We start from the raw sequence: 288,358 nt of genomic DNA on the forward strand, positions 1-288,358 counted from the left end.
GGCTTCCTTCTTGATCAGATCTGCTTTTTGGTGATTCTCGGCTGAATCTTCACCCTCCTGACCAATTTTCTCTCAGCAGCAGGTGATAGCTTGCGTTTTCTTCCTGATCGTGGCAGTGACAAAACAGTGCCATGCACTTTATACTTACAAACAATTGTTTGCGCTGTTGCTCTTGGGACTTACGGCTGCTTTGAAATGGTTCCAAGTGACTTTCCTGACTTGTTCAAGTCAACGATTGTTCAAGTCAATAATCACTCACAAGAAATTGCTAATTTGTGTTGCTGTATGTATATTTTTGACCCAGCAGATTTGATCACTTTTTCTGTTCTCCCATAATAAAGTCATAAAAGAACCAAACTTGAATGTTTTTTGTGACAAAGAAGTATCTGTTCCAATCACTCTATCGGAGAAAAATCAGAGTTGTAGAAATAACTGGAAACTCAACAGAGCCATGACATTATGTTCTTCACAAGTGTATGTAAACTTTTGACCACAACTGTACATCCACAAGTAGCAGCCTCAAAAAGAAGAACAATCATTACAATCAGAAGCACTGGGCCATTAGCTTTATAAAAATGTACAGTGGCTTTATTGACATACATTCCATAGTTTTTTTTTTGTATTTTGTTTTTCTTTAAACAGCTGCAAAACAGGAGGCACGCCCAGTATTGCACTTCATTAACAGTTCTGGCTCAAAACATAACCCAGAATATATCAAAGAAAAGTGAAGTGAAAAGTAGCAACTTTGAGAATACAGCTCATTTGAATAGTAGCATTATATACAAGATTAGATAAATCGTACACTATTTTCCTTCCAAACGATATTCTTATAACAGTCTCACTGACCACCTTTTTTTTTTTTACGCACTTGACAGTTGGAGAATACTGTACAAGATTACGAAAAATGTTTTACATACAACAACATTTTAAATGTATAATAATTAAGAAGCTGGAAATACGGCCTGTCCCTTTCATTTTTTTTTTTTTTAATAACCCAGACGCGTCTTTCATTTGGTTGCAGAAGGTGCGCAACGGGGAAGTTCGACAGCCGCATGCAAACACGCCACAGGTTATTTTCTTCTATTATGTATATACTGTATATATTTCGGAGTCATTGTTCGTCTTCTTTCCCGCTCAGGTATCCCAAAGAATCCAAAGTGGACCCCGGGTCGGTAAGAGAGGACCCCGAGGGCTCTCGGCGAGCCCGGGAATCTGCACGCGTTTCCTGCGGGGAGGAGCCGAGCTTCGCATGCTGAATGCGCTTCAGCAACCAGCAGGCCGGAGATCACAGTGGACGACAGTAGTTCCCGATGGCGGAACTCTTGGTTAGAAGGTGTGCGCGTTCCTGCATACGCCGCAGCCTAAAGCAAACTCCTCGCCCGTTGGCGGGTGGACCACGTGCAGCGGACATTCGGTGCCCTCCAGCTGCTTGCCTTTGGGACCTGTCAAAAAAGATGAACAAAGGGTTACAGTTAGGGTTGGGCATCGTTTGAAATTGAACGATTCCAGTTCCGATTCCGTTTCCACGTTTCGATTCCGGTTCCGAACGATTCTCGAATCCTCCAAGAGGCAGGGTCAAAAAAATTGCATAGTTTATATTAGGGCTGTCAAAATTATCGCGTTAACGGGCGTTAATTAATTTTTTTAATTAATCACGTTAAAATATTTGACGCAATTAACGCAGATGTCCCGCTCAGACAGATTTAAATGACTGTTCATTGAAAAGCTCACTTGTTGTTATGGAGTTTTGCCGCCCTCTGCTGGCGCTGGGGTGAATGACCATCTCGCATATTGCCTCAAACAGATTATACAATGAGGCCGTTTATGGGCATTAAGAGTGAAGAGAATGCCACCGGCCGCTTGGGGGCAGCGCCGTTCCATACTCATGTTATTTCTTCAAAACGTGGGAGAATTAGTAGTTGTTAGACGTTTATGCTGTATTCACAATGCAACGCAAATTGCTATTTGTGCTCCACACATATTTCGGTAAGTTTTCTTTCTTTTAGTGGCAATTATGTGTCTCTTGTTGTATTTTGGGTAAGATATGTACAGATATATTTAATACAATAAAGGCGGGTGGACACAGGCGTTCTTTGGACCGCGCCGTTTATTGGCAACTCCTTCACAACAAACATACAGTGGGGAGAACAAGTATTTGAGACACTGCCTATGGGTTTTCCCATTGGCAGTGTATCAAATACTATCAAATACTTGCTCTCCCCAATGTAAGTATCGTTTAGTGAAAGCACAACAAAAATAATATTCCTATCTCTCCAAAAAAAAAAAATTTTTTTCACAAAAAGAAAAGCACTTCAGTCTATAGTAATGAGGCCCTATTCTTAAACAACAATGCAAAATGAACTGGCATTCCATATCAAAATAGCTATGCAAAATACACGTAAAACTTTGGTCACTCTATTTTTATTACTGTTATTTTTATTCTTCTTATTATTATATTAACTCTACTTTTGATTGAAAATTTTACAAATTTTATTAAAACGAAAACATGAAGAGGGGTTTTAATATAAAATTACTATAACTTGTAACTATAACATTTATCGTTTAAGAACTACAAGTCTTTCTATCCGTGGATCACTTTAACAGAAAGAATGTTAATGCCATTTTTGGATTTATTGTTACAATAAACAAATACAGTACTTATGTACAGTATGTTGTATGTATATATCCGTCGTGTGTCTTATCTTTCCATTCCAACAATAATTTACATAAAAATATGGCATATTTTAGAGATGGTTTGAATTGCGATTAATTGCGATTAATTACGATTAATTAATTTTTAAGCTGTAATTAACTCGATTAAAAATTTTAATCGTTTGACAGCCCTAGTTTATATTAGAGATGTCCCGATCGATCGACCTCTGGCATTAAACGCATTTAAAAATAAATTAAACGGTATAAATAGTGAGGATCAAAGTACAACAAAAGAACAACTTGCATAGCAAAAGTCCGCTAGCTTAAATGCTAGCTTTTTTTTTTTTTTTTTTAAACAATGCTCTTAACACATATTCGCACAAAAAACTGCTAAATATACCTTTAAACTAAATTACGAATGAATAAAAAAACATTAGCTCAAACAAAAACTTACCTTATGTTGGTCTTAACAGGGAGCTGCTGGATTCAACCATGTTAAATCAGTTGTCATATTCACTATTTCCACTAGAGGGCAGTGTATCCACCCAAATCAATAAAACTAAATGTAAACACTTTCAAAACATATATCGATAAAAATAGAGATCGGCATCCCGATCGATCGGGTCAGATCACGTCATTTTCAAAGTATCGGAATCGGCAAAACAATATCGGACATGCCTTTTTTTAATATATGGCGGAAAACACAGACAAGGCTGAAAAAGCAGTTTCTGCTCTTGCACCCCTCTTTAAAATAAACTGCTGTATTTTATGCCAAAAGAACTGTTGTGTTTGACAGAACAATATGTCTATATGCTGCCATAGCAGATTCATGGCCCACTAAGCCTCCGAACTATTTTCAATTTGTGCGGTATACCCTGAAAACCCCCGTTTACAGACGTCGCGCAACCGCTTTTGTTTTAACCTAGCCATAAAAAGAAGGTAAGTAATTATATTTATTATTCAAAATGTCTGTCATTTTTAGCTTAGAATCATTAATTGATGTCTAAATTTTAGTTTAAAAAAACAAAATGACTTTAAAAAATTATTCACTCGCATATTTTAAACTTTTAAACGAATTACGTCACAATGAAAAATTTGGCGTCTGTAAAAAAGTCTCGGATATCTACCTCACAACTATCACTTAATTGTATTTTTTATGTTACTGTCGCATTTTCCCCAATATGTTAGATGATAAATAATCGATCCAAACAAAAAAAAAGAAAAAAAACGTTTAAAAGGGTAACTATATGAAAAAGAAAATCTCAACCACTCCTTGTTGTCTGCGATTTATGCATCGTGACCCTTGTTGTATTTCCATGTTTCACCCATAAAATTAAAAAAAAATCCGGCTGTGGCCATTCACAGCTGTGTCTTGACACTCGGTGATACACGCTACATGGAGTTTTTGGATCGAAACAAGGTAAGTACACAATAATATCTCGTTAAAATCGTGGCGTCTTTAATTCTGCTCTCGCGTGCTCTCGCCTCCAATTAGGGTTTTGCTGTTTAAAAAAAATACTTTTTTAAAAATGCCTTCCTAATCAAAATTTTTGTTCCCCCAGAAAATTGAGATTTTAAGCTTTCCAATGATGTATCACACATGCATTTCGGACAATTTTGAAAGTTGGCCAAATTGAGGGTCTCGGAGCGGAACTTCAAGTCACCTGAGTGTTTTCCGCCACATATATATTTTTTAATGAAATCGTTTTCTAATTGTATTTAACGTTACAGACATAATGTGTTACACTCTTCCAGAGTCTTTAGTTTAAGCTTAAGGTAGGGTTATCAAATTTATCGCGCTAACGGCAAACATTTATCACGTTACAATATTTAACGCAATTAGCGCATGCGCTGCACGACCCACTCACGCATAGTTGCGTTCAATCTATAATGGCGCCGTTTTAACCATACAGTACCCATACAGGCAGCGTAAAATGAGTAGAGAGAATTTTGGTAGCCTTTGGAGCCTTTTTTTAAATGGCTAAAGCCTTACAATCCCTCTTTCAACGATTAGAATAATCGTGGGAAACAATGTGGGGAAGAAAGGTAGTAGTTGATCTTTTTCTTAACACCCTATGTTATTTCCCAACGCAGAGAAGATACAGTGCCTTGCAAAAGTATTCGGCCCCCTTGAATCTTGCAACCTTTCGCCACATTTCAGGCTTCAAACATAAAGATATGAAATTTAATTTTTTTGTCAAGAATCAACAACAAGTGGGACACAATCGTGAAGGGGAACAACATTTATTGGATAATTTAAACTTTTTTAACAAATAAAAAACTGAAAAGTGGGGCGTGCAATATTATTCGGCCCCTTTACTTTCAGTGCAGCAAACTCACTCCAGAAGTTCAGTGAGGATCTCTGAATGATCCAATGTTGTCCTAAATGACCGATGATGATAAATAGAATCCACCTGTGTGTAATCAAGTCTCCGTATAAATGCACCTGCTCTGTGAGGGTTCTGTTTAAAGTGCAGAGAGCATTATGAAAACCAAGGAACACACCAGGCAGGTCCGAGATACTGTTGTGGAGAAGTTTAAAGCCGGATTTGGATACAAAAAGATTTCCCAAGCTTTAAACATCTCAAGAAGCACTGTGCAAGCCATCATATTGAAATGGAAGGAGCATCAGACCACTGCAAATCTACCAAGCCCCGGCCGTCCTTCCAAACTTTCCTCTCAAACAAGGAGAAAACTGATCTGAGATGCAGCCAAGAGGCCCATGATCACTCTGGATGAACTGCAGAGATCTACAGCTGAGGTGGGAGAGTCTGTCCATAGGACAACAATCAGCCGTACACTGCACAAATCTGGCCTTTATGGAAGAGTGGCAAGAAGAAAGCCATTTCTCAAAGATATCCATAAAAAGTCTCGTTTAAAGTTTGCCACAAGCCACCTGGGAGACACACCAAACATGTGGAAGAAGGTGCTCTGGTCAGATGAAACCAAAATTGAACTTTTTGGCCACAATGCAAAACGATATGTTTGGCGTAAAAGCAACACAGCTCATCACCCTGAACACACCATCCCCACTGTCAAACATGGTGGTGGCAGCATCATGGTTTGGGCCTGCTTTTCTTCAGCAGGGACAGGGCAGATGGTTAAAATTGACGGGAAGATGGAAGCAGCCAAATACAGGAACATTCTGGAAGAAAACCTGTTGGTATCTGCACAAGACCTGAGACTGGGACGGAGATTTATCTTCCAACAGGACAATGATCCAAAACATAAAGCCAAATCTACAATGGAATGCTTCAAAAATAAACGTATCCAGGTGTTAGAATGGCCAAGTCAAAGTCCAGACCTGAATCCAATCGAGTATCCGTGGAAAGAGCTGAAGACTGCTGTTCACAAACAATCTCCATCCAACCTCACTGAGCTCGAGCTGTTTTGCAAGGAAGAATGGGCAAGAATGTCAGTCTCTCGATGTGCAAAACTGATAGAAACATACCCCAAGCGACTTGCAGCTGTAATTGGAGCAAAGGGTGGCGCTACAAAGTATTAACGCAAGGGGGCCGAATAATATTGCACGCCCCACTTTTCAGTTTTTTATTTGTTAAAAAAGTTTAAATTATCCAATAAATTTCGTTCCAATTCACGATTGTGTCCCACTTGTTGATTCTTGACAAAAAATTAAACTTTTATATCTTTATGTTTGAAGCCTGAAATGTGGCGAAAGGTTGCAAGGTTCAAGGGGGCCGAATACTTTTGCAAGGCACTGTATATCAATTGGTACCACGATGCACAGTCATGGTTGCACTTCCCATCATGCATTTGGGCAGAAGTTAAATGGCTACAGTATCATTTACTGAAAGCTCAACAAATACACTAGATGGCAATATTTAGTCACAATATACAAAGTCACATTCATCCTTTAAAAATTACAAGTCTTTCTATCCGTGGATCCCTCTTCCAGAAAGAATGCTAATAATGTAAATGCCATCTTGAGGATTTATTTTCATAATAAACAAATACAGTACTTATGTACTGTATGTTGAATGTATACAGTGGGGAGAAGAAGTATTTGATACACTGCCAATGGGAAAAGCCATTGGCAGTGTATCAAATACTTGTTCTCCCCACTGTATATTCGTCCGAGTTTTATTCATTTTTTCTTAATGCATTGCCAAAATGTATATGATTGGGAAAAATTATCGGGAATGATTGGAAATGAATCGGGAGCAAAAAAAAAAAAAAGCAATTGGATCGGGAAATATCGGGATCGGCAGATACTCAAACTAAAACGATCGGGATCGGATCGGGAGCAAAAAAACATGATTGGAACAACCCTAGTCTTTATTATTCAATCAAAAAATAAGTTCCTTCAAACAAAAAATATATATTTTCAAATGAAAAATCACTTCAATCAAAAAAAGAAAGATTTCAATCACGGAAAAAAAGTTTTTGAATGCGAAAAAATATTTGAGACTCAAATATTTCCATTTGAACGCTTAATTTTTGATTCTTTGATTTAAGCAATCCTTTTTGTGTTTGGCCTATATTATGGGTAAGACATTTGTGTCTATATCATTCAATCCCCCATAAAAGTTAAATTAAAAAAAATGTTTTTAAAAATATTTCCAACAAAGAAAAATATCATTTTGCCCTCCCCTATTTTATTTTTATTTTTTTAAATAATATGCAGAGCAAATGACCGTCTAAGGTGCTAGTCACATGATCTGTTCGAAAAATAATTTTGACCCATTATAAAAATAACTTTTTTTTTGTTCATTTATTTTTGTTGTTTGTTTATTGCTTTACAACTTTTATATAGATAGGAAAGTCAATAGCATGCAATGACAGTTTTCGGCCACTGGGGGGGTGGCCCCCCCCTGCCCCCCCCCTTAAACTCTGCTTATGGGAAAATAATCCAAAGAGTTGCTACATACCTGCGGGGCAATGCGGCAACTCCTCCTTGGGGACGCTGGTCATCCTCTGGAAGTCGTCGTGGCAGGCGTTGCAGAAGTGCGTGGTGCCGAAGCAAAAGAAGACTGCCACCGAGCAGCAGTAGCGACATTTGTACTCCAGGAAGTCCGTGCCGTGCTTGGAGCACATCTGGTTGGAAAGGCGGAAAGGAATATTATTTTCAGTTGATTTAGATACGGAAAAGGAAAAACTAAAAGAATCTGAGAGCAAGAAAATCATAACTCAATATCTGTAGCCTGTCATTCCAGTCACTTATTTGCCGTGTTCGTTATACAAAGCAAAACATTCAGGGTGTGGTGCAGGTATCGTTTACCCACCTGAGCCCTGGAAACATCAGAGCAGGCGCCGCAAATCAGCTCACTGGGGTCATAGTCATCACCTTGGCCTGCCTCTGCGTCGCAACGGGCCTCTCCCCCGAAATAGGCCTAAAAAAATTCAAACATTAGTTCGAGAATGCAAGGCCTGAGACAAAATGGCAGACCAGACTCCGACGTCGTAAAGTCGAAATCGTTTAAGTCGAGTACATCATAACCTGGGGACCAGCTGTTTTGGTACCACTCGCCAGGTATCTGAATCGGTATCGTGAGCCAAAAAAATAGCGTTGGTGCAACACTTATATTTATATTTACTAGAGCTGTCAAAATTATCGCGTTAACGGGCGTTAATTAATTTTTTAAATTAATCACGTCAAAATATTTGACGCAATTAACGCAGATGCCCCACTCAGAGAGATTTAAATGACAGTACACAGTGAAACGCTCACTTGTTGTGTTTTATGGAGTTTTGCCGCCCTCTGCTGGCGCTTGGGAGCAACTGATTTTATAGGCTTCAGCATCCATGAGCATTGTGTCTGTAATTATTGACATCAACAATGGCGGGCTACTAGTTTATTTTTTGATTGAAAATTTGACAAATTTTATTAAAACGAAAACATTAAGACATTTTCTTTTAAGAACTACAAGTCTTTCTATCCATGGATCGCTTTAACAGAATGTTAATAATGTTAATGCCATCTTGTTGATTTATTGTTATAATAAACAAATTGTCCTTATGTACCGTATGTTGAATGTATATATCTATCTTGTGTCTTATCTTTCCATTCTAACAATAATTTACCGAAAAATATGGCATATTTTATAGACGGTTGAATTGCGATTAATTGCGATTAATTAATTTTTAAGCTGTAATTAACTCGATTAAACATTTTAATCGTTTGACAGCCCTAATATTTACACTACTGAAACAAACTTAGCAGAACTAAGAATAAATGTGACAAAATACTGAACTTCAACAATTATCAGGTTTTGACCCCTTAGCTAATAGAGAGCTACTGTTTAAGTGACTAGCTCAATCTAATGTTGACAGAATGTAGACTGAACTCAAGCTTCTTGTGCGGGCTGTATTCAATGATATTTTAATCAGATTTGCTTTGAGGCCAATTAAAACGTAATTAGTTTGGACACCCCTTACCTTCTTGCACTTGTAGCAAACATAGTAGGCGTATCTGTTCATGGCAAAGCCCGCCGGGTCGTTGTGGAAGCGCGCGCCTGGCGTGGTTATGGCCTCGCTCTTGTGCAGACCCTCGTACTCCAGCCTCATCAAGGCTTTTCGTCTCACGTCCTCGTAAAGCTCCTTGATAGGATCCAGCAGATCCTTGATCACGGAGTGGTTGATCTTGTTCTGAACGACAAAACATTTTGAAAAGGTTTCAACGTGAGGATGAATGTAAACAAAGGCTCTCACGCAGGGTCGGGATTAAATGTCGCCTCTTTGTTACAGACTTTAATCCGCTCAGGTCACTTTACCTTGCAAATTGGACACAACATGAAGCCAAAAGTAATGCGGGGACCAAGCCAGCGGTTTTCCAGAACACGCCGGGTGCATTGGAGGTGGAATACGTGAGTGCAGTCCAGCTGGGAATAACACAAAAAAAGAGATAAGGAAATAATTAGATAGGTGACTGAAAATTCGGTGCTGAAAATAGCTAAAATTGCTTTTTCGGTTTTCGATTAAAAGGCCAAAAGTACCACCGAAAAGTGTAAAGAACCTTAGTCCTCTTGTGATGACGTAATCAAAACACAGCGAGCTAACACTGCTGGCTTAAAGCCAACATGTCCGGGGTTTGGAAGTTTTGAGGTATCAAAGAAATATAGAAATTGTTAAATGAAGGAGAATAAAATAAATGTGCTTCATCACTGCTACATTCATTCGAAAGTTGCTTTCCATTGATGTCCCTTAGTTTGGAGTTTAATCAAGCGAACAGTATACAATTTTAATTTAAATGTTAATGTGCATTTGCTGTGGTTTAGTACAATAATTTTAAGGCACAATCACTTTTTTTCCCGCCACTTTCATACCCCCTCCGCCAGTTGACGTTTAATCCAGCTGGGAGCGACTTCGCTCGGCTTGGTCGACGCTAGAACCTCACCCACTCGCCTGGCTCTGGATTAGATGTGCTGATTACCAGTTTCCAGGTATACCGTGGTTTCAAAACCGCATAAATTTTCCGTAGCTATTTTTCATGTCCATAAAATGCAGGGAGAAATCTCTCGCGTGCAGCTGCAAGGCTCAACCAACCCCCATCGGTTGTTGCTCAGTGTCAGTGAGCCAGCTACAGTGCTGCTCAAAAGTTTGTGAACCCCCTCAACATTTTGGAATTTTCTATTATTTCAACCTGATTTCCTAATCAATCAATTCAGTAGTTTTTTTTTGTTTTTTTAACAGTTGTGTTGTCGAGACTAAATTAAAAAGAGTTTTCATCAACTCATGTAGGTGCAAAATTGAACTGTTTGGTCACAACCAAAACCGCCATGTCTGGCGAAAAGTCAACACTGCATACCACCAAAAGAACCTTCTCCCAACAGTGAAGCATGGAGGTGGGAATGTCAAGATCTGGGCTTGCTTTTCATCCTCAGGACCTGGACAACTCCACATAGTCCAGGGAATCATGAATTCTGAGGAATATTGTCAAATCCTAGAACATAACCTGACGCCATCTGTTTTGAAGTTAAAGCTTGGCAGAAGGTGGATCATGCAACATGATAATGATCCAAAGCATTCCAGCAATACAACCAAGGAATGGCTGAAAAAGAAGAAGATTCGTGTTCTGGACTGGCCCAGTCAAAGTCCTGACCTAAATCCCATTGAAATGCTGTGGCGGGACCTGAAGCGAGCAGTTCATGCCAGACGCCCATCAAACCTCTCTCAACTGACTGCGTTCTGCAAGGAAGAATGGGCAAAAATCCCCCAAAGTAGATGTGAGAGGCTGATTAGTCACTACAGAAACCGTTTGGTTGAGGTAATCTCTGCAAAAGGAGGCGCAATATCCTATTAACTGAAGGGGTTCACATACTTTTGCACACATGATATCTGAGTTTTTCTTAAATCAACCACTTTTGTTAAATAAAGAATGACAATATAACTATTTCTTTTGTTTCAGTCCATTATTTGGAATGTCAGTATTGTGGATTTGGGTATAACTTAACATTTAATAAGGTTATTTTAGTTTTTTTTACAAAAAATCTGACCATCGCTGTGGGGTTCACAAACTTTCGAGCAGCACTGTATGTTACATGAAGGCTGGAGGAGGTGAAACTCCTGAACTTTTTCACCCATCGTGGAAAATGACCGCTGGTATAGTGGAGGAGTTAAAAAAAATCGATTACCGTAATTTCCCGAATATAACGCGCACTTTTCCCCCCCAAAATTAACTTGTAAAATCATGGTGCGCGTTATAAACGGGTACAGGGATGGAGACAAAAATATAAATATATTTTATATATATATATATATATATATATATACAAAGACCGATTTTTTTTTTAATTGACACGGCCATGTTGTGTTGAAGAAACGTATGCGGCGATCCGTTGCCGACCATTGCGGTACGTGACGTCACCATTTTGTTTCGGTCGTGGCGAGCTAGGGAAGGAGTCAAACAACGGAGCTAATCCGTGTTGCTTTATTGACATTTAGACATTTAATTGATGATTTTTCCCTCATAACTTTATGACAGCCGCTCGTTGCTGAACGAAATTCAAGACAGGTCTGCCGCCCGGACACCGTTAACGGACGCATGCACAACATTATGATGGATGCTCCCAGTTACTAGGAGAGAGATTTGCTCCTTTTTAAAAGACTGGAAAATAAATTTGTGTATGAGACAGGGAGATACAGAAGCGCGACCAGGCAGTTATTTTTTAGAGCGAGAGGGGAAGAGAGATAGTTTGTTGCTCCTTGTCTTTCCTACTGTCCAGCAGTAGTTTTAAGGCATTTCAATTGAAAAATGTCCTGAGTGCATTGCTAAGACCTGTGTGCGTCTATAAGATGTGAGTACATGAACCCTCCTGTACTATTTAGCCTTTATTGTTGTTGTTTTTGAGCTAAGCTAATTAGCAAATTCGCTAACGTGTACATCATATGCAGAACGTGTAAAACCATGATTAAGTACAGCGGTAACACTACAAACATGCGAAATAGTACAGAAATCTGTTGTTGTGGGAGAGAGAGAAAGTGCGCGCGCTGTAATGAGCGTGTGTGTGGCAGTGTCAAGAGCAGTTGTGATTTCCACCTGTAACACTGTGAAAACAAAGTATATTGGTGAAAAGAAGTCTTATTTCTAAGGACACTTTGTGTCCAGAAAATGTGGAATTTATTCCACCAGTGTAAATTTTATTGTTTTGTAAAGAGAAATAAGTACTCCCTTTAAAATGGTTAATGTTTTTGCACTTTCTTGTAAAAAAAAAAAATAAAAAATAAAAAAGCAGCTTAAGGGCAGCTTTTTGTTGTATGGGCATATTTCCATTTTACCTGTTCAATAATAAGGATATTTTAAATAAATAATGGACATAAATTTGTTTGGCTACTTTATTAATCAATACTGTATGATTCGTCGATAATCGTGATAATCGCGATAACTGCAATCATCGTCAATACCACGATCATCGTTCAAAAATCGAATTGTAGCACCCTGAATTGTAATCGAATCGAATCGTGGGGTGCCTAAGATGGCACACCTCTATGGTATAGGAATACTTTGGCTATAGAAAAGTTACAGTGGGCCGAGGCGAATAGGAGGAGGGCCAACCGACATGTAAAACATGTTTGCAGAGGGTGGCTGCCGAGGAGGTAATACCTCCAATATGATTTCACATTCAAACAAAATTAAAGGTTAGTAAACAGTGTCATGAACATTTCCCACCAGCTGCGAGCGTTAACTCCAGTGTGTTTAGTGTGTCTAGCGGTGGTAAAACATGTCATATATAAGAGTCATACACACGTTTTTTATGATAAATAACTCAATTATTTTTGTTCTGATGGTAATAATGTTGAGCTGTGGCTGTGGGTATAGGCTTATTTTTTGTTATTTCTTTTTTTTGGGATTTATTGTAACATTATACTTACTGTAATTTTCGGATTATAAACCGCTACTTTTTTTCCCTTCATTTTGAAACCTGCGGCTTATAGGCCAGTGAGGCTTATTTGTTGAGTTATTTGGGTTAATAGGTAACACTATATTTGACACTATCATGGGCATTACTGAATGCTTATAACATATGTCATTAAGTGTCATCCAGCAAGTTTTGCCACTAACTCCATTTATGTCCAGCTCGGCTATTTTACATTAATTCAAAAGTGAGATAATCTGCCAGAAAACCCTAAATGACGTCTGTTACAAGCATTCATTAATACTCATGACAGTGTCATATCATAACAATGAATGTTTAATGACAGTCTTATGAAGACAGTGTCAAATTAAGTGTTACCAAATACCATAACTCGCAATTAAAGAAATAACTGGAACAGTAACTTAAGAAATAATTAGCACAGAACATGATTTTTGATTGTTATTTACATCTGTAGTGCTGCAATGCATGCTAGGAGGCATGTTGGACAACATCAGTGTTGACAGCAGGTGACATCATAGGTTGATTGTCTCCCCCAAGGGAGCAGTGATGGTCAAATGAAGCTTCTTGAAGCAATGAAGCTTGAAGCCAATTGGTTGAAAGCTTCATGTTTCATTTGGTCTTATGACAGTCGTATGATGCCACTGTCAAATGATCTGTTACTAGTTAATATCTTTTGGTGTAAATATCCCATAATACAGTGAGGACAGCTGCAGTTTATAGTCCAGTGCGGCTTATCTACAAACACATGTCGTTTTCATGTCAAATTTGGTGGGTAGCAGCTTATAGTCAGGTGCGCCTTATAGTGCGAAAAATACGGTATGTTCCAATTTGCTAATATGTTTTGAAAAATAAAAATCGTGTTCAATGGGGAAAAGTTTTTTATTTATTTTTTAACCCAGATATCTTAAAGTAACAGATTTTAGAGGTGTAATTGCAATACCGTGATACTGTGAAACCGTGATATTTTGGCTTCATACCGTCAGAATCTAATATATGTTGGGTTTTTTTCACTCTGACAGCCGCGAGATTGTTGTGTTGTGTTCTTTAGTTAACCGAAAAACTTAATATGTTACGTGAAAAGAAACTTATTTCGCCTGTTGTTGTTTATTTTACCATTATTACTTTAACGTATATTGTTTGTTCGTGGTTTCCGATCAACTGAGAAATTCCCCTCGAAAAATGTATTTTTTTTCATATGCATTCTTTGGCTGGTCCAATTTATACTCGACGAATAATTATACTGAGAAAAAAAATACAATACCTGTACAGCAGGGGCAGCAGAGAGCGCCTCGGTGAAACAAATCATGCACATGTCGTCGGCGTCTTGCTTTAAGCAGCCTGTGTTCTTATCGCAGCCGTGCAAGCATGGAAGGCAAGACTCCTCGTTCTTGACCCCACCGCACGGGTGCCCGCAGGGGTGCGTCTTACTGCACGCCAGCTTGGAATATTCCTGTAGGAGGAAAAAAGAAATGAGAAGTGAAAACGACAAAATGAACTGGAACAGTGATCAGTAACTCATGCCGGAGGTGGGTAGTAAGACATTGCATTTTCTCTGTTTTTGCTAAGATGCCCACAAAATACAGTCACATAACCAATGATGAATGATATTTTCTCCACTAGAGGGCACTCATGCTCTTTGGACGGGTGATATTTCATTTCTATAGATTTTTGTAGTCAGAATTCAGTTATTTTTCTGTACTAATATGGTCATCTAATAGGTCATAGTACATAATACTAATAACAATCCATGTCGACATGCTAGAAAAAAATATGCCACAGCTTGAAAAAAATAATCTGACATTGTAAGCAGTTCCACATTACCTGATTACTCTTTTCACTGAATACTTTTTTTACTTGTACGTAGTATCATTTTGAAGTAACGCTACTATCACTTGAGTTAAAGTTTGGGCTACCCTGCCCTCCTCTGCTAATGCAAGACTTTCCACTCTAACATCTCAAAGACAGTTTACCTGACAGTCAGGGTCAGAACAGACACTTCCAACCGCCGACAGCTCGGTTCCATTCCTCGTTCCGCAGAACCTGCACGCATCCGAGCTGCTCGATGCAGGCTTGCCTGAGAATAAGTCAGGAACGTTAGAGGAAAACATTGAGCATCACTGCTGTGTGTTGCACGCCAATGAACCTGTGTGTTCTCTGAACTCCACCATGGCCTTCATTGTTTTGGAGTCAGCCAGAGCCATCAGCCAGAAGAGCTTGGTCCGACCGCAACCTTCGTGGAGGTCCACCTTGATGGCCTCTTCTTCCTCCTTAAACACCTGGTACAATTCATGCAAAGACAATAAGCGAACACAATCATTTCATGTAATTAGGTGGAAATGCTCCTGATACCATAGGATTTGGGATACAAGGCTACAGATAACGATACAATTATCATTCAATGAGTCAGGAAATCAATCTACTATATTCTACAATACAACTATTAAAGTGAAAAAAAAGCTACTGTAATTTGTGGACCACAAGCCACAACCACCAAATTCTACGTGCAAATTATGTATCCATATAAGCCGCACCCGGATATAAGCCTCGCCACCAAATGGTTACAAACACAACACATTCATTCACATGTAAGCCGCACTCGACAATAAGCCGTACCCACAAATGTAACGTAACGTAAAATTTCACAAGTGAATTACCATATTGGCCCAAATATAAGACGGTGTTTTTTGCATTGAAATAAGAGTGAAAAAGTGGGGGTCGTCTTATATTCGCAGTCTAGAGGTGATACCCATTCACGACGCTAGATGGCGCCAGATATCATTGAAGCGATGTTCTGTCATGGCAGATCTCAGTTACTCTTAAGTTTAACCAGTTTGCATTATTTTATTGCAATTTTTTTCCTTATTCAGATTTGTTTCAAGACTACAGTTACAGTTAGACTTCACTTTGATGGTTAATGCAGTTATTGCAATTTTGTTGTTTTATCACAATAGATTGGTTTATTTACATTTCAAAAACCAGAAGCCATTCATTTACGAATGTGATTGTACTTTAGAAGGGTTCAATCCCGGGCTTTGGCCTTCCTGTGTGGAGTTTGCATGTTCTCCCCGTGCCTGCGTGGGTTTCCTCCAGGGACTCCGGTTTCCTCCCACATCCCAAAAACATGCATGGTAGGCTGACTGAACACTCTAAATTGTCCGTAGGTATGAGTGTGTGCGTGAATGGTTGTATGTCTCCTTGTGCCCTGCAATTGGCTGGCAACCAGTTCAGGGTGTCCCCTGCCTACTGCCCCGAGTTAGCTGCGATAGGCTCCAGCACCTCCGCGACCCTCGTGAGGAAAAGCGGCATGGAAAATGAATGAATGAATTGTACTTTAGTTTACATATTTAAATGTGATAACCTATTGGGATACACGAAGTATCGCAATATAACCAGTGTTGGGCACGTTACTTTAAAAAAGTAATTACTTAAAGTTACTCACTACTTCTTCCAAAAAGTAACTGAGTTAGTAACTGAATTACTCTATGGTAAAAGTAACTAGTTACCAGGGAAAGTAACTATTTCCGTTACTTTAAAAAGAAGTTGTTGTATGTCAAAGAATTTGAAATTTTCTGAGCAGTATTTGAGTCAGTTGAATAGAGAAGAACAGACAGGTAGTTGTGTTATAGAGCCTTGTAATATTTATTGCACCTCACCAGCAATATATTTATCCTACATTTGAAGTGCAACAAAAATAAACAGATTTGAATTGCTTACTACAGATGTTGACAAAAGCTTTGCCCCGGGACATAAATTACACTTTACATGCACATTCTTTCCTTTAATTTCGACCAACTTGAAATAGTGTTTATATCTCTACCTCGTAAAGGACAAATTTTCCTCTGAATGCTATGCCATCATATCCCTCTGCATCTGTTTTGCGTGTGTGTGTTTGCCGCACGCGCTGTTCAGGTTCGTGTGTGGAAACACCGGCTCTGGAGTAAGTATTAGGCTCGAGCGTTTACGTCACAGAATGGGGGATCACGTGAGATTTGACAACAACGCAGCCATATTGGAAGCAGGTCTGGCTCACGGGACATTAAACTTTAACTTGCCAGTTCGATGAAGAGACAAACTCGTTACTAAGGCGAAGAACAGATATGTGATGAAACTTAAGAATATGAACAATGTTGACCCTTACGAGCAAGCTGAAGACAAATGGAGTAAAGATGTTGATGGGCTTCCACAATTACGCGAATTGGACATTCTGCTGTATTTATTGTTTGGTGTATGTTACTAAACTCATCAGTGATTCCGAAATTACAAATCGCTACAAAGCTATGAACAGTTTTGCTGCGAATGGGTGCAGGACCTGCACATTACAACCGTATCAAACGGCAACTCCATCGTTCTTGCAAAGGTAGGCTATGTGTGTTTACTATTTTTATTGTCATGAACCTGAACGCACCCAGAGTCTTGGATGACAAATAAACAGAGCAGAGTAGACGGCTGGTAGTTTCTTCAATTTATTCAAAGTAAGTAACGCACCGGTTTTGACCGTCAGTAACGGTAACGGCGGAGAAAATAATTGGATTACTCCGTTAGTGAAAAATAACGCCGTTATGTAACGGCGTTATTTGTAACGGCGTTATTCCCAACACTGGATATAACATTGAAAAAATCATTTAAAAAGTGCCAAACACTGACCTGTCTCTGGTGAGAGCGCGTGCGTCGGTGCAGGTGGAGGAAGCGGTCGCAGTCGGTGCAAAGGTTGCCACACATGTTGCAAAGGATGATGGCCGCCGTCTCGCCGTCATCGTGGTTGTCGCACATTGGCTAAAGAGAAGGCGGAAGAAAAAGATGGCAATTTCAGTATTTTTTTTTTGTGATAAATTGAACTATCGTGGCGGTGATTTTCTTGTAAATTATAGTAGTAGTAATAATAATATATAATATGTATACATACATAATATGCATGGCTACAGTTATCGTTTATTATAGTAGTCGATTAATCTATCAACTCGGTAGTTCAAATAATTGAGTTATCGAATTAGGAACTTAATGCGTTGCGGAATAAATTTTAGGAGATGGAAAACAAAGGCTTGCTAAGATTGCACTTTCAAAAGAGCATTCAATTCAAATACAAAATAAAATTCCTGAGTGTTTCTTCAAACTATGCAGACTTGCACTCAAATGGTATAAACAATAAATAAATGAGGAATTAAGTACAACAAGAGAACAACTGGCAAACTTGCACAACTAAAGTCTGCTAGCTTAAATGCTATAAATGCTAACTTTTTTTTTTTTTTTTTTTTTTTAACTCATTCACTCCCAGCCATTTTCACCAGAGCAAGCCCCTTCGCTCCCGGCCGTTTTTTCTGGATTTTGACTGATTTTGCAAGGCCCACAGAAAATTCTGTTCTATTGCTATATAAACTTGGAACCCACCAAAAGAAAGATTAGACTCTCTTCTTTCAGCAGAAAAAAACAGTAAGTTCGTATCTTTTTCCCATTCTTTAGAAATCAGCATTAGAAAATAGCTGAGTTTGAGCAATTTTCCAATTTCTGATGAAAAAACGGAGAAAATGAGCTTTTTGTAAACGCATACATTTCAAACATAATTTTGACTTTAACAAAGCTATTTTTTGCATTAGTTACATTCCAAACATCTGAATAATGTTTTCCTTTTACAAAATACCATGAACAACCAGACAAATATTTATAATTTATTCACACACGACTACTGAGAGATGACGGTTTGTCGCCGAGATGACGCCGTTGTCGCCACGTCAGCTGTGTAAACTTTTCCCTCATCGCTGTTTGTCTCACAAAGATGGATTATTTTTGCATTTCTGCGGGGTCTGCTTGGCAAGCCGCTCCACGGGGGGGTTTCATTCGTTTTGCACGGTCGTCCAGCGCCTGGCGTCCTCTCGTTGTTTTGTTCGGTCGGAGCGCCGCCTGGTTTCATGCCGCCAGCGCTCTGACCATGCTGCCTGGCCGTTCACTGCTGTTGAATCAGGTTGCCTCGTCTTACGAAATGCACTACTGCCCTCCAGTGGCCAGTTTTGTTGCTTTAAAATGGGTTTGGAGCGTTGTTGTTTGTTTCTCAGATACAGCGGAAGCCATGTATGCTTCATATAAAAAAAAAAAAAAAAAGGCAAAAGACGTATAAATACGTTTTTGGGACAGTGGGGCATTTAAAAATAGAACGTATTTATACGTTTCTGGGAGCAAAAGAGTTAAGAACGCTCTTAACAAATCGTTTAAATACATATTCCAACAAAAAAACAGTTAAAAATACCTATGAACTAAATTACGAGTGCTTGAAAAATATATTAGCGCAAACAAAAACATACTTTATGTTAGTCTTAATAGGGAGCTGCTGGTGTTAAATGAGTTATGTCCTATTCACTGTTGCCACTAGAGGGCAGTGTATCCGCCCAAATCAATAAGACTACATGCAAACACTTTCAAAACAAACCACTCCAAAACCACTCAAAATGAATATTTGAAGCAGCAAAATTTAATTTGAAGCTTTTTTCTAATCAAATTACTCGAAGGCCGGTAATGAGTGGTCACGTTCCACTGCCACTGACGGCGATAGACGTCCAATCCAATTTGACTTAGGGGGCTGTCAGCGATCGAACGAGTCAAAATGGATAATCGACAACTTTTGTCATCAATGGCCTCCAATGAGCTAAGACTTAAAAATAAATAGTATATTGAAACATCAGTAGGAACTAGAGATGTCTCCGATCGATCGGGTCCGATCACGTCATTTTCAAAGTATCGGAATCGGCAAAAAATATAGGCCACGCCTTTTTTTATTATATATATTTTTAATTAAATTGTTTTCTAGTTGAAAATCCCTCTCCCTGCGATTACAATTATCATGGGAAGCAATGAGGGGAGGCAAGGTAACATTGAATTATATCCCATCGCAGAGAAGATATATGAATTGGTAGCACTAGGCACAGTTGTGGTTTCACTCATCATGGTTCCACTTCCCATCATGCATTGGGCATGGCCTTCAGTATCATTTACTGAAAGCTCAACAAATACATTAGATGGCAATATTTAGTCACAATATACAAGGTCACAAGTCTTTCTATCTGTGGATCCCTCTCACAGAAAGAATGTTAATAATGTAAATGCCATCTTGAGGATTTATTGTCATAATAAACAAATACAGTACTTACAGTGGGGAGAACAAGCATTTGATACACTGCCAATCATTGACAGTGTGTCAAATACTTGTTCTCCCCACTGTATGTACTGTATGTTGAATGTATATATTCGTCCGAGTTTTATTCATTTTTTTCTTAATGCATTGCCAAAATGTATATGATCGGGAAAAATTATCGGGAATGATTGGAATTGAATCGGGAGCTAAAAAAAGCAATCGGATCTGGAAATATCGGGATCAGCAGATATTCAAACTAAAACGATCGGGATCGGATCGGGAGCAAAAAAACATAATCGGTACAACCCTAGTAGGAACTATTTTAAAATGTGTAAAAAAAACATTTTTTCCTCATTTGTGGAGTAATAAACATATATAGAGTTTGTCACTTTTTGACCCGTGACTGCCCTCTCTAAAATCGTAACTGCAGCTCATGCATGCTTGTACGAACACGAAGCGACAAGCATTTGCCCTATCAAATCAGCACCAGAAATGTAAAAAACAACTAATAGCGAGTCTTAAGTGGGTTAGAAAAGTGTTTTTGCCCTGCAGGAAATTGGGCGGAGGCTTGCTGAAACATTGAAGGTAATAGAAAATGCTTTTTGGAGCAGTCGCAGTTCAAATGTTAGGTCTCTGTTCTCATCAAGGCATTGGTGAATCATGCATGATTAGTAGAAAAGTATTATAAATTAACTCTAAAAATCCCGTATAGTCCATTTAATGCTTTTTTCGTTCAACTATCATATAATTTCCTTTTTACACAATGATAATAAGGATCCCGAGTACTGATATTTTTACTTCATGCAAGCCTTACCATCTGCTTCTGTTGTCCGTCTTTGCCCATCCACCGACCAGAAGACAGTCGGTCCACATGGTCTTGGTCCAGCACACACAGGGAAGCTAGCGCTAGCCACAGCTAGCGGACCGAAAGGAAACCACAAATTCAATGGTTACCAAAGCAGACTAAGAAAGCAATAATAGGAACCAAGTGACTGCATACTCTAGTGGTTGCGATGCAGCGCACAGGCGACCGATGCTCCTCCTCCATTTTGGTGAGCGCTATGATAGTCTCAGCGATTGCATTTTTGGTGACTCGTGACCACGCGTCTGAAAGGTGACCCTGTAAATAATAAACGCAGCCATCTCAGGTGCGTCGGTAGTGAACGTGTGCAAGCCGTTCCAGAGAAATGCGCTTACGCCTGCCATGTCTTTGACCAATTTGATGATGATCTCTGCAATCTGAGGCGGAGTGGAGCCTTTCATCCACCAGTGGCTCTCTCCTCTTCGGATGTAGCTAAAATTAAAAACATTGAATTACTGAGGGAATACAGCAAGGGCAACAACAACGGAAGATGAATCAAAAGTCAACACCGAGTGACCACACCTGGAATTAAAGATCATTGGCAGAGTGACAGTAGTCACCCCTTTGCCGGCGGCCATGCCGGCGGTGCCAGCAATAGTAGTCCCTTTGGCCTTCAGTTGCACAGTGAGAGCTTTGGCAATGCAGCCCAAGAACATGTCTAGGATGCCCAGCTTGTTCCAGTCGCCCTTCTCCGTGGAGTGGATAATGTCGCTGATGTCCGCCGGCGGCAGGGACTTCACTCCAATGATGCTGGCAAGTCGCACCGGCGTCACCTCCGGTAAGACTCGTCGGAGCAATGATGTCACCTGGATTAAGGAACGAGAAACAGCAAGCATTGTCACTGTTCGGATGATGTGACACGTATTTTCCGAACTGTAAGTCCCACTTTTTTTCATACTTTGACCAAGCCTGCAATTTATACTGTATAATATTAAAATATAGAATTTTACACCTTCTGAAATGTTATACCGGCAGTCAGGGCTGTCAACAGACTTGCAGGGGCGCGGGGATAAAAGAGACCATTATAGGGCCCGAGTTGTCCCGCACAATCTGGGACTGTTGGCAAACCTGAACATATGGTAGGCCTACAATTTCTTTCAAAAATCCGATGTACAGTGCCCACCCTTGAAAAAGATGTGTTATTTAGCTTCTAATATTTTTTTTTAATTCAAATAATATGGGACCTTAATGGAAAAAAAGAGAAAAATCCAACCTTCAATACAAGTGCATTCACGCAGTGGGGAAGAAAATCCCACATAAAGAAATAATTATTTGACATCAAATAATGTGTGTCACAATTATTAGCACCCCTGGTGAAAATACTTTGTACAGCCCCCTTTTGCCAACAAAACAGCACCTAATCTTCTCATATAATGTTTCACAAGCTTGATTTTGTGTCTGGTGAACCATTTCTGTGTAGATTTGGCCATATGTTTAGCTCAAAAAGCTACACACGGTCCCAGGCTTCAACTGGGACCGTGTGCTTTGGTCAGATGAGACCAAGATTGAGCTTTTTGGCAACAAACACTCTAAGTGGGTCTGGTGTGACACGAAAGATGCGCATGCTGGAAAGCACCTCATACCCACTGTGAAGTATGGGGGTGGGTCAGTGATGCTGTGGGGCTGTTTCGCTTCCAAAGGCCCTGGGAACCTTGTTAGGGTGCATGGCATCATGAATGCTTTCAAATACCAGGACATTTTAAATCAAAATCTGTTGCCCTCTGCCCGAAAGCTGAAGATGGGTCATCACTGGGTCTTTCAGCAAGACAATGACCCTAAACATATGGCCAAATCTACACAGAAATGGTTCACCGGACACAAAATCAAGCTCCTCCCATGGCCATCTCAGTCCCCAGACCTTGTTTTGTTGGCAAAAGGGGGTTGTACAAAGTATTACAGGGTCCCCCCAGGATTGATAAATCTAAATTCAAGACATTTAAGACCATTTTTAATGCCATTTCAACTGAAAGTTAATACTTTTCTCGCACCCATTATTTAGATAATATTGAACCATATTAAAAAAATAAAGCACTGAATATCAAATTTAACCTCAATTACTAAGTGTGTTTGACAAAAGAATGCACATTTATTGAAGATACAATTAAAACACATTTAAATATAAGGTCTTTCAGAATTTTTTTCCCCAGGATAAAATGGATTTGACACTTTTTGTAAAGCAACTTCAGAAATTAAAATTTGCAATACAAAAGGTTTCCCTTTTAAGAGGACCTAGTCAAGGTGGTAGGTAGGTGATTGTCAAGTTGGCCACCTTAACTGTAAAGTGCTTGCAATTGGCAGTGAAAGTTTAAAAAACAGCCACTAAATGTCAGTAGTTTAACATTAATTACCACAAAATAAAAAAGCTACACATGACCATTTCCCTTGGTAATTGTTTTTTTCTAATCACATTACAAGAAGTATACAAAACACGTGTTAATCCTTTGTTAGCTATTGAAGACATTTCTTTTAATCAGAGAAAATCCATACTCTTATTTAATCAAGAAAAACATTTAAATATACCAGGAGGTGTTTTACTATCACCTACATTATAATTTGCCTATCACCATGCCATGTCATTCAGATCAACGTTACCCCGCACTCATTCCGATAATAGACAGTGTCAACCGTATTGTGTATCTGAGAGTGATGGTGAATCTACGACTCTGGTTTATCCATGCTAAGGCTAGTGCACCTGCCAATACCCCATTGAACATGGCTAACTCTAGTGTTAAAACTGCGAAATTCACATTCATTCGAAAGGCAAACCGTGCAGAAATACATTATTGCCTCTAACACATTTTAATTGGAGAAATTGGCAACTTACTTTGAAATGTTAAGCAGGTCCACTGCCTTCGCATGACCCATAAACTGTGACCCAAAGTATCTGGATGCGACTTGGTCGCCGATCCGATACCTCACATGCTGGTCCAACTGTTTGGACTTGGTTGTCTTGTTGAGGCTTTCGTTGAACATAACAACTAAGGCATCTGAGCAGTTCCTTGCGTTAGCACACAGTACTGTGCGATTGCCTGCTGTTGTGATATTGATGCTAATGATGCTAACGGCGCGCACGCACAAGGTGCAGTGCATCGTAAAAATTCGAAGTGTCATCTTCGTTATGGATTAAAAAAAAAAAAAAAAAAAAAAAACTTCGTCACGGATATAATTTAGGTTGCACTGAGATGTTCTTGAAAATTAAAACCACGGTGAAAAAATTCCAGACTTACGACACCTAATTTTATACTTTTAATACCTTTAATAATGGAAAACTAAATTCAATGCTTTTTTAATACTTTTAATAACCCGCGGGTACCCGCTATTAACACCAGGGGTGCTAATAATTGTGACACACATTATTTGATGTCAAATATTTTTTTCTTTATGTGGGATTTTTTCCCCACTGAATGAATGCACTTGTATTGAAGGTTGGATTTTTCTCTTTTTTTCCATTAAGATCCCATATTATTTGAATAAAATAAAAAAAAATACTAGAAGCTAAAAAAACAACAACATCTTTTTCAGGGGTGCCAATACATATGGAGGGCACTGAATAGTCAAATGCAACTGATTTATGTTTGCTTCTTTGACACATTTTTTGACCAGTATCACATATACTCCAGCGCGACTTATAGTACGATGGTAAATGGTAATAGTAAATGGCGCTTTTCCACCTTTGAAGGCCCTCAAAGCACTTTAAACTACATCGCTATCCACCTACTGGTGATGAAGCACCTGGAGGAACGTGGGGTTCAGTGTCTTGCTCAAGGATACTTAGACGAGTTCTTCAGGGTGGAGGATCGAACCCACAACCTCTGGATTTGGGGACAACTCCTCTACTACTACAACTACTCTACTACATACAGTACATTATTGTCAGGCCTGGCCCACCTGTCTCTGCACTCGTGGTGAAGCCGTGTGCAGCAGCGAGAAAAGGTCCTGCATCAGCGTCAGCTGTTGCGCGAGGTACTGACGCCCCACATTGGAGCCGCTCAGCGCCAACACCATGGACAGTAGCTCGAAGCAGTAGGCGTCCGACGAGGCGTCGTCGTCGCTGGGCTGGGAATTTGCGTTCTCCTTGCTGGAGATGGCGTGTTCCCACTCCTCTCTCACGCGCGTCGCCTCCATGCGGATGGCCTGGACGATGTGTGCGCACACCTGTACAGGGCGGGAAAAAGGTTAAACATCTTTTGACGACAATTTAAATCCTCTGCTAATTTTGTTGTAAAGCCGACCTGTTTCTGTAGGTTGGTCAGTTTGCTCCTGCTGAAAATGATTCCGACCATGTGCTCTTTGAGGTCCGCGTCTGATGGTACCTATTGGAATATGGGAATACAACGTGTCAAATACGATACAGACATACGTTTATCCTTTGCAGTGCATACCTTTTCCTCTCCTTCTGGAGACGAAAGCAGATTTTTCTCCTCCTGCTCGGGGGTTGGCTCTGCATCTCCACAGATAAGCTTCCCAAACACCTAATAAAAAAATATATATATATAGATGTCTTGGTGAACATCGGAATCATCGGGCATAAAAACCCTACATATTTTGGCATACTCCCTAGATGAAAGGGGTCAGCAACCCACAGCTCTTTGAACCTTCTGATGCTGTTCAGTTTTATATTAAGTAAATTTAATTACAGGGTTTCTTCTGGATTTGATTAGTTGGTCCCTCAGCGCTATTGCAGTGTTTCCCACCAATGAACGAGACTGTGGCGGCCCGCCACAGACTCGTTTGCGCCCCCCCCCCCCCGAACAAAAAAAAGATACTAATCAGATGCGTCAGTCAGCCGATTACACAGCTGTAGCCCACTCCACACTACTACCCGCGCGAGCGAGAGCAGCATTTTAGAATAGTATTTTATTTATTTATTTAAGAGACGCAAGGGGAACGAGTAGGAAGAATGGGAGAACGAGCGAGATAGCGAGAGATAGCGGTCGCATGTTGTAGCAGCCCGCTGTTATTTTGTTATTGTTTTTCTTTATTATTGTTACCACAATTAAGTGGGTAAGCAAATACAGACTTCTCTCCTTCTTCCCCATATCCGGGGCATTACAATAGTTTGGATCGGACTTTTCAGCGAAAGTGAGCGGTGGATGGCCGTCTTGGACGGAAAGCAAACTTTGATTGAACTTGCGCGGAGAGGCGGGGCCCAAAATAAAGCCTTGCTCTATTTTCAGAGCGTTGGTCACAGTAAAGTATTTATTTGTTGAAGCAGAGTAAAATGATACATATTCACGGTACAAGAACATCGTTTCCGTGTCCATCGATTGGTAAGAAAAGGCTGTTTGTACGAGTGACGTGTGGGCGCTCCCGTCGGGGGGACATTTCGCGTGGAGTGGCTATTTTTCGGCACAACACCGACGCGCCAACTTCAGACAATTACGGCTGACGAAAGTTGGATAAATGCGCCCACCCCCCCAATTTCGCGAAATCCGAATCAAGAAAAACTCTTTACACGGCCATTACAATTCCCCCAGTCTTGTAAATGGGTCAGTTGACAGAAGGACTGTTATTGTTGTGGTAATGTAGTACTTATGAGGGTCAAATAAAAAGGAAAAAGGAGGGCTACGACGGCGGTCTGAAACCCGCGGCTCTTGGGCCGCATGCGGCTCTTTAGTGCTGCTTCGGAGCTTTTTTTTTTTTTTTTTTAAATGGAAAAAGATGGGGGAGGGAAATATATTTTTTGTTTTAATAGGATTTCTAGGAGGACAAACATGATACAAACATTCTTTCAATTCATTAATATTGTAATGAAGTTAAACTTGTGGTGTCATCGTACAACAGAGTAGTCACGTGGTGCGCTATAGGATCCACTGCAGGGAAAATAAACATTTAATCATGAAGGCTAATTATGTATTTCTAGCCAAATTAGTCATTTTTATAGTAGGCTAATATAGCTAGTATTGACAATTACAAGGCTTGTACAAGGCTTTTAATTTTTTGCTGCTCCAGACATACTGTATCAGTTTGTTTTTTTTTTTTTTTTTTTGGGGGGGGGGGGGGGGGGGGGGGGGTCAAATATGGCTCTTTCAACAGTTTGGGTTGCCAACCCTGAGTCACTATGAGATGTAAGTCGTACTATTGCTACGAGAAAAAAAGTCGCATTATTACATAGGGTAACGTAGCTGTAATCAGCAACGCATTTTACATACATGCACCGTAGCTGAGAGCTATAACATTAGCCTAGCTAATGAAATATTTCAAATATATCTTTGTTATGGTTCTTCTTGGGGGAAAAAAATAATGAAAAAAAATAAAATAAAAAATTCGCCGTGGCACGACATGGTGTGGCTGTCCGACTCCGATGCAGCCCACCACCACAGTTTCAAAAAATCCTATGGTCAGAGACCCTCCCACCACAGTCTCCTAAAATCCTGTGGGAAACACTGCTATTGACAAGTTTTTTTCAACAAGACATGCCCCCCAGGAGAGCCGTCCTGCTCGGATGGGACCTTTGTAGCGGGCTTTGTGAGGGAATCGTGGGCCACTGGAAGCCCGCCTGTCTCACTGTCCCATCTGTGGAAGATATCGAGGATATTTGGCTGTTTGGCGTGACGGTCGTGGGGTTTCTTCTGCTGCCTCGGGAGGTGACCTGCTGTACCGGAAAGTTTCTAAGACGGCAGCTTTCAAGGACATTGTCAAGGCTTTGGAGGACAGGACCAGGTGAAAGCTCGGATTGTGACTTATCCCGTGAGAACACGGTTCAGTCCGAGCAAGGATGGGGAAAGGTGGACGTCATCTGGCGCCAAATGGCGAAAACGTTGAGGCAGACCGTGACTGTTGGCAATGACTTGAGGGAACTGAGGTCTCGCCTTCGCCTTGATGAGCGCGATTTTGACTGACGATCAACTGTATTTGGACAAATTAATTTTGATTCGGCTTAATTGATTATAATTTTTCCTTTCCCTTTCCGGATCCCCCTAACCCTCCATTCTGCTGGGAGAGCCACGCAGATGGTCCTTATCTGACGCCCTTGATTTCTCCTCCCAAGGCTGGTCACAGAGTCCTGTGACTCTTATTTTGTCTGCATGCACACACAAATACTGATATACACACACATTCCTACCTCCCTCCAAATCCGCTATAGTCTTTTTAAAGTATCACTACCCCTCCTACCAGCCATGACTGGGAAGTTTCCCTATTGTCGTATAAAAATTCCTGCAATTCCTGCAAAATTCCTGTGTCATATCCCTGCTATGTTGTATGATATATGTATGTTCCTGATATATGTGTTTAACTTGACTGCAACTGCTCTATCATTTCTCAGAAATTTTATTTTGTATTCACATTTAATGTTCTTTTGAAAGTGTAATCTTGGCAAGCCAAAATGAATATTATTGCAAACATAAACAAATGAATATTTGGATTACATATCCTGAAATTTATTCTGCAACGCATTAAATATTCGTAATCCGATGACTCGATTATTCCAACAAACTATTTGATAAATTGATTGATTACCTCAATAAGCCGATAGCTGCAGCCATAATATTGTCTTATATGCAATTCAATCCCCACAAAAAAACGTGATGAATCGAAAGTTAGCTATAGACCGCATGTGATTAACCGCAATAAAAAAAAATGTAATCGCTTGACAGCATAAATCTGCACCACCTCACGAGCAAAGGTGTGGATTTTTTTTTTTTTTGCATGCATATGATTTTTGCGAACCTGTGAAGTGATGAGTCGAAAGACGCGCAACGTTTCTCCCTCGCAGTTCTTCTGCTGCGCCATGCTGGCAGAGATCTGCCCGGCGATCTTTATGCTGTCCCCCTCCTTCCAGCCGAGGACCTTCACCTGACGCACCCTCAGGGTATTCTCAGGCCCTTTCAGCTCCACCTTGATGACATGATGATCACCCCCGGGGAGTTCACTTGTCACCCAGCCCATGTGACGTGAATCCAGGTCGACCTGAGAATGAGAAGGTTTAATGTTTAGGGTGCTTACGATAGGTCAGAAGTCAGAAGAAGGTCAGATCATCAGAAGAAGATTGATTTAAAAAAAAAAAAAAAAAAAAAAAAAGACGTATTTGCTTAATGACTGCATGCACCGAACCGTGATGCCTATACCTTGCCAGTACGGGACGAATACAAATACAGTTACACTTTTTAGTTGCCGCTCTAGTGTGAAACAGCCTTTAGTGTAGTGATATTTTCTAACTGTCCTACCTGCTTGATCCTGCAAAGGTCTTCTATAGCCTTTCCACACAGGAACGTCACTGAGGTCACTTTATTCTATGGATTAGAAAGGGGTAAAATATGAAGATAAAACGGGAAACGTCCCAGGTTTCTTAAACACACCACGTTGTAATGTCTTCTTACCCCGAGGTCTCTCGAGTTGTCCACGTGAACAGAAACATTGGAGGCATTGATGCCTTTTACGCAGCTGATGGTGACGCTCTTTGTTTTGTTCTTGTCTTCGTCTCCGGACTCCCAGAAGGTCTCGGTGGAGCCGTCCGTCAGGCTGCCGATCATGGCGGGACGACTGGACGTCTTGATGTCCACCACGCTGGTCAGGTCCTTCAGGCAGGTCACTAGGCAGAGATCCTGTCAATTTGACAACGCGGCAGAGTCAGCGTATTCCAGCAACGGTATTCGACTGCGGGGCTTCTTGCCTGGCTAATGGCTTCGTAGCCCGACTGAACGCTGATGTTGAAGCTTTCTTCGCTGTCGCCGTCGTCAGACTTGGAGAGTATGTTGTTGATGTGGTGGAATACGTTGCTCTGATGCAAGAACTGGTGGTCGGATTGCTTGAATTTCAGACTCCAGCATCTGAAAGAGCAGGAAACAAAATGTTGAATCAGAAATCGGGCCTGATTACATCATTTTCAGAGGATAGGGTTGAAAAAAAACAGGCTTTGAGAATAGATTTTTGCTTTAATATATATTAATACAGTTGTCCGTCCGCCAATAAAAGCATTTTAAAATGATATCGGATTATATCGATATCAGTTTTTAATGATCATTCATATGACAGTGCTGGCATGTTCACTTATTGCCTGCCTGTTTCTGGTGTTTTGACGCCCCCTGCTGGCGCTATGTGTAATTAGTTCAGCACTGTCTGCTGACGTAATCATATGTGAATGAGAGCTCATTACGAAAAGAGACACCCAAATGGATGAGCTAACGTCTGCAGTCAGTGTAGCATAGCAGTTCTTGCCATCTCACCATATTGTTTGTGCCTTGTGAGTCCCGATTCGTTTTTTTGAGTTCAGACAGCGGGCTTGCGCAAGGCCGGTCCAGCCTATACACAGACTATGCAGCTGCTTAGGGCCCCTGACCACTAGGGGGGGGGGCCCGATCTGGAAACCTCCTTTTATACGTTGTTAATAGAGCATCGTGAATAATGTGGCGCGCATTGCCGTTGATCTATGCAAACATCCATTTTCTTGTCATTACAATCTGGCAACCTGGGGAGTGACGTTAAACTTGCTTTGCAATAATTGGTGCTCAAACTTGCTTGGAAAATAGATGCACGAATATGTCGAAGAGAATTTATCCTTCTGGAGCAGAGAAAGGAAAGAAGAAAATCGGAGAAGAAAAGAAACATCAGTATAGTGCTGCAACGATTAATCGATTAACTCGAGTATTCGATGAGAAAAAACATTCAAATTAAATGTTGTTGCTTTAAGTATTTGTTTAATTAAAGTGGCGTTGTAGTGATTTATTTTGAAAGTGTTTGCATTTAGTTTTATTGATTAGGGTGGATATACTGCCCTCTGGTCTGCCTCTTTCTACATGGCTGAATCCAACTGCTCCCTGTTAAGACCAACGTAAGCTAAGTTTTTGTTTGAGCTAATGTTTTTTAATGCATTCATAATTTAGTTTAGCTATATTTAGCCGTTTTTTGTGGGAATATGTGTTTGAACCATTTGTTAAGAGCACTGTAAAAAAAACTTTAGCACTGTATAGCATTTAAGCTACCTGACTTTTTCTATGCAAGTTAGCCAATTGTTCTTTTGTTGTACATAGATCCTCATTAAAAAAAAAAAATATATATATATATATATATTAGGGCTGTCAAACGATTAAAATTTTTAATCGAGTTAATTACAGCTGAAAAATTAATTAATCGTAATTAATCGCAATTAATCGCAATTCAAACCATTTATAAAATATGCCATATTTTTCTGTAAATTATATATATATTCTGTAAAATAAATTGTTGGAATGGAAAGATAAGACACAAGATGGATATATACAGTGCCTTGCAAAAGTATTCGGCCCCCTTGAACCTTGCAACCTTTCGCCACATTTCAGGCTTCAAACATAAAGATATAAAATTTTAATTTTTTGTCAAGAATCAACAACAAGTGGGACACAATCGTGAAGTGGAACAACATTTATTGGATAATTTAAACTTTTTTAACAAATAAAAAACTGAAAAGTGGGGCGTGCAATATTATTCGGCCCCCTTGCGTTAATACTTTGTAGCGCCACCTTTTGCTCCAATTACAGCTGCAAGTCGCTTGGGGTATGTTTCTATCAGTTTTGCACATCGAGAGACTGACATTCTTGCCCATTCTTCCTTGCAAAACAGCTCCAGCTCAGTGAGGTTGTGTAACGGGTACACAGAAAGTGTATCCGTTGAAGCACGTGGAAACCTCCCCGCCGATTCCTTCATGTAAGGACGCTAGCGGCTGCGCCGTTGGCTCGAGCTTTATTGGCGCAGTGGTTACCGAACTTGCCTGCCGACTAGAATCGTCGCGGCGCGCGGGTTCGCGTCCCAGCCTAGTCAGAGGTGGGAGCGGAACGCGGGGCGGCACAGAACAGACTCGGGTTACAAATGGGGGCTCGTCCGGGATCGGCAGCGAAGGTTTCGGGGGGAGAGTGTAACGGGTACACCCACAGTGTATCCGTTGTAGCACGTGGAAACTTCCCCGCCGATTCCTTCATGTAAGGACGCTAACGGCTGCGCCGTTGGCTCGAGCTTATTGGCGCAGTGGTTACCGAACTTGCCTGCCGACGAGAATCGTCGCGGCGCGCGGGTTCGCGTCCCAGCCTGGTCAGAGGTGGGAGCGGAACGCGGGGCGGCACAGAACAGACTCGGGTTACAGTTGGATGGAATGTTTGTGAACAGCAATCTTCAGCTCTGTCCACATATTCTCGATTGGATTCAGGTCTGGACTTTGACTTGGCCATTCTAACACCTGGATACGTTTAATTTTGAAGCATTCCATTGTAGATTTGGCTTTGTTTTGGATCATTGTCCTGTTGGAAGATAAATCTCCGTCCCAGTCTCAGGTCTTGTGCAGATACCAACAGGTTTTCTTCCAGAATGTTCCTGTATTTGGCTGCATCCATCTTCCCGTCAATTTTAACCATCTTCCCTGTCCCTGCTGAAGAAAAGCAGCCCCAAACCATGATGCTGCCACCACCATGTTTGACAGTGGGGATGGTGTGTTCAAGGTGATGAGCTGTGTTGCTTTTACGCCAAACATATCGTTTTGCATTGTGGCCAAAAAGTTCAATTTTGGTTTCATCTGACCAGAGCACCTTCTTCCACATGTTTGGTGTGTCTCCCAGGTGGCTTGTGGCAAACTTTAAACGAGACTTTTTATGGATATCTTTGAGAAATGGCTTTCTTTTTGCCACTCTTCCATAAAGGCCAGATTTGTGCAGTGTACGACTGATTGTTGTCCTATGGACAGACTCTCCCACCTCAGCTGTAGATCTCTGCAGTTCATCCAGAGTGATCATGGGCCTCTTGGCTGCATCTCTGATCAGTTTTCTCCTTGTTTGAGAAGAAAGTTTTGAAGGACGGCCGGGGCTTGGTAGATTTGCAGTGGTCTGATGCTCCTTCCATTTCAATATGATGGCTTGCACAGCGCTCCTTGAGATGTTTAAAGCTTGGGAAATCTTTTTGTATCCAAATCCGGCTTTAAACTTCTCCACAACAGTATCTCGGACCTGCCTGGTGTGTTCCTTGGTTTTCATAATGCTCTCTGCACTTTAAACAGAACCCTGAGACTATCACAGAGCAGGTGCATTTATACGGAGACTTGATTACACAGATGGATTCTATTTATCATCATCGGTCATTTAGGACAACATTGGATCATTCAAAGATCCTCACTGAACTTCTGGAGTGGGTTTGCTGCACTGAAAGTAAAGGGGCCGAATAATATTGCACGCCCCACTTTTCAGTTTTTTATTTGTTAAAAAAGTTTAAATTATCCAATAAATGTTGTTCCACTTCACGATTGTGTCCCACTTGTTGTTGATTCTTGACAAAAAAATTAAATTTCATATCTTTATGTTTGAAGCCTGAAATGTGGCGAAAGGTTGCAAGATTCAAGGGGGCCGAATACTTTTGCAAGGCACTGTACATTCAACATACGGTACATAAGGACTCTAGTGGGCATTTCACTCTACTGTCATTTAAATCTGTCTATGCTGTCCTCACTCCGAAGCGTCTACTTTTTCCAAAGCTAGACAGCTAGTGAACGACGCCATAATTATCAGACTTCTTTCTTTTTCATCTGATTTATTAATAAAATGGCCTCAAACCATTGTCCTCTTTAGACCGTCGTAAAACTACAAAAAAAAAGTACACAAGCATTGCATTAGCAACAACGTTAGCTTAGCACGCTATACAGGTTCACAAAACATAAACAAAAAGCGTCTCATACAAATAATATAACATTTCGCTTACTAACATAATATGTGCATTATTTACAACAACCATACTTACGGACAAATCTTGTCCAAGGATCATATAAGCACAAATTATCAGCCCGAGACGTCGTGCAGCCATATTGAACTGGACTGAAAACAATAAACCATGTCGCAAAGCGACCACAAGAGTTCGCTGTTAGACAGCACAAAAAGCCTTGCTGTAAAACTTACCAAAAGGCAAAAAATACTGTCTGAGCGGGACATGTGCGTTAATTGCGTCAAATATTTTAACGTGATTAATTTAAAAAATTAATTACTGCGCGTTAACGTGAAAATTTTGACAGCCCTAATATATATATATATATATATATATATATATATATATATATATATATATATATATATATATACATACATACATACATACATACATACACACTTTTTTCATGTTCCTTATCCGATTACTCGATTATTCGAACTAACTAGTCCATCAATTAATCGACTACTAAAATATTCTATAGCTGCAGCCCTACAGCAGTATCGCGATAATAGAGCATGCTGTTGATGTTGTTGTTGTTGTGCAAGACATTCCGACTTGAACGCTGTTGTCAGCTGAGCTTGTCAATATGTCGTACTGGCAACTGCCATTAGCCGCAGGGCAAAAGCCCGGAGTGAATCAAGTAAAGCCGAGCAAGTCGTCACCTGTCGGCAACGGCAAATGTACGGCTTCCGCTGATTGTAGTAAAACGAAATATTGGCATAATATGCATTTGGACTGGAGAGCGTAGATATAGTAATTTCATTGATATCGGACATTATTATCAAGTCGTATACCAATCAGAAAAAGGTTTGGCGCCATCTACTGTTAGTATTGACAATCATTTGGGGTGAGAAGTTTGAAGTATGCAGTGCAACAAAATCCCCAACAAACCCCCTTAAAATCCGCTTATGCTATGATCATGTTATTGGGGGCCATAACCTGGGTGTTTTTATACATTTTAAATTTGTTGATTTTTTTTCATGCTATTAAAATACAAATGTAACTCTTGATAAATATAACAATAATGTAATTAAAAAAAACACACTTGGATGTGTGTCGTTTAATTAAAAGAAAATTGTACTCAATTGTTTTGAAAGACTCTCATATGACTTCCGCTAGAGATCTGTCAACTTTATGCTTGTCTTTTTAAGGTACACAAGAAAAGTGTGGCTTCGGCTCGTTAAAATAATTCAAAACTGAAAAGTTACCAAGTGTTTCTTTAAACCACGAAAAGTCATTAGATATAACAGCATTTAGCACAATGTACCTCACAGTATCTTTTTTCTTTTTTTTTTTTTTTTTTACTTTTTTTATTAATATGATGTATAATACATGTTTTTGGACAGTTATTTTGAGCTTCAGGGGGTATCTAGGGGTACTTAAAGGGTTAATTCCGACTAATGCGGAAATTCGCATTACATCGAGACCTCCTCATAATCAGCTGACTCAAACTAGCATGCAAAAATATGTGTTCGGGACATATTAAGTTACCTTAGCGCCATTTGTTGAAGTGAGCTTCCACTAGGAAGTGACATCATGAGGTCTGAGATGGTCTGCAGGAGGCGGTGGAAGGTATGAGGCAGCGGGTGAGCCGCCTCCCCTGCGATAACGATGTCGGACAGAGGGTGCTCACAAACACCTAGGTCTCGATCCTGTGAGGTGTGACGACGAAGGCGTTAAAAAAAAGAAACGCCTCTGAAACAACAGCGATACTTTTCAACGACCCGTCACCTGTTCGAGGTTTTCCTTGTTGCCCTTGTTTTCGTCTTCTTCCTCGTCCTCGGGTTCAAAGGGAGACGGGGTGAGCGATGCTACAAAATGCCACAGAATGTCATGCAGTGAGGTTGTCTGGATCACGTTGCACAGGAGCCAGTTGAACGCCTGATGAGGACAACAAGAACACCAGCGTTTACGTTAGCACACGATGACAGCTCCAGCCCATTTGTGCATGAGCTAATAAAACATTTAAATACAATTTCTCTCGTACTGTATTTTTTGCATAATTCGCCTATAAGATTTTAAAACGGTTTACATATACAGGGCACACTGCATTATAAGGCATAGTAGTAGTAGTAGTGGTTAGGGTTGCGTTATGCATCCACTAGATGGAGCTGCACTAAAGGGAATGTAGTGCTAATGATTAACCAATATTAATCCGCATATAAAGTGGATTGGAGTATAAATTGCATTTTCAATGAATGGCCTATTTTAAAAACTGTTTTCATATTAGTGCTGCAACGATCAATTAACTCGAGTAATTTGTTCAGAAAACGGCTTTAAATCAAATTTTGCTGCTTCGATGAGTCGTTTAATTAGAGTGGCGTTGTAATGGTTTGTTTTGAAAGTGTTTGCATTTAGTTTTATTCGTTTGGGTGGATACACTGCCCTCTAGTGGCAACAGTGATTATGGCATAACTCATCAACATGGCTGGATCCAGCTGCTCCCTGTTAAGACTAAGATAAGGTTTAAGTCTTTGTCTGAGCAAATTTGATTGTTTATGGATTCATAACTTAGCTTAGAGGTATATTTAGCATTTGTTTGTGAGAATCTGTGTTTGAACGATTTGTTAAGAGCATTGTAAGGAAAAAAAAAAAAAAAAAAGTTAGTATTTTATAGCATTTAAGCTGGCGGAATTTTGCCATGCAAGTGAGCAAATTGTTCTGTTGTTGTACTTCGATCTACAGGTGCAATAATTGATCGATTAATCTAGAACTACTCAATTAACTAATTAGTAAACAAGTTTTTTGATAACCAATTAATCGTTTAGGACGGCAACCCAAGTTTTGAGAGCTGCATGCGGCTCTTTAGCGCTGCCCTAGTGGCTCCTTGGAGCATTTCCAAAAATGTTTGAAAGTGGAAAAAAATGGTTGAGGGAAATATATTTTTCTTTTGATATGGTTTCTGTTGAAGGACAAAAAAGACACAAACATTCTTAACGTTTTCCAATGCTGTAAAATGTGTAGAATACATTTTAAATTTTAACATTTCTGTCAACGAAGATTTACGTCACAGCCTGCGACACACGTTTCTGTCAGCAGGGCGGGATGCCAGGCAGGTGGCTATTGTAAACAAACCGGCAGCCGAGTACCCAGTTGGGAGTGAGAGAAAAAGTGCGATTCCATTACTTCAGAAGAACCTAGAGGAGCGCAAAAATAGATTAAGTGGATTGCATTGCCAAACTCCACTACTGCTGTAAGTTTTGTTGCAACACGGGAGATAATAAAGCGTGGAAAACCATTCACAGAGGGTAAGTACACGAAGGAGCCATTCATCAACATATTAGAACACTTATTTGCAGACTTCAAAAACAAAACCAAGATAATAAAGCAAATAAAAGACATGCCCAGATAAGGGGCATGTTATGCACGTTCCATTTTGTTGTTTTCCGAAACCTCAAAATAGATATGACATAAAAAATCGTATTTCTCTATTGCATTTCTATAGTTTCATAAAAGCAATGAAATAAGTCATTAATATTGTATTGAAGTTAAACTTGAGGCAGTATTGAACAACAACAAGTAGTCATGCGTTGGATGCACTGCAGGGAAAATAAACATTAAATCATGAAGGCTCATTATGTATTTTTAGCCGACTTAGTCATTTTGCTAGTAGGCTATTATAGCTAATACAGACACATACAGCATGTGTTGCTTTCATTATTAGGCTTAGGCTTTTAATTTTTTGCGGCTCCAGATATGTTTTCTTTTTTGGTCCAATATGGCTCTTTCAACATTTTGGGTTGCCGAGCCCTGGCATTGCTGAGAGCTTCTTCACCTTTAAACTTGTTTAAATTCTTGAAATTAAAACATGTACAAAACTGCTCAGTTGTAAATATTATCAGATTTCTTCATTATATTTTTGTTAAATCAAAGTAGGACATGAACAAAAATCTGCTTTTACTTGAGAAAACAACAATTCGCATTTTGGCCAATTTTCTGAAATTTGACTGTCTAAACTAGCCTCTCCATGAGGCTGAAACAACTAATCGTTTAAATTGATTATTAAGTTAGTTCCCAACGAATTTGATAATCGATAAAGTTGAAGGAAATAGTCATCCATTTTGTCTTCATTCTTACATACTTTTTTTATTTCATTTTTTAAACCTGTCCTGTTCAGCTGTTTGACATGGAGAATGGAGATCTGAGTGTCCAATTGGTCTGAGCAGTTTTAATGTATCACCTGGGAGTATGACAAACTCCTATTGTGATCATTCAACATATCTCGTTTATTAGGACAAAGCAGCGAACAGAAAGTGGTTGTCGGGAAACAAAAGAAAAGAGGGAGAGAGAAAGAAGAAGCACAAACAACAACAAACTATGAATATGTTGGTACAAACATAAGCTAGATGTATTCCCGGTTGACACCATGTGGGGGGCCTGATAACCAAGGAAAGGGGGTGGTTGCGAATACAAAATGGCCACGTATACGTAATTTGAGATATCTCTTGCACATTATCCATTCATTAGCAAGGATTCTTGGTCTTTTGGGTGCAGTTTGAAATGCTATTAACTGCCATACCTCCATTGCAAACACCCTGCACGCCGACTTCCTCAGTGCATGCCGCATGGCTACTTCAAGGCCTTCCAAATCGTGATGCTGGATGACAAACGCCAACACGGGCCACTGGAAGTTCCTCTCCCCTTTGCTGAGGGAGCCGTGGGCAGTGATCAACCTGGACAGCTCGGGAGACGGGTGGCGCAACAGCGAGGATCCCACCTCTGTCGGAAACAGGTCATTAGAAATAGCTCTCGAAAAACATATGCAAATTATCAACTGATTGAGCTAAATTACCGGCATCGCCGCTGTGTACTCTGCGTCTGGGCACGGCTTTGACCCTAGCAGGAGATGGCGAGTGTTGCTTGTCGTACTCTGAGGCCACAACGGAGTAAGATCTCTGAAATACGGTGCGCTTGGCTGTGTCGCTGTCTGTAATGGGGCTGGTCTCAAGACTGAAAAACACCACACGATAGATCAGGGGTGTCCAAACGACGACCCTGCGGCACACTTTTTATTGGTTCGCAGCATGTTAAGAAAGTATCATTGAAAATAGCAGCATGAGAAGCTTGAGATCACGCTACATTCGGTTGCACTTCTCAGCTTTAACACTAGATGGAGCTACTTACCATCTCTCTACTCACCAGCTACTTACGTGCCTCGCCATTAGCTCAGGGGTCAAAACCTGACATGTTGAAATCGATGTCGGAAACTGTAGAATTTCAGTTTTTTGTTGTACATATATAAATGTATATTTGTAAAAAATAGTAATCCAATGTGATAAACTAAGCTATCTTGTTTGAGATTTATTTTTTATTTTACTTTTTGTCTTCAGTCCGAAACAATTTGTTTCAGTAGTGTAAAACCGTATTTTTCGGACTATAAGTCGCATCTGTCGTACCAGCCAAAGAATGCACAATAAAGAGGGGACAAAAAACATAAATTGCGCTGCAGTATGAATCGCAATTTGTTGAGGTCATTTTATTAGGTGGTAATTTTTTGTATTTTTTTTAGTTTATCAGGAACCAAGAATAAACATTACACATTAAAGGAATACTTGTGAAGTAGAACAACAACAGGGCATCTGTTAACTTAAAATATTATCAGTTTTTCGGATAACTATAGCTATTCTATCACTGGTAGTTTTGAAAGCAGGATTTTACGTTTTCCTACAGCATCCTCTTGTGGACGCTGAGTGAAATTGTTTTTAGTAAAATCCAAGATGGCCACAGACGTGTAACATTGCAACTTCTGTCGTGATGTCAATTTTTAGTTGTTCGTTTTGTCCGTAGGTATTGTTTGTTTAAAGCAACACTAGGTATCTTTTCGGTTTTGGACAATTGTAGCGACGCCGGTGGACAACAGTGGTAGTGTTTTGCCTTAAGGAAGACTGCATTTCCCATGAGGACCAGCGTACACCCGCACAGTGTCGTGAAATCCTGACCTCCTAGTCGCCTGCAGATGGATGAAACGACATTTCTGTCTCCAGCGGCTGTGTGAAGGATGAACAGTAATAAGGTCATGAATCCAGTTGTGGCTAAACATTAGCATATGACAGTTAGCAGCCGTGTGGCATTGTGTGGCTAACATCCCCCCATCCTTCCCCCACCACACCCGACTCTTCAGCACTGACAAGTTCGGTCTTGGTGAGGTAGTGGGGGCGTCACGCCAGCAAGTGAAAGCCGGGACAATGTTTATTCTGAGTATCCATTTATCCTGGTACCCTTTGTTTCCCTCTTCGGACAAAACTTTTTGCCTTTTTTGTTGCTCTGCCATGTTTGCAGTATTCGCATTGACTTCTGTCTTTATGATGAATGGGGGCAGGGGGAAGTGATGTATGCCGTAAAGCAGTCAGCACATTTGTAGTTATTTGTAGTTTTTTTGTTTGGCAGGGTTCCTGCCACCCACCTCAAAGTTACCGTGTTGGCCCGAATATAAGACGGTGTTTTTTACATTGAAATTAGACTGAAAAAGAGGGGGTCGTCTTATATTCGCGGTCTAGACCTTATACCCATTCACGACGCTAGATGGCGCCAGATATCATTGAAGCGATGTTCTGTCATGAGAGATCTCAGCTACTCTCAAGTTTAACCAATTTGCATTATTTTATTGCATTGTATTTCCTTATTCAGATTTGTTTCAAGATACAGTTACAGTTAGACTTCACTTTGATGGTTAATGCAGTTATTGCAATTTTGTTGTTTTATCACAATAGATTGGTTTATTCGCATTTCAAAAACCAGAAGCCATTCATTTACGAATGTGATTGCACTTTAGTTTACATATTTAAAGCTTCAGATATTAAGATTTGAATGAGGCAAAATAACATGCTTTTTCTCTCAAATATATTGTTATAATCACTTGTTTCGGATGTGCTATAATTATTTTCTGTATAAAAATTAATTTGGTGTTCAAAAAGTTTTTTTTCAAACTTGAGTCTTGAAAAAGAGGGGGTCGTCTTATATTGAGGGCCGTCTTGTATTCCGGCCAATACGGTAATTAGTAGAGCTGGGAATCTTTGGGCACCTAATGATTCGATTATAAAACGATTATTGATGCACCCCCCTCCTCTTTTTTTTTTTTTTTTTTTAAGTGTTTTGTACATTAGTTCCAAAATTGTTCAAAAATCCTCTCAGGCTAAACCAAACTACTATTTAAGTATCAAGTTAACATATAACAGTAAACAAATAAACAAAAATAACAGTAAATAAAAAACTCCAGTCCCCATTCTGTATCAGCAACTTTGAACTACATTCAATTAATTTAATGTTGTGAATCAACTGTTACAGTTGTTAAAATTGCTCCCGTTATTCCACAATTTCCCTTCTGTCTACTTTTGTCAAAGTTTTAAAACTTTTTCATCATTTAAAGATAGATTCAAGACATGATTCTGCCGATTTAGGAGTATTTTAGATAAAAAGTTAATTAGGTTCCCTACAACAGAGCCTTCCAGAGAGGTCAACTGCTTTAAGATGGCGGCTGTTTACTTACGCCGGAGAGTCTGTCATTTCGCATCGCTGTTCAATAATACATGTTCTAACACCGAAGTCGTCTGTCATTTTGCATCTAGTTCTACATACAGTATATATGATATCTACTGTAGCCGTATGTTTGTAGCAACTAGCAACTGGGCGTTGTTTGTAGCGGCTGTCGGCCGCAGTCAGGTATGATTGTTTTTTTATCTAGCGGCATGAGTTGAACATGATATTTACTCTCAGTCCGTTCCTCATTGCGTCCCAAATACCGCGCTGACTGTGTTTTACTTCCGCTTTACCTGGTATAATTCCATAATAGGAATTTGGATATTTGTGAATTGTTCTTGAATCTTCCACGGCCGAATCGCGAATAATCTAAGAATCGGAAATTTCGCACGCCTCTAGTAATTAGTGCCGATGAAAGTTATACAGACCCCCTCAAGATATAAAAGGTGTCATTCAACTAGTGATGTATGTGATGAAAATATTTTATAAAGGTTGAAAAGTTACCCTAGTGTTGCTTTAAAGTAAATTGCATATTTTATTGTGCGAAATTTATTTTTTGTACTAGATATTTGTAGTTTCATTTTGAGCGTAACTCATCGGTATAGAACGAGCGACAACAGCATAATTAGCCTAAACAATACAACATAATCTTGCGGCAGTAAGAGTCAGGGAAAAAGAACATAAACTTTATAAGTTGCGACTGAGTACAAGTCTCAGGCCCAGTCAAACTATAAGAGAATAAAAAAGTGTGACTTATAGTCTAGAAAACACGGTGTGCATATTTTGCAATATCCTTATTAGAGGTCGACCAATATATGGGCGGGTCGATATATGGACTTTTTTCCAACATTGGCTGATTAACAATAAAAAAAAATAAGCCGATAAAAAAAGGATTTGATCAGGCATCTGTGTGGGCAACTGTGGCCACTGCTGTAGGACCCCGGAAAGACCCTGCAGCAGCTTTTGCAGCTATTGTAAGATTTGTTTTTATCTTGCATGACAGAATATGCAATGTTGCTTTAGCCTTTTAAAGTGTTTACTGAGTGATCCTTTCACTCTAAATGTAACTTGTAGCATAGCATACCACTAGCTTTAGCATCGGCTTAAACTCGCACTTGTTTACATCTCGTTGTGATGTCCTGGCGGGTTTAATTATTTGAAAATAATATACTGTTCTTGCTGAGTGTGTGTTTCAATTTTAAGCTGTTGAAGCATTTTTTAAAAAATTGCCTTTATAATCTAGGTGCTTTGCAAAAAAACACCTCAAATTGGCCTTAAATATTGGCTTACATCTGTTTTGGAGATGGGCAACATGCCTCTGGATTATTTAGTTGCTTGTTGCCCCTAATTCATTCACTGCCAATGACAGTTGTTGATATAAAATCCACATTAACGAGCGATTGCTGATGTCGATACATAAAAAAAATAAATAAATAAAAAATAATCTATTTTATCCGATTTGTCTTAAAATGTGTGTACCTCGGTGGCATTGACTTCATGTTGCTCTCCGGTTCTTCAAAAACATTAGGGCAGGCGTCGGGGGTGACGGAAATGTAGGGCGCAGGAACCGATGTGGACCGCAAGTACCTCATCTCATCTTGGAAGAGATTGTCGTCTTGGTAGCTTCCAAAATTCTCTGTGTGTTGCCTTAAAAATGAACACGTGCTAATCATCACGTGTGCCCGTTTACCTGGAAAAAAACACCTTGTGTCTGTTGGTTTGCTACCTGGCGAGTGTTTGTAGGTAGAGACAGCTCATTTTATTGGGAAGTTCGGCCGAGACGCCCTCCTTGAGGCTTGGGAGAAGCTGAGAATGCAGCGGCCGGGGAGGATGGTGGCACAGCATGCTGGGCTCAGCGGCGCTGCTGAGTGACAGCAGGAACAAAGCGTTTGCCCGGATCACCTGGTGGGCTTCCATGGTAGGTAGGGCTCTCGGTGTCTTCACCTGGAGTGGCTTCTTTCTGGACTGCTTCACCTGACAAAGAAGAAGGATTAGGATAAAGCTTGTAAGAAGTAATATCACGTTGGCGCAGGGGCTGATCAGTCCTTGGCCATTAAGGAATTGACTTAGGCTACGTTCATACTCCAGGTCTTAATGCATGCATTTTTTCGTGTTTTTCCGACTCGAGTGAGGCATTAACTTGACGGTCTGAACGTGACAAGTCGCATAGAACGGGACCATTTCAAATCCGATCTGGGTCACTTTCGTATGTGGTCTAAATCCGATCTGGGCCACATTTTTCCAGACTGTCGCGGCGGTCTGTACTGTCCAGTCCCGCAAATCGGATTTAATGCAGCAATTACGTAATCAAATAGCGAGAGAGTCGTTACCGTAGCGATGCACCTGTGCGTTATTAGCGCCTAGCTTGCAGTGAACACGGCTTTTGAGGAAGAGCTGAGCTTGACAACAGTCATAAAAAATAAAAAATGGGTTGAGGATAAGCCTGAGAATGCTCAGTTTTCTCTCTGTTCCAAGTGAGCAATATTTCAACATTGCCTCCACGGCCGAGAGTTGGGACAAACTGCCCGTATGTGTGTGTGACGTGCACGGACAGTGCGTGCATGCTATCGATCCATATAAACTTTGAATATTTGCCTAAACGGGGATTATTTATGTCTGTTATTTGTGTCCACCTTTTGAAAAGCAAAATATGATATCCCTGGAATGACGGATGACGTCTGTCATTTGTTTTGATGGTTCTGCGCATGCGGGTCTTCTTGCTTAGCGGGTGTCGGACTGCGAATTAGTGCGCATGCGTAATACTTGAACGGTCTCAATGGATAAAGGCAGTCTGAACGGGCACGCCAAAAAAACGGATATGACAAAAAATCGGATTCGTGCATTAAGACCTGTAGTATGAACGTAGCCTTAGGGACCTAAGAGGTCCTGCCTCAAAACAAGCTCCCAAAGACTGAAAACTATCTTTACCCTTGTGAGTTATAAATTAATTCATACTTCTTTTCTGTAGCGACTTAAGCCTGAGTTATACTCCCGCGTTGTGGTGACGGCGCAGCGACTACGGCGTCATTCGACATTCGATAGTTCTGCGGTGAGGGAACGCGTTGCTCTGTAATTCACCACCAAGCCACTAGAGGGGTGTGGCGTTATGTTTGTACGGTTTTGGGCCATTCTTGTTGACTTCCGCTAGTCTAGTTTAAGGGAGAAAAATAAACAATGCAAGATGGAACTCTTGAAAGTACATATTCTGCTCATCAACATTGAATAAATATTGAACATACAAACGTTGAGGGGTAGGCGAAGCAGAAGACTGTTTCGAGGCGGTCTGGCCGACTTTTGATGCCGCACAAAGAGTTTTAGACTCAGGTGGAGAGAGCTAGCTGTGGCGGCTAGCTTCAAACTGGCATCGCGCACTGCGTTCAAGGTCTGCAAAGCCCTCCAGCCCGATTTGTTTGCCGTGTCCTACAACCAGCCAGTGGGAAGCCATAGCAGATTTCTGGTGTCTATGAAACTTCCCAAACTGCGTTGGGAGCCTTGATTTTAACGTTATCATAAGAATCACCGAGGCACTCTCAATCAGTGATGATGTATCGTGTGTGAACTGTCTGTTATTGAAAATTAAAGATAAAAACAATTCTTTTGACAACAAATCTGTCCTTTATTCTTCATATACTTGAAGTGTGACACGTAAATAAGTCACAGACTCACAGCAAACATATGTACACAATAAATGATGAAGTGCACCAACCAAAAATACGACATAAAGTGATAAAAAGTTGGCAGTTTTTGGCCGACTGGGTCACCGCTTCGTGTGGCCACTCTATTCCGAACACACACGTCTCGGTGGTTCTTCCACTTTTTTTTTTTCCCCCAATCGCCGACCTTGCCATTTGGCAATCACAATAATGTCTTGATGAGACTTGCTCTTCGATGATACTCGCGTCGGCTTGGTCCATTTTTGCGTGTCGAAAATAATGTTTGATTTTTGACAATGGCTGTGATCTCGCGCTGAACCGGAAACAACAGTCTGAGCGGACCAATCACAGTCCGTTTCTGCCACGTCATACGCGTCTACGTGACGCGAAGGTTAGAAAATTCGAGAGGAGCGCGTCAGGCTACGGCGCAGGGTCGCAACTCAGGTCTTCCTTGATGGCGCAGGTCTGACGCGGAAGTATAACTTGGCCTTTAGCTGTATATATATTTTTTTATATATCTATATATATTATATATATGCATAAAGGTGTTTTTTAATATATACTTTGGGGGGAAAAAAGTGAAAAAACATGTCGTAGAGACAAGTTTCTGAGGTACTTCTACATTTCTGCTAGCGACTTTTAGCCATAGTGGCATCACTCATCAAAATCCCCCCAAAGAGACAGTTTGGAAATACTGCATCCATTTGCTATCATCACAACATGGGAGGACAACATGTTCATGAAGGCAAATGTGAAACCAAGCCTGAGCCACCACAAAGACCGGATGTTTGCGTAGCCATGTTGCCGCTGTATTTTGGGATGTATGTTCTTCCTATCCCTACATTTTAATGTGACCAGTGCTCCAAAAATAGAGCTAAAATCTTGCTCATTAAACGACTTGATCTCTTTGATATTGTTATTACGAAGATGATTGTAATTATGATTATGTTTAATATTATTTCCGACAACTACTGTACTGCTGTGGCTGCAACACATGCTATCTGCTGCTAGCCTGTTGCTAATCAGTACGTTTAGGATGGCACAATTATGTTCAATTTGACTACAATTGTGTGTTTTGCGTTACAGCTGAGACATCATTAGCTTTGGTAAATCTAGTTATACAACGATAAAGAAATGGAAAACAAGCACTCAACTACTGCAAGTCAAACATGAGATTCTTACCCTAAATGCATAAATGCAAGTTTGTTGATCTTGTCAGAGACGTTTGGAAGCCAAAACTTCAAAGCGCCGCATGCGACAATCATCGTTTAGCTTGTTAAACAGTTGCTGTGGCAACTCATTGTGTGTAAGTGAGCAGCTTGAGTGGATTTGAGTTGACTCACTCAATGAAGCATTTAATAAAGACAGACATTTTTCTACGTTATTCTTGCTTAATAATAATTCGGTGGAAAAGTAACATGTTTAAAACTTATTATTACATTTGAAGTGCTTAAAACCCCTTGTTAAAATTTATTAATACATAAAAGCTTTTTTTTTTTTTTTTTTTTTTTAAATCATACTTTGGTAAATAAAAAAATGCTAATGCTAAATCTGAATTAATACATTGAACACATAAATTGTATTTTTGGGGGGTTGGGGCACTATTTTGCGGTTTTTCACTTATCGTTGCGGGTTCTGATTCCCACTAACAGCGAAAAACGAGGGATCACTTTATAATGTATGTTCTTAAAGTCTGAACATTACTAGAAGTTGGTCACATTCATGAGTTTACGAATTACACCAGAGGAGGTAGCCTGAAGATAGAAGAGAAAACAAAGCAGTACTGGATACCTTCTCCCTGGCCGCAGTCTGCTTCTCTCTCAGGTATTTCTCCCGGCAGCGATCACACACTAGATACCAGGTGCTGCCTCCAATGCCTCCGTCCCCGCAGTTGCCAGCCCAGCCACCGCAGAAGTGACCGATGCTGTTGTAACCTTGGCCTCCAGCGTAGCGACCGCAGCCTGAGGAACCAAGGACACGGTTATTCCATTTGGGAATGAGTCACTTTAACGGACAACTCTTCAAACACCTCACCAGGGTGAGCCTGTCTCATATGGTAAGTGACAGGGTAAGGATGAGATTCTCCACACAGCTCACAAATTGTGTCCTTCTCCGGTCCGCCCATGGCGAGCTGCGCCATCTCTCCAAACAGATTTCCCCGTGGCCGAACCTCCGCCTTTTCCCGCTTCTTCTTGTCCTTCTTGGCCTTTTTGCTGTCTTTTTCATTCTCCTTCTTCTTTAAGATGGCGCTTGACCCCGGACTGGGGAAGATCATGTTTTGCGTCGCGGCTTTAATAGTCGCCAAGGAGATATCCTCCCAGAATGCAACCAAGTGCTGCAGCGTAAGAGGTAGTATAGATTTCACTCTCATGGAGGGATGGGCCGTCATCTCGTAGGAAACTGAGTCCGATTTTCCGTCCTCGCACTTTTCTGGCAATGGCGGTTCTTTTAACATGGACAGAACCTTGTTTTTGTTGATGCTGCCCATTTTGGAGATGTCCGGTCCGTGCGGAGCGATGTTAAACATGTTAAGCGCGGAGGAAATTTCCAAGGAGTGGCGGTTTTTCAGCTTGCTTTCCTTGTCTTCGGCGCACTGCCCTCCGAGAGAGCTGCGTATGGGAGCGTGCTCTTTGGTTAAATCCGGGTTGAACTTGAGGAAGGACGAACAGGCCATGGCGTCGTGGACGATACCTTCATGCCAGAGGAACGCCGCGAAGACCGCACGGGAGCATTCTGCAACCGATGGGGACATGGCCTGTTTGGCGGGCTCGCATATCCGTTGCGCGCTCTCCGCTTTGAATAGGGGTCCGGATTTGTCCTTCTTTGGCCGGGAGTGTCGACTAGAGGTTTTGCGGCTGACTTTGGGCGAAGAACGACTCTCCAGCTCCTCCTTAACCGGGGCCTTTCCGATGCTAAAGTGCACCTTGCACAAGGACTCCTCGGAGTCCTGCACCTCTACGTTTTCATCGTTCGTGTCCTCGTTTGAGAGAAGAGTACTTGAGGAACACACCTCCACCACTTCGCTGTGCAGGTTCTCTTGGGTCACGTGGGGGGAAGGAACGCGGTTCTCCGTGTTACAGATAACTTCTTGGTTTGGATCTTTGGGAGACAGTTTTGGTTTCGGGGAGGTGGATCTGCCTCGTATAGGTTCCGTAAGAGGAATCTTCTTCTTCCTGAGAGTGTCCGGGTCCAGAGTGTAGGAATCAGACTTGGATCTCTCTCTAGGAGGTTCTAGACGGGCTTTGGATGACGGGCTAACTTTCGGCTGGATGTTCTTGTCATGATGTGTTGAAGAGGAGGTGCTGGAAGGACTGGATCTGCCGGAAGAGGACGTTCCTTTTTGTTTAGGCGAGGAGGAGCGAGAGCTGACGTTGGGCGAGTCGGACCGGTGTCCTGATGTTCTGACTTCAGATTTGAGCGCTTGCAGAGTGTTGTGATTCGGTGAGTGAGAACGGCCGTGAGAATCGGAGCGCAGTTTGGCCGTGTCGGAGCGCAGAATGAGGGCTTCGCTGGCAGAGAGCGATCCATCTTGACCCGTTTTGACTCTCCCTCGACTCTCTTGTTTGGGTGAACGATTCTCTTGATGGTGTTTGGAGGCCGGGGACATGGATCGTGCGCCGGTCATCAGGTTTCCTCGTTCACCTAAATGTCGATAATTCAGTTAATTCAGCGAAACTGAAAACTCCAGAGAAACCGTAAAACACATTTAAAGGGGACTTATCATGCTTATTCTCATATTGGGTTTGGCTAGGATAAGCATTTTAATGTGTAAACTGGTCCTGGCATAATGAAGGCTAGGTTCATACCACAGGCCTTAATGCACAAATCCGATTTTTTTTCATGTTTTTCCAACTCGAGTGAGGCAACAACTTGATGGTATGTACAGGACAAGTCGCATAGAAGTAGACCATTTCAAATCCAATCTACTTTCATATGTGGTTTTAAATCTGATCTGGGCCACAGTTTTCCAGAATGTGGCTGCGGTCTGAACGTTCAAGTCTCCCAAGTCTGAATTCAGTCGACCGCTGATGATGTTTGTTTGCATTGCTTAGCAGCTGTTGAATTCGCGCAATGAAACAGTGCTGCCAATGATCCGCAAAATGACATGAAAAAAAGTTTAACTCTTTTTCTCCTTATCTTACTCTCAGACGTCTGTGCAAGTATTCGGCTACTTCCATAGCTCATGAGTTTCAATATAAATCCATGGACAGCGATGTCACAGACCTCCATGTGAATTATGCTAGCATATGTTGGCCCTTCTTTTCTGTGACGTATTTTTCTACATCTGCGCATGCAGGTGACTTTACTCCGTGCAATTTCGTAACATGTCAGTTAGTGCTGCAACGATTAATTAACTCGAGTAAATCGATTAGAAAAAAGCTACGGATAAAATTGCGCTGCTTCGAGTATTTGTTTAATTAGAGTGGTTTTGTAACGGTTTGTTTTGAAAGTGTTGCATTTGTATACTTGCATTTAGTTTTATTGATTTGGGCCAATACACTGCCCTCTAGTGGCAACAGTGAATATGGTGAGGGGTGCTCCTTACATCGATCACGATCACAACGTTAGTGTGGGTAGATTGCGGCATCAAAAAAAAAAAAAAAATCTTTTTTTTTTAAATGTACATAGTTGATTATTTTTCAGTGAGCAACATATGTGGGTATGCAGCAACCAGCAAAAAAAGGTAGATCACGGGAGGTTGTCTCTTTGAAAAACAGATCTTTGAGCAAAAAATTATATGCACCCCTGGAATATGCCATAACTCGTCTAACATGGCTGAATCCAGCTGCTCCCTGTTAAGACCAACATGAGGTATGTTTTGTTTGAGCTAATATGTTTGTTTATGCATTCATAATTTAGTTTAGATGTATATCTAACAGGTTTTTTTGTGGGAATATGTGTTTGAACGATTTGTTAAGAGCATTTGAATTTTTGTTTTGTTTTTTGTATTTTATAGCATTTAAGCTAGCTGACTTTTGCTACGCAAGTTAGCTATTGTTTTGTTGGACTTTGATCCTCATTTATCTAAATTTTTTAGGGCTGTCAAAATTATCGCGTCAACTGGCGTTATTTAATTTTTAAAATTAATCCCGTTAAAATATTTGACGCATTTAACGCACATGCCCCGCTCATACAGATTAAAATGACAGCAGTGTCATGCCCATTTGTTAGTTGTGTTTTTTGGCGTTTTGTCACCCTCTGCTGGTGCTTGGGTGCGACTGATTTTATGAGTTTTTCAGCACCATGAGCATTGGGTAATTATTGACATCAACAATGGCGAGCTAATAGTTTATTTTTTGTTTGAAATTTTTATAAATTTTCTTAAAACGAAAACATTAAGAGGTATTTTAATATAAAATTTCTATAACTTGCACTAACATCTATCTTTTAATAACTACAAGTCTTTCTATCCATGGATCGCTTTAACAGAATGTTAATAATGTTAATGCCATCTTGTTGATTTATTGTTATAATAAACAAATACAGAACTTATGTACAGTATGTTGAATGTCATATATCCGTCTTGTGTCATCTTTCCATTCCAACAATAATTTACAGAAAAATATGGCATATTTTAGAGATGGTTTGAATTGCGATTAATTACGATTAATTAATTTTTAAGCTGTGATTAGCTCGATTAAAAATTTTAATCGTTTGACAGCCCTAATTTTTTTATATTGTTTGAGGCTAAGCTCAGGTATTTTAATTTATTGTTGAATGCATTTATTGTTCTTGTGAAATGAAAGTGAAATGAAATTCTGCATAGTTTGAAGAAACACTAGGAATTTTATTTTGTATTCGCTAATAATGCGCTTGTTAATTTGTTTTTTTACATCCTAAAATTTATTCTGCAACGCTTTAAATGTTCGTAATCTGATTACAAGATTATTCGAACTAATTGATACATTTATCGAATACATAAATAATCGATAGCTGCAGCCCTACATAGTGCTGCAATGATAAATCGATTAGAGAAAAGCTTCAAATCAAATGTTGCCACTTCAAGGATTTGTTTAATTAGAGTGGCGTTGTAATGGTTTGTTTTTAAAGTGTTCCAGTTAATTAGATTGATTTGGGTGGGTATATTGCCCTCTAGTGGCAACAGTTAATATGACATAACTCATCCAACATGGCTGGATCCACCTGCCAGTTAAGACCAACATAAGATTGTAAGTTTTTGTCTGAGCTAAAATGTTTGTTTACGCAACTGTAATTTAGTTTAGTTAGCAGCTTTTTGTAGGAATATGTGTTTGAACAATTTGTTAAGTTCATTGTAGAAAAAAAAGTTAGCTTTTTATAACATTTAAGCTAGCTGTTATATAGTATACAAGATCCTCATTTATTTATTTTTTATACTGTATTTTCCACACTATAAGGTAGACCTAAAAGCTTTCAATTTTCTCAAAAGTCAACAGTGCGCCTTATGTAAAGATCAATATTTGTTACTCATAGCATGACATTGCCTTTAGCGCAGCTCCATCTAGTGAAAGCATACACAATCCCAACTACCACGACTACTACTACAACTACTGATACTAGTACTGCGCCTCATAATGCAGTGCACCCTATACATGAAAACAGTTACAGTCGCTGTCATACTCCGATGCGCATTATAGTGCGGAAAATGCGGCACTTTAATTTATTTTTAAACTTATTTATTGCTATTGTGAAATTAAAGTGCAATTCAGTTCATGCTCTTTTAAAAGTGTAATCTTAGAAAGCCCAAAATAAATGTTATTGCACGCATAAACACTTGTTTCCTTGTTTTACATCTCCCGAAATTTATTTATTTGTAATCCGGTTATTCAATTATCAAAATAATCGGTAGCTGCCGACCTAATCCCAAAACATCCTTTCAACATGAAGGATAAGTAACTGGTGACTTCAGATAAGTAGCTAGTGACTTCCTAACTTTCCCACCTTAGTTGAAGTGCTGTTATGCCCTAAAAAATATGATAGGCAGATTTAATTAATGTTTTGTGTCTGTACAGTTGTACACTCACAGGTGGGGAAAAAAAAAAAAAAACGCCATATAATCGAGCAAAATTTTGTGTAACACTAAGAAACATAGGCAAGCATGATACGTCCCCTTCAATGAAGTTAGCTACAACATAACACTCTTGACAGAAAAGATGACTTAAACCGATAGGAAAGATATGAATGAGTGAATGAGTATGTACTGAGTGCTTTATCATTTAGTCGAAGACCTCCTTGTTTGCACCGGGAAGGGGCAAAAGGTTATTAGAAAATGTATAACAACCATAGCACAGAAAACCCACTTTTTTTTTTTTTTAACCCAACCACAGTTCGGTCTGAGGGAGGGCGTGCGTGATTTGACTACCCACCCTTTTGCCTCAGAGCGAGAGATGAAAGAGCAGTGGCATGCCCGGCTGCGGCCACGCCGCTTTTGCGCACACGTTCGCGAGAAGCAAGGTTGCGTGGTGAATCATCTACAGCGGAAAACAAGTGGCAAGGTAAACAAACAAGGCATGGAATGCAAAACAGGCCACCCAGAGCCAGAAAAGGAAGGGACAGAGTAATGGAAAGATAAAGATAGAGAGAAAGCACAATACAGGCAATGAGCTCAATCAAGATGAAGACATTCATTCGCAAGGCATTCAAGTGTTCTGAGCAGAAACTGATAGAGAAATTTGCTTTTCGAGCAGGAAATAAGTAGCATGACACACAAAAAAATTCAACAGTTGCTAATGTGGGTTATGAAAAGCAGCCTCAAACTCGCCACGTTTGCATGGATGCATTTATTCGGATTAAAAGACTAATCGGAATGAAAATGCTTCATGTACATATGGACCAAAAACTTTCCTTTTTACACCAGAAGTGTCGGCGGTGACACATTTACGCATCTTTGAAGCCTCGTCACGCTACACATACGTCACCCACGTGCCACTGGTTGAACTCATTTGAAAGTGCGGAAGTTGATGTCGCCCGTTTTTACTTGAAGTCAATCGACCAAGTAAAATGGGAGATAATGTCATGAGTTCATAAAAAAAAAAAAAACTCATAAAAAACATTAAAACGCTGCATGGACCATGTACCGTAATCTTCCGACTATAAGCTGCTACTTTTTTCCCTCATTTTGAATCCTGCGGCTTATAGTTCAGTCCAGCTTATTTGTTGATTTATTTGGGTTACTTGCTAACACTTTATTTGACAGCTGCCCATAAGACTGCCATAAGACCATCATAATTATGACATGACACTATCATGGGCATCAATGAATGCTTAAGATAGATGTCATTAAGTGTCATCCGGTAAATTATCACTAACTCTATTTATGTCCAGCTTGGATCTTTTACGTCTGTTCAAAAGTGAGATAATTTCTCGGATGACACTTAATGACATCTGTCATAAGCATTCATTGATGCCCTAGTGTCTAGTCATAGTTATGACGGTCTTATGGCAGTCTTATGAGCAGCTGTCCAATAAAGTGTTACCAAATACCATATCTAGCAATGAATGAAACAACTAGAACAGTAACTGAAGAAATAGCACAGAGCATGAATTTTGATTGTCATTTACATCTGTAGCCATAGAATTCATAATGATATTGACGGGACACATCCTGTAGACACTGCGACACGCCTTCAAGTAGGGGGCCTGCCAACACAAGAGGAGTTATTCTCCAACACATACAGGCAGCAATCTAACGCCGGATTTAGATAGAAAAAGTACGAAGGCTTTACTGCATACAAAAAAGGAAGGATTGTCTCAGGAGTGATTTGTTCGAGGAGTCAAGGTAATTATTAAAGATGTCCTGATCGATCGGGTCCGATCACCTCATTTTCAAAGTATCGGAATCGGCAAAAAAATATCAGACATGCCTTTTTAAAATATATATATTTTTTTTAATTACATCGTTTTCTAATTGTATTTAACGTTACAGACAAAATGTCTTACACTCATCCAGAGTCTTTAGTTTTGGCTTAAAGTAGGGCTATCAAATTTATCGCGTTAACGGCGGTAATTAATTTGTTTTAAACTAATCACGTTACAATATTTAACGCAATTAACGCATGCGCTGCACGACCTACTCACGCATTGTCGCGTTCAATCTATAATGGCACCGTTTTACCTATATATAGAGCTAAAAGGCAACGTAAAATGAGTAGAGTGAATTTTGGCAGTCTTTGACGCCTTTTTTCAATTGGCTAAAGCTTTACAATCCCTCTCTCAACAATTAGAAATAATGTGGGAAGCAATGTGGGGAAGCAAGGTAGTAGTTGATCTTTTTCTTAACACCCTATGTTATTTCCCAACGCAGAGAAGATATATCAATTGGTGCCACTACGCAGTCATGGTTGCCCTTCTCATCATGCATTTGGCCAGAACAGTTAAATGGCTACAGTATCATTTACTGAAAACTCAACAAATACACTAGATGGCAATATTTAGTCACAATATAAAAAGTCACATTTATCCTTTAAGAATTACAAGTCTTTCTATCCGTGGATCCCTCTCACAGAAAGAATGTTAATAACGTAAATGCCATCTTGAGGATTTATTGTCATAATAAACAAATACAGCACTTATGTACTGTATGTTGAATGTGTATATTCGTCCAAGTTTTATTCATTTTTTTCCTAATTCATTGCCAAAATGTATATGATCGGGAAAAATTATCAGGAGCAAAAAAAAAAAGCAATCGGATCGGGAAATATCGGGATCGGCAGATACTCATCTAAAACGATCGGGATCAAATCGGTAGCAAAAAAACATGATCGGAACATCCCTAGTAATTATTATGTTTTTCGTACCATGCATGCATTTTGAAACGTGAAAAAAATCAATGGGAGAAATTAGACGCTACGGCATTGGCGTAATGGTTCGCAATATTAACGTAAAAATAAATGCTAACTGCACGGTTCCTTGCTATTTTAACAAAGATTTGAGATTGTTTTACGTCCATATCGATAAAGAATTCAGGGATTTAAGCATTTATTCACAAGAATTTTCATCGTAAAAAGCCCTTTGGGATGCTAAGGCGGCGCCACTTTGGCTAAAAGACTAGCATCACATTCGACATATTTACGTAAAATAAACGCAAACTGCACTGTTCTTTGCTATTTTAACAAAGAATTGAGATTGTTTTACGTCCATATCTATAAAGAATTCAGGGATTTAAGCATTTATTCAGAAAATTTTCAACGTAAAAAGCTCTTTGTCTGTGTTTCCGCTCTGTCAGCTTTGACGGAGATGGGCCCCCTATTAATCGGCCCCGCGCCCCGTGTCCCGTCTATATCATTATGAAGTCTATGCTGTAGTGCTGCAATGCATGCTAAGAGGCATGATGTTGACAGCAGGTGGCAGCAGAGGTTGACTGTCTACCCCAAGGGAGCGGTGATGGCCAAATGAAGCTTCTTAAAGCATTGAAGCTTTGCAGCCAATTGGTTCAAAGCTTCATGGTGGTTTTTGTCTAAAGGTTGTGCTACCAAGTATTAGGCTGAGGGTGATAATACTTTTGTATGGCCCATTTTTGGAGTTTTGTGTAAAATGATAATGGTTGAATTTTTTCTCATTCTCTTTTGTATTTTTTCATTGCAAGCAAAATTATTGAAGATAACACTACCAAAGCATTTGTAATTGCAATCATGTTCTGGGAGAAATTGAGCATTATCTGACAGAATTGCAGGGGTGTCATTACTTTTTGCCAGCACTGTAGTGACCCGATAGTCCAACTATCCCGCAGTTTCTCCAGAATTAGTTTTGTCATACCGACATTGTCACCGACAATGAGAAAAAAAATACACGAGCAAAGCAATTTTATTTATTAATTGATATTCAATCCCATTCATATATTATGTTTGTATTTGTATTTTGACCTTATTCCTTATCCTTGTATTTATGGTCGTTTTTATTTTTCACTTTTATTCATGTATTTTTAGTTTGGGAATATTTGGTCCTCCATACATGTGATGCCTTACAAGAAATGAATTAAAATAAAATGATCGGGGACGGACCAATCACTGGACACACTTACTCAGAAGCTGTGGTTGCGGCTGAGACACTTGGGAGGGGGACTGTCCGAACACAAATGGACTGTGGACAAGGGAGGAAGTGGAGGAAGAGGAGGAAGAGGAGGAAGATGAGGGAGGTTGTGTGGCTTGCTCAAACACTGAGGAGGGAGCTGCTGGGACGAAGGGCCCAGACTGAATGGAATTCAGTATGGCGCTCAGCCGGTCACCTGCAAACATGGAGACAGAGGAGGTGGAGAAACTACAAATCGATCTATGAGGCAGGGGTGTCCAAAGTTTTATTTCAGGCAAGATCGTGTCATTTTCAGAGGATTGGGTTATTAAATTGTTTGGATTTATTTTTAAGTATGAGCTCATTGGATTGACACTGTTTAAGTGACAAGGTCCATCTAGTGTTGAAGCTGAAAAGTGCAACAATGTATGCTGAATATAAGCTTCTTGTGAGTGGCCTATTCAATGATATTTTTATAATTTGCTGAGGACTGATAAAAACTGGTCTGTGGGCCGTAGTTTGGACACCCCTGCTATAGGGGAGGACTAGGCAGGGAGGGGCACCACAATTAAGTTTGACGGCATCTTAATTTCAAGTGCGACATATTGAATGTATGGAGGGGGACAACCCAGCAAAAATAAAGCAAGCTGACTGAACACACATGTAGAAAAAAATGTGACGTTTGGGGTAGGCCAAGCTATTCATAAACAAATGAATGAATACATATCTAATAAGAATGTAACAGTATTTGTATTCATCCCGTTCGGTCACGGTACGGGCATCACAGTTAGGTACACACAGTCAGACGGCGAATATGTTTGAGTAAAAACAAATAAATAAATAATTCCATGTCAGAGTTGTTGCAATTGGCGAACTTGCATAGCAAAAGTCCTCTAGCTTAAATGCTACAAAATGCTAAAGGTTACAACACTTGCCTAACTTGCATAGCAAAATTCCACTAGCACAAATGCTACATAATGCTAATGATGACAACAATTGAAAAGTCCGCTAGCTTGAATGTGATATAATGCTAAAGTTTTCATTAATGGGCTAACTTGCATTGACAAATTCCACTAGCTTAAATGCTAAATAATGCTAATGTTTACAACAACTGGCTAACGTGCATAGCAAAAATCTGCTAGCTTAAATGCTATATAATGCTAATGTTTACAAGAATCGGCTAACTTGCATAGCAAAAGTCCGCTTGATTTTATGCTATAGAATGCTAATGTTTAAAACAATTGGTTAACTTGGATAGCAAAAGTCAGCTAGCTTAAATGCTGCATAATGCTAATGTTTACAATAATTGGCTAACTTACATAGCAAAGGTCCACTAGCTAAAATGCTATTGTTTACAACAATTGGCTAACTTGCATAGTAAAGGTCTGCTAGCCTAAAAAATATATAGTGATAATGTTTACAACAATTGGCTATTAGCAAAAGTTCGCGCGCTTGAATGCTATATCATGCTAATGTTTACCAGTTATTCTGAACCCGAAACCATGACTTGTGTGTACCGTTACACCCCTAAAATCTAACTATATCGATCAAAATGAAGCAGTTGTACCTAACTCTGTGGCAGTCAAAATGATGCGCTTTATATTGACATCCATCCCATTCCTAAACTGACCTTTATTGTTGGAGAGTCCATAATCAAAACCCTGAGCTCCATTAGACGTTGCGGCTCTGTTGAAGGCCTGCACTGAGAAAGGGCTTGGTGGCGGAGTCTGGGCGCCATGCTCAAGCAGCGCTTGCTCTGCATAGCATGTTTTAATCATGTTATCCAGGAAGTGATCGCATTTGTTATTGGTGATGATAATGTTGATGTGGCTTACCTTCATCGTGGCGAAGGTACTGGTTACCTCCGCGGTCTCTTGCCAGTGACCAGGCCTCTCCCTCGTCACTTTCGCAGAACTCCACGACACTGTTTTTATCCAGCTGCACCCATGTTCCCTCTGAGTTGACCACCTGGTACACACACAACACTCTTTATCCAAACTCTTGACCCAGTCTTCATTGGCAAAATTAAAACATAGACCGTATGAGTGGATGTAGCGTTTGGACCTGGAAGCAGTGTGGCAAAGGGATCTATGTTAATGCATGAAAACAAAGTATAGTAAGTGTGCAGAGAGTCCTTAGTTTCACTATTGACCAATATGAGATTTTAAATGCCTGAAATGAACTGTAATTATAGTGTAGTTACCACAATATGTACTGTATGAACTTGTTTTATGGATAACATGTTAGGACATTGTGTACCGTATTTTTCGGACTATAAGTGGCAGTTTTTTTCATAGTTTGGCTGGGGGTGCAATTTATACTGTGGAGCGACTTATGTGTGCAATTATTAACACATTATTATTTGAGATGTCCCGATCGCTCGGCATCCCGATCAATCGGGTCCGATCACGTCATTTTCAAAGTATCTGAATTGGCAAAAAAATATCGGACATGCCTTTTTTTAATATACATTTTTTAAATTAAATCGTTTTCTAATTGAATTTAACGTTACAGACATATGTTACACTCATCCAGAGTCTAAGTTTAGGCTTAAGGTAGGGTTATCAAATTTATCTCGATAACGGCGGTAATTTTTAAAAAATGTATCATGTTAAAATATTTACCGCTATTAATGCATGCGGTTCACGCCCCACTCACGCATTGTCGTGCTCAATCTGTAATGGCGTTGTTTTACCTATATAGAGAGCTAAAAGGCAGCGTAAAATGAGTAGAGTGAATTTTGGCAGCCTTTGGAGCCTTTTTTTAATTGGGTAAAGCCTTACAATCCTAACGCCTATTTCCTAACGCAGAGAAGATATATCAATTGGTGCCACTACGCACAGTCATGGTTGCACTTCCCATCATGCATTTGGGCATGGCTGCAGTATCATTTGCTGAAAGCTCAACAAATACACTAGATGGCAATATTTAGTCACAATATACAAAGTCACATTTGTCCTTTAAGAATTACAAGTCTTTCTATCCGTGGATCCCTCTCACAGAAAGAAGGTTAACAATGTAAATGCCATCTTGAGGATTTATTGTCATAATAAAAAAATACAGTACTTATTGTATGTACTGTATGTGTAATGTATGTATTTGTCCGAGTTTTATACATTTTTTTCTTAATGCATTGCCAAAATGTATATGATCGGGAAAAATTATCGGGAATGATTGGAATTGAATCGGGAGCAAAAAAAAAAGCAATCGGATCGGGAAATATCGGGATCGGCAGATACTCAAACTAAAATGATCGGGATCGGATCGGGAGCAAAAAAACATGATCAGAACAACCCTAATTATTATATCATTTCACATCTTATTTTGGTGTTTTGGAGAGACACTGATGGTTTGGTAAACTTGTTAGCATGTTCCTGATGCTATAGTTATCTGAATAACTCTTAATAGCTATGTTACGTCAACATACCGGCCACGTTCGCATTTCGTTGTTCATGCATCATGTAACATTATCATATTGTACACTTATTCAGCATGTTGTTCTCCATTGTATTTTTATTTTCAATTGCCTTTCAAGATGACATATCTGTTCTATGTGTTGGATTTGATCAAGTTAACTTCCCCCCAAAATGCGATTTTTACTCCGGTGCAACTTATATATGTTTTTTTTCCCTCTTCGTTGGGTTTTATGGCGGGTGCGACTTATAGTCAAAAAAATACGGTATTTCAAAACCGTAACCCTAGTTTAAAACCCTAATCACAAACCCCAAACTGTGTTGTAAACCCTACTTTGAAACCCTATCCTTTGTGTAAAATGCTAATTCGAAACCCTAAACCTAGTTTGAAAGCCGGATTTGGGACTATAACCCTAGTTTTAAAAGCTACTTTTAAACCCAAAAAATGTGTTTTAAACCCCAATTTGAAACAATAATCCTAGATTGAAATCCTCATTTAATGTTGACTCTAGAGTTGATGACTTTATATCCATTTCCAGTTGGGAAAAATGTTTTGAATACAAAACAAAACTTCAAAAGTTCCACTATATTTGGGTGTTAATAGGTAGAGGTGGGTAGTCACATGTTACATTTACTCCATTACGTTTACTTGAATAACTTTTTGAGAAAAATGTATTTCTAAGAGTGGTTTTACTAAGCAATACTTTTTGCTTTAACTTAAGTAGATTTGTAAAGAAGAAACGCGACTCTTACTCTGCTACTTTGGGCTGCAATTGTCGTCAACATTAGCTCTACCAGTTTCACCAATGAGACGACGCGACAATATTCACATGACTCCATTATACCAATCAGACTCAAGCTTGCCGTTCTATGATCACGGCGGCCTGTTAAATCACGTGGCGTCCTTAAAGCACCGTAAAAAGTTAGGTATTTGACATAGAGCGCTGCCCTCAACATGACTCGAAAGTGCGGATTTTAACCTCTATCCCAGGTTTTATTTAGCACTGATTGACCATGGAAAACCAGAGATATGATCCTTTTAATGTCATAAAAAAGGAACTATGAAGGAAATATTCTCTATTCAACTATTCAAACTAGGAGGTACATTCTCCACTAGAAGGCACTCATGCTCTTTGGACTAGTGATGCTTTAATTCTGTTGGTCTTTTTTTTATCACCGGAATTCAATGATTTTTTTTTTTTAATGCAATAATGTAATAGGTTATAGTACAGTCTAATTATAACAGTTCATATAGATAACTTTGTGCTGAGAAAAAAAATATCACTGTTTAAAAAAAATCTAACATTGAAAGCAGATACTCACAATGTTACTCATCACTAAAATCGCTTAAGTCGAGTACGTCATAACCCGGGGACTAACAGTACATTTTATGGATGACTTCTTATACTTGAGTAATATTATTTTGAAGTAATGCTACTCTTCCTAGGGTAACATTTTTGGCAACTCTTCTCACCTCTGTTAATAAGATAATTATATGTTCTTTTCTTAATGTTTTGGTTAAAACTCTAAACTCCAGTCACAGTGGCTACATCCACATTTCATACGGTCTAAAGCAGGGGTGTCCAAACTTTTTTAGGATCGGAATCAGGTAAAAAAAAAAAAAAAAGAAGAAAAGATCAGATTTCACAATTGTATTTATCCAAATATTCATTTGACATCCAATCAATTTTGACTGGGAGGGTTGGCAGCAATCATTCGATCGAGAGGCACTGTTTAAGTGACTAGCTCCATCTAGTGTTAAAAATGAGAAGTTCAAAAGAATGTAGGCTGAACTCTAGCTTCTTGTGCCAGTTAAGACTGAACCATAGTTTGAACACCCCTGGTGTCAAGACACTTCAGATTCGTTTTTGTTGTTGTTTTGTTTTCATAAAACCCAGTGTAATCACTGCACAGAGCATGACACAAATTGGACTTGAGCAGATCTTTCACATGCAGCACGAATCATTTTAAATACACAACGCACAATATTGGAACACAAGGATTCGATTATTCGGTCGTCGTCGTCGTTAGCACGCCAAACTGTGGAACAAAACCAATGGGGCTGAAGCAAAACTTACGCGTTGAGAGGTTGCTTATTGAAAGTTAAATGCACTCAACTCCCTGAAACACTATATCATTTTGGGGAAGAACAGAACACAGACGGGAAGTATTAGTAGGAGCAACCTGAACCTCCCGGGTCCGGACGGGCCATTTAAGTGTAGGCTAGTGAACAGCATGACACACCACAGCAGCAAAAAATCAAATAAAACATAAAAGGGAAGGATGATGCGTTGTTCAACAACTCGTGAAAGTTTGTAAAATTGACGCTGTAGCTAAATAGGAGATAAAATTTGTGCCACCAGAATCTGAATTGTATAAGTTAAAACAGCATTGTTCAATTTGAATCACTGCATGGATAAACTTACCCTGGGCAATAAAACGATAAAATGATTATCGTCTAATTTTTGTCAACAGAAATAATAAAAATGTTCGATAAAAGTTGATAGATTTAATCTGTTATTACATCAACCGAACACCAGAGGACGCTGATGTGACTTGAACGCTAGCTAGCATTAAAGCCGGATACTGTGGACAGCATTGGCGCTGACACATCATCGCAGCGCCGGCATACTTTACATCATACGTATGTCTCAAATAAAAGTATTCAAAGCAGTTGAAGATGTACGGATGGATTTATAGCGGAAGCCACATTCGCGTCTTTGGTCATGCTCATTTTCAAATACCAGACCACATACCAAATAATAATGCTACATACCAAAATCCATTTTGCCACATACCAAAATCCAATTTTGCCAAATACCAAATAAAAATGCCACATACCAAAATCCATTTTGCCACATACCAAAATAATGCCAAATACCAAAATCCATTTTTGCCACATAACAAAATCCAATTTTGACACGTACCAAAAAAATGCCACATACCAAAATCCATTTTGCCATATACCATTAAAAAAATGCCACATACCCAATAAAAATGCCACATGCCAAAATCCATTTTGCCACATACCAAATAAAAATGCCTCATACCAAAATCCATTTTGCCACATAACAAACAAAAATGCCACATACCAAAATCCATTTAACCACATAATAAATTAAAATGCCACATACCAAAATCCATTTTGCCACATAACAAAATCCAATTTTGCCACATACCAAAAAAATGCCACATACCAAAATCCATTTTGCCATACACCAAAAAAATGCCACATACCAAATAAAAATGCAACATACCAAAATCCATTTTGCCACATACCAAAAAAAAATTGCCAAATTCCAAAAGCAATTTTGTCACATAAATAAAAATGCCACATACCAAAATCCATTTTGCCACATACCAAAATCATTTTTGCCACACACCCAAAAAATGCCACATACCAAAATCCATTTTGCCACATACCAAATAAAATGGCCAAATACCAAAATCAATTTTGTCACATACCAAAATCCATTTTGCCACATACCAAAATCCATTTTGCCACATGCCAAATAAAAACGCCACATACCAAAATCCGTTTTACCACAAACCAAATAAAAATGCCACGTACCAATGTCCATTTTGCCAAATACCAAATGCCACATACCAGAATCCATTTGCCACATACCAAAATCCATTTTGCACATAACGAATAAAAATGCCACATCCAAAAATCCAATTTGCCACATACCCAAAAAAATGCAACATACAAAAATTCATTTTGCCACATACCCAAAAAAATGCAACATACAAAAATCCATTTTGCCACATACCAAATCAAAATGCCGCATACCAAAATTCATTTTGCCACATACCAAATACCACATTTCGTTCTTGGCCCTGCTGTTCTTTTTACCACTATCTTCTGTTGTGACTTCCTTCTGGAGCATCAGCTGTGTTTCTCACTTTACGCATAGATGAGTACAGGAGCTGAGCTCATTCACGTATGATTATCATCAATGGATAATCATAATACTACACTGATAATAATCATTCCACCACCTTTATTGACTTGTAGGAGTCAGAGCAGATGAGCAAAGAGGGTGAGAGGGGAGAAATCTCTCCTGGAAAGGTGAGTAATGATTAGAGATTTTTAAACATGAAATAAAAAAATAATTATATGCATGTGTATTTTTCAGCCTTTGGGTTTTCATCCAAGAATTTTGCTTTCGGTACATCCCTATAATTCATGCATGAAAGGCTTAATTGAACTGTTCAACTTTAGCAATTCAGATTTAATTTCAGATGCACAAATTTCAGCCCCTAAATAAGATCACCCCAAAAACTGGAATTAGCAAGAAATCGCACAGGCAGAGTGTGAAAGCTAAAGAGCACGCACCCGCAAAGCAACCCGGGTTAAACCAACAAATCAGTGTTCAGGAAGAGATTTGTTTGTGAGTTGATTTGTTTGCTCTATATGATCAATGCAGTTCTGACAACAAAAAAAACATATTCAATCAACCCTACTCATCATCAAAACATTGCATTTGGCACCAGTGCGTACCTCGCCTATGGCCTTGACCATGTTGCCAAGTACTAACATTCCAATGGGGATACCCCTAAGGTTTGGGCAGCTTCTGATGTTGTGACCAGAGGGGCCGGTCTTCACTACCTTATAAAGCCCCGGTCCGCCGCCCTGCCCTGCCCCGCCCTGCACCCGAGCGGGAGCTTCGAGGGATGGGCAGCTGCTCACCTCCTTTGTGGAGTCCTCCGTCTGGCCCCTGACCTCCTGCAAAAGGTAAAAGGCGGGAATTAGGCTGAGGGGAAAGCGTGAAGAGCCTGATTTCAAACTACATTACCAATATTTAATGATTTTCAAAATAATTAACAAACTCAATGCTGGTTGCAATACAGCAGTACCTCAAGATGTGAACTTAATTAGTTCCGAAGTGGCTTTGGTATCATGATTTTTTTCGTACAAATAATCATGTTTTACACACAGTCTTTATTTGTCATGGTCTTGTCACTCCCTAATGGCGCTTAAGTGTACACTGAAAAAACAAATTTCCTTAAAACTAAGTAAATTCCCTTGTTGTCAGTGTTAAACTACTAGAAATAAGTCAAATTGTCTGCCAGCGCTTCAAGTCAATAGTACTCACTGTAGCTAGGCTTTCATTAAGCTTGAAATGAGCTTGACAGACTTATTTCAAGCAATAAATTTGTATATTTAATAGGGCTGTCAAATTATTAAAATTTTTTAATTGAGTTAATTACAGCTTTAAAATTAATTAATGGTAATTAATCGCAATTAATCGCAATTCAAACCATCTATAAAATATGCCATATTTTTCTGTAAATTATTGTTGGAATGGAAAGATAAGACACAAGATGAATATATACATTCAACATACGGTACATAAGGACTGTATTTGTTTATTATAACAATAAATCAACAAGATGGCATTAACATTAATAACATTTTGTTAAAGCGATCCAAGGATAGAAAGACTTGTAGTTCTTAAAAGAAAAATGTTAGTACAAGTTATAGAAATTTTATATTAAAACCCCTCTTAATGTTTTCGTTTTAATAAAATTTGTAAAATTTTAAATCAGAAAATAAACTAGTAGCCCGCCATTGTTTATGTCAATAATTACTTACATAATGCTCATGGGTGCTGAAGCCTATAAAATCAGTCGCACCCAAGCGCCAGCAAAGGGCGGCAAAACTCCATAAAACACAACAAGTGAGCGTTTCACTGTACTGTCATTTAAATCTGTCTGAGCGGGGCATCTGCGTTAACTGCGTCAAATATTTTAACGTGATTAATTTAAAAAAATAATTAACGCCCGTTAACGCGATAATTTTGACAGCCCTAATATTGAATCTTTAAAAAAAAAAAATGCTTTAAACACTCATTTTAAGCATCATTTTGTGTATAGGCAAAAATCACGTTTTCTCAGCAGCAAATTAAGGAAATTTAATCTTTTTTACAAAAAAAAGAATCAATCACTTACAGTATATCAAGCAACAAACCAAGTATATTAACACATCATTAAACATTCAGGCAAAATGTTGCTTAGAACAAGCAAAAAAAATTCTAAGCAACAAATCTAAGAAAACGAAACCTTAAAAAACCTTAAATCACTCATTCTAAGCAAGAGAACAACTCTGATAAATCATAAAATATACTTGAAACACTTGTTTTCTGAGATTAAATGTCTTGTTTGTTACTTGTATTAACATAAATTTCAATACTGTTCGGAAGTTTGAGATAAACAACTTTTTTTTTGACAGAGTTAAAGTTACAGTGGTATGAAAAAGTATCTGAACCTTTTGGAATTTCTCACATTTCTGCATAAAATCCCCATCTTTGTCAAAATCACACAGATGAAAAAACAGTGTCTGGCTGTCTGCTTTAACTAAAACCACCCAAACATTTGTAGGTTTTCATATTTTAATGAGGATAGAATGCAAACAATGACAGAAGGGGGAAAATAAGTAAGTGAACATAACATTTAATATTTTGTGCCCCCCCCTTTGGCAGCAATAACTTCAACTAGACCTTTCCTGTAGCAGATCAGTCTGGCACATCGATTAGGACTAACCTTGGCCCATTGTTCTCTACAAAACTGCTGTAGTTCAATAGATTCCTGGGATGTCAGGCATGAATCGCTGTCTTTAGGTCATGGCACAGCATCAAGTCTGGACTTTGACTTGGCCACTCTAGAACATGTATTTTGTTCTTTCGAAACCATTCTGAAGTTAATTTACTTCTCTGCTTTGGATCATTGTCTTGTTGCAGCATCCATCTTTTTTTAGCTTCAACTGTCTGACAGACGGCCTCAGGTTTTCCGGCAAAACATCCAGATAAACTTTTGATTTCATTCTTCCATTAATGATTGCAAGTTGTCCAGGCCCTGAGGTAACAAACAGCCCCAAATCATGATGCTCCCTCCACCATGCTTCACGGTGGGGGTGAGGTGTTGATGTTGGTGAGCTGTTCCATTTTTCCTCCACACATGATGGAGTGTGTTATTCCCAAACAATTCAACTTTGGTATCATCAGTCCACAAAATATTTTGCCAAAACCTCTGTGGAGTGTCCAAGTACCTTTTTGCGAACATTTGACGAGCAAAAATGTTTTTTTTTTTTTTTTTTTTAGACAGCAGTGGCTTCCTCCGTGTAGTCCTCCCATGAACATCATTCTTGGCCATAGTTTTACATATAGTTGATGTGTACACAGAGATATTGGACTGTGCCAGTGATTTCTGTAAGTCTTTAGCAGACACTCTAGCGTTCTTTTTTACCTCTCTGAGTATTCTGCGCTTAACTTCTGGTGTCATCTTTGGTGGACGGCCCTCCTTGGGAGAGAACCAAACTGTGCCAAACTCTCTCCATTTGAAGACAACTTCTCTGACTGTCGACTGATGAACATCCAGACTTTAGTGATGGTTTTGTATCCTTTCCCAGCTTTTTACAAATCAACAATCCTTGATCGCAGGTCCTCAGACAGCTCCTTTGATCGAGCCATCAGACAATGCTTTTCATCAAGACAATTCTTACCCGGTGTGTGTTTTATAGTGGGCAGGGCAGCTTTAAACCACTCATCAGTGATTGGGCACACACCTGACTTAAATTGTTTGGTAAAAATTGGTTTCAATTGCTCTTCAAGTCACCTTAGGCAGAGGGTTCACTTGCTCATTTTCCAACTAATGTCATTGTTTGCATGCTATCCTCGTTAAAATAAGAAAACCTATAAATGTTTGGGTGATTTTAGTTAAAGCAGACACTGTATTTTCACCTGTGTGATTTTGACAAAGATGGTGATTTTATGCAGAAATGTGAGAAATTCCAAAAGGTTCAGATACTTTTTCATACCACTGTATATTGGAGTTTGGAATTAGGACCTTCTATGCAACATTGAACCAAAACACAATTATGTTTCAATTTCCACATAGGCTAAAAGGGGGCATGCTATGACACACAAACATGGCAGGCCGTCAATCATGTGACCACTCGTATGTCAGTCAATTCCATGCATTCAAATTCATTCAAAACAGGACACTTAGGCTGCGTTCAGACTGCAGGACTACAGTATCTGATTCTAATCGGATTTTTCCTAAAATCTGATTTTTTGGGGGCTGACTGTTCACACTATTTTTAGCATGTGGCCAAATCAGATCAGGACCTGTTCAGACTGGGCCATACTATTGATACACATGACAGGTTTCTGTGGCAACGAAGGCGTCATCCAATATAGAGTGACGTCAAGGACAGTCAAAACCCATCTGAGCTGTTCACACTAAGAAGCATCTCGTCTATATCTGATTTGAAACTGGTTTCAATCCATTTCGCAAAAATCTGATTTCTGTGCTTTGGGTGTGTTCACACTACAAAAGAGCAATCCAGTTTCTATCTAAATGGGCTAAAAATCAGCATTTTGGCTGCCAGTCTGAACAAGCCTTAATGATCACCTTCGGTTGACAAAAAAACACCCATGCAACTTCGGTTCCATTTCCTTTTGACACAACTACAGTGTGACAAATAAATGAGACATGATAGGGCGTGTAGGTGGGATGGGGGCGGGCTTTCCTTCTTACAACTCACCTGTGGCGGGAATACAGATAAGGGGGTCCACGACAAAAAGCCGATATCCCTGACTCCATGGCTAGCGTTAAAGACACTCTGAGCAGCAGATCGTGAGACAGTCAAGACACACAGCAGAGAAAGGAGAGGAAAACAGGATGGAGAAACGAAGGAAGGGGCGCTGAAACATTTTTTTGGAAGAAGAACAGTTTTCATCTCCATGTTGACTCTTTGAGAGGAACAGAAAAGCTGATTTTGAAACAAACTGGAAAGCACTTCCAAAAAAATTTCCCCCTCTTGGATGTGTCATGCTGTTCAGACCTTGCACGGAAAGCCTCAAAGCCCCTAATAATCTGAAAAGATGGAACGGACCACGTGGATTTCATGTCACAGACATCGCCAATAGTTCTCAATCGGAGGAGAATCGCTTTCATTGTGACTTGTGTTGCCGGTTAAGGCGTGATGAAGAAACAAGCAAGATGGCGGGGAAAAAGAACCATCGTTGTGGCATGCCGTTATGCAGCTGAGTTAATGGACTGAAAGTGCTCATTCAGCTAATTTACCACAGGATTAGTGTTAGTCAATGCACGTTAAAGTGTGAGTGCATGAGGTTACAAGTGCATGACTGATATGAATTGCACTTATTTCAAAATATACCATTATTTCCTCAAATAGTGGTCTTACAGCCTTATGTGGGCCAAACCACAGCACAACTGTCCTTTATCCATGTCCGACGAGAGTCTGCTCTTCAGTCATTAGGCGACAGTCCAGCCAGACCCAACGCTGCCACCAGAGGGCAGTGTATCCTCCATCATTAAACAAAATTCAATAACTTTGGACTTCTTGGATAGTTATTTTTTAGTACTTAAAGTGCATGTGACACGAAAAAGCATGTTTATTTCATAATACACGCGGTATTTTATGCTCCTGAATTATATGGACTGCTTGGATGTGTGTGGAAGCGATCGCTATATTTATTTAGTTTTTTGAATCCCGCGCCATGAAAATGAGTGACTTCTGGCTCCGGTCTTGCATTGAGGAGGAGGGTGCTGTGACGTGTACGGATGAAGGCGTCCTCTTCACTATACAGCCGTACTGTTGTGTATGACGACTAAGGATTCAGCTGATTTTGCGGATTAATACGTTTATTTTTCGCATCACGCCAGCCAAACGGCTGCAGAAAAATCTTGCTGTATGAGGGAGAGGCGTGTGCGCCTTTTTGGAGTTTCAAAAGGCTCCGATTCACCGTGGATATTGGCCAAAACAAGCCCTACTACTGTGGGACCATAGGACTTACGAGGAAGTGAGTAAACATCGTGTTTTGTATTATGTCAAATACTGGGATCATTTTAATATGTAGGTGGCTTGCATTTTGTGGCTGACATGCATGCAGGGCAGCTATTTTTCGGCACAACACTGGCGGCTTGTCGCACATCCACCCGCCGGGAGAGCACTATATTCGGCTTATTGTGCTCATATGCCCGGTGTTCTGTCAAATTTTCCGACCGATCAGAAATTGCAACTTTGAGTTAAAAATAGCCGCAAATACAGCGATTACAAGGTAAACACTACAAACTTTCTTTAAATTAAGGACTACTTACGTTTGATCATTGATAGGCATGTAAAAAGCTCTCCTCATGCACATTAGCTGCACAACAACTCCAGCCGCCCTCCTCCGGAGAACGTGCTGTAAATTGCTCTCCGGCGAAGACAATCGACAATCGTTATGTGGGATTTTCCGTTTCCAAGACTTTGAAACATAACTCGGTTCGGGTTAGCATGTTGGCTAGCTGTCATGCCTCTTGGTTTGTTTACATTCTCCGAAGCCGGGGAAGGGAAATGACATATGTCCAATTTTGTCATAAAATATCGTTCGGGAGGTGCGACAGTAAAGGTGAAGTCGACAGTTTTGATCATTATGGAGTAATTTTGCCATGTTGTCTTGAATAAATGGATTATTTCATATTCCATTTAGCACATGACTGTTATTTGTCATGACCATGCCATTTATTTAGCAATTGGCGAAAATACTTGGATAAAAAGAATATCCTGTAAAAATATTGGAGTAGAGAGACTGAAATAATGACATTTTGCTGCTCTCTTCATCGCGTTTTCCTCGTTCTGAATAATTCCCCTCAACGGGCTGACTGGTCCTTCTCAAGCCATTTATTTAGCTATTGGGGAAAAATACTTGGATAAAAGGAATATCCTGTAAAAATATTGGAGCAGAAAGACTGAAACAATGACATTTTGCGGCTCTCTTCGTCGCGTTTTCCTCGTTCTGAATAATTCCCCCTCAATGGGCTGAATAGTAAAACCGATCAGCCCAGTCACCCGCTGACGTCATCCACCTGTTGGGGACGCTAGAGCCCTATAATGGTAGGCGTGGCTAACCGGCAGATTAAAAGATTAATTTCTCATCATCTGCGCTTTGCTAAATTGTTGTATATAGTCGAATCGTCTCAAAATAGGAATCTAATTCACATAATAATGCTATTTAAGACTTTTTTTCTCCTGTCGTATGCTCTTTAGAGGGTTAATTCCAACTGATGCGGAAATTCGGTTTAAGTTGCCAGGGTAGGACCGGAACTCGACTACCTGTATATGGAAATGCTTTGAATTTGGCTGCTTTGGCAGCAGCTCCGCTAAATATAATTTCTAGATATACAGTGAAGAAAATCAGTATTTGAACACCCTGCTGTTTTGCAAGTTTTCCCACTTAGAAATCATGGAGGAGTATGAAATTTTCATCGTAGGTGCATGTCCACTGTGAAAGAGATGATCTAAAAAGAAAAATCCAGAAATCACAATGCATGATTTTTTTAAAACAAATTTGTTTGATACAGCTGTAAATAAGTATTTGAACACCTGTCTATCAGCTAGAATTCGGACCCTGAAAGACCTGTTAATCCGCCTATTAAAAGTACACCTCCACTCCATGTATTATCCTGAGTCAGATGCACTTGTGTGAGGTGGATGGCAGTATAAAGATACCTGTCCACCCCATACAATCAGTAAGATTCACACTTGTAACATGGTCAATGCCAAAGAGCTGTCCAAAGACACCAGAGACAAAACTGTTCACCTTCGCAAGGCAATTGCCAAGCAGCTTGGTGAAAAATGGTCCACTGTTGGAGCAATCTAGAAAATGGAAGTAACTAAACATGACGGTCAATCTCAATCGGAGTGGAGCCCCATGTAAAATATCACCTCGTGGGGTCTCAATGAGCCTCGGAAATGTGAGGAATCAGCCCAGAACTACACAACAGGAGTTGCTCAATGACCTGAAAAAAGCTGGGACCACCGTTTCCAAGGTTACTTTTGGTAATACACTGACGTCATGGTTTGAAATAATGCATGGCACGGAAGGTTCCCTTGCTTAAACCAGCACATGTCAATGCCCGTCTTAAGTTTGCCTATGATGATGCAGAGGAGTCATGGGAGCAAGTTTTGTAGTCAGATGAGGGTAAAATACAACTTTTTGGTCATAATTCCACTAACCAGGTTTGGAGGAAGAAGAATGATGAATACTATCTCAAGAACACCATCCCTACTGTGAAGCATGGTGGTAGTAGCATCATGCTCTTGGGGGGGTTCTGTGCATGGGACAGGACGAGTGCACTGTTTTAAAGAGAGGATGACTGGGGCCCTGTATTGTCAGACTTTGGGAAACAACCTCCTTCCTTCAGTCAGAACATTGAAGATGGGTCGTGCCTGGGTCTTCCGACATGACAACGACCTGAAGCACACAGCCAGGAAAACCAAGGAGTAGGTCCGTAATAAGCATAACAAGGTTTTAGCATGGCCTAGCTGTTCTCCAGACCTAAACCCAATGGAAAACTTTTGGAAAGAGCTCAAACTCAGTGTTTCTCAGTGACAGCCAAGAAACCTGACTGATGTGTGGGCCGTGATCCCTCCTGCAGTGTGTGCAAACCTGGAGGAAAAACTAAGGAAACGTTTGACCTCTGTAATTGCAAACAAAGGCTACTGTAACCAAATATTAACATTAGTTTTCCAAGGTGTTCAAATACTTATTTGAAGCTGTATCACACGAAAAGATTGGTTGAAAAAAATCATACATTGTGATTTCTGGATTTTCCTTTTTAGATTATCTCTCACACAGTGGACATGCACCTACGATGAAAATTTCAGACCCCTCCATGATTTTTAAGTGGGAGAACTTGGAAAATAGCAGAGTGTTCAAATTAGGGTTGTTCCGATCATGTTTTTTTTGCTCCCGATCCGATCATTTTAGTTTGAGTATCTGCCGATCCCGATATTTCCGGATCCGATTGCTTTTCTTTTTTTGCTCTCAATTCAATTCCAATCATTCCCGATAATTTTTCCCGATCATTAAGAAAAAAATGAGTAAAACTCAGACGAATATATACATTCAACATACAGTACAAAAGTACTGTATTTATTTATTATGAGAATAAATCAAGATGGCATTTACATTATTAACATTCTTTCTGTGAGAGGGATCCACGGATAGAAAGACTTGTAATTCTTAAAGGATAAATGTGACTTTGTATATTGTGACTAAATATTGCCATCTAGTGTATTTGTTGAGCTTTCAGTAAATGATACTGCAGCCATTTAACTGTTCTGCCCAAATGCATGATGGGAAGTGCAACCATGACTGTGCATAGGGGCACCAATTGATATATCTTCTCTGCGTTGAGAAGTAACATCAGGTGTTATGGAAAAGATCAACCACTACCGTTCTTCCCCACATTGCTTCCCATGATATTTCTAATTGTTGCGAGAGGGATTTTAAGGCTTTAGCCAATTAAGAAGAGGCTCCAAAGACTGCCAAAATGATTGAACGCGACAATGCGTGAGTGGGTCGTGCAGCGCATGCGTTAATTGCATTAAATATTTTAACGAGATTAATTTTTTAAAAAATTAATTACCGCCGTTCACGCGATAAATTTGATAGCCCTACTTTAAGCCAAAACTAAAGACCCTGGATGAATGTAAGACATTTTGTCTGTAAAAAAATGTAAGACATTTTGTCTGTAACGTTAAATACAATTAGAAAACGATTTAATTAAAAAAATATACATTTTTTTTAAAAAGGCATGTCCGATATTTTTTTTGCCCATTCCGATACTTTGAAAATGACGTGATCGGACCCGATCAAATCTTTAGTTCAAATACTTATTTTCTTCACTGTATGTTGGACTACTTTACACCTCTCTCCTCATAAAATCCTTGTACCTGGTAAACCTGACAGTTGAGTAGCTGAATTATATAACTACTGCAGGTTAATAATAAGAATACAGTAATTCTCTAAATGTCCTATTTTGTGTGAAAATTAATTACTAGAAAGAACACTTTTGATATCATTCACATAATGTAATAGTGAAACAAAGCTCTGCCGTCTAATACTTGATACACTTACATGTATTCTCTGCAGCTCAAACCACTACATGAGGAAATTCATTCGATTGACCTTACACCAACTCACTGCCTGCCATCGACAGACAGACGTCTAATTCATTCAAACCAGGACGACCGACGGTGAAACCTTATGTTTAAGTCCCACCGACGTTTTGAAAATCGATTGGACATCTGTCAGCGGCAGCCAATGAATGAATCATCTGATGTCTACTGCACGCATGCTTTTACGGTCCAAAGATAATTCATGCAAAAGTGCCCGCCTCCTGCCATGATCGGCTCAATCTCAACATAATCTGTATATATTTGGCGCAAAAACCTTAAAAAGCAGTTTTAACACATTTAAAAAAGGGAGTTGAGCTTCCACTAAATGAACAGCCTCTGTCAGACTGCCTCCTTCTTACTTACGTCAGCGGGGACCAGAAGGCTCCTGCCCAGGTGCTGGTTAAAAGAAAGGCACCAGGCCTCAGTGTAGCCGTTCATGCTTGGAACGTACTTCTTCACCGTTTCGTCATTGAGCTTGAGCCACACGCCGTCGTCATTGTGAATCTTAAAGGGGAAAGCGGGAGAAACAAGCGAGAGCATGCCATTTCGTTACGATGGAAACAGGAAGGGCTGAAAAAACGAAGCAAATGGCAATAAACATCTTTGCAGGGCTTGATTACCTCATCAATGAAAGTGATTGTGCCATTGACATGCACTATGCCTATTTGTTCACTCTGCAGGGAGGGGTGACTGCGCACACGAAGGCCTGCGCTATCCTTGGACACAAATTTGCGGACCTGAGAGAAGCAGAGGGGAGACTGTGTGAGAGCCACAGCAGCAAAAGAAGACGACCCAAGGAAGAAGCAAAGCGAGAAAGCGAGGAGGCATGCACTGAAGGACAAACATCATTTGAATGAGGTCTGTTTCAGTCCTGCTTTCTTTCATTCCATCTCATTCTAACAAGAAAAATAAAAGATCACCTTGCTGGGTTGGGGCTCTGCCTTGGGTTTGACCATCTGCGTCCCGGGTGGTATCATGCCTTTGGGAGGGTCCTTAACTTCTACTTCCAAACCTGCATCTGTAGAAGCCAGGTACAATGTTTCAATTCTATATACAGTATGATCACTAAGTATCCAAAAACATGATAACCGTGACCCAGTCCATTCTGAATGCCGTAATTTATGGACTATAAGGCGCACCTGACTATAAGCCGCCACCCACCAAATTTGACATGAAAACGTCATTTGTTCATAGATAAGCCGCACTGGACCATAAGCTGCAGTTGTCCTCATTGCATTATGGGATATTTACACCAAAAGATATTAACTGGTAACACTTCATTAGACAATGGCATCATAAGACTGTCATGAAACCAAATGAACCACCATTAAGCTTTGAACCAATTGGGTGCAAAGCCTTATTGTTTCTAAAAGCTTCATTTGGCCATCACTGCTCCCTTGGGGGAGACAGTCAACCTCTGCTGCCACCTGCTTTCAACACTGTTGTCGTCCAACATTCCTCCTAGCATGCATTGCAGCGCTACAGATGTAAATAACAATCATGTTCTGTGCTAATTATTTCTTCAGTTACTGTTCCAGTTGTTTCATTAATTGCTAGTTATGGTATTTGGTAGCATTTTCTTGGATAGTGGTGCCATAATACTGTCATATGACAGTCATAATTATTACATGACAATGTCATAAGCATTAATGAATGCTTATAATAGAGGTCGGTTAGTGTCATCCAGCAAATTATCTCACTTTTGAATGGCCGTAAAAGATCTGAGCTGGACATAAATGGAGTTAGTGAAATAATATGCCACATGACACATATTGACATCTGTCATAAGCATTCAGTAATGCCCATGACAGTGTCATGTCATAATTATGATGTTCTTATGACAGACTTATGATGTCGCTGTCAAATAAAGTGTTACCTATTAACCCAAATAAATCAACAAATAAGCCGCACTGGACTTTAAGCCGCAGGATTAAAAATGACGGAAAAAAGTAGCGGCTTATAGTCCGAAAATTAGGTAATTACAAGATATTAGGGGTGTCAAACGATTAAAATTTTTTAATCAAGTTAATTACAGCTTAAAAATTAATTAATCGTAATTAATCGCAATTCAAACCATCAATAAAATATGCCATATTTTTCTGTAAATTATTGTTGGAATGGAAAGATAAGACACAAGATGGATATATACATTCAACATACGGTACATAAGTACTGTATTTCTTTATTATAACAATAAATCAACAAGATGGCATTACCATTATTAACATTCTGTGAAAGCGATCCATGGATAGAAAGACTTGTAGTTCTTTAAAGATAAATTTTAGTACAAGTTATAGAAATTTTATATTAAAACCCCTCTTCATGTTTTTGTTTTAATAAAATTTGTAAAATTTTCAATCAAAAAGTAAACTAGTAGCCCGCCATTGTTGATGTCAATAATTACTTACACAATGCTCATGGGTGCTGAAGCCTATAAAATCAGTCACACCCAAGCGCCAGCAGAGGGCGGCAAAACTCCGAAAAACACAACAAGTACACCTTTCACTATGCTGTCATTTTAATCTGAGCGGGGCATTTGTGCGTTAATTGCGTCAAATATTTTAACGGGATTAATTTAAAAAATTAATTACCGCTCGTTAACGCGATAATTTGGACAGCCCTGATAATAAAGCTAACTGTCAGTTTTAGCTCAGTAGTCATTGCTGAATAAACGTGCTCCAATACAGCTGGTATCATACATTTATTTTGAACACTGCAAAAACTCAAAATCCTATCAGTACTTACAGTTTAGACTAACTTAAAACTTAACTAGAACTTAAAAATAGCTTGACACAAATGGAAATTCAATTGAAACACGTGGGGAAAAATACATAGATTTCAAGTGATGTGTGTTATCAATCGTAATTACATTTTTAGGTAAGAAATACATTTTTTTTTTATAAGATCTAGAAGTTTTTTGAGTGAAAGCAGTGAATTTTTTTTCTAGTCACATCTTAGATGCAATCGTTGGCTGTTTTCAACAACGTACATCGAAAATAAAGACATTGATTGACTGAAAATGGTTCAATATTGGATTAAATGTCTTTTTTTCTCAAGTATATTTATAATTGCTCTTTACCTAAAACAAAATGTTTTATCCGATTACTCGATTCATTGATAGAATTTTCAGTCAATTACTCGATTACTAAAATATTCGATAGCTGTAGCCCTACAGTATATACTTTTAAATCAGGCATAATGCATGCCTACACACCTATTTCAATTCCATCAATGGTGACGTGGATTGTATAGAGTCCGACTGCTCCTGGGGTCCAGTTGGCACTGTATGTTCCGTCAGTGTTGGCACGGATCAGCATGTTCTCACTTGGCCTTTGGAGAGAAATGAGTTCATGGATATACGTACAGGGGTTGGACAAAATCATGGCAACACTTAACATTTTGGCATAGACTTCATAATGTATTGACAGGACACGGGGTGCGGGGCCGATAAATAGGGGGCCTGCATTGTTGCCGAGGCCGTCAAAGCTGACCGAGCAGAATCACAGACAAAGAGCATTTTTCGTTAAAAATTCTTGTGAATAAATGCTTAAATCCCTGAGTTCTTTATAGATATGGACGTAAAACAGCCTTGATTCTTGGTTAAAAGCAAAAAAAAAAAAAAAAAAAAACGAAAAACATAGCATTTATTTTATGTGAATATGTCGAAGTACAATGTTAGTCTGTTAGTAAATGTAGCTAGCGGCCGCCTGATGTAAACAGAGGTGTTCCGGTGAAAATTCTTGGTATTAAATGCTTAAATCCCTGAATTCTTTATATGGCGGAAACCACTGACAGACTGAAAAAGCAGTTTCTGCTCTTACACCTATCTTTAAAATAAACTGTATTTTAAGCCAAAAGAACTGTTTTGTTTGATAGAACAATATGTCTATATGCTGCCATAGCAGATTCATGGTGCAATAAGCCCCCGAACTATTTTGAATCTCTCCGTTTTACCCTGAAAACCCCTGTTTACAAACATCGCGCAACCGCTTTTGTTTAAACCTAGCCTGAAAAAGAACATAAGTAATTGTATTTATTATTCGAAATGTCTGTCATTTTTAGCTTAGAATCATTAATTGATGTCTAACATTTCGTTTGAAAAAAAAAAGACTTTAAAAAAATCATTCACTTGCATATTTTAAACTTTTAAACAAATGACGTCACAATGAAAAAAATGGTGTCTGTAAAACAGTCACTGATATCTACCTCATAATTATCGCTTAATTGTATTTTTTTTGTTACTGTTGCATTTTCTCCGATATGTTAGATGATAAATAATCGATCCAAACAAAGAAAAATTGGAAAAAAAATGTTTAAAAGGGTAAATATATGAAAAAGAAAATCTCGGCCACTCCTTGATGTCTGTGATTTCTGCATGGCGACCCTTGTTATCTGACCATGTTTCACCCTTAAAATCCCCCCAAAATCCAGCTGTGGCCATCCACAGCTGTGTCTTGACACTCGGTGATACATGCTACATGGAGTTTTTGGATCGAAACAAGGTAAGGCCGTGATAATATCCTGTTAAAGTCATGGCGTCTGTAATTCTGCTCTCGCGTGCGCTCACCTCCAGATAGGGTTTTGTTGTTTAAATTTTTATTATTTTTTTTCAAAAAATGTCCTCCAGTTTAAAATTTTTCTTCCCAAAGAAAATTGAGATTTTTCAAGCTTTCAAATGATGTATCACACATACATATCAGACAATTGGAAATTTGGCCAAATTGGGGGTCTCAGAGCGGAACTTCAAGTCACCTGAGTGTTTTCCTCCATATATATATATGGCGGAAAACACAGACAAGACTGAAAGAGCAGTTTCTCCTCTTGCACTCCTCTTTAAAAGAAACTGCTGTATTCTAAGCCAAAACAACTGTTGTGTTTGTTTGAACATTATGTCTATATGCTGCCATAGCAGATTCATGGCGCATGAAGTCCCTGAACTATTTTTAATTTGTCCGTTTTGCCCTGAAAACCCCCGTTTACAGACGTCGCGCAACCGCTTTTGTTTCAACCCAGCCATAAAAAGGTAATCAATTATATTTATTTTTCAAGATGTCTGTCGTTTTTAGCTTACAATCAATAATTGATGTCTCATATTTTGTTGAAAAAAAAAAAAACCACTAAAAAAATTATTCACTCACATATTTTAAACTTTTAAACAAATTATGTCACAATGAAAAAAATGGCGTCTGTAAAAAAGTCACAGATATTTACCTCATAACTATCACTTAATTGTATTTTTTTTTGTTACCGTCGCATTTTCGCCGATATGTTAAATGATAAATAATCGATCCAAACAAAGAAAATGAGAAAAAAACGTTTATAAGGGTAAATACAGTGCCTTGCAAAAGTATTCTGCCCCCTTGAACCTTGCAACCTTTCGCCACATTTCAGGCTGCAAACATAAAGATATAAAATTTTAATTTTTTGTCAAGAATCAACAACAAGTGGGACACAATCGTGAAGTGGAAAAAAATTTATTGGATAATTGAAACTTTTTTAACAAATAAAAAACTGAAAAGTGGGGCGTGCAATATTATTCGGCCCCCTTGCGTTATTACTTTATAGCGGCACCTTTTGCTCCAATTACAGCTGCAAGTCGCTTGGGGTATGTTTCTATCAGTTTTGCACATCGAGAGACTGACATTCTTGCCCATTCTTCCTTGCAAAACAGCTCGAGCTCAGTGAGGTTGGACGGAGAGTGTTTGTGAACAGCAGTCTTCAGCTGTTTCCACAGATTCTCGATTGGATTCAGGTCTGGACTTTGACTTGGCCATTCTAACACCTGGATACGTTTATTTTTTAACCATTCCATTGTAGATTTGGCTTTATGTTTTGGATCATTGTCTTGTTGGAAGATAAATCTCCGTCCCAGTCTCAGGTCTTGTGCAGATACCAACAGGTTTTCTTCCAGAATGTTCCTGTATTTGGCTGCATCCATCTTTCCGTCAATTTTAACCATCTTCCCTGTCCCTGCTGAAGAAAAGCAGGCCCAAACCATGATGCTGCCACCACCATGTTTGACAGTGGGGATGGTGTGTTCAGGGTGATGAGCTGTGTTGCTTTTACGCCAAACATATCGTTTTGCATTGTGGCCAAAAAGTTCAATTTTGGTTTCATCTGACCAGAGCACCTTCTTCCACATGTTTGGTGTGTCTCCCAGGTGGCTTTTGGCAAACTTTAAACGAGACTTTTTATGGATATCTTTGAGAAATGGCTTTCTTCTTGCCACTCTTCCATAAAGGCCAGATTTGTGCAGTGTACGACTGATTGTTGTCCTATGGACAGACTCTCCCACCTCAGCTGTAGATCTCTGCAGTTCATCCAGAGTGATCATGGGCCTCTTGGCTGCATCTCTGATCAGTTTTCTCCTTGTTTGAGAAGAAAGTTTGGAAGGACGGCCGGGTCTTGGTAGATTTGCAGTGGTCTGATGCTCCTTCCATTTCAATATGATGGCTTGCACAGCGCTCCTTGAGATGTTTAAAGCTTGGGAAATCTTTTTGTATCCAAATCCGGCTTTAAACTTCTCCACAACAGTATCTCGGACCTGCCTGGTGTGTTCCTTGGTTTTCATAATGCTCTCTGCACTTTAAACAGAACCCTGAGACTATCACAGAGCAGGTGCATTTATACGAAGACTTGATTACACATAGGTGGATTCTATTTATCATCGTTGGTCATTTAGGACAACATTGGATCATTCAGAGATACTCACTGAACTTCTGGAGTTAGTTTGCTGCACTGAAAGTAAAGGGGCCGAATAATATTGCACGCCCCACTTTTCAGTTTTTTATTTGTTAAAAAAGTTTAAATTATCCAATAAATGTTGTTCCACTTCACCATTGTGTTCCACTTGTTGTTGATTCTTGACAAAAAAATTAAATTTCATATCTTTATGTTTGAAGCCTGAAATGCGGCGAAAGGTTGCAAGATTCAAGGGGGCCGAATACTTTTGCAAGGCACTGTATATGAAAAAGAAAATCTCGAGCATTCCTTGTTGTCTACGATTTCTGCATTGCGACCCTTGTTATATTCCCATATTTCACCCATAAAATCCCCCAAAAATCCAGCTGTGGCCATTCACAGCTGTGTCTTGACACTCAGGAGTTTTTGGATCAAAACAAAACAAAACTAGAATGTACTACATGTTGTCACGTACCTCTTTGGAGTAGGGGAAGCAAAACGTAGCTCCTCAAAAGAATAGCTTTCATATGCCTAGAAATACATATACATACAAATTAGGTAACGATATCGCTAAGCTAGAGGAAAGACGTTCTCGTCAGTTAATAAACTGAAAGTGAACTGAATGGAGCTGACCTTCATCATAGTGATGGCGATGTAGCGGGCTTCTTTCACGATCATAGGCTCGTACGTGGCCTCTAACTTAGGTGGCGGAAGACCTCCGAAGGTGAGATCCGGCCCAGAACACACCGGAGAGCAGCTTCCGGTCAATCGCTGCAATTTTTTCACATTGTCCGGCTGCAGCGACTTCTTTTGAGAAACAGGCACGGCCTTGACTTCCACCTGGTTATAAAGTGAATGAAGAATTTAAGTATAATTGATTCTGAGCCTCTGCCAGTTGTTTCCTCCAAATGTCATTCAGTGTTTTGCCAACCTTCATGTTGGGAACATGCACCACATCTCCGTATTGGTCTTTGGTCTGTACGACAATTGTCGCAGGCCAACCGCAGCGTATGTCATCTTTGTTCAGGATTAGAGATGTCTTCTGAGGGTCGGCGTAAGAGTCTGGTTGCAGCCACCTGGTATACAAGACAAGACAAGACATAATCGAAGAATGAGTTGAGCTACAAGCGTATTTCTTTAAGTCTCATTTTATTGAAGTAATTTTATTCAATCAGAGACAGGGAACAAACATTATTCATAATTAGAGTTGTCCAATAATGACTTTTTGACCGATAACCAAAATCCCGATGTTGTCTAAATCCAAAATCCCATACCTATATCAAACCGATACTATTATATACATTCGTGGACATTTTATTGCTGTTTAAATTGTGATGCTCCACTGGTTGCGTTAAAAAATGATAAATGCAACACGTTTATTAACTTTACTGTGAAAAATAAGCGAACAACTTCAACTGAAGTTAGAGAAAAAGTGCTAAAATAATTTCCCATATAAATAAAATTAATTGAAATGTCCATAATTAAATAAAAGGAATAACACTATTTACCCTATAAAACCGCTAGGGGGCGATGAAAGCAGTATGAATACAGGCAGACAATCACAGGACATGCCAATGCAATGTCAATTTTCATGATGCATTTTGCTTGGCTTTTGCAGATTTTTAATTTTGATTGTGTGTTTTATTACTTTTCTTAGTGATTACTTCTTTCTGGTGACACAGTAGTTATATGTGATGAGTTTATGCAATTTATAGGGCTGTAAAAATTAGCGCGTTAACGGGCGTTAATTTTTTTAATTAATCACGTTTAAATATTTGACACATTTAACGCACATGCCCTGCTCAAATAGATTAAAATGACAGCAAAGTGTCATTTCCATTTGTTACTTGTGTTTTTGGTGTTTTGCCGCCCTCTGCTGGTGCTTGGGTGCGACTGATTTTATGTTGCCTGGCTCTGCCAGACTGTTCTCCCTGTATTTTTCAAACACTGAGAGTATAGTCTGGGAACCAGCCCATTAACGGCCTCTCGAGTAGGTACAAAATCAATCGACAAATCAGATTCGTTTATTTGCATGACGTGTTCTTAACGAGCAACGTCACTCTTGCGCGTCGAAAGTCGTCTCCACAACAACACAGATGGTGAACGGGAGAGCCGAGAATATGTTCCAATCCACGGTAAAATCAGTTTTAAATTACCAAAAACACATCGACACGAGTCATTGACAACAGTCTGTCTCGCGCTAGCCATGTTGAATAAACTCCGCTCTCTTCGTATGTTTACTTCCGCGCGCAAGTCCCTCGTCCTTCCCTCGTCATTTTACTAACGTCACGTCTGCCCGTCGCTGATTGGTCCACTCCGCTGTCTGTTTGCTGTGGCTTGCTCCACCCTGGAAATTGTATCCGCGTGAAGGGTGGCCAGACGCAATAGCTGGAACAGCGGTGAGTCTGGTGTACCAGGCAAGATTTTATGGGTTTCAGCACCATAATTATTATTGACATCAACAATGGTGAGCTACTAGTTTATTTTTTGATTGAAAATTTTACAAACTTTATAAAAACGAAAACATTAAGAGGGGTTTTAATATAACATTTCTATAACTTGTACTAACATTTATCTTTTAAGAACTACAAGTCTTTCTATCCATGGATCGCTTTAACAGGATGTTAATAATGTTAATGCCATCTTGTTGATTTATTGTTATAATAAACAAATACAGTACTTATGTACAGTATGTAGAATGTATATATCCATCTTGTGTCTTATCTTTCCATTCCAACAATAATTTCCAGAAAAAAATGGCATTTTTTAGAGATGGTCGGAATTGCGATTAATTACGATTAATTAATTTTTAAGCTGTGATTGAACTCGATTAAAAATTGTAATTGTTTGACAGCCCTAGTAATTTATTATTTTTTTTATTTATTGTTCGTTTTATTTCTGCACGATGAGGGATTAGGGTCTTTCCCACCAGTAACAAATCCCAAACATTTTAATTCGGAGACCTAAGGGTTCCTGTAAGCATAGCTGCTGTGCTAAGCTATGAGTAGCCCATGCACTATAATTTGTAAAACAGCATACATTCTGGTGCAAAACAGATACCAATATTTTCCGATATTAACATCGGACAACTTTATCCATCATACTAAATAACAATACAAAGAACAATGGGTTAAATAGGTAACTGAAAAAGCTTCAATTCAACATGTTGTCAAGACATTAACCCTGAATTATACCTTGCGAGACGTCCTCCGCTTGAGTTCTGCACACATGTTATGAAGTCCTCAAGAAAGGAGTGCTCGTTGGTTTGAAGGTGCAAGGGCAGGTTTCCTTCCAGGGCCTCCAGGATGATGGGGGGATGTGACAGCGCAAGACCCTTCCCCAGGATCCCTGCGTGTGCTTTACAGACCTGAAAGTGATAAAGAAAAAATGTAAATGAAAAATAAATGGAAAATTTTGAATTTAACAAGTACTTTACCTGAAGAGAAGCCTCCTCTAGGATTTCTAGGTCCTCCTCCAGCTCATTGCCTTGAAAAAAAAAATTATATGCTCAACGTGAGAGAACAAGGACAAAAAAAAAAAAAAGTTGAAAAATTGCGACTTTTAAGAGCCCACTACAGTAAACTTACTTCAAATTACACAATTAAAGTGGCTCAGAAAAACTTCAGAATTTTTTACATTAGGCTTAATTTTTGAGTTAGCGCAGGTTTAATTACTCGGTTGAGTTGGTCTTAACAAAATTCGTGCAGTTTGTTAGTTATTTGTTAATTGCAGGGCTCCGGAGTAGCTAAGCTAGCACGAGTCAATGGTGCTTAATAGCATTCAAAATGCAGATCATTGTTAGAAATACCCACGCGTTTTAGAATGAAATGAATTAAGGCAGTTTAGTGAGACATTGTTTTGGTGTCACAAGATCTGCATTTTGAATTTATTTGACTAAAATCTGTTAATATCGTTTTTATATCAACATGCTAGCAAGCACCATTGACTTAAGCTAGCTTAGCCACTCCGCAGCCCTGCAACTAACAAATAACAAACAAACTGCACAGAATTTATTGAAAGCAACTTCACTGACTAATTAAACCCCAACTAACCTTTGGAAATTAAGCCGAATGTCAACAATTCTGAATTTCCACTTCATGTTTTCATGAATACGCTGGCTGGTTGCTAAGTCAGATAGGGTGGCGGCCCAAAAGGGGGGTTGCTAATGCTAATGGCCAATTACAGGTAGTCCCTGGTTTATGAACAAGTTCTGTTCCTGTGCTGGCTATGTAACCCGGATTTCCGCATTAGTTGGAATTAACCTTTTAAATACCACAAAACACCCTCTAAATATTCGTACCATGCAAGCATTTTGAAACGTTGCGAAAAAAATCAATGGGAGAAATTAGCTGCTAATGGATTGGCATCATAGTTTGCCATATTTACGTAAAATAAAGGCTAACTGCATGTTTTTTTTTTTTTGCTTTTAACCAAGAATCGAGACTGTTTTACGTCCATATCTATAAAGAATTCAGGAATTTAAGCATTTATTCACAAGAATTTTCACCAGAAAAGCTCTGTTTACTATGGCGGCCGCTAGCTACATTTGCTACAGACTAGCATTGCACTCCGACATATTTACGTAAAATAAATGCTAACTGCACGTTTTTATTTTTTTTATTTTTTATTTTTTTGCTTTTAACCAAGAATTGAGACTGTTTTACGTCCATGCCATATCTATAAAGAATTCAGGAATTTAAGCATTTATTCACAAGAATTTTCACCGAAAAAGCTCTTGTTTCCATCAGGCGGCCGCTAGCTACATTCGCTAACAGACTTGCATTGTACTTCGACATATTTACGTAAAATAAATGCTTACTGCACGTTTGTTTTTGTTTTTTTTTGCTTTTAACCAAGAATCGAGACTGTTTTACGTCCATATCTGTAAAGAATTCAGGGATTTAAGCATTTATTCACAAGAATTTTCACCGGAAAAGCTCTGTTTCCATAAAGCGGCCGCTAGCTACATTCACGAACAGAATAGCATTGTACTTCGACATATTTATTTTAAAAAATGCTAACCGCACCTTTTTTTTTTTTTTTTTTTTTTGCTTTTAACCAAGAATCGAGACTGTTTTACGTCCATATCTATAAAGAATACCTGTATTGACATTTTTGTGGAGTACTATTTGGCAGCCCTCAGGGGCCCCTTTATTGTCCGGGGCCCCAAGCAACCGCCTTGTTTGGCTGTCTGCTAGCCCAGCCTCTGGCTGTCATGAACGTGAAAATGACTTGCTCTGTGCAAGGGTGCAATGAACATTACATACCTATGGGGAGCGCTAAGTCTTTCTTCATTAGCGCTGCAGCACACACACTACCCAAGTACGCCAACTCTTTCTCCAGCTGGATGATACCCTGAAATGTCAAAAATGACTTTTACAAATAGAAACAGAATGTCACAGTATCTATTTTAAGATAAGAAAAAAGGACTCGCGTGCTATGTACTAAAATAAAGCAGACATTACCTCATCAGGACCTGGATTGAATTCATATCCCACAGCCACACATTTAAAGCCATAGAAGGATGCCTTTTCATCCTTCACATAATCAGAGGCCGTTTCTAGTGAAAATAAGACTTCATTTCCTGCAGAGGAGGGTCAGTGTAAGATGAATATTCTTAATAAATCAATAAAACAATAATATTGAACAGGCTAAGGGACATGATCTTCTCACCCGGCAGCACGAGCACTGAAGTCGGCCAGCCTGTGGAGCCTGAAAATTTCCTGAGCTCGGTCCAGGTGTTGATGGTGTCATGGACCAGAGGTTTACCGCCCAAACAGGACAGGTGAAGAGTGCGACTGGGGATGAGCAGGCGAAGGACGTCTTCAGGCTGAGCCGTGCCACACTGCGGGTCGAACTCGATGCTCGTCCATCGTACGCAATCGGGGAACGAGACCTGTTGGCGGGGGAGATACCGTCACGTTTAAACTAGGGAGGCACCTGGTCGGAAATCGGGCTGATGCAATGTAATTAAGAGATATAACGGTTAGGGATGTTCCATATCCAATCACGTGATATGTCTATTTGACCTGAATGGCTACTCAAAATCAGATTTCTAAAATCTACTTCTTTTAAACAAAAAAAAAAATCATGTAGCATAAATCATTGACGAATACTGTACCTTGTATTGTGTGACGCCAGCCTGTTTGTAAGGGTGATCGCTCTCGATCACGGAGTAATGATTGGACGTGGTGCAGGCGGACAGTCCCTGCTCCAGCTGATTGCCAGTCGTGCTGTCCGTCGATTGGTTGGGGTTGAACGTGGGTGGCGCGTACTTTTGGTTGAGGGCCGAAACGGCGGGAAGCAGCTCTTGGACCAGCCCGAAGACCTCAACAGCAGCCTGCAAGTGGACAAAGGACAATTTTAACTCCTTCCAAAATCCAACTAAAATGGAGACAATGCCAAGGTTGCTAGATGGGGAAAGACAAGTCTCCAGCTCAATCACAACATAAAACGCGGCCAGTTCGATAAAAAATACAGGTCTGAATGACAAATTCCCGTTCAAGATGTTTCACTTATATTTTGTTAAACTTAGATATTTTGATATTATATCCAGAAAACAAATAAATCAACAAGAGCTGCAATGGTTAATCGATTAACACGAGTAATTAGATTAGAAAAAAGGGTTGAATCAAATTTTATTGCTTCAAGGATTCGTTTAATTAGAGTGACGTTGCGATTGTTTGTTTTGAAAGTGTTGCATTTAGTTTAATTCATTTGGTTGGATACACTGCCCTCTAGTGCCAACAGTGAGTATGCAAGGAGTGCTCATTACAGCAATCGCAATGCTAGTGTGGGTAGACGGCGGCACAAAAAAAAAATTTGAAAAACTAAAAAAAAAAATTTTTTTTTAATGTTATTATTTATGTTGTTGAAGCCACATATGTGGTTATGCAATAGTATGAGGACCCCTGGAATATGCCATAACTCGTCAAACATGGCTGAATCCAGCTGCTCCCTGTTAAGACCAACATAAGGTTGTTTTTGTTTGAGCTAATATGATTGTTTATGCATTTGTTATCTATTTTAAGAGTTTCCTGTGTGAATCTAAGTTTGAAAAAGTTGTTAAAAGCATTGTAAAAAAACATTTTATAGCATTTAAGCTAGCGGACTTTTGCTTCACATCCCTACTAGATAACACGTTTGGACACTTACCTTTGGTACAGATGCAGCCACAGGGCCAATGTACGCTAGGATAAGAGGAAGCAGCATGGAGAAGAGGCTAGAAGAGCTTAGCAGCTCAGGGATGTCATCCACTGAAGAGAAAATGGCTGTCAATAAAACTGAGAACAGGCTAAGCAAATGAGATAACAAAAATAATCTATCCTTGTGCCACAAAGTTGGGTTATTTTGAACGAGGTGTCTGACTGACGTACTTACCGTCGACGGCAAAAGCCCTGTGAAGCAAGTCCTTGGCCGCTCTGACCACCGCGCTGACCACAGAAAGCGCCCGGCTGCAGTTTTTGTCTTCTTCGTTGGCTTTGCTCAACAACTGCGACTGGAGATCGCCATCATATTCGCTCCTTAAGTAAAGACACAAACGTCAAGGTTAAGCCTGTCGCAATATGCAATAATTCCATTTATCGCGCGGTATATAAAAATGAAGGCGGTAATTTTCCTGCTGCGATTTATCGCATCGCGTGCACATGCGCGCGCGTGCGTTTGTAACGTGCGTGCGTGCGCGCATGACGCACGCGCTTGCGGCAGATGTGTGGCAGACGTGCTTGACAGCGCTGTTTAGACTTCAGCTTCCTTGTGCCACTGTGTTTTATTGACTTCTGGGTATGTTCGTTTTATACATTTGAGTTTGAGTGACCGTCATTTAATGGATGGAGGCAGGGCCGAGTGCACTGTCGGCACACAGCAATGAGCGAGCGGAATGAGGAAGAGGACGAACCAGTCTGCAAAATGTTTCTGGAGGTTTTTTCAACAAAGATGGCCAACAGAATAAATCTACTTGCTCATTTGAAACACTATCATCCTCTCCGGTTTTCACTGCTTAGTAAGAAAACTGCATCGCAACAAGCGGAGCCTCCTCGTCACGTTAATTGACAATTAGAGGTATTCGCTTGATGTGAGAAATAGAGACGACACCGCGCAAAATAGCATTCCCTCACGGAAAGCGAAGTCTGCTACATTGCTGAAGAAATGAGACCGTTTTACCTCTGTTAAATGATATTTGATACCTTTGGGAGCCATATTTTTGTTACTGCTACTTACTTAGTCTATTTTTCTCTGTTGTTGTTGAAGTGCAATTACTGTCACTGCAACTTTATACCTATGTGCCTAAATTCTTCAGTTATTAAGTGCAATTTTATTTTTTCTTGAAAAAAGACATTTATTACGTGTTTCTGTGCGGTATTAATATTGTTGTCTTTTACTTGAAAGAGGCATGGTCTATTGTTTTTAGTTGTGATTTCTTAAAAGGTATTTTTTAATTTAAAAGTAAACATTTATTGCGTTTCAATGGGTGTACTTGATCTATTAATATATACTGTATTCTCACTGTGTTATTGTAAATCGGTTAAAAGGGGATGGGACTTGATAAGCATATGCTTCTCTCGTCAGCCCTTGTCTTTTCTTCGTTTTTTTTCGGGTTGCTCATATCACATCTTGCAACTGTCAATGATACCGATGATGACGACAGTAAATAAATAAATAAACGCTAAAAAAAAAAACAAAAAAAAAAACTTTTTTTTGGGGGGGGGGGCGCAATAATATTGCATATCGCAATAATTTATGAGATAATTTGTCGCCCACTAAAATTTGTTATCGCGACAGGCCTAGTCAAGGTTGAATATTACAGCGGGAATGACAATGTTTCTTCTTAAGGAGACAGCTTTTCATGGCTTACCTGTAGTATAAAATCTGAGGGATCTGTCCGCGAGTCTGGTTGGTGCCATTGCTACTCAAGCTGCAAGTGCTGAAGGTGAAAGACACGCCGTCGGAGCATTGCACCGTGGTCATGCCGCCGTCTCCGTTTGCGGTGCGGCTGCCGTAGTTGCGCAATCGCACAGCGTATTTTACCCCTTCCTACAAACGGCAAACAAAACGGTCACTTTTTTAATTGCTTGTCCACTGTAGTGACCAGTTTAAATGTAATTGTGTGAACGAAGAGCGGGCTTAAATAAATTTCCCCGAAAATTTGGTATCTCCCCTCCGCAAGCACATAATGTAAGTATATACCTTGAGTGGCACTGCCTTATCCAGGCGAATCTCCGCAATATCACTGGGTGAATCATCGGTGCTATACGTCCCTTTTACCAGCTCGAGAGATGTCCACCTGTGCGAGTGTGCGGAGTCACCCGGGTGCTCGGTCTGTGCCTTTGTAAAAGTTAAAAAAATTGTAAGAAAAAAAGTTTGTGCATTGTGAAAAAAAGAAATCCATCTGAAAAGTCTTTCTTACATCGTCGGCGAGCACTTCCAGTTCATACTCGTGGATTCCGCCGCCTCCGTACACGCAGACGCCCACCAAGACGACGCCCGGCTTGTCCACGGTCATGCAGATGGCATCCGGGGAACCGTTGCCCGTGTTCCAACTGCGGCCCTGGCTCGTCTTTGTGAAACGGTTGGGGGACGCTTTCACTGAGTGAAGCGAGTTCAGACCATCCACCTAATGAAAACGGGGGATAAAATTGGATTAGCCATTGTGAGGTCAAGGTGACCTCGGCAGGAAACATTGTGAGGACCAAGAGGATGATTCTCATGAAGCTAAGCTTGATGATGTCTTTGAAGATTTTAGGGATAAAGTCATTAAAAAGTTCATTTTTAGGTGAAAGATGGTTATATCTACATTGTTAACTAAATAGTATTTTGTTTGTTATTTTGAACTGATTTAAAGCAACACTTTCTAACTTTTCCAATTTGGTCAATTTTAGTGTCACCAGTGGACAAACGCGGTAGTGTTTTGCCTTAAGGAAGACTGCGTTTCCCATGAGGACCAGTGCACACCCGTGCCGTGTTGTAAAATCATCTAAGGCTGCAGCTATCGATTATTTTAGTAGTCGATTAATCGATGAACTAGTTAGTTTGGATAATCGAGTAATCGGCTAAGGAACATGAAAAATTTTAAAATACCTCAGCTCAAACGGTATTAAAAAAAAAAGGATCTATGTACAATAAAAGAACAATTGGCTAACTTATATAGCAAAAGTCCGCTAGCTTAAATGCTATAAAATGCAAACTTTTTTTTTTTTTTTTTTTTTTTACAACGCTCTGAACAAATGGTTCAGACACATATTCACACAAATAACTATTAAATATGCCTATAAACTAAATTATGAATGCATAAAAAACATCAGCTCAAACAAAATCTTAGCTTACGTTGGTCTTAACAGGGGGCAGTTGGATTCAGCCATGTGAAATGTGGCAGACCAGAGGGCAGTGTATCCACCCTGACCAATAAAACTTAATGCAAACACTTTCAAAATAAACCATTACAACACCACTTTAAATAAACGAATACTCGAAGCAATAAAATTTAATTCGAATATTTTTTTCTAATCGAATACTCGAATTTATCGATTAATCGTTGCAACACTAAAATCATCAATCAATGAAAACTCAATCTCCCGGTCGCCTTCAGATGGATTAAACAACATTTCTGTTTCTAGCCGCTGTGTGAAGGATGAATAATAATGAGGTAATGAATCCAGTTGTGGCTAAACAATAGCATCCACTGCTGGCCAAAAGTATTGGCACCCCTGCAGTTCTGTCAGATAATTCTCAAGTTCTCCCAGAAAATGATTACAATTGCTTATGCTTTGGTAGTAATATCTTCATTTGTTTTGCTTGCCATGAAAAAACACAAAAGTGAATGAAAAAAAAATTAGATCATTATAATTTTACACAAAACTCCAAAAATGGGCTGTACAAAAGTATTGGCACCCTCACCCTAATACTTAGCACCTTTAGACAAAATAACAACCGCTTCCGGTATCCATCAGTGAGTTTCTTATAATATTCTGCTGTAATTTTAGACCATTCTTCTTTGGCCAACTGTTCCAGGTCTCTGACATTTGAAGGGTGCCATTTTCAGATCTCTCCACAGGTGTTCGATGGGATTGTGGTCTGGACTCATTGCTGGCCATTTTAGAAGTCTCCAGTGCTTTCTCTCAAACCATTTTCTAGTGCTTTTTGAAGTGTGTTTTGGGTCATTGTCCTGCTGGAAGACCCATGACCTCTGAGGGAGACCCAGCTTTCTCACACTGGGCCCTACATTATGCTGCAAAATTTGTTGGTAGTCTTTAGACTTTATAATGCCATGCACACGGTCAAGCAGTCCAGTGCCAGAGAAAGCAAAGCAACCCCAAAACATCAGGGAACCTCCGCCATGTTTGACTGCGGGGACCGTGTTCTTTTCTTTGAAGGCTTTGTTTTTTTTTCCTGTAAACTCTATGTTGATGCCTTTTCACATCTGCCCAGAGAACATTCTTCCAAAATGTTTTTGGATTTCTCAGGTAAGTTTTGGCAAACTCCAGCCTGGCTTTTGTATGTCTCTGGGTCAGAAGTGGGGTCTTCCTGGGTATCCTACCATAGAGTCCCTTTTCATTCAGACGCTCACGGATGGTATGGGTTGACAACACTGTTGTACCCTCGGATTGCAGGACAGCTCGAACTTATTTGGATGTCAGTCGAGGTTCTTCATCCACCATCAGCACAATCTTTCGTTGAAATCTCTCGTCAATTTATCCTTTCTGTCCACATCTAGGGAGGTTAGCCACAGTGCCATGGGCTTTACACTTATTGATGACACTGCGCACGGTAGACACAGGAAAATTCAGGTCTTTGGAGACGGACTTATAGTCTTGAGATTGCCCATTCTTCCTCACAATTTTGCTTCTCAAGTCCTCAGACAGTTCTTTGGTCTTCTTCCTTTTCTTCATGCTCAATGTGGTACACACAAGGACACAGGACATGGGTTGTGTCAACTTTAATCCATTTTAACTGGCTGCAAGTGTGATTTAGTTATTGCCAACACGTGTTATGTGCCAAAGGTAAGTAACACGTGCTGTTCATTACACAAATTAGAGAAGCATTACATAATTTTTCAAAGGATGCCAATAGTTTTGTCCGTCCCATTCATGATAATGATTTAATTTTTTTTCCCATTCTTTCTTTATTTCTTTATTTTCCCTTCAGGCATAAAAAATCCAAACAAACATACAGCATTCATATGTGTTTACATTTAATTTAACCCAAAAAGAAAAGGGCAGACAGGAGAAGCCGAAGCTTATTGAATCCCGCCCACAAGTATACTATAGGATGCAGAAAATATTGAATAACAATTTTTGACATTCAGATTGCGTAGTGATTACAAGGTTGTTGTTGTTGTTTTTTTTTTTATCATCCTCCTTGACTGTTCATTTTCCCAATAGTCTTTGTCGATCGCGGCGATGTGCTTGTTATGTTGATTAAATCCATTAGACTAGTTCATAATTCAAAGGTTAGTTCATTCAGTTGATTCAATCCAGAAGATAGGGAATATCTGAGGACCGATGACAGGCCGTGTCCGCCCCCCCTCCCCCCTTTCGTCGTTTAATCCTCGTCACGGTTTACATTCCTTGCTGCATTCTGACGAACATTCATCTCCAGGTTGCGCAGCTCCGTAATAATTTTCATTACATTTCTGGTTGTGGCAGTGTTGGATGCAGCCAGGTCATTCTTCACCTGTAATATGTCATCATAGACCTTGTTGAGGCTGGCATGCACTCCGTCGATAGCGCTGGCCGCAGTAGTGGCCAATTCCACTGATTTTTTTTGGGCTTTCCAACACTTTCATGATGATCCGATGAGTCAAGTGGGCTCCAAGCTCCTGCAGAAGAATCTCAGCCAGCAGTGCAACAAAAAGATACACATCCTCGATGTCTTCAACTTCGAGTGTGGTCAGACACAGCAGCCGCCATTTTCCCCAGCTATCCTCCATATATCCAGACCTTAAAGTGTCTCCCGGGAAGGTGCGTTGTCCAGGTTCTGATCGCATTGTAGAGAGAAGATCTTGTCCAGGGCACTCAGTGACCAATTGACCAGTTCCATGTTTTTACAGAATGTCACAATACTACTATTAAAACTGTCTGTACACTTACAGAGCCAAATGATTATCTGTCCTTGTGAATTCTGGTTGAGTTCTGTTTGCATTAGCTTTGAGTTCCTTTCTCTTGTGTGTGTGTGTTTTGTTTTTGTTTTTTTAAACCCTCCTTTGTTTTGGGTACACTTGGTTTTGTTTACCGGTTTGAGTTGTCACCCAGACATTATTTTCCTTTTGTACAGTCCTTATCAGTCTCTTTTGTGTTTTATCATTGCAAGCAAAACAAATGAGGATATTACTACCAAATCATTTGTAATTGCAATCATTTTCTGGGAGAAATTGAGCATTATCTGACAGAATTGCAGGGGGGCCAATACTTTCGGCCAGCAGCGTACAACATGCCTAAAACATATCCGATTAATCGTTTAATTAATCTTTAGTGGCAGCCCTAGTATATATAGTAGATTATGATAAGCAATAATGGTTTCTTACTTTGTATAAAAATATTTATGGAAAATCGACGGTAGTGTCCAAGCATGCAGCTTTCGTTAGTGTTCAAGGTCCCGTAGTGATCAGTGTTTTTTAAAATAAAGTTATTTTGACCCATAATGCACTGCAAAGACAAGACAAAAGATGGCGAAATGGTAAGAATTTTCAGCCTTTTTGGATATTGTTAATTAAAGATGTCCGATCACGTCATTTTCAAAGTATGGGAATCGGCAAAAAATATTGGACATGCCTTTTTTTAATATATATGTATTTTTTAATTAAATCATCTTCTATTTGTATTTAATGTTACAGACAAAATGTCTTACACTCATCCAGAGTCTTTAATTTTAGCTTAAAGTAGGGCTATCAAATTTATCGCGTTAACGGCGGTAATTATTTTTTTTTTTATTAATCACGTCAATATATTTAAAGCAATTAACCCATGCACTGCACGACCCACTCACGCATTGTCACGTTCAAATTATAATGGCGCCGTTTTACCTATATATAGAGCTAAAAGGCAGCGTAAAATGAGTAAAGTGAATTTTAACAGTCTTTGGAGCATTTTTTTAATTGGCTAAAGCCTTACAATCCCTCTCTCAACAATTAGAAATATCTGGAAAGCAATGTGGGGTAGCAAGGTAGTAGTTGATCTTTTTTTCTTAACACCCTATGTTATTTCCCAACGCAGAGAAGATTGGTGCCACTACGCACAGTCATGGTTCCACTTCCCATCATGTATTTCGGCAGAACAGTTAAATGGCTACAGTATCATTTACTGAAAGCTCAACAAATACAGTAGATGGCAATATTTAGTCACAATATACAAAGTCACATTTATCCTTTAAGAATTAAGAGTCTTTCTATCTGTGGATCCCTCTCACAGAAAGAATGTTAATAATGTAAATGCCATCTTGAGGATTTATTGTCATAATAAACAAATACAGTACTTATGTACTGTATGTTGAATGTATATATTCGGCCCAGTTTTATTCATTTTTTTTCTTAATGCATTGCCAAAATGTATATGAAAAATTATCGGGAATGATTGGAATTGAATCGGGAGCAAAAAAAAAAAAAGAAAGCAATCGGATTGGGAAATATCGGGATCGGCAGATACTCAAACTAAGACGATTGGGATCGGATTGGGAGCAAAAAAAACATGATCGGAACAACCCTATTGTTAATAGTTAAATTTACGTTTTTATACAGTATACCAGTACTTCTCAAATGGTGGGGCGCGCCCCCCTAGGGGGGCGCAGAGCGATGCCGGGGGGGCGCGAGTGACCTCGGGGAACATGCTTTTATTTTTTTTTATTTTTTTTGCCGTACTAGAATAAAGTGTACTTGCACATCCACTCCGTGGGTGGCAGTGGCGCTCTCATTTTCAAAGTGCGTGCAGTATTTTTGAAGTAAGCAAGAGCACACGGAAGAGACTCATGCAGAGCTGGACTCACGCAGAGACCCACTGTCTTCTTCGGTTCTCACGTGTCCGGCCGAGAAGTGCCGTTTTCGGCTTGGGATCGTCACGACCACCGCCCTCACCTACGGTTCTACCTCGGCCGCCGAGAATGCGCTTTTTTCGGGCCGTTTGCCTTTGACTTTTAATATAGTGGGAAATGAGGAAAGACCACTGTTTACTGAGTCTAAAAATGATTATAGCGGAGAAGCCAAATCAGTTAAGACGCCACTTAAAGACATTCGACCTCAATCTCATTGATAAGCCGCTTGATTGTTTTTCAGCGAAAATGTGCCGAATATTGCCAATCGTCACAATCGTCCCGCTTTGTCAGTGTTATATCAGTAAACCAGTGAGCACTGTGGTGAATCAGCGAAAATAAAAACTTTCCTTCTGTCCAAAGACTTTTCCCCCCCCCCTTCTATTCAGTTTTGTTTTTCGGTCAAATTTTTTGGCACGTTGTCCTGAAGAGTAAATGTTTCTAATCAATTTGAATTTGTTATTATTTACTGATTTTATTACATTTTATTTTTCAGTATCAAATGGTCAAAAATGTGCCTTGAGTGTATTTTTACAGTTTGGATGTGACTTTTTTTTTTAATTTTTTTTTTTTAACTTCAGGCAAATTGATGCGCGTTAAGTCTTTTCTGTTACAAGCAACACAATGTTAAAAAAGTTATACTTTATTATAAGTTGATCTATGTTACTTTTTTTCTTTAATAGAAAAAAAAGGACACAATGTTAGGCTGAGGCGTACTTATAATAGTAATATAGACGAATGATACTATTTACAGTGGCGGCAGATAGTTGGGGGGGGGGGGGGCGCGAAACATTTACGTCTTCCTTGGGGGGGCGTAACAGAAAATAATTGAGAAGCACTGCAGTATACGCAGATTTCCACTCCGTAGGTGATCATCACCATTAAGTGTAATTTTACATGTTTTTAGACATTAATCAATTATATATTTTACTGTAATAAAATATTAGGAAGCTCAAACTGTTGATGATAAAAAAATGACCGAGTCATCATAGCTTTCTGCTATTTTAAATACTATGCTAAATACTACTGCTCGTCTACAAAACACTTAATGGCCTTGGACCAAAATACATGCTTGACTTGTTAGATTCCAATGAGACATCCAGACCCCTAAGGTCGTCTGGAACCGGTCTTCTACATGTTCCAAGAACAAGAACCAAGCGGGGTGAGGCAGCATTTAGTTATTATGCTCCTCACCTCTGGAACAAGTTACCCGAACCTCTGAAGTATGCTCAAACTGTTAGCTCTTTTAAATCAGGGCTAAAAACACTTTTGTTTAGCACTGCATATCCATAACTGTCTATATATTTCAATCTACCTGCTTTCTATTCCTCTTGTTCTTAACTCCATTGCTGATTTCAATTATTATTAGGAGTAGTCGTTTTTGTTTTATTTTTTATTTTTGTTTTATTTGTATTTATTTATTTTTATTCTGTGATTAAGTGCGATCTTTTGTCTTGGTTTTTACGTTGTATTGATTTAAATGTGATTTTTATGATCTTCATGTGATGTAAAGCACTTTGAATTGCCCGTGTTGAATTGTGCTATATGAATAAATTTGCCTTGCCTTGCCTTACCTTAAGCTAGCTTTGTTAAATGTCCTTCTTTACCGTAACGCAAGCTATTATTTGCCAACGTGTTTATTTACCCATTACTTCAAACAAAGCCCTTTCCGAAAGAACAAATCATGTCTCATTAACAAGGGATGACAAATTGCTGATGCTAACAGTAGTCATTGAGTGGCGGTTGCTATAGCGACAGCTGAGTCCCAACTTTGGTAGAAGGTGGGGGATGCTAACAAAGACGGGAGTATTTCACGTCCGAACAAAGCGTTCAAACCAGTTCTCTTTATTGTTCTCAAGCTAAGAAAGATATTCAACAAATTAAAATGATTTACCTCAGAGCCCAGGGCAGAGGCGGTAAGCTCGGAGACGATGGAAGCCAAAAGGCCGCAAGTGTTGGACACCAGGTGCGGAGAGAAGAGCTCCACCTCTTTCCTCAAGCTCTTCCTCACAGGAAGCACTACGATCACCAGCATTTTCTCCAGGACTTCCCTGAAGCTAGTCATTCCCATCAGGTTCTCCTCGGTCTAAGACATCAATAACGTTTCAATTCAACAACTGCTTTGGTTAGAATTGTTCGCACGTGACTCTCACATGGCTTAGCTTCTCCATATGGGCCACGAGCAGGGGAAAGCGGTGAGCGAGGGCCGAGTCATTTTCCGTGCTGACTTGCTTGACCAATGAGCGCAGCAGGACCTCGCCGTCGTACGCGATGGGCAGAATGGACGTCAGCTTGACCGATGTGTTGCACAGAGCGGACATCACGGCCGCCAGTAGACGGCTGCTGGATGTACGAAAGTTGGCTTCTGCGATGTCCTGGAAACAAAACAACAAAATAAAAAGTGCTTTGCTTGGTCTCAGTCACAGGTCTTTAAAGGGATAGAGCAATTATTCAAATCGTTCGAATTGAAAACGTCTAGGGCCTATCGGTGCCTAATAAGAAATGGTAGAGAGGTTGGTATCCGCACTTTCGAGTAATGTCGATGGCAGGGCTCAATGTCAAATAGTTCAGTTTTTATGCCGCTTTAAAAACTGAACACGCCGGCGTGATCATAGGACTCCCGACGGAAAGCTTGTGTGTGGTCATGTGATTGTATTGGTATGTCTGACTGGTATAACGGAGTCATGTGATTACTGTTGTGATGTCTCATTGGTGAAACTGGTAGAGCCACTGTGGGCGTCTCCGGCAAAAATAAAGACATCTAATATGTAGAAATAAAGAAGAAAAAGAAAAAGATTCTAATGGAGGACAAAGTAGCAGTGTAGTGATTCTTTACAAATCTACCCAGGTAGTCTTAGAAGTACATTTTTTTCAAATGGTTACTCAAATAAATGCAGAGGTGGGTAGTAACGCGTTCCATGTACTCCATTACATTTACTTAAGTAACTTTTTGAGAAAAATATACTTCTAAGAGTAGTTTTACTAAGCCATACTTTTTACTTTTACTTGAGTAAATTTGTGGGGGGAAAAAATAATGCTACTCTTACTCGGATACTTTGGGCTACATAAGAGCCGTTACATTTTTCTTCTTTATGTTACGCATTAGATTTATTATTTTTCGCCAGCGATGCCAAGAGTAGCTCGACCAATTTCACCAATGTGACGTCGCAACAGTAATCACATGACTCCATTACACCAATCTGACGCAAGTTTGCCGTTCTATCATCACGTCAGCCTGTTAAATCACGTGTCGTCTTTAAAGTCCCGAAAAATGAAGTATTTGACATTGAATGCAGCCCTCAACATGGCTCGAAAGTGCCAATTTTAACCTCTTTGCCAGTTTTTATTTCGCACCGACTGAACACGGAAAATCGGAGATATGATCCTTTTAATTTTATGATAGTAACTGTGAAGGAACTACAGTATTCACTATTCAAACTAGGAACTATTTTCTCCACTAGAGGGCACTCATGCTCTTTGGACAAATAATGCTTCGCTTTTGTCATTTTTTTTTCTCTCTCTCTCGCCGAATTCAATTTTATTTTTTAATTTCAGTATTGGGTTATTGTATTGTGCTGAGAGAAAAAAATGTGATTGTTTAAAAAAAGAAAAAAAAAACAAAAAATTATAAGCAGTTACTCACAATGTTACTCATTACTTGAGTATTCTTTTCACTGGATACTTTTTTACTTGTACTCAAATAAATTTTGTGGATGACCACTTTTACTTGAGTAATATTATTTTGAAGTCAAGCTACTCTTACTTGAGTAAAATTTTTGGCTACTCTACTGACCTCTGAATAATTGTGTTACTACTCACCTCTGCTTGTAGTCTGGAAAATACGGTACTTGTATTTTTAATAAAGGTTCTATGAGAGCGAATGTGTTGACCCGGTAACAAATTATTCTAGATAAAATTAATCTCAAACAGTGTTGTTTTTGTCAACGACGACGATAACGAAAAAATTTCATCAACAAACACTTTGTCATGACGATAACAAGATGCTAAAAATGTGTTTTGGGAGACAAAAAAACAGAACAAAACCAATGCCAGTTTTCATCTGACGAGATGAAAATGTGCTATATTTTCCGTCATATGTTTACAATGTGTGACATTTTTTTGTGCACCTAGCTTGCATCGTAGCATTGTCTGGTTGTGTCCCACATGTGACACACGGTAAGATTTGTTTTCTTGGCCAGAGAAAAAATGCAATGTTGCTTTAGCCTCTAAAGGTCTGTGCTGAGTGATCATCACACACTAAATGTAGCATCAGCATAGCATTCACGTTAGCATTATGCTACTGCTTACGGCAAGCTTCCTCTCAAACTCTAAGACAACTTTTTTTACATCCAGTTCGTTGCATCCAGGTGGCTATAATTAATGTAAAATAATGTACTGTTTTCCTGCTGAGTGTGCATAATCACCAAGTTGGTGTTGTCCTTGTAGATGCTACAATATGTGCTCGTCTTCCATTGTTGATTCGTAATACTTGGAAACCCTTATATATTTAGCTATTTATGGAGTAATTAAAAAAAAAAAAATTCAGATGAAAACATTTTCATTAAATGTCACCTAAAACTAGATGAAGACAAACTAATTTTGAGATGATTAAAATATGACTAAGACTAATAAGTATTATCGTCCAAAAGACTAAGACGAAAATTAAAAGGGCTGCCAAAAAAGAAACACTGATCTCAAAGGATGTTTTTTAAAAGACAACCCGCATCAATGAAAGGCATTCTTACAACAAAATTACTTACCTGATCCAGACAGTTCAGCAAGTCACAGAGACAAGCCCACTGCAGTGCCGGCGTCGGGTAGAAAGAGTGAAAGCAAGCAGTGAAGGTGTTGTGGCACTCCTGCAGCACTGCTTCCAACAGTGTTAGTGGCTGGGACAGGTAGCCCTGCGGGTCGTTGTCCAGCTTGGTCAGGCAGTTATCCGTGCTCTCGGACAGGATTTTTTTCAGCAGGCTGCGTGTCTTTCCCACGCATTCGGCCAGCTTGCTGGACTCCTCCACCACAGCTTTGGTGCTGGCTAAGATCCAGATCACATTGTCAAAGTAAGAACACCCTCTTGAATTCAGATGTCTAATAAACCCAGGGTTTAATAAAAGCTCATTTACTTGAACATCCTCAGAGGAACTCTGAAAACGTCTTACCAGCGATGGGAAATATCTCACAGATGTAGACCCGGAGCAAGCGGAGGCAGCAGGTGCCCACAAAACGCAACCTCTCCAGGTCTAGCAGGGTAGCTGTGTACTGAAAGCCCTTCAGGCCTCGCAGTTCCTCCACACCCAGAACTAAAGTAGTCCAGCTCCAGTGGAGGATGCTGAGAAGGGACTCGAAGCACTCCTATGCGAAAAAATAGGTCTTACTACCAAGCTATACGAAGTTAAATAAAATAATAATAACTATTGTGAGAGTAGTTACCACAGACACTGTCCGAGCAAAAGAGCGCTTAAGGATGTGAACCGGCTCGCTGGTCTGCTGTTTCCCTTTGGATGCATTGCCATCATTCGAAGGAAGCCTAGTGTGAAATTTGGCGACATTTAATTCATGACCTATGAAAAGCAGTATACTATCATGTACTGTCAACCACGATCCCAAGATTGGGTTTTTAAAATGTATTTATTCATTTTGAGTGTTAACTCATTGGCTGCCATTGACGGCGATAGACCTCCAATAAATTGCTTTGTTGAAATCACTGCTTTACTAATAACTAGGGCTGTCAAAATTATCGCGTCAACGCGCGGTAATTAATTTTTTAAATTAATCACGTTAAAATATTTGACGCAATTAACGCACATGTCCCGCTCAGACAGTATTCTGCCTTTTGGTAAGGTTTGCAGCAAGGTTTTTTGTGCTGTCTAACAGCGAACTCTTGTGGTCGCTTTGCGACATGGTTTATTGCTTTCTTGCCAGTTCAATATGGCTGCACGACGTCTCGGGCGGACGCCTACGTTGTAATGTTGTGCTTATAAGATCCTTGGACAAGATTTGTCCGTAAGTATGGTTGTTGTAAAGAATGTACATATTATGTTAGTAAGCGAAATGTTACATTTTTTGTATGAGACGCTTTTTGTTTATGTTTAGTGAACCTGTATAGCGTGCTAAGCTAACGTTGTTGCTAATGCAATGCTTGTGTACTTTTTTTTTTTGTAGTTTCACTACGGTCTAAAGAGGACAATGGTTTGAGGCCATTTTATTAATAAATCAGATGAAAAAGGAAGAAGTCTGATTATTAAGGCGTCGTTCACTAGCTGTCTAGCTTTGGAAAAAGTAGACCCTTCGGAGTGAGGACAGCATAGACAGATTTAAATCACAGTAGAGTGAAATGCCCACTACAGTCCTTATGTACCTGTATGTATGTATCCATCTTGTGTCTTATCTTTCCATTCCAACAAATTATTTTACAGAATATATATATAATTTACAGAAAAATATGGCATATTATATAGATGGTTTGAATTGCGATTAATTGCGATTAATTACGATTAATTAATTTTTAAGCTGTAATTAACTCGATTAAAAATTTTAATCATTTGACAGCCCTACTAATAACACTATCATATGGCTCTAATTTTGGAATAGCGTGATTGAAATTTGGGGAGGTACAGAAGCGTATGGCTGCCACCTGGAAAAAAAATAAGTCCAGTATCACCTTTTTACAGGACACTTATTTTTGCACGACAGACAGGCATATCAAAAGAAACATCACACTTTTACATGATATAGATAGATAGATAGATAGATAGATAGATAGATAGATAGATAGATAGATAGATAGATAGAATCACATTTTCACATGATAGAATCACATTTTCACATGATAGAATCACGTTTTCACATGATAGAATCACATTTTCACATGATAGAATCACGTTTTCACATAGATATTGATAGATGGAATCACATTTTCATATATAGATAGAATTACATTTTCACATACAGTGGGGGGAACACGTATTTGATACACTGCCAATGGGTTTTTCCATTGGCAGTGTATCAAATACTTGTTCTCATTACATTTTCACATAGATATAGATCGATGAAATCACATTTTTCACATAGATATAAATGGATGGAATCACGTTTTCACTAGGGCTGTCAAAATTATCGCTTTAACGGGCGGTAATTAATTTTTTAAATTAATCACGTTAAAATATTTGACGCAATTAACGCACATGCCCCGCTCAAACAGATTAAAATGACAGCACAGTGTCATGCCCACTTGTTACTTGTGCTTTTTGTCTCCCTCTGCTGGCGCTTTGGTGCGACTGATTTTATGGGTTTAAACACCGTGAGCATCGTGTAATTATTGACATCAACAATGGCAAGCTACTAGTTTATTTTTTGACTGAAAACTTGACAAATTTGATTAAAACGAAAACATTAAGAGGGGTTTTAATATAAAACTTCTATAACTTGTACTTACATTTATCTTTTAAGAACTACAAGTCTTTCTATCCATGGATCGCTTCAACAGAATGTTAATGTTTATGTCATCTTGTTGATTTATTGTTATAATTAACAAATACAGTACTTATGTACAGTATGTTGAACATATATATCCGTCTTGTGTCTTATCTTTCCATTCCAACAATAATTTACAGAAAAATATGGCATATTTTATAGATGGTTTGAATTGCGATTAATTACAATAAATTTCTAAGCTGTGATTAACTCGATTAAAAATTTTAATCCTTTGACAGCCCTAGTTTTCACATAGACGGAATCGTTCATCATCATTTTAACATGATATAGATGGAATCACATTTTCACATGAAAGAATGTTTCATGTTTTCACATGATTACAAATAGATAGAATCACATTTTCACATGACAGATCAATAGATAGAATCACATTTTCACATATATAAATGGAATTTTGTTTTCACATAGACAGAATCACATTTTCACATGATAGAATCACGTTTTCACATGGACATCATTAGATGGAATCACGTCAAATAGAGAGCTATCGATAGAAAGAATCATGTTTTCACATCGTTAGTCACATTTTGATATGGTAGATTATAGATAGAATCCCATTTTCACATGCTATAGATAGGTAGAATCACATTTTCACATAGAGAGATATAGATATTAATGGCTATATTTTGAGTTATTTTGAGGGGAAAATAAATTGTATAAGCTGCGCACAGACTACCTTTCATTGTGTCAAAGTGTCATTTTGTCAGTGTTGTCCCATGAAAAGATTTACTTAAATATCTGCAGAAATGCGAGGGGTGTACTCACTCTTGTGATACACTGTAGATTATAAAGAGATGGAATCACGTTTTCACATGATAGATTTTAGATACAATCACATTTTCACATAGATATAGATATATATATAGATATAATCACATATTAACAGGATATAGAATCACATTTTAACATGACAGATAGAATCACGTTTTTACAAGAAAGATAAATAAAAACAAGTTTTCACATGATAGATTATAGAGAGAGAGAATCACGTTTTCACATGGATAAGATATAGAATCACGTTTTCACATGATAGATAGAATCACGCTTTTACATGAGATGAGAATCAAGTTTTCACATGCTAGACTATAGAGATAGAATCACGTTTTCGCGTGGGCAAAGATAGAATCACGTTTTCACATATAGATAGAATCACATTTCACATGAAAGATTATAAATAGAAACATGCTTTCACGTGATTATAGAGAGAATTACATTTTCACATGAGATAGAATCAAGTTTTCACATGCTAGAGTATAGAGATAGAATCACGTTTTCACATATAGATAGCTAGAATCACGTTTTCACATGAAAGATTACCGGTATAGATAAATAGAAACATGCTTCCACATGATTATAGAGAGATAGAATTACATTTTCACATTGATAAGGTATAAATAGAATCACGTTTTCACATAGGTATAGATCGATGGAATCACATTTTCACATAGTAGACATGGACAGAATCACATTTTAACATGATATACAGGGTGACCCAAAAAAAAGTTTACACTGCCGTTATACAACTTAAATGCCATGTTTATTCATTTTAGAATTAGAATTTAATCACAAATTACACATTATTGTAAAGAACATGTACAGTACACTCTATTATTCAATGTTTCCTCCCTTAAGTGTCACAACAGCCTCCAGGCGCCTGCGAAGCGCTTGACAGGTCTTCTTTATGTAGGATGCTGTCATCTTTTCCCAAGATCTAACAATGGACCTCTCCAAGGCTGCCACAGAAGTTTGTGGCTTCTTACAGGCACTGTCCTCCACAGTTGCCCATATGCTATAATCCAGGGGATTGAGATCTGGACTCTGGGGTGGCCACATATCACCTTGTCAATCAACTTTTTGGTCCGCACAGATCGGCCCTTCCAGACCCAGGTTTTCGTGAGGCTGTTCCAGTATCTCTCAGCTTCTTTTTAACTTTGTAGACTGCACATCTGGATATTCTCAGATTTGCTGCAATCTCAGTAGGTGTCAGACCGGCACGCAGTAATTCAGGTACAGCTAAAGTTTTCTTCATTTTCAGCAGAAGCACAGGAATTGTAGAGACGAGAGATTACCAGCTGCATTGAGTGACCTTAATGAATCACTTAAGCATGACAACCTATTTAGATATGTTTCAATGGCTTTTAAACAAGCAGTCAACTGAGTGTAAACTTTTTTTGGGGTCACCCTGTAGATAGAATCACGTTTTCACATGATAGATTATAAATAGAACAACGTTTTAATATGATATAAATAAATAGAATGATGTTTTCACATTATCACAGGATATATTATAAACATAGAATCACATTTCCCCATGATAGATTATGGATGGAATCACGTTTTCACATGACAGATAAAATCCCGTTTTCACATGACAGATGATAGATATAGAATCACATTTTCACAGGATAGATTATAGATAGATGGAATCGTTTTCACAGAGAAAATCCCCTTTTCACATAGATATATAAAGATAGCTGGAATCCATTTTCAAATAGACAGGCAGACGGACAGACAGACAGAAAGATACTGTATTCATCCCCACAGGGGAAATTACGGTGTCCTTTGGGAGCACATAGGTAAAATCATAAAACATGGACAGTACAAAAAATATGAAGACGTAAAAATTCAATGTGATACTGGACTTTTTTTTTTGGGTGGTGGCAATACACTTCCATAAAAAAAGACATCTGGATGTGCTTTTTTACTTCCTTGAAACAGACTCCGACTGACATGCAAAAATATGTGATCGGGACATCCCTGTTATTAACACCGCGTTACTTGCCTGTAAAGCAGCTGAGGTATTTGCCCTGCATTGACGTCTGTTCCATTGTTTGACTTCTTGGAGCTTTTGAACTGGAATACCACGCTTAAGGGGAAAAAAAGATATAAATATATATTTGATGTTGTTTGATGCACATCGCATGGTATATAAATATGTAGTGTGTCATACCCATCATCAGTAGTGATGGTGGCTTGTCCGTGGGATCCGCAGTCACTGCTAGGACCTGATACTCGGGCCCAAGCTACGTACCACCAGCCTGACTGAAGCAACACTGGCTCATCAAACATCATGGCGTATTTCTCCCTTAAATGAAACAAAAGAATTACAACGACAATATATAAATACACTAAAAATAAAGAAATATTGCAACTTGAACACCATGTGTATTTCGTGTATTTTAGAGGGAATGCATACTGACCAAATTCCATAACTAGCAATTAATGAAACAACTAGAACAGTAACTGAAGAAAAAATTAGCACAGAACATTAATTTTGATTTGTTATTTACATCTGTAGCGCTGTAATGCATGCTGGGATGCTGGGAGGCATGTTGGATGACAACAGTCTTGACAACAGGTGGCAGCAGAGGTTGACTGTCTCCCTCAAGAGAATAGTGATGGCCAAATGAAGCGTCTTGAAGCAATGAAGATTAGCAGCCAATTGGTTCAAAGCTTCATGGTGGTTTATTTGGTCTTATGACAGTCTTATGGCGCCACTGTCAAATATAGTGTTACCAAATTCTATAACTAGCAATTAATGAAACAACTAGAACAGTAACTGAAGAAATAATTAGCACAGAACATGATTTTGATTTGTTATTTCCATCTGTAGAGCTGCAATGCATGCTAGGAGGCATGTTGGACAACAACAGTCTTGGCAGCAGATGTTGACTGTCTCCCCCATGAGAAAAGTGATGGCCAAATTGAAGCGTGTTGAAGCTTTGTAGCCAATTGGTTCAAAGCTTCATGGTAGTTTATTTGGTCTTATGGCGCCACTGTCAAATAAAGTGTTACCAAATTATGCAACTAGCAATTAGTGAAACAAATAGAACAGTAACTGAAGAAAGAATTGGCACAGAACATGAATTTTGATATGTTATCTACATCTGTAGCACTGCAATGCATGCTAGGAAGCATGTTGGACGACAACAGTGTTAACAGCAGGTGGCAGCAGAGGTTGACTGTCTCCCCCAAGAGAACAGCGATGGCCAAATGAAGCTTCCTGAAGCAATGAAGCTTTGAACCAATTGTCTGCAAAGCTTCAAGCTCCCCCAAGAGAACAGTGATGGCCAAATTGAAGCTTCCTGAAGCATTGAAGCTTTGAACCAATTGTCTGAAAAGCTTCATTGCTTCAGGAAGCTTCATTTGGCCATCACTGTTCTCATGGATGGAGACAGTCAACCTCTGCTGCCACCTGCTGCCAAGACTGTTGTGGTCCAACATGCCTCCTAGCAGGCATTGCAGCGCTACAGATGGAAATAACAAATCAAAATTCATGGTCTGTGCCAGTTCTTTCTTCAGTTACTGTTCCATTTGTTTCATTAATTGCTCGTTACAGAATTTGGTAACACTTTATTTGCAGACAATTGGTTCAAAGCTTCATTGCTTCAGGAAGCTTCATTTGGCCATCACTGTTCTCTTGGTTGAGACAGTCAACCTCTGCTGCCACCTGCTGTTAACACTGCTGTCGTCCAATATGCTTCCTAGCATGCATTGCAGTGCTACAGATGTAAATAAATCAAAATTCATGTCCATGACGCTTTGAACCAATTGTCTGCAAAGCTTCATGGTGGTTCATTAGGTCTTATGACAGTCTTATGACGCCACTGTCAAATAAAGTTTTACAGGTTGATATATTTTGGTGTAAATATCTCATAATACACTTAGGACAGCTGCGGCTTATAGTCCAGTGCGGCCTATCAATGAACAAATGCCATTTTTGTGTCAAATTTGGTGGGTGGCGGTTTATAGTCAGGTGCGCCTAATAGTGCGAAAATTACAGTAAATGCATCTTTAGAATTTGCCTCTAATTCCCCTCCAAATAAACACTACGGTAACACTTTATAATAACTATCCGTTTTACTAGTTAATAGATCATTAGTAAACTGTTGATAAATGATTTATTGTTGATTTGTGAAGTATTTGTTAAGTTTGTTAAGCATTTACAGGGTGTTCTTAACCTGAAACACAGTTCGTGTTTGAAAAATTTCAAGTTTTTGTGTGTCACGTTTGGCATTTCTATCTTTTCAGATTAAGAAATGCCGTTCACTTCAAAAGAAAAGGCATTTTGATAAGGTATTTTGCAGGCAGCGCTCATGTTGCACATTCATGAAAATCTGCCATAGAACCAACTAATATTTGTACTTTTCTTTGTATATTCAACCAATAAAACTTATGACCTTCAACATAAAGTATATAGTTTTATCAAGATCCATCAACTAGCATGGGCATTTAGAATGGGGTCAACCATATTGGAACACCCTGTAAATGCTTAACAAACTGTTAACAAATACTTCACAAATCAACAATAAATCATTTATCAACAGTTTACTAATGATCTATTAACTAGTAAAACGGATAGTTATTATAAAGTGTTACCAAACACTACTACTGAGAATTATAAGATTAAATCATAATCACCAATAAATGCAAGTTGGTACGTTCTCGTATTGTCTGACCACAAATCTATTTGCTGAAGTGGATTAGTCCAATACTAGAGTAATAATTTACTTGTATAGTATACAGTGTATATTAACTTTACCTGGCAGCACAGTCATAAGCCAGTACGTCAGTCTCAGCAAGCAGATCTCCGTCTGTCTCATGGTCGCCTCCATCGGGCCCCAGTTCAAAAAGCTGTCAAAATGTTATATAAAGTTGAAATGAATTAAAGGCGTAATAAAATACCACAGCAAGTGACTTTAAAATGATAGCAAACCATAATACGGAAACAAATCCATCCAAAATAGTGACAGAAAAGGCTACAGATTTTTGCTAACATGCTATCCATTAGGGGCGTGACAATGTATCGACAAGGTGATATATCGCGATACTTTGTAGCCCAAAAGGTTATCAATATGCTCCCACCAAGAATCACTACAGTACTTTGGAATTTCTCGCATTTCTGCATAAAATCACCATTAAATGTCATCTGATCTATGTCAAGATCACACAGATGTAAAAACAGGGTCTGCTTTAACTAAAACTAGCCAAACATTTATAGGTTTTCATATTTGAATGAGGATAGCATGCAAACAATGACAGAAGGGAGAAAAATAAGTCAGTGAACCCTCTGCCTAAGGAGACTTAAAGAGCAATTGAAACCAATTTTTACCAAACATTTTATGTCAGGTGTATGCCCAATCACTGATGAGTGGTTTAAAGCTGACCTGCCCACTATAAAACACACACCTGGTAAGAAATGTGTTGATGATAAGCAATGTCCGATGTGCAACATGGCTCCGTTAAAAGAGCTGTCTCAAGGATTGTTGATTTGTATGAAGCTGGGAATGGATACAACACCATCTCTAAAAGTCTGGATGTTCATCAATGGACAGTCAGAGAAGTTTTTTACAAATAGAGTTTGGCACTGTTGCTTTTCTCCCAAGGAGTGGCCGTCCACCAAAGATGACGCCGAGAGTTCAGTGCAGAATACTTAGTAAAGTAAAAAAAGCCCTTGAGTGTCCTGCTAAAGACTTAACAGAAATCACAGGCAGGGTCCAATAAATTTGTGCACACATCAACTATATGTAAAACTATGGCCAAGAATGGTGTTCATGGGAGGACTCTGCGGAGGAAGCCACTCCTGTCTACAAAAAAAAAAACATTGTTGCTCATTTAATGTTTGCAAAAAGGCACTTGGACACTCCACAGAAGTTTTGGCAAAATATTTTGTAGACTGATGAAACCAAAGTTGAATTGTTTGGAAGTAACAAACAACGTCATGTGTGGAGGAACAGCTCACAAACATCAACACCTCATCCCCACCATGAAGCATGGTGGTGGGAGCATCATGATTTGGGGCTGTTTTGCTACCTCAGGGCCTGGACAACTTGCAATCACTAATGGAAGAACGAATTCAAAGGTTTAACAGGATGTTTTGCAGGAAAACCTGAGGCTGTCTGTCACACAGTTGAAGCTAAAAAGAGGATGGATGCTGTAACAAGACAATGATCCAAAGCACAGAAGTAAATCAACGTCAGAATGGTTTCGGAAGAACAAAATACACGTTCTGGAGATGCTGTGGCATGACCTAAAGACAGCTATTCATGCCAGACATCCCAGGAATCTAACAGTTTTGTAGAGAAGATTATTCCTGATCCATGTGCCAGACTGATCTGCAGCTACAGGAAGCGTCTGATTGAAGTTATTGCTGCCAAGGGGGTGGCCACAAAATATTAAAACGGATGGTTCACTTACTTATTTTCCCCCCTTTTTTCTTTGTTTGCATGCTATCCTCATTAAAATATGAAAACCTATAAATGTTTGGGTGGTTTTAGTTAAAGCAGACACTGTTTTTTCATCTGTGTGATTTTGACAAAGATCAGATCACATTGGATAGGGATTTTATGCAAAAATGTGAGACTTTCTAAAAGGTTCAGATACTTTCTCATACCACTGTATATCATTTTGAAAAGGTGTCACCGTTCAAAAAAACAAGATTGCTACCAAAATTTTTGTGGGCTGCCTACCTTGATTTTAGCAGTATACTCTCCTCTCCCACCGAACAGGCCCAGCCCGCCCAGCAAGATGTCAGCGTCAGCGCAAAAGCGAATGGCCTCCACAGAGTGCGCCGAGTAGCCCCAACCGCCACCGTGACCTACAACATCCCACATCATTAAGGCCGTGCAGTGCACTGAAAGCTAATACATTTTCAGCGGCTAGCAGGTAATAAATCACAACTCAAAAGGGACTGATTTATATTTCCCAGAACACTTACTCTCGAAACGGTTCACCACGCTGTAGTCCTCCTTGGAGTAGACCTTCATTACTGCCTGCGTCTCTTCCTCGGCGCTGGTCACGCCCATCTTTAATTCTTGCATGGCCGCCAGGGTGTCCAGGCAGCCTTTTGACAGTAGCGTACATCATTTTGCAGAAGGTACTCACATATAATATAGCATAGTTTGTTTTTTTTCTTCATCGTTTTTCAAATACGAAAATGAACGGTTTTCACTTGCGCGATGCACACAAAAAAATTGTCTTTTTTTTTTTTTTTTGATAAAAAAAAGTCACATTTTAAAAATGCTTCTTGTTCTACAGTTTTTTACTGATTCACATAATTTATTAATAATAAAAAAACAAAAAACATGAAGTTCAGGGGCATAAACGTTGTATACAGTTTTACCAAAAATTTCCCTATTCATTTCTAATGGCCAAATTTTGCCATTTTTTTCCAATGGCGCAAAAACATTTTCCATTCGCACAGATTTATTTTCACCATTGACGGCCGTGTACGTCCGCATGCCATTGACAGGAAGTCACGTGTAGTCAACAAGGAGTGACCCGATATCAACGGAAAGTGATGCCGAAATGCCCCCGAATCAATAGGAAGTGACCCCAAATCACCAAGAAATGACCTGATATCAACTGAATGTGACCCCAGAATGCTGAAATCACTAAGAAGTGACCCTGAAAAGCCTGAACCTATTGAAATTTCTCAAATTTCTGTATAAAAACACCATCAAATGTGATCTGATCTTTGTAAAAATCACACAGATGAAAAAAAGTGTCTGCATTAACTAAAACCACTCAAACATTTATAGGTTTCCATATTTTCATGAGGATAGTATGCAAACAATGACAGAAGGGAAAAAATAAGTAAGTGAACTATCACATTAAATATTTAGAGCACCCCCTCCCCCTCCTTTGGCAGCAATAACTTTAACCAGACGCTTCCTGTAGCTGCAGATCAGTATGGCACATCGATAAGGACTAATCTTGGCCAATTCTCCCCTACAAAACTGCTGTAGTTCAGTCAGATTTCTGGGATATCTGGCATGAATCGCTGTCTTTAGGTCATGCCACAGCATCTCAATGGGTCTGGACTTTGCCTTGGCTACTCCAAGTATTCTGAAGTTGATTTACTTCTGTGTTTTTGGATCATCGTCTTGTTGCAGCATCCATCCTCTTTTTAGCTTCAACTGTCTGACAGACGGCCTCAGGTTTTCCTAAACTTTTGAATTCATTCTTCCATTAATGATTGCAAGTTGTCCAGGCCCCGAGGCAGAAAACAACCCCAAATTATGATCGCTCCAACATGCTTCACAGTGGGGATGAGGTGTTGATGTTGGTGAGCTGTTCCATTTTTCCTCCACACTTGACGTTGTGTGTTACTCCCAAACAATTCAACTTTGGTTTCATCAGTCCACAAAATATTTTGCCAAAACTTCTGTGGAGCGTTCAAGTGCCTTTTTGCAAACATTAAACGAGCAACAATGTTTTTTTTAGACAGCAGTGGCTTTCTTTTTTTCACCTCTCTGAGTATTCTGCGCTTAACTCTCGGCGTCATCTTTGGTGGACGGCCACTCCTTGGAAGAGAAGCAACAGAAGCAACATTTGTAGACAACTTCTTCTGACTGTCGATTGATGACCATTCAGACTTTTAGAGATGGTTTTGTATCCATTCCCAGCTTTATACAAATCAACAATCCTTGATCGCAGGTTTTCAGACAGCTCTTTTGACCGAGCCATGATGCACATCGGACAATGCTTCTCATCAAGACAATTCTTACCAGGTGTGGGTTTTATAGTGGGCAGGGCAGCTTTAAACCACTCATCAGTGATTAGGGCAGACACCTGACTTAAATTGTTTGGTAAAAATTGATTTAAATTTTTCTTTAAGTCTCCTAAGGCAGAGGGTTCACTTATTATTTTCCCCCTTCTGTCATTGTTTGCATACTATCCTCATTGAAATATGAAAACCTATATAAGTTTGGGTGGTTTTAGTTAAAGCAGACACTGTTTTTTCATCTGTGTGATTTTGACAAAGATCAGATCACATTTGATGGTGATTTTATGCAGAAATTTAAGAAATTCCCAAAAATTCAGATACTTTTTCATACCACTGTACACTTTAAGTGCTCCGCTAAACAATAAAATAGTAGAATCTGTAGATCTGGCCTTACCAAGAATGTGTAAGGCGCCATGTGAGCGGGTGGTGGTGGCATGTGACCCCGCAGGCAGCGCGAGCTCAGGGCTCAGGATGCCACAGCGGGCCTGTAAGTCTGTGGCAGACGGCATCCTGGCGTCGGCTATTACTGCGTTGTAACACCACATCTCTCTTGATGCTGGTAAGAACCTAATGGCGCACAAATGAACACGGTTACAACGTACTTAACTGTATTTATGTCTTATAAATAATAGCACACTCAGCTTTGGACTGACCTCCATATGACATCGTACACCGGGTCCAGGCAGAGTCCAAACCCCTGCAGGTCCTCCTGCTCGGAATCATTGAAGGTGCGGCAGCTTCCGTCCAATTTGTTAATGAGTAAACATTTGAACGGAGGCGGCTCGGACACGGAGGACGGCACCAAGCCGATGATGTGTTTGCTGGCAAAGATCTCCGAAGTGGCCAGCACGTGGGAGTTGATGAGCGCCTCGTCAATCCGCAGGAACGTCTGGTCTCCGCTGGCGCCGATCCAGGTGGCTTTTCGTCCGTATCTGGCGCCGATGTTGGGCATGGGGGACGGCTTGGCGTTCCAGTACGGCATGTCGAGGATAGGTCGCCCGAGTTGTCCTTTCTGAGGGACCGTTTGAATAGTTTGGCGCGTCATCGAGAAAAATGAATTGAGGGATTGTTGTTTTCTTACCGAGAAACTACCGAAAGTGAAGACCTGCCCGTCGACTAGAAGAACAACGGTGTGGTTGCTGCCTGCCGTTACTTGAATACTCGGACCCGGGAGAGCCTGGATAAGAGTTGGAGATCCCCTGCAAAGCGGAAATGTGGTTTGCAGTTTGTGGAGACGTTGCACATAACTTAGGAAAGAATATGTTGTAACATAGCATACAGTACACGTATACTGTGCTGATGGTCACACTTTTAAGGTTTTTCTACTGTATTAATGGCCGACAGTTAAGCACGCAAATACAGCATAAATCTAAGACCCTATGCCGGGGGTCAGCAAACTGTGGCTCTTTAGCGCTACGCTAGTGGCTCCCTGGAAATATATTTTTACTTTTAATATGGTTTCTATAGGAGGGAAAAAATGACAAACATCCTTCTAATTCATTGATATTGTAATAAAGTTAAACTTGAGATGGCATCCTCGTACAACAGATAAGTCATGTCGTGTGTCATTATAGAATTCACTGCAGAATTTTTTTTTTTACCGTATTTTCTGCACGATAAGGCACATCGGATAATAAGGCGCACCTTCAATGAATGGCCTATTTTAAAGGGATCCTCTATTTTTAAGACAAGTAATCCTTAAAAGATAAATGTTAGTATGAGTTATAATAATTTGATATTAAAACCCCTCTTAATGTTTTTGTTTTAATAAAGTTTGTAAAATTATTTTAAGTGATAGGTCGCCACTCTTGTTATGTCGCAGTGTGTCACGTCACCGGGTCAAAATTCCAGCGTGTCACTCATTTCCCAACATGTCGTCGGTTCTACCCTTCCTATTTGAACCAGATCTGAAAAGTGAGGAGCAGGGCAGCACTGTCGGTCGTTCACAAGACGAGCTTCAGGGAAAAATGCGTGCAGCAAATACCTGATAAGACAAAAGTTGGGCAAAAGTGGTGATGCACTCACTGCAAGTGAGTCTCAATGGCAACAGAGCGAGAGAGTGCTGTTGGGAACTCCGGTTGGGAGCGAGAGTGTATGCTGTTGGGAACTCCGGTTTTATTACCAGATATTCAAGGTCAGCATATTGCGTTTTCAAACTTATCCCAAAATAATTATGTAGATTGTTAGCATCCAGAGCTGTCGTGTGCTTTACATACAGTACAGGCCAAAGAGCACACCTTGTGTAATCCAGGTCTTGTTCATTGTAACGCGTGGTAGGTAGGATACGTGTATAAAAGTACCAAAAAGGGGAGAAGATCCACCTATGCAAATTTTATACACAAAAAAATAATATTTCCACCTTGACCACTCTTCACTCGGGAGCTCAGCAGTACGCAAACACGCGTTCCCTGACGAACTCCAACATTGTTGTAAGGTCCACGTCAGAGTCACTGTCGTCACTGTAGCGTGTCATAGTGCTTTGAATATTTGGTATGATTTGGGGAAAACTCCCACGAAGAATAGTCAACAAAAAAGATAGCAATAGTAATCCAAATCTGTGTTTTTTACTCACTCGAAGATCCAGGAATTAGACCGATCCCAAGGCAATATCGCAGCCGCGATCAGGCCGTCAATTCCACAAAATAGACTGATCCGAAAAGCCGCTGTGGGACTGACGAATCAAAAAAATAGACAGATCCGAAACCAATCTTGCAGACGCGGTGGGACCGTCGGATCCAGAAAATAGATGGATCCCTTACTTGACTGAGGATCCAGGAAAAATGTTCGGGTGCCAGTTGTAATGCGTGGTGGATAGCATAGGTGCATACAGGGACCAAAAAGGGGGAGAAGCTTCCACTTATGCACATTTATTCACTAAAAATAATAATTCCACCTTGACCACTCATTTCAATCCCCTTGTTTCCATTTGACTGGAAATTGCATCCAAAAGCAGCACATCGTGGCATTTTACTTCGCGAGCTTAGGCAGCAATAAGCAATTGTTGAACACGCTACACATTTGGAAAGATCCCAATGACGTCATCACTGCGAGCCCGCAAACCATGGCGCCAACTAACAGTCAAAATATGTAGTAAATATTGCCATTGATTTAACATTTTCTGTGTTTCTAACAACATATTTTAGTACATGAGAACAATTTTGGTTTATTAGAGCCTACATGTATTTAAGGTAGAGGATCACTTTAAAACCGTTTTCATGTATAGGGCACACTGCACTATAAGGCGCAGTAGTAGTAGTACTAGTAGTAGTAGTAGTGGGGTTGGCGTTGCTTTATGCATCCACAAGATGGGGCTGAGCTAAACGGAATGTCATGCCATGAATAACTATTGTTGATCCATATATAAGGCGCAACGGAGTATAAGTTGCACCGTCAATGAATGGCCTATTTTAAATCCGTTTTCATGTATAGGGCGCACTGCATTATAAGGCGCAATAGTAGTAGGAGTGTTTGGCGCTGTGTTATGTATCCACAAGATGGAGCTGAGCTAAACGGAATGTCATGTCATGATTGACTAATTTTAATCCATACATAAGGCACATCGGATTATAAGGCGCACTGTCGGCTTTTGAGAAAATTGAAGGCATTCAGGTGCACCTTACAGTACGGAAAATATGTTAAACATGAAGGCTGCATTTGTGGCCAATTTAGTCATTTTGATTGTAGGTTAACATAGCTAATATAGATACATTCAGCATGTGTTGCCTTCATTAGAAGGCTTTCAATTTTTTGGGCTCCAGACATATTTGTTTTTTGTTTGTGCCAATTTGGCTCTTTCAAGATTTTGGGTTGCTGACCTCTGCGGCCTATGCGTTTGCAATGAAACAGTACCTGGAGTTTACGTCACCGTGTCCAAGTTGGCCATGTTGCCCGTAGCCAAATGTGTAGACGTCTCCATTCTCCATTAACACCACTGCAAGGTAAAACAGCAAAAACCAAGAGGCTGTTTACATGGCGACTCTCAGAGAATACGAAACATTTCAAATTTGCATTTATATGGTTCCGTCTCCATTCGAACAATGTTGCAATGCTGCGTGAAAACGATGTAGTATTCATGCCAGGCCCTAGGGGGCAGTGCAGATTTACAAGGCGAAAGCCAATGATGCACTTTGACCCCAACAACCTCCTCAGCCTGGAAGACAATATACCCGCCCACTCCAAGCAACAGTATTTTTCTTTAGCTCCAAAAGGCATAAAATGGAAACATTCAACATATTCAAGTTAGGGCTGTCAAACAATTAAAATTTTTAATCAAGTTAATCACTGCTTAAAAATTAATTAATCGTAATTAATTGCAATTCAAACCATCTGTAAAATATGTCATATTTTTCTGTAAATTATTGTTGGAATGGAAAGATAAGACACAAGATGGACATAAACATTCAACATACTGTACATAAGTACTGTATTTGTTTATTATAACAATAAATCCACAAGATGGCATTAACATTATTAACATTTATGTGTATTTTGCATAGTTATTTGATTGGGAATGCCAGGTCTCTTTGCATTGAGTGCTCTTCTTTTTGTGAACATTATTTTTTTGCGAGATAGGACTATTATTTTTGTTGTGCTTTCACTAAATGATACTGTAGCGACTTAACTGTTCGGCCCAAATGCATGATTAGAAGTTGGGCAACCATGACTGTCAGTGGTGGCTGCAAATGGTATACAGTATGTTCTGCGCTGTGTTCAGTTAGGTGTGTTAAGAAAATGAACGTCTCCTGCTCCACCCAAATGCATAATGGGAAGTTGGGCAACCATAACTGCCAGTGGTGGCTGCAAATGGTATATAGTATGTTCTGCATTGTGTTTAATTAGGCGTGTTAAGAAAAAGAATGTCTCCTGCTCCACCCAAATGCATGATGGGAAGTTGGGCAACCATGACTGTCAGTGGTGGCTGCAAATGGTATATAGTATGTTCTGCGTTGTGTTTAATTAGGCGTGTTAAGAAAAAGAATGTCTCCTGCTCCGCCCAAATGCATGATGGGAAGTTGGAGAACCATGACTGTTAGTAGTAGCTGCTTGAGCCAATAAAAGGCACGGTTCAATGATCGCCTGTGTCCGCTCACATTTCTCTGCCTTTTTGGTCTCATTGTGCTAAAACGGTGTCATAGTAAACTGTTTGAGGCAACACATGAACGGGTCATTCCGTCCCTGCGTTAATTGCATCAAATATTTTAACGTGATTAATTTTAAAAAATAATTACCGCCTGTTACAACGATAAATTTGACAGACCTTATTTAAATTAAAAATATTATTTAATAAAAGTAAATTAAAGCCAAAGTTCCCCCATATTTGCCGTTTTTAATGTTTAGTAGCACGCCCAATGTGACGTGTGCGAGTGCTAACGTTATCGGCGCAGGAGCTTTCTATTGATATGGATGTGGAGCAAGCCCCCCAAAAACCCACCACAACTAAATCCTTCCACCGGATTCAGTGGTTTGCGTCTTCGCCTTCCGTTTTTGCCAACACCATATGAAGGGGAGGCCATTCCGCAACACAGTCATTGCGTCTTGGTGTCGCAGAGCCGCCATGTGAACGGCCCCCAAGTTTCATTGAACATATTCGTTGTGCAGAAACTAGGGCTGTCAAACAATTAAAATTTTTAATCGAGTTAATTACAGCTTAAAAATTAATTAATCGTAATTAATTGCAATTGATCGCAATTCAAACCATCTATAAAATATGCCATATTTTTCTGTAAATTATTGTTGGAATGGAAAGATAAGACACAAGATGGATATATACATTCAACATACGGTACGTAAGGACTATTTGTTTATTATAACAATAAATCAACAAGATGGCATTAACATTATTAACATTCTGTTAAAGCAATCCATGGATAGAAAGACTTGTAGTTCTTAAAGATAAATGTTAGTACAAGTTAGAGAAATTTTATACTAAAACCCCTCTTAATGTTTTCGTTTTAATAAAATTTGTAAAATTTTCAATCAAAAAATAAACTAGTAGCCCGCCATTGTTGCTGTCAATAATTACTTACACAATGCTCATGGGTCATGCTCAGCCTATTAAAATCAGTCGCACCCAAGCGCCAGCAGAGGGCGGCAAAACTCCATAAAACACAACAAGTGAGCGTTTCACTGTGTACTGCCATTTAAATCTCTCTGAGCAGGGCATCTGCGTTAATTGCGTCAAATATTTTAACGTGATTAATTTAAAAAATTAATTAACGCCCGTTAACGCGATAATTTTGACAGCCCTAGCAGAAACACATTACTAATGAAATAAAAATGAGAGCCCTTTTTTTTTTCAATTGACTTCTTAGCATGTGGCTGCTTTAGTGCGTTTTATACTAATTTAAAGACTATGAAATTAAAAGAAAAATTGGAAATCACATGTGATTGGGGTTATAACCTGGTTATTTTTGCCCAAAATGTGTGGACGCCAAATTTTTATGAGGTTAAGTTACTTTTTTAAATCACCCAAAAATAGACACTAAGAGACATGTGCCGATTACTGTTTTCAAGGTATACCGTAAAATGAAACAAACCGCAAAAACTTTCCATCATATTGTCCCGAAGGTGTTGGCTGTTTTTTGTTTCCCAAAAAATGCATGGAGAAATTCCTCACTTGCAGCTGCAAGGCTCAATTTTTTAAAAGTCTTTAAAAAAAATTTTTTTTTCAAATGAAACATTAGACATCAATTAATGATTCCATGTTAAAATTGACAAACATTTGGAATAATAACTATAATTAATCACCTTCGTTTTATGGCTGGGTTGAAACAAAAGTGGTTGCGCAACGTCTGCAAATAGGGGTTTCCAGGGTAAAACAGACAAACTGAAAATAGTTTGGGGGGCTTAATGCGCCATAAATCTGATATAGCAGCATATAGACATATTGTTCTAACAAACACAACAATTCTTTTGGCTGAAAATACAGCAGTTTATTTTAAAGAGGAGTTCAAGAGCAGAAACGGCTTTTTCCGTCTTGTCTGTGTTTTCTGCCATATTCATGTTGATGTTCCAATTTGCAAATTTGTGAAAAATGAAAAAAATCCTGTTCAGTGGAAAAAAGTTGTGAAAATAAAACATTTTAGATACCATGAAACTGCAGTATTTTTTGCCTAAGGTTATCATACCATCAAAATGTCATACTGCCACATGAGCATCCTGAAAACTTCCTCCATAATTATTGGCACCCCTGAAAAAGATGTGTTTTTTAGCTTCTAATATATATTTTTAATTCAAATAATATGGGACCATAAAGGAAAAAAAGAGACAAATCCAACCTTCAATACAAGTGCATTCATTCAGTGGGGAAAAAATCCCACATAGAGAAAAAAATTATTTGACATCAAATAATGTGTGTCACAATTATTAGCCCCCCTGGTGCTATATATGTACAGTCCATTTACCATTTAATACTTTTTCTCCCACAAAAATACACACCGTCCCAGGCTTCAACTGGGACCGTGTGCTTTGGTCAGATGAGACCAAGATTGAGCTTTTTGGCAACAAACACTCTAAGTGGGTCTGGCGTGCCACGAAAGATGCGCATGCTGAAAAGCACCTCATACCCACTGTGAAGTAAGGGGGTGGGTCAGTGATGCTGTGGGGCTGTTTCGCTTCCAAAGGCCCTGGGAACCTTGTTAGGGTGCATGGCATCATGAATGCTTTGAAATACCAGGACATTTTAAATCAAAATCCGTTGCCCTCTGCCCGAAAGCTGAAGATGGGTCGTCACTGGGTCTTTCGGCAAGAATGGAAAAGATATGGCCAAATCTACACAGAAATGGTTCACCAGACACAAAATCAAGCTCCTACCACGGCCATCTCAGTCCCCAGACCTTGTTTTGTTGGCAAAAGGGGGTTGTACAAAGTATTAACACCAGGGGTGCTAATAATTGTGACACACATCATTTGATGTCAAATACTTTTGTCTTTATGTGGGATTTTTTCCCCACTGAATAAATGCACTTGTATTGAAGGTTGGATTTTTCTCTTTTTTTCCATTAAGGTCCCATATTATTTGAATAAAAAAAAAATATTAGAAGCTAAAAAACACATCTTTTTCAGGGGTGCCAATAATTATGGAGGGCACTGTATGTCCCGACCGTCCCTACGCAAACCTACTCCCTTGATGAAAATGCAACACATGTTCATTTCATGAAATACAACATTCAAATTTACAAGAGGTAACTTACCCGAGTGATGAAAACCGCAGCTGACCTGCACAGCCCGCATCTCACAGTCAAACCTGACCGCACCGGGTGGATATGTGGTGATTTTACTGGCATCTTTCTCACCGCGCTCACTACTGCCATCTGAAACGGATGAAAAACAAACAGAAAAATCATACAAGCGGCCCCGTTTTGGAGACAAGCGAAGGTAGCGAAAGATGCGTAGCTGAAACTCCGAGAATCCCGTCTTTTCAGTCCTGGAAGAAACTATGCTGCAGGGAAAAGGAGAGAAGGAAATCACATGCTGAGAATGAAAGAGGGGGAAAACAGACAAGTTTCTGTCAGGATCCAAAAACGAAGTTGATGAAAGTTTTTGCAATCTGTAAAAAGTTATTACCATCATTTTCTTTTTTTTTTTTACTTCCGTGAGGAAATCTGGTTGACTGAGAGGATTTTGTGAGTGCTCTAACTTGAGGTGTGGGAGAAAAAAAACGGACTCACACTGACCACAATGAGTCCCAACGGCTTGTTGTTTACATAACAAACAACAGATCAGAGGACACCAATTGGCACAGATTGTCTAAACTAAAATTTGACTGGCTCACGGCCCAATGACTTAACAAGCAGTAAGGCTGCATGAACTAATCGATTAAATCAATTAATAAATTGGTTAGCCAACGAATTTAATTATCATTTTTTGCCGGTAGCCATGAGCAGTCCCGTTAGGGTCCTTGTTTGTGTGCAGTGTGTTGTTAAGCGTGCCAGTGATTAAAGCAAGAGAGAGAGAGTTCACTGCTATACTCAGTTTGGGTTGCTGAATCCATAATATTACAAAGTGTCGAGAGTTAGATTGTTTGCCCCCACTGTTTGATTCTTTGTTGATGAGAGATCACTTAATAGCACGTAGCACTAATCTAGTTAGCATTTATGCTAATGAGTGTCTTAAAGCAACACTAACTTTTCAGTTTTGGTCGATTTTAGCCACGACAAAAGCTGTAGTGTTTTGCCTTAAGGAAGATTTCGTTTCCCGTGACAACCAGCGCTGCGTTTCCAATAAGGACCACAGAACACCCGCACAGTGTCTTAAAATAATCAACCAAAAATAAATCCCCCGGTCGCCTCCAGATGGATTTGACAGCATTTCTTTTTCCAGCGGCTGTGTGAAGGATGAATAGTAATAAGGTAATGGATCCAGTTGTAGCTTAACAATAGCATATGCAACTGTGTGGCTTTGTTAGCAACCGTGTGGTTTAGTGTACCTATCCCTCCACCCCCTTCAAACTCGTCAGCGCTGATGAGTTCGGTTGGGGAACGGGGAGGGGTGGCATCACGCTAGCAAGTGAAAGCCATGCAAATGTTTATTCTGTATATCCTGGTAGCTTCCCTTTTTTTTTCCTCCTCAGACAAAACTTTTTGCCTCTTTTGTTGCTCTGCTATCCTTGCAGAATTCGCGCAAAAGCATTCGCATCCACTTACGTCTTTATAATGAATCTAGAAAGGGGAAAGTGAAGTATGCCTTAAAGCAGTTAGCACAGATACAGATGCTAAGTGGGCACCATTGACTCGCGCTAGCTTAGCCACTCCGGAGCCCTGATACTCCACCGACTAATTAAACCACCGCTAACTCGAAGATTAAGCCTCATGTCAAAAATTCTGAACCTCCCCTTTAAGGATCAGAGATTAAAGAGTCGATAACTCAAGTGTACATAACTCGAGAACGAAAGGGCGTAGGCCGATTTTGACAACTTTTTGTACGTAAATTCGACCCTTCCGTATCCTTAGGTACCAAGCTCGACTTCCTCCGACCACTGAAAGTGAGGTTTCCGCCCTTTTAGGGTATAGGGTGATTGTGCTTAATGCACAAGTTGCATTAACTTTTGATAGGAAGAACATAGGTCGATTCTGACAACATTTCATAATGTAAACATGGCCCTTGGTACCAGTTGGTACAAAGCACGACTTCCTAACCCTTAATTTAAAGTGAACCACGGACAGAAAGACTTGCAGTTCTCAAAATACAAATGTTAGTATGAGTTATAATCATTTGATATTAAAACCCCTCTTGATGTTTTCGTTTTTATGAAATTTGTAAAATTAGTTTAACGAGTAAGTCGCCATTGTTGTAGACGCCGCAATGCACTATGGGCAGTGACCTCAACGGACAGCACTGCCGGGGTTTCAGAGTATGACTATCGACATAAACAAATCATCTGTGCAGCCCTTTCATTTTAAACCTAAGAGGAACATTAAAGAGCAGGACAGCACTGTCAATATTTCACAAACTAGCAGCAAAAGCAAAGTGAACAGGAAAGACGGGATGATACAAGCGTAGGACAAAACTGGTGTTCCACCAAATGTCTACACCGGCGAAACGTCCTACAACAGGGGAATATGAAAACCAAAGTACTGCTGTGCGCTTTCAACTTGTTTTGTTTGGATGCATACAGGCAGAACGTACTAAAAATGCCTTAAGAAAATACTTAAACGTAGTAATATTAAATAAGGGTGGTTTAAATACGCTACTTGACTAATGTGCTCAATAGATCAGTAATGCTTAAAAGTAGACTCAATGAAAGCACAAATGGTAAATACTTGCCACTTTTAACCCAAGTGCGCATGTGTAGCACGTCTCAGAATTGCAGAACACCGGTCGTGTTCATGTGGCAAGTTCATCTGTGACAGTGACAGCTTCGGACTCCGCACAGTTGCTGCATGCAGGTAGCGTTCAAGACCACACTGGTCAGTAACGAACACCACAACCACCATGTTATTTTTTGTACATCGATAGTATGTGTACTGTTTATCGATCTATTAGTTACAATCAGTAACATGTCCTCAGATGAAACACAACAAACTGTTACGGCCCGCAAATGCGGAAGCAAGCAGACAACAACAACAACAGAAGGATTGTGTTAAAAGGTTTACTGAACACACAAAAAAAAAAACATGATCGCGAAAAGAGTGACAAAAAAGGGTCCGTGACAATAAGTTAAAGCAGGGGTCCCCAAACTACGGCCCGCGGGCCGAATACGGCCCACAGCCACATTTGGTCCGGCCCCCTGAACAAAAAAAAATAATAATTTTTTTTTTCTCAATAGAGTTATTTATTTCCTGGCTTTATTCTGTGAAGAACCGAGCAATGGTTATTTGGTTATTATCAATTTAATTAATACAGTATTATTAAACTATATTATATTATATTATATTATATTATATTATATTATATTATATTATATTCAGGGGTGCACATAAGTGGTCCGCACATGCGTACTGGACGTAGACAAACGCGCTGGCCCTCAACGGCTTCCATACGCTTTTGCGTACCGATGGCTGACCACTATATTTGCGGCGGACACGAGAAAATAACTTCTCAAAATGTCGAAGAGGCAGGCCACACTGAGTAATTACTTCCGTGTTCCCCCACCCCGTCAAAAGACAGACAGACGACAGAGACGTCACCGGAGCTACCGAAAAAAAGAACTTTTGCTGAAAAGTGGCTACAGGAGGTACCGTGGCTAGAAGCGAATGATGCTCGCACGGAAATGCGGTACAAAATGTGCCGTGAGAATCCCAATGTCGCCGATTAGAGCAACGCATTTTATGTAGGGTCAAAGAATTTCAGCCATCCAAACTTTGAAAAGCACGAAAAAAACAGAGAGCATGTGGCAATTAAGCAAACTATCGATGTCAAACAGGACCCCACTCGCCCTATGGACATGTGGCGGAATAGGGCGGAATAAAGGTAATGAACAGCGACATGCACTGACAAACGTGTTTTTGCTCGCATTTTACAAAGCTAAACATGCACGTTCAATGAGGTCTTATGAGGAGGACATCCCACTTTTAAAAAGGCTTGGAGTTAATGTGGGAGCCGCATAATGCCCTTTATTTTGAATTGGTGCTTTTTATTTCTTTACATTTCAAAGTAATGGCAATTTTGTTGTGCCAGTTGATGTTAATCAAGCATTAACTGTTAATATAATTAATTAAAGTTAATTGGCTCTAAGTAAAGCTTGTCATAAATTTATCGCATCAGGTGGGTCGGCTCTCAAGCTCAATGAGGACCAAGTCACATCTCCAGGTCCTCCTCTGAGAACCTGGGCAAAAAAATTATGTGCACCCCTGATTATATTATATTATATTATATTATATTATATTATATTATATTATATTATATTAAGGGCTGTCAAAGTTATCGCGTTAACGGGCGGTAATTAATTTTTTTCATTAATCACGTTAAAATATTTGACGCAATTAACGCATATGCCCCGCTCAAACAGATTAAAATGACAGCAGTGTCATGTCCACTTGTTACTTGTGTTTTTTGTCTCCCTCTGCTGGCGCTTGGGTGCGACTGATTTTATGCACCATGAGCATTGTGTAATTCTTGACATCAACAATGGTGAGCTACTAGTTAATTTTTTTGATTGAAAATTTTACCAATTTTATCAAAACGAAAACATTAAGAGGGGTTTTAACATCAAATTTCTATAATTTGTACTAAAATCTATCTTTTAAGAACTACAAGTCTTTCTATCCATGGATTGCTTTGACAGAATATTAATGTTAATGCCATCTTGTTGATTTATTGTTATGATAAACAAATACAGTACTTATGTACAGTATGTTGAATGTATATATCCGTCTTGTGTCTTATCTTTCCATTCCAACAATAATTTACAGAAAAATAAGGCATATTTTAGAGATGTTTGAATTGCGATTAATTACGATTAATTTTTAAGCTGTGATTAACTCGCTTAAAAATTTTAATCGTTTGACAGCCCTAATTATATTATATTATACTATATTATATTATATCATTTTTATTTTATTTACTTTGGTTCCGTGAATAATCCAGAAAGGGTTATTTGATTGTGGCTTTCTGAAAAACAATACATTTTTACATTTAGGCACTCCTGCAATCGTCACACTTTTTCTGTTACAAACTGACCCCGGCCCCTCATCAGAGAAGAGAAGAGTTATGTGGCCCTCACAGGAAAAAGTTTGGTGACCCCTGAGTTAAAGGATCAGTTAAAAAAAAAAAAAACCTGAAGGAAAACCTGTCAAATTGCAGAAAGTCAATATCTCGGCAACCCGCCTAGGATCGGTTTAAAGACACTGCTGATCAGTTGCTGGTACGACATCGGAAACTCATCCCACAGCTCTGTAGTAACACAATCTGACCAGCAGCAGAACGTGACAAAATCATGCCAGTTGTCATACTAGCTTCGCTTGCAAGCTAGTTAGCACAGTCTCCCAGTCTAGCCCAACCGCGTCATCACCCCCAGCATACATCGCGCGCGTAAAACATGCACTAAATATTTGAGATTTTTAAATCAAAGTCAATATTTTATGTATTTCTAATAACGTATTTTAGTAAAAAGAGCAACTGTGGCTTATTCCAGCCACAAATTTTTTAATCTGTGGTTCACTTTAAGGATCAAAGATTAAAGAGTCAATAACTCAAGTGTAAATAACTCGACAATGAAAAAGCGTAGGTTGATTTTGACAACTTTTTGTACCGTAAACGCGACCCCTCCGCATCTTTTGGTACCAAGCTCGACTTCCTCCGACCGCCAGAAGTGCGTTTCCCGCCATTTTAGGGTATCAGGATGATTGTGCATAACGCACAAGTTGCAATAACTTTTGAAAAGAAAAAAGTAAGTTGATTCTGACAACTTTCCATCCATAAACATGGCCCTTTCGCATCGATTCGTACCGAGCACGACTTCCTAACACTTACTTAAAAAATAAAGAGAGGGGGGCAACAAGTGAGAGTATTGTCACAAAACGTAAAGCTAAAGTAAAGACACTTGAACACTCCCCGTATCAGAGAGCGAGAGAAGAAGCGGGCCGGACAGCAGGACGGGGGGGAAATCGAGTAAATAAAAAAAGTGGGGGGCATCACTGTGCCCGTTGAGGTAGTGTAAGACCATAGTACCTTTGTGCTTGTCCGGTTTATGCCTTAGTGCCTGAAGGGGTCTTATTCTGGCTAGGGCTTGCTCACGCTGGTTCATTAAAATGGTACCGGGGTAAACAATGGGGCCTGGGGGAGAAAGAAACTTTCACATGCAAGCAACAACGCTCACAAATCAATGGGAAACAGCACAGGATAAATACTGCTACGCCACGACCATGCACGCTCACAGAAATGAAACAAAACAAAAGCAAGGGGGAAGTCACCAAGGCACCAAAGCTAGCGCAGCAGCACCTTTAAGATATTTGAAAATGAAAAAGATGAACACGTTGATTGATCGTCATGCTGTTCCTCGCTGTGCTGGAAGGTAGAAAGCTCATCGAAGCACATTTTATTTTGAATTTCCTGCCACTGGAGTTTGGAAAGTTGTTCTTGATGGGTTTGGGCTAAAAATGAAAAGCAGTTCAACTGTTGGGAAATACAATGTACGGTAGTTACGAATCTGTTTGTGAATCTGAGGTTGTGTTCGAGAGGAAACTGTGTTGTGGAGGTTAGTTCAGTTATGTGGTAATGTACAGTACAAGATGAACAAAATGAGCAATTTTATTTTTGAAAATTACTTCGAACTGTACTTATTACTTTATTCGTGTAACAAAATGGATGTTAAGTAAAATTCATAAACTTTTTGACTCATTTCCCTTTTTAGTCTGAATACCGTAATTTTCCGACTATAAGCCGCTACTTTTTTCCTTCATTTTGAATCCTGCGGCTTATAGTCCAGTGCGGCTTATTTGTTCATTTATTTGGGTTAATAGCAACATATGCCTCCTAGCATGCATTACAGCACTACAGATGTAAATAACAATCAAAATTCATGTTCTGTGCTAATTATTTATTCAGTTTCTGTGTCAGTTGTTTCATTAATTGCTTGTTATGGTATATGGTAACACTTAATTTGACTTTATTTATTATAAGACTGTCATAAGACCGTTCTAATTGTGACATGACATTATCGTGGGCATTACTGAATCCTTATGACAGATGTCATTAAGTGTCATCCAACTTCCATTTATGTCCAGCTCGGATCTTTCACATCGATTCAAAAGTGAGATAACTTGTTGGATAACACTAAATGACATCTGTTATAAGCATTCATTAATGCTCATGACAGTGTCATGTCATAATTATGATTGTCTAATGACAGTCTTATGGAACCACTGTCAAATAAAGTGTTACCAAATACCACAACTAGCAATTAATGAAACCATTGGAACATTAACTGAAGAAATAATTGGCACAATACATTAATTTTGATTGATATTTACATCTGTAGCGCTGCAATGCATGCTAGGAGGCATGTTGAATGACAACAGTGTTGACAGCAGGTGGCAACAGAGGTTGTCTATCACCACCAAGGCAGCAGTGATGGCCAAATGAAGCTTCTTGAAGCAATGAAACTTTTCAGCCAATTGGTTCAAAGGTTCATGGTGGTTCATTTGGTGTTATGACAGTCTTACAATGCCGCTGTCCAATAAAGTATTACCAATTAATATCTTTTGGTGTAAACATCCCATAATACAGTGAGGACATCTGGGGCTTATAGTCCGGTGCGGCTTACCTATGAACAAATGCCGTTTTCAATGTCAAATTAGGGTCGTGGCTTATTGTGAGGTGCACCTCACAGTCCAAAAATTACAGTAGTTTGAACTTTACTGTACTTATTACTCAAAATTTTCAATTTTTTCCCTTGTTGACTTTTTTTTCTCTGAATACTAAATTGCATTAAAAATGTTTGAATGTCTGTCTTCTATATTTACATACAGTAATATCGCAATTTTATTTTACTCGCGTAACGATTTTAATCTGTTGGAATTAGATTTTTTTTCCTTGGAATATTGCAAATACAGGTGTCCCCGGGTGAAGAACGAGTTCCGTTCCTACGCAGGCGACGTCACCTGAATTTAGTCTGATCAATATGTAAATATCAATATGTAAAAGTCCGCTATCTTAAATGCTATGAATGCTAACGTATTACAATTATTATAGCAAATCGCTACACAAACTGTAGCTCTAAACTTAATTACAAATCCATACACACACATATATTAGCTGAAACAACTTACAGCCTTATGCAAGTCAAACCAGAGGGCAGCGTCCTTTATCCATGTCAGACGAGTCTGCAGGGCAACAGTCCAGCCAGACCCAACACTGCCACCAGAGGGCAGTGCATCCTCCATCATTAAACAAAATACCAATACAGGTAGTCCCTGGGTTACCAACGAGTTCCGTTCCTACTAGGGCTATCAAAATTATCGCGTTAACGGGCGGTAATTTATTTTTTTTAATTAATCACGTTACAATATTTGACGCAATTAACGCACATGCCCCGCTCAGACAGATTTAAATGACAGTACAGTGAAATGCCCACGTGTGTGTTTAATGGAGTTTTGCCGCCCTCTGCTGGCGCTTAGGTGCGACTGATTTTATAGGCTTCAGCATCCATGAGCATTGTGTAAGTAGTTATTGACATCAACAATGGCGGGCTACTAGTTTATTTTTTGATTGAAATTTTTACAAATTTTCTTAAAACGAAAAAATTAAGAAGGGTTTTAATATAACATTTCTATAACCTGTACTAACATTTATCTTTTAAGAACTACAAGTCTTTCTATCCATGGATCGCTTTAACAGAATGTTAATACTGTTAATGCCATCTTGTTGATTTATTGTTATAATAAACAAATACAGTCCCTATGTACTGTATGTTGAATGTATATATCCATCTTGCGTCTTAGCTTTCCATTCCAACAATAATTTACAGAAAAATATGGCATATTTTATAGATGATTCGAATTGCGATTAATTGCGGTTAATTATGATTAATTAATTTTTAAGCTGTAATTAACTCGATTAAAAATTGTAATCGTTTGACAGCCCTAGTTCCTACGTATCCTACGCTGGTGACGTTACCCGAATTTCCTCGTAAATTGGAATTAACCCTTTGAAAATGCAAAATAACTATCCAAAAAGTCCAAAAGTATTGTATTTTGTTTAATGGTGGAGGATGAACTGCCGTTTGGTGACAGCCTTGGGTCTGGCTGGACTGTCATTCAATAATGCTTCCTTCCATACAGGAGCACTCAGACGTCTCACAAGGATAATTGATAGATGCTCTCTGGTTTGGCCCTCATCAGGATGTAAGTTGTTTCAGCTAAAATATATGCTCGTGAATGCATTTGTAATTATGTTTACAGCTTGTGGAGTTACGTGTGAGCGATTTGCTATGAGAATTATAAATACGTTAGCATTTGTAGCTTTTAAGCTCGCGGAGTTTTGTTATAAATTTATCATATTAAATATATCAATTTACTATTGTACATGTAATTGAATTTTACTCCTGTAAAAATGACATTTTAATTTCTCTTATTTTAAAATTGCAATTCATTTTTATAGTTTGTGTGTGGCCTAAATCGACATACTTTTGTTGTTGCATTTAATCAAAAACCTGTCATAAATTCTTATGGGAAATGATAACTGCATACCCTAACATAACTCATGGTCTCCGTCTGTCTAGACCTGATTCCTACCTCGTCCCTCCTCCAGCCTGTGTCGGCGGTTGATCCTTTGCCGTTTCTCCTCCTGACGGATCTGTATGTGCTCCTCGATGTTCACTCCTGGAGGGGGGGGAACAGGCACAGCTGATAACAAAAAAAAGGGAGGGCAGGGGGAGGATGCAGCCAGGCCAGACAAATGCAGGATGGGAGGAAGAGAAGGAGCAGAGCAGAACAAAACAAGACACACATCAATGAATGAATGATGATGAAGAGACGCGATGGACAAACGATGACGCGGCACAATGTGAGAACAAAATGGGTGACACGGGCACATGGGAGTGCAGCAGAAAAACAGCAACAGGCAGAGCAGTGTGTGCAGAAATATTTCCTCATTCTTCTTCCCAGTTTCAACCTGGTGAAAGCTGAAAAATCCCCTGTTTGCAACTGATGTAACAAGTTGACGCGTGAATGATAACCGGGCTTATCACATATGTACGTAAAAATATATGCGAGAGGGACATTTACAGTGCTGGTCAAAAGTATGGGCACCCCTGCAATTCTGTCAGATAATGCTCAATTTCTCCCAGAAAATGATTGCAATTACAAATGCATTGGTAGTAATATCTTCATTTGTTTTGCTTGCAATGAAAAAACACAAAAGAGAATGAAGAAAAAAAATCAAATAATCATTATCATACACAAAACTCCAAAAAAGGGCAAGACACAAGTATTGGCACCCTTTAAAATATCATGTGACGTTTCTCTAATTTGTGTTATTAACAGCACTTGTTACTTACCTGTGGCACATACAGTGCCCTCCATAATTATTGGCACCCCTGAAAAAGATGTGTTATTTAGCTTCTAATATTTTTTTTTTATTCAAATAATATGGGACCTTAATGGAAAAAAAGAGGAAAAATCCAACCGTCAATACAAGTGCATTCATTCAGTGGGGAAAAAATCCCACATAAAGAAAAAATTATTTGACATCAAATAATGTGTGTCACAATTATTAGCACCCCTGGTGTTAATACTTTGTACAACCCCCTTTTGCCAACAAAACAGCACCTAATCTTCTCATATAATGTTTCACAAGCTTGATTTTGAGTCTGGTGAACCATTTCTGTGTAGATTTGGCCATATGTTTAGCTCAAAAAGCTACACACGGCCGTGGGACCGTGTGCTTTGGTCAGATGAGACCAAGATTGAGCTTATTGGCAACAAACACTTTAAGTGGGTCTGGTGTGCCACGAAAGATGCCCATGCTGAAAAGCACCTCATACCCACTGTGAAGTATGGGGGTGGTTCAGTGATGCTGTGGGACTGTTTCGCTTCCAAAGGCCCAGGGAACCTTGTTAGGGTGCATGGCATCATTAATGCTTTGAAATACCAGGACATTTGAAATCAAAATCTGTTGCCCTCTGCCCGAAAGTTGAAGATGGGTCGTCACTGGGTCTTTCAGCAAGACAATGACCCTAAACATATGGCCAAATCAACACAGAAATGGTTCACTAGACACAAACTCAAGCTCCTCCCATGGCCATCTCAGTCCCCAGACCTTGTTTTGTTGTCAAAAGGGGGTTGTACAAAGTATTAACACCAGGGGTGCTAATAATTATGACACACATTATTTGATGTCAAATAATTTTTTCTTTATGTGTGATTTTTTTCCCCACTGAATGAATGCACTTGTATTGAAGGTTAAATTTTTCTCTTTTTTTCAATTAAGGTCCCATATTATTGGAATAAAAAAAACTAAAAAACACATCTTTTTCAGGGGTGCCAATAATTATGGAGGGCACTGTAACAGGTGGTGGCAATAACTAAATCACACTTCCAGCCAGTTAAAATGGATTAAAGTTGACTCAACCTCTGTCCCGTGTCTTTGTGTGTACCGCATTGAGCGTGTAGAAAAGAAAGCCCAAAGAACTGTCTGAGGATAAGCAAAATGGCGAGGAAGCATGGGCAATCTAAAAGCTACAAGTCCATTTCCAAAGACCTGAATGTTCCTTTGTCTACCGTGCGCAGAATCATCAATAAGTGTAAAGCCCATGGCACTGTGACTAACCTCCCCAGATATGGACGGAAAAGAAAATTTGATGAGTGATTTCAACGAAAGATTGTGCGAATGGTGGATAAAGAACCTCGACTAACATCCAAACAAGTTCAAACTGCCGTCCGAGGGTACAACAGTGTCAATCCGTACTATCCGTCGGCGTCTGAAAGATGGTATGATTCCCAGGAAGACCCCACTTCTGACCCAGAGACATAAAAAAGCCAAAAACATTTTGGAAGAATGTTCTCTGGTCAGATGAGACAAAAGTAGAGCTTTTAGGGAAAAGGCATCAACATAGAGTTTACAGTGGAAAAAAAACAGGCCTTCAAAGAAAAGAACACGGTCCCCACAGTCAAACATGGCGGAGATTCCCCAGAGGCATCGCGTCCCATTAGGCAAACGAGGCAATTGCCTTAGGCCCCAAGCCAGCACGGGCCCCCAGAGGGCCAACAGATTTAGCACACGCAGCTTTACGAGTTTAGCCAGTGAAAGCCTTGTGTCTGAGTTTCCTGATGGGGCCCCTTCACTCATCTACCCCACCACGTGACTTGGCTTGGCTTTTTTTTTTAAATTGGCGTATATCCAAAATGAAGAGAAGTTATCCTTCTGGAAACGACAAAAGAAAGGAAAAAAAGCAGAAGAGGAGAAAAGGACGCAAGACTACGGAGAGTGTACTATGTTACTGTCGTTTTATGTCCTAATGTAGTAGAAGCCGGACACTTTGAGTGTCCTAAAAAGCGCTCTATGTGACCGAGGCGTTATTATACTTTTATTAAATATGCTATTGCTCCAAGTCCAACTGTCCCCCTTACTTGCACACGCTCGAAGGGCCCCATGTTTCTTGTTGCCTGGGGGCCCCCGGAGACCCTTGCTACGCATCTGAGGTTCCCTGATGTTTTGAAAACTACCAACAAATTTTGTAGGGCCCAGTGTGAGAAAGCTGGGTCTCCCTCAGAGGTCATGGGTCTTCCAGCAGGACAATGACCCAAAACACACTTCAAAAAGCTTAAAAAAAATGGTTGAGAGAAAGCAATGGAGACATCTAAAGTAGGTAAACCTGTGGAGAGATCTGAAAATGGCAGTTTGGAGAAGGCACCCTCATTATCTCAGAGACCTGGAACAGTTGGCCAAATGCGTAAGGTCTAAAATTCCAGCAGAGCATTGTAAGAAACTCATTGATGGATACCGGAAGTGGTTTACACTTATTGATGACACTGCCCACAGTAGGTGCAGAAACATTCAGGTCTTTGGAGATGGACTTGTAGCCTTGAGATTGCCCAAGCTTCCTCACAATTTTGCTTCTCAAGTCCTCAGACAGTTCTTTGGTCTTCTTTCTTTTCTCCACGCTGAAGGGAATAGGTACCGTTCTCGCACACACCATATAACTGTTTGCATTAGTCTAACACATTCATCTAACTACAGTTTAGGCAGACTTCACTCCATGCCCTTGAACACAGTAAAGTCTTACCTTATCGGGGCTCCTGAGTGGGTAATGGAAAAATGGTACCGTTTCTCGTAGGCACCGTCCAACTGTTTGCATTACTCGAACACACGTAATATAATTAATCGGGGAATAGTATCATTTCTCATATTTACTGTAGGACTGAACTACTCTAAACACACCTAAAATAAAATAAATAGCACACCGTAGTTTAATGAAAAGCAGAATATATACACAACGCCATCTTATTATAGAAGCCCAACGTGTGCATCACGAGCAAGATTGATGCACCAAACTCTTCCAATCAGTTCTGCAAGGACAAAGAGCAGCGCGCTTTGTCCTAAAACAAGTAGAGCCAGCCCGGATAACAAAGTTGATAGCGGGCGCTTGGGACGTCAAGACCAGCGTCGGTCGCTGTGGCAACAACATCCCATCCACGGACGAACCTAACCGCCCAAAACCGGCCACAGAGGGATGGTCCCGAAACAACACGGAGCCACACCTTCGGCCCGGCCTACTCCACCACGGACTTAAAAAACACTGGACACTGAGATAACACAGATTTTGCTGCCCGGAAACATTTTCTATGTAGCCTTGTTTTGGATCCAGAATTGTTCCTCCGTCGTCTGTTTTTGCCTTGTTTTTTTAACCATTGTTGACGAATAAATTGTCAACCTGCTTTCGGTGAGTTTTCTTCAAACTTTTGGAACATGGAGTCAGTACAATGGGGCAACACAGGGAGTGAATGCGCGGAATAACCGGCCTCCTGGTTGGCGCACGGAAGCATTAAGCAGTGGAGCACCACTTCGTTCGGCTGTTGCCGTTTTCCGTGTGGCTTGGCCGGGGGGGGGGGGGGGGGGGGGCGGGGCGAATTCCAACAACGCTTAATGCAGTGCAAACAAGGACACTGGACGGAGGTCGAGTCAACTTTAATCCATTTTAACTGGCTGCACGTGTGATTTAGTTATTGCCACCACCTGTTATGTGCCACAGGTAAGTAATAGGTGCTGTTAATTACACCAATTAGAGAAGCATCACATGATTTTTCAAAGGGTGCCAATACTTTTCCCATTTGCCCATTTTCGAGTTTTGTGTAAAATGATCATGATTTTTTTTTTTTGTCCCGTTTTCTTTTGTGTTTTTTCATTGCAAAAGAATTGCAGGGGTGCTAATACTTTTGGCCAGCACTGTATGTGTTTGAACAATTTGTTAAGAGCATTGTAAATGAACGTTAACATTTTATAGCATTTAAGCTAACAGATTTTTGCTATGAAAGTTGTTCTTTTGTTGTACTTAGATCCTCATTTATTTTTTTTTTTAATGTCGATTGAGGATAAATCCTGCATAGTTTGAAGAAGCACTCAGGGAATTTTATTTTGTATTCGCATTTAATGTTATTTTGAAAGTGCAATCTTAGCAAGCCTTTGTTTTACATCTCCTAAAATTTATTCTGCAACACATTCAATGTTCCAAATCCGATGACTCGATTATTAGAACTGCCATTGACGGACATGGACGTCCAAATTTTCCATTCATTTCCAATGGCATTTCCTCAGTTTAATGCCACTGACGGGCAAATGACCTGATATGATCAGGCCACGCCCCTTAAATGTTCCCAAATGACCTGATATGACTAGGCCACGCCTCCCAAATGTTCCCAAATGACCTGATATCATTATCCCAGGCCCCATAAATGTCCCAAAATAGACAGGAAGTAACCTAATATTGTCCCCGAATTGTCCCCAAACCAACCAAGGCTGGGGCTAAGATCTGTATCTCCACATGGCAAAGACCAGAAGTAATTTCTCCCGAAATTGCAGTTTCTAGTTAGAACTAACTAGTTGATAGATTAAATGACTACTAAAATAATCGATAACTGCAGCCCTATATGTATTTTTTCCTTTATAAGTCGACCCACAGTACGGGAGATTTATGGGCAAATTTTTGGACCAATTTTCGATACCATTGATTCTGTGCGGCTATGTCAAAGTGCGCACATTTGCACTTCAAGTATCTCGCAACTCTGTGGAATAGAGGACCAAGCGTCACAAAATGAGGAAAAGGGCATTACCTAGAAGGAGGTCCAATGGGATCATCTCTTTGACTGCATCGAAGATGCCTCTCTGTCGAGCCTCCTGACCATCCAGCTCCCTAGCACAAGCCTTGCAGCATCCGCAAGCAGAACAACCGGACTCTCCTGAGCCGCAGCCGCAGATGCTGAGGAACAAAATTGTTATAAAATGATGCTAACTGAATTTGAAAGGCGCGCGTCATCTCTGTCGCCTTACCCGCCTGGTACTCTATCAGGCCTCCCGCTGCTGACACAGCTGGCGCCGTAACCCGTGCAGTCGCCGCATACGGTGCAAACCATGCACTGGTCCAGCTTCCACTTGTGCATGCCAGGCTGACACATCATGCTTTTCTCTTCCTTCTCTTCCAGCTCATCTTCCAGGTCCTCATCCATGGCCGTGGCCATGTTCTCCACGCCGAACGCTGCCGCCGACAAGCCAGTTAAACAAGATTCAAATACACAATGACATTTAAATGCTGCAAGGTAGGCAAACTACCTTTCCCCACTTGGCTAATGGCCCCTGTGTCTCGACCACACTGGCCCTTATTGTTTACGCCAAAGGTCCACACCTCCCCATTTTTGGTCAAGACGCACGTGTGGGCCTTTCCCATGGCAACCTGGGTCACAACGTGGCCTTTCAGGTCGGTCACTTGGCCTGCGGAGAGAAGACGATGACAGTGTTAAGACACAGTGTTGTTCAAAAAGGCTCACACACCTCTCCCTGGTGCAGCAACAAAACCCTGCAGCACATTTGGCTGGCGTGATGCGAAAAATAAACGAATTAATCCGCAAAATCAGCTGAATCCGCAGTCCATCTGCATGCTATAAAGCAATTCTGTATTGTGAGATGCTGACCCAGATGACGTCACATTCGCATTCGTCGTCAACCCAAGACTGGAGCCGGAAGTCACTCATGGCGCGGGATTTGAAAATTGAATAAATAAAATGATCGCTTCCACACACATCCAAGCGGTCCATTTCATTCAGGAGCATAAATTACCACGTAAAATATGAAATAAACATGCTTTTTGCTGTCATAGGCACTTTAACTCATTCACTCCCAGCCATTTCACCGGAGCAACCCCCTTCGCTCCCGGCCATTTTACTGGATTTTGACTAATTTTGCAAGGCCCCCAGAAAATTCTTCTATTGCAATATAAATATAGAACCCACCAAAAGAAAGATTAGACTCTCTTCTTTCAGCAGGAAAAAAGGTTAGTTCATATCTTTTTCCATTCTTTAGAAATCAAAATTAGAAAATCACTTAGTTTGAGCAATTTTCCAATTTCTGATGAAAAACAAAGAAATGGAAATTTTCGTAAAAGCGTACATTTCAAACATAACTTTGAGTTTAACACAGCTATTTTTTGCTTTTGTCACATCCCAAACATCTGAATAATGTTTTCCTTCTACAAAATAACATAAACAACAAGACAAATAGAGATTTTGATAGCAAAGTAACAATTTATTTACACATAACTAAACTATTGAACTGAGAGATGACGCTGTTGTGGCCGCACCTGTATCCGCAGAAGGGGTAAATTTTTCCCTCATCACTGCCTGATAGATTTTTTAAAATCTTTCTTTTGTAGTGACCACTACCTCATAACAGAATTCACCTAGGGAAATTGTGTGAGGCATGTGCCTTGTGTTTTACATCGTTCTCCACATTTTTCTCACGCCTTCTTACTTCTTCAAACTTCCATTTCCTATTTCTCTTCATTCATTTCCTTTCATGGTCCGATATGAGTTCTTACCAAATGCGCTACTGCCCTCCAGTGGCCAGTTTTATTGCTTTAAAATGGATTTTGAGCATTGTGCTTTGGAGCGAAGTTGCATCAGAACCTGGAAATGTCTCTTGTGAAAACAAAAAACGCAAAAGACCTATAAATACGTTTTTGGGACACTGAAACAATTAAAAATAGAACGTATTTATACGTTTTGGGAGCAAATGAGTTAATAATTTCACATATAAATTTCTTCAGTGTGTAAGTCGCACGCCCGGCCAAAAAAAACGAAAAAAACTGTGACTCATAGTCCGCAAAATACGGTCATCATAATTGGATTTGGCCAGTCAGACCTTGTTACATTCCCTGTTCTATTGCCATCACTGGTGTACCTCTGTTGTAGCATTGCAAAAAAAAAAAGAAAAAAAAAAAATCAAATTAATTTGCCTTGCAGGTCCTACTTATCAATGGAAAAACTCACAAGTGCTGTCACTGTAAATGGCATCCTTTCCGAACATGTACAGCTCGCCGTCCTTGGTGACGATGCTGCTGCTGCCGTTGTTGCACGCCGTGTACACGGCCATCTTGGTCTCTAATTTAATCATTTTCTTAGGCTTGTAGGGTTTGGGCTGTCGCCGGCTTTTAGCTGCGTGGGGCGGCAGGGGAAAAGACACATCAAGTTAATTCTGTTATCCGGCAATCGAATCCGTAATGTCATAAATGTTCCCATACTGGATTCGCCGTCTTCTCCTTTGCTCGCAGAGCCGGTGAAGAAGACGCTTCCATCTTCAGCAACTAATAACGCGTGGGAGCCGTCGTGACCGACGGAGAACTGAAGGATCTTTGGAGATTTGGTAACAGGAAGTTCCACCCATTTGCCAGCAGAAGGGCCTCCCTGCTTTATTCCTAGGCTTTGATACTTTCCTGTGTAGTAGATCTGACATCGGACAAAACAGGAAGACAAGTAAAAATAAAAAGAAGTGTTAAGTAGTATTACTTTTATAAAGAGATGTATTCAAGACTTCAGTTTCTTCTTTGTGGACTACATACTGTATATAAGGCAGAACTTTGAGCACAGGTTAATTGTGCCTATAGAAAGCTGTCAGAGGTGGGTAGAACATTTACTCCGTTACATTTACTAGAGTAACTTTTGGAGAAAATAGTACTTCTAAGAGTTGTTTCACCACGTCAATACTTCTTACTTTTACTCGAGTAGATTTGTGAAGAAAAAATGCTACTTTGGGCTACACCAGTCATTACATTGTTCTTCTTCATTCTCCTTTTAGATTTGACTTCATTTTTTGCTAGAGATGCCCACAGTGGCTCTACCAGTTTCACCAATTACATGTCGCAACAATAATCAAATGACTCCATTCCATCAATCAGACGTAATATAATACAGCATACATGACCATACACAACCTTGTAGTCGGAAGTCCTATGATCACGCCGGCGTGTTAAAAAAAAACAAAACAAAACAAAAAAAACCTCACAAACAGCGCTGCTTTCAATATTACTCGAAAGCGCGGATTTCAACCAGTTTTTATTCAGCACCAAAAACCAGCGATGATCGTTTTCATTTCATGGTCGGAAATATGTTTTCTCCACGAGAAGGCACTAATGCTCTTTGGAAGGGTGATGTTTCATTTGAATCATTTCTCTAGATTTTCTAGTCAGAATTTGATGAGTTTTGTGTATTTTTTGGCCTTATATGGTCATGTACCCCATCAAAAAGTATGGAATCACCAGTCTTGGATGAGCACTCACTCAGACATTTTATCATGTAGAACAAACTCAGCTTGAAAAAATAATGAATTAGTTCATTCATTCATTAGTGCTTTTAGAAACACTAAAAGAAATGAATTAAAAACATTGTGGTGGTCAGTAAATGTTACTTTTATAGAGCAAGTGCAGGGAAATATACATGGAATCACTCCATTCTGAGGAAAAAAATATGGAATCATGAGAAACAAACATAGAAATAACAATCAAAACACATCTCTAGTATTTAGTAGGGTTGGGAATCTCTGGTATGAAGCCGATTCGATATGTATCTAGATACACAGGTTACGATTCGATTAAAAAAAACGATACATTTTTAAGGCAGAGCGATTCGATACGTTTCGATACAGTTTAAGAATGATATGATTCGATACAGTGTGAAAACAATACGATAGTAAACATTTGTTGTTTGTTCTTACAGTATTTTAAACGGATAAAAAAGACCAAATTTCTACAAGTAAAATTAGACAACAGAAGTTCATACCAACAATGTATGTTTACTTTTGAGACATGAAAAAAAAAATAAGGCCAACTAGATGACCATCATTTTGTTGGCTGGGATTGATAATAAAACAAAACTCAATAATCATTATTTTAACCTTATACACAGCAAAGTCATTCACTTATGCCTGTGCTTCCACATTTTTATTCCTCATCACTGTCCATATCTTTTTGAAGGGCAGATTTTTCTTGAGGAAGATCAACTGATCCACATGTTCAAGTTTAAGTAGACTGCGTTTCGTGGAAAAAATATACCGCCTTTTCCATCATTGTCGTGAGTTATTTTTCAGGGTTAAAAACTCACGATCTCTGTCCCATGCAAATCTGGCTGCCGTCTTCACTTCGAAGTCCGACGTGCGTTGAAAATCAATCGCTGTCATTCGTAACTTCTGCCTGGCAAGCTGACGTCAGCGCTCGTGTTGTTTGTCCATTGTTTTAGCATGCGCAACTGTGGTTTCGTTTGCTCTGGCGTAGTTATGACACGCCCGTCACGATCGAAATGTATGATGGGAAGTTGAGGCAACCACGGCTGTTCATGTTATGTGATGTGTGCTGTCTCACTTAAAGTGCGGCGATCCTTGGGGTTGAGCAGTGGGGAAGGCACTGCGCAGCATGACTTGGGTCCAAGCTATTTATGTGTCATTTATTTACACATAGCTTGGTACATAAAACTAGCAAAGTAATGGTATGAACGCTGCTAGCCCAGTTTTTGTACTCGCGATAACCGAACCCTTGTTGTACTATCGATACATCTATGATATACTGGCTATTTACTGTCGAATTGTTTCGACAGCCGATACAGCCGAATCGCTCGCCTGTAAAACCGGATATCAGGTCGTATCGGTTTATCGTTCTCAAGCTTAGTATTTAGTAGCACCACCTCTGGTTTTTATGAGAGCTTGCAGTCTCTGAGGCATGGACTTGGTGAGTTGCCAGATCATCCTTGCAGGTCGGAGCCTTGCTGTGGACCATTTTTTTCAATTTCCACCACAGGGTTTCAATAGGGTTGAGATCTGGGCTATTTGCAGGCCATTGCATTGACTGGATGAGTCTTTCTCCAAGGAATGTTTTAACAGTTTTAGCTCTGTGGCATGATCCATGATGATTCCAGCATCATCACCTTGTCAAGAGTCAAGAATCTGCATTGGACAAGGTATCAAGAGTCAAGAATCTGCATTGGGCAAGGTGATGATGCTGGAACTTTTGTTTGGTGCTGTTCTAATGAGATTTACAAAGATGACTGCCTGAAGAAAACATCAAAATTCCCTCAGTTCTTGATGATATGGGGCTGCATGCCAAGCAAAGGCACTGAGGAGATGGCTGTGGTTAAATCTTCAATAAATGCACAAGTTTACATTGAACATTTAGACAGCTTTCTTATCCCTTCAATTGATAATATGTCATTTTCCAAGATGACAATGCATCATGCCTCAGAGCTAAAACTGTTAAAGGATTCCTTGGAAAAAGACTCATCCAGTCAATGTCATGGCCTGCAAATATCCCAGATCTCAACCCTATTCAAAACCTGTGGTGGATATTGAAAAAAAATAGTCCACAGCAAGGCTCCGACCTGCAAGGATGATCTGGCAACTGCAATCAAAGAGAGTTGGCACCAACTTGATGAAGAATACTCATCAAGTCCATGCCTCAGAGACTGCAAGCTGTCATAAAAGCCAGAGGTGGTGCGACTAAATACTAGAGATGTGTTTTGATTGTTATTTCTTTGTTTGTTTCTCGACGAAGTTGGAGTGCACTTTCGCTGTTGAGGCATTTTTTTCAAGCGGTCCCTCAATCGTCACAACGCAACGTGCAACGTAGACATTTCAATATTGCCCCCCGTAGTCGTGTTCCTGGCCGGCAGTCCATTGTTTTGTGGGTAAACAACTTCAGGGAAACGGGTGATGTAAAGAAAAAGAAACCTGGCCTCCCAAAGCGCCTCACATGCATTTTCACGGGCAAAACAACCCAAGAGCAGATGCCTGTTCGCAGGCAGACTGTTGGGGAAATCTCAAAACAGACTGTCTCACCGCGTCAATGTTTTGGGGTGTCCTTGCTGTTTGTGCGCTGTTTGTTTCTTTTCTTTACATCACCGGTTTCCCTTAAGTTGTTTACCCATGAAATAATCGGCTGCCGGCATGCAACACGACCACGGGGGGAAATATTGAAATGTCTACGGAATGCAAGATTGAGCAACTGCTTGAAAAAATAAAATGCCTCACAAGCGAAGGCGCGTTCCAACTTCGTCCACTCCATGATGCTCACTGGGGTTCCTGAAAAATAAACTGTGGTTCCTGAAAAATAAACACAAAATAAATAACACATGTTAAGAACCAAAGTTTAAGCCCCACCCTCTCATATAAACCATCCTCAGAGCAACCCATTGGTTAAGGGCACCAAATTCAAATAAACAAGTTGCTCTGCTCCACCCTTATATTTCAGTTTAAGTAGAGCAGTAGTAGAGTATACGAGTAACAAATCATATAGATGTTGTTGTTGTGCTGAGGAAACAGAAACCATAGGTGATGGGAGAAAATATTATGTGATGCCTAAACATTAGCACATTATGCCTTTGTGATGTATGATTGCTTCTGTGACCTAGATTGCAACAACTTCTATTTTTCTTCACCTTGAGTCCCATAGTTCGGAGGGAATCTCACGAGATTACTTGTTTTGCACCATAGTATTGTTTTACTACACGCCTGAGTCCCATATTTGCACGCCTGGGTCCCATAGCTAGAAGGGAATCTCACGAGATAACTTGTTTTGCACCCATAATATTTACCATTTGTTGCATATGTTGCAGCACAGCTCATTTGTCCCATGTGAAAAGCCCTTTTTCAAGAGGGCTGAACCAAAAGTAGTTTTAATGTTTGTCATTGGGCGGGGCCGCACCGCTCGGGGACGGAGGTTGGCCTCTCCGCCTCCGCGGGGCGCGTCCCTACAAAAACCGGACATTTGCGGGCGACCCGTGAAGTCCACCAGCGGGTCACGTACGGATCACCTGGCTTTGTTCCTTCGCCGTCTTACCGGAGCGTTGGCTCCCGCTCATTTGTCATGGTAAGCGATTTTCATTGCTAAAGGAACACCTGGTTGTGCTGTAACGGTAGCGCGGGGATTCTGGGATTGACAAACTCAAATCTAGCGTCATCGTTGCCATTTGTTATGCTTGTTTTTGATACTTGTTTGCTTGCTCTTGTGGGATTATAATCAATAAATCTCTTATTCTGCATTTTCTAATCAATAAACATCATCTATTTTGCAAAAGTGTGCTTGTTACTGACTCACCGCGAACCCGGAAATTTCGGAAAACAATAGGTTTAAAAAAAATTAGACATTGTGAGCAGTTACTCATTACCTGAGTATTATTTTCATCAAATACTTTTATTAATTGTACTTTAGTAAATTTTTGGGATGACTACCCTAATTTTCGGACTATAAGCGGCTACTTTTTTTTCCTCATTTTGAATCCTGCGGTTTATAGTCCAGTGCGGCTTATTTGATGATTTATTTGGGTTAATAGGTAAAACTTTTTTTGAGAGCGGGATCATAAGACTGTCATAAGAACTTCATAATTATGACATGACACTATCATGGGCATTACTGAATGCTTATGACAGATGTCAATATGTGTCATAATATGTCACTAATTCCATTTATGTCTAGCTCATATCTTTTACGTCCATTCAAAAGTGAGATAATTTGCTGGATGACACTAACCAACATCTATTATAAGCATTCAATAATGCTTATGACAGTGTCATGTAATAATTATAACAGTATTATGGCACCACTATCCCAAAAAAATGTTACCAAATACAATAGCTAGCAATTAATGAAACAACTGGAACAGTAACTGAAGAAATAATTAGCACAGAACATGAATTTTGATTGTTATTTACATCTGTAGTGCTGCAATGCATGCTAGGAGGAATGTTGGACGACAACAGTGTTGACAGCAGGTGGCAGCAGAGGTTGACTGTCTCCCCCAAGGGAGCAGTGATGGCCAAATGAAGATTTTTCAAACAATAAGGCATTGCAGCCAATTGGTTCAAAGCTTCATGGTGGTTCATTTGGTTTCATGACAGTCTTATAATGCCTTTGTCAAATGAAGTGTTACCAGTTAATATCTTTTGGTGGAAATGTCCCAAAATAAAATGAGGACAACTGCGGCTTATAGTCCAGTGCGGTTTATCTATGAACAAATGCCGCTTTCATGTCAAATTTGGTGGCTGGCGGCTTATAGTCAGGTGTGCCTTATAGTCCAGAAATTACGGTACTTTTACTTGAGTACATTTTTCAGCTAATCTACACACCTCTGTTAGCAGTGTTGCAGGACTAGTTTACCCTCATGCAAACAGGTCCAGAGAAATGATCAACAAACAAACTTGTTATCTATTTAAGCCTCACTCTGTTACACCCACGGCACAGAAGCAACAAATGTACACACCCCTGCCTGTCAAACTACATACTTAGCATTGACTTCTGTTAACACGGTTCAAGTGAGTTTCTTAGGTATCCCTCCCCTGTATATTAAGCACACACGAATCTAATGTATACATTCAAATAGGCACTAAAACAGTAATACTAGGACATTACGTGTCGAAAGTACCTCAGCTAACTCACTCCTAGAATGTTCAGACATATGGATGTGGTCATTGAGTGTACAATAAAGCTAAAATGATGCAGGATATTTCCCTCTCACCTTGCCAGATGCAGTTTTCATCAGTGCAAATTCCCTGCCAGCTCCAAGTAAAGCTGCCTCTTCATCAAAGCCCGTGCCTGAGAGATCAACATAGCACTGTGAGTATCATCCAATGCAGCCAAGATATCTGCTGACTAACGTATATAGACTAAATCGATTGAGTGATGCACAGTATTTCCTAAAATACTGTTCTCGACTGTCTGTCGCCCTTAATGGAATTCAAACACGATCATTCACTCCAGCCTTGCTGGTTTAAAACCGATTGGACGTCCATTTGCATCACCCATGTGTATTATCCGCTTCAATAAACATATTCCTCCCCAAAATTAAAAATCTTTGATATTGTAAAATAAAGATTTTTTTAATTGGTAGAATATAGAAATAAAATCAGATAGTCGGAATTAACCCTTTAACAATTCAAAATAACCATCCAAAAAGTCAAAAAGTATTGTATTTTGTTTAATGGTGGAGGATACATTGCCCTCTGGTGGTAGCGTTGGGTCTGGCTAGACAGTCGTTCAATTATTCTTCCATACAGGAGCACTCAGACGTCTCACGTGGATAAAGGATAGCTGCGCTCTGGTTTGGCCAACATAAGGCTGTAAGTTGCTTCAGCTAATATATGTTTGAGTATGCATTTGTAATTAAGTTTACAACTAGTTTGTGGAGTTACGTGTGAGCGATTTGCTATGAGAATTAACTAGGGCCGTCAAACGATTAGAATTTTTAATCGAGTTAATTACAGCTTAAAAATTAGTTAATCGTAATTAATCGCAATTCAAACCATCTCTAAAATATGCCATATTTTTTTGTAAATCATTTTTGGAAAGGAAAGATAAGACACAAGACGGATATATACATAAAACATACTGTACATAAGTACTGTGTGTTTGTTTATTATAACAATAAATCAACAAGATGGCATAAACATTATTCACATTCTCTTAAAGTGATCCCTGGATAGAAAGACTTGTAGTTCTTAAAAGATAAATGTTAGTAAAAGTTATAGAAATTTTATATTAAAACTAGGGCTGTCAAAATTATCGCGTTAACGCGCGGTAATTAATTTTTTAAATTAATCACGTTAAAATATTTGACGCAATTAACGCACATGTCCCGCTCAGACAGTATTCTGCCTTTTGGTTTGTTTTACAGCAAGGTTTTTTATGCTGTCTAACAGCGAACTCTTGTGGTCGCTTTGCGACCCTTGGACAAGATTTGTCCGTAAGTATGGTTGTTGTAAAGAATGTACATATTATGTTAGTAAGCGAAATGTTCTATTTTTTGTATGAGACGCTTTTTGTGTATGTTTAGTGAACCTGTATAGCGTGCTAAGCTAACGTTGTTGCTAATGCAATGCTTGTGTACTTTTTTTTGTAGTTTCACTACGGTCTAAAGAGGACAGTGGTTTGAGGCCATTTTATTAATAAATCAGATGAAAAAGGAAGAAGTCTGATTATTAAGGCGTCGTTCACTAGCTGTCTAGCTTTGGAAAAAGTAGACGCTTCGGAGTGAGGACAGCATAGACAGATTTAAATGACAGTAGAGTGAAATGCCCACTACAGTCCTTATGTACCGTATGTTGAATGTATATATCCATCTTGTGTCTTATCTTTCCATTCCAACAAATTATTTTACAGAATATATATATAATTTACAGAAAAATATGGCATATTCTATAGATGGTTTGAATTGCGATTAATTACGATTAATTAATTTTTAAGCTGTAATTAACTCGATTAAAAATTTTAATCGTTTGACAGCCCTAATTAAAACCCCTATTAATGTTTTTGTTTTAATAAAATTTGTAATTTTTTCAAACAAAAAATGAACTAATAGCTCGCCATTGTTGATGTCAATAATTATACCATGCTCATGGGGCTGAAACCCATAAAATCAGTCGCACCAAAGCGCCAGCAGCGGGCGACAACACACCTAAAAACACAAGTAACAAATGGACATGACACTGTGCTGTTATTTTAATCTGTTTGAGCAGGGCATGTGCGTTAAATGCGTCAAACATTTTAACGTGATTAATTTTTAAAAAATTAATTACTGCCTGTTAACGCGATAATTTTGACAGCCCTAACACATTAGCATTCGTAGCATTTATGCTAGCGGACTTTCGTAATATTGCACTTTGAAAAGAGCATTAAATCGAATACAAAATAAACTTTCCGAGTGTCTCTTCAAACTAAAATTGCACTTTCATTTCACAGCAATAAATGCATTTAAAAATAAACTGAGTTTAGGCTCAAACTGTATTAAAAAAATAATAATTAGGATCTAAGTACAGTAGCTTGAATGCTATAAAATGCTAACATATTTTACGATGCTCTTAAAAAAATCATTCAAACACATATTCCCACAAAGAAACTGCTAAAAAATACAGATGAACTAAATTGCGAATGCATAAAAAAAAAAAAAAAACCATGAGCTCTAACAAAAACTTACAAACTTATTTAGGTTCTAACAGGGAGCTAACAGAATCGCGCTACCTGAGCCTCTTCGGAGCCCTGTAACTAACAAACGGCACGGAATTTATTGAAACCAACTCCCCCGACTAACTCCCCCTTTAAGTCATTCACTGCCACTGACAATCATCCATTTCAACTGGGAAAGCTGGCTTTGAGCGATCAGGTTTCACTACCAATGACTGTGATAAGACGTCCAATCCAATTTGGCTGGGCGGCTGACAGTGATAGCTCCCAGTCAAAATGGATTGGATGTTTACTGCCATCAATGGCTGCCAATGAGTTAATATTTTTAAAAAAAAATACATAAAATAAATTCAGTAATATCGTTTGGTAGTCTAAAATCCCATCTAAAATATGGTCATGATTAGCATCTCCCATCCCCTGCAGTTACACAACATTTCAGCTACAAGATGAAAAAATAAGATCTATTACAAAAACCCCATTCTGTCCATTTAGCGTCACTCACTGATGATGTGTAGATCCTTCTCCAGGTCGAAGAGGGAGATGCCGCAGGCGTGCAGACACTTCCTCGCCAGTTTTAACTGCAGTTCCTGCTGCAGGCTGGGGTCGGAGCTCATTGTGTAGATGCGCACCACAAAACCATCCTGCTAAAGGGACACCACACAAAAAAAAAATGAAACCTGCTGCTATTTACACATAAAAGTCAATAGTAATAACACTTAACCTGAGCTAAATAACAAAAATAAAGTACCGTATTTTCCGGACTATAAGTCGCACCAGCCCAAAAATGCGCAATGAAGATGGAAAAAAACACATATAAGTCGCACTGGAGTATAAGTCGCATTTTTGGGGGAAGTTTACTTGATAAAATCCAACACATAGAACAGATATGTCATCTTGAAAGGCAATTTAAATTAAAAATACAATAGAGAACAATATACTGAATCAGTGTACAGTATGATAATTAGGGTTGTTCCGATCATGTTTTTTTGCGATATTTCCCGATCGATTGCTTTTTTTTTTTGCTCCCCATTCAATTCCAATCATTCCCGATAATTTTTCCCGATCATATACATTTTGGCAATGCATTAAGAACAAAATGAATAAAACTCGGACAAATATATACATTCAACATACAGTACTTAAGTTCTGTATTTGTTTATTATGACAATAAATCCTCAAGATGGCATTTACATTATTAACATTCTTTCTGTGAGAGGGATCCACGGATAGAAAGACTTGTGACTTTGTATATTGTGACTAAATATTGCCATCGAGTGTATTTGTTGAGCTTTCAGTAAATGATACTGTGGCCATGCCCAAATGCATGATGGGAAGTGGAACCATGACTGTGCAACGTGCTACCAATTGCTATATCTTCTCTGCGTTGGGAAATAACATAAGGTGTTAAGACAATGGTCAATTGCCACCTTACTTCCCCACATTGCTTCCCATGATTTATCTAATCATAGGGAGAAGGATTGCAAGGCTTTAGCCAATTAATAAAAGGCTCCAAAGGCTGCTAAAGTTCACTCTACTCATTTTGCGCTGCTTTTTATCTCTCTATATAGGTAAGACGGCGTCATTACAGATTGAGCGCGACAATGAGTGAGAGAGTCATGCAGCTCATGCATTAATTGCGTTAAATATTTTAACGTGACACATTTTAAAAAACAATAATTGCCGCCGTAATCGGGATAAATTTGATAACCCTACCTTAAGCCTAAACTAAAGACTGGATGAGTGTAACATATTATGTCTGTGACGTTAAATACAATTAGAAAACAATTTAATTAAAATATATACAGTATATATATTAAAAAAAAGGCATGGCCGATATTTTTTTGCCGATTCCGATACTTTGAAAATGACGTGATCGGACCCGACATCTCTAATGATAAATTACATGATGCATGAACCACGAAATGTGAACGTGGCCAGTATGTTAACGTAACATAGCTATTAAGAGTTATTCAGATAACTATAGCATAAAGAACATGCTAACAAGTTTACCAAACTATCAGTGTCACTCCAAAACACCAAAATAACATGTAAAATGTAGGGGTGTAAAACGATTAAAATTTTTAATCGAGTTAATTACAGCTTAAAAATTAATTAATCGTAATTGCGCGTGTAAAACTGGGCGCCCTCCGTAGGTCAAAATATGTACTAAAGATTATAGATTTTTGAATCAATGGCAATAAAATACTACAGGGTTTCCCCGAGGATTTTTTGAAGCTGCGGTGGTGGGCTGCATCGGAGTCAGACCGCCTCACCATGTCGTGCCACGGCAAAATTGCGTCATATCATTGACTTTCTTTTTTTTTTCTTCACATTTTGTTTCCCAAGAAGAACCATAACAAAGATCTATTTGAAATATTTCATTAGCCAGACTAATGTCATAGCTCTCGGCTACGGTACATGTACGTAAAATGCGTAGCTGATTACAGCTACATTACTCTACATAATAATAGCTAGGGCTGTCAAACGATTAAAAATTTTAATCGAGTTAATTACAGCTTAAAAATTCATCATAATTATTCGCAATTCAAACCATCTATAAAATATGCCATATTTTTCTGTAAATTATTGTTGGAACGGAAAGATAAGACACAAGATGGATATATACATTCAACATACAGTACATAAGTACTGCATTTGTTTATTATAACAATAAATCAACAAGATGGCATTACCATTATTAACATTCTGTGAAAGCGATCAATGGATAGAAAGACTTGTAGTTCTTAAAAGATAAATGTAAGTACAAGTTATAGAAATTTAATATTCAAACCCCTCTTAATGTTTTCGTTTTAATAAAATTTGTAAAATTTTCAATCAAAAAATAAACTAGTAGCCCCCAATTGTTGATGACAATAATTACTTACACAATGCTCATGGGTGCTAAAGCCTATAAAATCAGTCGCACCCAAGTGCCAGCAGAGGGCGACAAAATTCCGAAAAAGACAACAAGTACACATTTCACTGTGCTGTCATTTTAATCTGTTTGAGCAGGGCATGTGCGTTAATTGCGTCAAATATTTTAACGTGATTGATTTAAAAAATTACTTACCGCCCGTTAACGCGATAATTTTGACAGCCCTAGTAAAATGATATAATAATGTGTTAATAATTTCACACATAAGTCTCTCCAGAGTATAAGTTGCACCTCCAGCCAAACTATGAAAAAAACTGACTTATAGTTCGAAAAATACGGTAAAATTACTCATGCTTGGTAATGTGGTATCGATAATGTGTGTTTCTTTAGCGTTACAATAGCGCTTGCTAGCTAAAATAATTCCTTTTTAAATCAGTGTTTTTGTCTAAATGGTACTGAATATGAAGATGTGTTCCAATGTTGCTGTGTCTTTCTTCCTAAGTGCTTATTAATATGACATTTCATAGAATTTCAAGTTCCTGTGACACAAAAATGCCTGTTTATTTCATACTACACGCGGTATTTTATGCTCCTGAATGAAATGGACTACTTGGATGTGTGCAGAAGCGATCGATATGTTAATTCAATTTTTTGAATCCCGCGTTACGAAAATGAGAGACTTCCGGCCACAGTCTCAGATTGAAGAAGAAGGCGAATGTGACGTCATCTTCACTATACAACAATACTATTGTATGCAAAAGGACTACGGATCCAGCTGATTTTGTGGATTTTATTTTTGCGTCACGCTAGCTCAATGTGCTGCAGGTTTTTGTTGCTACACCAGGGAGAGTGATGTGAGCCTTTCTGTGTTTAAAAAAATCCTGTTCACCGCAGAGAATGGGCAAAACAAGTATGACAACGGAGCAACCATTGGACGGATGAGGAAGGTAAGTGTTTTATATTATGTCAAATACTGGGATCATGGCACACGTTTAAATAAGAAGGTGGCTTGCATTTTGTGGGTGACAATGCTCCATGTCCATCGAGAAGGCGGGAGTGGCCGCCTCCCTCAGCCTACGACTGGCAGCTTGTCGCACACCATGGTTGCCGGCTGATGAGCGCCCGTACTCAGGCAGCCACGTGCTCTCGTCTGCGGTTCTCAATTGTGTAGAGACTTCCACCCCTTTCGGCCTTCTTTGCGTGCCCGCCGAGAGAGCGCTATACTCGGCTTGGGCACGGGCAGCCACGCGCTCCGACGTCAGCCGGTTTGTCCACCCAAAATACGCCATTTTCGGCGTTCAGGTGGGGAACGACAAGCCAAAACTTGATCGCCACCGGAGGCTGGCCGATCGGTGAAGGCAATCACCCCCGCCGCCATGTGTGAAATGAGTCGGGGTAGTTTTGTGGGATTTTTTTGTTTTCAAAGACGAGGAAGAGCTGTTCGGTTAGGGTTAGCATGTAGCCTAGCCATCACACTCCTCTTTTGTTTACACTCTTTCCTCCGTCTCCAAGTCCCCTCTGGAAAATGACAAGAGCCGGACAAACTCCGGTGGCATAAAATATTGTTCGGGAAGTTTAAAAAGTCGGCAGTTTTGAGCATTATGCAGTAATTTAGCCCTGTCGTACTTATGTTCCATTGAGCACAAGACTGTTATTTGTCATGACCATACAACTTATTCAGCAATCAGGGGAAAATACTTAGAAACTTGAACCAGAATTGCTGAAAAATGCTTCTTCCTCCATTGGGCTGAATTGTAAATCCGGTGAAATCAATACTCCGCTGACATCCAGATGGAGGCGCCAAAGCGCTATAATGACAGGAGGAGCTAAACGGCAGGTTAAAAGACTTATTTTTCGTCATCTGCGCTTTGCCAAATTGTTGTATATTGTCGAATCGTCCCAAATTTTTAAGGGTGTAACGGTACATGTATTTGTATTGAACCGTTTCGGTACGTGGTGCTCGGTTCGGAACGGAGGCGTGCCGAACGAGTTTCTGACGTAATGTAACCCTTACTTTTCGAGGCTGTGAGTCAATCGGATTACAGTTTCTTCGTGTAGATTATATTTACTCCGTCATCTCTACTATAATGAAGACCAACACGGTAGGACAGTATAACCCAGAAACGTCAACGGCGCGACAATGTGACCACCGCGAAAATGCTGTGAAACACGGGTGTTGAAGTCAATCAGCCAATGCACACCAGTCGCAGTGCGGCCGCTTGTTAGACACGTCTTAGAAGCGGCTCAACACGACGCACGCGAAAAGAACGGCAGAGTTTATTATTTGACGCGGCCCTCCTGCGTCAATACTACTACCGGTAGCTAGGATCGGGCAGACCGGAAGTCACTCGTGTAAAAATACGGTGGATCTGGTCGATTTTCAAACTGATATGCAATCGTAAGCCACTTTTTGAGTCCATCAGATCTCTTGAGTGGTAGATCGCGGCACAGTTGACTTGTCTTTGTTGTTTTACTGCTGTCTTCTCTGCTATAATAATAACCAACACGGCCCCGTGTTCAATACAAAACCCTCCTACCACAACAAAACAAGTAGGAACTCATATTCACATAGGAACTAAAGTTATACAATATAACTGAATACTACATCACATTTGTAAAATATAAACACATAATAAAATACATAATCGCCCATTTACTGTAAATAAAATAAATTGAAATGAGGTAAAACACCTGTAATTAAATAATAACAATAATACACAGATCCTGCTTACACAGTTAAATGTATTAATTTCTGTGTGGCGCTTTAACTTGAGAAAATCCACCAATAAAGCTTTTGAAAACCGTTCATAAGAAAAAAAAAAATGATTCATTGAGGCATTTTATTTGTAAAATACATGTTAAAATCTTTGTCATTGGGATTGCTTTTCTCTTTAGCACAGGACTTCTTTTTTCTTCTTTCTTTCAGAAAGAAAGCTGACCAATATGCGGGGTCTGAAAGGCAAATTGTTGTTGGATTATCTTTAAATACCCGCTACTTTTTGAGCTGAATTCTAGCTTTGTATAGGCTAATGTTCCTATTGTTGAAAGCACAAAGGTGTGTAATAAACAACTAGCACATTTATATTTTGCAATTTGTTTTCTCACTGTACCGAAAATGAACCGAACTGTGACTTCAAAACCGAGGCACGTACCGAACCGAGATTTTTGTGTACCGCTACACCCCTACAAATTATGATTTTAATTCCAATGATAATGCTATTTAAGATTTTTTTTTATTGTGTCACAGGCACTTTAAAAGGTAATAACACTTAACCTATACAAAAAAAAAACAAAAAAAAAAGTAAAACTACTCATGCTTGGTTAAATTTAAAGCATTTTGTCTGAAAAAAAAACTGAATTTCCTCCTTAAAATAGGAGCAAAAAACGTCACTGAAAAGCTTTTCTTGACAGGCAACGATGTTTTCGCGAGTGTAACGACAAGAGCCATCGTCCAATTGGCATATTCGTAGTGGTTATGTGGAACAATCAATCTGGTGTGCCAGGTTAGATATAAAAAAGTTATCTAGAATGTCTGTTTGCCCTTTATAATAGTTATCTTTTAGTGTTTGCTCAACCCTTATTACCACAAAACACAGTTCTGTACCTGTACTCATAGCAATAAATCTTAGGATTCTGTCAACATTTGGCAGGCAGCAAGGGATATAAAAAATAATTGACGAGTTGCCTTCCGCAAAGCTGCTCGCTTGTTGGACGCGACACTGCAATGGCAGTTATATGGATTTCGCATGGTCCCCCTCCCCCCACCTGCGTTGCAGAGGAGTGCTTATGTGCTTATGCAGATAGCTTGTGACATAAAACTCTGGTGAATACGCGAGCACAACCCTTGTCTCCGTGCTGCGTCACGCGATAATATTGGACAGTAAATGACAGCGTTAAAGAGATGAAGCTTGGTACTAATGTAAAGAGATTTTACATGGACTGCTGGGAAATATAATTCAGTGGAATTCTTCATACAAGTATGGAGGAATTCCCAGGGAATAACTTCAGACTCACATCTTTGCAGGCTGCTATTTGGTTGATGTGCTCTCCGTCCGTGAAGAGTATGTTCTGTCCATCTGAGTGCTGACCTGCATAGAGGAATAAAACTGTCAATATTCAATATATCACTCGAGCTAGTTTGATCAATCTTTACACAGAGGATTATAAGATCGTTTTCTTACATTAACGAGAGTAGGGGTGTGACAATACAGTGGTATGAAAAAGTATCTGAACCTTTTGGAATTTCTCACATTTCTGCATAAAATCTCCATCAAATGTGATCCGATCTTTGTCAAAATCACACGGATGAAAAAAAAAAATGACTGCTTTTGACGAAAACCACCTGTAACACTGATAAAAGTACAGCTCATGGTTTTTATTAAGAACTGTATTTTAGATGACTGTTGTGAGTTGAAATGTCCACTAGATGGCACTACATGATTAGGCGTTGCACTAAAAGTGGGGGTATGAGCGTTGCATTTTGGGAAATGGAGATGCTATGAATGCTAATGGAGAAACTGCTAATGCTAGCGCGACCAAGACTCAGACTAAAGAGAAACTGGTAATAGTTTAGGGAAAAAAAAAAAAAACTTGTTCAATTTCATGTACGTTTACGTGAAGAAGAGCGCTCACACGCCAGAAGAAGACGGACAGCTACGTAGCTATGAGTGAGTGGGCAAGTTAGCGTGAGAGAAACACGGCTCCGAACCTACGTTCATTGTTTATGCTTTTAAAATAGCTCTACAGAGGCAACGCCTGTGTGTATCATTTTTTCTGTTGTTGTTGTGTGTTTTCCACCCGCGATTGGACACTTAGAGCCAGTTGTGTGGTTGTTTGAACAATGTGCTAATTAGGAGTGAGAACCTCTTGGTACCTCACGATACGATAAGATTTGCGATACAAAGCTCACGATAACGATGATCTGACGATATGGCAATACGATTATTGATACATTGGTCAGGAAATCATTCTAGGATATTCTACAAACAACTAATTAACAGAAAAACAAGCTTCTAGTGTGAATTGGAATGAGTTTATCACTAGCAGACGTCCAATCCATTTGAACTGGGAGGGTGGCAGCGAATGAACGAATGTTCAATCGCTGCGATCCCTCCCACTTCAAACGGATTGAACGTCTATGGCTGCCAGTGGCAGTCATTGCCAGGAAATTAGGTAATTTTGGGCCATTTAAGGTGGAACAGCACCAAACAAAAGTTCCAGCATCATCACATTGTCCAATGCAGATTCTTGACTCTTGACACCGTGTCCAATGCAGATTGTTGACTCTTGACAAGGTGATGATGCTGGAACTTTTGTTTGGTGTCGTTCCAGTGAGATTTACCAATATGATTGCCTGAAGAAGACATCAAAATTTCCTCAGTCCTTGATGATATGGGGCTGCATGTCAGGCAAAGGCACTGGGGGGATGGCTGTGGTTAAATCTTCAATAAATGCACAAGTTTACATAGAAATTTTAGACAGCTTTCTTATCCCTTCATTTGAAAATATGTCATTTTCCAAGATGACAATGCAATGTCTGAGTGAGTGCTCATTCGAGACTGGTGATTGCATACTTTTTGCTAGGGGTTGTATTATGGTGAAGATTTTGATTTTAAAAAAAGGAACCAACAAGTTGTTTTCTTTTCTTTTTTCTTTTTTTAAGACACCTTTTTAAAACGATATCTCGATTCTTGGCAGGAGCATATCCATAACCTTTTAGTATACAAAGTATCACGATGTATCACGATATATCCCCATTTCGATATTTTGTCACACCCCTAGTGCTAATGCTAGCGAACGCATGGTAACCGTTTATGTCATTGCAGTAATAGCACCTAATTATCTGCGATTGGCTGGCAACCAGTTCAGGGTGTCCCCTGCCTACTGCCCGTAGTTTGCTGGGATAGGCTCCAGCACCTCCGCGACCCTCGTGAGGAAAAAGCGGCATGGAAAATGAATGAATGAATAGCACCTAATTATCATTTATTTACGTTGATGCGAACCTGCATGGTATCAAGGACCAAATTGATTCAGCAAATTATACGGACCTCCAGCATCGTCATTTCAGAGTTCGCTGTTTAGCCAGGACCGAGCCGTAGTGTCCTGGTGAGGACAGCATATTCGCATTTCGTTGTTCATGCACTGTACACTTATTCAGCATGTTTTTCTCTATTGTATTTTTATATTAAATTGCCTTTCAAGATGACACATCTGTTCTAGGTGTTGGATTTTATCAAGTAAATTTTTCCCAAAAATGCGACTTATACTCTGGTACTTCTATGTTTTTTTTCTAGGACTGTCAAAATTATCGCGTTAACGTGCGGTAATTAATTTTTTAAATTAATCACGTTAAAATATTTGACGCAATTAACGCACATGTCCCGCTCAGACAGTATTCTGCCTTTGGTAAGTTTTAGAGCAAGGCTTTTTGTGCTAACAGCTAACTCTTGTGGTCGCTTTGCGACATGGTTTATTGTTGTCTTGCCAGTTCAATATGGCTGCAGGACGTCTCGGGCTGACGCCTACGTTGTAATGTTGTGCTTATATGATCCTTGGACAAGATTTGTCCGTAAGTATGGTTGTTGTAAATAATGCACATATTATGTTAGTAAGCGAAATGTTATATTTTTTGTACGAGACGCTTTTTGTTTATGTTTTGTGAACCTGTATAGCGTGCTAAGCTAACATTGTTGCTAATGCAATGCTTGTGTACTTTTTTTTTTGTAGTTTTACGACGGTCTAAAGAGGACAATGGTTTGAGGCCATTTTATTAATAAATCAGATGAAAAAGAAAGCAGTCTGATTATTATGGTATCGTTCACTAGCTTTCTAGCTTTGGAAAAAGTAGACGCTTCGGAGTGAGGACAGCATAGACAGATTTAAATGACAGTAGAGTGAAATGTCCACTACGGTCCTTATGTACCGTACGTTGAATGTATATATCCATCTTGTGTCTTATCTTTCCATTCCAACAAATTATTTTACAGAATATATATATAATTTAAAGAAAAATATGGCATATTTTATAAATGGTTTGAATTGTGATTAATTGCGATTAATTACGATTAATTAATTTTTAAGCTGTAATTAACTCGATTAAAAATTTTAATCGTTTGACAGCCCTATTTTTTTCTCTTCGTTGGGCATTTTATGGCTAGTGCGATTTATACTCAGGTGCGACTTGAAGTCCGAAAAATACGGTAATTAAAATACGGTAATCGAATTACTCGAGTTAATTGATTAATCGTTGCAGCACTAGTAAATACCCCAAAAGGAAAAGTAAATCACTGAAAATCAACAGGGAATGACGTGAAAGGCCCAAAATGAACTCATTGCCAGGCATTGTCACTAACAGCCAGACGTCCAATCCGTTTGAAGTGGGAGGGATGGTCCCTCCCACTTCAAACGGATTGGACGTCTACTTGTGATAAACTCACAGCAGAAGGATACAAATAGCTTGTTTTTCTATTTATTAGTTGTTTTGTTGAATATCCTAGAATGATTTCCTGACCCGTGTATCAATAATTGCTTTATTGCCATATCTTGAGATCATCATCAGTTAATTATGATGTCTGTACCTGGCATGGTGACAGCCCCCTCAGGCTCCAGTGTCTCGGGACTGATCTTGATGGCTGACATACTGTGGTTACCTGTGTCTCTGTATAGCAAGTATCCCTAAAGCGGAGAGACAAACACGCTGCTCATCGCTACTTACAAAACAATCATCTACTTAGGCTTATATTTTAAAGCTGGTGAGATGAAAACATTGTGCAGTGCAATATGCAGCTGTTGAGCTGAGATTACCTGTGCAAAGCCCAGCCACGATCTCTTCTCTGTCCGATTCCTAATGCGGGATGTGGAGTTGTAAACATGACCCTGGGGAGGACGCAACATGTGAGCCAAAAAATGCGCACAAACTACCCAGCATATCTTTCATGACGATTCTTTGGACACGATATGTGGCGATAATATATAGTCCGGTGTTCTGTCAAAATGTCCTCCCCCCTGCGAAACCGATTTCCAAAACACCGGAAGAACGCAGACATAGCCGACGGCAACAAAACGAAAACAACACAAGAATAGGTTAAAAGGACGCTCACTACGCTAAAGTTAATGCTAATGCTATGCTAATGCTACAAGTTACATTTCGTAAGTGACGATCATTCAGCACAGACCTTTAAAGGCTAAATCGACATTGACAAGATAAGAAAACAAATCTTATCATGAGTTTCAAAACAAGCAAGTCTGGAATGCAGCCTAGCTTAACTCTTTACACTCCGATGTGTAAAATTGGGGACGCCGGCGTCCCCTAGATTTCTGTGGGCCATAATGTTTGTTGTACTCGTCAATTTAAAGACGTCATTTTTGGCCGGAATAATGAGGCTCTGTCATTCAACACCAGATGGCAGCAGTGTCGCATGGTACAGTGGGGCAAATAAGTACTAATTGTGCAAGTTCTCCTACTTGAAAAGATTAGAGAGGCCTGTAATTGTCAACATGGGTAAACCTCAACCATGTGAGACAGAATGTGGAAAAAAAAACAAACTGAAAATCACATTGTTTAATTTTTAAATAATTTATTACCAAATTAAGAGTGTAAAATAAGTATTTGGTCACCTACAAACAAGATTTCTGGATGTCAAAGAGGTCTAACTTCTTCTAACGAGGTATAACGAGGCTCCACTCGTTACCTGTAGGCCAGTCCAAGACCTTGAAACGCTTCTTACAAAGCCACTTCTTTGTTGCCCGGGCTGTGTGTTTGGGATCATTGTCATGCTGAAGGACCCAGCCACGTCTCATCTTCAATGCCCTTGCTGATGGAAGGAGATTTTCACTCAAAATTTCTCGATACATGGCCCCATTCATTCTTTCCTTTACACACGTCATAGAAAAACAGTCCCAAAGCATGTTTCCACCCCTCTGCTTCACAGTGGGTATGGTGTTCTGCAGATGCAATTCAGTATTCTTTCTCCTCCAAACACGAGAACCTGTGTTTCTACCAAAAAGTTCTATTTTGGTTTCATCTGACCATAACGCATTCTCCCAGTTCTCTTCTGGATCATCCAAATGCTCTCTAGCGAACCGCAGACGGGCCTGGACGTGTACTGGCTTCAGCAGGGGGACACGTCTGGCAGTGCAGGATTTGAGTCCCTGGCAGCGCATTGTGTTACTGATAGTAGCCTTTGTTACTGTGGTCCCAGCTCTCTGTAGGTCATTCACTAGGTCCCCCCGTGTGGTTCTGGGATTTTCGCTCACCGTTCTTGTTATCATTTTGACGCCACGGGGTGAGATCTTGCATGGAGCCCCAGAACGAGGGAGATTATCAGTGGTCTTGTATGTCTTCCGTTTTCTAATAAGTTGATTTCTTTGATTTCTTTACACCAAGCGTTTTACCTTTTGCAGATTCAGTCTTCCCAGCCTGGTGCAGGTCTACAATTTTGTCTCTGGTGTTCTTTGACAGCTCTTTGGTCTTGGCCATAGTGGAATTTGGAGTGTGACTGACTGAGTTTGTGGACAGGTGTCTTTTATACCGATAATGAGTTACAACAGGTGCCATTAATACAGGGAAGGAGTGGAGCCTCGTTAGACCTCGTTAGAAGAAGTTAGACCTCTTTGACAGCCAGAAATCTTGCCTGTTTGTAGGTGACCAAATACTTATTTTCCACTCTAATTTGGAAATAAATTCTTTAAAAATCAAACAATGTGATTTTCTTTTTTTTTTTTCCACATTCTGTCTCTCATGGTTGAGGTTTACCCATGTTGACAATTCCAGGCCTCTCTAATCTTTTCAAGTAGGAGAACTTGCACAATTGGTGGTTGACTAAATACTTATTTGCCTCCCTGTAACTAAATGAGTTTTCCTGAGCTGACTCAAAGTTAGTGAGTTGAAGATCGCGTCAGTGGCCATCTTGCATCCACGATGTTTCATATCATGTCTCTGTTTTAACAATGATTTTTTCCCCTCACATTTACATCGACAAAATGGCATGACAACGACAAGTCAGGGGTAGAAGAGGTGTAGAACACCGGGGGAAGAGCATCCAGTCCTAAGGCGAGTAGAAGCAATGAATTGTGCCAAGTTTGAAGATGAGTCCCCAGAAAGACAAAACATGGAGGAGGAAGACGATTTGATCAACAGTGGCATTGATCCTCTCCAAGACGGTAATAAAATGAAAAAATATAGTCATTTATTATGAACAGATTCCTCCCAAATGGAAAAGATGAAGTTTCATTTCATTGAAATGTATAGAAAATGTTACTTTTCACATTACATGACAATAATGTCCATTGTTTAAAAAATTTGGGTCAAAAAGTGCAATTTTTGAAACTTAAATTACTCCGTAATGTCCACCGAGAAGGCGGGGGTGGCTGCCTCCCTCGGCTGACGACTGGCGGATTGTCGCGCACCATGGTCGACGGCCGATGAAGGCGGGAGCACCCGTCCATTGGCAGCTACGCGCTCTCATCTCCGGTTCTCAATTGTGTCGAGACTTCCACCCCCCTCGGTCCTCTTCGCGTGCCCGCTTTGAGAACACTATACTCGGCTTGGTCTCGGGAAGCCACGCGCTCTGACGTCGGCCGGTTTGTCCACTGAGAATGTGCCATTTTCGGTTGTGACGAGCCGAAACTTGCTCGCCAGCAGCGGCTGGCCGATCGGTGAAGGCAATCACTCCCGCCGCCGTGTATGACATAAGTCGGGGTAGTTTTGTGTGATTTTTCATGTTCGAAAGGCAAGGAAGAGCCTCAGAAGAGCCGCTCGGTTCAGGTTAGCATGTAGCCTAGCTCTCACGCCTCCTGTTTTGTTTACGCTCTTTCCACCATCTCCAAGTCCGAAAGGGAAATGACAAAAGCCGCCGGGCTAATCCAGGTGGCATAAAATACCATTCGGGAGGTTAAAAAAGTCGGCAGTTTCGACCATAATGCAGTAATTTAGCCCTGCCATACTGAATAAATGCATTTGTAATATTTCATATTATTTGTCATGACTAGAGATGTCCCGATTGATCGGGATGCAGATCAATCGGGTCCGATAACATCATTTTCAGAGTATCGGAATCGGCAAAAAAAATATCGGACATGCATTTTTTTAAATTAAATCGTTTTCTAATTGTATTTAACGTTACAGACATAATATGTTACACTCATCCAGAGTCTTTAGTTTAGGCTTAAGCTAGGGTATCAAATTTATCCCGATAACGGCGGTAATTAATTTTTTAAAAAATGTATCACGTTAAAATATTTAATGCAATTAATGCATGCGCTGCACGACCCACTCACGCATTGTCGCGCACAATCTGTAATGGCACCGTTTTACCTATATAGAGAGCTAAAAGGCAGCGTTAAATGAGTAGAGTGAATTTTGGGAGCCTTTGGAGCCTTTTTTTAATTGGCTAAAGCCTTAAAATCCCTCTCCCTACCATTAGAAATATCGTGGGAAGCAATGTGGGGGAGCAAGGTAGCAATGGATCTTTTTCTTAACACCCTATGTTATTTCCCAACGCAGAGAAGATATATCAATTGGTAGCACTACGCACAGTCATGGTTGCTAAAGGCATGTGACATCCACCCATCATGCATTTGGGCATGGCCACAGTATCGTTTACTGAAAGCTCAACAAATACACTAGATGGCAATATTTAGTCACAATATACAAAGTCACAAGTCTTTTTGTCCGTGGATCCCTCTCACAGAAAGAATGTTAATACTGTAAATGCCATCTTGAGGATTTATTGTCATAATAAACAAATACAGTACTTATGTACTGTATGTTGAATGTATATACCCGTCCGAGTTTTATTCATTTTTTTCTTAATGCATTGCCAAAATGTATATGATTGGGAAAAATTATCGGGAATGATTGGAATTGAATCGGTAGCAAAAAAAAGCAATCGGATCGGGAAATATCGGGATCGGCAGATACTCAAACTAAAACGATCGGGATCGGATCGGGAGCAAAAAAACATGATCGGAACAACCCTAGTCATGACCATACAATTTGCCAAACTACTCGCCAAATTGTTGTATATCGTTGAATCGTCTCAACTTATGATTTTAATTCCAATAATCATGCTATTTAGGTTTTTGTCATGTCATATGCACTTTAAAGGCTAAAGCAACATGGCATCTTCTCTCTTGCCAAGATATGAAAATAAATCTTACCGTTTGTTTCAAAACAAGCAAGCCTGGAACGCAGCCTAGCTTAAAAGACATTCTAAACACAGTGAGGGTGGGGACGCGAGTAACATGACCTAAACACTGCTACGACGCAAGCTGACTAGCGTATCGTGAATATACGACGGCGAACTTTCGTCTCGTTGTCGTCTCTTCAGCCAAAAACTGGCATTGGTCTCGTTATGTTTTCGTCTCCCAAGACACATTTTCATCCTGTTATCGTCATGAAAAAAAATTACAGATGAAATATTTTTGCTATCATTGACAAAAATAACAATGGCGTCACATACCCTGACTGTGCCGCTGTACCCCGAGCCAACTTTGTACAGTCCGTCCTTGCAGAGCAAGTAGAGGAAGGAACCGTCCGTCTGCAGGAGGCAGCGTTCGTCTTCGTCGATGGTCACGCCTTTCAGCACCCATTTGTTCATCAAGGCGGCTCGTTTGATGCCATTCCCAAACCAGTCCTGGATCTGAATCTTTCCTACCAAAACTGCCTGGACGCTCCTCTGCAAGGCGTTCAATATGGTGGGCACCTAAGGGAATTACATGTGTGATTGGGGTGTGACAAAATATCGAAATGGTGATATATCGTGATACTTTGTATCCCAAAAGGTTATCGATATGCTCCTGCCAAGAATCGAGATATCATTTTAAAAAGGCGTAAATGTCTAAAAAAATTTCAAAAAAGGAACCAACAAATTGCTACCAAAATCTTCCACTATAATAGTGTCTCAGGTAACTCTACGGCTGCCATTGACGGTGCTCGACGCCCAATCCATTTCGACTGGGAACGTTTGTTCATTCGAAATAGGGCTATCGATTATTTTAGTAGTCAATTAATCGATGAACTATTTAGTTCGAATAATCGAGTAATCGGATAAGTAACATAAAAAATTAAAATACCTGCGCCGAGCCACAAACAGTATAAAAATATAAATGAGGATCTAGAACAATTGGCTAACTTACGTAGCAAAAGTCCGCTAGCTTAAATGCTATAAAATGCTAACGCTTTTTTTACAATGCTCTTAACAAATGGCTCAGACACATATTCCCACAAACAATGGCTAAGTATTAGGGCTGCCAAACGATTACAATCTTTAATCGAGTTAATTACAGCTTAAAAATTAATTTATCGTAATTAATCGCAATTCAAACCATCTATAAAATATGCCATATTTTTCTGTAAATTATTGTTGGAATGGAAAGATAAGACACAAGATGGATATATACATTCAACATACTGTACATAAGTACTGTATTTGTTTATTATAACAATAAATCAACAAGATGGCATTAACATAAACATTCTGTTAAAGCAATCCATGGATAGAAAGACGTAGTACTTCAAAGAAAAATGTTAGTACAAGTTATAGAAATTTTATATTAAAACCCCTCTTAATGTTTTCGTTTTAATAAAATTTGTAAAATCTTTAATCAAAAAATATACTAGTAGCTCGCCATTGTTGATGTATATAATTACTAGGGCTGTAAAAATTATCGCGTTAACGGGCGGTAATTAATTTTTTTAATTAATCACGTTAAAATATTTGACGCAATTAACGCACGTGCCCCGCTCAGACAGATTGAAATGACAGTACAGTGAATGCCCACTTGTTAATTGTGTTTTATGGAGTTTTAACGCCCTCTGCTGGCGCTTAGGTGCGACTGATTTTATAAGCTTCAGCACCCATGAGCATTGTGTAAGTAATTATTGACATCAACAATGGCGGGCTACTAGTTTATTTTTTGATTGAAAATTTTACAGATTTTATTAAAACGAAAACATTAAGAGGGGTTTTAATATAAAATATCTATAACTTGTACTAACATTTATCTTTTAAGAACTACAAGTCATTCTATCCATGGATCACTTTAACAGAATGTTAATAATATTAATGCCATCTTGTTGATTTATTGTTATAATAAACAAATACAGTCCTTATGTACCGTATGTTGAATGTATATATCCATCTTGTGTCTTATCTTTCCATTCCAACAATTTTTTTCACAGAATATATATATAATTTACAGAAAAATATGGCATATTTTATAGATGGTTTGAATTGGGATTAATTGCGATTAATTACGATTAATTAATTTTTAAGCTGTAATTAACTCGATTAAAAACTTTAATCGTTTGACAGCTCTAATAATTACACAATTCTCATGATGCTTAAATCCATAAAATCAGTCGCACCAAAGCGCCAGCAGAGGAAAACAAAAAACACAAGTAACAAGTGGCCATTACACTGTACTGTCATTTTAATCTGTTTGAACGGGGCGTGTGCGTTAATTGCGTCAAATATATTAACGTGATTAATTTAAAAAATTAATTACCGCCCGTTAACGTGATCATTTTGACAGCCCGACTAAATATACCTTTAAACTAAATTAGGAATGCATTCAAAAAAATCATTAGCTCAAACAAACGCTTATGTTGGTCTTAACAGGAAGCAGATAGATTCAGCCATGTGAAATGAGGTAGACTAGAGGGCTGTGTAGCCACCCAAATCAATACAGATAAATGCAAACACTTTCAAAACAAACCACTACAAAGCCACTTTAATTCAACGAATATTCGAAGCAGCAAAATTCAATTTGAATCTTTTTTTTTCTAATCGAATACTCGAGTTAATCGATTAATCGTTGCAGCACTAATTCGAAACCAGAGCATTTGCAGTCATTCTGTCCGATTTTCAGGGCATTAACAGGTCACTTGCTGTTCATTTACAGATCATTTCCTGTTGAGTTTGAGTCACTGCTTATTCATTTGGGTGATTCCCAGGTCACTTCCTGTTCTGTAACTCAAAATAAACAGGAAGTCACCCATAAAATACCCCAAAATAAACAGGAAGTGACTGAAAATCAACTTGCAAATGACCTTAAATAGCCCAAAATGACCTCATTGCTTGGCATTGGCTGCCACTGACGGCCATAGACGTTCAATCCGTTTGAAGTGGGAGGGATGGCAGCGAATGAACGAATGTTCATTCGCTGCCACCCTCCCAGTTCAAATGGATTGGACGTCTACTAGTGATAAACTCATTCAAATTCACACCAGAAGCTGGTTTTCCGTTTATTACTTGTTTGTAGAATATCCTAGAATGATTTCCTGACTTATGTATCGATAATCGTTGGATCGCCATATCGTCAAATCATCGTTATCGTGAGCTTTGTATCGCAAATCGTATCGTATCGTGAGGTACCAAGAGGTTCCCACTCCTATATGTGAGTAAAACTTATTCAATGCATTGCACCGGCCCTTTAGTGGCATTACGGCGAGTCATTAAATGCAAATGATGCTCCCGACACTGCTGATGACACGTTTAAATAGCATTATGATCCGCGGTGTGAGTTTTCACTCGTTTCATTGAGCTCGACATCACATTACCCAAGCGGCTATATCACACACAATAAACGCCATGGGCGCCGAGGCACACACTTCCCGCCAGCCTGCTTCGGTGATGACTCACAGTCTCGTCAAGGCTATAAAGTCAGGAGCCCAGGAGGGAAAAACGCTGCTTGTAATCTGTGGGCCGCAAATTGGCACTATTTTACGGACGCTCGCATTCTATCTTGATTGTTCTAAAAATTCTCATTTTTTCATTGACGTCATCAGACTTCAGGATTGTGAACTACTGCTTCAACCTCAACCATAAGAGACGTAATGTGTATTTGGTCACCTACAAACAAGCAACATTTCTGGCTGTCAAAGAGGTCTAACTTCTTCTAACGAGGTCTAATGAGGCTCCACTCATTACCTGTATTAATGGCACCTGTTTTAACTCATTATCGGTATAAAAGACACCTGTCCACAACCTCTATCAGTCACACTCCAAACACCACTATGGCCAAGACCAGAGAGCTGTCGAAGGACACCAGAGACAAAATTGTAGACCTACACCAGGCTGGGAAGACTGAATCTGCAGTAGGGAAAATGCTTGGTGTAAAGAAATCAACTGTGGGAGCAATTATTAGAAAATGGAACACATACAAGACTTGATCTGGGACTCCATGCAAGATCTCACCCCGTGACATCAAAATGATAACAAGAACGGTGAGCAAAAATCCCTGAATCACATAGTGAATGACCTACAGAGAGCTGGGACCAGAGTAACAAAGGCTACTATCAGTAACACAATGGACTCAAATCCTGCACTGCCAGAAGTGTCCCCCTTCTGAAGCCATTACACGTCCGGGCCCGTCTGCGGTTCACTAGAGAGCATTTGGATGATCCAGAAAAGGACTGGGAGAATGTGTTATGGTCAGATGAAACCAAAATAGAACTTTTTGGTAGAAACACAGGTTCTCGTTTGAAGGAGAAAGAATACTGAATTGCTTCCGAAGAACACCATACCAACTGTGAAGCATTGGGGTGGAAGTATCATGCTTTGGGGCTGTTTTTTTCTGCAAAAGGACCAGGACGACTGATCTGTTTAAAGGAAAGAATGAATGAGGCCATGTATCGAGAGATTTGGAGTGAAAATCTCCTTCCATCAGCAAGGGCATTGAAGGGGGTCTGGGTCTTTCAGCTTGACAATGATCCCAAACAGCCAGGGCAAAAAAGGAGTGGCTTCCTAAGAAGCATTTAAAGGTCCTGGAGTGGCCTAGCCAGTCTCTAGATCTCAACCCCATAGAAAATCTGTGGAGGGAGTTGAAAGTCCGTGTAGCCCAACGACAGCCCCAAAACATTACTGCTCTAGAGGAGATCTGCATGGAGGAATGGGCCAAAATACCAGCAACAGTGCGTGAAAAGCTTGTGAAGAGTTACAGAAAACGTTTGGCCTCCGTTATTGCCAACAAAGGGTACATAACAAAGTATTGAGATGAACTTTTGGTATTGACCAAATACTTATTTTCCACAATGACTTGCAAATAAATTCTTTAAAAATCAAACAATGTGATTTTCTGTTTTTTTTCCACATTCTGTCTCTCATGGTTGAGGTTTACCCATGTTGACAATTACAGGCCTCTCTAATATTTTCAAGTGGGAGAACTTGCACAATTAGTGGTTGACTAAATACTTATTTGCCCCACTGGACATAAAGTTCTGCATACTACTGTTGTTTAAGGCTGCAGCTTTCGATTATTTAAATCATCGATTAATCCAAGGGCTTAGGTTTGCATCGGGACGGTAGGGTCAAAACACTACCAACTTTTCAGGATGCTCAAATTGTCCCCACCAACTTTTAAGCAACCTTATTTAAGTGACATAATGACTTCAGTTATATGTCATTTAGATTGTTGTAATTGACCCCGCTATTATTAAGTGAATTATTTTCATTATGTTCAGACTGACATGTACCTCTTTTCACTTGCTGAATGTGCCGGTCCATTTTTTCCCTACGAAACGCTTATTTGATTGGCTGATGACTTGACCCCCCCACCCCACCCCCAACAAACAGACACACACACACACACACACACACACACATTATATTTCAGGGATATTAGAAGATATTTTTCAGTCAGTAGAAGCCACTGTAAAAAATGAAAAAAAGACATCAATGTTGTGGAAGTGGGGAACACACCACTAATTTTGCTACTGAAAGTCTGACCTGCATCAGAGTTAGCATAACATTAAACTGTTTGAACTTGCTAACCTGCAAAACTCGAGTAGGAAGCTGCTTAGAGAGAAGGGTCCTCCTGTATGTGTTTTCTACTGTTAACTTTAACTGTGAGAAATGTAGTGAAACGAGGTCTACCCCCTTCTCCCCAATTTTACTTTTTATCTTAATTATGTGGTCTTAAAGCAGCCCACAGTAGCTTTCATTTTTTTTGTTGAGTTTGGCTGTGCTTATGGACAAAGGCACTAACTAGTGTTTTACCTGAAGGACAGCTCCATTTTATTTATTTTTGTTATTCCCTGACAAAGAAGTTTTTTCAGTTTTATTTAATTTCTTCATTTAGACAATGTTGAGTGGTCTTAAGACAAATGTTTATTTTAGAGATGTCCCGATCGATCGGGATGCCGATCAATCGGGTCCGATCATGTCATTTTCAAAGTATCGCTATCGGCAAAAAAATATCGGCCATGCCTTTTTTTGATATATAAATATTTTTTAAATTAAATCGTTTTCTAATTGTATTGAACGTGACAGACATGATATGTTACACTCATCCAGAGTCTTTAGTTTAGGCTTAAGGTAGGGTTATCAAATTTATCCCAATAACGGCGGTAATAAGTTTTTTTTTTAAATGTATCACGTTAAAAAATTTAACGCAATTAATGCATGCGTTGCACAACCCACTGACGCATTTTCGCATTCAATCTATAATGGCGCCATTTTACCTATATAGAGATAAAAGGCAGCGTAAAATAATTAGAGTGAATTTTGGCAGCCTTTGGAGGCTTATTTTAATTGGCTAAAGCTTTACAATCCCTTTCCCTACGATTAGAAATATCATGGGAAGCAATGTGGGGAAGCAAGGTCGCATTTGATCTTTTCTTAACACCTAATTTTATTTCCCAACGCAGAGGAGATATATGAATTGCTTGCACTTCGCACAGTCATGGTTCCACTTCCCATCATGCATTGGGGCATGGCTGCAGTATCATTTACTGAAAGCTCAACAAATAACTAGATGGCAATATTTAGTCACAATATACAAAGTCACAAGTCTTTCTATCCGTGGATCCCTCTCACAGAAAGAATGTTAATAATGTAAATGCCATCTTGAGGATTTATTGTCATAATAAACAGATACAATACTTATGTACTGTATGTTGAATGTATATATTCGTCCGAGTTTTATTCATTTTTTTCTTAATGCATTGCCAAAATGTATATGATCGGTATAAATGATCCGGAATGATTGGAATTGAATCGGGAGCAAAAAAAAAGCAATCGGATCGGGAAATATCGGGATCGGCAGATACTCAAACTAAAACGATCGGATCGGGAGCAAAAAAACATGATCGGAACAACCCTATGTACTATATTTTGCTTTGTTGTAAAGCACTTTGAGGACCTCTCAAGTTTCTGTAAATTGCTATGTAAACAAACTTGATTTGATGTCAGGCAAATCTTGAATTATCTGCCTGTTCTGAAAACGTATCTGTGAATCGTTCTGCATTTCCGACCATCTGCTAAAGCGGTCTTGATTTACATAAAAATGCACTTTCACCAACTGTCTCCATCCGTTTCCTGAGTAGTAAACAAAGCAAGTCATATTATTAGGACACTAAGCAACTACTGTGTGCAAGAATTTAGTTTCTTTTAAGTGGACTATGCACCCACCAACTAATTGGGGCACAAGACAGCCAATTTATGGGGGTGAAAAGCAATTCAGTCGTTCGAAAGAGAGGACCAGTGACTTGGCAGAACAGAAAAAGTCATCAGACAGCGTAAACTAATTAGTAAGGAGACTGCAACATGTTGCCAAATTCAATTTGGACTGTCCACATTGCTTCAGAGAATTGAACTAACGAGGTCCGCTATGTACAATAACAACCCCACACTATCTGACTTCTGCTTTTCAACAAAATATGTGTTTCCCCAGCCCAAAATAGTTGTCAGTCACCTGTATGGTCTGGCAAGCGTGACTGCCATTGTTGGTGAGGATAGCGGAGACGGCCTGCAGAATCTTGCCAGTGTCACCCCAGGAAACAACCAGGCTGAAAAGGCAGGCGCAGGACAGGGCTGTGATAGCCTGTCCCGTCGGGTCATTGGGGCCCGTGCTTCGAACCGTGGTCTCCAGCAGAAGCTGGAAAAGGGACTCTGATGGACAAAATGTATGCAAAAAATCATTTTTTAAAAATAAATGTAGCATTTAATCTGGACATAAATTTGAAGAGTGCACAAAACTACTCAATAATCCACTGCATGAACCACCACAACAGTATGCAACAGAACTATTTCCAAGCCAAAAATATGCTTGAAAAACAAATGTAGTAGATTATTAGGTCTCTCCAAGACCGAAATTGTATTTGTAATGTTAAGACACAAACTCCTAGTTTTTGGAGTATCTGAAAGTGAAATTGCAGTAAAGAGATTTTCTTAAATTTGTGAGAACAAGGGCTGCTGCTATCGATTAATTAGTACAATTAATCGAGTAATTGGATAACAAATATTTAATGCATTGCAGAATAAATTTTTCAAAGATGCAATACAAAGAAACAAGTGTTTATGCTAGCAATAACATTTATTTTCAATTGACAAGATTGCACTTAAGAAAAGCATGAAATGCAAATACACAATTGCATTCATTTCACGAGAGAAATGCATTTAAAAGTAAATTAAAATACCTTAGCTTAGTCTCAAACGTTATAAAACTAAATAAATGAGGATCAAAGTACAACAAAAGAAGAAAAAACAATTGGAGTTGAAAGATATGTAAAATTAGTTGATAAATTCACCTAACTTAGCATCGCAAAAGTCCGCTAGCTTAAATGCTTTAAAAAGCTCACTTTTTAATATCCTGCCTAAAACTTTTGCACAGTCCTGTATATTTTTATTATATTATGTATATACAGGATAAACTGTATGTATATATTTTCCCCAAGTGGAAGCTTCCATAATCCTAATAAATTTAATAATTAAAAAAATATATATAAAGTACTGTGCAAAAGTTTTAGGCAAGTGTCCTGCCTAAAACTTTTGCACAGTACTGTATATAAAATTCTCCTGACAAATCAAAAAACAGCCAAATTCAGCTCTAAACCAAATTACGAAAGAAACAAACATTTTATCTCAAAGAAATACTTATGATGGCCTTAACAGGGAGCAGCTGAATTAAGCCACGTTAGATGAGTTATGTCATACTCACTACTGCCACCAGAGGGCAGTGTATCCACCCAAATCAATAAAACTAAGTACAACACTTTCAAAATAAATCAATATAACGCCACTCTAATTAAACGAATCATCGAAGCAGCAAAATTTCATTCGAAGCTTCTTTCTAATCAAATTACTCGATTTAATCGATTAATTGTTGCAGCACTACTCAAAATAAGGGGTTGGTTGACCTCAGATTGACCCCCCACCCCAAAAAAAGGAATTGTAAATTTCTCAAAAACCTATTTTGGCCTTAACCGGGAGCAGCTGGATTCAGCCACGTTATACAAGTTACATATTCATTGTTGCCACTAGAGGGCAGTGCATTGACCCAAATGTATAAAACTAAATACAACAATTCAAAACAAATCATTACAACCCCACTCTAATTAAACCAGGGTTCACTAAACCCGGACCTCGAGCCACTTTTCCTGTCGTGTTTTCAATGTCTCCCTCCTTCAACACACCTGAATCAAATAATCAGGATCATTATCAGGCTTCTGGAGAGGTTGCTGATGACATAATCATTCGATTCAGGTGTGTTAGGGGAGAGAGACGTGGAAAACACGACAGGATAGATGGCATCGAGGTCCAGATTTGCTGAACCCTGAATTAAACGAATCCTCAAAGCAGCTAAATTTCATCCTAAGCGTTTATCTAATCATATTACTCGATTTAATCGATTAATTGTTGCAGCACTACTAAAAGTAGGGGCTTGGTGACCTCAAATTGACAACAAAAAATGAATTGTAAATTTTTTAAAAAAGATGGCACAAATGAAACTGTTTTTACGGCACAAACGTAACACAAACAATTGACATTTGAGTCTGATGGGGGGCCAACTTCATATAGGTTCTTTATTCATATCATAATCCAACATGAATGAGACCAATTTGTTTGAACGGTCCTCACCCAGCACGTCGGGTGGCTCGGTCTGGAAGCCCTCGGGCTGTTGCCCCTGCAGCATGTCCAACAAAGCCTGCAGACTGCGCAGACACAGCGAGGGGTGCGAGAAGCGCGTCTCCTTGATCAGCTCAAAGACCCCACACAGGCCGATACCGATGATCTGCGGGCACAGAGAAATCAGGGTTGAAAGTGTTTTTATTTTTTATTATTTTTTTGCTATCGTGCATTCTGAAATGTTTCATGTTTTATGTCATCACTTAATCCCTTGATTAGTGTACTGAATTTAGTAAGAGTTTTTTACAGAATCCCTAAGGTCATCATCCTATAAAAGAAATATCCTCGAGTGTAGTTTTGCTTTCACCATTAAAAGAATCCTCGGACTTGTAGGCTCTGATAAGAAAATATGTTATTAGAAACACATACATTATTGCCATTGATTTAAAACCTATAATATTTAGTACATGTTTTGACCTACGGAGGGCGCCATGTTTTACGCGCGAATTACACGTTGGGGGTGATGACGCAGTTGGCCTGGACTGGGAGAATAGCTGTGCTAGCTAGCAAGCAAAGCTAGTATAACAACTGACATGATTTTGTCACATTCTGCTGCTGATTGTTTCGTAAGAGATGTGGGATTAGTTCCTGATATTTTACCGGCAACTGATCTGAAGTGTCTTTAAACCAATCCTAGGCGGGTTGCCTAGATATTGACTTTCTGCCATTTGACACTTTGTATATCCTTCGTTGTTATTTATTTTCGTTTGTCACCGTGGTTTTCCTTCAGTTTTTTTTTTGTTTTTTTTTTAATTGATCCCGACGTACTGGTATGGACCCTTTTTTGGTCTCACTTTTCCCGATAAAGTGTTTTTTTTGTGTGTTTAATAAACCCTTTTACGCGATCCCCAGCTACCTACGCTCTTTCGTTCTCGAGTTATTTACACTTGAGTGTTTGACTCTTATCTTTGATCCTTAAAAGGAACCACGGACTTAAAGACTCGCAGGTTCTAACAAGCCTTTTACTAAGGCTTTTACTAAAATGTGTTATTAGAAATACATAAAATATTAGCATTGATTTAAAAATGTATAATATGTAGTAAATTTTTTGACCCACGAAGGGTGCATTGTTATACGCTTGGGTGCATTGTTATACGCTTGGTTGGTTGGTTTGGTTGGTTTGGTTGGTTTGGTTGGTTGGTTGGTTGGTTGGTTGGTTGGTTGGTTGGTTAGTTGGTTGGTTGGTTGGTCGCTTGGTCGGTTGGTCGCTTGGTCGGTTGGTCGCTTGGTCGGTTGGTCGCTTGGTCGCTTGGTCGGTTGGTCGCTTGGTCGCTTGGTCGCTTGGTCGCTTGGTCGGATGGATGGATGGATGGATGGATGGATGGATGGATGGATGGATGGATGGATGGATGGATGGATGGATGGATGGATGGATGGATGGATGGATGGATGGATGGATGGATGGATGCGCGACCCTCCTGTCAATACTACCACCGGTAGCTAGGATCGGGCAGACCGGAAGTCACTCGTGTAAAAATACGGTGGATCCGGTCGATTTTCAAACTAATACGCAATCGTAACCCACTTTTTGAGTCCATCTTATCTCTTGAGTAGTAGATCAGGGCACAGTTGACTTGTCTTTGTTGATTTACAGTTGTCTTCTCTGCTATAATAACTAACACGGCCCCGTGTTCAATACAAAACCCTCCTACCACAACAAAACAAGTACGAACCAATATTCACATCAGAAGTAAAGCTATACAACATAAAATATACAATAGAAATGAGAGGATGGGATAGATTTGTCATTGTTTTCTTCGGATGAGTCGACGAGAAAGAAGAGTGACAGGCTGACAGCAATGGGCAAATGGCGGAAGAGTGGGCTGTGTGACGTAGTGTATGATGTAGCCCAGTGTATTGTTCAAAGGGAAACTGGGATGCCTGGAAAAATTGAAGTGAACTAGTTTATTGTCAGTGTTTTTGAAAATACTTTTTTTCAATGTTATATTTGATTTTTTTCCCCCACTATCAATCTTTTCAATTTGTATATAGACGTGTGTGTTCGAGAAGCTTGACTGTATGTATTTACTTTTTATAAAGTGACGGGTGCAATACCTAACCTTACAAAGAGATATCCTCCAAACCCTTTTTTGTGTAGATGATATGTATATATAGATTTTTTTTCACTATTTCTCATTGTTGGTTTACAGTATATAACATGTTTTGGACCATAGTATGTGTAAAGGCCAAAAACGCCTATGATCATAACTGCTGTTTCTGTTGAATTATCAAATACAAAATTATTCAGTCATATCTTTTTGTGTTAAATGTTTATCCTAAAAAGTGGACTATATATTATCAAGCTTCAAAACGGTTTGTCGAGCCTGTTTGTTTGTCAATAGGACATAAAAATTACATATTTTGACGAAAACTTTGGGGATTTTTTTGTTGTTGTTGTCTTTTTGGTCCAAAATGTTGATGATAATTGGTTGGTGAAGAAAAAAACAGTTTGGACATGAAGGTTATGGTGTCCTGAAAACAGGGACCCAACCAGACCATTGTGAACAAAAGGCAACATCAAAGACGTTCAAAATCGGACAAAATAGGCCCGGACCTTCGTAAAAGGGTTAAGTGTCATCTGGCAAATTATGTAAATACTCAAAATCAAATATTACGGAGTTCAAACTGTTGATGAAAAAAAAAATGAAAAAAAATGTCATCATAGTATTCTGCTATTTTAAGCTAGCTTTGGTAAATGTCCATCATTACTGTAAAGCATAGCTTCCATTAGAATCACCCAGTAAGAATACACATGCAGACAAAATATCAATGGCTGTGTGCTATCATCCAGGTGTTAAGATTTAGTGGGTCATAACAAGTAACTGATGACACATTCATTTTTCTACACCATCTCCAACACCCCCATGTTAGACTGGAGGCTCCTCCTAAATGGAAATTAAAATCATTCAAAGGAAAATGTGGGCAAGACAAGGTTGTTAATCCTCCTGATAGGGATTAAAAGTGTCAGGGAAGGTGAGACCGACTCATATACTGCAATTCATTGAGCATAATGTGCAATTTTTGCTCAAAAAAAAAGAAAAAGAAAATTTGTCATTTTGTACAGACATCTGCTGTTTAAAAAAATGTAATTTACAGTAACTGTTCAGTTACTGGCAACTGCCAGAATTGTACAGTAAAAAAGGGAAAACCATGAAACGTTTACTGTCAATAATCAACAAACTACTAGGGATGGGACGATACACTTAAAACTCACGATAGGTTGCAGTTCGATATGCCAGGGTTATGATACTAGAGATGTCCCGATCCGCTATTTGGATCGTATCGAACGCCAATATGGGCAAAAAAATGTGCACCGGTATCGGATCGGCCGACACGGAAAAAAATCCGATCCAGTTTTTTTTGAAAGTCCGCTCCGAGTTTTCCAGCGCACCAATTTACATAATCCATTCCAGTTGCTTCGGTTTCCCCAAAATCCGGTACGCATTTTACTGCACACCCTCAACACACTACATTACCGTCTCCAAATTTACCGAGAGACTTTATCGGTAAAAATGTCAGCTGTGTGGGATCATTTCACCTTAAAGGATGACAAAGACGAAGAGGCAGAGTGCAACTTATGCCACAATAAAGTCAAGCGTGGTGGTAAAGCTGTAAGAAGTTTTAATACAACCAACCTAATCAAGCATTTAGCGAAATACTACCACAAACAATATGAGGAGTATGTTAAGAAAACCGAAGACAAAAAGAAAGGTCTTACGCAACTCACACTGGCAGAAACTTTTGCTATGCGTGACAAACTGGCACTCGACTGTCCCAAAGCCCAGGGAATAACAAGAGTCATTGCCGAAGAATTCATTCTGGATGACGAGCCATTATCTCTCGTGAGTAAAGACGCACCATCCAACACTTAGAACCACGGTACTACATGCCCAGCCGTCATTACATCTTTGAGCGATTTGGCCGTGGAAGATTCGAGAACGATTCACAAACATCCAAATTCCGATTATTAAAATATGTCAAGTAAAGCGGAACTAATACACAGCGCGGTCTTCGGGACGCAATGAGAAACGGACCGCATTGCGTTCCGAGAGTAAACATCATGCTTGTCATAGACCCAGCCAACGCCAACGCTCAACTCACGGCTTTAGCTAAACTCATGCCGCTGGATAAAAAACACAAGTATACCTGAGTGCTGCTGACAGCCGCTACAAACTACATCAACATCGTTTTACTGTAGATAATAGATATCATATATATATAGAACTAGATGCAATATGACAGACTCGACGGCGTTAGCAACACTGAAGTATTAAAAACTAGTTGCGTTAGTAAACAGCTGCCATCTTAAAGCAGGAGACTTCCCTAGTAGGCTGTTGTGAACCTTCCGAGCGAACCTAATTAAGTAGACAGAAGGGAAATTATGGAATGACGGGAGCAATTTTAACAACTTTAACAGTTGATTCGCAAAATTAAATGAATTGAATGTAGTTTACAGCTGCTGATACAGAATGGGGACTTGAGTATTTTATTTACTGTTTTTAAAATGTTAACTTGATACTGAAATAGTTGTTTAGTTAAACCTGAGAGGCTTTTTATACAATTATTGTAACTTGTGCACGAAACATTAAAAGCATCTAATAGCTTGGGGGATTTGGGGGATTTTCCACTGAGGTTGTTTGTGTGTTTTGCTTTTTTAAGACAGTTTACAATATTATATGCACGTTTTACTGACTGGCTATGCCATTTCTGTTTGTTATTTATCATGTTTTGTGTTTGTCACTGAATAAACAGGTCAGTTTCTTGTTACCAACCGTTGTGTATTATTTAAACTCACCTAATTCAGCTGGCTAGTTGTTATCAAGAGTACTAAAACCCTTTTCAAAATGAGTCTGACAACTAAGTAAGGTGGCTAAATAACTTTAAACTTTAACACATGCTCAGATAGGCTGGTATCGGTATCGGCCAGTATCAGTATTGGATCGGAAGTGCAAAACAATATCGGTATCGGATCGGAAGTGCAAAAACCTGGATCGGGACATCCTTATATGATACGATACTATTTTTTCTATGTAATTACAACTTTTTTTTGGTCACATTTTGTAGTTTTTGAGCTCGAGATAATGAAGTGTTTAAAACCAAACACTGTGGGAAAGCCATTATTACTAAATAAAAAAATACTAAAATTATCCTTAGAGCACTTGTTGATTTTTGTTTATTATAGTAATTCAAGCACATTCATATTTTCTTAAATAGCCATAGAAGTCTCAATACTGTTGGCTCTTGGGCTTAATCATAACTTGCTTGCGCAATAGAGAAACAATTAGCTGCAAAGCTTCATTGCTTCAAAAAGCTTCATTTGACCATGACTGCTCAATGCTCACTGACAGACAAGCTCTGCTGCTACACAAAATACGTCCCAAAAATACAGTATTGCAACTCTTGCCTCCTAGCATGCAATGGGGTGCTGATGCTATAAATAACTTAAAACTTCATGTTTTGTGCTAATTATGATTATTATATATTATTACCTGATAGTTATGCTATTTAGCTTGTCGTTATGTAATCATTTTAGTTTTGTTTTTCAAACCCTAACTTTGAATGATGTTTAATTTAATCACCTGCACGACGTGCTGTTTGTTAAGTGGGTGGAATTTTGTTCTTCTGCATACTCATTATAAGCAGTTGTTAACCCTTCCTGCCACGAGTGCCAAAAAATGTCTAGTTGCTGCTTGTGACAAAACTACTAAGTCAGTGCAGCAATATATCCATAGACTAGATCAGGGGTCATCAAACTGCGGCCCGCGGGCCGGACACAGCCCGCCTCCACATTCGGTCCGGCCCCCTGAACAATTCCCCCCCAATAGTGTTATTTATTTCATGGCTTTTTTTCTGTGAAGAACCCAGAGAGGATTATTTACTTATTATCTATTTAATTAATAGTGTTATTATATTATATTATATTATATTATATTATATTATATTATATTATATTATATTATATTATATTATATTATATTATATTATTTGGGCTGTCAAACGATTAAAATTTTTAATCGAGTTAATCACAGCTTAAAAATTAACTAATCGTAATTAATCACAATTCAAACCATCTATAAAATATACCATATTTTTCTGTCAATTATTGTTGGAATGGAAAGATAAGACACAAGACGAATATATACATTCAACATACTGTACATAAGTACTGTATTTGTTTATTGTAACAATGAATCAACAAAATGGCATTAACATGATTAACATTCTGTTAAAGCGATCCATGAATAGAAAGACTTATAGTTCTTAAAAGATCAATGTTAGTACAAGTTATAGAAATTTTATATTAAAACGCCTCTTAATGTTTTCGTTTTAATAAAATTTGTAAAATTTTCAAACAAAAAATTAAACTAGTAGCTCGCCATTGCTGATGTCAATAATTACACAATGCTCATGGTGCTGAAACCCATAAAATCAGTCGCACCCAAGCGCCAGCAGAGGGTGACAAAACACCAAAAAAACACAAGTACCAAAGTGACATGACACTGTGCAGTAATTTTAATCTGTTTGAGCGGGGCATGTGCGTTAAATGCGCCAAATATTTTAACATGATTAATTAAAAATATTAATTACCGCCCGTTAACGCGATAATTTTGACAGCCCTTTATATTATACTATATATATATATACATATATATATATATTTTTTTAATTTACTTTTGTTCCGTGAAGAATTCAGAAAGGGTTATTTGATTTTGGCTTTCTGAAAAACAATAAATTTTTACATTTAGGCACTCCTGCAATCGTCACACTTTTTCTGTTACAAACTGACCAAGCCCCTCATCAGAGAAGGAAAAAGATATGTGGCCCTCACAGGAAAAAGAATGGGGACCCCTGGACTAGATGCACTGCCGCATGAGTTGAGCAGCATAAGCTATATATATACAGTCAGGAAAATATGTAATTGAATACCCTGCGATTTTGCAAGTTCTCCCACTTAGAAATGATGGGCAGGTTTTGAATTGTCATGGTAGGTGCTTGTCCACCGTGAGAGACAATCTAAAGAGAAAAAAAATCAAGAAATCACAGTGTATGTTTTACATTTTATTTGTATTGTACTGCTGCAAATCAGTATTTGAACACCTGTCTACTAGCTAGAACTGTGAGCCTTAAAGACCTGTTAGTCGTCTTTAAAAAGTCCAACGAATAAGTGAAGTGGAGGTGGACTTTTTGAGTCTGACTTATTGACCTGTTTGAGGTGGTTAGCTGCATATAAACACCTGTCCACCCCATACAATCAGGAAGACTCCATTTCGTAACGTGGTCAAGACCAAAGAGCTGTCCAAAGACGACAGAGACAGAATTGTAGACCACTACAAGGCTGTACAGGGTTACGGGGCAATTGCCAAGCAACTTGGTGATATAAGATCCACCGTTGGAGCAATTATTAGAAAATGGAAGAAGCTAAGCATGACTATCAATCTCCCTCAGACTGGGGATCCATGCAAAATCTATCTTGTAGGGTATCAATGATCCTAAGAATGGTGAGGAATCAGTCAAGAACTACACAGGAGGAGCTGGGGGCACCATTTCCAAGGTTACGGTTGGTAATACATTAAGATATCATGGTTTGAAACCATGCATGGCACGGAAGGTTACCCTGCTTAAACCAGCACATGTCCAAGCCTGTTTTAAGTTTGCCAATGACCAATTGGATGATTCAGAAGAGTCATGGGAGAAAGTCATGTGGTCATATGAGATCAGTCTTAATTCCACTCATAGTGTTTGGAGGAAGAAGAATGATGAGTACCATCCCAAGAACACCATCCCTACTGTGAAGCATGGGGATGGTAGCATCATGCTTTGAGGGTGTTTTTCTGAATATGCGACGACTGCACTGTATTAAGGAAAGAATGACCAGGGAGGGCTATGTAATCAAAAGCTATTGCACCAAATATTAACATTAATTTTCTCAGGCGTTCAAATACTTATTTGCAGCAGTATAATACAAACAAATTGTTAAAAAAAACTCATACACTGTGATTTCTGGATTTTTGTTTTTCTAAATTGTCTCTCACAGTGGACAAGCACCTACCATGAAAATTTCAAACCCACCCATCATTTCTAAGCGGGAAAACTTCAAAATCGCAGGGTGTTAAATTGCTTATTTTCCTCACTGTATATATGGCTTATGCTGCTCAAGTTATGCGGCAGTGCATCTAGTCTATGTATTGCAGTGGTGTCCAAACTATTCCAGACAGGGCCGCAGAGGGTGCTGGATTTCATTCCTACAAAACAAGACGACATCTTTTCACCAATCTGGTGTCTCACAAGTGTTATCAGTTGATTGCAGTCAGGTGCTGCTTGTTTTAGCACAAACTTCATTGGTGAAACTGTCTGTGCTCGATTGGTAGGAACAAAAACCAGGACCCACAGCGGCCCTTGAGGACATGTTTGGACACCCATGATGTACTGCGATCCGATTTTTTCAAACACAATCCGTATTGTGACATTTCATATTGCGATATATTGTCAAACAATATTTTCTCCCAAATCTAAAAAGTACAGTACTGACAATATACTACATTTCGGCTGCTGTTTTACAGAAAACAACATGGTGGCGTCCCTGAACTCCATTTCTCTGTAAACCCCCCCCTCTCCAACTAGGTTTTGAACCCACACTGTCACCTGGGCAGTCGAACGAGCTGACTACCGAGCTGATATACTCTTGCGTAAGCAAAATAGGTTATTCATTGTCTCGAAAATTTCTGTACTTAAATGAAATGGAAATTATGAGTGGGGATAAAAAATAACCTTTGAAAAAAAACAAAATACAAATATGCATGCAGACAATACAGTGCTTCATTTTTTTAACAATATAGGACGTTTATTTGTATACTCAATAAGTACAAAATGAGCTCACTGCAGTTTCTTTACCTTTGGCAGCTTGACGGCAGGCTCGCGGTATTCTTCCTCCTCCTCGCTATCAGAGTCGCCACTCTGCACCGAGCTCCTGGATGCCAGCGCCAACGAGGCCTCCCTCTGCTGCCATTCCAGCACGCAGTGGCGCACGTTGCAGTAGACGTTGAACGCCGACGGGTTGCTGTGTAGCTTGATGTCAGGAACGCAGAAGGCGCCATCGAAACTCTCAGTCTGTAAGAACAATAGCGACAAAGGGGAAGTCGTCAGTTGGGACGGGAGCACTTTGCGAGTGTTTACATTTGTGGTAGCAAACACTTGAGTAGTAGTGCTTGTAGTTTAGGACCAAGCAAAGCAGAGGCATAATTGCCAACCCTTAGCAACAGTTTTTCAAAAATAAATAAATAAATAAAATTAAAAAATAAATAAATAAAATAAAAAGACAACTTGCATTTTCCATTCTTGAGCCAAATTTTAAATCAAGATGTTGAATTTCAACATCTTCACACTCCATAGCGACCGTGTTTTGATTTTCTGGAATGCATTCCCGCTGCAATGCAATAATGTAAGAATGTTTGTCTATAAATGTAAACAAATGTACTACACAATGCTCATGTATATGAAACAAAAGAATATAACTTGGAGATAAAAACTTAGAGATGTGAAAAAAACAATGTGATATCATCACTCCACCCTGCTTTCCTAGACAGCCTGTTCCCTGCAGAGCAGCTGGATTACAAATGTTGCTGTTCATACTACAATTATTGACATGCAATGGTAAGTTTTAAATAGCTTTATCCTAAAAACATAGCCAACACTACTGATTGCATGATTCATCGGTGGTTCACATGCGTGCATATGTTGTTGTTTTTTTTATTGGTATGCTAAGCAGGCAACATTGACTCTCGCTAGCTTAGCCACTCCGAAGCCCTGACACTAACAAATAACTAACAAACCGCATGGATTTTGTTGAAATCAACTCCAACGACTAATTAAAACCCCTCTAACTCGAAGATTAAGCCTCATCTAAAAAATTCTGGACTTCCCCTTTAATGTTGTGTTTTATAGCTTGGAATGAATTTGGTGATTTACATGCAAAACGCGAGTCATTTGGCCCCTCCCAAAAAATGTTTTAAAAAATCATGATATGAAAGCTACTTTGGAACAAATTAATTCTTATCTTGAGGTACGTATGATAAAGAGGAAAAATGTAACGATGAGTGTAGCCCAAGTTAGCCGAGTAAGAGTAGCGCTCTTCCTCACAAATGTGCTGAAGTAAGAGTAAAAAGTACAGCTTAGCAAAACTACTCTTAGGAGTACATTTTTCTCCAAATCTTACTCAAGTAAATGTGTAAATGTAACGGACTAAAAGTCACACGTTACTAACTGTTTTACGAAATTTCCGGGTCCCACTTTTGCGAAAGAAATTTCGTTTCCGGGTTCGCAGTGAGTCTGTCACACACACACTTTTGTGAAATATACAATGTTTAATGTAGAACCAGGAAAAAAGCAAGAACAACAATAACGCTAGATCTAGATTGTCACTTCTAAAATCCCCGCGCTACTGTTAAAGTACACAAGGTATTCCTTCGAGCAATCAAAACTCTTACCGTTGACAAGCGGGCGGAGAGCCGACACCCCGGTTGAGCTTCATAGGAATCTTAGCTAGGCGTCCGTATACTAACCACTAGCAGACTCTAACTAAAGAGGAAAATCTCCCTAACTCTTATAGTGGTGCATCACGTGAGATCAGAAATGGTCAGTCCCTTATCTCAGGTGACGAGCCACTTGCCCAATGGTATCGTTGCACATGTTTTGAGATCCAATGCTTTCGTTACCCGTGGTTTGACACGCTTTGTAATCACACAACACAAAGATGTCACAGTGGCGAGGAAAACAAGGTAAAGGGAATCCTACATCACAAGGACGCCAAAGTGGAGAAGATAACAAGGTTACAGTCATAAAAGGGAATCAACGCAATATGCTGATTCATTCCGGGTCATACTATATTTCTCCCATCACTACCCTCCTCTGTGTATCGTAAATCGTATTGTGAGGTACCCAGAGGTTCCCACCCTTACTGTATATAGTTTGGCACATGTCAATCCATAAAAAAGTCCAACGTTACTGGTTTTTAAGATATTATTCCACTACAGTTAATTATAAAACTAAATGAACAAAACACAAGCCATGAGTTTCATGCACTACTGTGTCTCTGATTTCTCCACACAAAATAGTAACAACAACTTCTTAAGACCATTTCCATCTAAACGTGGCCTAATTGAGACGAGTTTACAGTCACGCCCCAATACTTCCTGCGCATTAATGTTTTCAGAATGGAATTATGGGGCAAAGGAGTATAACTGAAGAGCTATCAAGTACCATACATTAAAGTGTCCATTAAATAATAATCAGGATGAGCGCACTGAATGATTAGTGTTCTCCATTGAGGCAGCATTTTTAGCCACAACCCCGAGGGAGTAGGAAGCTCAGTGATCGATTGCCACTGCCTCTCATTATCCTTTGGGCATACCCGTCACAGGAGGTGATGTCATCTGTTTGGAGGGGAGCAAGAGTGGCACGAGGTCATTCATACTCAGCTCAAAGCAACAGGGAGGATATTAGTTCCAGCTAGCAGGGTGTCTGTTGCTTTTTTGCCTGTAGCACTTAGTGTACATTTAACAGGACAAGGCCTTGAAAGGCGTGTAATGCAAACCTCATGTAAATGAGCAGAGTTCAAGCTTAAGATCATGTTTTAAAATAGTCACTTTAGGTATATAATAGCATTTTGAATGTAGCGGAAACTCCAAATTTGTGCATAGTGTGCATCAGTGGTGGAATGTAACGAAGTACTTCGTTACTATACTTAAGTTAATTTTTGTGTATTTGTAATTGGTACTTTTTACTCTTACTTCACTACATCTTACAGCACATATCTGTACTTTTTACTCCACTACTATCGCCTGCGTTACACATTATTTTTGTTTGTTTTCTTATTTTCTCATTGTGATCTGATAGTTTCATTTTCATGCCACCGGCCCATTCAACTAGGGCTGCAGCTATCGCTTATCTTGGTAGTCGATTAATCGCTGAATTATTTAGTTCCAATAATCGAGTAATCAGATAAGGAACATAAAAAATTAAAATCCCTGAGCTGAGCCTCAAACGGAATTTAAAAAATTAGGGCTGTCAAACGTTTAAATTTTTTAATCGAGTTAATCACAGCTTAAAAAAATTATCGTAATTAATCGCAATTCAAACCATCTATAAAATATGCCATATTTCTCTGTAAATTATTGTTGAAATGGAAAGATAAGACACAAGATGGATATATACATTCAACATACTGTACATAAGTACTGTATTTGTTTATTATAACAATAAATCAACAAGATGGCATTAATATTAACATTCTGTTAAAGCGATCCATGGATAGAAAGACTTGTACTTCTTAAAAGATAAATATTAGTACAAGTTATAGAAATTTTATATTAAAACCCCTCTTAATGTTTTCGTTTTAATAAAATTTGTAAAATTTTCAATCAAAAAATAAACTAGTAAGTCGCCATTGTTGATGTCAATAATTACACAATTCTCATGGTTATAAAATCAGTCGCACCCAAGCGCAGGCGGAGGGCGACAAAACTCCAAAAAACACAAGTAACAAGTGGAGATTGCACTGTGCTGACATTTTAATCTGTTTGAGCGGGGCATGTGCGTTCATTGCGTCAAATATTTTAACGTGATTAATTAACAAAATTAATTACCGCCGGTTAAAGCGATAAGTTTGACAGCCCTATAATATATATATATATATATATATATATATATATATATATTTCTGTCTCCATCCATGTACCCGTTTATAAAGCGCACCATGATTTTTTAAGTTGATTTGGGGGGTGAGCTTTATATTCGGGAAATTACGGTAGTTCCAATAATCGAGTAATCAGATAAGGAACATGAAAAATTAAAATACCTGACCTGAGCCTTAAACGGTATTAAAAAAATAAAGAAATGACGATCTATGTACAACAAAAGAACAATTGCTAGCTTAAATGCTATAAAAAACTTTTTTTTTTTTTTTTTTTACAATGCGCTTAACAAAAAAAAGACACATTCCCGCAAAAAATGGCTAAATAGGCTTTTTAACTAAATTACGAATGCATGAAAAAAAACATCAGTTCAAACAAAAACCTAGCTTATGTTGGTCTTAACAGGGAGCAGCTGGATTCGGCCATGTAAAATGAGGCAGACTAGAGGGCAGTGTATCCACCCAAATCAATAAAACTAAATTTAAACACTTTCAGAACAAACCATTACAAAGTCAATTTAAAGTAACAAATACTCGAAGCAACAAAATTTAATTTGAATTTTTTTTTTTTCTCATCGAATACTCGAGTTAATCGATTAATCGATGCAGCACTACGTTCAACTATATTGTAATTGAGCGCTACAGGCAGCATAATGAGTATAAGCAAGATTAGGCAGGTGAAGAAGATATTGACCAATAAAAACCAACTGTGAGAGCAGCACGCCTTCAGATTGGTGATACACTCTCTTGTACAGTAGGTGGCGGTATGCATCTGATAGTTGCTTGTAGAGCTGAAACGAATACTCGAGTAACTTGAGTTTAAAAATTGATCCGAATAACTATATCCGCCTCGAGGAATCGTTTAATTTTGCCAGCTCTAAGCCCGTTAACGCGATAATTATCACAGCCCTAAAAAGTTTTTTAAACTACTGGAGAAAAAATGGCGGACAAGACTCTGGCCTTGTAAAGTCAAACTCATGTAAATCAGGTAGGTCATAATCTGGGGACTACCTGTATAGTCACACCCCTAATTTATATGTTTTTTTAATGTGTTTCAATTTGCTTGAGAAATTTGTGTTACAGCACTAGAGTAAAACCATGCCTGAAAAGCCACTTCTGTATTTATAGAAGCCTGTCTGACACTACTTTTGTTTTTTTTGTTCCCCCAATTGTTGTAACGCTGCATATGTAATCTGGCCTGCAGCTCACCACTTTCATTTCATGTGATTTATTCATCCGTGAACCTGTGATTAGACAAACAAAAACAAAAAAGAAAATTCTCATTTTTATTGCTACAGGACGTACAAAAAAAGTCTCTAGGATCCATGTTGAAAAATTTTTAGTTTAAAGCAGCTATTTCAGGAAACATCCATTGAACACATCTAATGTGGCATGGCATCAAAGCTAGATTATTTTAAGTATTCGCTATGAAAAAGAGAGTACGGTGGCCACTTCATTTCTGCTTGCCGCTTTAATGACGGTTTAGAGATCAGAGGCTAGAATGTGCCAACGATGGCAGCACCAGTCAAGACAATAAAAACATTGTCACTCACAGAGGCGGCGTGACATACACGACGTGCACGTGGCGCACAGACAAATCGTTCGAAGTTCAAGCACCAATTCAATGACAATACTACATTAATTCTTTGGACAACCACGCGATTAGGGACGTCCCGATGCTGAATTTTGACTTCTGATCCAAATTTGTCCAATATATTGGCATCAACATATTTTTAGATCAGTACCTATAAAGCAAAATATACAGTCATGTGAAAAAATTAGGACACCCTAAGGAAGCCTGTGTGTTTTCTAACATATTTGGTCATATGGATATTTAATAGGGGTGTAACGGTACACAAAAATCCCGGTTTGGTACGTACCTCGGTTTTGAGGTCACGGTTCGGTTCATTTTCGGTACAGTAAGAAAACAAAATGCAAAATATGAATGTGCTAGTTGTTCATTACACACCTTTAAACAATAGGAACATTAGCCTATACAAAGCTAGAATTCTGCTCAAAAAGTAGCGGGTATTTAAAGATAATCCAACAACAATTTGCCTTTCGGACCCCGCGTATTGGTCAGCTTTCTTTCTGAAAGAAAGAAGAAAAAAGAAGTTCTGTGCTACAGAGAAAAGCAATCCCAATGACAAAGATTTTAACATGTATTTTACAAATGAAATTCCTCAATGAATCATTTTTTTTTCTTATGAACGGTTTTCAAAAGCTTTATAGGTGGATTTTCTCAAGTTAAAGCGCCACACAGAAATTAATAAATTTAATTGTGTAAGCAGGATCTGTGTATTATTCTTATTATTAAATTACAGGTGTTTTAGCTCATTTCAATTTATTTTATTTAAATGGGCTTTTATTTATTTCATTATGTGTTTATATTTTACAAATGTGATGTAGTATTCATTTATATTGTATATTTTATGTTGAATAACTTAAGTTCCTATGTGAATATCAGTGTTGTTAATCTTACTGAAAAAAAGTAATTAATTATAGTTACAAATTACTTCTCCCAAAAAGTAATTGCGTTAGTAACTCAATTACCTGAATGTAAGAGTAATTAGTTACTTGGCAAAGTAATTGGTGATAATTACTTTTTTTTTTCCTCAAAAAAAAAAAAAAAAAACATTGGCCACACTATGTGAAGTTTTTTGTGGAGGTTTTTGATACAATTGGCCCGAGCCCAATTCTTTACCCTAATTTACCCTTTACCCTGAATCAACTGTTAAAAGTTGTTAAAATTGCAACCATTATTGCATTAGTTCCCTTCTCTCTACTTTCGACATATGAAAGTTTTAAAACTGTTTCATCATTTAAAGATAGATTCAAGTCAAGATTTTGCCGATTTAGAAGTATTTTAGATAAAAAGTTACTTAGGTTCGCTAGGAAGGTTCTCTACAACAGAGCCGTCCTAAAAAGCCTACTGCTTTAAGATGGCGGCTGTCTACTAACGCATTTAGTGCCATGTCTGTCATTTTGCATCTAGTTATATCTATATACAGTACATGTGATATCTACCATGTCTACCATATCTACCACAACATGCGGACGTAGTTTGTCGGCTATCGGCTACAACATGTATTATTGGAGCTACCTAGCATCGCGTTTGCTTGGCGTCACAACTTTCTTGCCTCCTCCCCGCTCCTGCTCTGCTCTGTCGTCTCGGTGAGTCCGTCTCCCTCAGACTTTTCGACCAATATAGTAACGCATAGTAACGCATGCCTTTCCGTCCTCAGTAACGGTAACGGCGTTGCCAAGATGAGAAAAGTAATTAATTAGATTACCCACTACTGAAAAAAATAACGCCGTTAGTAACGCCGTTATATTGTAACGCCGTTATTAACAACACTGGTGAATATTAGTTCCAACTTGTTTTGTTGAGGTAGGAGGGTTTTGTATTGAACACGGGGCCGTGTTGATTATTATTATAGCAGAGAAGACAGCAGTAAATCAAGTCAACTGTGCCCCGATCTAGCACTCAAGAGATCTGATGAACTCAAAAAGTGGGTTACGATTGCATATTAGATTAAAAATCAATTTTTACATGAGTGACTTCCGGTCTGCCCGATCCCAGATACCGGTAGTAGTATTGACGCAGGAGGGTCGCATCGCGAGTCAAATAATAAACTCTGCCGTTCTTTTCGCGTGTGTCGTGTTGAGCTGCTTCTGGGACGCATCTAACACGTGGACGCACTGCGACTGGTGTGCATTGGCTGATTGACTTTAACGCTCGCGTTTCACTGTGTTCTCGCGGCGGCCACGTTGTGGCGCCATTGACGTTTCTGGGTTATACAGGGTGACCTTAAAAAAAGTTTACACTCAGTTGACTGCTTTTTTGAAAGCCATTGAAACATATTTAAATAGGTTGTCATGGTTAAGTGATACATTAAGGTCACTCAATGCAGCTGGTAATCTCTCGTCTCTACAATTCCTGTGCTTCTGCTGAAAATGAAGAAAACTTTAGCTGTACCTGAATTGCTGCGTGCCAGTTTGACACCTACTGAGATTGCAGCAAATCTGAGAATATCCAGATGTGCAGTCTACAAAGTTAAAAAGAAGCTGAAAGATACTGGAACAGCCTCACGAAAACCTGGGTCTGGAAGTGATGATCTGTGCGGGCCAAAAAATTGATTGACAAGGTGATATGTGGCCACCCCAGAGTCCAGATCTCAATCCCCTGGATTATAGCATATGGGCAACTGTGGAGGACAGTGCCTGTAAGAAGCCATAAACTTCTGTGGCAGCCTTGGTGAGGTCTATTGTTAGATCTTGGGAAAAGATGACAGCATCCTACATAAAGAAGACCTGTCAAGCGTTCCATAGGCGCCTGGAGGCTGTTGTGACACTTTGAAAAATAGTGTACTGTACATGTTCTTTACAATAATGTATAATTTGTGATTCAATTCTAATTCTAAGATGAATAAACATGGCATTTAGGTTGTATTATGGCAGTCTAAACTTTTTTTTGGGTCACCCTGTATACTGTCCTATCGTGTTGGTCCTCATTATAGTCGAGAAAACGGAGTAAATATAACTTATACAAACCTGTAACCCGATCGAATCACGGCCTCGAAAAGTAAGTGTTACATCACGTCAGAAACTCGTTCGGTACGCCTCCGTTCCGAACCGAGCACCCCGTACCAAAACGGTTCAATACAAATACATGTACCGTGACACCCTTAATATTTAATATCAATTTTAACAGACTTGAGAGACTCAAGTAATAGAACCAAACAATTAAAATGAAAAAAAAAAGATTTTTTAAAATAAATTTCTATAAAATGTCATTTTAAATAAATGCACTTTCTGTTGAGGAATAAATTAGGACACTCCCACATTCAATCCTACTTAAAATGGCTAAAATCACACACAGGCTATCCTATCAGTTGCACATGATTAGAACAGCATTTCCAGTGTTTTGAGGGACGCTTGCCTTATTTAACATCACATTTAGTTTGGTGTGCCTCTGACTGTTGAAGTGAGAGAAAACACCATGGTGAAGTTAAGAAAATGAGGGCAGTAATTTTCCCGGCTGCGATTTAGCACCGCGTGTGTGCATGCATTCATATGTGCGTGTGTGTGCTGCATGTACTTGGCACACGGCCGTGTTAATTACATATGAGAGTCCCCAAAAAAAAAAAAAAAAAAAAGAAAATCCCATTGTTTGATTTTTAATGAATGTATTTGCAAATCATGGTGGAAAATAGGTTTTTACCAAATACTTTGTTATGTACCCTTTGTGGGGAATAACGGAGGCCAAACATTTTCTGTAACTCTTCACAAGCTTTTCACACACTGTTGCTGGAATTTTGACCCATTCTTTCATGCAGATCTCCTCTAGAGCAGTGATGCGTGGGGGCTGTCGTTGGGCAACACGGACTTTCAACTCCCTCCACAGATTTTCTATGGGGTTGAGATCTGGAGACTGGCTAGGCCACTCCAGGACCTTGAAATGCTTCTTACGAATCCACTCCTTTGTTGCCCTGGCTGTGTGTTTGGGATCATTGTCATGCAGAAAGACCCAGCCACGTCTCATCTTCAATGCCCTTGCTGATGGAAGGATATTTTCACTCAAAATCTCTCGATACATGGCACCATTCATTCTTTCCTTTACATAGATCAGTCGTCCTGGTCCCTTTGCAGAAAAATAGCCCCAAAGCATGATGTTTCCACCCCCATGCTTCAAAGTGGGTATGGTGTTCTTCGGATGCAATTCAGTATTCTTTTTCCTCCAAACACAAGAACCTGTGTTTCTACCAAAAAGTTCTATTTTGGTTTCATCTGACCATAACACATTCTCCCAGTCCTCTTCTGGATCATCCAAATGCTCTCTGGCGAACCGCAGACGGGCCTGGACGTGTCCTTTCTTCAGCAGGGGGACACGTCTAACAGTGCAGGATTTGAATCCCTGGTGGCGGATTGTGTTACTGATAGTAGCCTTTATTACTGTGGTCCTAGCTCTCTGTAGGTCATTCACTAGGTCCCACCATGTGGTTCTGGGATTTTTGCTCACCGTTCTTGTTATCATTTTGACGCCACGAGATGAGATCTTGCATGGAGCCCCAGATCGAGGGAGATTATCAGTGGTCTTGTATGTCTTCAGTTTTCGAATAATTGCTCCCACAGTTGATTTCTTTTCACCAAGTGTTTTACCTATTGCAGATTTAGTCTTCCCAGCCTGGTGCAGGTCTACAATTTTGTCTCTGGTGTCCTTCGATCTTGGCCATAGTGGTGTTTGGAGTGTGACTGACTGAGATTGTGGACAGGTGTCTTTTATACCGATAATGAGTTAAAACAGGTGCCATTAATACAGGTAACGAGTGGAGCCTTGTTAGAAGAAGTTAGACCTCTTTGACAGCCAGAAATCTTGCTTGTTTGTAGGTGACCAAATACTTATTTTCCACTCTAATTTGGAAATAAATTCTTTAAAAATAAAACAATGTGGTTTTCTGTTTTTTTTCCCACATTCTGTCTCTCGTGGTTGAGGTTTACCCATGTTGACAATTACAGGCCTCTCTAATCTTTTCAAGTAGGAGAACTTGCACAATTGTTGGTTGACTTAATACTTATTTGCCCCACTGTATATCCAAGAGATGTCAATCTTTTGTGCTACTTTTTTTCCGGTTTGTGCTGCAAAAAGTGTTGCTTTTGAGATATTTACAATTCTTCTATAGGTTACATTTTATTTAATAGTGACACTTTTTTAAAAATAATATATCGATTCTTGGAGGGGAGCATATGGATAACCTTTAGGGCTACAAAGTATCGAGATACATCACCTTTTCGATATATTGTGACACACCTACTGTCGTATCAAATATTTGACTCCAGACAAAAAAAAGAATTTCTCTTCACACAAAAAATTCAAAGGGGAAAAATAATTTTTAAATATGAAAACATCTATTAGATTGTGTTGGGGAGGGGGGAAAATCTGCTCTTGTATGACAAAACAAATCCTCACTCTTCATACACAGAGGTAGCCCTCATCCTCCTCAAGAGCAGACAAGGTGTCCCTCTTTGGATGGAGGAGTCGGAGCCAGGCAACTGTTGCCGTGGCGATGCGGAAAACATCATGTCGCTTGGCAACAGACAGCCACAGACATGAGCGAGCCACCACCCTCTGTTAAGTTTCACATTGTGCTTTTTGGCACAACCATGGCAGCGCTCGCAAATGACACCCAAACATTTTATCATTAAGAATCACCTTGAATATGCAATTAACGAAGGTTTTTTTGTGCCTAAAAATAGCGACGGCATGTTCAAAAGATTCTCTTACCTTTGTCCTCGATTTGACTTTGGACTTCACCTTTTGTCGTCTTTTCAGCTTCTTCTTATTCAATGCCTTTTTCCCCCTGAAAGAAACAAAACGTCCATGATTTCTTGCAGAATACACACTAAAAATTATACACGTACAACATTTCGAAATACAATTAAAGCATAACATTTTCATAAGGAGCCTGAAGGACCTTCTTAAACTAGAATGGCCCCTAAAAACGAACTATTCACAGAGGCTTGTGTGTGAACAACAACAGTTAAATAGCTTTATGAGTAGAGGTGTGCAAAATTTCCGATTCTTAGATTATTCGCGATTCAGCCGTGGAAGATTCGAGAACGATTCACAAACATCCAAATTCCGATTATTGAAATATGCCAAGTAAAGCCGAAGGACAACACACTCAGCGCGCCGCGCGGTCAATGAGGAGCGGAGCGAGAGTAGCTAAACATCAAGCTTCTCAATACCCGGCCCCTCGGGTAATGCCAATGTTCAACTCACGGCTCTAGCTCACTGAACTCAACTCATGCCACGAGATAAAAAAACAACAACATACCTGACTGCTGCCGAAAAGCTGCTACAAAGTACATCCACATAATGTTACGGTAGATATCATTTATATAGGACTAGATGCATTATAGATTTGGTAGCGTTAGCAGCACACCTACAAAAAGCTAGATGCGGGCGTTAGTAAACGGCCGCCATCTTAAAGCAGTACACTTCCCTGCAAGGCTGTTGTAGCGAACCTTCCAAGCAAACCTGATTAACTTTTTATCTAAAATACTCCTAAATCGGTAAAATATTGACTTGAATCTATCTTTAAAATAGTTTTAAAACTTTCACATGTCGAAAGTAGACAAAAGGGAAATTATGGAATAACGGGAGCAATTTTAACAACTTTAACGGTTGATTCACAACATTAAATTAATTGAATGTAGTTTAAAGCTGCTGATACAGAATGGGGACTGGAGTTTTTTATTTACTGTTATTTTTATATATTTGTTTACTGCTATATGTTAACTTGATACTGAAATAGTAGTTTGGTTGAGCCTGAGAGTATTTTTGAACAATTTTGGAACTAATGTAAAAAACATTTATAAAAAATCAATAAATAAACCAATTTAAAAAGGAGGGGGGTGCATCAATAATCGTTTTATAATCGAATCGGAGCCTCTGAATCGTAATCGAATCGTTAGGTGCCCAAAGATTCCCAGCTCTATTTATTAGGTTGTTCTCACACACACTAGGAAGCAATTACGCTTGTTTTGCAGTGCTCGTGACAATAATGTTTTGTGCTTTAATGGCAGCGAAATTGAAAATTAACTATATAATTCCAGCTTTATAATCACACAGTATGCAAATCATCTTTGTTGTTGACAAGAAAATGATTCCTTTTAAAGGGAACCACTGACAAAAACACTTGAAGTTCTTAAAAGAAAAATGTTAGTATTAGTTATAATAATTTGATATTCAAACCCCTCTTATAGTTTTTGTTTTTATAAAATTTGAAAAATTAGTTTAACGAGTAGGTCACCATTGTGTGGACAACGCAATGCACACTGGGCGGTGAAGTCACTGGGCAGCGCTGCCACGGTGAGAGGCAGACAACCGAAAAAACAGGGCAATTATGCAACTCGCAACGAAGGGATAAACAAACTGTCAAATAGCAGCAAGTCAATATCTTCGCAAGTCGCCTAGGATCGGTTTAAAGACACTGCTGATGAGCTGGAATTGGATGCAAGTACGACGTTGGGAACTCATCCCACAGGTTTGTAACAAAAAAAAATGTGACCAGCATCAGTACGTGACAAAATCCTGCCAGACGTCATACTAGCTTCACTTGCTAGCTAGCACAGCTATTTTCCCAGTCCAGCCCAACCGCCTCATCGCCCCCAGCATGCATTGTACGCGTATAAAAATACAGAGCCCTCCGTAGGTCAAAATAGGTACTAAATATTATAAATTTTAAATCAATGGCAATAATATATATTTTTCTAATAATTTATTTTCGTAAACGAAAACAATTGTGGTTCATCAGAGTGTACAAGTCTTTAAGTCCGAGCTTCCCTTTAAAATGATATAAATCATGCGTTCAGACAGCAGGCATGCTTGGGTCGTTCGATTGCTGCCAACACTCCCAGTCAAAATGGATTGTACGTAGCGCTGCAATGATTAATCGATTAACTCGAGTAATTGATTAGAAAAAAAATCTTTGAATCACATTTTGCTGCTTTAATTAGAGTGGCCTTGTAATGGTTTGTTTTGAAAGTGTTTGCATGTAATTTTATTAATTTGGGTGGATACACTGCCATCTGGTGGCAACAGTCAATATGGCTCTCACATGGCTTGATTTAGCTGCTCCCTGTTAAGACCAACATAAGGTTGTACATTTTTTATTTATCAGCTAATATGATTGTTCAGATGTATATTTGGGGTTTTGTGTGGAGGGATAAGTGTCTGAACGATTTACTCAGAGCATGTAAAAAAAAATTTTCATTATATAGCATTTAAACTAGCAAACTTTTGCTGTGCAAGTTCGCCAAGTGTTCTTTTGTTATTCTTCTAACCTAATTTATTAATTTCTTATACTGTTTAAAGCTAAGATCAGGTATTTTTAATTTAGTTTAAATGCATTGATTCCTCTTGTGAAATGAAAGTGCAATTTTGCATTTGAAAAAACACTGGAATTATTGTGTTAAGATTTAATGCACTTACTTTTGAAAGTGCAGTTTTAGCAATCTCCTATAATTTATTCTGCAACGCATTAAATGTTCCTAATCAGATTACTCGATGATGGGGGAAAATATTACATTATGCTTTTGTGATGTATGATTGCTTCTGTGACATAGATTGTAACAACTTCTATTGTTTTTATGTCTGTGAACAACTTCTATTGTTTTTCACCTTGTTCCCATAGTTAGGAGACGCGCTTGAGTAGGGAATCTCGCAAGATAACTTGTTTTGCACCATAGTATTGTTTTATTACACGCCTGGATCCCATAGCTAAAAGGGACTCTCACGAGATAACTTGTTTTGCACCCATAATATTTACCATTTGTTGCATCTGTTGCACCACAGCTCATTTGTCCCATGTGAAAAGCCCTTTTTCAAGGGGGCTGAACCAAAAGTAGCTTTAATGTTTGTCATTGGGCAGGGCCGCGCCGCTCGGAGACAGAGGTTGGCCTCTCCGCGGGGCGCGTCACTACAAAAACCGGAAATTTCCGGGCGAACCGTGAAGTCCGCCAGCGGGTCACGTACGGATCGCCTGGCTTTGTTCCTTTGCCGCCTTACCGGAGTGTGTTGGCTCCCCGCTCTTTTGTCACGGTATGCAATTTTCATTTCTAAGGGACATTTTGTTTTGCTGTAACGGTAACGCGGGGATTCTGGGATTGACAAACTCAAATCTAGCGTCATCGTTGCCATTTGTTATGCTTGCTCTTGTGGGACTGTAATCAATAAATCTCATTTATTCTGCATTTTCTAATCAATAAACATTGTCTATTGAGCAAAAGTGTGCCTGTTACTGATTCACCGCGAACCTTGAAATTTCGGAAAACACTCGATTATTCTAACTAATTGATAAATTAATCAGTTACTTAAATAATCTATAGCTGCAGCCCTTATAGGATATCTATAGCCGTAAATGACAGCCAATGACTCAATACCTCAAAACAAATGAATACATTTCAAAAACCCGATCTTTTTCACTTTATTCCAATCTTCTAAAAATCAGGTCCAATTTCGGATCAGTAATCAGATGGAGGACATCCATAGTGTTTATTTTTTTAACCTTCCATATTATTTCTTTTCCTGAGGGTTTAAGATTCGAAATAAATTTGAAATGTGCTCATGGCCATTCACGCTTTCGAATTCAATGGTATTTGAGATGTACTGACATTACATTACATAAGGGTAGGATTCATATAAGTTTTTTTTTTTACTTCTTCCAACTCTTTTTCGAATCTTATGTTTTGTTTGTATTCTTATACGTCCATAATGAGATGTATGTTGTTGTTTTTTTTAAATTCAATCAATCAATCAATCAATCAATCAATCATTAGAGCAGGAAGATAAACAAGGGCACATTAAAAACAAACACTACTAGTATATTATCCAAAAATAGCATATTATTGTTAAGCATCCAGTGCCCTCCATAATTATTGGCACCCCTGAAAAAAATGTGTTTTTTAGCTTCTAATATTTTTTTAATTCGAATAATATGGGTCCTTAATGGGAAAAAAAGAGAAAAATCCAACCTTCAATACAAGTGCATTCATTCAATGGGGAAAAAATCCCACATAAAGTAAAAAATATTTGACATCAAATAATGTGTGTCACAATTATTAGCACTCCTGGTGTTAATACTTTGTGCAACCCCCTTTTGCCAACAAAACAGCACCTAATCTTCTCCTACAAATCAATGTCTGGGGACTGAGATGGCCATGGGAGTGTCTGTTGCCAAAAAACTCAATCTTGGTCTTGGTCAGATGAGACCAAGATTGAGCTTTTTGGCAAAAAACACTCTAAGTGGGTCTGGCGTGCCACGAAAGATGCTCATGCTGAAAAGCACCTCATACCCACTGTGAAGTATGGGGGTGGGTCAGTGATGCTGTGGGGCTGTTTTGCTTCCAAAGGCCCAGGGAACCTTGTTAGGGTGTGTGGCATCATGAATTCTTTGAAATACCAGGACATTTTAAATCAAAATCTGTTGCCCTCTGCCCGAAATCTGAAGATGGGTCATCACTGGGTCTTTCAGGAAGACAATGACCCTAAACATATGGCCAAATCTACACAGAAATGGTTCACCAGACACAAAATCAAGCTCCTCCCATGGCCATCTCAGTCCCCAGACCTTGTTTTGTTGGCAATGGGGGGGTTGTACAAAGTATTAACACCAGCGGTGCAAATAATTGTGACACATATTATTTGATGTCAAATAATTTTTTCTTTATGTGAGATTTTTTTCCCCACTGAATGAATGCACTTGTATTGAAGGTTGGATTTTTCTCTTTTTTTCCATTTCCATATTATTTGAATTAAAAAATATATATATTAGAAGCTAAAAAACACATCTTTTTCAGGGGTGCCAATAATTATGGAGGGCACTGTATGTTAACACTAAATGTCAGAAAATTGTTGAACATTAAAGTTGTTTATTTCATGATTCAATATCCAGCAAGGAATTGTAGTTCAGACTTGAACTCAAGTAAATGAAATGACTCATGGCAATGGTAAAAATAAAAGTGTGACTTGAGTCACACGCTGTTGTTTCAAGCACGTCTTATTTGATGTTTTACAGCTTGCTGAGAGAAAATGTACATTTGAAACCATGAGTGACCAATGATAAATATCTCTCAGTTATGTACTGTATGCATGACAACACTTTAACATGTTTTCCCAGCCAGACAAACATTTAAGAGGGGATGACAACCGTATAAAAGGAATGCCATCTACACTGAAAAGGCTTATCTACTTTCAGGGTGGGATAAAAGTAGGTGCAGTATACACTAGTGGTGGGAACCTCTGGGTACTTCATGATGCGATACAAGGCTGACTATAACAATTATCTCACAATATGGCGATATAATAATTAGCTCAAAAAGCTCTTTTCATCCTTATGCTGTGTGGTGTCATTATATGCTTCATTGAGTGAGCACTCAGATCCACTCAAGCAGCTTACACACAATGAGTTGCCACAGCAACTGTTTAACAATTTAAACGATGTTGACACATGCGGCGCTTTGAAGTCTTGGGTTATAGGTGTCTCTGGCAAACTCAAACCTTAACTGTCTGTCAATCATCGAGAGTGAGACACTACGTCAGAAAGTCCGGCCCGAGGCCCAAATGCGGCCCGTGGACAAATTTCATCCAGCCCCCAGCCTCTGTCATAAAATCAATAACAACTGGCCCACACACAGACTTAATAAATTGTTCAGCAGTACTGCGACCAGCATATGAAGTAGCTTACACACTAAATGCTGCTCCTCATTTACCCACTAAAAGGTAGCAGCACTCTAAGCAACTTTACCCCGTGTGACCCTTTACTCCCAATTTTCTAAAATGGCGACAATCAACAAAAAAAAAAAGAAAGTTGACTGCGACGGCAGGTGGAAATTTGACTATTTCTTCTCTAAAATACGCAACAACTGTGTCTGCCTCATTTGCAAAGAGACAGTCGCTGCTATTAATAGCTCAATGTAGGGCTGCAGCTATCGAATATTTTAGTAAACGAGTTATCGATTGAAAATTGTATCGATTAATCGAGTAATCGGATAAAACATTTTTTTTAGGTAAAGAGCAATTATAAATATTAGAGGTGTGCAAAATTTCCGATTCTTAGATTATTCGCGATTCGGCCGTGGAAGATTCGAGAACGATTCACAAACATCCAAATTCCGATTATTGAAATATGCCAAGTAAAGCGCAAGTACAACACACTCAGCGCGCCGCGCGGACTTCGGGACGGAACGGAGCGGGAGTAGCTAAACATTATGCTTCTCATTAACCGGCCCCTCGGGTAATGCCAACGCTCAACTCACGGCTCTAGCTCAACTCATGCCACGAGATAAAAAAACACAACAACATACCTGACTGCTGCTGAAAAGCTGCTACAAGTACAGCTAAGCTACATAATGTTACGGTAGATATCATTTATATAGGACTAGATGGATTATAGACTCGGTAGCGGTAGCAGCACATCTGCAAAAAGCTAGATGCGGGCGTTAGTAAACGGCCGCCATCTTAAAGCAGTAAACTTCCCTGCAATGCTGTTGTAGCGAACCTTCCAAGCAAACCTAATTAACTTTTTATCTAAAATACTCCTAAATCGGTAAAATATTGACTTGAATCTATCTTTAAAATAGTTTTAAAACTTTCACATGTCAAAAGTAGACAAAAGGGAAATTATGGAATAACGGGAGCAATTTTAACAACTTTAACGGTTGATTCACAACATTAAATTAATTGAATGTAGTTTAAAGCTGCTGATACAGAATGGGGACTGGAGTTTTTTTATTTAATGTTATTTTTGTATATTTGTTTACTGCTATATGTTAACTTGATACTGAAATAGTAGTTTGGTTTAGCCTGAGAGTATTTTTGAACAATTTTGGAACTAATGTACAAACCTTTATTTTATTTAAAAAAAAAAAAAAAATTAAAAAAAGGAGGGGGGTGCATCAATAATCGTTTTATAATCGAATCGGAGCCTCTGAATCGTAATCGTAATCAAATCGTTAGGTGCCCAAAGATTCCCAGCTCTAATACAGTAAATATACATGAGAAAAAAAGACATTTAATCATATTGAACCATTTTCAGTCAATCAATGTCTTTATTTTCAATGTACATTGTTGAAAACAGCCAACAATTGCATCTCAGATGTGACTAGAAAAAAAATTCACTGCTTTCACTCAAAAAACTTCTAGATCTAATTAAAAAAACAAAAAACATATTTCTTACCTAAAGATGTAATTACGCTTGATAACACACATCACTTGAAAGATATGTGTTTTTCCCACGTGTTTCAATTGAGTTTCCATTTGTGTCAAGCTATTTTTAAGTTCTAGTTAAGTTTTAAGTTAGTCTAAACTGTAAGTACTGATTGGATTTTGAGTTTTTGCAGTGTTCAGAATAAACGTATGATACCTGCTGTATTGGAGCACATTAGGGACCAGTGCACTTGATGTTTTATTCAGCAATGACTACTGAGCTAAAACTGACAGTAAGCTTTATTATGTTTTAATTTTACACCCTCATCACTCCACAGCGCTGTGTTTTTACAGATTAAATAAAGCCTGTATGTAAGACACGTTAGCCACGCATCGACAGTGGTCATAATCAATAGAAACCTAGCCCTCCGAAAGTCTAATGTTACGTGAGCGAGTGACAGTTACGTTATATTTATTAGCGCTGAGAAGTCTATTGCTTAAAGATGGCGGCTGTTTACTAACGCTGCCCAGTGGCGGCAGAGTCTGTCATTTCGCATCTAGTTCTAAATGCATGCGATATCTGAGACACATCGGACATTACCTGCTACCAAACTAGCATCATACGGGCGTAGTTTTTAGCAACGTCGGCGTAGTTTGAAACGGCTGTAGTAAGGTTTTTTTTGTTTTTTTTATTCCTTCCTCCTCTACGCAAATGACATCAGCGCATTGTCCCGCATTAAAAGTAGTCCTGGCAAAACGTGATGCTTGGAGCTGGCAAAATTAAACGATTCCTCGAGGAAAATTCACAGATCAGTTTTTAAACCCGAGTTGCTTGAGTATTCATTTCAGCTCTAGTCCAATGTGAGGCGATATTACCAAACAAGACACTCTGACATGTAGGACATGATTACAGGGTAAATACGCAGCACCTTGAAGCAAGTTTAATTTCACAGCAGCAGTATTTCGCAGGAGCCCGAGATTCGAAAGAGTACGCCACAAAGGCTAGTTGCGAGATTGTTGAAATTATTAATTTAAAAAAATAATAAAACAAATGTTACACACAATGGCTTGCTAAAATTGGCTTAAATATATTGTTCTACGTAAAGGACATCAGCCAAGGTCGGCCCCCCACATTTTTACCTCACCAAATCTGGCCCCCTTTGCAAAAAGTTTGGACACCCCTGCACTACGTGATCGGATCAGGACAGCTCTATAAAATACTGTAATTATTTTTTAAATTGGGAAAAAAACGCAATGGACGGAGGGTTTGTAGTGCTAAGTAGTGAGGGATCACTGTACTGTGTTTTGGCAAGGCCGGCCCAGCCTATACGCAGACTATGCAACTGATTAGGGCCACTACTAGGGGGCCCTAAATCTGGCAACCTTATTTTCTACATTGTTAATAGGGCATCGTGAATAATGTGGCGCGCATTGCCCTTTATCTATGCAAACATCCATTTTCTTGTCAATACAATCTGGCAACCTGGGGAGTGACGTTGAACCTGCTTTGCCATGATTCGTTCTCAAACTTGCTTGGAAAATAGATGCACGAAAATGTCGAAGAGAATTTATCCTTCTGGAGCTGAGAAATGAAAGAAGAAGAAAATCGGAGAAGAAAAGGAACAACAGTATCAAGGTAATAGAACATGTTGTTGTTGTTTTGCAAGACACCCCGACTTGAACGTTGTTGTCAGCTGAGCTTGTCAATATGTCATACTGGTAAATGCCATTAGCCGCAGGACGAAGGCCTGGAGCTAATCAAGTAAAGCTGAGCAAGTTGTCACCTGTCGGCAACGGCAAATGTACGGCTTCTGCTGATTGTAGTCAAACGAAATACTGGCATAACATGCATTTGGACTGGAGAGCGTAGATATAGGCTACGTCTACACTAGGACGGATAAACCCACCTTAAACGAAGTGTGGACAGGTATAAAAAAAATAGTCGGCAAAATACCCTGGAGGAAATTAACTGTCCTAGTGTAGTCATTTCATTTATATCGGACATAATTATCAAGTAGTATGTCATGTATCAGCCTATGGTGAACCTACTTAATTAGTTGTGCACTCCCCACAGTACATGTTTTTGTTGACGAATATTTTCCTGGGCTAAATTTTGTTCCATGTAATCATATTTTGTACTTTGGGTGATTCAAAGGAGCTATTGAGAAGTATCTTGGAATTGGAGGTGAAGTTCCGTCCTCTTCTCAAAATGATGCAAGGTAATGCTTGGCAATGTTGTGTACATGGTTATGAGATCAAGAAAGATGCACATTAAGTTACAATTTCAATACATTTTTTAAAAAATATGGGCCCCTTGGCATTATTTTGCTTAGGGCCCCCAAATGGCTTGAGCCGGCCCTGTGTTTTGGTGGTTGGGTTGTGCTAAATATGCTTCGTGCGCAGTATTTTATGAGTAAATTGTTGTTGTTGTTGGGTTTTTTTTTTTTTTGGGGGGGGGGGGGGGGGGGGGCGTCTTGTCACCCAGGGCACCACTAGGCTAGGAACGCCACTGACGGTTCTCCACGTCCAATTTGACTGGGAAAGGCTGGCAGCGATCCGTCCCAGTCAAATGGAATTGGACGTTTAGCATCGTAAATAGCACTGAAGATGAGTATTCAAAGCCAGTCCTCCCAATTTCAATTAACTGAATATCTTAGAGTGACCATATTTTGATTTCCAAAAAAGAGGGCACTCAGCCCAGCCTCAAGATACTTGAATTCTGCTCCAAGTTCACTCAAAGATGCTTATATCACTTTAGTATATTTAAAGTGCGCCCCCTCACTCTGGATGGAAAAATGCAGTTTACAAAAAAAAAAAAAGACTAAAAATAAATGAATAAATATGCAGACCCATGGAAATGTAGTCCAGTCAATACACATACACACAGTAGGCTATGTGCCAACTAAACATTTTTATAAATTACTAACACTACAATTGTCCTTGATAAATTGTTATTCCCATTCAATTGATACTCTCATTCAATGTTGTAGATTGTACACAAACAATAACCGAAATAAGCTGACAAACTATTCAACCAGCATGTTTCCAAACGTAGCAGATCAAAAACTACGTTTCCCATAATGCCTTGTGTCGTTTAGCTGACTGATAGCTAGCTGAGGCAAAAATCTAACTTTGCAATAAAAGTTTACAATAATCGGCAGCGCAACGATGTGACACCAAACGGGATTTTACAGGCAAAGCTCCGACAGAAGTCAACGGTAGCTATTATATACTTATTTATCGTAAAAAAGACTTAACACCTGGGCAGGCGTTGTGGCCAAATCGTCAACCCAGTAGATGGCGGTAATGCCTCATGATAGGGGTAAACTGCCAACAAAAACAAGAAGAACTACTCCTTCCCTCCCTACTACTAGAAGTCGTGCCATCGCAGGCAGGCGCTGCCACCCAGCGGCCGGAGGGATTCTCTTCAAATTGGTCCCGTGAAAAATCATAAAAACCGGACATTTTTATGAATTTATAAAACCCGCCCGGACGACGAGGATACTACATGAAAGTAGGACTTGTCCGGGCAAAAGGGGACGTTTGGTCACCCTAATATCTATTCTTGTCAATGGCAGGCAATGACTTAACGCAAACTGACATTGATGGCTGCTGACAACAAGACAAGAGCAAAGAGTGAGAGAGGATGCTGCAACAACCCAGCGCCTCTCCAACCTGACTGACAATAAATGACGTAACTCCATTACCCGCTTCGGCCAAATAGGGAAAAAATGCCGCTTGATATCACCCACATCCGCCTCCACGCGCCATATAAACACAGAGACACCTAATTATGTCGCTGCCATTTTTATTCAACTCCTAAAAAAATGACATAAGACGAAGAAGGTCTTGAGCTTCTCCCATGTTGACGTCCAGCTAGCTGATAAGCTAGCGAGCTAGCCAACGAAATAGTGACGCTGTTGGGCCTAAACACGATACGAATGAACACGACTGAAATAACAACGTATTACTCGGACAGTTTGTGCTTGTAATGTGCATGTTTAGTTCGTGTATGATGTGGTAGTGGTGTCTATTGACAAATAAAACAGAAAAACTGCTGTGACAGCTCAGCTCGGCTGTCTTCCTTGGGCTTTAACAACCCCACCGGTGCGTTTCGTTTTGTCGGTACAGGTCAAGCGGGTGATGGTATTTAAATGGCAAGTGTTGTGTTTCTCAACTAAGACTTAGTTATACGAGTCAAACATGTCTCCGCTTGCAAATGATGGACGAAGCTAACAGGCTACACTGGGCTCCGAGTGGCTAAGGAAGTCTCTGGACCAGCCGCTACCATGGCAAACTGACCCCACCGGGTGCGCCCCCACCCCTCCCAGAACAGTGCACCTCTTGGGTTTGTTTATTTATTTATTTTAGGAGCTAATGCGACAACGCTTTGAACTATAAAAGCTAGCTTGGCTAACGAGACATGGGTGACATTTCGCTAACAAGCCGGGGATGTGACGTGCGCTAGGTTTAGCTTGAAGCTAGCCCTGCAAATGACAAGTCAGCCAAGCACAGCCAAACATCCCCACTCACCTTCCAGGGTTTATTCCTTGCTCTTTATCGTTGATGGCAGTCGTGTAAATCCTTCGGTATCTTTCCGCCAGGGCTCTTCCTGAGAGTAAAAGCTGGTACCGAGTCCGACAGTCAGACTGGGCTCCGGGTGTCGGACAGGAACCCATGCCCGGCCCAATGGAGGAGAGATCGGCTCCTAGTCCGTAAATGACCCGGACTCCCAGCCCGATCGACGGCGACGAGGATGGTAGAATCCCCCCACAGGCGGCGGCCGCTGCCGCAGCGGCACACATCATCGTTCAGGAGCACAATGCATGCATGAATCACTCGAAACAGAAAGCAGCTAGATCACGCCCTGCCATCGGATACAGTCCGATTATTGTCAAAATCCACCGCGCGTTCTTTTTTTTTTTTAACGTTGCGGAAAATGGCACAAATTGGATCCGAGATCGGCGCTTGTTATCCGGGCTAATTCGGCGATCGAGGTCCTCCCCCGCCTCCTTCGCGGTTCTTCTTCAACCTACGAGAACGTTCCTTTGAAAATGGCAAAAATATCACGAGCGTTCGTTGTTTGGGGGGTTATCGACATTCGTCCATCGGAAATGCTTTGACCCCCGAGCGGCTGCACCCTCAGACGGTCTGCCATCTTAGCTCCATCATGCCTCCCCTCCCCAACTCTGTGTGCTGCGTCGCCTGCGCGCTGACTGACGGAACACTTTCATTAATGGGATTATTATTAGCTTCAACTGGAACATTATCGTCAACCACTGGTATTTTGACTATGCATACGTGCAGATTCAAAATATATTCTGTATGTCAATTGAGAGGAATAGAGGCAGGCAAGACTATTTTACAACTATGATTGGCATTAGGGGTGGGAACCTCTGGGTACTTCACGATTTGCAATACAAGGGTCACGATCAGTGTTGTCAGTAACGCGTTATTGATTAATTGATTGATTGATTGATTTCAGGTGTGAAGACAAAATAATCCACACAAAAAATATTATTTGAAATAACAAAAACATCTGAAAAAGAGATAATAGAAAAGAAGAAGCATCTTGCCTTCTACTAAACACAAGTAAAACTGTTTGTATGATGTTTAGAAAGAAACTTTTTGGACATCAAACATTCAGGCGTATTTTTGGGAGGACAGGAGCTACAAATTGTCTCCGAATTCAAGTACCTTGGAGTTAAACTTGATTCCACACTCTCTTTTAAAAGCCATATTAATCGAATTTGTAACACTGGAAAATTCAACCTGAATAATTTTAAACAAATAAGATCTTTTATAGACCCTACTCACCTACGTCACAAAATTACGTGTCGCTGTATCCGGCCGCCATATTGTCCGGCATTTTTTAGCCCTATTCTCAATGGTTTCAATTAGTCGTGCAATTTATAGGGCAATTCCTGGAAGCCCCGGTGTTATCTGACGCTGTAAACTCATTGGATGCGTTGCATAAAAGGCGTTATGTGGAAAAAATTCCGTTTATCCATTCGCCAGATCCATATTTGATGCCTAAATCGATGTTTTTCGACCCGCTGTCTTCGCCGTCTCTGACATCTGCTACCCTGATATTTACAACTATCTTGTCCACACAAAATCAGCCTATTCTCACGAAAGTTTGAAAAACTTTAAGAGCTTGGAGGCTTATAAATACTTCGTTGCTGGTTGGGTGAAACAGGTCCTCGTCCACGAAACTTCAGCAGGAATCTATCTTGTGCTCGGGAAGGTGAGTTACGAAATGTTCAATTCAAAATCTTTTGTTCTCGCTAACATCCACTGTCAAGTCTAATGTATTTCATGTCATTTGTCAATGGAGCTAGGGCTTTTAATGTTTATATGGTTTAGCGATAGCACTCTCACTACATACATATATAATATGTAATAAATATGAAGTGCGATAGCACTACTCCAGATTGTCCATAGTTTATTTTTTGGCTTATGACCTCAACAGTGAAATTGTAAATTAATTGTATGACAACTGTCTTATTATCCCCTTATAATTATATATTTTCAGGTAGTTCATTCACAACGTCTGAGTGTATGTTGTCGGCGATTAGCTTAGCAATTATCTTAATTGTGGTTGTCAGCCCAAAACCCTCTAAATATATATTAAATGCATCTTACCAGATATAAAATGACTACTACATAATCCGTGGTAATCGTTTGGAGCCCAGTTTTCTCGTCGAATTGCAGCAGTCCATCTCGCTCTCCTCTCCGGGTGTATCGGAATACGGTAGAACTTCAAGTCTCTCCCTCTATCTTCTCTGTTATTGCAACCGACCGCCAAACACGCCTTCACCATTTTGATTATTAATGTTAACGAGCAGAAAAACACGCCATAATAGGAGGAATTTACGTAGCGGTAGTGAGTCAACACGACGAATTGACGGACAATATGGCGCGGGGGCGTGGTTGTGACGTCATGTGAGTAGGGTCTATACAAGGCTCACGATCAGTGTTTTCAGTAACGCGTTATTGATTGATTGATTGATTGATTGATTGATTTCAGGTGTTAAAACAAAATAATCCACACAAAAAATGTTATTTGAAATAACAAAAACATCTGAAAAGGAGTGAGAAGAATCATAGCTTATAAGGTCCCCACCCCTACACATTCAAAATGCAATGAATTTTATACATAAGACGTACCTCCATATAATCCAAAACTGTACATGCATATCAATATAACAAAATAAATCAATAAGTAAATAAACACAAAAAGATAATACAAACTTCAAAACCATCGTTGCACGGGTTCACACATGTAACACTGAAATTTTGACTGTTTAAACATCCTCTTGAATTGATAAATATTTTGACATTCTTTTAACTCTACATTCAGAGCATTCCATAGCCTTACTCCACAAACTGATATGCTGAAATCTCTAATTGTTGTTCTGTTCTTAATCTTTTTAAAATTATTGAAATCTGGTTACTGTAATATTCGCACTATAAAGCGCACCTAACTATAAGACGCCACCCGCCAGATTTGACTGGGGGAAAAAAACGGCATTTGTTCATAGATAAGCCGCACTCATAGGCGGATCTACTATTCAGGCGAAGTAGACCATCGCCTTAGGCCCCCAACCAGTAGGGGGCCCCCAACCAGCTGCCCTTGCCCCAACGAGCAAGGTCAGCAATGTTGTTTCATTAATTGCTTGTCATGGAATTTGGTAACACTTATTTTAACGGTGGTATTATAAGACTGTCATAAAACCAAATGAATCACCATGATGCTTTGAACCTGTAAGGGTGCGCTGGGAAGTGGACCCCAAAGCAGACAAGAGAGTGGCTGTGTTGTTTATCAAAGTTTATTTAGGAGCAACCGGTAACACTTTATTTGAAATCGGCATCATAAGACTGTCATGAGACCAAATGAACCACCATTAAGCTTTGAACCAATTGGCTGCAAAGCTTTATTGCTTCAAAAAGCTTCATTTGGCCATCGTAGTTCTCTTGGGGGAGACAGTCATTCTCTGCTGCAACCTGCTGTCAACAATGTTGTCGTCCAAGATGCCTCCTAGCATGCATTACAGCGCTACAGATGTAAATAACAATCAAAATTTATGTTCTGTGCTAATTATTTCTTCAGTTCCTGTTCTAGTTGTTTCAGTAACTGCTAGTTATGGAATTTGGTAACACTTTGTTTGACAGTGGCGCCATAAGACTGTCGTAAGACTAAATGAATTACCTCATTGCTTCAATAAGTTTCAATTTGGCCATCACTGTTCTCGTAGGGGAGACATTCAACCTCTGCTGCCACCTGCTGTCAACACTGTTGTCATCCAACATGCCTCCTAGCATGCGTTGCGGCGCCAGAGATGTAAATAACAACTCAAAATTCATGTTCTGTACTAATTATTTCTTCAGTTCCCGTTCTAGTTTTTTCATTAATTGCTTGTTATGGAATTTGATAACACTTTATTTGACTGTGGCATCATAAGACTGTCCTAAGGCCAAATTAACCACCATGAAGCTTTGAACCAATTGGATGCGAGGCTTCATTGCTTCAAGAAGCTTCATTTGGCCAGCACTGCTCCCTTGGGGGAGACAGTCAATCTCTGCTGCCACCTGCTGTTAACATTTGTCATCCAACATGCCTCCTAGCATGCATTGCGGCGCTACAGATGTAAGCAACAATCAAAATTCATGTCTTGTGCTAATTATTTCTTCAGTTACTGTTCCGGTTGTTTCATTAATTGTTAGTTATGGAATTTGGTAACACTTTATTTGACAGTGGCATCATAAGACTGTCATAAAACCAAATGAACCATCAGGAAGCTTAATTTGGCCATCACTGTTCTCTTGGGGGAGACAGTCAATTTCTGCTGCAACCTGCTGTCAACACTGTTGTCGTCCAAGATGCCTCCAAGCATGGAATTTGGCAACACTTTATTTGACAGTGGCGCCATAAGACTGTCATAAAATCATCATAATTATGACATGACACTGCCATGAGCATTAATGAATGCTTATGACGTTTACGATGGTTATGCCATCCTGTAAATTATCTCCCTTTTGAATGGATCTAAAATATCCGAGCTGGACATCATGAATGGAGTGAATGACATTATTTGCCGGATGACACTTAATGACATCTGTCATAAGCATTCATTAATGCCCATGATAATGTAATGTCATAACTATGACGGTCTGATGGCAGTCTTGGGACGCCGCTGTCAAATAAAGTGTTACCTTTTAACCCAAATCAATCAACAAATAAACAGCACTGGACTATAAGCCGCAGGATTCAAAATGAGGGGGGAAAAAGTAGCGGTTTATAGTCCGAAAATTACAATACTCATGTATACATGCAAAAAATTCATGATACACAAAAATAGGCATGACAAATCAAATGATCAACTTTGCACAAAAGATGTTCGATTAACATGTTATCTTTTCCGCTTGTTGTTTTTTTTACAAAGACACAAATGTATGCTTTGAATGTTTTGACGCTCTCCCATAGCACAAAAATATAAATAATGTATAGTGTGGAACCTCCAAAGTCGAACACAATCTGCTCCGTGACATTTTACATGCTAATTTCCAAATGTGAAATACTTCTAGTGTAGCAAACCCTTTCCAAATATCACGCTGACATTTTATTATTTCAGAATCTAAACCAAAACCAACGTCAATGGTGGAATTAAATGCCATTAAATGCCCGTAGCTGAACACAGCGCAATAATTTGGAAGTTTATTTCAACTTTTGAGGCTTATTTTATTAAATATTTACAGAAAATGTAGTCTAAACTCCTAATTGTACCACTTTTCCAGCAACAACGTGCATTTTTTTTTCCTGCCGTACACTTTTGCCAATCTAAATGCAGCACTAGCACCCCCTAGTGTATGTGATTGTGTATTAGCCTTTTCTTGGTAGAGAATGTTAACTGTTCTAGCAATTGTTACAATGCATAACCAATTTTTTTAGGCCACCTGTCATAGGAAATAGAACCCCATCCAGCATCCTGAAGCGCTTTTTCAATTAGCTGTCTTTATTTTGGAATTTTGAACAGGAATGAGAAACTTAAACACACACTCTTTCACATTCTGGCGCCATCCTTCATCGGGGATTTATGGATGATCATATAAGACTCGAAGGAATATAAATGAACTAGCATTGGACATCCAGGTGACACGTATACACAAGGATTTATTTTAAGACTTCCCGGAGGGAGGTCTCAAATTTCCACTCATTTTGTTGTTCTTCTTAGTGAGGACACTAAAATTGCTACTACAGGTAGCCCCGGTTTACAAACGAATTCTGTTTCTGAGCTGCCGATGTTACCCGGATTTCCACGTAAATCGGAATTAAGTTAGCCAACTAAATACATCCAAACACCCTCTTAATTAAAAAAAAAAAAAAAAAAAAACTATCCAAGACTGTGTATTATACGTCATTGTACTGTCCTCGCCAAGACGTTGGAGCTAAGTCCTAGCTAGATCGTGAGCTAAGCTCCGAAATAACATGTCAGACGTCCGTGTGGTTCAGCTGCTCAGACTAAAATAAAGTGAAATTAAATAAGTCTCATCTTCAATGACAACAATGGCATACCGGAAGCAACACTTTACTTCCACTCATTAATATTCATGACGTTAGCAACTGTTGCTAAGGGAAGGACACGCTTCCGTTTGTCTCCAATAGTAAATGAATGGAAACAGTGTATGAATGAGATGTTTACAGAGCTAAACTTACCAATTATGTCTGAAAATGATGTTGTTGGTGCCAAATTCACTGGTAAAGATGTGGAAGAACATATACAGTAAATGTTCAGTTATAGAGATGGCTTGAGTGTCGAGGGCTGAAAAAGACGGAAAAAAGGAACAAGCCGACCTAAGCTTAGCCTTAGCTTTTTATCGACCCCTTTTTCTTAAGCCATTGACAATGACAATTTTACTGTTTCAACAATCCATCCTTTACCACCATATGCCATGTATTTCTTATATATTATGTCCTCTGGTTGTCTTACATCCCTAACCGTTCTTTTGGGCAATTTACATTGCTATGTTTGTGTAGCGATCGCAAATGCTACTTGTTGTCATGGGTGGGGGCCGTGGCCCTGGGTTGGCGCCCGCGTGGCGTCTTCGCTCGTCTGCGTGGCTGTCGCGTGCTTGGTGGGTCTCGCGTGCGGCTGGATGTGATTGGGCGTGCTTGGGTGGGAGGAACCCAGTGCCGAGATTGGTGATGGGGCGGCTTAGGGTCGGTCGCTAACGGGCTTACACTCACAAGGGATTCACACGATTACTGGGTTCTAGATCACAGAGCTGATTTGTGTACATCCTACCCCTTTCAATCACTTAGCTTAAAGACTCCCCCACCCATGTCCCCCTCTTTCCCTGGTCAACAGGCCCCCCACATGGTGTCAACTGGAAATATATCTAGCTGACGATAGCACCAACATATTAGTAGTTAGTGTAGGCGTTCAATGTATTTCTTTCTTTCTTTCTTGTGTTTCTTTTCTTTCTTCTCTTCTGTTTCTTTTCTTCTGTTCCCCCATAACACCTTCCTGTTTGCTGCTTTGTCATAATAAACGAGGTATGTTGAATGACCACGATGGGAGTATGTCATACTCTCAATGTGAAACATTAAAACTGTTCAGACCAATCGGCCACTAAGACTTCCATTCTCTGTGTCAAACAGCTGAACAGGACAGGTTTAAAAAATGATAATAATGATAAAATAAATAAACGTTCGCGCAAGTTGATCCATTCTTCACATTTTTTCCTCCGAGTTTTAGGTTTCGGGAAATGTATGAAGAAAACATCCTTCATATGTCATAATGTCTAGAATCGTTTCTACAAGTTCCATATCAGCAGTTCTTGATCTGCATGTTTGTTTTTGAAAGATTACTGGAGAAAACCAGCAGAAATATAATGGTTTGTATGCGAGGGCGTGTCTATAATGTCCCACTTCCGCTTTACGATGCCACGTCACGGTCTAAAAATAGCATTCGTACGGCACACTATTTAAATTTGCCTTTACAAGAAGCTGCTGATACCGCAATAACAAACGATTAGCATGTATCAGTTAGCGTCCACACATGTTAATGTTAAATCATTTTGACTGGGAGCCCGATCGCTGCCAGCACCCCGCTGAAATTGGACTGGACGCCTATCACTGTCAATGGTAGTTAAACATGATCACTCAGTGCCAGGTGTACTGGATTTGATATAACTGTCAATAGCACTGAATGAATTAAGGGCTATAAGCAACAAAATAATTCAGATAAAAAGTCAAGAAAATCGCAACCAAAATATCTCATTTCAAATAGTTCATGTAAAACAAAATGCTGAAATTCTACAGATTTCCACAATTTTTCAGGTTTTGACCTCTTCGCTAATAGAGAGGCACTGTTTAAGTGACAATAGCTCCATCTAGTGTTAAAGCCAGGAAGTGCAACAGAATGTAGGCTGAACTCAAGCTTCTTGTATGGTCCATATTCCATGATATTTTCATAATTTGCTCCAGGCCAAAGAAAACTGAGCCGCGGGCCAAAGTTTGGACACCCTAGACCGAGCATGACAAAATACAATGGCAAGCTCGTTGCTGGGTTGTCTGCATTCCTGTCATTGCAAGGAGGCTTGCTTATCAGCATTACGTTGTCACACCCTGGCATGCTATGAGACATTCATTCTTTTGATCATTTAAATACAGTTAAAGGCACTCCTGTTGCAGTCAAAGAATCTCTCGAAGACAAACATCCGCAGTAACAAGATGGGTGAAACTCGTAAGAGTTGTCTGATAATGACTTTTAAACGGAAGCTGATATCCCGATATAACCCAACTCCAAAAATCCAATTCCAATATCTAACCGATACCGATATATGTGGTCATGGTTTCGTTATTTTCCACTCCCTCAGTCAAAATGGATTGGACGTCTAGCACCGTTAGAGGCACTGAAATATGAGTATTCACTGCCAGTGGTCCCAGTTAAAGTCAATTTGACGTTTATGGTTGTCAGTGGAAGCCAAAGACTTAATTTTGAGTCATTTCCTTGTAGTTTTAGGGTACTTATAGGTCACTTCCTGTAGATTTTGGATCATTTCCTGTTAATTTTAGGGCATTTCTTGCCCACCTTCTGTTCATAGGTCACTTTCTATTGATTTTTGGGCATTTCCAGGTCCCTTCCTGTTGATTTCGGGGCATTTCCAAGTCACTTCTTTGTGAGTTTATTGGCAACACATACAGTGCCTTGCAAAAGTATTCAGCCCCCTTGAATCTTGCAACCTTTCGCCACATTTCAGGCTTCAAACATAAAGATAAAAAATTTTAATTTTTTGTCAAGAATCAACAACAAGTGGGACACAATCGTGAAGTGGAATAAAATTTATTGGATAATTTAAACTTTTTTAACAAATAAAAAACTGAAAAGTGAAGCGTGCAATATTATTCGGCCCCTTTACTTTCAGTGCAGCAAACTCACTCCAGAAGTTCAGTGAGGATCTCTGAATGATCCAATGTTGTCCTAAATGACCGATGATGATAAATAGAATCCACCTGTGTGTAATCAAGTCTCCGTATAAATGCACCTGCTCTGCGATAGTCTCAGGGTTCTGTTTAAAGTGCAGAGAACATTATGAAAACCAACGAACACACCAGGCAGGTCCGAGATACTGTTGTGGAGAAGTTTAAAGCCGGATTTGGATACAAAAAGATTTCCCAAGCTTTAAACATCTCAAGGAGCACTGTGCAAGCCATCATATTGAAATGGAAGGAGCATCAGACCACTGCAAATCTACCAAGACCCGGCCGTCCTTCCAAACTTTCTTCTCAAACAAGGAGAAAAACTGATCAGAGATGCAGCCAAGAGGCCCATGATCACTCTGGATGAACTGCAGAGATCTACAGCTGAGGTGGGAGAGTCTGTCCATAGGACAACAATCAGTCGTACACTGCACAAATCTGGCCTTTATGGAAGAGTGGCAAGAAGAAAGCCATTTCTCAAAGATATCCATAAAAAGTCTGGTTTAAAGTTTGCCACAAGCCACCTGGGAGACACACCAAACATGTGGAAGAAGGTGCTCTGGTCAGATGAAACCAAAATTGAACTTTTTGGCCACAATGCAAAACGATATGTTTGGCGTAAAAGCAACACAGCTCATCACCCTGAACACACCATCCCCACTGTCAAACATGGTGGTGGCAGCATCATGGTTTGGGCCTGCTTTTCTTCAGCAGGGACAGGGAAGATGGTTAAAATTGACGGGAAGATGGATGCAGCCAAATACAGGAACATTCTGGAAGAAAACCTGTTGGTATCTGCACAAGACCTGAGACTGGGACGGAGATTTATCTTCCAACAGGACAATGATCAAAAACATAAAGCCAAATCTACAATGGAATGGTTCAAAAATAAACGTATCCAGGTGTTAGAATGGCCAAGTCAAAGTCCAGACCTGAATCCAATCGAGAATCTGTGGAAAGAGCTGAAGACTGCTGTTCACAAACACTCTCCATCCAACCTCACTGAGCTCGAGCTGTTTTGCAAGGAAGAATGGGCAAGAATGTCAGTCTCTCGATGTGCAAAACTGATAGAAACATACCCAAAGCGACTTGCAGCTGTAATTGGAGCAAAAGGTGGCGCTACAAAGTATTAACGCAAGGGGGCCGAATAATATTGTACGCCCCACTTTTCAGTTTTTTATTTGTTAAAAAAGTTTAAATTATCCAATAAATTTTATTCCACTTCACGATTGTGTCCCACTTGTTGTTGATTTTTGACAAAAAATTAAAATTTTATATCTTTATGTTTGAAGCCTGAAATGTGGCGAAAGGTTGCAAGGTTCAAGGGGGCCGAATACTTTTGCAAGGCACTGTAACAAAAAACTAAATAGCATAACTAGCAATTCATGAAACAACTGGAACAGCGAAGAAATAATGAGCACAGAACATGAACTTCGAACGTTATTTACAGCACCGCATTGCATGCTAGGAGGCATGTGGCACACGTAGCAATATGTTGTACGACAACAGTGTTGACAGCAGGTGGCAGCAGAGGTTGTCTGTCTCTCCCAAGGGAAATGAGAGATTAAATTGAGCAGTGATGGCCAAATGAAGCTTCTTGAAACAATGAAGCTTTGCAGATTCAATGCTTCATGGAGGTTCATTTGCGAATAATACTACGTATATTTACAAAATATTAGGGCTGTCAAAATTACCGCGTTAACGGGCGGTAATTAATTTTTAAAATGAATCACGTTACAATATTTGACGTAATTAACGCACATGCCCCGCTCAGATTAAAATGACAGCAGCGTAATGGCCGCTTGTTACTTGTTACCTGTTTTTTGTTGTTTGGCGCCCTCTGCTGGCACTTGGGTCCAAATGATTTTATGGGTTTGGGGGGTGAGCATGGTGTAATGACATCGACAATGCCGAGCTACATGTTATTTTTTGATTGAAAATTTTTTAATAAAACGAAAACATTAAGAGGGGTTTTAATTAGGGGTGTCAAACGATTAAAATTTTTAATCGAGTTAATTACAGCTTAAAAATTAATTAATCGTAATTAATCACAATTAATCGCAATTCAAACCATCTATAAAATATGCCGTATTTTTCTGTAAATTATTGTTGGAATGGAAAGATAAGACACAAGATGGATATATACATTCAACATACTGTACATAAGTACTGTATTTGTTTATTACAACAATAAATCAACAAGATGGCATTAACATTAACATTCTGTTAAAGCGATCCAGAAAGACTTGTAGTTCTTAAAAGACAAGTTATAGAAATTTTGTATCAAAACCCCTCTTCATGTTTTCATTTTAATAAAATTTGTAAAATTTTCAATCAAAAAATAAACTAGTAGCCCACCATTGTTGATGTCAATAATTACTTACACAATGCTCATGGGTGCTGAAGTCTTTAAAATCAGTCGCACCCAAGCGCCTGCAGAGGGCAGCAAAACTCCGAAAAACACAACAAGTACACCTTTCACTGTGCTCTCATTTTAATGAGCGGGGCATTTGTGCGTTAATTGCATCAAATATTTTAACGGGATTAATTTAAAAAATTAATTACCGCTCGTTAGCGCGATCATTTGACAGCCCTAGTTTTAATATAAAATTTTTACTATAACTTGTACTAACATTTATCTTTTAAGTTTTTCTATCCATGGATCGCTTTAAGAGAATGTTAATAATGTTAATGGCATCTAGTTGATTTATTGTTATAACAAACAAATACAGTACTTATGTAGCGTATGTTGAATGTATATATCCGTCTTGTGCCTTATCTTTTCATTCCAACAATAATTTAAAGAAAAATATGGCATATTTTATAGATGGTTTGAATTGCGATTCATTACGATTAATTAATTTTTAAGCTGTAATTAACTCGATTAAAATTTTGAATCGTTTGACAGCCCTACAAAATATACAATGTGGAGGCCATAAAGGACCATGGCCCTGGGGTGGCACGCATGCGGCATCTCTACTCGTCTACGGGGCAATCACATGTTAGATGGGACTCACGCATGACTAGGTAAGATAAGACACTCAAGTAGGAAACCTCTGTGTCAGGATTAGCGATGAGACAGCATAGAACTGGATGCCAACATACTCACACTCACAAGGGATTCACACAAATACAGGGTTCTAGACCACATGGCTGATTTAGCCCCCACCTCTCCTTGGTTATCAGCCCCCCCCACATGGCGGCAACCGGAAATACAACTAGCTAACGATAGCTCCAACATATTCATAGTTAGAGTAGGCATTTAATGTATTTCTTGTTGTTATTTGTGCTTTTTCTGTTTGTCTCTCCCTCTTTTCTTTTGTTCCCCATACCCCCTTCTTGTTCGCCGCTTTCTCCTAATAAACGAGGTACATTGAATGATCACAATGGATGTATGTCATACTCCCATGTGATACATTAAAACTGTTCAGATCAATCTGACACTCAGATCTCCATTCTAGATGTCAAGCAGCTGAAGAGGACAGGTTAATTAAAAAAAATACAAAATATATAATGTTTTAAAAAATATACATTGTCATTTTTTTGGGGGGGGGTGCACTTTTTCCTAGTACCTAGCACCTCGTCACCCAGGGTTGTTGTGCCTCCCAACAGATTTACCTGATTATTCGAACTGACCGCAATTTTCTGATTTTAATTTTCGTCGGTGACTGTAATCACGAAATGCAACAATTAAGCACAAGAAAATGAGCAGTTCCCTGATTAGACCGCCTCTAATGTTAAACTATTCTACATTTTTGTATTCATGAAAAATACCATTGCACCCCTTGATGATCTCTGTCAACAGAATGATTCATGTGCACCAATTATTTTGGGTGTAACTCTTGACATTGCTAGGTAAAGATACCCTGGACTTGTATTATGAGTTTTTACTGTTGCAAAGTGCAAAGTCCCCAGTCTATCAGTTGGTTGATTAAAGGAACTGTCATTAAATGGAGCGCAAGCTTACCAGAAAAACTCAACCTTTGAAAGATACTAGCGGTATGGCCCTGCATTGCTCGGGTCTGTATAACGTAAACGCAAAACAACCGGATGGCAGATAAAACAGACTTTACTTAGGGATGCAGCTGTTATTTACAGTGGTATGAAAAAGTATCTGAACCTTTTGGAATTTCTCACATTTCTGCATAAAATCACCATCAATATGATCTTTGTCAAAATCACACAGATAAAAAAAAAAAGTGTTTGCTTTAACTAAAACTACCCAAACATTTATAGGTTTTCATATTTTGATGAGGATATTATGCAAATAGTGACAGAAGGGAGAAAAATAAGTACTGTAAGTGAACCATCACATTTAATATTTTGTACCCCCGGTAGTAATAACTTCATCCAGACACTTCCTGTAGCTGCAGATCAGTCTGGCACATGGATCAGGACTAATCTTCTCTGCAAAACTGCTGTAGTTCAGTCAGATTCCTGGGATGTCTGGTATGAATCACTGTCTTTAGCTCAATGGGATTCAAGTCTGGACTTTGACACGGCCACTCCAGAATGTGTATTTTGTTCTTCTGAAACCATTCTAAAGTTGATTTACTTCAATGTTTTGGATCATTGTCTTGTTGCAGCATCCTTCCTATTTTTAGCTTCAACTGTCTGACAGACAGCCTCAGGTTTTCCTGCAAAACATCCTGATAAACTTTTGAATTCATTCTTCCATTAATGATTGCAAGTTGTCAAGGCCCTGAGGAAGAAACAGCCCCAAATCATTACGCTCCCTCCACCATGCTTCACAGTGGGGATGAGGTGTTGATGTTGGTGAGCTGTTCCATTTTTCCTCCACACATGACATTGTGTTACTCCAAAACAATTCAACTTTGGTTTCAACAGTCCACAAAATAGTTTGCCAAAACTTCTGTGGAGTGTCCAAGTGCCTTTTTGCGAACAATAAACGAGCAACAATGTTTTTTAGACAGCAGTGGTTTCCTCCGTGGAGACCTCCCATGAACACCATTTTTGCCAACACTCTAGGGTTCTTTTTTACCTCTCTGAGTATTCTGCGCTGAACTCTGGGCGTCATCTTTGGTGGACGGCCACTCCTTGGGAGAGAAGCAACAGTGCCAAACTCTTTCCATTTGTAGATAACTTCTCTGATTGTCGATTGATGAACATTCAGGCTTTTAGAGATGGTTATGTCCTCCTCCTTTCCCAGCGTTATACAAATCAACAGTCCTAGATCATAGGTCCTTAGACTGCTCTTTTGACGGAGCCATGATGCACATCAGACAATGCTTCTCATCAAGACAATTCTTACCAGGTGTGTGTTTTATAGTGGGCAGGGCAGCTTTAAACCACTCATCATTTATTGGGCACACTCTTGACTTAAATTGTTTGGTAAAAATTGGTTTGAATTCTTTAAATTTCCTTAGGCAGAGGGTTCACTCACCGTAATTTCCCGAATATAACGCACACTTTTTTTGCCCAAAATCAACTTGTAAAATCATGGTGCGCATTATAAACGGGTACATGGATGGAGACAGAAATATATATATATATATATATATATATATATATATATATAATATAAATATATACTAGGGCTGTCAAAATTATCGCGTTAACGGGCGTTAATTAATTTTTTAAATTAATCACGTTAAGATATTTGACGCAATTAACGCACTAGGCCCGCTCAGACAGATTTAAATGTCAGTACAGTGAAAGGCCAACTTGTTAATTGTGTTTTATGGAGTTTTTCCGCCCTCTGCTGGCGCTTGGGTGTGACTTGCATATGTTATGTGGCGTAATGTCGCCCTCTGCTGGCAATTCAGTGCAGCTGATTATTTGGGTTTCGGCGCGCTTTTCTGACGTGATTATATGTCGACGCGAACTCACACTAATAGACAGTGCTATTCAGACCAGCTAACGTCCGCATCCAGTATTCAGTGGCAGTTCTCATAGCCCCATCACACTGTTTGTGTCTAATACATGCATCGCTTGTGAGTTATATTCCTCCTTTGTTTATATTCATGAGCATTAGATCGTTATTGATGATGTATTTGAATTTGTTCACATATATGGTGAAATACAGTTACATTGTTAGATGCTTGTGAGCTAATTGGCTAGTGCTACTGCTCAAATGGACACGTGTGTGTACATTTTATGTTATTTTGTGATTTATGCAAGTAATTGACACATTGCCTTGTTATTTTCAGTTTTACAAAAATACAAGAAACGCGCTCCTGTCAAAAAGAGATGACTTCAGTAAAGCCCATGCTACTTTGCCACACCGTCTGATTTCTTTTTGGAACTTATGTTCGCTATCTGTCAATTTGTGTACTCACACACATTGAGGACAGAATAGGGCTACTAGTTTATTTTTTGATTGAAAATTTTACAAATTTTATTAAAACGAAAACATTAAGAGGCGTTTTAATATAACATTTCTATAACTTGTACTAATATTCATCTTTTAAGAACTACAAGTCTTTCTATCCATGGATCACTTTAACAGAATGTTAATAATGTTAATGCCATCTTGTTGATTTATTGTTATAATAAACAAATACAGTCCTTATGTACCGTATGTTGAATGTATATATCCATCTTGTCTTATCTTTCCATTCCAACAATAATTTACAGAAAAATATGGCATATTTTATAGATGGTTTGAATTGCGATTAATTACGATTAATTCATTTTTAAGCTGTAATTAACTCGATTAAAATTTTTAATCGTTTGACAGCCCTAATTATTACCGTAAATATTGTCAGTTTATGGTAATGTTTTGAACTACCAATATACTATGCTTGTGCTGTGTTTCACCAGTCAGTAAAATGACATTTCTGTATCTGTACAGGAGCTCTGTTTTCTTGTACTCTTCTATTTATTGGCGCTAAAATTAGGGTGCGCGTTATAAACGGGTACAATAATTTTACCTAGATTTTACAAGTAAATTTGGTGTGCGCATTATACACAAATGCGCCTTATATTCAAGAAAATACGGTACTTATTTTTCCCCCTTCTGTCATTGTTTGCATGCTATCCTAATAAAATATGAAAACCTATAAATGTTCGAGTGGTTTTAGTTAAAGCAGACACTGTTTTTACATCTGTGTGATTTTGACAAAGATCAGATTACATTTGATTTTATGCAGAAATGTGAGAAATTCCAAATTGTTCAGATACTTTTTCATACCACTGTAAAAACACCCCCGGAAACATAATGGAGTCCATAGGGAACAAACACACAAAAAACTCCATTTATATAGATATAGATTGCTGCATTTTACACATTTTTGACATGTTGACATGCAGTCCCACACCCTCTGTGTGTGTGTGTAGTGACGCCAAAGTTGACGTGCAGGTCCTTCTACGAGCTCCACCTTAATTCCAGCCGCGTCTCAACTTATAGTACTCACTTTTCTTCTTAACTGAGGCCCCGCCTGCCCCAGGGTGACCTTGCACTCCCCTCCACTAGGCTTGAAAGTGCTTTGACAGTGTGTAATTGCACACTGCACTATAATATACAGGTGTTCCGGCAGGATTTAGAGCTCCACTTCGTTTCAGACCTGCTCGGAACGTAAAGGTATGGACTTTCCTCTACTATTTTTTTTTTACAATGGAAAAATATCAAACATTGACTTAGCATACGCTTTTACGTCAACAGACGCCACACTTATCAGTACACAAAACAATTCAAATGAACTCGCTCGTGTGATTATACCGTGTTAATTAAGAACAAATATTGAGTAATGAAATCCGTGCCTCATTGATTTGCTGGTGTTATTCATTAGCGCACACATTACATAGCGAGTTAGGGTAATTAGGACGGCTGTCAATTCACATGAGAGGCTTGAAACTATTTTCAGTCCTCCGAGAGCCATACTCAATTCAATCCAGCTCTTTTATGGAACATGTTAACATTCCTATCTGTCTGTGTTAAACCTGTGCGGAATTATATGTCCATACAGTATAATATATATATATATATTTTTTTTTTTTTTTTTTTTTATTTATCAGTAGGGCAAATAAGTATTTAGTCAACCACCAATTGTGCAAGTTCTCCTACTTGAAAAGATTACAGAGGCCTGTAATTGTCAACATCGGTAAACCTCAACCATGAGAGACAGAATGTGGAAAAAACAGAAAATCACATTGTTTGATGTTTAAAGAATTTATTTCCAAATCATAGTGAAAAATAAGTATTTGGTCACCGACAAACAAGCAAGATTTCTGGCTGTCATGAGGTCTAACTTCTTCTAATGAGGTCAAACGAGGCTCCACTCGTTACCTGGATTAATGGCACCTGTTTTAACTCATTATCTGTATAAAAGACACCTGTCCACAATCTCAGTCAGTCACACTCCAAACTCCACTATATGGCCAAGACCAAAGAGCGTTCGAAGGACACGAGAGACAAAATTGTAGACCTGCACCAGGCTGGGAAGACTGAATCTACAATAGGTAAAACGCTTGGTGTAAAGAAATCAACTGTGGGAGCAATTATTAGAAAATGGAAGACATACAAGACCACTGATAATCTCCCTCGATCTGGGGCTCCATGCAAGATCTCACCCCGTGGTGCCAAAATGATAACAAGAACAGTGAGCAAAAATCCCAGAACCACACGGGGGGGACCTAGTGAATGACCTACAGAGAGCTGGGACCACAGTAACAAAGGCTACTATCAGTAACACATTGCGCCGCCAGGGACTCAAATCCTGCACTGCCAGACATGTCCCCCTGCTGAAGCCATTACACGTCCAAGCCCGTCTGCGGTTCGCTAGAGAGCATTTGGATGATCCAGAAGAGGACTGGGAGAATGTGTTATGGTCAGATGAAACCAAAATAGAACATTTTGGGAGAAACACGGGTTCTCGTGTTTGGAGGAGAAAGAATACTGAATTGCATCTGAAGAACACCATAACCACTGTGTAGCATGGGGGTGGAAACATCATGCTTTGGGGCTGTTTTTCTGCAAAGGGACCAGGACGACTGATCTGTGTAAAGGAAAGAATGAATGGGGCCATGTATCGAGAGATTTTGAGTGAGATTTCTCCTTCCATCAGCAAGGGCATTGAAGATGAGACGTGGCTGGGTCTTTCAGCATGACAATGATCCCAAACACACAGCCAGGGCAACAAAGGAGTGGCTTCATAAGAAACATTTCAAGGTTCTGGAGTGGCCTAGCCAGTCTCCAGATCTCAACCCCATAGAAAATCTGTGGAGGGAGTTGAGAGACCGTGTTGCCCAACGACAGCCCCAAAACATCACTGCTCTTGAGGAGATCTGCATGGAGGAATGGACCAAAATACCAGCAACAGTGTGTAAAAAGTGAAGGGTTACAGAAAACATTTGGCCTCCGTTATTGCCAACAAAGGGTACATATCAAAGTATTGAGATGAACTTTTGGTTTTGACCAAATACTTATTTTCCACCATGATTTGCAAATAAATTGTTTACAAATCAAACAATGTGATTTTCTGGGGGGTTTTCCACATTCCGTCTGTCATGGTTGAGGTTCACCCATGTTGATAATTACAGGCCTCTCTAATATTTTCATGGGGGGAGAACTTGCACAATTAGTGGTTGACTAAATACTTATTTGCCCCACTGTAATTAACCGAATACTCGAGGCGGCACGATTTAACTCGAATCTTTTTTTTTCTAATCGAATACTTGATTTAATCGATTAATCGTTGCAGTACTACATCTAAATTAATTCCTGTTCAAATTTCTTCCAGATTTCTAATTTACTTAAAATACTTTCGTGTTTTCACGTTGGTAAATGGAATGAAACTCATTTCATTTCACACTGTTCCTTTTGTTTTCATGTTGTCATTTTATTGTTGCATCCTTGCATCACATGCTGTTTTCGTGATGTAAAATGACGCAAATAAATATTTTTAATTATCCATGCAGCGTGTTAGAAAATTCTTGTCTTTATTAAATGCTTCATTGCGTGAGTCCACTCAAACCCGCTCAATCTGTTCACTTACACACAATGAGTTGCCACAGCAACTGTTTAACAAGCCAAACGATGATTGCCGCATGCGGCGCCTTGAAGTTTCGCCTTCTAAGTGTCTCTGGCAAGATCAAACCTTCACGTCTGTCTATCATCGTTAACTTTAAGAAGCAACTCGAGACCAAGAAAAGGGAGGGTGGAGGGAGACTACCTGATCGGGACAGCTCATCTGTATTTATTTTAGGGCTGTCAAAATTATCGCGTTAACGGGCGGTAATTAATTTTTTGAAGTAATCACGTTAAAATATTTAACGCAATTAACGCACATGCCCCACTCAAACAGATTAAAATGACAGCCCAGTGAAATGTCCACTTGTTTATTGTGTTTTTAAATTTTGCTGCTTCGAGTATTCGCTTAAAGTGATACACTGCCCTCTAGTCTGTCTCATTTCACATGGCTGAATCCAGCTGCTCCATGTTAAAACCAACATAAGCCAAGTTTTTGTTTGAGCTAATTTTTTTTTTTTTAATGCATTCGTAATTTAGCGTATTGGTATATTTAGCAGTTTTTTTTGTAGGAATATGTGTCTGGACCATTTGTCAAAAGCACTGTAAAAAAAAAAGCGTTAGTATTTTATAGCATTTAAGCTAACAGACATTTGCGATGTAAGTTAGCCATTGTTCTTTTGTCAATCCTTTTTTATTTTTTATACTGTTTGAGGTTCAGCTCAGGTATTTAAATTTTTCATGTTCCTTATCCGATTACTCGATTATTCGAACTAACTAGTTCATCAATTAATCGACTTCTAAAATAATCAATAGCTGCAGCCCTAATTTTTTAAATTAATAATTTCAACAATCTCGCAACTAGCCTTTGTGGCATTGTCTTTCGACTCTCGGGCTCTTGCGAAATACAGCTGTTATATGTAATATAATGTAATAATGTAATAATGCTGCTGTAAAATTAAACTAGCTTCAAGTTGCTTCAATTTCTCACTTCTTCCCTGTAATATTTTCGTATATGTCAGCGTGTCTTGTTTGGTAATATCGCCTCTTGTAATATCGCCTAACATTCAACTATTTAAAAACAGCGCACTGTCTCTTTGCAAATGAGGCAGACACAGCTGTTGCGTATTTTAGTGAAGAAATAGTCCAATTTCCACCTATCCCCGAAGCGTCGGCCGTCGCAGTAAACAGTTTTTGTTGATTGTCGCCATTTTAGAAAATTGGGAGTAAAGGGTCACACGGGGTAATGTTGCTTAGAGTGCTGCTGCCTTTTAGTGGGTAAATGAGGAGCAGTATTTAGTGTGTAAGCTACTTCATATGCTGGTAGCAGTACTGCTGACCAATATATTAAGTCTACGCGGGACAGATGTTAATGATTATTATTCCGATCATGTTTTTTTGCTCCCAATCCGATCCCGATCGTTTTAGTTTGAGTGTCTGTCGATCCCGATATTTCCCGATCCGATTGCTTTTTTTTTTTTTTTTTGCGCCCGATTTAATTGCTTTTTTTTTGCGCCCGATTTAATTCCAATCATTCCCGATAATTTTTCCCGATCATATACATTTTGGCAATGCATTTAGAAAAAAATGAATAAAACTCGGACAAATATATACATTCAACATACAGTACATAAGTACTGTATTTGTTTATTATGACAATAAATCCTCAAGATGGCATTTACATTATTAACATTCTTTCTGTGAGAGGGATCCACGGATAGAAAGACTTGTAATTCTTAAAGGATAAATGTGACTTTGTATATTGTGACTAAATATTGCCATCTAGTGTATTTGTTGAGCTTTCAGTAAATGATACTGCAGCCATTTAACTTCTGCCCAAATGCATGATAGGAAAGGCAACCATGACTGTGCGTAGTGGTACCAATTGATATATCTTCTCTGCGTTGGGAAATGTCATAGGGTGTTAAGAAAAAGATCAATTACGACCTTTCTTCCCCACATTGCTTCCCACGATATTTCTAATCGTAGGGAGAGGGATTGTAAGGCTTTAGCCAATTTAAAAAAAGGCTCCAAAGGCTGCCAAAATTCACTCTCCTCATTTTACGCTGCCTTTTAGCTCTATATACAGGTAAAACGGCGCCATTACAGATTGAACGCAACAATGTGTGAGTGGGTCGTGCAGCGCATGCGTTAATTGCGTTAAATATTTTAACGTGATACATATTTTAAAAAATTAATTACCGCCGTTAACGGGATAAATTTGATAACCCTACCTTAAGCCTAAACTAACGACTCTGGATGAGTGTAACATATTATGTCTGTAACGTTAAATACAATTAGAAAACGATTTAATTAAAAAAATATATATATATTTAAAAAAAGGCATGTCCGATATTTTTTTGCCGATTCCGATACTTTGAAAATGACGTGGTCGGACCCGATCGGATTATGACAGGCTGGGGGCCGGATGAAATTTGACCGAGGGCCGTATTTGGCCCCCGGGCCGGACTTTGCTGCTTAAGGGACTATGTAAACAACAGCAACAAAATCTGTTACTGTATGATCAAATTAATACAACATAACTAATTGAATATGCCTTTTTATATGAACATTTCCACTCACTTTTAAGTTAGTTGTTTTAATCGTTTAGAATGTTCAGTTTGCTTTTTGACCATTTCAAATTATACACAGATGTCATCTTTTTGTTGTATTTTATTACCTGTCAGAAATACAGTCTAGAACATTTCAAGCTAAATTGCAGAAGATCTCATTAGAACTTTTTTTTTTTTTTTAATAAAATGCAGAAAGCGATCAGGAAAGATATTCTACTATGTATTTGTGTGTGTTTTCAAGAGGGTGTGAGTTGAATGGAACGTGGGTGTGTATGGGCTAGGATCCAGACAAACCAGTTTTTAAAAGGCAGCTCCTTTACACATCACATCTCATCATACATAGCATAATACAGTAGGATGGTCATTTAACAGCTCACCCCACAGGGACCTCTAGTGAACATCACAGTGTAGTGCGTGTCATGTGATTTGGTGTTAAAGTGTTTTCTTGTTTTGCTTTTCTGCATATGCAGGTGAAAATTCCAACATGACCTCCTACCAAAGTGAGTAATCGTGTTTATTGTATATGGATGTAGTGGTGGGTGGTATGACGATATTAAATCATGAAGGAGTTTAACGTGCTGATGATCTCATAAAGCATAAAATAGTCTATGATCAGTTTTTTATGGAACAAAAGTGTCATGTGTTGTTGTTTATTGCCTTTTACGCTTACGTTCATTGTGCATTTTAATGAAAAATTGAAAGCCTGTTCTTTTGGGGGTTTAAATTCATTTAAAATATGATTCATATGAGAAAAATGGTCAGTAATGTGCAAATTACTCTAAAAAACAATGTATTTAATATTATTTGTAACGCTTTATTTGACAGTGGCATCATAAGACAGTCATAATTTGTCACGAGCCATTATTGAATTGAACACCAAGCGTATTTACCAGTATTGGCCTGAATATAAGACGGTGTTTTTTGCATTGAAATAAGACTGAAAAAGGGGGGGTCGTCTTACATTCGCGGTCTAGACATTATACCCACTCACGACACTAGATGGCGCCATATGTCATTTAAGCGATGTTCTGTCGTGACAGATCTCAGCTACTCTCAAGTTTAACCAGTTTGCATTATTTTATTGCAATGTTTTTCCTTATTCAGATTTGTTTCAAAACTACAGTTACAGTTAGACTTCACTTTGATGATTAATGCAGTTATTGCAATTTTGTTGTTTTAAATCACAATAGATTGGTTTATTTATATTTCAAAAACCAGACGCCATTCATTTACGAATGTGATTGCACTTTAGTTTACATATTAAATGTTCAGATATAAATGAGGCATTATAACATGCTTTTTCTCTCAAATATATTGTTATAATCATGTTTCAGATGTACTGTAATTATTTTCTGTATAAAGATTAATTTGGTGTTCAAAAAGTCTATTTTTCAAACTTGAGTCATGAAAAAGAGGGGGTCGACTTATAATCAGGGCCGTCTTATATTCGGGCCAATACGGTACTTACATCTCTGTCATTCAGTGGAGGAGTATGTAAGCGTGTTACATTAAATGTGAGTAGAGTTGTCCCGATATCCCAATATTTTCCAATACCGATATATGCGGTCGTGGCAATGCCGCACTGGATACTTTAATAATGATAAATGTAACAACTTCAAGGTTTTACAATAAGCATTCTTTGAAAAACAAGGGAACAACTTCAACTGTAGTTATGGAAAATGGCCTATATTGCAGCAATATAATAAGAGTTGAAATCAAAATAGTGAAAACATCAGGTTTTTTGGATCAAATGCAAAGTGCCAAAAAGCCACTGCCATATCACATATGGCTCACTCACAGTGCTTCTGGCTCAAAATTACAACAAAAGGCACGCAGCTTCAGTACAGTGGATGAAGTACTTGGAAAATACGTCGAGGTCTGAAATTTCAATCATAGATGCATTTCCTTTTATAAAGACATATTCTAAAAAAAAATTTTAAAAATCTAAGTCACATTGTATGATTTTTCAATAATTTGCAATTTACAAAACCGATAATGAAAAACCAATGTCAATACATAGGCGGAGTTTGACTTTTGGGGCAGGAGGGGCACAACATGTTGATGACCCCAAAACGCAGTGTCAGCAATAAAATTAACTTACAAGAATATTTATAATGATAAGTTAATAATGAGCATTTTTTTGTTTCCCGTCGTTCTTGAGGGCAATTCTAAATCAGGCTGCTTAGGCAATACTTTTCACCAAGATCGTCATCCATTGAATATGGTACGCCTGCCGGTGTCGTGCCAATGTAGTTACCCCAGTCAAAAATTGTATCCCCTGGGCGGAGCCATATGGAGGTAGATGTGTGTCTTTATTATTCAACCCCAAAAAAGTTGCTTCAATCAAAAAAAAAATGTGAATACAAAAATACATTTGAAACTTAAAAAAAAAAAAAATACATGTGAAAGCTATTTTTCTTTGGGTTTTTTTACTTTTATTTGATTGAAGCAACTTTTTTGATTGAAGTAATGTTGATTTGAGTTTGGGCCACATTTTGGCTGGGACAATTTTGTGTTTATTATTCAATCAAAAAATTAGTTGCTTCAAAAAAATATTTCCAAAAAGAAAAATCACTTCAATCAAAAAAGAAAAATTTCAATCATGTTTTTCCATGATTGAAATTTTTTTGAATGCGAAAAAATACTTGAGATTGAAAAATTTGCATTTGAACATTTTTCATTGAAAAAGTTTTCATTGTATGAAGCAATCCTTTTTGTGTTTGGGCCATATTATGAGTAGGACATTTGTGTCTAAATCATTTAATCCCCAAAAAGTTGCTTCAATCCAAAAAAAAAAAAAAAGAAAGAAAAAGAAAATTGCCCTCCCCTATTTTTTTTTTTTATTATATGCAAAGCAAATGACCGTATAAGTTGCTAGTCACATTACTATTACATGCAATGACACTTTTTCGGCCACCAGGGGGATGAATGATATTAGATAATATTGACAGTCAATATTATCCAATATCGTTCTAAAATGCTATTACCGGCCGTTACTTTTGGCAACCCGATATTATCAGACATCTCTAAATGTGAGCATTACGATTTGTTCCAAGGCAAGAACATCCGCACCTCAACTTCCTCCAAGTTGAAAGACGACAGCTGGATCAGAAAAGACGAGGATGAATACGAAGCAGTCGAGTGAGTGCACTAATAACTCGACGTAACACAAACATGGCCAGAGAGAAAAAACAGAAAGGCTAACCGATTTGGAGGGTGACTTCATTCTTGAACCTTGGCCTTCATTTCTTATCGTCTTCTTCTGTAGCCGAGATCCGAACTTTGGCTCATCTGTTCTCAGCCACTACAGATCCACCGATAGTCTGAGCAGGTAAAACAAGCGTTCGGAATGTTTGTTTTATTTTTTTAACAGCAAACGGGATGACACAAATGTTCAGGGAAAAGATTATTTTGTGCAATGCTTGACTTTTTTTTCTGTTACAGCAGAACCTAACAAAGTTAAAGAAGCCAGATATTTTTTTCCGATAACATTTTTTACCTTCACCATCATAAACAGCTTGATTAACTGTAAAGGTGATATTCTGATATTCTTCTATATCAATTGTTAATATTATATTGTACTGTTTATTTCATGATAATATAGGCCAAAAAAAAACACACAAAAATCATTGAATTCCGACTAGAAAAACCTTGAAGGATTTCGGCCTCCCAGCCAAGCCGCCGGAACAGCAACAGCCGAACCAGAAGGCGTCCCGCTGGCGCAGCTTCAGCATGTCAGCTAAAAGGCCAAACGCCGCGTGTTCACTCCAGCGTTAACCCTTTGTACTGACTCCATTTTGAAAGGTTTAAAGAAAGCTCACCGGGAACAAGTTGACAATTTATTCGTCAACAGTGATCAAAAAGCAAGGCAAAAAACAGACGACGTAGAGGCAATGCTGGATCCAGGGTCAGCTAAACAACGAATACATCGGAATGTTCCCGAGAAGTGACAGTTATTCACTAAAATTTCAGTTTTTTGAATGCTGCGGTGGAGTGGGCCGGACGGAAGGCATGCTTGGGTGTTGTCTTGGGATAGTCCTTCTGTGGCAGGTTTGGGCGGTCAAGTTCGTGTGTCATCTTTCGTGGCTGGGACGTGGTTGCCACGGCAACTAAGGCGTCTTGACATCTAAGGCGCTTAGCTATCAACTTGTTGTTTTGGTTTTGCGAGGGTGTCCTGACCCCACCGAAGAGGTGCTGACGTCTTTTCCTTCGCTTATCAGGCGAGGACTGATAAGTTGGTCCCCTTTACTGTGTCAAGGGCCATGGAGTGAAGTCTGCCTAAACTATGGTTAAATGCTTTAGTATAATGAATGTGTTAGACTAATGCAAACAGTTATACAGTGTCTACGAGAAAGGTAATTAGCCCCTTCAACCTACAGAAATGAAACATCACCCGTCCAAAGAGCATGAGTGCCCTCTCGTGGAGAAATAATTTCCTACCATGAAATTAAAACAATCATATCCAGTTTTCCATGGTCTATCGATGCCAAATCAAAACTGGGGAGAGGTTGAAGTCCACACTTTTGAGTCATGTTAACGTAATGTGAAAGTTTCTTTTTTACAGTGAAAGAATACTCAAGTAATGAGTAACACTGTGAGTAACGGCTTACAATGTCTGACTTTTTTTTTTAACAATCGTTGGTTTATTTTTTTCGCCTAATCCCAATGTCATCTTTATGAAATGTTATTATTATACTGTACTATAACCTATTACATGCCCAAATTAGGCCAAAACAATACAGAAAAATCATCACATTCCGACTATAAAAATACAGAAATGTAACATCACAATGTTGTGGGGCTGTCGTGGCTGACACACCTCTACAACATCGCGTGGATATCGGGGACAGTGCCTCTGGAATGGCAGCCCGGGGTGGTGGGTGGGAGGATGTGTTCCAATTACAGAGGGATTACACTCCTCACCCTCCCTGGTAAAGTTTATTCAGTGGTGCTAGAGAGGGTCCGTCGGGAAGTCGAATCTCAGATTAAGGAGGAGCAGTGTGGTTTTGTCCCAGCCGTGGAACAGTGGACCAGCTCTACATCCTCAGCAGGGTCCTGTGGGGGTGCTCCGGGAGTACAGGGTACCAAGCCCCTTGGTATGGGCTGTTTGGTCCCTGTACAACCGGTGCCAGAGTTTGGTCCGCATTGCTGGCAGTGAGTTGAATTAGTTCCCAGTGAGAGTTGGACTCTGCCAAGGCTGCCCATTGTCACCGATTCCCTTCATAATTTTCATGGACAGAATTTCTAGGCGCAGCCGAAGCGTTGAGGGGGTCCAATTTAGTGGCCTCAGCATTGCATCTCTGCTTTTTGCAGATAATGTGGTGCTATTGGCTTCATCAAGCCGTGACCTCCAACTCTCACTGGAGCAGTTCACAGTCGAGTGTGAAGCGGTTGGGATGAAGATCAGCACCTGGAAATCAAAGACCATGGTCCTCAGTCGGAAAAGGGTGAAGTGCCCTCTCCGGGTCGGGGATGAGATCCTGCCCAAGTGGAGGAGTTCAAGTATCTTGGGGTCTTGTTCACGAGTGAGGGTAGGAGGGAGCGGGAGATCAACAGTCGGATCGGTGCAGCGTCTGCAGTAATGTGGACTCTGCACTGAGCCGAAAAGTGAAGCACTCGATTTACCAGTCGATCTACATTCTTACCCTCACCTGTGGTCATGAGCTGTAGGTCGTGACCAAAAAAACAAGATCTCAGATAAAAGCGTCCGAAATGAGTTTCCTCCGCAGGGTGTCTGGCTCTCCCTTAGAGATGGTGAGAAGCGTGGTCATCCGGGAGGGACTCGGCGTCGAGCCACTACTCCTTCACGTTGAGAGGAGCCAGCTGAGGTGGCTCGGGCATCTGGTCCGAATGCCTTCCTGGAGAGGTGTTCCAGGCATGTCCCACCAGCGAGAGGCCCCGGGGACGATGCAGGACATTGCAGAGAGGCTATGTCTCTTGGCTGGCCTGGGAATGCCTTGGGATCCTGCCAAACGAACTGGTTGAAGGGGTTGGGGAGAGGGAAGTCTGGGCTTGCCTGCTTAAATTGCTGCCCCCGTGACCCAACCCCGGATTAAGCGGTAGATGATGGATGGATGAAACATCACCTGTCCAAAGAGCACGAGTGCCTATCAATGGAGAAGACATATTTCGTACCATGAAATGAAAAACGTTTAGTTTTCTATCGACGTCAATTAAAAATTGGGAGTTGATAAATATAGTTTGGTTTTATTTTACGACACTTTAAAGACGCCATGTCACATTAAACATCCCGGCGTGATCATAGGACTTCCAACTGCTAGCTTGTGTGTGGTCATGTGACTGTATTGTTACATCTGATTGGTATGTAGGAGTCAGGTGGTTGTTGCTGCCACGTCTCATTGGTGAAACTGTTAAAACCATTCTGGGCATCCCTGGCAAAAATGAAGGAAAATCTGATTGTAGAATAAAGACGAAAAATGTAAGGACTCTAATATACTGTAGTTCAAGGTAGCGTTTCTTCTTCACAAATCTACTGAAGTAAAACGTATGGTGTAGCAAAACTACTCTTGGAAGTACATTTTTCTCAAAAAGTTACTCAAGTAAATGTAACGCGTTACATACCTACTCCTCACCTCTGAGGGTATCATGATAAAAAGATAATAGTTATAATAAGATGTCCACCATGCTGATTTTTTTTTTATTTTTTTGCAATCATGTCATATTTTATACTTCCCTTAGTGGCTATTTTTTTGTTGAGTTTCCTACTTTTTCTTTTTTTTTTTGTAATTTTTTTTGTATGTGTATGTTGCCTACAGCTCTGTGACCGAAAATACACAAATTACCAGGTCAACAAGTGTACAAGCTCTCACAAAGAGGTAAAAGTCTAATGCTGCAGGTCTTTTTTTTCTTAGTATTTTTTTATTTTTAGCGGCATTTTGATTGTCATGCCAAGAACACAGTGAAATGAAATGGTGTTGGTCCAATGCAGAGACCACTAAACGCTAAACAAAATGAAGTTAAATTAGCTAATTAACATGCAAATGTAATTCAGGGCTGTTCATATGCACCGCTAATTGTCATTTCTATCATTGCAGATTCAGCGGGAGTCAGGATGAGCTGCCAGGCAGGTTTGTGTCGTATATATTTTCACGAAAAGAATTTTACTCGAAGCGCTGTAAGGCAAATTATCACGTCGCTCCCTTCTCACCTGCAGCTCTTACACCAAGTCCAGAGTCTCTTACACTCAGAGGTAAGCAAGTTGTCGTTCAATTTAAGTGAAAACTATCAAACACATGTTCAAATTTTCAATCAGATGTTCAAATGTGTCTCCTCCAGCTCTCCCTCCTACAGGAGAAGCGATGAACCGGATTCAAGGTGCACTTACTAAAGTCATTCCTGACACCAAACCACGTAAAAATTAGTTGAGATTTGTTTTTTAAACATTACTTGTATGCCGTCTTCAGCACCACCACCACAAGTGTAAGCAAGGATGGCACAATCACCGAAACCACGGTCACTACCACCAGTCAGAATCTCAGGTACAGAGTGCACGGCTTTTCTACTTTCATGTGACGGCTTTAATACAATCTTTTTCTGTTTTCATATGCAGGAAAAGTCCAATGACGAGTCCAACCAGGACTGCAACGTTCAGTGAGCGCGTGCAAAGCTTCAGCAAAGGGTAAAAGTGATTAGTAGTCGGGGTGGGAACCTCTGGGTAGCTCAAGATACGATTTGCGAAACGAATATATGCGAGTCAACAAAACACAGTTATTTCATCCCAACAACGTCCAATCCATTTGAAGTCACTATGTTGTTTATTTTTTTTCTTTGTAGTGCTGAGGACAAGCTGTACGACATCCCTAGTATCCCCAAAGATGAAAGTGGAGACAGGTGACACATTCATCCACTAGTCATGCTTTAGAAATATGTTTTCAGTTCTAAAAATATTCTCATTTCCCTGCAGCAGAGCAAGTCTCTCCAGCAGCGAGACTATGACTGTCACGCGAACCATTAATGGGTACATTTTGTGTTTGATTGGTAATATGAATAGTACTACATTGTACTTTATTTGTGAACATTGTAACATGGTTGCAGGGCTGAGGATCAGCTGTATGACACCCTGCTGCCAAAAGGCATCTCTTCTACTCAGTCTTCATCTTACAGGTGAGGCAGTTGACCGACAACTAACATCCCATCACTGATGCCTTTGCAATGTTGCCCTCTGGCAGGCACTACAGGGCAATACCAGCCAGAACAAATATACTGTGAGACAGTTTCTTTCCAAGAGCTGTCACCATACTCAAGTTTGCACTGAAATGTCACTGTCATTGCACGGCTAATGCCACAACATAGTCACATGCATCTCACTAAGTAACATGTTTTGAGACATCTGTTGTAATCTGGGTACTGTAAAATCTGGGTACAGTATATGCAATATACGTGATACATCAACACTTGGTGGGAGCATATCGATTACCTTTGCGTGTACTCGTACTTCAAGTATGTGTGCTTGCGTGTAGTCATACTACAAGTGCTTGCATGTACTCCAGGTACGTGTTCTTGCGTGTACTACAAGTATGTGTAATTTCGTGTATTACAAGTATGTGTACTTGCGTGTACTACAAGTATTTGTGCTTGCATGCACTTGTACTACAAGTACGTGGGCTTAAGTGTACTTGTACTAAAAGTACATGTCCTTGCATGTACTTGTACTACAAGTACATGTACTTGCGTGTACTACAAGTATATGTACTTGCGTGTACTACAATTACGAGTACTTGCGTGTACTACAAGTACATGTAATTGCTTATATTACAAGTATGTGTACTTGCGTGTAATACAAGTACGTGCACTAAAAGTACATGTGCTTGCACGTAGTACAAGTACGTGTAATTGCGTGTATTACAAGTACGTGTACTTGCGTGTACTACAAATACGCGTACTTGTGTGTACTACAAGTACGTGTAATTGCGTATATTACAAGTATATGTACTTGCGTGTACTACAAGTATATGTACTTGCGTGTACTACAAGTACGTGTAATTGCGTATATTACAAGTATGTGTACTTGCGTGTAATACAAGTACGTGCACTTATAGTACGTGTGCTTGCATGTACTACAAGTACGTGCACTTGCGTGTATTACAAGTACGTGTACTAAAAGTACGTATGCTTGCATGTACAAGTACGTGTACTTGTGTGTATTACAAGTACGTGTACTTGCGTGTATAACAAATACGTGTACTTGCGTGTATTACAAGTAAGTGTACTAAAAGTACGTGTGCTTGCATGTAGTACAAATTCGTGTAATTGCATGTATTACAAGTACATTTACTTGCGTGTATTACAAGTACGTGTACTTGCGTGTACTACAAGCATGTGCACTAAAAGTATGTGTGCTTGCATTTACTACAAGTACATGTACTTGCGTGTATTACAAGTACGTGTACTTGCGTCTATAACAAGTACGTGTACTTGCGTGTATTACAAGTACGTGTACTAAAAGTACGTGTGCTTGCATGTAGTACAAGTACGTGTAATTGCGTGTATTACAAGTATGTGTAATTGCGTGTATTATAAGTACGTGTAATTGCGTGTATTACAAGTACGTGTAATTCCGTGTATTACAAGTACGTGTACTTGTGTGTACTACAAGTACGTGCACTAAAAGTACAGGTGCTTGCATGTACTACAGGTACGTGTAATTGCGTGTATTACAAGTATGTGTACTTGCGTGTATTACAAGTACGTGTACTTGCGTGTACTACAAGTACGTGCACTAAAAGTATGTGTGCTTGCATGTACTACAAATACGTGTACTTGGGTGTCTTACAAGTATGTGTACTTGCGTGTCTTACAAGTGCGTGTACTTGCGTGTATTACAAGTACGTGTGCTTGCGTGTATTACAAGTACGTGTGCTTGCGTGTATTACAAGTATGTGTGCTTGAGTGGACTAAAAGTATGTGTGCTTGTGTGTACTTGTACTTAAAATACGTATGCTTACGTGTACTTGTACCTAAAGTACGTGCACTTGCGTGTACTTGTACTTAAAGTACGTGTACTTGCCTGTACTAGAAGTACGTGTACTTGCCTGTACTACAAGTACGTGCACTTGCCTGTACTACAATTATGTGTACTTGTGTGTACTGCAAGTACGTGTAATTGCGTGTATTACAAGTACGTGTACATGCGTGTACTACAAGTACGTGTGCTTACGTGTACTTTTACTACAAGTACATGTGCTTGCATGTACTAAAAGCACACGTGCTTGTGTGTACTACAACACGCGTGCTTGTGCCTACTTCCAGCACACGTGCTTGCGCGTACTTCCAGCACGCATGCTACAAGCACATGTGCTTGCGTGTACTTATAATACAAATATGAGCGATACATCATTTCTTAGCGGGAACATATCGTTAACTTACTAGGATAGAAACTACTGCAATTTATCACCATATCGATATATTGCCACACCCCTACGATTTATCTTTCCGCAAATTGGTTCAAGGTAAAGAGAAGGTTTAACCCGTTACTCAAAGTATTTAGGTATGCAAATTGCAAATTTGTTAGACTGCAAATGATGGAGAAAATAATTCATCACAAAAAATGACACAGCTTATGGGCGCAGCCATTTTATGATGGCAGTTATACCCACGCACGTAGTACGTATACACAAATACAGTATACTCTGGCACACACATAACGAGAGAGAATTTAGGACACCCACATTTGTCACCAGACTCAACTCAAGTTTGCGCTGGAGTGTCAGTGCCAAGGCACTGTTAATGTCACAACATTGTCACATGCATCTCATTAAGTAATTTGTTCTCACACATCTGTTAATCTGGGTACTGCATATGCAACATTTGCACAGTTACGTGATAGCATTTTTGCACTGTTACATCAATATCCACGCACTAACTATCATATCAAGTCAGCCATCTGCATCCTAGTCTGAGTACTATAAATTGAACTGTTATATTACTGCTTGCTGTTAACTTATTCACTTTATTTCCAATCTGTGTACATTATATTTTTTTAATGAGCCTTTGCCATTGGCAAAGCTTTAAATCTTGTTGTAGTCTGTACAATGAAGGCTTTCCATTCTATTCTAGTCTATCCTAATGCTGTTGTGTTTTTGTGTCAGCACCTCAAGTGTGACAAAAAGAGAGACTGTGACCGTGGAGAGCACCCCACTTCCACTGTCTTCATCGTCCTCCTTGCGTTCCACCAGGTAAACATACAACGTTTTAGTATTTTCATTTTATTTCTTTAGTAGCCTAGTGGGATGATCTCATTTTCTTAAGTGATGAAAAATGCATCGAGATGCGAGAGTTTTCCAAGTTAGGTTCGGACAATATTTTGCTTTTATTTGCAAGATAAAAATCCAGCTACCTGAATTCAACTCACAACAATTTGGCAGAGAGAGTTAAAAAAAAGAGGCTTTATGTGGTTGAATGCCACTGCCAAGAAGATTGCACATCGTGTATTCAAAACAACGACATAATTTCGCATTGAAGTCCATTAATTAAATTCTGAAACATACTGTAATCGTTCAACTTTGTGTTTACATACAATATACAGTCCATCATTTTTACAAAACAAAATCAATTGAATGCATATTTTAAATTATTTTTACTAGCCATAGTAGTTTTTCAGTTTGTATTTTATATACCGTATTTAACTGACTATAGGTCACAATCACACCAAGCAAATAATGCACAACTGAGAGGAAAACTCCATATATAAGTCACACTGGAGTATAAGTCGCATTTTTGGGAAGGATTTTATTTTGTCAGAGATCAAGAACAAGCTTTAAATTTATTTTATAGTGATAATAAAATGACAAACAACAAGCTAAATAAGTCTGCTTAAGTAACATATTAACAGTTATTCAGATAACTATGGCAAAAAAAAGCATAAGTCGTACATGAGTATAAGCCACAGGCCTAGCAAAACTATGAAAAAGCATGCGCCTAAAACAGGGGTGGGCAAACCGGTCCTCGAGGGCCGCAGTGGGTCCTGGTCTTTGTTCCAACTGACCCAGCACAGAGAGTTTAAATAGTTTATCCAATGAGGTTTCAGCAGAAATGAGAAGCACCTGCCAGCAATCGACTGATTGCACTTCAGATTGGTGAAAAGGTGTCCTCTTAATGGGTTCAACAAAAACCCGCACCCACTGCGGCCCTTTGTGGAGTAGTTTGCCCACCCCTGGCCTAAAAAAACACCAACGAAAGGATATACGACCTGTCAAATGGCATCAAGTCAATATCTCGGCAAGCCGCCTAGGATCGGTTTAAAGACACTGATGATGAGCTGGAACTGGATGCCGCTACGACGTTGGGAACTCATAAGAAAACAATCTGACCAGAAGCAGAATGTGACACAATCATGCTTTCTAGCTAACACAGCTGTTCTCCCAGGTCAACCGCCTCATCACCCCCAGCTTGCATTACACGCATAAAACATGGCGCCCTCTGTAGGTCAAAACATGTACTAAATATTATAGATTTTTAAATTGTGGCTTATTGGAGCCTACAAGTCTTTAAGTCCGAGGATCCTTTTAAGAACTAGAAGCCTTTCTGTCCGTGGTTCCCTTTGAAAATATACCTATTATTTTCACACAGTTTTGCATTATTTTATTCATAGGTTTTAATGAATGAAGAATGTCTTTTTTTTTAGGACCACAGTACAAACGTTTTCTTTGCTGTTTTATACATCTTAATGAAATTCCTGAAAGTGACATTCCTATTTGACACGCAGCCGCACTTACACTGAGGAAATACCCGGCGGTCGCATCTCCTCGTACACCGTCAGCACCAACAGCTTGCCCAAGTACAAACACACACAAGGACACATACACAGCATACCTTGTACGTTCACTAATCAACTGTTTTCCATGTTTCCTTCACGACAGTGATGATTACAGCAGTAAAAGTGGCAGCTACTACTACTCGCCATCTTCCTCTACTTCCAAGCCCAGCTATGAATACAGCAGTATCAGCAGCCCTACTGAGTACAGCTCCACTACGTACAGGAGGTACGGCAAATACATGCGGGTTAACACAAATTTTAACTTCTCGACTTAAATCTGGGGTGTCCAAGGAACATGTCAGGGATGTCCCTGATCTGATCCAGTGATTGGAAATTGGGCACGATCATGTCATTTCTTAGAAGATCAGAATCAAGTTTTTAAAACTTTTTTTTATTTCGTAAGTATTAACTCATTGGCTGCCATTGACTGCCAATATCAACTAGCTACAGTACGTCCCCTATCCGATCACATGATCGGAAATCGGGCCCGGTCAAGTCATTTTCAGAGGATCGGAATCAGCTAAAGATGATCGGGTTTTTAAAATGTATTCATTTTTGAGAGTTTACTAATTATCTGCCGTTAACATGCAGTGGTATGAAAAAGTATCTGAACCTTTTGGAATTTCTCACATTTCTGCAAAAAATCACCATCAAATGTGATCTGATCTTTGTCAAAATCACGCAGATGAAAATACAGTGTCTGCTTTAACTAAAAGCACCCAGACATTTATAGGTTTTCATATTTAAATGAGGATAGCATGTAAACAATGACAGAAGGGGGAAATAAGTAAGTGAACCCTCTGCCAGAGCAATTAAAACCAATTTTTACTAGGGGTGTAACGGTACACAAAAATCTCGGTTCGGTACGTACCTCACTTTTGAGGTCACGGTTCGTTCCATTTTCGGTACAGTAAGAAAACAAAATGCAAAATATAAATGTGCCAGTTTTTTACTACACACTTTTTTGCCTTTAACAATAGGAACATTAGCCTATACAAAGCTAGAATTCTGCTCAAAAAGTAGCGGGTATTTAAAGATAATCCAACAACAATTTGCCTTTCAGACCCCGCGTATTGGTCAGCTTTCTTTCTGAAAGAAAGAAGAAAAAAGAAGTCCTCTGTTAAAGAGAAAAGCAATCCCAATGACAAAGATTTTAACATGTATTTTACAAATGAAATGCCTCAATGAATCTTTTTTTTTTTTTTTTAAATGAACGGTTTTTAAAAGCTTTATTGGGGGATTTCCTCAAGTTAAAGCGCCACACAGAAATTAATAAATTTTCTTGTGTAAGCAGGATCTGTGTATTATTCTTATTATTTAATTACAGGTGTTTTAGCTCATTTCAATTCATTTTATTTAAATGGGCTATTTTTTATTTTATTATGTGTTTATATTTTAGAAATGTGATGTAGTATTCATTTCTATTGTATATTTTATGTTGTATAACTTTAGTTCCTATGTGAATATTAGTTCCTACTTGTTTTGTTGTGGTAGTAGGGTTTTGTATTGAACACGGGGCCGTGTTGGTTATTATTATAGCAGAGAAGACAGCAGTAAATCAACAAAGACAAGTCAACTGTGCCCCGATCTACCGCTCAAAAGATCTGATGGACTCAAAAAGTGGGTTACGATTGTATATTACAGTAGTTTGAAAATTGATCGGAGCAACCGTATTTTTACACGAGTGACTTCCGGTCTGCCCGATCCTAGCTACCGGTAGTAGTATTGACGCAGGAGGGTCGCGTCTCGCGTCACGTGATAAACTCTGCCGTTCTTTTCGCGTGCATCATGTTGAGCCGCTTCTGGGACGCGTCTAACACGCGGCCGCACTGCGACTGGTGTGCATTGGCTGATTGACTTTAACGCCTGCGTTTCACTGCGTTCTCGCGGCGGCCACGTTGTCGCGCCGTTGACGTTTCTGGGTTATACTGTCCTACCAAGTTGGTCCTCATTATATTAGAGAAGACGGAGTAAATATAATCTACACAAAGAAACTGTAACCCGATCGACTCACAGCCTCGAAAAGTAAGGGTTACATTACGTCAGAAACTCGTTCTGTACGCCTCCATTCCGAACCGAGCACCACGTACCGAAACGGTTCAATACAAATACATGTACCGTTACGCCCTTAATTTTCACGAAACATTTTAAGTCAGGTGTGTGCCCAATCACTGATGAGTGGTTTAAAGTTGCCCTGCCCACTATAAAATACACACCTTGGAAGAAATGTCTTGATGAGACGCATTGCCTGATGTGCATCATGGCTTGGTCAAAAGAGCTGACTGAAGATCTGCGATCAATGATTGTTGATTTGTATAAACCTGGGAAAGGATAGAAATCCATTTCTAAAAGTCTGGATGTTCATCAATTGACAGTCAGAGAAGTGGTCTACAAATAGAGTTTGGCATTGTTGCTTGTCTCTCAAGGAGTGGCCGTGCACCAAAGATGAAGCCAAAAGTTCAGCGCAGAATACTCAGAGGGGTAAAAAAGAAACCAAGAGTGTCTGCTAAAGACTATATGTAAAACTATGGCCAAGAATGGTGTTCATGGGAGGAATCTACGGAGGAAGCTACTGCTGTCTATAAAAAACATTGTTGCTCGTTTAATGTTCGCGAAAAGGCACTTTGACACTCCACATACGTTTTGGCAAAATATTTTGTGGACTGATAAAACCAAAGTTGAATTGTTTGTGAGTACCACACAACGTCATGTGTGGAGGAATAATGGAACAGCTCACCAGCATCAACACCTCATTCCCACCGTGAAGCATGGTGGAGGGAGCATCGTGATTTGGGGCAGCTTTGCAGCCAATTGGTTCAAAGCTTCATGGTGGTTCATTTGGTCTTATGACAGTCTTATGATACCGCTTTCAAATAATGGATTACTGGTTAACATCTTTTGGTGTAAATATCCCATAATACAAAGAGGACAGCTGGGGTTTATAGTAGGCCTGAACGATATTGGGAAAAACTATTGCTGCGATTTTTTTTTGGGTTTGCAATATTTTGCGATATTATATTGCGATATTAAAAAAAAATTATATATTTTTTTTCCCAAGATATTTTGACAAGATGACTTAAATAGCTGTTTGGAAAGACTTTAGATCACCACAGTGTACAGTCATCCCTTGTTTTTCGCGGTTAATGGGGACCAGAACCCGCCGCGATAAGTGAAAAACCGCGAAGTAGCCCACCCCCCCATTTAATTTTTTTTTTTGTGTGTGTGTTTTTTGTGCCCAATGTATTTATTCAGATTTAGCATTGGAAAGAGATACATACAGGTTGACCCAAAAAAAAGTTTACACTCAGTTGACTCCTTGTTTAAAAGCCATTGAAACATATCTAAATAGGTTGTCATGCTTAAGTGATTCATTAAGGTCACTCAATGCAGCTGGTAATCTCTCGTCTCTACAATTCCTGTGCTTCTGCTGAAAATGAAGAAAACTTTAGCTGTACCTGAATTGCTGCGTGCCGGTCTGACACCTACTGAGATTGCAGCAAATCTGAGAATATCCAGATGTGCAGTCTACAAAGTTAAAAAAAAGCTGAAAGATATTGGAACAGCCTCACGAAAACCTGGGTCTGGAAGTGCCGATCTGTGCGGACCAAAAAGTTGATTGACAAGGTGATATGTGGCCACCCCAGAGTCCAGATCTCAATCCCCTGGATTATAGCATATGGGCAACTGTGGAGGACAGTGCCTGTAAGAAGCCACAAACTTCTGTGGCAGCCTTGGAGAGGTCCATTGTTAGATCTTCGGAAAAGATGACAGCATCCTACATAAAGAAGCGTTCCGCAGGCGCCTGGAGGCTGTTGTGACAGTTAAGGGAGGACACATTGAAAAATAGAGTGTACTGTACATGTTCTTTACAATAATGTATAATTTGTGATTCAATTCTAATTCTAAGCTGAATAAACATGGCATTTAAGTTGTATTATGGCAGTGTAAACTTTTTTTGGGGTCACCGTGTATAAGACATATTTTTTTCTCACTCCCCCCCCCCCCCCAAGTGATTTAAAAAATGTATATAAATAAATGGTTTTTAAGCACTTCAAATTTCATAATTATGATAAGTTTTAAACATAACTGTCCAACCAAATCATTTTTGAACAAGAATAAAGTACTGTAGCAGATAAATGCTTGGCTTTATTAAATGTTTCCTGTTTATCTACTTTAGCTGTGACCGTTGAAGTGACATGTAGAAATTTCAAACTCCTCATGTTCACTTCTGGCATTTAAATGTCTCCAACGTCCCCACAGTACACACATTCATTCCAGCGCGGCTTCCTTTCAACTGTTTAACAAGTTATACGATGATTGACAGATGCCCGTGTGAAGTCTGCTTCTTTGGCCAGATCAAAGCCATTGTTGTGCCGCAGTGACTGAGAGGATCAAAAGGCTGGGAGAGGGAGGGTAGGAGGCTGTGCGCAGACCAGAAAGTGAGGCGTATGTGGATCAAAAAAAAGAAAAACTATCGCACGTGCTTGCGATGGGACTATTGCGCACACGCACATCGCGATGGCGATGTTTAAACGATATATCGTTCAGGCTTAGTTTATAGTCCAGCGCGGCTTATCTATAAACAAATGCCGTTTTCGTGTCAAATTTGGTGGGTGGCGGCTTATTGTCAGGTGCGCCTTATAGTCTGAAAATTACAGTATATATATTGATATTTTTATATTTTGCTGGGGGCTGATAAAACCTAGACAGCAGGCCATACTTTAACAATTCTAATCATAATAATCTGTTACAGCACCAGCAGGTCTGACGACATACTGTCAAGTCCCATCTCCTCTACCAAGTCTGTCTACACCAGTTCTGATAGGTTAGAAAATGTTTCAATATGAGACGCAATGCTTGTCATGCTGTAAAAATAATAGCACTTACATACTGTATCATATTTTTGTAGGACAGTCCATGAGAAAGACTTATGCACTTACTGCCATAAGCCTTTCAACGGGGAGGCCAAAATGATCCTGGATGATATGAAGATTAGCTGCCATGCCTTCTGCTTCAAGGTGATTTTTTTTCTTAAATCCAAATAAGGCTGCAGCTATCAATTATGTAGGTAATCGATTAAACTATCAATTATTTAGTTAGAATAATCAGGTAATCGGATTACGAACATTTAATGCGTTGCAGAATACATTTTAGGTTATGTAAAACAAAACAAAAAACAAGTGTTTATGCTTGCAATAATATTTATTTTGGCTTTCAAAAGAGTATGAAATGCGAATACAAAATAGAATTGCTGAGTGTTTCAAACTATGTAGAATTGCACTTTCATTTCACAACAGCAAAAAATGCATTTAAAAATAAATTAAAATACCTGAGTTTAACCTTGGACTATATAAAAACATAAATAAATCTTGATCTATGTCCAACAAAAGAGCAATGAGCTAACTTGCAAAGCAAAGGTCCGCTAGCTTAAAGTGCTTGTGACACGAAAAAGCATGTTTATTTCATAATACACGCGGTATTTTATGCTCCTGGATGATATGGACCGCTTGGATGTGTGTGGAAGCGATCGCTATATTTATTTAGTTTTTTGAATCCCGCGCCAGGAAAATGAGTGACTTCCGGCTTCGGTCTCGCATTGAGGAGGAGGGCGCTGTGACGTGTACGGTAGAAGACGTCCTCTTCACGCTACAGTGTACTGTTGTGTATGAGGACGAAGGATTCAGCTGATTTTGCGGATTAATACTTTTATTTTTTGCATCACGCCAGCCAAACGGCTGCAGAAAAATCATTCTGTATGCGGGAGAGGTGTATGCGCCTTTTTGGAGTTTCAAAAGGTTCCCATTCACCGTGGATATTTACTGTGGGACCATTGGACTTACAAGGAAGTGAGTAAACATCTTGTTTTGTATTATGTCAAATACGAATACAGTGATTACAAAGTAAACACTATAAAATTCCTTTAAATAAAGGACTACTTACGTTTGATCATTGATAGGCATGTAAAAAGCTCTCCTCACGCTCATTAGCAGTTAGCACGTTAGCTACACAACAATTCCAGCCACCCTCCTCCAGGGAACGAACTGTAAATTGCTCTCCGCCGGGCGGTTTGCCGATCCGCAAAGAAACTCGACAACCGGGTCGTCATGTCAAATAATCCAGGCTAGTTATGTGTGATTTTCCACTTCGAAGACTTTGAAACATCCCTCGGTTCGGGTTAGCATGTCGGCTAGCTGTCACTCCTTCTGGTCTGTTTACATTCTCCGAAGCCGGGGAAGGGAAATGACATATGTCCGATTTAGGTGTCATAAAATATCGTTCGGCAGGTGTGACAGTAAAGGTAAAGTCGACTGTTTTGACCATTATGGAGTAATTTTGCCATGTCGTCTTGAATAAATGGATTTTTATTATTTTATATTCCATTTAGCACAAGTTATTTGTCATGACCATGCCATTTATTTAGCAATTGGGGAAAGTACTTGGTTAAAAAGAATATCCTGTAAAAATATTGAAGTAAAGAGACAGAAACAATGACATTTTGCCGCTCTCTTCGTCGCGTTTTTCTCATTGTGAATAGTTCCCCCTCGACGGGCTGACTGGTCCTTCTCAAGCCATTTATATAGCTATTGGGGAAAAATACTTGGATAAAAAGAATATCCTGTAAAAATATTGAAGTAAAGAGACAGAAACAATGACATTTTGCCGCTCTCTTCGTCACGTTTTCCTCATTGTGAATAGTTCCCCCTCGACGGGCTGACTGGTCCTTCTCAAGCCATTTATATAGCTATTGGGGAAAATACTTGGATAAAAAGAATATCCTGTAAAAATATTGGGAGTAGAGAGACTGAAACAATGACATTTTGCAGCTCTCTTCGTCTCGTTTTCCTCGTTCTGAACAATTCCCCCTCAATGGGCTGAATAGTAAAACCGATGAGCCTAGTCTACCGCTGACGTCATCCACCTGTTGGGGACGCTAAAGCCCTATAATTGTAGGCGTGGCTAACCGGCAGATTAAAAGACTAATTTCTCGTCATCTGCGCTTTGCTAAATTGTTGTATATGGTCGAATCGTCTCAAAATATGATTCTAATTCACATAATAATGCCATTTAAGACTTTTTTTCTGGTGTCGTATGCTCTTTAAATGCTTCAAAATGCTAACCTTTTTTTTTTGTTTTTGTTACAATGCTCTTAACAAATCGTTCAAACACATATCCCCACAAAAAAACTGCAAAATATACTTCTAAACAAAATAACTAATGCATAAACAAACATATTAGCCAAACTAAATTTAAAAAGAAAAAAAACGTACCTTGTGTAGGTTTAATGAAGGAGCAACTGGATTTAGCCATGTTAGACGAGTTATGGCGTATTCACTCTTGCCACTAGAGGGCAGTGTATCCAGCCAAATCAATAAAACTAAATGCAACACTTTCAAAACTAACCATTATAATGTCACTCTAATTAGGAGAGACAGCGAGAAGTGGTAATTGCCATGTGGCAGAATTTTGCCATGTGGTATTTTGTTTTTGCCATGTGGCAAAATGGAGTTTGGGTTGTGTCTTTTTTTTTTTTTTTTTTTGATATAAGGCAAAATGCATTTGGTTTGTGGCATTTTTGGGGAGCGGGGTATGGCATTTTTAGGGGTTATATGGCAGTTTTGCAAGTCATGCACGTGCATGCCATTGACAGCTATGCACGTCCAAATTTTCCATGCATTTTAAATGGCTGAAAAACATGTGTGGCTGTGATTTTGACCATACACTTTACATTAGCGCGTATTGACATTCAACTGGCACCCAAGTAAGGCTATGCCATTGACGGCTATGCACGTCCAAATTTTCCATTCATATTAAAAGGCAGAAAAACATGTGTGGCTGTGATTTTTGACCATACACTTTACATTAGAGCGCATTAACATTCAACAACATTAACATTGATGTTTTTATTCATGTTTTTATGCCATTTAAAATGAATGGAAAATTTGGATTTGCATAGCCGTCAATGGCATAGCCTTATTTGGGTGCCAGTTTAATTTCAATACACTCTAATGTAAAGTGTATGGTCAAAAATCACAGCCACATAAGTTTTTCTGCCATTCAAAATGTATGGAAAATTTGGACATGCATAGCCGTCAATGACATAGCCTTACTTGGGTGCCAGTTGAATGTCAATACGCACGTAATGTAACGTGTATGGTCAAAAATCACAACCACATAAGTTGGAAAGAATGGAAAATTTCGACATGCATAGCCGTCAATGGCATGGACGTACATGGCCTGCAAAACTTCCATATATGCCCAAAAAATGCCATATACCCCCACCCCCCCAAAAAAATGCCACAAACCAAAATGAATTTTGCCACAGATAAAAAAAAATGCCTCATGTCAAAATCCATTTTGGCACAAGGCAAAAAAATGCCACATGGCAAAAAAAAATGCCAAATGCCAAAATCCATTTTGGCACATGGCAAAAAAATGCCACATGGCAAAAAAAATGCCACATGGCAAAATCCATTTTTCCGCACGGCAAAAAAAAAATGCCACATGGCAAAATCCATTTTGCCACATGGCAAAGAAAAAATGCCCCATGGCAAAATCCATTTTGCCACATTGCAAAGAAAATTGCTACATGAAAAAATAATGCCACGTGGCAAAATCCATTTTGCCAGATGACAAAAACAAAATTGCCACATGGAAAAGAAATGCCACATGGCAATATCCATTTGGCCACATGGCAAATACCACTTTTGGTTCTCGGCCATGCTGCTAATTAAACGAATCCTTGAAGCAGCAAAATTTGATTCAGTGCATTTTGCCACATACAAAAAAAATGCCTCATGTCAAAATCCATTTTGCCACATGGCAAAAAAATGCCACATGGCAAAATCCATTTTTCCACATGGCAAAAAAAATGTCACATGGCAAAATCTATTTTGCCGCATGGCAAAAAAAAAATTGCTACATGAAGAAAAAAATGCCACATGGCAAAATCCATTTTGCCAGATGACAAAAAAAATTGCCACATGGAAAAGAAATGCCACATGGCAAATACCACTTTTGGTTCTCGGCCATGCTGCTAATTAAACGAATCCTCGAAGCAGCAAAATTTGATTCAAAGCTTTTTTGCTCTAATCGATTACTCAAATTAATCGGTGAATCATAGAGCACGACATCCAAACTCAGAGCTACTAGGGTACTGTAATTATCATTATTTTACCAAATAACAGCTGAAATGTCTGCTCTTAAACAACAATTTTGAATACATTATCATTTTTCATGGGTTTCAATTGGTAATTCACAGTGCGAAGTATGCAACGGCACGCTGAGTCACCTGAAAGCTGGCGACTGCATGTGGGTGTACAACCACATGGTGCACTGCGAGAACTGCTTCGATGTGACCAGAGGTAAGAAACTTTTAAGACAAGAGAGAGGAAATTAAGTGAGAAATATACATTATAAGTCTATATTTTTGTCCTGTAGAAAAATGGCGTCACTGAATAAGCACCTCGACGTCCAATGGAGAACAACAAGTTATGCAATAATATGAACAAAATTTTGAAGGGGTCACATGGGTTCTGTTGCATTTTATATTTGTATTCATTCAGGTGTTTGTTTGGGAGGTTCATGAAATATATTTCGGTACTAAGGTAATTATATTCTATACAGTATCTAATCTAAAATATTGTGTGAAGGCTTTAAAGGGACTCTTTTGTTTGTAATATGATACCAATACTGTGATGTGGATGGCCGGGGTTGTTTTTCCTGTGTGCAATAAAAACAATCACTGTATTGATATCACTCCATTGTCTTATTGTCATTCATATTGCAAATGGGGCCTCAGGTGGAGATTTATGACACCTAATTTAGCGCAAAATACAACTCCACCTCTATCCAAAGAAAGTATAATTATACTCAATACAACATTTAAGTCAGTCATAAGACTGTCGTAAGACCGTCATACTTATGTAATAACACTCATGGGTATTAATGACCGATGTCATTAAGTGCCATCCGGCAAATTATGTCACTAACTCCACTTATGTCCAGCTCAGATCTTTTACATCCATACAAAAGTGAGATAATTTGCCGGGTGACACGAAATGACATGTTATAAGCATTTATTAATGCTCATGAGTCTTGTCATGTCATATTTACGATTGTCATATGACAGTGTTATAGCGCCACTGTCAAATAAAGTGTCACCAAATACCATAATTAGCAATTAATGAAACAACTGGAACAGTAACTGAAGAAACAATTAACACAGCACATGAATTATGATAGTTATTTACTCTGTAACGCTGCAATGCATGCTTGGGGGCATGTTGGACGACGACAGTATTGACAGAAGGTGGCAGCAGAGGTTGACTGTATCCTCCAAGAGAACGTGATGGTCAAATGAATCTTCTTCAAACAATGAAGCTTTGCAGGTAATTGGTTCAAACTTCATGGTGGTTCATTTGGTCTTATGACAGTATTATGATGCCGCAGTCAAATAAAGTGTTACCGGTTGTTATCTTTGGGTGTAAATATCCCATAATACAGTGAGGACAGCTGTGGCTTATAGTCCAGTGCATCTTATCTCTGAACAAATGCCGTTTTCATGTCAAATTTGATGGGTGGTGGCTTACAGTCAGGTGCGCCTATAGTCCGAAAATTACGGTACATGCAAAATGCAATATACAGCATGAATTTGGCTTTACACTGACCTCCCAATCAATTCAATGATTTTTTTTTAACCTTTCCTGTTCAACTACTTAGACACTGAGAATAGGAATCTGAATGGCCTAATGGTCTGAACAGTTTTAATGTATCACATTGGAATTTGATATACTCCCGTTGTGGTTGTTCATTATGTTTTGTTTATAAGAAGAAAGCAGAAAGCAGGAAGAGGTTATGGGAGAACAGAAAGGAATCAGGTAGACAGAAGAGAAAAACAAACAACAACAACAAATACATTGTTCCACGCCTACGCTACCTGTGAACATAGTGGTGCTAATGTTAGATAATTATATTTACTCATGTGCACCATGTGGGGGCCTGATGACCGAGGAGAAAGAGGAGGGGAGGTGAGTCAAAGGGAGACGTTATTAGGTGTGGTGAAGCGTACACAATTCAGCAATGTGAGGTGGGGGAACCCAGTATTATGTAAATCACCTGTAAGTGTACATATATTGACATCCTATTCTTTACTACCTGTTCGCAAATTCTGGAACCGACAATATCTCTACCTGCGTGTGTCTAATTGCACCCAGTCATGTGTGAACCCACTCAGACATGTGATAGTCCTATAGTGGAGATGCTTCGCGGGGGCAGTCCCAGGCAGGGGTGAAAGTGGGCCAGAACAGTCCGGAGCGCAGTTCCGGTATAAGATTCAGGGCCAGAACGCGGTTCCGGTATAAGATTCAGGGCTGGAATGCTGTTCCGGCACACAGTGCTTTGGACTCATTTATCCGTTCAATTGACTGACATAATGACATCTGATCAGGGGCGGACTGGTAATCTGTGGCTTCTGGAGGATCACAGAACGGCCGGTGCCCTGGACGGCCGGTGGCCGCCATTCATTATACATCACTGTTTTAATCCCCCCTATCCTCTGATTATGTACAGTTCGCATCCTATCCGACAGGTGGCAGCAATGCGCCTGGCTGTTCACCGCCAATCTGATAGCGACGAGCGTTAATGCACAATATGGATGGTGGTGGCAAAAAAAGAAAAGAGAAGGGTGGCGCGGAGAAGGAGGTGGTAATGATAAACTGGTGGAAGCTCCCCAAAACAAGCGCAGAGCAAGTAAGTAGGGATGAAGAGGTTTATTTGCTCGGTATACTGACAATTGTTATCCACCAGGTAGCTCCATTTTAAATGAAATAAATGACAATTATAGGGTTAGTGCCAGCTAGTCCATGTACCCGTTTTAAATCGTGTCAAGTTACAGTATGCTAGACCTACAAAAAAAATATTTTAGCTTTAAAACAACGAATGCACACGCAGCAGCAATATTAATTCATAAGAAATATAAAATATTAATGAAATGAATGGTTTTACTTTAAAGTTTAGGTAGCTAAATTGATATATATTTTTAATCATTTATATATCGTTGTTTTCTGGTTAATACTTTTCAGTGAAGGTTATGTATAAAGGATTTGTCTTCAAATGATTATTGTATTTTCATTTAAATTTATTATTTGTGTGGTAAGATTAATTATGGCATAAACAATGAAGTCATTGTATAGACACGGGGGATAGGTGCTATTATAATCAATTGGATACATAAAACTTGCTTTAAAAAATATAAATTCTTTGTTTATTCAGGTTGATCACAGAGCTAGGGCAGAAGATGAATCCAATTCCAGTTCAGCCTTGTAGTACTTTGAGCGCCCCAAGTCAGACAGTCACAGTCTAGACACATTTTTTACTTACCACCCTCAGAAGACAAAAAACCTGACTGTACAAAGAGTATTCATACGCAAAGATGGCACAGATAGAAAATGGCTAACATACTGCGAAGAAAATAATAAACTATATTGTATATGTATAACAATGCAATGTGTAGTTCTTCATAGTCGCTTCATTTTCTCTCAAAGTGCACGAAATTGATGCATTTTACAATAAAATGTAAAAAAAAAAAAAAAAAAATTCTCCCAGGGGGCATGCCCCCGGACCCCCCTAGAGGGTCTGTTTCCCTTCGTACAGCGATTCTTGTGGGCTGGGCTGAGTCAAAGTCCAGGGCTGCTTTTTGGTCCCAGTCCGCCCCTGCATCTGATCAACAGAGATAGTTAGCTCTGATTGTTTCAAATGTGCATGTTTTCTGGAACAGCCAAAAAAAAAAAGGATGTTGAATTGATGCGACAAAAAAGGGGCAATGCAACATAAAATGGATCAAATCTTTAAGAGCAACAAAAGAGTTGAGGAGGCTTATTGATCATATTTAGTTTTATTTGCTCTGATGTGGAGGTTCAGAACCTCTTAGCTGTCAATGTGCACTTTGGACTGATATTTGTTCATTTATGTTAGGCTCTTATGAGTGAAAATAAAAATTAGGAGGTGGAGGTTGGGGTTATTGCTGTTTTTGTTAACTTTTATTTTGCAAATCATTGAAAAAATACTATTTTGAATAAAAATCAGTTTTTGTATGTGTTATAGAAATAACCGCTAAACAGTTTTCTTTGCATTTCAGTAGTTTAAGAGGTTTGACCCCCCCCCGCCCAAAAAAAGAAAAAATAATTATAAATGCTACGTTGCTGGTTGGGTGAAACAGGTCCTCGTACACGAAAATTCGGCAGGAATCTTGTGCTCGGAAGGTGAGTTACGAAATTTTCAATTCAAAATCTTTTGTTCTTGCTAACATCCACTGTCAAGTCTAATGTATTTAATGTCATTTGTCAATGGAGCTAGGGCTTTTAATGTTTATATGGTTTAGCGATAGCACTCTCACTACATACAAATATAATATGTAATAAATATGAAGTGCGATAGCACTACTCCAGATTGTCCCTAGTTGAATTTATTTTTTGGCTTTTGACCTCAATAGTGAAATTGTAAATTAATTGTATGACAACTGTCTGATTATCCCCTTATAATTATATATTTTCAGGTAGTTCATTCACAACGTCTGAGTGTATGTTGTCGGCGATTAGCCTAGCAATTATCTTAATTGTGGTTGTCAGCCCAAAACCCTCTAAATATATATTAAATGCATCTTACCAGATATAAAATGACTACTACATAATCTGTGGTAGTCGTTTGGAGCCCAGTTTTCTCGTCGAATTGCAGCAGTCAATCTCGGTCTCCTCTTCGGGTCTCTCGGAATACGGTAAAACTTCCAAGTCTCTCCGTCTATCTTCTCTGTTTTTGCAACCGACCGCCACACACGACTTCACCATTTTGATTATTAATGTTAACGAGCAGAAAAACACGCCATAATAGCAGGAATTTACGAAGCGCTAATGCATTAACATGACGAGTATACGGACAACGTGGCGCGGGGGCGTGGCTGTGACGTCACGTGAGTAGGGTCTATAACTGATGTGATTTGGACAACAATTGTCGGACAAGAACTGTTTTGAAATTTCACAAAATCCTCGTTTTCCGGTCCTTTTGGTGTGAACTTGGGCGGCACGCCGGAGAAACTCCATTGGAGAAAGAAAAAAAAGGAATATGATTGATGGTATCTTTTGCTTTACAAGCAATTTCAAAGCAACCATCAATAATAAAACAGTGAGAGACTTCCTGGCCATGTGGCGTCCAGGAAGCCGCTGGCCAATCAGGATGCAGCTTGGAAGTCATGCCAGCATCAGCATCCTCCGCGCATGTGTGCGTGTGTGAGTGTTCATGCGAGTGTGTGTTGCATGTTTAAACAGCGGACGTGGGCCGCCTCCATCCGAATTCGAGCAGAACTCTTCGGACGAAATCTTGACGCCAACGAGGCCGCCTCTCCATGTGCTCGTCGGTAGCAAATGGACGCCGAGGTGCTACTGGGCCCCCCCGTGATGGCGGACGTGAACGGCAACAATAAGCTGGCTAACGCCGAGCTGGAGGTGCTCAAGCTGCAGGAGCTGGTCCGCAAGCTGGAGAAGCAAAACGAGCAGCTGCGGAGCAGGGCTAACGCGGTAAACAATTGCCCCGTCGCCTCCCGACATCAGCACCTCCTCCTCCAGAGCGGGACCCCGGCCGCTTGTCTGCCCGCGGCCAGGGAGCCTTTCCCGGTTAAGTGTGAGAGCCAATCCCCCCGGGAGCCCTTCGCCTATTTTCAGCCTAGCTCGTCGTCGTCTTCTCCCGACGCCGCCGAGGAGGAGGTGCAAGACGGCGTGGAGGAGGAGAATGGAGCCTCGACGGTTCTGGATGAGGTTGACATTTTGGACCTTAACACCGTGTTCTCAGACTCCGAACCGGATAGCTGGTAATACTCTTCAACGTAATTTCCATGTATTTTTGCTCAAAGTGAAGCAAAACATTTCTTGAGTGCAAACAAAAGGCCTCAATTTAGGCCTACATTTGTGCTTAAATCACTATTTTCATCTACTACTCATCCATCTGTGAGACATATTGAGCTGCATCATTTAAAATATCACAAAGAAAGCTTTGATTTTACCCCGAATAACACTGGTGTACAACATGGTGACCCAAAAAAACGGGAACTTTGGAACTATCCAATAAAACCAAGAGTGATGTGAGAAAAGTATTTTCTACATAGTAATTAAAAACCTTAAAGTGTCTGTGACAGCACAGAAAAATCTTTAATCGCATTATTATGTGAATTAGAATCCTATTTTGAGACAATTCGACTTTATACAACAATTTTGCAAAGTGCAGATGACGAGAAATTAGTCTTTTTATCTGCCGTTTAGACCCAGCTGTCAAGATAGCGCTCTAGCGTCCCCTAGCTGGAGGATGACGTCGGCAGGGTCACGATTTCATCTGATTTAGAATTCAGCCCATTGAGGGGGAAGATTCAGAACGAGGAAAATGCGACATAGAGCAGAAAAATATCATGATTGTTTCAATCTCTCCAATATATTTAAAGGATATTCTTTTTAATGAAGTATTTTTCCCCAATTGCTAGATAAATGGTATGGTTATGACAAATAACAGTCTTGTGCTAAATGGAATTAAAAATGCATTTATTCAGTACGGCAGGGCAAATTTACTGCATTTGTCGTTTCCCTGCCCTGGCTTCGGAGACAAAGGAAAGAGGTAAACAAAACAGGAGGCGTGACAGCTAGCCAACATGCTAACCCCAACCGAGCAGCTTTTCCAAGTCCTATTATCGCCTTTCAAAAACGAAAAATCACAGAAAACTACCCTGACTCATGTCACACACGACTGCCAGGTTGATTGTTTTCACCAATTGGCCAGCCCCCGGCAACGAATGAGTTATGGCTCGTCGTTCTGCTGCAGCCACAGCGGGCTGGCAGTGCTCATTCGTCAGGAATAAACTCCGAAAACAGCCCATTCTCGGTGTACAAACCGGCTGACATCGCAGTGGGGTGCTGCTCGAAGCCAAGCCGAGGGAAGGGCATTCTTAACAGGCACGCGAATTGGACTGAGGGGGTAGAAGTGACCATGGTGTGTGACAAGCCGCCTTCTCGGTGGACAAGGAGCATTGTCACCCACAAAACGCAAGCCACCTCCTTATTAAAACGAGTGCCATGATCCCAGTATTTGACATAATATAAAACACGTAGTTTACTCGCCTCACAATGGTCCCACAGTTGGTGGATGTGTTTTGGCCATTATCCGCGGTGAACGGGAACTTTTTGGAACCCAAAAAGGCTCATACACACCTCTCCCTGGTGCAGCAACAAAAGCCTGCAGCACATTGGGCTGGCGTGATGCGAAAAATAAACAAAATAATCCACAAAATCAGCTGAATTCGCAGTCGTTCTGCATACTGTAGTATTGGCTGTATACTGAAGATGATTATCCCATTGACGACACATTCGTATTCTTCGTCAATCTAGGAAGTCATTCATTTTCAAATGATGTCCTCCTGTACAAATGCATTCTTTGTTAAAAAGATTTCTCATCGACCGCTGCAGTATCTCAGATGGAATACTGTGAATTTCATCTTTATATCTATTAAGGGTGGGAACCGCTTTGTACCTCACAATTCGATAAAATTTGCGATACAAAGCTCATGATAACGATGATCTCTTGATATGGCGATACAACGATGATCGACAAGTTGGTCACATAATCGTTCTAGGATATTCTACAAACAACTAATAAACAGAAAAACAAGCTAGTTTCATCCTTCTTTTGTGAGTTTGTCACTAGTAGACGTCCATTCGCTGCCATCCCTCCCACTTCAAACAGATTGGATGTCTATAGCTGTCAATCGGAGGCAATTAAGTATATTTTGGCGTAGTTTTAGGTCATTTGCTGTTGATTTTTTTTTAGTCACTTCCTGTTGGTTTTGGGGGAATTTCAGGGTCGATTCTTTTTTATTTTAGTCAAAAATGGTGAAATTTTTGTCAAGTTTTGGTCAAAATTTGGGAAATTTCCATCAGGAATTGTAATGTTTTGATAAAAAATGTGAAAAATTGAAAATAAGTCAAATGTTTGGTGAATATGTAGAAGTTGGAGTCATGAATGAATGAATGTTTGTCAAAAATGGTAACGTTTGGATCAAGTATTTTGATGTTTCGGTCAAAATGCCTAAAAATGAATGTATGTAAAATAGTGAATTTGTAGAAGTTGTTGGAATAATGTGTGGATGAATTTTTGTCCAGAAATGGTGGTATTTGGGTCAAAGATTGTGACAGTTTGGTAAATAATTGTTTTTCATCAAAAATGGTGAATTTCGGGCAAGAATTGAGAAGGTTTGGTCAAAATTTGGGAAATTTCTGTCAAGAATTGAACAATTTTGGTCAGAAGTCTGAAATTTTGATCTAAATTGTGGCGTTTTGATGAAAAAAGGGGAAAATTTAAGATAAGTGAAAAGTTTGGTGAATATGTTTTAGTTGGAATAATGTGTGAATGAATTTTTGTCAAAAGATGGTGGTATTTGGGTCAAAGATTGTGACATTTTGGGAAAGAATTGTGAAGTTTTTCGTAAAAAAATTGTGAATTTCGGGCAAGAATTGAGAAGGTTTGGTCAAAATTTGGGAAATTTCCGTCACGAATTGAACAATTTTTGTCAGAAGTCTGAAATTTTAATCTAAATTGTGGTGTTTTGATGAAAAATGGGGAAAATTTAAGATAAGTGAAAAGTTTGGTTAATATGTTTTAGTTGAAATAATGAATGAATGAATATTCGTCAAAAATGGTGACATTTGGGTCAAAATGGTGAGATTTCAATTAACAATTATGAAATTTCGATTAAGAATTGTGATGTTTTGTTGAAAAACGTGAAAAATTGAAAATAATTAAATTGTTTGGTGAAAATATTGAAATTGGAATAATTTATGAATGACTTTTTGTAAAAAAAAAAAAATTGTGACATTTGGGTAAAAAATTGTGACATTTTCGTCAAAAATGTGCAAAATGTTAAATATTTGAAATGTTTGGTGAATATATTAGGAAATGAATGGGAATTTTTGGTCATAATAAATAATATTTTGGAAGAACCGAGAATGTTTTGAACACAAACTGAATAGAAGGCAAAAAAATAGAAGGCATGTTCCACAAAAATAGCCTGACCCCTTGTTGACAACATGTAGCATTGAGGAAATTAAAAATTTAGGTTCATATTGGAAAAAATACAGTATCATTCCTATTTTTGTTGCTACTTCAAAGATTCAGTTATTTTCATATATATTCAAGAGTTTCTTCACTCATTTAAAGTCTGTTGTGGAAGAAACCAGCAGCCCCTAAGATGAACGTATAGGCCTTTCGGATGAATTTCATTGTCGAGTTGAATGGATGATAAATGGTTTTCCTGCCTACTTTGCGCAATATTATGTAATATAGAACAGGCAGAGACAGTGCGTTTTTTTTCTTTCTTTCCATAAGACTTAAAAAGATCCTTTCCGAGATGCACTTGAAGGCGTAAGGGCGACGTTAAAGATTTGGAAGCGGGCCGTGTGTGATGCGATGATGCGGAAAGTGGAGCGCGCGGATAAATGCGGCCATAACGGGAGGCCACATTGAGCTGCTCGCTTTGCCGTCGTTCTCCGATGAAAAGACGCCATGTAGACTCGCGTAGGCGTCTGACTGTGACCTAGATGCTATGGAATAATAATGGGTCGGCGTCAGTTGAGAAAGCACTTTCATTGAACTCTGTATTTCTGTATCCCAGAATTAGATCAGTGTAGGGCTGCAGCTATCGAATATTTTAGTAATCGAGTAATCGAGTGAAAATTCTATCGATTAATCGAGTAATCGGATAAAACAAATATATTTTTAGGTGAAGAGCAATTATAAATATACATGAGAAAACAAGACATTTCTTCTAATCTTGAACCATTTTCAGTCAATCAACGTCTTTATTTTTTATGTATATTGTTGAAAACAGCCAACAATTGCATCTCAGATGTAACTAGAATTTTAAAAAAAAAAGACTAATTCACTGCTTTCACTCAAAAAACATTTAGATCTTATTTAAAAAAAAAAAAAAAATATATATATATATATATATATATATATATATATATATTACCTAAAAATGCCGTTACGCTTGATAAGACACATCACTTAAAATTTTTTCCCACGTGTTTCAATTGAATTTCTCTTTGTGTCAAGCCATTTTTAAGTTCTAGTTAAGTTTTAAGTTAGTCTAAACTGTAAGTCCTGATAGGATTTTGAGTTTTTGCAGTGTTCAAAATAAATGTATGATACAGGCTGTATTGGAGCACATGAGGGACCAGTGCTACTTGGTGTTTTATCCAGCAATGACTACTGAGCTAAAATTGATAGTTAGCATGATTAAGTTTTTATTTTACACCCTCATCACTCCACAATGCTATGTTATGTTAAAGCCTGTATGTAAGACACGTTAGCCACGCAACGACAGTGGTCATAATTAATTGAAACCTAGCCCTCCGCAGGGCTAACGTTACGTGAGCTAGTAGCGACAGTAACGTTAATCTTATTTATTAGCGTTTAGCGCTCTTTATTAGCGCTTAGCGCTCTTTATTAGCGCTTAGCGCTCTACTGCTTTAAGATGGCGGCTGTTTACTAACGCTGCCCAGACGCGGCCGAGTCTGTCATTTCGCATCTAGTTCAACATACATGTGATCTCTATGAGACGCATCAGACGGTACCTGTTACCAATGTAGCATCGTGCGGGCTAGTATTTAGCAACGTCGGCGTCGTTTGTGGCGGCTGTCGGCTGCAGTAAGTTTTTTTTTTTCCTTCTTTCTCTCCGCACGTGACAGCGCGTTGTCCCGCATTGAAAGTAGTCCGAGCAAAACGTGATGCTTAGAACTGTCAAAATAAACGATTACTCGAGGTGAATAAAATTACTCGGATCAGTTTTTAAACTCGAGTTACTCGAGTTGCTCGAGTACTCGTTTCAGCTCTAGATCAGTGCCTATTTCGATATAGGTCAAATAGTGGCCCCCTCTCAAAGCGACGCCATTCGTTAATGTATTGCTTGATGTTGAGTTACCTTTTACCGTGACTGACATCTTCATCAAAGTACGCAGAACAGACATTGCGGCTGACATAGACAGTAAAGTTTAAGAGGAGTCCTCTGGAAAAATTATCAATGACCCTTCATTGAACGGTGGAGCCTGTAAGGCAATAGTGCAGGGGTGTCAAACTCATTTTGGTTCGTGGGCTACATTTATGGCAATTGCAGGATAAACTTCATAATGATATTGACGGGTCAGATTCGACCTTCACTGTGCCACACCTTCAAGTAGGGGGCCTTCCCACAATCCGCTGCAGTTATTCGCAGTCGGTCACAGCGACACATGCAGCGTTACAACTCGGGCTGCAGCTATCGAATATTTTAGTAATCGAGTAATCGACTGAAAATTCTATCGATTAATCGAGTAATCGGATAAAACAAATATATTTTTTGGTGAAGAGCAATTATAAATATACATGAGAAAACAAGACATTTCATCTAATCTTGAACCATTTTCAGTCAATCAATGTCTTTATTTTCGATGTATATTGTTGAAAACAGCCAACAATTGCATCTCAGATGTAACAAAAAAAAAAAAAAAGACTAATTCACTGCTTTCACTCAGAAAACCTTTAGATCTTATTAAAAAATAAATAAATATATATATATATATAAATGCCGTTACGCTTGATAACACACATCACTTAAAAGTTAGGATTTTTTTCCCACGTGTTTCCATTGAATTTCTATTTGTGACAAGCCATTTTTAAGTTCTAGTTAAGTTTTAAGTTAGTCTAAACTGTAAGTCCTGATAGGATTTTGAGTTTCTGCAGTGTTCAAAATAAATGTATGATACAGGCTGTATTGGAGCACATTAGGGACCAGTGCTACTTGGTGTTTTATCCAGCAATGAATACTGAGCTAAAATTGATAGTTAGCATTATTGAGTTTTTATTTTACACCCAAATCACTCCACATCGCTATGTTATGTTAAAGCCTGTATGTAAGACACGTTAGCCAAGCATTGAAGGTGGTCATAATTAATAGAAACCTAGCCCTCCGCAGGGCTAACGTTACGTTAATCTTATTTATTAGCGCTTAGCGCTCTTTATTAGCACTTAGCGCTCTACTGCTTTAAGATGGCGGCTGTTTACTAACGCTGCCCAGACGCGGCCGAGTCGGTCATTTCGCATCTAATTCAACATACATGTGATCTCTATGAGACTCATCAGACACTTCCTGCTACCAACTAGCATCGTGCAGGCTAGTATTTAGCAACGTCGGCGTCGTTTGTAGCGGTTGTCGGCTGCAGTAAGTTTTTTTTCTCTTCTTCTTCCTCTACATACGTGACATCAGCACATCCCGCATTAAAAGTAGTCCGAGCAAAACGTGATGCTTAGAGCTGTCAAAATAAACGATTACTCGAGGTGAATAAAACTACTCGGATCAGTTTTTAAACTTGAGTTACTCGAGTTGCTCGAGTATTCGTTTCAGCTCTAGTTACAACGCCGGATTTAGTTTGAAAAAGTACGAAAGCTGTACTGCATACAAACAGGAAGAATTGTCTCAGGAGTGATTTGTTCGAGGATTCAAGTTAATTATTCGCGATGGGCATCTTGAGGCACCTAACAATTCGATTACGATTCAGAGGCTCCGATTCGGTTATAAATCGATCATTGACGTTACCTATTGCTTATGAAATGTCATTAAGTGTCATCTGGCAAATTATCTGTTTTAAATGGATGTGAAGATCCGAGCTGGACATAAATGGAGGTAGTGACACAATTCATAATGTTATTAATGCCCATGATAGTCACATGGTGATGGGGGAAAATATTACACTATGCCTTTGTGATGTATGATTGCTTCTGTGACATAGATTGTAACAACATCTATTGTTTTTCACCTCGTTCCCATAGTTAGGAGACGCGCTTGAGTAGGGAATCTCACGAGATAACTTGTTTTGCACCATAGTACGCGCCTGAGTTCCATAGCTAGGATGGAATCTCACGAGATAACTTGTTTTGCACCCATAATATTTACCATTTGTTGCATCTGTTGCAGCACAGCTCATTTGTCCCATGTGAAAAGTCCTTTTTCAAGGGGGCTGAACCAAAAGTAGCTTTAATGTTTGTCATTGGACGGGGCCGCGCCGCTCGGAGGCGGAAGTTGGCCTCTCCGCCTCCGAGGGGTGCGTCCTTACAAAAGCGGACGTTTCCGGGCGACCCGTGAAGTCCGCTGGTGGATTAAGCGTACGGATCGCCCAGCTTTGTCCTTTTGCCGCTTTATTGGAATGTTCCTGGCTTCCCACTCATTTGTCACGGTAAGCGATTTTTATTGCTAAAGGGACATTTTGTTTTGCTGTAACGGTAACGCGGGGATTCTGGGGTTGACAAACTCAAGTCTAGCGTCATCGTTGACATTTGTTGATACTTGTTTGCTTGCTCTTGTGGGATTGTAATCAATAAATCTCATTTATTCTGCATTTTCTAATCAATAAACATTGTCTATTGAGCAAAAGTGTGCCTGTTACTGATTCACCGCGAATTTGGAAATTACGGAAAACACATGGTCACAATTATGAGAGTCTTACGGCAGTCTTATGACACCCCCGTCAAAGCGTTACCCATTAATCCAAATAAATCAATAAATAAGCCACACTGGACTATAAGCCGCAGAATTCAAAATGAAGGAAAAGAGTAGCAGCTTATAGTCCGAAAATTACGGTAACAAAGCTGTTTTTTCGAAAACAAGTAAATCCAAACTAGCAAGCTAATAATTTAGCAATTTCCTGTTCAAAATTTCTTCTCATTTTGACAGTGTGTTTTATAAAGAGTCCAAAATTTGAGACCATGCTGCCCATTGGTCTGTTGTATCCAATCACACCAAGTGAGAGTCAACCCTCCACTGAGCAAACCAATTCGAGGACTATCAGTTGAAAGTAATGTAAATTGGGAGCAAACAAGTCCGAAACCTGGTCTAAAAAGCCACATTGCCTAGATTTAATCAGCGTATAGAAATAGGGCTCTGCGCTTTTTGAGTGAACTAGCATTTTATATTTTCAAATCTTTTCATTCATTTACCCTAATTTTCGCACTATAAGGCGCACCTGACTATAAGCCGCGACCCACAAAAATTGGCATGAAAACGGCATTTGTTCATAGATAAGCCACACCGGACTAAAAGCCGCAGCTGTCCTCACTGTATTGTAGGATATTAACACCAAAAGATATTAACCGGTAATACTTCATTTGACAGCAAAATCAAACGACTTTCATAAGACCAAATGAACCCCCATGAAGCTTTGAACCACTAGGTTGCAAAGCTTCATTTGGTCATCACTGCTCCCTTGGGCGAGACAGTCAACCTCTGCTACCACTTGAGGTCAACACTGTTGTTGTCCAACATGCCTCCTAGCATGCACTGCAGCGCGACAGATGCAAATAACTATCAAAATTCATGTTCTGTGCTAATTATTTCTTCATTTACTGTTCCAGTTGTTTCATTATTGCTAGTTATGGTATTTGGTAACACTATATTTGACAGTGGCGCCATAAGACTGTCATCAGACAATGATAATTATGATAAGACACCGTCATGAGCGTTTATGAATGCCTATAACAGATGTCATTTAGTGTTATCTGGCAAATTCTCTCATTTTTGGATGTAAAAATTCAAGCTGGACATAAATGGAGTTCGTGACATCCTTTGCCAGATGACACTTAATGACATAAGCATTCAGTAATGCCCATGACAGTGTCATGTCATAATTATGATGGTCTTATGACAGTCTTATGACACAGCTGTCAAATAAAGTGTTCCATTTTAACTGAAATAAATCAACAAATAAGCCGCACTCGACTATAAGCCGCAGGATTCAAAATGAAGGAAAAAAGTAGCGGCTTATAGTCCGACAATTACGGTACATGGATTGAACACCCATAGAAAAACCATTACAGCGATCGTAGGATGTGTTATTTATTATTATGAGAGCTTATTTAGCAGATCCGATTTAGAAATGGCATCCACAAACAAATGAATCAATCGGCGGACTTTAAAAAGACAAGGGGCGGGTGACCCAATAAAAGCTCACAGTTTTTATATGCTGTTTAAAAGGGGTTCGCGTAAAACGGACGGAGGCGCTGACATTTCCAGCAACCCGTAAACACAATGTCAAGCTCGGCTATAAACCTGCTGCTTGTGTGTTTGTGTCTCAGGCTTTACGTGAGCTCCAAATCCAAGCCGGGCAGCGACAAAGTTGGCATCAGTCCTCTCCAGTGGTGCAGGCAGGTCCTGGACCACCCGGGACCAGAAGTAGAGCTGGCAAAGATGACGCTGTGCCACAGATTGGACCAAGGTAACCTGCGTGAGCTATGTCCGACCCCATGGATTAGCGACCACATCTGTCTCTTTTGCTGTAACATGTGATGCTAAGCTTTGACGCATGTTGCTCTGTGTTCTGCACGTGCGCTGACATCTTAGAGTGCTAGCCTTATTGAGATGACCGGAATTTCCGTACTATAAACGGCGAATTTTTTTTCCTCTCCATTTGAACCCTGCATCTTTGATACAGAAGTCGATTATTCATGTATTTTTTTGGGGGGGGGGCAACAGCTTTGTTACAGAGCCCCCCGGGTGCGAGGGTAGAAAAAAAAAAATCATAGCTAATCTGTACCCACAGTTTAGTAATCTGTACCCACAGATTACTAACCTGTACCCACAGTTTACTCAAATGTACCCACAGTTTAGTAATCTGTGGGTACAGATTGCTAAACTGTATCCACAGTTTAGTTATCTGTGGGTTTAGTAATTTGTACCCACAGATTACTAAACTGTACCCACAGTTTAGCAATCTGTGAGTTTAGTCATCTGTACCCACAGATTACTAACCTGTACCCACAGTTTACTAAAATGTATCCACAGTTTAGTAATCTGTGGGTACAGATTGCTAAACTGTATCCACAGTTTAGTAATCTGTGGGTTTAGTAATGTGGGTAATCTGTACCCACAGATTTCTGTAACTGTTTATTAGTTCCGAGAATGATTTCCTGACCCGTGTATCCATAATTGTCGTGAGATCGTTATCATGAGCCTTGTATTGCGAATCGTATCGTGAGGTACCCAGAGGTTCCCACCCCTAGCTGAAATTTATCGGTACAATATTATCTTGATAAAATGACTTCTTAAAGGGAAACTCTGACTAATAAACCTATAGGTTCTAATCAGCTACAGTTGTTCTCTTTTACTAAAATACTGTATGTTATTGGAAGCACATAAAATATTGCCATTGATTTAAAAATCGATAATATTGAGGACATGTTTTTACCTACGGAGGGCACCATGTTGTGATACCTGCGGTTGGAATAACGCTTGGGGTGATGACATAGATTGTCACTGTCACACGACGTATACTGCCGGGTTACCGCAGTTCGTCAAGACGTCCAACACATGCGTTCATTTGTTAAAAGTGGCGAGTATTTACTACGATTTGTGTTTTTATTGAGTCTTTGATTACATTTTCATTGCCTCAAAATGCTTTTTGCATGTGTTTCCCTCTCATACTTTTAAGCATTGTGTTTTCTTGTGGTAGCTTTAAAGAAGATTGTTGATCATATTAGTACTACTCGTATTTGATATCACTCTGTAGCTCATTTTGGCAGAACACCGTTTTTTCCCCCCTACTCTGATAGTGTCCCATCTTTCCTGTTCATTTTGCTTTTGCTGCTTTTTTTGTGAAATATCGACAGAGTTGTCATGCTCATTTATGTTCCTCTCGGGTTCAAATTGAAAGGGTTGAACAGATGACATGTTTATGTCGTTAGTAGAGGCGTGCAAAATTTCCCATTCTTAGATTATTTGCGATTCGGTCGTGGAAGATTCGAGAACGATTCACAAACATCCAAATTCCGATTATTGAATTATACCAGGTAAAGCGGAAATAAAACGCAGTCAGCGCGGTCTTCGGGACCCAATGAGGAATGGACCGAGAGTAAATATCATGTGCAGCTAATGCCGTGAGGTTAAAAAAAAAAAAAAAAAAAAATACCTGACTGCGGCCGTCAACCGCTACAAACAGCGCCCAGTTGGTGGTTGCTACAAACATAAGGCAACATACGGCTACGGTAGATAGCACATATATTTAGACTGGATGTGAAATGACAGACTTTCCCGCGCTAGTAAACAGACGCCATCTTAAAGCAGTAGACTTCTCTAGTAGGCTCTGTTATAGAGAACCTAATTACTTTTTATCTAAAATACCCCTAAATCGGCAAAATCTTGACTTAAATCTATCTTTAAATGATGAAACAGTTTTAAAACTTTCACCTGTAGAAAGTAGACATGAGGGAAATTATGCAATAACGGGCGCAATTTTAACAACTTTAACGGTTGATTCACAACATTAAATTAATTGAATGTAGTTTAAAGCTGCTGATACAGAATGGGGACTTGAGTATTTTATTTACTGTTTTTAACCGTTAACTTGATAATAAAATAGTAGTTTGGTTTATTTAGCCTGGGAGGATTTTTGAACAATTTTGGAACAAATATACAAAACAATTAAAAAAATAAAATAAAATGGGGGGGGGCACCAATAATCGATTTATAATCGAATCGGAGTCTCTGAATCGTAATTGTAATCGAATCGTTAGGTGCCCAAAGATTCCCACCTCTAGTCGTTAGAGTTATATTCTGGAAATCCGGCAGCTTGGACCTGTGACGTCACCGCCCTGCGACATCAACAACAATGGCGACCTACTAGTTAAACTAATTTTACAAATTGTATAAAACCGAAAACATCAAGAGGGGTCATAACTCATGAAAACGTTTATGTTTTAAGAACTATAAGTTTTTCAATATGTAGATCCCTTTAAGAGAACTGAAACATTTTGGTTGTCTACTTAAAATCTTCGTGAGCATGACTGTTTTTTTTGTTTTTTTTACATTGTATGCAACATGTGTGTATGTTAGTCAAATCACATCTCCAAATAAATGCCTTAATCCTAATTAAACATCTGTTCCTGCCATTTTTTGAGAACATACTGTATAATAATATTCTTAAATTGCATTAAGGCACTGCTGTTGAAATAATTAACAACCAATGAACAGGGGTATTACAGCCTCTGGATTTGGATCATATTCAAATGGACCAAAAAAATAGTTCAAAGTCTAACAAAATGGCAGCCGATTGTCAAGTACATTAATCTACATTGGAGAAGATCATTATGTTTTGGGGAATAGGATGTAACCTACATACGTATGCAATCCCTGCTTATCCGAAGATCCTTCCAAAAGTGAAGTAATCTGTTCTCGTAATCTAATGCTTATCTCGACGCATGTACAACATGAATAGCGGTATGTCGTCCCAAGATTAATAGTTGAGATGACGGGATGATCAATCTGCTGACGGCCTTTCGGTTTGTTTGTGTGTCAAGCCAAGCGGTGGCGCGGAACCTCCCCCGTCCGACCGTACAGCTGCATAGACGGACTGTCCACCCTCAGCTGCCCTATCCTGCCTTACTCCAAACCTGCTGCAATAACCGACACCACAGGTAACGCACAAACGCACAGTACAAAACATGCCTTGAACACCTCATAAGCAGGATAATCTACTTGCTTCAAACTCCCCTGAATGAAGCTTTTAGATGCGGCAAAATAATAATTTATAGGGATGCCCCAATCCGATCGTGTGATCAGAAATTTTTGGATGACTACTTACTTACCTATTTTTACTTGAGTAATATTATTTTGAAGTCACACTACTCTTACAGTGGGAAAAAATAAGTATTTAGTCAACCACTAATTGTTCTCCCACATGAAAATATTAGGGAGGCCTGTCAACATGGGTAAACCTCAACCATAAGAGATAGAATGTAGAAAACCCCCCAGAAAATCACATTGTTTGATTTTTAAATAATTTATTTGCAAATCATGGTGGAAAATAAGTAGTGATGCACGATAATACATTTTTTCAACCGATATCGATAACCGATAATTACCTGCCCCTTCCACCCGATAACCGATGATGTCACGCCGATAACTCTATTCAAATATGGATGTAAAATTTTAAAGTATACAAAGATCAAATGTTACTGTGCAAAAATGTAATATAGTGCTATTTTTTTTCACATCAAATGTGAACAAGTAGTAAATTCCAACAACTAAACAATGGCAATGACATTGTGTAATGGTAAGCTTTTGGCAACAATTACTTAGAGAGTAAACACCCAAGTTGCTCAAAAATGCCTTTAAAAGAAAGCCATTCCTAACATATGTCACATTACTACACTGCAAAAACACCTCCTTAAAACTAGCAGAATTGGACAAAATTGTTGATTAGACACATTTGGAGGCTGAGTCAAGTACCGTAATTTCCCGAATATAAGGCGCACCCGTGTATAACGCGCACCCCCAATTTACCTGCAAAATCTAGGGAAAATTCTTGTACCCGTGTATAACGCGCACCCTAATTTTAGCACCAATAAATACGGTAGAATACAAGAAAACAGCTCGTGTAGAAATACAGAAATGTCATTTTAATTTAACAAATTATAAACAGACATAACACAGCACAAGCATAGCACAGTGATAAATACCGTTCCGGTAGTGCAAAACATTCCTGTAACAACCTTTAACAACTTCTCCAACTTAAGAGAACCCGTGAGAAAACAAAACAGCCATATCTGTATTATACATGAACATCTAAAGCATTCTTATAAGTGCTTTTCTGCCCCTACCAATTGCTTTTGCTGATGACTTTGCTTGTTCCAGCTGCTTCTTCATTCATTTCCAATACTGCACACTCGATTCTCCGACGTCATACCGGCTTGCCGCTTCACGAATTCCAGCTTCCTCAGATACGGAAATTACTTTCCTTTTGAAGGCTGCCGTGTAGCTTGCTCGTTTCATCATCATGAAATACCGCAAATGTATCTTCCTTGGAATTATACTGTAAAGTAAAAGTGACGACTGAAGTGGGAAAACGAAAGGAGCTCATAACAGTGCAGACGAAACGAACTCACGGAAGTCATTCAACCAATCAGAGTGAAGAATTACCAAAACAAATGGTGACGTAATATACCGTAATGGCGGCAACAGATCACCGTATGCGTTTTCTTCAACACAACATGGCCGTGTCAATAAAGAAAAAGTCTTAAAATATACATATTTATATGTATTTATTTCTGTCTCCATCCATATACCAATATAATAATGCGCACCCTCGATTTTACAAGTGGATTTGGGGAAAAAAAGTGCGCCTTATTTTCGGGAAATTACGGTATATAATTATCGGATTGCATTATCGGTTGAATTTCGTTTTATCTGGATTATCTGTGTGACGTCATAATTGCCATTATCGGCCGATAATTATTGGTGACCGATATTATCGTGCATCTCTAAAAATATGTGTTTGGTCAATACCAAAAGTTCATCTCAATACTTTGTCATGTACCCTTTGTTGGCAATAACAAGTCCAAACGTTTTCTGTAACTCTTCACAAGCTTTTCACACACTGTTGCTGGTATTTTGGCCCATTCCTCCATGCAGATCTCCTCTAGAGCAGTGGTGTTTTGGGGCTGTCGTTGGGCAACATGGACTTTCAACTCCATCCACATATTTTCTATGTGGTTGAGATCTGGAGACTGGCTAGGCCACTCCAGGACCTTGAAATGCTTCTGACAAAGCCACTCCTTTGTTGCCCTAGCTGTGTGTTAGGGATCATTGTCAGCCACGTCTCATCTTTAATGCCCTTGCTGATGGAAGAAGATTTTAAATCAAAATCTCTCGATACATGGCCCCATTCATTCATTCCTTTACACAGATCAGTCGTCCTGGTCCCTTTGCAGAAAAACAGCCCCAAAGCATGATGTTTCCACCCCCATACTTCACAGTGAGTATGGTGTTCTTCAGATGCAATTCGGTATTCTTTCTCCTCCAAACACGAGAACCAGCGTTTCTACCAAAAAGTTCTATTTTGGTTTCATCTGACCATAACACATTCTCCCAGTCCTCTTCTGGAACTGCAGACGGGCCTGGACGTGTACTTTCTTCAGCAGGGGGACACATCTGGCAGTGCAGGATTTGAGTCACTGATGGCGCATTGTGTTCCTGATAGTAGCCTTTGTTACTGTGGTCCCAGCTCTCTGTAGGTCATTCACTAGGTCCCCCTGTGTGGTTCTGGGATTTTTCCCCACCGTTCTTGTTATAATTTTGACGCCACGCGGTAAGATCTTGTATGTAGCCCCAGATCGAGGGAGATTATCAGTGGTCTTGTATGTCTTCCATTTTCTAATAATTGCTCCCACAGTTGATTTCTTTACACCAAGCGTTTTACCTATTGCAGATTCAGTCTTCCCAGCCTGGTGCAGGTCTACAATTTGGTCTGTGGTGTCCTTCGACAGCTCTTTGGTCTTGTTGAGTTTGGAGTGTGACTGACTGAGATTGTGGACAGGTGTCTTTTATACCGATAATGAGTTAAAAACAGGTGCCATTAATACAGGTAACGAGTGGAGCCTCGTTAGACCCCCGTTAGAAGAAGTTAGGCCTATGACCACTCTAATTTGGAAATAAATTATTTAAAAATCAAACAATGTGATTTTCAGTTTATTTTTTTCCACATTCTGTCTCTCAGGGTTTAGGTTTACCCATGTTGACAATTACAGGCCTCTCTAATCGCTTCAAGTAGGAGAACTTGCACAATTGGTGGTTGACTAAATCCTTATTTGCCCCACTGTACTTGGCTAATCTACTGACCTCTGTTGATTACTAATCGAGGTTATTTCTGCATTTTCCTCTTTAGCTGCGCTAGATATCCAATCCATTTGAACTGGGAGGGTGGCAGCAAATGAAGTAGTGCTGCAATGATTCATCGATTAACTCGAGTATTCGATTAGAAAAAAATATTCGAAATAAATTTTGTCGCTGCAAGTATTCGTTCAATTAAAGTGGCGTTGTGATGGTTTATTTCTAAAGCGTTTGCATTTAGTTTTATTGATTAGGGTGGATACACTGCCCTCTAGTGGGAACAGTGGATATGACATATAACCTATTTCACATGGCTGAATCCAACCGCTCCCTGTTAAGACTCGCGTAAGCTAAGTTTTTGTTTGAGCTGATGTTTTTTAATGCATTCATAATTTAGTTTATAGATATATTTAGCCATTTTTTGTGTCTGAACCATTTGTTTGGAGCATTGTAAAAAAAAAAAAAACATTAGAATTTTGTAGCATTTAAGCTTGTGGACATTTGCAATGTAAGTTAGCCAATTGTTCTTTTGTTGTACATAGATCCTCATTTATTTATTTTCTTATACCGTTTAAGGCTCAGCTCAGGTATCTTAATTTTTCATGTTCCTTATCCGATTACTCGATTATTCGAACTAACTAGTTCATCAATTAATCGACTAATAAAATAATCGATAGCTGCAGCCCTAAAAGGAACGATTCACTACCACCCTCCCAGTTCAAATGGATTAGACATTTAGTACTGATAAGAGTTTTAATTTAAATTTTACAAGCCACGTGTTGATAAAGTGTGGTTGAACAGTGCCTCTGCTTGTCACAGCAGAGAAGTGCACTCAATTTTGCTTCAGTAAGCAGATTAAATGACCAGAAAAGGCGATGGAGAGGTCAAACATGCCACATAGGAAAACTGAATCGCATCCATATTTTCATGGTATGAAATTCACGTACAGTATATGGTGATGTGCCAGCGCTCTCTGGATTTGCACGTTTATCCTCAGTGGGATTAAAAAGCTCCGTGACCCTTTTCCCCTTCCAAGCTCTGCCGCCGGTGCCGTCCAGTCCCGCCTTCCCCCTCCGACCCAGCCTCAGCCTGGACAGAGCCCCCAGCTTCCTGTCGAACTCCGGTCTGCACAGTAAGACATTTTGCTGTATGCGCATTTTACTATTACTTGAAAAGGGGAAAAAAAGACATATTTTGTTGTTCATTCGCCGCTTCATAGTGAAAATGAATTGGACATCCATTCATGGACTTAACTATCAGTTGACGGGACACAGGGCTCGGGCCCGATCTGTAGGGGGCCTATTTTCAAAAACTTAAATTCAAATATTTTCAAAACCCAAGCCGCTAGTGACCTAAAATCAAAACAGGCACCTCCCTTAGGCATATATGAGTCTCCATGAGCAGCGGCATAAAAAAATTCAAAGTCGTACCATCATAAAATCCTGGTTAATTATTTTTTTTATATGAGTATAACAAAACCTAAAATAGCTATACAATTCTCAGCTTTTACGCTAGATGCACAAAAATCACCAAATACAGAGATAATCACCTAGATTTTCAGGATTAATAGTAGAGACATGCGAAATTTCCGATTCTTAGATTATTTGCGATTCGGCCGTGGAAGATTCGAGAACGATTCACAAACATCCAAATTCCGATTATTGAATTATACCAGGTAAAGCGGAGGTAAAACACAGTAGGCGCGGTCTTTGGGACGCAATGAGGAACGGACCGAGAGTAAATAACATGTTCAACTCATGCCGCTAGATAAAAAAACAATCATACCTGAATGCGGCCGACAGCTGCTACAAACAACGCCCAGTTGCTAGTTGCTACAAACATACGGCTACAGTAGATATCATATATACCCTAATTTTCGCACTATAAGGCGCACCTGACTATAAGCCGCAGCCCACCAAATTTGGTACGAAAACGGCATTTCTTCATAGATAAGCCGCACTGGACTATAAGCCGCAGCTGTCCTCACTGTATCATGGGATATTTACACCAAAAGATATTAACCGGTACAACCTTAGTTGACAGCGGTATCATACGACCGACTGTCATAATACTAAATGAACCATCATTAAACTTTGAACCAATTAGTGCAAAGCTTTATTGCTTCAAGAAGCTTCATTTAGCCATCAATGCTCCCTTGGGGGAGACAGTCAACCTCTGCTGCCACCCTGCTGCTGACTGTTGTCATCCAACATGCCTCTTAGCATGCATTGCAGCACTACAGATGTAAATAACAATCAAAAATCATGTTCTGTGCTAAATATTTCTTCAGTTACTGTTCCAATTGTTTCATCAATTGCTCGTTATGGTATTTGCTAACACTTTATTTGACAGTGGTGCCCTAAGACTGTTATTACACAATCATATAATTATGACATGTCTCTGTCCTGAGCATTCATGAATGCTTATTACAGATGTCATTAAGTGTTATCCGGAAAATGATCTCACTTTTGAATGGATGCAAAAGATCCAAGATGGACAAAAATTGAGTTAGTGACATACTGTATTTGCCAAATGACACTTAATGGCATAAGCATTCAGTAATGTCCATGATAGTGGCATGTCATAATTTTGATGATCTTATGACAGTCTTATGACACCGCTGTCAAATGAAGTGTTACCTAAAAAAATGAACAAATAAGCCGCACTGGACTATAAGCCACAGGTATCAAAATGAAGGAAAAAAGTAGCGGCTTATAGTCCTAAAATTACAGTAAGTAGAGCTAGATGCAAAATGACAGACGACAGCGGTGTTAGAACATGTATTATTGAACAGAGATGCGAAGTGACATGGCGTTAGTAAACAGCCGCCATCTTAAAGCAGTAGACTTCTCTAGAAGGCTCTTTTGTAGCGAACCTAATTAACTTTTTATCTAAAATACTCCTAAATCGGCAAAGTCTTGTCTTGAATCTATCTTTAAATGATGAAACAGTTTTAAAACTTTGACATGTCAAAAGTAGACAGAAGGGAATAACGGGAGCAATTTTAACAACTGTAACGGTTGATTCACAACATTAAATTAAATGAATGTAGTTTAAAGCGGCTGATACAGAATGGGGACTGGAGTATTTTATTAACTGTTATTTTTGTATATTTGTTTACTGTTATATGTTAACTTGATACTGAAATAGTAGTTTGGTTTAGCCTGAGAGGATTTTTGAACAATTTTGGAACTAACGTACAAAACATTAAAAAAAAAAAAAAAAAAAAAAAAGGAGGGGGGTGCATCAATAATCGTTTTATAATCAAATCGGGGCCTCTGAATCGTAATCGTAATCGAATCGTTAGGTGCCCAAAGATTCCCAGCTCTAATTAATAGCAATATTTAACATATCATATAAGGTTTTTGCCAGAAATTGCAACTTACTGTAATTTTCGGACTGTAAGACGCTACCTTTTTCCTTCATTTTGAATCCTGCGGCTTATAGTCCAGTGGGGCTTTTTTGTTGACTTATTTGGGTTAATAGGTAACACTTTATTTGACAGCAGCGTCATAAGATTGTCATATTAAATAAATATGACATGACACTATCATGTGCATTACGGAATCCTTATGACAGATGTCATTAAGTGTCATCCGGTAAATTATCTCACTAACCCAGATCTTTTACATCCATTCAAAAGTGAGATAATTTGCCGGATAGCACTAAATGACATCTGTTATAAGTATTCGTTAATGCTCCTGACAGTGTCATGTCATAATTATGATTGTCTAATAACAGTCTTATTGCGCCACAGTCCAATAAAGTGTTAGCAAATACCATAACTAGCAATTAATAAAACAACTGGAACAGTAACTGAAGAAATAACTAGCACAGAACATGAATTTTGATTTGTTATTTACAACTGTAGCGCTGCAATGCATCCTAGGAGGCATGTTGAACGACAATAGTTTTAATAGCAGTTGAGAGCACAGGGTGACTGTCTCCCTCAAGCTTCTTGAAGCAATGAAACTTTGCAGCAAATTGGTTCAAAGCTTCATGGTGGTTCTTTGGTCTTATGACAGTCATATGATGCCGCTGTCAAAGAAAATGCTACCGGTTAATATCTTTTGGTGTAAATATCCCATAATACAGTGAGGACAGCTGCGGCTTATCTATGAACAAATGCCATTTTCGTGCCAAATTTGAAGGGTGCGGGTTATAATCAGCTGTGCCTTATAGTGCAAAAATTACTGTAAATTTCATGTGTAGAGATACAAAATCCGTTGTGACAGCCGTCACCAAACAAAGAGCTTTTTAAGTTGAAAATTCTTGTAAATAAATGCTTAAATCGAGGCATTTCTATAGATGTGAACGTAAAACAGTCTATATTATGGGATAAAAGCTAAAAACAGGCAGTTGTCGTTCATTTCACGTAAATATTGCAAGCAAAAGTTACGTTATTGTGTATCCAACGTGGCGGCAGTCACCAAACAAAGAGCTTTTTAAGTTGAAAATTCTTGTAAATAAATGCTTAAATCGCGGCATTTCTATACATATGAACGTAAAACAGTCTAGATTCTTGGTTAAAAGCAACAAACAGGCAGTTATCATTTATTTTACATAAATATTTCAAGCCAAAGTTACTCTAGTTTTATCCATTGATTTTTTTTTTTCCACAATGTTTCAAAGTTCATGCATGGTGCTGTTTAATATAATTACCTTGAATCATTGACCAAATCACTCGAGAAACTCGTGCCTGCTTGTATACAGTCAAACCTTTGTCCTGTTTCCACTTAAATCCGGCGTTAGAACGCAGCTCGTGTTTCAGTGAAAGTGAAAGCCAATTCAGTGTTCTGCCTGGGTCTGCCCCCTACGGGAAGGTGTGTGGTCTGTGGGAGCGGTCTTGTCAACTGATGTTGGAGTCTATGGTCAATGGTTGTCTATAGCAGGCAGTGAGTTAACATAGACACTATTCTAGCGGAAAGCAACCCGTTTTGAAGCTAAGAATATGTAGTTACTTGCACTTCAAGTGCGCGCACTTAACACTCATTTGTTTACAAGAATGTTGCAATAATAATATAGTTTTGCTATATTTGTTTCCAGAAATGTTGCACTGAAATAATCTTATAGTGTGGAATAAAGACCACCAAAAAAAACTGTACATTTTGTACGTTTAGGTATTAGCCGTCGGCATGCTGCCATCAGCCCCCAGTCTTCCCTGGACAGCGAAGCAGGCATTTCCGAGCTTGATGATGACTCCATTACCATGGGATACAAACTGCAGGACATGACAGACGTGGAGGTCATGGCTCGTCTTCAGGAGGAGAGTGAGTCCACTGTTAGCACTGAAAATCAAGCTAACGTTTGCCTTGAATTCCAAATCAAAACACGCTCCTTTGTAGGTCTGCGTCAGGACTATGCGTCTACCTCAGCGACGGTCAGTCGACGCTGCTCCAGCTTCTCCCTGAACTCGCTCCGACGCAGCAACATTGACCTTGAGGAGGACGATGAGGACGACGAGGACGAGGGCTACGACCAGCTCCCTCCTCCGCAGCCTCGACTCTTCCGTACGGGATCGGTGCAGCGGGGTAGCCTGCCCCACTCTCACACCTTCTCCAGCTTCCGGGACTGCAGACGCAGCTCCAACGCCTCGACATTCTCTCTCGGGGCGTTGGCGCCATACGCAGGGGTTGCTAGCCTTAGCGAAGAAACCCAAGCGTCGTCGTATAGGAACAGCGCAGGTAGCTTCTGCTTTATTTCTTTGCTCTTTCTGGAGAAAACTATGCGTGGCAATGTTTGAATCGCTTCTTTTGCCGTGGTTATGTAGACATGAAACTGCGGCGAAGCATGCCCAACCTGATGCGCGCCCCCAGCATGCCGAGTGTTCCTAGTATCCCGAGCGTTCCCAGTATGCAATGCCTGACGTCCCCCGTCACCCCGGCGTCCCACGGCCCTTCATCCCTGCCGACCATGTCTTCCCTACGCAGCAGTCTCAGCTTTGACTCGTCCAGCAGCCTCGCACGCCTCCAGTCCTCCAGTAAGACCCTTCACCTCCGTGTGTGCGTCGCCGTTGTCTTGTGATGTTTACAACGGTGCTTCAAGGAGCAATATGTAAGCTTGGTGGCCAAAAAAGGTACTGAACCGAGGATGAAAACATTGTAGCGCACAACATCCCCTTCATTCCCCTTTGGGCTGTCTTCGCAATGAAGAATCAAGCTGTGTTATTATACTAATGTTGCATTTCAACAGAAACTAGAAAATGCCATTTCTGGAGAAATTGCGTGGGCAGTTTTGCTGTTCTGGTTGGGATATTAGTAGTACGCGTGCATGCAAGTACACGCACTTGTAGTACAAGAACACGCAAGTCCACGTACTTGTAGTACATATGCACGCAAGTCCACGTAATTGTACAAGTTCACGCAAGTACACGTACTTGTAGTACACGTGCACGTAAATCCACGTACTTGCAGTACAAGAACGTGCAAGTACGCGCACGTGCAGTACAAGAATGCGCAAGCACGCGCACTTGCAGTACAAGAACGCGCATGTACGCGCACTTGCGGTACAAGAACGCGCATGTACGCGTACCTGTGGTACAACTTCGCGCAAGTACGCGTACTTGTACAAGTTCATGCAAGTCCACGTACTTGTGGTACAAGAACACACAAATAAACGTACTTGTGGTTCAAGAACATACAAATAAACGCACTTGTGTTTGAAGAACATGTAATTACACACACTTGTGGTGCGCGCAAGTACACGTACTTGTAGTGTGCGCAAGTACACGTACCTGTAGTGCGCGCAACTATACATACATGTGGTGCGCGCAAGTACACGTACCTGTAGTGCCTGCAAGTACACGGCGTGCCTGTAGGGCGCGCAAGTACGCGGCGTGCCTCAGGCATGATAATCTCTCACCTTTCAGCGAAATTCGCGGTTTTGAAGTAAAAAAGGGTGACCTACGTGGATCGTGTAGATCCGAGGAGAAACTTTTTAGGGGGGGCGGGGTCGGGAGTAGGCATGTGCCGGTTTCCAGTGTCACGGTTTACCATGGTATGAAAACGTCGCGGTTTCAAAACCACAAAAATTATGTCTCACCGTAGTACATGATTCGCTATTATTTTTCATGTGTCAAGAATGCAGTCAAAAGTGACGCAGCAGCGCTTACCCCTTCCCGTTTGTTGCTTTGTGTGTCAGTGACGCTATTCCAGCGAACTCAAAAACAAAACACAAGGCGTACATTTCTTCAATTTATTGAGCTCTCAAATCGTGGTAAGTGAAATATACAAAATGAATACATTTAAAACGTAGTACAATAGTATTTTTCCATGTGTGAGTAGCTTCAACTGATTAGCACCATGAAAAAGTTCACCAAAAACAAAACACATTTTCCTTTCAAATTCAAAATACAAACTAATTAAAAACTTACAAAAACGAATGTTAGCCTAGGCTTACCTGGAAGAGCAACTTCTCCGAGGTTTTAAGTCTAACAACCGCTAAGTGAGAAACAAGCTTGAAGTGGAAAAAAGGATAGCGTTAAAGATCGCTAATTGCGACAGATGATCTTGCCCTAAGCACAAATTCACGTTCGCTGGACGAGGGGAGGTCTCACTCCCAATAATTTTTTTTCAGATGAATGCATTTACCATCATATTGGATTTGGTGAGAAATGGTTTCAATCCTTTTCATATTTTGCTGTATAACAAAGTTACTGCCGTTTTTTGCAACTTGCGTCAAACACTGCCCGAGCTAGCCAAATCTCCAGTGAAAAAATAGCTCCTATTAAGTTAGCGTTAAGCTTGTGTATTTAACGGTAATATAAAAGACGAAACGCAAGCTTCTTTCTAATATCGCTGTACACAATGCTCAGCGCAGTTGCGCAAACATTCGCACGCATGCGCACATCAGTTAAAAGCAGCGAGTACTCACTATTTTTGTTTTTACTGAGTTTTTTATGACCTTTTCATTCCCTCAAAAATACTTTTTGCATGTATTACCCTCCCATACTTTTAACCATTGTGTTTTTTTGTGGTAGCTTTAAAGCAGTTGATCACATTAGTCACGTAGCGTATTTAAACCGTCCTTATTTAATGTAACTACATTTATGTCTGTCTTAAGGCATTTTTTTAGTACGTTCTGCCTGTATGTATCTAAACAAAACAAGTTGAGAGCACACGGTAGTACTCTGGGTGTCAAATTTGCCTCATATACAGTAGGACGCTTTGCCAATGTAGACATTTTGGCAAAACGCCTGAACATATGTCCTCCACACCATTCTCACCTTTTTAACCCCTGACCCATTTACATGCCTGGTGCCTGTAGTGCGCGTAAGTACGCGGCGTGCCTGTAGTGCGCGTAAGTACGCGGCATGCCTGTAGGGCACGCAAGTACGCGGCGTGCCTGTAGGGCGCGCAAGTACGCGGCGTGCCGGTAGGGCGCGCAAGTACGCGGCGTACCTGTAGTGCGCGCAAGTACACGGCGTGCCTGTAGTACAATTAACTACGTTTTCTTGGAGGATTAGTAAACGTACATTTTGTACAAGTACACAACGTATATCAACTTATAGAATTTTCTCGTAATTGGCTGATTGGTGGAGGGCGGGACATCTGTTGTAAATACAGAATCAGAACAATAACAACTTTTACAGGCTGAAAATCAACTTTGAAAATGGGAAAATCTTGGTTTAACCATTGAGAAAAGTGTCAGAAGTATTTCCAAAAAACATGTTTCTTCAATGTCAATTGAAATATTAATATTAATTAAGAACATGTAACTACATGTACTTGTGGTTCAAGAATACGCAAATACACGCAGTTGTGGTTCAAGAACACGCAAATACACACACTTGTGGTGCGCGCAAGTACACATACTTGTGGTGCGCGCAAGTACACGTACTTGTAGTGCGCGCAAGTACACGTACCTGTAGTGCGCGCAAGTACACGTACCTGTAGTGCGCGCAACTATACATACATGTGGTGCCCGCAAGTACACGTACCTGTAGGGCGCGCATTTACCCGGCGTACCTGTAGGGCGCGCAAGAATGCGGCGTACCTGTAGTGCGCGCAAGTACGCGGCGTACCTGTAGTGCGCGCAAGAACATGTACTGTAGCTGTAGTGCGCGCAAGTACACGATGTAGCTGTAATTCGCACAAGCAAGTACACGACGTACCTATAGTGAGCGCGAGTACAAGTAACCATATTTGAGTACAATTAACTGCATTTTCTTGGAGGATTAGTAAACGTACGTTTTGTACAAGTACACAACGTATATCAACTTATATAATTTTCTCGTAATTGGCTGATTGGTGGAGGGCGGGACATCTGTTGTAAATACAGAATCAGAACAATAACAACTTTTACAGGCTGACAATCAACTTTGAAAATGGGAAAATCTTGGTTTAACCATTGAGAAAAGTGTCAGAAGTATTTCCAAAAAACATGTTTCTTCAATGTCAATTGAAATATTAATGCCACCTCATGAATAATTCAAGTACAAATCGTACATACTGCTCCTTTAACTCATTTTTATCTCAGCATGGCATAGCCACTTTGAATTTCCAACCACTTTCACCTTGTGTGCGACAGTTCCTTCTCCTGGCCAGCTGAGTCAGCGTGTCCAGAGCATCGGCAACTTCCCCACAGCCCCTCGTCACCCCCTCAAAGCCACCGCCTACGTCAGCCCCACTGTCCTGCAGGGCCCCTCCACCTTGTCCGCCTCCACCAGTCTGCACTCCGTCCCCGGCAGCACGGCGCTGCCTCAACCCCTCAAGCCTGCCGTCAGTTCGGTACCGCAGCCTCTAAAGACCCCGACCGTCGGCCAGTCCGCCGTACCCCGCAGCTCCCTCCCTCGCCCCGCCTCTTTTGTGGGCCTCGGCGGGGCGCTGCGCTCAAACAAAATGACACAGTCCACGCGGAGGTAAGATTAACCCTTTCAGGGACAGTGGTCACCACAGTGAACGACTATTCAAAAGTTAACACGAAAGAGCTTTTACCCATTTAAACTACGAATTTTGGCCATGAATGCTTATGGCGGAAAACAGACAAGACTGAAAAAGCAGTTTCTGCTCTTGCACTCCTCATGAAAAGAAACTGCTGTATTTTAAGCCAAAACAACTTTTGTGTTTGATAGAACAATATGTCGTTATGCTGCCATAGCAGATTCATGGCACACTAAGCCCACGAAATATTTTAAATTTGTCCGTTTTACCCTGAAAAGAGACTAAGGTAATTAATCATATTTATTATTCAAAATGTCTGTCATTTTTAGCTTAGAATCATTAATTGATGTCTAATATTTCGTTAAAAAAAAAAAAAGACTTTAGAAAATTATTCACTCGCATATTTTAAACTTTTAAACAAATGACGTTACAATGTAAAAAATGGTGTCTGTAAAAAAGTCATGGACATCTACCTCATAACTATCGCTTAATTGTATTTTTTGTTTTACTGTCGCATTTTCTCCGATATGTTAGATGATAAATAGTCGATCCAAACAAAGAAAAATTGAAAAAAAAAGTCTAAAGGGGTAAATATATGAAAAAGAAAATCTCGACCACTCCTTGATGTCTGCGATTTCTGCGTCGCGACCCTTGTTATATTGCCATGTTTCACCCATAAAATCCCCAAAAAATCCAGCTGTGGGCATTCACAACTGTGTCTTGACACTCATTGATACATGCTACATGGAGTTTTTGGATCAAAACAAAGTAAGTACGAGATAATATCCCGTTAAAGTCATGGCGTCTGTAATTCTGCTCTCGCGTGCTTTCACCTCCAGATAGGTTTTTGCTGTTTAAAAAACATTTTAAAAAATGTTAAAAATGCCCTCCTGTTCAAAAATTTTCTTCCCCCAGGAAATTGAGATTTTAAGCTTTCCAATGATGTATCACACATGCATATCGTACAATTTTGAAATTTGGCCAAATTGTTGGTCTGAGAGTGGAACTTCAAGTCACCAGAGTGTTTTCTGCCATATATAAAACTGTTCAAGCTCAGTTGTTGTTGGTTGCGTTTGAAAGCTTAGGTTTACAGAAATTCTAAATATCCATCTTGCCTCCACAGGTGTAGCTTTGGTTAAGCAAAGCAAAAGATAAGTCTCTAAGGTGCTAGTCACATGATCTGCTCGAAAAATGATTTTGACCCACTATGAAATACGTTGCAGGATTCTTGTTCATTTCATTAATTTTTGTTGTTTGTTTTACTGCTTTACAACTTTTATAGACAATATTTTAACAGTTAGGTCTTTATTTCAAAGGGGAAGTTCAACATTTTTGACATTAGGCTTTATCTTGGAGTTAGCGGGGGTTTATTTATTCGTTGGAGTTGATTTGAACAAATTCCGTGCAGTTTGTCTGTTATATGTTAGTTTCAGGGCTCCGGAGTGGCCAAGCTAGCGCGAGTCAATGGTGGTTGAAATCAACTCCATTGACTAATTAAATCCCCGCTAACTCAAAGATTAAAGTGTATGTCAACACCTGGGGAAATGCTAATATTCCATCATTTATCCATAAACGAATGCCTTTTGGATTCATATCATGTCACTTCGTGTAATTACACACATCGCAACACCAAGAAAATGAGAGAAATTTGGGTCAATTTCAAGCTAAAAAGACCCGCCCCCGAGATCCCTGAAATCTGGCAGATTGTGGGCGTGACATCAAAACAAGGAAACAACCGGCTCAGTGCTTTAGTACTGAATGGCGGCGATGATGGCGGACAATTACGTTTCTAGTTGCAGCGACGAATCCGACGTAACGAACATTCTTCTAATGGTGACGAGGAGAGTTATGAACCTTTCTTTGGTGTTTTGGGTTATCAATTTGAGCCCAAACGAAAGCCAATGCAGCCTAATGAAAGGATCACTGAGGGGAGCAATCACACTGATGAAACCCCGACAACAGTTCGTGTGGGAAACACCAAATGGTATGTTTTGCATTTCTTTTTGTGAAGCTGATACACCGTGACCACAAAATAAACTAATGTATAGAATAATTATCATTTAATATGCTATCATCGGTTTCGTTCTGCCAACCGACACAAATATGAATGGGATTAGAGCAGGGGTCCCCAACCTTTTTTGCAACTCGGACCGGTGTGATTTGTGTCTTTTTTTCACGGACCGGTGTCCCTCTTTTATATTCAGTTGGACTCTCAATGTTATCCAATGGTGCTAAAAAACTATTTACATCACAAACATACATGTGCAACACGGAAATGGCGTAAATTAACGACTTCGCCGTGTCGTTAAGTGTTAAGTGAGAGGGCTACGTGCAGTTGTTGTGTGCGCCAAACATGGCAAACGTAAACGTAAACGCGGCAGAAAAATACAGCAAATATAAAATAGCATTTGTTTTTAGCCTCGTCGTGTTAAGTGCAGGGAAAAAATACAACTCACCCGCTGAATCAGTGGGAGGGCTGAGTTTGTTTCGTTGAGACGAGATGGGAGAGTGAGAGAAGCTAGCATCAAGCTAGCGATGTTGGAAATTGTAGCACAGTTTTCAGCGCGCTCCAAGCGTTGTCGGGATATTCCGAAATGACTTTAATCCACAACTTCGGTAGAGTTGTTGTCTCAAATGTACGTTGAAGTCGCCGTGATTTGCGATCTCTACAAGCTGATATTCCTGTTCCACAGACAGGCTCGAATCACTCGATTTATTGTCATACGGGTCACGAATTCACTCCTTCGCAGTTCGTGGGTCTTTAGTGATTGGGAAGTAGCATAAATTTAGTTTTCTTTGAGGTTGTAGGCACATCTTCTGGCTCGTCAGGTTCCCGTTTCCCTGTAAAATTGCAAAATTAGCCCTCTTAGCACTGACGAACTTTACTCATTGTCTGCGTAGTCCAGCTCTTTTTCTCGCGTTCGGGAACTCATGGGTACTACATTGTGACAAATGGCTATTTGTAAACCACATAGCATGACAGGTTTGAACCAGTTTAGCGATTTTTTGATAAAACACGAACACAACTCTCTCATCGATAAACAACGATGGCACCCGCCTCGACCTTTTGTTTCCTTGTTATGACGTCTCCGCCCCATTCGGCTGTTTCCGGAACACTTTCGGAAATGTTCGTCATTTTCGATCTATTTTCGATAATTGCTCATTAATGTGATTGATTTTTTTTTGTTAACTTTATCAATATTTGTTATCTTGGCACATAACGGTTCTATTGATGTCTCACACCCCCTTTGCGTTTTCATACCCTTTAAGCCTTATGTGAAAAATTCAATTACATGCGATGACATTTTTCTGTTGTCATTTTTATGTTGAGGCGGCAAAAGGAGAAAAATTGGTAAAAAGTAACTGATAACTTTTAAAGTAACTTAGTTACTTTGATTATAAAGTAATCAGTCAAGCAACTAGATTACTTTTTTGAGGTGTAATCAGTAATCAGTAATTATATTTTTTAAGTAATCTGTGACAACACTGTTTGCTGTTAATGGTGAAAATATGAACAATCCAATTGACTTCAAATTTCATTTCACACACTTACAGTTTGCTGACACCCCCAAAGAGCCTCGCCTCCCTAAGCACCTTGAGGGACGCCAGCTGGAAAGACGGCTGCTATTAACCTTTACGCAGGTAACCATGAGGACGCTAATGCTAATAAACAGGGTCATGCTGCATTTAACGGCATTTATTAAGCTGCCACCCGAGAAGGAACGACTGTTTTATTCTTTTCTAAGGGATCGTGTAAACGGATCCAGCAGGCTGGATCGTTGTAAGAAAACAGAGGTGGGAAATCTGCTGCCTGAGGGCCAGATTTGGCCCGCCAAAGCATTTGAGCAGGACCAAAAAAAAAAGCAAATCAAACCTTTAGAGCAGTACTTCTCAAATTGGCGGTACTAGAATAAAGTGTAATTGCAACTCAGTGTGACTAATTTTCAGAGTGTGCGCAGTATTTTTGAACCAAACAAGAGCACACAGCAAAGAGCGCTAGAGATATGAGGAGCTACTATGAGGAAATATGACAAAGCGTATGTGGCTTTTGGCTTTGACTGTTAATACAGTGGGAGACAAGGAAAGACCAGGCGGTAACACTTTATAATAACTATCCGTTTTACTAGTTAATAAATCATTTGTAAACTGTTGATAAATGATTTATTGTTGATTTGTGAAGTATTCGTTAACAGTTTGTTAAGCATATACAGGGTGTTCTTAACCTGAAACACAGTTTGTGTAGAAACGTTTTTGTGTGTAACATTTGGCATTTCTATCTTTTCAGGTTAATAAATGCTGTTCACTTCAAAAGAAAAGGCATTTTCATAAGGCATTTTGCAGGCAGCGCTCATGTTGCACATTTATGAAAATCTGCCCTAGAACAAACAGTATTTGTACTTTTCTTTGTATATTTAACCAATAAAACTTATGACCTTCAACATAAAGTGTATATAGTTTTATCAAGATTCATCAACTAGCATGGGCATTTAGAATGGGGTCAACCATGTTGGAACACCCTGTAAATGCTTAACAAACTGTTAACAAATACTTCACAAATCAACAATAAATCGTTTATCAACAGTTTACTAATAATCTATTAACTAGTAAAACGGATAGTTATTATAAATTGTTACCTACCAGTCTGTTTACTGTGTCTAAAGATGTTTGCAGCGGACAGCAGGAAGCCAAATCAGTTAAGATGTCACTTAATGACATGAGACCTCAATTACATTGATAAGCCGCTTGATTTTTTTTTCCGTGAAAACATGCCGAATATTGCCAAAAACCACCCCGCTTTGTCAGTGTTACATCAGTAAACCAGCGAGCACTGTTAGCATCATATAAGGTGGCATACCAAGTTGCCTAGTGCAAAATAACGCCACACCATAGCAAAGGAGCTACTACTGCCTGCAGCAAAAATAAAAAGTGCCCCTCTGTCCAATCCAATTTGTTTTTGTCGATTAATTTTTGTTTTTTTGGTCAAATTGTTTGGCATATTAAGAGAAAATAATAGAGAAGTACTGCCTTAGAGGAAGCTGAAAAAAATTCCCCTTATCTCCTAATATCTAATAATAATTTGTTGCATCGTATTTTCTCATATATTGAGTAAGGACTTTATAAAAAAAATAACAAATAAATGAAGGTTCCCCACCCCTGTTGTAGAGAATTGCAATATTTCACTAACCAGTTGTTAAATGTGAACTCTTTACTAAGTGTGTGTTGATTGCTCATCTGCAAGCTGGAAAAATAAAGCTTTTGTACATGCTTTTTTCAAGTATCTAAAAAACTTATGTCACTGTGGTGTAAATTAAAAAAAAAAAAAAATGTTTTGCTACATTCTGTGCCTGTTTGGAAGTGGTGTCACATTCATCATATTCATATCACTGGTATTTACTGGCCTCATTTTGCAGCACTTTTATGGAACCTACTGTATGTGAATAACATTTTGAAAGTTTTGCGTTGCTTAAATGATGACTGTTCTTTGATGTGAATTTTTTGGTGTTTTTATTCTTTTTTTTTTTTTTTTTTTAAGATACTGTACTTCCATTAATGTGACCACCGCAAGGATATTGCACATCATCGCTGATGAGTTTTACCATATGTATGATGAGTTTAATGAGACGGTAAATTTTTAAAGTCAAATAAAAATGTTTTGAAAATAACTATTTTTTCTTTTTTTTTTTGTTTTGCTTTCCACAAAAAAAATATTTGCTTAAATTTTTTTTAACACTAATTTTTAGGTATGTACAAAAAGCGAAATTCTTGGCCGAAACCGAATATTGGAAAAACTTGAACGAATGGCCGAAAAATACACATGCATATATTTATTTTATTATTTTCCGATTACTAATAAAATGGGAACCGCGGGGCACTTCAGGTTCACTTCAAGTTCTCTTAATTTTCACAATGTTTTTTTTTTTTTTTTTTTTTAAATGTGGAAAACCTAAAAGTTGTTACATTTATCATTATTAAAGCATCCAGTCGGGCATCACAATACAATTAGCAATAACACATTAACTCATTCACTCCCAGCCATTTTCACCGGAGCAAGGCCCTTCGCTCCCGGCCGTTTTACTGGATTTTGACTGATTTTGCAAGGCCCACAGAAAATTCTGTTCTATTGCTGTATAAACATGGAACCCACCAAAAGAAAGATTAGACTCTCTTCTTTCAGCAGGAAAAAAGTAAGTTCATATCTTTTTTCAGTCTTTAGAAATCAGCATTAGAAAATAGCTTAGTTTGAGCAGAGAAATTGAGCTTTTTGTAAAAGCATACATTTCAAACATAACTTTGACTTTAACACAGCTATTTTTTGCTTTTGTGAAATCCCAAACATCTGAATGATGTTTTCCTTCTACAAAGTAACATAAAGAACAAGACAAATAGAGCTTTTGATAGCAAAGTAACAATTTATTTACACATAACTAAACTATTGAACTGAGAGATGACGCTGTTATGGCTCCGACAGCCGGGGTAAACTTTTCCCTCATCGCTGCCTGTCTCATCAAGATGGATTTTGGTGGTGACCACTGCCTTGTGGCGGAGTTTGCTTGGGGAACTTGTGTTCCTAGGAGGGAACTGGTTTGGCCGTGCGCGTTCCGGCTGAGTTGTGGAGGGTAGCGGGGGACGCGAGCGGCCGAGCACGGCAGCGCGGGCTCTGCTCGGCAAGCAGCACGGACTCGACTGCATCGTCCGCTGCACTGGTGGTCCTGGTCGTTCTGCTCGGTCGTCCAGCACCTGGCATCCCTGGCGTCCTCTCGGTTGTTCTGCTCGGTCGTCTGCTGCCTGGCATCCTGGACGTCCTCCAGGTCGTCGCACTTGGCCGTTCGTCGCCTCGTGTCCCGGACATCCTCTCGGTCATCCTGCTCGGACTTCCCGCGCCTGGTCGTCCATTCAGTCGTCTTCTGCCGGCGTGCCACCCGGCCGTTCGTTCCGTTGAATCTGGTTGCGGGTCTTACCAAATGTGCTACTGCCCTCCAGTGGCCAGTTTTATGGCTTTAAAATGGATTTTCAGTATTGTGCTTTGGAGTAATGTTGAATCAGAACTTAGAGATGTTTCTTGTGAAAAAAAAACTTAAAAGACGTATAAATACAGTGGGGAGAACAAGTATTTGATACACTGCCAATGGGTTTTCCCATTGGCTGTGTATCAAATACTTGTTCTCCCCCACGTCTTTGGGACACAATTAAAAATAGAACATATTTATTCGTTTTTGGGAGCAAATGAGTTAAGTACGTTTTTGGACGACAACTTTTACTCGAATAATATTATTTTGAACTAATGCTACTCTTCCTTGAGTAAAATTTTTGGCTACTCTACCCACCTCTCGTCATAACATACATAACTGTCATAACACATGTTTAATACAGGAGTAAAATAATGCTAACATGTGTTGCCTTTTAAAATGGCTCCTATGATGGACATATTTTGAACTAAAGTGCGTCGCTGGAACACTAGCCGTTTTCATACATCGGCTTTCAAATAATACAGTTTATCCATGTGAAATTGACCCAGTTATGACAGCCAATCACAGCCGTACTTTCGCTCTGACGTTGGGATTTGCACGCGTTTACAATGGGGAAGTGCGGAAACGCCGAAAGTTACATTCAGAATAAGGGTTAGCTTCTTTTACATTGACGTTAAATGTCAAATGAAACGTGTAAAATATGATTAGCTTGTATTGAATAAGTGATATTGTATTATGCGCGTAAAACGTGTTTACATTTGAATTTTGTTTTAAAATACACGCGCGTACTGCTCTTATTTTGACACTCATCAAGACGCGTTTTTCTTCACTGCTTCCGCGCTTAAAAGACTTAGTACACGGCGAAAAAGGAAGAAAAAGCAACACATTCACCGTGGATTTTAAGCGGACATAATGGTCGTTCGGTGGCTGAAAGCAACTTAGAGGCACACTTTTGTCCGCCAAGAGCGTCAAGTGTCTGGTAAATATTTTTAAACCATATATTTGTCGTTTTCACGAGAGCGGATGTGTCCTTGTCAGCTAGCCGCGGAGGTGGAGCGCGAGGCGACGTCTTATCAGAAAGCTTCCGCGACGCCAGATAAGAAAAACTAGACCCTAAAATGGCTTCTGTGCTGGGTTGCTTCAATGGACCCGAAGTGTTAGAAGACGACAGTCACGCTCGTGTTTTGATAGGAGAGTTGAAAGCGTTGTACGACAGTCGTCTCCTCTCGGACGTCACTATCGAGGTTGACCCCGAGGGAGAGCCCCTGGAGCCCGGCGGGGGCCCCTCGGGTGATGACCCCGTCCAGCTGTTTCACTGCAGCCGCAACGTTCTAGCCGCCGCTAGTCCTTACTTCAAGAGCATGTTCACCGGCGGCTTGACCGAGAGCGTCCAGGAAAGGGTGGCCATCCGCGGAGTGGACGCCGAGTCCATGGCGGTGATTGTGGACTACTGCTACACTGGTAAGGTGACCATCACTGAAGGCAACGTCCAGAGACTCTACGCCGCTGCCAATATGCTCCAGCTGGAATACATCCGGAAGGCCTGCTCCGGCTTCATGACCCGCAGGCTCGACCTGGCCAACTGCGTGGGGATCCTGAAGTTCGCCGACACCTACGACAACCCCGAGCTGAAGGAGAGCGCTCGGGCTTTCATCGCCCGGAACTTCGGCCAGCTGTGCATCGCGGGGGAGCTTTGCGAGCTGGATCTTCACCAGTTGGAGGAACTCTTATCTCTGGACACGTTAGACGTGGCGTGCGAGCGCGAGGTTTGCTCGGCCGCCCTGCGCTGGATCGAAGCCAACGCGCCGCCCAAGAAGGAGGACGCGCTACGGGCGTTGAGATGCGTACGCTGGAACTTGTTCAACGAGAGGGACAAGCGTTACCTAGAAGGTCTAGCGGCGAGACCTTTCATCGACAAGTACTTGGAGTCGTTCTTCAACAGGCCGTGCGCCGCGGCTTTGGACGTGCCCAAACACAGGATAGGCGTAAGCGCCAAAGAGATGATCTTGTTCTTCGGTCTCCCGAACGACAACATCATGTGCTGCGACCCGTATTCCGAGGATCTGTACTTTATGACGCCGCCGCTCTTGGATTTGAGCAGCCAGGATTACAAACGCTCCACCATGGAGTCCCTCATTGCTTGCTCCAGTCCGGAGAACAACCTCTACCTAGCGTCCCATCTTTCCAAACACTTCTGGCAGTATAATCCTGTGCTGAACAGCTGGCAGGAACTTGCGGAGAGGCCGCTCGGGCGGATTCACTCTGGAATGGGCTACCTCAACGGTCACGTGTACCTCCTAGGCGGAAGAAACCCCGTGACGGACGCCCGGCTGAAAGAAGTGGAGTGCTACAGCGTCCAGAGGAACCAGTGGACCTTCGTGGCTCCGCTTCCGCACTCTTTCGGTAAGATGCAGGTGGTGGCGTTGAACGACCACTTGTACGTGGTCAACAAGCGCCGCATGCTGTGCTACGACCCGCGCCGGAACCGCTGGCGACACTGCGGCTCGTTGCGGCGCGACAAGCTGCACAAGGCGTGCGTGTATCAGGACCAGATTATCTGTGTGTGTGACATTCCCGTGGTGAAGGCTTATAGCCCCGCGCGGGGAGAGTGGCGGCGGCTGGCCGACATCCCTATCGACAGCCGCGCCCTTAACTACCAGGTGATCCAGCACGGCGGGAAACTGATGCTCCTCACGCAGACGCTGCTGCAGCACAATAAGAACCGCGTGCTCATGCACGAGTACGAGCCGGCGAGAGAAAGCTGGAAGAGCGTCATGGCGGTCTACGTGTCCACGCTGGGGCCCGTGTGCGTTTCCACGCGCGTGTACCCGGCGTGCCTAGGCTCGGCGCATAGCTTCTCCACCGAAGAGGACGACGATAGCGGATCCAGCGCAGACTGGGACCTGGACGGGTTGACGGACGCGGATTCTGACTCTGCTAGCTCCAGCTCCTTTTCGGATGAGAACTGGTAGTCTGACGCACGCCAGCCAAATTTAGTATCTGTATCGCTGGAGTTCAATCCCTAGTTTTCTTCCAAGGGTACCTAAATATACCATACTTTCCGTAGACCTGTCCAATCGGGGTGTGACAGTTTATTCACCCTAAATCAATAAAACTAAATGCATACATTTTCAAAATAAACCATTACAGCGCCACTCTAATTAAAAGAATCCTCGAAGCAGAAAATTTTAGAGAGACATCGAGAACCAAAATTAGTATCTGCCATGTGGCATTTTTTGCCATGTGTCAAAATGATTTTGCGATGTGGCAAAATGTATTTTGCCATGTGCCATTTTTTTGCCTTGTGGCAAAATGGATTTTGCCATGTGGCGAAAAGGAATTTACCACGTGGCAAAGCTTTTTTGCCATGTGGCGAAATGGATTTTGCCATGTGGCATTTTTTGGCTATTGCCATGTGGCCTTTTTTTTGGGTGTGTGGCAAAATAGATTTTGCCATGTGGCATTTTTTTGCCATGTGGCAAAATTGATTCCGCCATGTGGCTTTTTTATACCATGTGGCATTTTTTTGCCATGTGGCAAAATGGATTTTGCCATGTGACATTTTTTTTTTTTGCTGTGTGGCAAAATGGATTTTTCTGTGTGGCATTTTTGTGCAATGTGGAAAAATGGATTTTGCCATGTGACTTTTTGTTTTTGCTATGTGG

General features: G+C 39.6%; 4 protein-coding genes across 22 annotated transcripts; 3 read left to right on the forward strand and 1 right to left on the reverse strand.

The window, feature by feature from the left end:
- Positions 1-566: 566 nt before the first annotated feature.
- mycbp2 (MYC binding protein 2) lies at positions 567-203,567 on the reverse strand. 17 transcript variants are annotated; one of them, XM_057853344.1, is made up of 85 exons: positions 202,901-203,567; positions 190,943-191,018; positions 179,862-180,077; positions 170,922-171,075; positions 168,757-168,953; positions 161,523-161,765; positions 156,865-156,936; positions 156,639-156,735; positions 153,076-153,149; positions 146,689-146,827; positions 143,746-143,822; positions 137,493-137,697; positions 137,242-137,406; positions 135,530-135,688; positions 135,251-135,455; positions 135,034-135,179; positions 129,499-129,609; positions 125,936-126,040; positions 120,019-120,138; positions 115,676-115,757; positions 112,908-113,025; positions 112,480-112,838; positions 112,221-112,393; positions 110,036-110,161; positions 109,788-109,915; positions 107,861-107,952; positions 105,269-105,403; positions 105,101-105,184; positions 100,255-100,351; positions 99,984-100,176; positions 99,585-99,859; positions 96,978-97,199; positions 96,719-96,910; positions 89,216-89,422; positions 88,996-89,133; positions 88,664-88,842; positions 87,190-87,332; positions 86,965-87,065; positions 85,931-86,149; positions 85,483-85,705; positions 85,275-85,393; positions 85,077-85,164; positions 83,246-83,295; positions 83,004-83,176; positions 80,741-80,885; positions 80,443-80,649; positions 80,285-80,340; positions 76,343-76,458; positions 74,049-74,146; positions 73,749-73,865; positions 73,492-73,632; positions 67,702-67,779; positions 63,658-63,882; positions 57,576-57,708; positions 57,371-57,496; positions 55,754-55,957; positions 52,101-52,205; positions 46,789-48,396; positions 46,546-46,715; positions 42,828-43,075; positions 42,581-42,748; positions 38,418-38,575; positions 38,145-38,344; positions 35,357-35,506; positions 35,117-35,277; positions 29,583-29,739; positions 29,290-29,514; positions 29,137-29,202; positions 28,640-28,879; positions 25,351-25,440; positions 25,201-25,281; positions 24,857-25,123; positions 21,491-21,774; positions 21,304-21,400; positions 21,107-21,226; positions 20,921-21,022; positions 17,631-17,759; positions 15,130-15,262; positions 14,957-15,060; positions 14,248-14,436; positions 9,384-9,491; positions 9,049-9,258; positions 7,896-8,003; positions 7,542-7,707; positions 567-1,442 (listed from the first exon to the last, which is right to left on the reverse strand). In XM_057853344.1, the coding sequence occupies exons 1-85, from the start codon at positions 203,173-203,175 to the stop codon at positions 1,327-1,329; spliced, it is 14,358 nt and encodes a 4,785-aa protein (XP_057709327.1). In that variant the 5' UTR covers positions 203,176-203,567; the 3' UTR covers positions 567-1,326. The 17 variants fall into 17 exon arrangements, with proteins under 17 accessions (XP_057709327.1, XP_057709328.1, XP_057709335.1 ...); XM_057853345.1 differs by having other exon boundaries at positions 129,499-129,585; positions 146,689-146,830; XM_057853352.1 differs by having other exon boundaries at positions 63,847-63,882; positions 146,689-146,830.
- A 15,700-nt stretch (positions 203,568-219,267) lies between these two features.
- scel (sciellin) lies at positions 219,268-246,885 on the forward strand. Of its 2 annotated transcripts, none has more exons than XM_057853361.1 (20): positions 219,268-219,396; positions 224,825-224,854; positions 227,411-227,495; positions 227,623-227,685; positions 231,131-231,190; positions 231,410-231,442; positions 231,529-231,564; positions 231,651-231,689; positions 231,779-231,853; positions 231,925-231,993; positions 232,149-232,204; positions 232,275-232,332; positions 232,410-232,478; positions 235,463-235,549; positions 237,079-237,150; positions 237,233-237,355; positions 241,883-241,954; positions 242,039-242,147; positions 246,389-246,491; positions 246,568-246,885. In XM_057853361.1, exons 2-20 carry the CDS (start codon positions 224,839-224,841, stop codon positions 246,582-246,584), a joined length of 1,242 nt encoding a protein of 413 aa, XP_057709344.1. In that variant the 5' UTR covers positions 219,268-219,396; positions 224,825-224,838; the 3' UTR covers positions 246,585-246,885. The 2 variants fall into 2 exon arrangements, with proteins under 2 accessions (XP_057709344.1, XP_057709345.1); XM_057853362.1 differs by having other exon boundaries at positions 219,269-219,396; positions 232,149-232,205; positions 232,279-232,332.
- A 4,266-nt stretch (positions 246,886-251,151) lies between these two features.
- Positions 251,152-283,467, forward strand: slain1a (SLAIN motif family, member 1a). 2 transcript variants are annotated; one of them, XM_057853123.1, is made up of 9 exons: positions 251,153-251,986; positions 261,319-261,458; positions 264,535-264,651; positions 268,881-268,976; positions 272,965-273,114; positions 273,190-273,528; positions 273,615-273,824; positions 277,373-277,703; positions 281,281-283,466. In XM_057853123.1, exons 1-9 carry the CDS (start codon positions 251,544-251,546, stop codon positions 281,354-281,356), a joined length of 1,902 nt encoding a protein of 633 aa, XP_057709106.1. In that variant the 5' UTR covers positions 251,153-251,543; the 3' UTR covers positions 281,357-283,466. The 2 variants fall into 2 exon arrangements, with proteins under 2 accessions (XP_057709107.1, XP_057709106.1); XM_057853124.1 differs by lacking the exon at positions 273,615-273,824 and having other exon boundaries at positions 251,152-251,986; positions 281,281-283,467.
- A 2,067-nt stretch (positions 283,468-285,534) lies between these two features.
- On the forward strand, positions 285,535-287,994 carry kbtbd7 (kelch repeat and BTB (POZ) domain containing 7). The gene has a single exon (XM_057852474.1). It carries the CDS (start codon positions 285,812-285,814, stop codon positions 287,663-287,665), a length of 1,854 nt encoding a protein of 617 aa, XP_057708457.1. The 5' UTR covers positions 285,535-285,811; the 3' UTR covers positions 287,666-287,994.
- The last annotated feature ends 364 nt before the right edge of the window (positions 287,995-288,358 follow it).

Source organism: Corythoichthys intestinalis, chromosome 12 (genome assembly GCF_030265065.1).
Source record: "Corythoichthys intestinalis isolate RoL2023-P3 chromosome 12, ASM3026506v1, whole genome shotgun sequence".
NCBI classification, from domain to species: domain Eukaryota; kingdom Metazoa; phylum Chordata; class Actinopteri; order Syngnathiformes; family Syngnathidae; genus Corythoichthys; species Corythoichthys intestinalis.

What these genes read in the sequence shown, in the direction of transcription:
- kbtbd7 (XM_057852474.1), top strand. Translation starts at nt 285,812, where the DNA reads ATGGCTTCTGTGCTGGGTTGCTTCAATGGACCCGAAGTGTTAGAAGAC.
- scel (XM_057853361.1), top strand. An exon ending in GTGCAAAGCTTCAGCAAAGG is followed by an intron (nt 231,994 to 232,148) that starts GTAAAAGTGATT and finishes TTTTCTTTGTAG; the next exon opens with TGCTGAGGACAAGCTGTACG. An exon ending in GTCTACACCAGTTCTGATAG is followed by an intron (nt 241,955 to 242,038) that starts GTTAGAAAATGT and finishes ATATTTTTGTAG; the next exon opens with GACAGTCCATGAGAAAGACT.
- slain1a (XM_057853123.1), top strand. Translation starts at nt 251,544, where the DNA reads ATGGACGCCGAGGTGCTACTGGGCCCCCCCGTGATGGCGGACGTGAAC. An exon ending in GTCGAACTCCGGTCTGCACA is followed by an intron (nt 268,977 to 272,964) that starts GTAAGACATTTT and finishes TTGTACGTTTAG; the next exon opens with GTATTAGCCGTCGGCATGCT. An exon ending in GGCTCGTCTTCAGGAGGAGA is followed by an intron (nt 273,115 to 273,189) that starts GTGAGTCCACTG and finishes GCTCCTTTGTAG; the next exon opens with GTCTGCGTCAGGACTATGCG.
- mycbp2 (XM_057853343.1), bottom strand. Translation starts at nt 203,175, where the DNA reads ATGATGTGTGCCGCTGCGGCAGCGGCCGCCGCCTGTGGGGGGATTCTA. An exon ending in TGGCTGCATCTGTACCAAAG is followed by an intron (nt 86,150 to 86,964) that starts GTAAGTGTCCAA and finishes GTCCACTTGCAG; the next exon opens with GCTGCTGTTGAGGTCTTCGG. An exon ending in TCAATCCAGGTCCTGATGAG is followed by an intron (nt 85,165 to 85,274) that starts GTAATGTCTGCT and finishes TTGACATTTCAG; the next exon opens with GGTATCATCCAGCTGGAGAA.